Source organism: Drosophila teissieri, chromosome X (assembly GCF_016746235.2).
Source record: "Drosophila teissieri strain GT53w chromosome X, Prin_Dtei_1.1, whole genome shotgun sequence".
Classification (NCBI taxonomy): Eukaryota; Metazoa; Arthropoda; class Insecta; order Diptera; family Drosophilidae; genus Drosophila; species Drosophila teissieri.
In genome coordinates, this window is record NC_053034.1 from 10670234 (window position 1) to 10953654 (window position 283421).

General features: G+C 43.2%; 21 protein-coding genes and 2 long non-coding RNA genes across 45 annotated transcripts in view; 14 read left to right on the forward strand and 9 right to left on the reverse strand.

Annotated features, from left to right (window-relative positions):
• LOC122623227 (homeobox protein unc-4) overlaps positions 1 to 653 on the reverse strand; it is a 10059-nt gene extending 9406 nt beyond the window's left edge. The window contains exon 1 of one of the 2 annotated variants that reach the window (XR_006326386.1): positions 1 to 653. This exon is cut by the window's left edge and continues 436 nt beyond it. Coding sequence is in view for 1 of the 2 variants with exons in the window: in XM_043802244.1 (XP_043658179.1) it covers positions 1 to 300 (300 nt within the window). In the remaining variant the exon portion in view is untranslated. The other variant, XM_043802244.1, reaches the window with a different exon arrangement.
• A 17214-nt stretch (positions 654 to 17867) lies between these two features.
• On the reverse strand, positions 17868 to 60838 carry LOC122625175 (ras GTPase-activating protein raskol). 8 transcript variants are annotated; one of them, XM_043805139.1, is made up of 9 exons: positions 59871 to 60838; positions 50035 to 50147; positions 49733 to 49759; positions 49183 to 49375; positions 22829 to 22949; positions 22627 to 22754; positions 19024 to 22557; positions 18658 to 18952; positions 17869 to 18477 (listed from the first exon to the last, which is right to left on the reverse strand). In XM_043805139.1, exons 1-9 carry the CDS (start codon positions 59947 to 59949, stop codon positions 18252 to 18254), a joined length of 4716 nt encoding a protein of 1571 aa, XP_043661074.1. In that variant the 5' UTR covers positions 59950 to 60838; the 3' UTR covers positions 17869 to 18251. The 8 variants fall into 8 exon arrangements, with proteins under 8 accessions (XP_043661071.1, XP_043661069.1, XP_043661068.1 ...); XM_043805138.1 differs by having other exon boundaries at positions 17869 to 18498; XM_043805141.1 differs by lacking the exon at positions 49733 to 49759.
• Positions 23669 to 38567, forward strand: LOC122625176. Its single transcript, XR_006326538.1, has 3 exons — positions 23669 to 23803; positions 23869 to 24666; positions 38130 to 38567. It is a non-coding gene; the product is annotated as an uncharacterized LOC122625176 (long non-coding RNA).
• A 594-nt stretch (positions 60839 to 61432) lies between the features above and the next one.
• Positions 61433 to 63590, forward strand: LOC122624294 (lymphokine-activated killer T-cell-originated protein kinase). Its single transcript, XM_043803787.1, has 3 exons — positions 61433 to 61804; positions 62334 to 62692; positions 62807 to 63590. Exons 1-3 carry the CDS (start codon positions 61545 to 61547, stop codon positions 63361 to 63363), a joined length of 1176 nt encoding a protein of 391 aa, XP_043659722.1. The 5' UTR covers positions 61433 to 61544; the 3' UTR covers positions 63364 to 63590.
• A 112-nt stretch (positions 63591 to 63702) lies between these two features.
• Positions 63703 to 67366, reverse strand: LOC122623448 (partitioning defective protein 6). The gene is made up of 3 exons (XM_043802609.1): positions 66988 to 67366; positions 66130 to 66358; positions 63703 to 66068 (listed from the first exon to the last, which is right to left on the reverse strand). Exons 1-3 carry the CDS (start codon positions 67060 to 67062, stop codon positions 65317 to 65319), a joined length of 1056 nt encoding a protein of 351 aa, XP_043658544.1. The 5' UTR covers positions 67063 to 67366; the 3' UTR covers positions 63703 to 65316.
• Positions 67367 to 67968: 602 nt separating this feature from the next.
• LOC122623455 (ubiquitin-conjugating enzyme E2 S) lies at positions 67969 to 70529 on the forward strand. The gene is made up of 3 exons (XM_043802617.1): positions 67969 to 68528; positions 68885 to 69355; positions 69424 to 70529. Exons 1-3 carry the CDS (start codon positions 68520 to 68522, stop codon positions 69571 to 69573), a joined length of 630 nt encoding a protein of 209 aa, XP_043658552.1. The 5' UTR covers positions 67969 to 68519; the 3' UTR covers positions 69574 to 70529.
• A 1497-nt stretch (positions 70530 to 72026) lies between these two features.
• LOC122623197 (serine/arginine repetitive matrix protein 1) lies at positions 72027 to 98774 on the forward strand. Of its 2 annotated transcripts, XM_043802205.1 has the most exons (9): positions 72027 to 72181; positions 74968 to 75137; positions 81010 to 81091; positions 86312 to 86481; positions 86588 to 86866; positions 93415 to 93937; positions 94288 to 95575; positions 96428 to 97099; positions 97167 to 98774. In XM_043802205.1, exons 2-9 carry the CDS (start codon positions 75078 to 75080, stop codon positions 98245 to 98247), a joined length of 4155 nt encoding a protein of 1384 aa, XP_043658140.1. In that variant the 5' UTR covers positions 72027 to 72181; positions 74968 to 75077; the 3' UTR covers positions 98248 to 98774. The 2 variants fall into 2 exon arrangements, with proteins under 2 accessions (XP_043658140.1, XP_043658139.1); XM_043802204.1 differs by lacking the exons at positions 72027 to 72181; positions 74968 to 75137 and having other exon boundaries at positions 79836 to 81091.
• A 777-nt stretch (positions 98775 to 99551) lies between these two features.
• LOC122625187 (O-acyltransferase like protein) lies at positions 99552 to 102038 on the forward strand. Its single transcript, XM_043805161.1, has 4 exons — positions 99552 to 99826; positions 99929 to 100652; positions 100726 to 101659; positions 101723 to 102038. Exons 1-4 carry the CDS (start codon positions 99628 to 99630, stop codon positions 101861 to 101863), a joined length of 1998 nt encoding a protein of 665 aa, XP_043661096.1. The 5' UTR covers positions 99552 to 99627; the 3' UTR covers positions 101864 to 102038.
• LOC122625185 (spectrin beta chain) lies at positions 102020 to 114009 on the reverse strand. 4 transcript variants are annotated; one of them, XM_043805158.1, is made up of 8 exons: positions 113846 to 114008; positions 104200 to 110453; positions 103941 to 104137; positions 103701 to 103869; positions 103274 to 103324; positions 103006 to 103112; positions 102725 to 102891; positions 102020 to 102642 (listed from the first exon to the last, which is right to left on the reverse strand). In XM_043805158.1, the coding sequence occupies exons 2-8, from the start codon at positions 110246 to 110248 to the stop codon at positions 102456 to 102458; spliced, it is 6927 nt and encodes a 2308-aa protein (XP_043661093.1). In that variant the 5' UTR covers positions 110249 to 110453; positions 113846 to 114008; the 3' UTR covers positions 102020 to 102455. The 4 variants fall into 4 exon arrangements, with proteins under 4 accessions (XP_043661093.1, XP_043661092.1, XP_043661094.1 ...); XM_043805157.1 differs by having other exon boundaries at positions 113842 to 114008; XM_043805159.1 differs by lacking the exon at positions 103274 to 103324 and having other exon boundaries at positions 113842 to 114007.
• Positions 114010 to 114593: 584 nt separating this feature from the next.
• Positions 114594 to 118625, forward strand: LOC122623270 (integrator complex subunit 2). The gene is made up of 3 exons (XM_043802317.1): positions 114594 to 115629; positions 115931 to 117567; positions 117629 to 118625. The coding sequence occupies exons 1-3, from the start codon at positions 114814 to 114816 to the stop codon at positions 118491 to 118493; spliced, it is 3318 nt and encodes a 1105-aa protein (XP_043658252.1). The 5' UTR covers positions 114594 to 114813; the 3' UTR covers positions 118494 to 118625.
• Positions 118626 to 118800: 175 nt separating this feature from the next.
• Positions 118801 to 130177, forward strand: LOC122623014 (rho GTPase-activating protein 190). 5 transcript variants are annotated; one of them, XM_043801888.1, is made up of 14 exons: positions 118801 to 118885; positions 121159 to 122451; positions 122601 to 123283; positions 123609 to 124191; positions 124274 to 124452; positions 124513 to 124755; positions 124824 to 124889; positions 127326 to 127823; positions 128380 to 128613; positions 128855 to 128907; positions 128981 to 129377; positions 129431 to 129562; positions 129621 to 129765; positions 129838 to 130177. In XM_043801888.1, exons 2-14 carry the CDS (start codon positions 121169 to 121171, stop codon positions 130034 to 130036), a joined length of 4695 nt encoding a protein of 1564 aa, XP_043657823.1. In that variant the 5' UTR covers positions 118801 to 118885; positions 121159 to 121168; the 3' UTR covers positions 130037 to 130177. The 5 variants fall into 5 exon arrangements, with proteins under 5 accessions (XP_043657823.1, XP_043657821.1, XP_043657824.1 ...); XM_043801886.1 differs by lacking the exon at positions 118801 to 118885 and adding an exon at positions 118897 to 119281; XM_043801889.1 differs by lacking the exon at positions 118801 to 118885 and adding an exon at positions 118897 to 119281 and having other exon boundaries at positions 128380 to 128604.
• A 2530-nt stretch (positions 130178 to 132707) lies between these two features.
• LOC122623594 (probable ATP-dependent RNA helicase DDX10) lies at positions 132708 to 135436 on the reverse strand. Its single transcript, XM_043802835.1, has 2 exons — positions 134971 to 135436; positions 132708 to 134896 (listed from the first exon to the last, which is right to left on the reverse strand). The coding sequence occupies exons 1-2, from the start codon at positions 135355 to 135357 to the stop codon at positions 132800 to 132802; spliced, it is 2484 nt and encodes an 827-aa protein (XP_043658770.1). The 5' UTR covers positions 135358 to 135436; the 3' UTR covers positions 132708 to 132799.
• A 257-nt stretch (positions 135437 to 135693) lies between these two features.
• Positions 135694 to 138243, forward strand: LOC122623962 (nucleolar and coiled-body phosphoprotein 1). Of its 2 annotated transcripts, none has more exons than XM_043803368.1 (3): positions 135694 to 136616; positions 136976 to 137376; positions 137642 to 138243. In XM_043803368.1, the coding sequence occupies exons 1-3, from the start codon at positions 135861 to 135863 to the stop codon at positions 137661 to 137663; spliced, it is 1179 nt and encodes a 392-aa protein (XP_043659303.1). In that variant the 5' UTR covers positions 135694 to 135860; the 3' UTR covers positions 137664 to 138243. The 2 variants fall into 2 exon arrangements, with proteins under 2 accessions (XP_043659303.1, XP_043659302.1); XM_043803367.1 differs by having other exon boundaries at positions 136973 to 137376; positions 137642 to 138241.
• Positions 138244 to 138472: 229 nt separating this feature from the next.
• On the reverse strand, positions 138473 to 139660 carry LOC122624085 (NADH dehydrogenase [ubiquinone] flavoprotein 2, mitochondrial). Its single transcript, XM_043803520.1, has 3 exons — positions 139500 to 139660; positions 138849 to 139367; positions 138473 to 138728 (listed from the first exon to the last, which is right to left on the reverse strand). The coding sequence occupies exons 1-3, from the start codon at positions 139536 to 139538 to the stop codon at positions 138558 to 138560; spliced, it is 729 nt and encodes a 242-aa protein (XP_043659455.1). The 5' UTR covers positions 139539 to 139660; the 3' UTR covers positions 138473 to 138557.
• Positions 139661 to 140000: 340 nt separating this feature from the next.
• LOC122624523 (eukaryotic translation initiation factor 5B) lies at positions 140001 to 142157 on the forward strand. Of its 2 annotated transcripts, XM_043804130.1 has the most exons (5): positions 140001 to 140142; positions 140203 to 140493; positions 140555 to 140742; positions 140860 to 141153; positions 141214 to 142157. In XM_043804130.1, the coding sequence occupies exons 1-5, from the start codon at positions 140025 to 140027 to the stop codon at positions 141973 to 141975; spliced, it is 1653 nt and encodes a 550-aa protein (XP_043660065.1). In that variant the 5' UTR covers positions 140001 to 140024; the 3' UTR covers positions 141976 to 142157. The 2 variants fall into 2 exon arrangements, with proteins under 2 accessions (XP_043660065.1, XP_043660064.1); XM_043804129.1 differs by having other exon boundaries at positions 140860 to 142157.
• Positions 142158 to 142496: 339 nt separating this feature from the next.
• Positions 142497 to 143711, forward strand: LOC122624437 (coiled-coil domain-containing protein 137). The gene is made up of 2 exons (XM_043803971.1): positions 142497 to 142630; positions 142696 to 143711. Exons 1-2 carry the CDS (start codon positions 142548 to 142550, stop codon positions 143609 to 143611), a joined length of 999 nt encoding a protein of 332 aa, XP_043659906.1. The 5' UTR covers positions 142497 to 142547; the 3' UTR covers positions 143612 to 143711.
• A 370-nt stretch (positions 143712 to 144081) lies between these two features.
• LOC122623125 (transmembrane protein 41 homolog) lies at positions 144082 to 148577 on the forward strand. Its single transcript, XM_043802087.1, has 4 exons — positions 144082 to 144551; positions 144734 to 145010; positions 146143 to 146271; positions 147559 to 148577. The coding sequence occupies exons 1-4, from the start codon at positions 144530 to 144532 to the stop codon at positions 148067 to 148069; spliced, it is 939 nt and encodes a 312-aa protein (XP_043658022.1). The 5' UTR covers positions 144082 to 144529; the 3' UTR covers positions 148070 to 148577.
• A 15763-nt stretch (positions 148578 to 164340) lies between these two features.
• LOC122624307 lies at positions 164341 to 171221 on the reverse strand. 3 transcript variants are annotated; one of them, XM_043803803.1, is made up of 11 exons: positions 171103 to 171221; positions 169513 to 170050; positions 168914 to 169453; positions 168738 to 168848; positions 167740 to 168681; positions 167368 to 167683; positions 167007 to 167146; positions 166394 to 166759; positions 165844 to 166320; positions 165634 to 165774; positions 164341 to 165576 (listed from the first exon to the last, which is right to left on the reverse strand). In XM_043803803.1, exons 2-11 carry the CDS (start codon positions 169912 to 169914, stop codon positions 165505 to 165507), a joined length of 3507 nt encoding a protein of 1168 aa, XP_043659738.1. In that variant the 5' UTR covers positions 169915 to 170050; positions 171103 to 171221; the 3' UTR covers positions 164341 to 165504. The 3 variants fall into 3 exon arrangements, with proteins under 3 accessions (XP_043659738.1, XP_043659736.1, XP_043659737.1); XM_043803801.1 differs by having other exon boundaries at positions 168738 to 168851; XM_043803802.1 differs by lacking the exon at positions 171103 to 171221 and adding an exon at positions 170838 to 170942 and having other exon boundaries at positions 168738 to 168851.
• A 368-nt stretch (positions 171222 to 171589) lies between these two features.
• On the reverse strand, positions 171590 to 190118 carry LOC122624463 (uncharacterized protein DDB_G0271670). Of its 2 annotated transcripts, none has more exons than XM_043804010.1 (7): positions 189896 to 190118; positions 181147 to 181242; positions 174188 to 174282; positions 173601 to 174120; positions 172983 to 173523; positions 172741 to 172914; positions 171590 to 172656 (listed from the first exon to the last, which is right to left on the reverse strand). In XM_043804010.1, the coding sequence occupies exons 3-7, from the start codon at positions 174237 to 174239 to the stop codon at positions 172546 to 172548; spliced, it is 1398 nt and encodes a 465-aa protein (XP_043659945.1). In that variant the 5' UTR covers positions 174240 to 174282; positions 181147 to 181242; positions 189896 to 190118; the 3' UTR covers positions 171590 to 172545. The 2 variants fall into 2 exon arrangements, with proteins under 2 accessions (XP_043659945.1, XP_043659944.1); XM_043804009.1 differs by having other exon boundaries at positions 171593 to 172656; positions 172735 to 172914.
• On the forward strand, positions 177240 to 177717 carry LOC122624465. Its single transcript, XR_006326471.1, has 2 exons — positions 177240 to 177298; positions 177392 to 177717. It is a non-coding gene; the product is annotated as an uncharacterized LOC122624465 (long non-coding RNA).
• LOC122624464 lies at positions 178430 to 180117 on the reverse strand. The gene is made up of 2 exons (XM_043804011.1): positions 179758 to 180117; positions 178430 to 179693 (listed from the first exon to the last, which is right to left on the reverse strand). Exons 1-2 carry the CDS (start codon positions 180031 to 180033, stop codon positions 178623 to 178625), a joined length of 1347 nt encoding a protein of 448 aa, XP_043659946.1. The 5' UTR covers positions 180034 to 180117; the 3' UTR covers positions 178430 to 178622.
• Positions 190119 to 190721: 603 nt separating the features above from the next.
• Positions 190722 to 198009, forward strand: LOC122623017 (ankyrin repeat and LEM domain-containing protein 2 homolog). Of its 2 annotated transcripts, none has more exons than XM_043801900.1 (10): positions 190722 to 190847; positions 191183 to 191437; positions 194006 to 194185; positions 194251 to 194984; positions 195040 to 195192; positions 195257 to 196255; positions 196321 to 196878; positions 196947 to 197080; positions 197138 to 197269; positions 197392 to 198009. In XM_043801900.1, exons 2-10 carry the CDS (start codon positions 191206 to 191208, stop codon positions 197840 to 197842), a joined length of 3573 nt encoding a protein of 1190 aa, XP_043657835.1. In that variant the 5' UTR covers positions 190722 to 190847; positions 191183 to 191205; the 3' UTR covers positions 197843 to 198009. The 2 variants fall into 2 exon arrangements, with proteins under 2 accessions (XP_043657835.1, XP_043657836.1); XM_043801901.1 differs by lacking the exon at positions 190722 to 190847 and adding an exon at positions 191026 to 191042.
• A 2545-nt stretch (positions 198010 to 200554) lies between these two features.
• LOC122624535 (sodium channel protein Nach) lies at positions 200555 to 202934 on the forward strand. The gene is made up of 8 exons (XM_043804144.1): positions 200555 to 200936; positions 201052 to 201351; positions 201424 to 201505; positions 201604 to 201886; positions 201963 to 202101; positions 202170 to 202380; positions 202440 to 202628; positions 202688 to 202934. Exons 1-8 carry the CDS (start codon positions 200560 to 200562, stop codon positions 202805 to 202807), a joined length of 1701 nt encoding a protein of 566 aa, XP_043660079.1. The 5' UTR covers positions 200555 to 200559; the 3' UTR covers positions 202808 to 202934.
• Positions 202935 to 283421: the final 80487 nt, after the last annotated feature.

The following is a 283421-nucleotide window of genomic DNA, read 5'->3' on the forward strand; positions in this document are numbered from 1 at the left end:
ACCGGAAACGGATGTGGAGCAGGCGCTCGACGGGGAGCCACCCAGCAGATGCTGACCGGCGCTGGACCGGTGGGCGTTGGTGGGGATGCTGCTGCTGCTGGTGCTGCTACTCCGGCCAGTCTCCTCCTCGATTTCCTTGGGACTGTGATGATGATGATGATTGTTGGTGTTGTTGTTGCTGCTGCTGCTGTTGTTGTTGTTGTTGTGGTTGTGGTTGTTGTTGTTATTTCGACTGGCACTCGAGTTATTGTTGTTGGTCAGGAACTTTTTGGTATCGCCCTCGGAGGTCTCCAAAACCATTATGGTCCTTGGTTTAGGCCATGGAAAACGGGTCTATTTTTTGCACAAGGGGACTTTTATTTTGCGGTTAAGGGAAAAGTAGGGGCTAGGTGCTCACTCGCGTAGGACTTGCAAAAAAAAAAGTGATGTGTGTGTGTGTTGTGTTGTGTTGTGTTGTGTTGTTATTTGTATTAAATTTATTTGTTCCGCTGAGCCGTCGGCCGGCGTTAACCAAACAACGCGTCTTTGCACACTGATTAAATGCACTTAAATGCACTTGGGCAAAAGTTCGGTTTCAGTTTGCTTTGCTTTGCTTTGCTTTTGTCCACCGTTTATCAGCTTTTTTGCTCGGCAGAGAGCGAGCGAGTGAGTGGGGCCAGTGGGCGAGTGTGCGAGAGCGAGAGGGCGAGCGTGCAGGAGCGGCAGACGCGCTCGCAATGAAAATTCAATTTGAACTGAGCGCAGCAATCGATGCGTCCAGCGAGGAAACCCAGAAAAGCGGCGTCGTCGTCGTTTGTCGACCGTGCGAGCGTGCGAGCGAGAGGCACATACCCCTGCGCAGGGGGGTAGGAGCGTGAGCGAGAGTGGGAGAGAGAGCGAGAGAGAGAGAGAGGGAGCGAGAGCAAGAGCGGGTAGATTGTTGCCATGTTTCAGTGCGAGAGTGTGCGAGCGAGAGGGAAATTCATCAGCCGCAGCAACAACCACTTAATTTTTATATGTGCCGTTTCAATTTCGATCAGCCATCCCGCTCTGCCCGCTCACTGCCCGCTCACTGCCTCTCTCTCCCTGAGTGGCCATTTTGCCGCGCGAGCGAGACAACCGTATGCACATGCCGCATGGCACTTCCATTGGCCGTGCGCAAAAATAGTGGGAATTCCGGCTGCGCCGTCGACTTCGCTGTCGCGGCAAAGGCGCTACGTCGCCATTGCCAAAAACGACTTGAAGTGTTTTCAATTTTCTTCAACTGTGTGTGAGCGCACTTTTCCAGGGCGGAGTTATGCGGCATTTTTTCAATTTGCCGAGACATGAAATTATTATGCTGCCGCTGCCGGCAGCGTTGCTGTCGCCGCTCTGCCGCTCTGCCGCTGCGCTGCCAGCTGAGAGCTGAAAGCTTCGCCATAACCATACCATAAATGGCAATTTTCCTTGCGACAAATAGAAAATGAAAATTCGTTAACAATTAATTAGCCAAAAGGGAGAAGCGGCTGCTTAGCCCCGAAAGCGATTGCAAGGCGTTTTCTGGCCGATTTGTTAGCACTTTGTTGCCGGTTTACACAATCAATTTATATCTCTGGATAATCTGGGGAAATTCTTCTGGGTTTTTAATGTGCAAATATGAAAATCGGTATTGTTATTGTTCGTTTTTTTTAGTGCTTTTAACCAGTGAAACGTGTTTGGTTTTATATTATATGAATATGAAGTGATACCTACGAACACCGTAGTATTTTGTTTGTTTTATTTTTGTTTGTTTTCTTTTTCTTTTTTTTTATTTTATTTTTGTTAAAGAATTGGTCCACAAAAAAGGAAATTACTAGATATGTTGGCAGATTCTGTAATAATTTGTTGACATAAACGCCTCGTTCCCAGTTTTCCATTCTGAATGGCATCTCCGCCCACTTTTTTTTTGGGGGGGGCGGCTGCTGTGCTGCGCATGAATCATTCATTTTCATTTTATCGAGCGCCAGTCGAGCAGTGCCACTTAACCCATTTGCCATCCTTAACACCCCGACGCCGATGTTTTTTCTTATGGAACAAACTCTGGCCTGGCAATCAATGACATTGTACGGTGAAGACCCCTCGAAAAGTACCCTTCGGTGTCCCGCCATTTCCCCCATTTCCCGCCATTTCCCCATTTCCCCCATAGCCCCCTATTGCCGCCCCCTCATCTGTCAGATATTTTGTTGGCAGGTTACTTAATTGCTCGCCTCTCGCTTCCCTACTCGTGCACTGAAAGAAAAGGGTTGGCCTACGCAATTGCGATTAGTGTGGTAAGTGTGAGATTTTTTTGAATCAGCTGTCGAAAGGAACCTGATTGATTTTTCGCTAAAAATGATCAAATTATTATTGGTTCAATACCAATAATTTGATACCAAATAATTCATGATTCTTACTGCACTGAGAAAAATGTTAGTGCTATACTTGAAACTGACGTCTAATGTATTTTGCTAAACTGTTTGCATTTGTAATGTATACAGTATATGAAAGTCGTGTAAGCCTTGAGTTATCATTGCAGTCCTGAGCTGCAAGCGGGTCAGAAACCCGCATTTTTTCGCCGTGTATCCCTTGGCTTTTGCGCTCCTCCCCCCTCCCCCCTCCGCCTGTCACATGTGCAACGTTGACGCTGTCGGTTGGTGTTCGCTTTATTAATGACTTACAGCGCCAGTGGCCGAAAAGCCAAAAGCCAAAAGCGAATAGCAACCCCCCCAAAAAAGCACCCAGAAAAGGAAATCCCTACGCCCCAAAATACCCCCCAATCCCCCACTTCCCCCCCTTCCTACCCTTAGCCCAGTGTCCTTTGTGCTATCAGTTTGTTAATAAAATTTCCATGCGTACCGAAACTTAATTAATTCTGCTACACTTTGTTGCAAAAGTTCGCCCCAACGGCGCCCATGTCCTTGGGCAAACCCCCCACCACCCCCCAACCCCACCGCTCACGCAAATCAAACGAATGAATTTTAATTATTTTTTGTGCCAGCAAAAAGTTTTCCGCTCCCAGTTTCCAGGAAAGCAGGAAAAAGTTTCCTTCTTCTGTACGCTCCGGCAGGAAATGAAAACGCAGAATGAAAAGTGGAATGATGGGCGAATAATGAGTGGGAAACATTGGGGAATTGGGGTATATTTTTTATGTTCTTCTCAAGGTTTAGCTAATCAGAGTTTATTCGAGTGAATGTGATGAAAATCGAAGTGGAAACTGCCAAGATTTAAGATTCAAAAGTGAATTAATGGTTGTGGTATGCAGATTTTCTGTTGCTTTGACTTTGGAAGGAAAAATCCCAAAAAGCTATCGATTGAAAAAGAAACTCGATCAGCGATTAGATTACATATCAGATTATCTTTATTTTTCTATATATTTGCATTTGCTTTACCTTAAACAGTACAATAATATTTATCATTTTTAATAAAACAATTTTATGCCACTATTTTAGGCATAAATAAACCTCTTAAATATAACAAAATATTATATAGGATAGTCATAAACAATTTGACATCGACTCGAAATGGAAGCAAGCTGAAAACCAGAAAGGGCAGGGAAATCGAATACGGGGAAATTTGCCGGCGAGGCAGGGAAATAAGCCAAGTGGCCGCAAACAACTCGGATTGGATGTGGAATGCGAGATGATGCTTTGTGGGGAATTTTCCGCTCAAAATGTCTCTTTGATTTGTCTGTCAAATGGCTGCAGTGGCGTGGGCGGAAAATGCGGGGCGGGGGAAGGGGGAGGGGCAATCGGGCGGCATGGCGATATGGATGGCGATATGGACGGATATGAAAACTAAGGGAATGACAGGCAGGAAATTGAAGAACTGCTCCATGTCATTTGGAAGTAAGTAATGATAAGTGGGGATACCAAATTGGCGTGGGATGTGGCGCTCCAAAATGCAAACTTTGCATCTCTTTTGAAAGCTAAATGTACAAGGAATTCGATTCCTGAATTTTATCTGCAACAAATTTGCATTAACTGCTTTATTTGGCTTATGAAAAAGTCGAAACAGTAAAAGTATAACTATATTTCTATAGTATTATATTTGGAAAACCATTTAGGCATTCGATTTTCTATAATGAACAAACCCATTTGAATGTTAATTAAATAAAATATACAAATACTGAATTGCCTTTCTAAAAATAATTAATTTCCCAAATAAAAAACTTACTTTAATGATACAAATACGCCCAAAATACGTGAAATGAAAATCCACTTTGTAACATTTCGTATATTACAGCCATAAAATCCATTTCATAGAGCAAAACTTTGATGGAATTCCATTGGGCCACCCCAAAAAAATGCAGTCAGTCCGAAAGTCTAAATTTCTGAAAGTGTGAAAGTCGAAATTGTGACAGTTGTGAGTTCGATTTGAGTTGGTCCAATTAACGAGCGTGTTAATTGGCCATCATTGGGACAGATAGAGCATAACCACGGCGTGTCAGCCGCACATCATATTGTGGCCATCAAAAATGGCTAGTGCCACGCCCACTCAACCTGATTCCACGGGCGCTCAACAGATGCAGCGGAAAACAGGAGTCAGCAAACAGGAGTCAGAAAGCAGGAGTCAGGAAGCAGGAGTCAGAAAGCAGGAGTCAAAAAACAGGAGTCAGAAATCAGGATCAGGGCGCACATGTGTCGCTAATTTTCGACAGACACGCCCACTTTTCCTGCACCACAAAACAATAAAAACAAAAATCAAAACAAAGAACACGACAACCCCCTTTGGAAAACCAAAAGCAAAACCAAGCCAGGAAAAACCTCCCTCCGCGGCGTCTTCTGTTTTGGTGCTGGCAAAAGTCAAGTCACACAAAATTATGGCAATTACGCTAAGCAGGCCATTTATTTTTATGAGCCCACGAATTATGAATAATTGCAAGTAAAGCACACACAAAACTAAACGTGAGGCGGTAGGGGGGCGTGGTCTTGAAGGGGGGAGTGGGCTGGTGGGGTGGGGCCACATCGTTAGCAGACATGTTCGAAAATCCATTTCGACATTCGGCGCTGACATAATGAAAAAGCGCATTCGCATGCCGGCAGTTTCCTCGGCGATTCCATCGCGGATCGAAGCCAATCTGCAGACCCGCCCACGCACAGAAGCACACACCACACACACACCACACACACACACAGCAGGGTGTGTGGATTCGTCATTAGGCTCATAAAATTACAATGACTTGGCCAACACACACACTCGAATATGCATAGATATTCACACAGCGAGACAACCAGCAATCTTGACAAATGACAAACATGAAAAGGTCTTCCTTTTGCGGCTGCCAGCGTACGGAAGTGGGATTACCCTGTACAACTAGGAAATGCACATGTTCTTTGTTTTTATGGAACTGGGCATGAATTGCTTTCCATAGCATTCTGCAACACTGGTTTTGAACACTTTTGAACACTTTACTTAGTTGCTGTATGTGGCATTGCAGACTCACAGTAGATACAACGTATAATGGAAGATTATAGTCCTTGGGTCCCAATAATTTCGGTTTCATTTCTTTGCTCTACGAGTAACATCTTCCATTTGCAGAATTTCCAGGGTATCAGCAGGCGGAGACGCCTGTACCTGATTTGGCGCAGACAACGACGAGGACATCAACGCCATCAGCGGCAACAACAATTGACATTCATTGGCTAGTTTGATGGTCGTTTCACAGCCCTCTGCTGGATGTCCTGCATGTCCTGCGAGTCCTCGATGTCCTGGATGTCCTGAATGTCCTGCATGTCCCGGCTGTCAACCCCGCACAGCCTAATACATTGTCCTTGCCCAGTTGCTGCTGCTGCTGCTGGATCCTTGGCCTGCTCCTTGCTCCTTTGGCTGTCGCGATTGATTTTCTCTCCAGCGCCTGTGCCCCAACCCCCTTCTCCTCCTTCCCGCCTCCCCGCACCCTGCTACCCCTCTATTGGCTTGGCGGCAAATAAATTACATTGTAATTTGTGTCCCCCGTTGTTTTTGGCGTCCCCCTGTCCTCCCCTCCACTGTAGCCGCACAGGTCCTTCGTCCTGAGCAGACTGGCTCCTTCAACCCTCGACTTTTCTGTCGCTGGCGCTGATTCTGATTCTGTCTCTGTTTCTTTTTCAGTGCACTTTCAAAAAGGTTTTTGGGTTTTTGTTTAAAAAAAGCTTCTTCTGTCAGCCGAGAATATTAGAATTAATATTTAGAATTATATTTTTTATTGTGGATTAGAAATTATCATGTATTCTTTCCATACCATAAACCTGGATATTTACTTTTATATTTATGAGGCGAATTTTGATGGATATATTTCATGGCATTTTTTTAGAACAATATGAGGAAGCAACATTTTGTAAGCATCAAACCAAATGTTAATACTAAATTGTTATATTATCTTAATATTTAATTTAAATGTATATGTATGTACATATATTGTCAAAAGAAAATAGTTTTCTTACAGTGCTGGTGTTGTTGGTCGTGTGTGCTCGTAATTTCATTTCGAGTGCCTTTTGGCCCACCGCCCACCGTTTTGGCGCTGCTTGGGCATTTTGCCACGCCCACCAAGGGCACTCCTCCCCCTTAAACCCCCCTCCCCGCCTCTCCCCCTTGCCCCTCACCCCGCAGCCTCTAGCTCATTTAAAGTTGATGGTGTGTGAAAAAATGTGAACAGATTGTTATGTAATTGAGTTTTTAGGCAGCCGTTTTGAGGTCGCCTTTGTGGTGGCCGCCTCCTTGCCATGTCCTTTCGTCCTTTGGTCCTTCCAACCCCCACGCCCACTTCCACCACCGCCCACCAGCGCCCACGCCCTCGACTGTTGTCGCATTTCGTTACATTTATTTGTCGCTTGATTTGATTCCTATTTCCGCAGCCTTGGCTGTGCCTTCAGTTTTCCCCGTTTTCCTTTTTTCCTTTTATTTTCCGTCTGCTTGTGGGCATTTCCCTCGCCCATTTCCCCTCCCACGTCTATTTGCCCTATCAATGAACAGGGGCGTGGGCAGGGGGGGGTTGAACTCGCAGGAAGAGGGCAGTTTTCTGATTTAGTTGACCGATTTGCGGTCGATGAGGCCAAGTTGTGCGGTTTGCAATTGCACTGGGAATGGATAAATGGCATTGGAGTGGACCAGCGTGGCCCAGAGTGGACCAGAGTGGACAGAGGAGGGATCGGCATCATTGATTTTATGTAGCGTAATTAGCGCAATCTGTTAGATACATTTCGGTGTGGAATGGAGACGTGCTGTTGAATGTCGAATGCCGATCATCCCTAAGCAACTTATTGTGGCATGCCACATGCTGATGCAACCTATTAACTCATCACGTTAACTGATACAGCACATTGCATTTCCCTCTACAGGTTTTCCCAATTACAGTTTAATGCGAAATGCTGTAAACGTGATTAAAATGATAGAGTACATAAAAACAAACTATTTTTCCAACGGAAGCTTTGCCATTTCCCTCGCATCTCTGCATATTTACAGCAGTTAATATATGACCATCTACCACCTACTTACGATGCCGCTGATGAAGTGATCTTCATGCCGATCATTGCTTACTGTCCATCACATTGGTCATGCCAATCCCAATCCCAATCCCAATCCCGATCCCAATCCCGATCCAGTGCCGACTGCCCAGCCCCATTATATTCCCATTTCGGTTGCATGCAACCGATCAGGAACCGACCGACGATCGGTTAACCCCATTTCCCCTTTGAGCATGAGGATGTGGATGAGCATGAGGATGAGTATGAGGATGAGTATGAGAATGAGTATGAGGATGAGGATAAAGATGAGTATGAAGATGGCCTGACTTGCAGTCCGCTGCTTATTAGCTTGCATTTAAGACCCAGCAGGGTTTTCACACCTCCGACGCCCCACTGCGCCGCTGCAAGCCGACAAACGAATGGTGAGCGACGGCGAAAGGCGAAAAGACAAAGGAGGGACAAGGGGGTACAAGGCAGAGGGGAGGAGGGGTACAAGGCAGCGGAGGTAGAGGAGCAGCAGGAGCAGCAGGAGGAGCAAGGAGAAGTAAGGAGGAGCAAGGAGGAGCGCTGGAACAGCGCACGCGCGGTGCAATCAAATTCAAATCACTTTGCATCTTTGAGATCTCAATAAAAATCTTTTCTTCTTGGTTGCGATTCTACACTGGCAAAAAACACTGATATTTCACTTATTAATTCTCTAATAAGTAAACAATAACTAGTCTAAATGAACTTAATAAGTTTATTCAAATAAATATATATGAAACTTAAAACTTATGCCGAACTTTAGTCAAATAAATATATATTAACTTGAAACTTATATCAAAATTAAACTTTTGACATTGTCAAAATAAATGTTAAAAATACTTATTATTACTCTATATTTCCATAAGTGGCTACTATGAGGGGGCATGCCACATTTTGCGCATTATACGCATTGTTTTGGCCACAGCATTGCAACAGCTTTTCGCTCAGTGCAGCTGCTGCCGCTGTTTTGCTGCGGCTGCCATTGACTTTAATTGTTGCCGCAGGAGCATTGCTCAAATATTAATTGGTTTTTTCTCTCTGTGTGCGGAGGCAGCGACTCCTCCGATTTCTGGCTAACTAAAAAATACAACAAAAATTCAGGGGCGTGGGGAGTGGGGAGTGGGGGGTTTCTGTAGGCGGCAAAGGGTTCCCTTTTCCACGTCTGCAAAAATTAATTACGATATCATGATTTACAAAATTAGCCGCAAATGGTGCGGCCTTTTTTCCTCTGTTATTCTGTTATTCCACCACTTCCACTTCTACTTCCACTGCCCCTTTTTGCCTACCTGAGTGGGCAGGCTGAGGGGCGTGGGCGTGGCACCGCAGAGTGGAAGGTTCCCGGTCGCCTACATGCCCATACACTCGTACGTATGTTTGCGTGTATGTGTGTATGCTCCTGCCACAGGAGGCAGTATCTTTAGCGAGATCAACGTTGTAATGCAACACAAAATGGGCAACGATTACGAGGCTCTTGAATGGGCACAAGTTGTATTTGTGTTTGTTGTGTGCAACAGTTGTCACTTTTAGGGGAAAGTAGGGAAACTCTGAAGATTCAAGTGATTTGGACATTTGAAGAGTGACATTTTGTAGAAGTATTACAAGTATTTGAGTATTTAAATGTAATATATGTGCAGCTCTTGTTTTGTATTTAAATGTAATATATGTGCAACTCTTGTTTTGTATTTAAATGTAATATATGTGCAACTCTTGTTTTGTATTTATAAACAAGTAATTTGTTTACTTTGTGTTCATTACAAGTATTTGAGTATTTAAATGTAATATATGTGCAACACTTGTTTTGTATTTAAATGTAATATATGTATATGCAACTCTTGTTTTGTATTTATAGGTAAGTAATTTGTTTACTTTGTGTTCATATATAATATTTGAGTTGTTTTATATTCTTCTGAACCCATTTAATTATACACACTTTACACCATCGAGGACCATTCATCATTCGGCACTCACTTCCCATCGCAATAAATCTGGACCAGACTCACTCTTTCTCCGTTGCAACATTGCAACATGCAACATTGTAAGAAATGCAGAAGGGCTGCAGGTATCCCACAGCTTCTTCTTGGCCATATCCGTCACCCAAAACTAAAAAAAATATTTAAAAACAACAAAAAAATAAAGGGAGCTACCACCATTCCTGGGCAATTAAATGCGCCACCTGATCGGCCTTGGGCGGCATCTTCAGCGCTCCAGTTACGATCCCATTCCCGATCCCATTCCCATCCTGCTCCTCCTAAGGGGAGCAGCACTTGCCCAATGGGTTTCGCCCTCTTTGCAGCACTTGGTCCAGCTGCCGGCCACGCCCCTTTCGCAGTTTTAGGGGCTGGGGCATTTGCCACTGTTACAATATTGTCGCCCCTTCTGCTGCCCCTTCTGCTGCTTCTGCTTCTTCTGGGTTTTCTTCTGGGTTTTCTTGTTCCGCCTGGTGGTAATTAACATTGTGGCCTCTTCTGCTCGCCGCCGCGCATTCCATGCGCCTTTTTTGCATATGTGCATTGCGTTTATTAATGTCATCAACGCCCCAGCTAAAGCCCCATCTTGCATCTTGGTCGCTCACCCCGCCCCGCCCAAGCAGCCACGCCTCCTCATCCGCAGTGGGGCACCGGCGAGTTGACAACTCAATCTGCTGCACTGGGCGTAAAACACAGGTAATTCGTTCTAAATATGTGCATTTAATAATAATGCGCATTTATACATTATAACAAAAAGTTTATAACCTTAATAAAGCTTTAATATATTGCAAGCTGAAGAGATTCTATATAGAATACTGTATATGAAACATAAGATTTATATTATGATATATTTAAAAAAAAGAGTACTTTAATATATAGTACATAATAACCAGCTTCTAATAAGACATTAGTTTTATCCCTACTTATCTTAGTTTTAAAATTCTTGATTTCATCCCAATTCCTTCCAAATCAGATAACCAACTGGGTGATTAATTTTTCCAAGTGGAGCGTACAACGTGCAGGGGCGTAGAGCTCAAGGGGGTGGTGGAAGGGGGGGAGGCAGGGTGCTCATCATCAGCGACATCAATTAAAATGATTCCGGCGATCAGAAGAAAAGAAATACAATACAGAAAAACCGAAACAAAAACGGGCGCAAAAAGGCAAATTAAACGCCTAACAGTAAGCCAAAGGCGCTGGCGAAACAAGGAAAAAAAAATTGGAGCTAATTTGATTAATATGCCGGGGGGGTAATGGGGGGATGGGGGGATGGGGGGCAGGGGGGTGTAGCATACAAAAGGGGGGCCTAATGATGGGAAGTGCGAGCGCATTTTGGCTCCCAAGACGAGTTCGTTACGCGCGTAATTGCGAAAGTAATTAGTGCAAAGCGTTCAATTGCGATACTCGCCACCTGTAACTGCTTAAATCCCCCCACTCCCCACTCCCCTCCCCTTTTGAAAAAAAAAACAAAAACATAAATCCCTTTAAACAAAAAATGTGCAACTGTACTTACAACAATGGCGGATTCCCACATATAAACATCTCGCTGGTGACCCCGACAAATGGCTGGGAAGCCACGAAGAGTATCCAATGGCAGGTTGACGACTTGATGGACTCCATTTTTGTGGTTTCGCTGATTTAATGAAGCAGAGTATTTGCGTTCATACGGAGAAGTTCATTCATTTGAAGTTCAAGCGACGCTGTGGTGACCCCAATCAAGGCAACCTGCCAAACAGAAAGCACTATTATAATCTTACGATGATTGGCTAGTTAAAAACTCTGCTCAGATTAAGCAACTAATCTAATTGCCTTTTTGACTAATTTTTAAATTAGCTATTTAGTTAATAATAAGTGAAATTATTAGGCACTGCTTTGTGTTTGCCATACTTACATACTTAAGGTGTATTTGCTCACCCTGGTGACCCCGTCACCCTGCTGCCCTGCCGCCGTGGTGACCTCATCGCTGGAGATGGAGATGGAGCTGCAATCCGCCCGGGGACAATTCGATGTGCATCTAGGCAAGTAAGTCGCAAATCCCCGACAGCCGCCCGAGCCGGGCACACGTAGCGATTTCACGGCTAGCGAAACCACAGAGGACTCCGCCTCCGGTGCGGGATTCGATTGCAGATCGGATTCGCCGGATTCTCCGGGGACGTGGTTACTCCGGGCATATTTCACGCCTCCTTGGTCGACGTGCTTCATGGAAAACTAACCACCACATTCGGTGCAGGAGCAAGGGAGGTGAGAGGTGGGCGGTGGAAGGTGGGCGGTGGGCGGAGTGCCGATAAGGATATGACAAATTTCACGCGCTTAGCGCAAAAAGGACAACACAGGCGCACTGCAAACAAAACTGTACGGATTAATTAGATGATAAAATAATCCTTAATCTGCAAACTTATAATATATACTATTTATGTGTTATAAATTACAAAATGTATAATATATAATATTTTTGTGTTATAAATTACAAAGTGTATAATATATAATATTTTTGAGTTATAAATTACAAAATGTATTTAGTTGTGTTATTAAAAATATAAAAACTCTTGCTTTAAATCAGCTTTTTCCTTAAGTTTCCTACGTTTTTAGAAGACTGACTAGAAGACTACTTGTTATAAAGATATGTTTATTTGTGTCTGTTTTAAGCCAATTACATTTTATGAATTTATGCTAATTGCAGCGCAGTTTCTCGCAGTGCAGTGGAAGGTGACTGACAAGACAAGGTGGACGCCGTCAGCGGCTTACTTTCGAGTCGCACAGCGGCTTTTGTCAGCTTCCCCAGGACCAAGGACCAAACACCCAAACACGCAAGCAACACAAGCCCAAATCCCGCAACCCGAATCCAAAAACCGAAATCCAAAAACCGAAAACCAAAAAAGCAAAGCGACCAATGCCGAAAATGAAGTCAAGATAGCAATCGCAGGGATGGATGCCGTGATGCCGTGCGGCTCGAGTCGCACTTTAATCAATCGCAACCGATTTGTCGGCTTAGCATGTACAACATGACGTAAACAAAGAGTCGGCAAATGGCAAATGGGAAATGAAAAGTGGAAAACGGAGTGGGAAATGTAAGGAAGGGGAGGGGAGGGGAAGGCTAAATCGGCATAGGAACGGCAATAGCATTTCGAATAGAAATCGGAAGTCTCGAGCGAAGGGTGGCCGGCATTAAAGTGAGCAATCGACGAGGATTAGCGGCTGCCTGGGAGTCGTTCGCCGCGGTCGGGCTTAGCGGGTATTGCCTGTAAAGTGGCCCGCTAATAGTTGTTTGGAGCGTGAGAAGATGACGCCCAATGATGACGGTTACCAGCGCGCTGCTGGCCGGGATTAGCGGATTTGTGTTTTTGGCCACTGCAAAGATGCCTGCCGAAGTGGAACTTGCAGTTGAAAAATGGCACTTGCCAACTTACTTGCAAATGGGGGAAGTTATTGATTTGTTTTGGAATATACAGAATATATATATATGTATATATATATAAATGTTTTTATACTCTAATATAGATTGGCATATTAAGCATAGGCACTATAAGTCAGGTTTGCAGTAACAGCACGTTGCTAAATTCCTTTTTTTTAGTATTAGTATAGTGGGAAATGGGAAATGCATAGCTTCTTGACTTATCTATTTGTTTCCCAACCGAGTGATACTAGCATGCCATTCAAATGGCTAGTTGTGTGTCCAATGGGATGATAGGATAACAATTTATAATGGCTTAAGTACGATTTATATGCGGCTAATCGGGCGACCAGCATCGCTCGAGGACTTAAGTTCGCTCGAAATCAGAACCCTCCCCTCGGCTTTTGCACAAGGGGGTGGAAGGGGGGAGACAGGGGCGCACGACCCCGGGGGTCCGAACCCTTGACAATGGCTCTATTTTTATGCGATTTACTTGTTTTGATAAACATTCGACATTTCTGACAGTCAGACGACACCAAGCGACACCAAACGACACCAGGCGAGACGCGAGTCCTTTGTGGCAGGACTTCCGCTGGAAGGAGAAAAGGAGAAAAGGGCACGGGCTGCTGGAAATAATTTGGAAATTTTTATGAAGGTCGCGTGCGGTTTTGATCGGATGCATGTAGATAGGCGGCCCGCCATATAAATCATACATAAATCTGCATTCAGCCGAGAGTTTACTTTATTGTTTGATAAGTATTTCGATAATAATTCCGGGCGCTGCGACGAGCGCTTAACACCCTCCGCAACAGATTGGAATTGCAATTGGAACAGGAATCAGAGATCTGAACTGGTATCTCGTATCTGGTATCCCGAGTCCTGAGTCCCGAGTCCAAAACCCGAGTCCGAGGGTTGCCATCAAATGGAGATTTATGCCAGAGTTAAGAGACTTTTATGGGTTACCCAAGATGTAGCTGTAGCTGAAGGACGGGCATTCTTAAATCGGAATCCAAATCAGGCAGCAGCAGTCAGTCAAAGACAAGTCCCAAGTCCCAAGTCGAATGTCCACTGTCCAGTGTCCACTGGCCAGTGTCCAGTTTGCAGAGCAAGGGGCACTAATAAGCACCTTGGGCCACTGGCGTTGGACAACCGGTGAGCAAATTGGATTACTTCATTTCATTTCTGGCGTCGGCTAACATCAAGCACACCAAGGATTCATCCATCCATCCATCCGCCAGTCCCAGTCGCAGTCGCAGTTTAAGCTACACTGCAAGGAAAACCTTGTTGAATTATATTTAATATTTAATCAATTGCAAGTGGAAAAAGACGTCAAAAAGATTGATTTATAAATATAATTTTTAATGAGCATGATTCATACTTAGCATACTTATTTACTTTGTATAAAACTTGTTTCAAAGGAAATACTAGCTTATTTTCATTCTAACAAATTAAACAGGCTATCAACATATGGCTATGAATAATATTTGCATTTCTTCTAAATTGATTCGTTTTTTTTCAGTGCACATCTTGGGTTTCGGCTTCGCAGGCCGAGTAGGAAATAAATAAAAACAAATTTGCAGTCGGACATTTGGTCGATTGATTTCTGCAGCTCACGGACTCCAGACTCGGGCGGAGTCTTCCCCTTGGTTTCTTCGGTCCCCGACCCCTCCCCTCTGGAGGGGCCCCCCCTTCCCCCTCTATACCCCTTGTGCCCATGCAATGCGAATCTTCAAGTTTGTGGCTCAAGTTGCCTGAACTTGCTGTTCGCTTGCAAATTGCCGCATATTTGTTGAGTAATTACGCTTTAACTTGTAATAAAGAAGACAAACAATAAAACGAGGCCCCAGCCGTGATACCCCCTCCGCCCCCCGCCGCTGCCAGGGGCGGCGTGCAACTGACAGGCTGGGCAGGAGGGGGGGAATGGGGGAAAAGGAGCACATCTGGCGGCGTGTTCTCAATTGAAAAGCGTGAATAACAAACGTGAACGGGGCGCAAATTGGTGAAAAAAAGAGTCGATGGCGAAGTTGAAGACCGTTCAACTGGATCGAGAGATTTGCGTTTATGCGGTGCCGAGATCTCGTAATCGCTGGCATCATTAACTTGTGATTTTCTATGAATGTTGTAGCCCTAACTACTTAATTAGGTGTAATTAAAAATCTTAAAAACCTTAAAAATGTAGGAAAGCATTTTGTACCAGTAGGTGAACCGATTTGCACAAGCTATTTTGAACATTTTCTTTGGTATTAATATCGAACTACAGATGGAAATTTGATAAAATGTTCTACAATTTCTGGCCCATACATATTACACATATATATTTATGGCGAGCACTTTGGCTGAGTTGAAATCGGTGCACTAATCAGCACTGAAAAGCCACCAAGTCTGGTATAATTGACGCGAAAACCGCGAAAAATAAAGAGCGCTGGCGAAAAAGTAAAAACCAGAGACAGAAGACAGAAGACTGAGTAGAAGACGAAGGAAACTGGACGACGAGGTGGCAGGAAGCAGGAGCGAGATGGCAGCAAGGATGGGAGCGAGATGGAGCGAGTGCTCCGACTGGCCAAAACCATAAAATGCATTATTATGCTAAATGACTATAAAAATCACGTTTACAATCCATTTATGCCTGGGATAATAACCCATCCCATTCGACTCCATTCCATTGCCCTTCGCTCCGTCAGGCCAAAAGAGTTGTGGGGTGCGGAGAGGGGGCGGAGAGGGGGCTGGTGTTGGGTGGTGGGTTTGGTGGGGCGGTGCAGATGGACGGGATGTTGGCTAAAAACCCTGAAAGGCAGCATTTGTTTACGCCGCGAATAATTGAGTTATCTGATCTCGGTCCTCGGAGTTGGACTTGCAGACTTACAGACTTGCAGACTTACAGACTTGCAGCTAGCCACAAGACACGAAAACTCACTTGGATTCCAGCGCTTGGTTCCTTCCTGCAAACGAGGCTGGTCTCTGGTCTCTAGGTCTATTAACCAGGGGGGTGGTGGAGGGACAGGGGGGAGGTTACAAGGGGGCGGTGGTTTTGGACGGCACATTGCATGTTGGCCATTGGCAGCAGGTAGGTGTGGCCGCAGCCTACGTAGCAAATTGTTTGGGGCGCATTAGATGGCTGCTTACCAGTGCCTATGCACTGAGAACAATAAGTATTAGCTGGGGAGCTAACGGCAAATATTTATAAACTGTTGAAAAATACCTTTAAATAACATTAATAGTTTGAAAGAAAGTATTGCGGAAATACGAACATACTAACACGATCAGTTAGCCTTTTAGAGGAAGTTAAAAGGTTCTATTCTATGCGAAAAATGATATTTGAAAATATTATAACCTAAAATGTAAAGAACTTGCCACAATTTGTAAGTATTATTTGATAAGGAATAAGGCACATGGTTAAAAACAAATACCTATTTTGCACAGCATTTTAAAAAGTATCTACTGGCACACATTTAATCTCATTCTCAAATAATCTCATTTCTTGCAGTGCAATGTGCCCCTGGCCCCCCTCCCCTGGTGCAACCTGCGCATTGGTAATGACTTTATTTGGTTGCTGCGTTAATGGGGCACAGTCTGCTTCTACATCTCCATCTCCATCTCCATCTGCATCTGCATCGCCTGCCTTTCCGTTCCGTTCCGTTCCCATCTTCCATTTGGCGGCAGCGCAAATTGAAAGCGCATTTCAAAATTTTTCACACCTGAAAATTATTTCGTCTCGAGAAGGTTTTCCTCCTCCTTCCCGTTCCCTTTCCCTAACCAACGAGCAGCAGCAGCCAGCGGGGGGTGGGGTTGAAGGGAATAACAACAGGACGAGGGGCAAGTGCAGCGAATTCCGTTTGTGGAGTGGCAGGCTGCAAAACACTCTTCCCGTAGCGCCGCAATCGAAAAACGAGAAACACCAAAAAGAAGGTGCCGACTGCAATTAATCAAAATTTAATTTCAAAAAGTGACGCTGACGATGAGGCCCAAAAAATTGAATTGAAAAGCGGCCAGTGCAAGAGAGACAGAGAGAGATAGCGAGAGAAAGAGAGAGAAGAGGCAAAAGAAAATGTAATTAATCACAAGACGGTTGGGAAAAATGGGAAAAAGCCGCAGCCAACATGGCAACAAGGCAACAAGGCAACCAGGCAACAAAGAGCCAAGGAATACAAAAGAGGCGTCAAAAGTTGACCGGCCAGTCCATCAGCAGTCGCAGAGGCGCCCCTCCCCCCTTTCTTTGATGGTGGGGGATCCCCCGCTGGCCCCACCGTGAGCTAACCAGATTTCCGTTACAATTTATAGGCCCCTCTTTTGGTAAGAAAAATGATATGATGATATGTGCAGTGAGTTCCCCCCCTCCTTCCACTAAAATCGTTGACAAAGCAGGGCGATCGCATTTGATTACCTGATTACCGATTGTTGCCCATCGAAAGACCATATTCTTTGGGCTCCCTGCGGCGGGGATCAGCTTATATATATGATTTGTATAATTCACTTTTCACTTTTTAATTCACTTCGATATTTGTGGAGTTTTCAATAGGTCGGACCTCTATAGTTGCACCTCTATCTTAAGGTTTCTTCTAAATATTAAGCTCAATGGCTTAAATAGCTTTTTATTCGTTATTTATTATTTACTGCCTCACAATGCAGCTGCTCACTAATTTACATAAATACCTTGTTCATACCTTTATCATCAACATAAATGTTTTAATATAAATCCTTAATATTTGTATATTTAATTTTATAACAAGATCTTAAAAATTAAACTCTTTTGAACTTCTTTATTTTTAAAAACAAAATGTTGTCTTAATACTGCTGGCTCCATCTAACTTTAGGCATATCTAACAACAACAAAAAAAAAATGCGCCCTCTACATCTGGATTTATTAACGATCACTGTTTATACATTTTACATTGGAAGTTCACCAAATATCCACTTGGAATGTAAATAAAAGTGCTGTTTTGCTTATCTACACTGTCGAAGTAATTTTGTGTGTAACTTACATCCATGATACCAAATTCTACACACAAGCAGCAAAATAATAAGAAATAAATAAGCCAAGTCGTTAATTTTTGTCTAACTTTGGTTATAATTTTATTCATTATCTTAACTTGTTCCGGTTTCTTCTTCACTTCCATGCTCCGATCTTCAGGGGTTTATCTTGCTGCCTTTGCAGCTGCGTTTTGCGTTTTCACAATTTGTTGGTTTTAAACATAGATTGAGAAATTATGTATAATGTGTGTATATGTTATGCATAGTTATATATTAAACATGTAGTATATATATTATAATTTATGTAGCATACAAAAAAAATATCTAAAAAAAAATAAACAAAAAGGTATCCTTAAGACAGAACCGCCAGTATGCTAGGTATGCTAGGTTTCGGTTTCGGGTTCGGTCGCGGTCACCTCCTCATCCTCCTTAGTCTCCGTCTCCTTCCATCTCTGCCCCCTTCCTTCCTCTCTGCCCCCCATCCGCTCACTGTGGCTTCTGGGTCTTTGGTGGTGCTTGGTGCTGCTGTTGCTGTTGCTGCTGGGTCTCGTACCGCTGGCGCAGGGCGGTCAGGGCACTCAGCAGCCGGCTGTTGGCCGCATCCAGTGCCGCGATCTGCTGGCCCTGCTCCTCGATCACGCGCTGCTTGTGCGACAGCGCCAGCGACATCTTCAGCTGCTCGCGACGCAGCTCCTCCTCCATGGTGATGAGTCTGCAGGAGGATTGAAAGAAACTTTAATTAGGTTTACCCCTGAAGGATGGGTCCATGCTAATTATTTAGACAGTCGTGCGGCCAAAACTAGTGCGTATTCAAAGCAAAGCTGGTTAAGCATTAACACAAACATTTATTTTGGCTACATCGCTTGCGTCTCAAGTTGATTGCAATCCCCACCTGTCGATGATGCTGCGCATAGTGGACTCCGACTGCATGCTCAGATTGTTCGCTCCATTGCTGCCCGCTGGACGCTGCAGGCCGAACAGCTCGTCGCTGGAGTCGCGAAGCTCGGCCTCATCCCGGTCCAGCGTGTGGCAGAGCGTGTCCAGCGTCTGTTGCAGCAGCTGGATCTCTCCGTTCTGGTCATAGCTCTTGCCCAGTCCCTGTTCTGAACCGGCACCTCCTCCGCCGCTGCCACCGCTGCTGCGCAACTGCCTGCGTCGCTTGCCCTCCTGCAACTGGTTGCAGTGTCCTGGAACGAAAAGGTATCTCAAGTTAGCTACATACGTTCTAGGTAGATTCACACGGACTTGTCCAACTCACCCTCTGTATCTGTGCTGCTGTCGGAGAGCGTGCGCGCCGAGTCCAAGCTCAGGCGCCTCTGAGCCGCTGATGTGGCCGAGCCCACGCTGCCCGCCACACTGCCGGCATACTGCTTCAGTTCCTGATCCCGTTCCCTCTGCTGTTGCTGCATCGAATTCTGCTGCTGCTGCTGCTGGTGGGGATGTTGATGGTGTCCCGCGGCACTGGAAGTGGACAAGCCATAGCCCACATTTCCACTGCTGCCGCCGTAGCCGCTGCCGTAGACATCCTCGCGCTTAAGCGGCCCATTCAGCCGCCCGTAGGCGGATGAGCCGCCGCTCTTGCCCAGATTCGAGGTGGACGCAGATGCTGAGGTCGAGGAGCTGCTGCCGCCGCTGAGCGAGCGCTGAGCCTCCAATTTGGTGACAATGCCCGCTCCAGCAGCTGCCGCCGCTGCATAACTGAAGTAATTATCCGCCGAGAGCTGTTCGTCCGAGGAGCTGGGCGTCAAAGTGGCCGCCTCCAAGGCTCCGCCACTGTTGAGGAAAGCCGCCCTAGCGGCCACCAGTCCACCACCAATGGGCTTCAAACGGCTGCCAAACTGCTGTTGCTGTTGCTGCTGCTGCTGCTGCTGTTGGTGGGGATTACTTTGAGCCGATGATCTGGACGAGCCAGTTTGGGGCTGGAGCTGATAGGAGGGATTCTTGAAGGCCAGCGGCGCATTGTGACTGCCCATCGCGGCCTTCAGCTGGCTCTCCACGGGACTGGAGGACTGCGAGGGCGAGGGATTCGTGGAGATGCTCTGGTAGCCAGAGCTGCAGTGACTGCTTTTCGCCGACAGCTGCTCCTTGCCGGGAACGGCGGCGGGCTTCAGGTGACCCTGGTGGTTCTGCTGACCTTGGCTGTGATGGTGATGGTTCGCTGGTTCCGCCACGTCGTGCTCCTCGGCGTACTTGAACAGATCGTCCAGATCCTCCAAGTTCTTGGGCATATTCGAGTTGGGATTCAGATTGTTACCCCGCACATAGCCACCTGAATGATCGGGTATTCCCAAGTTCAGTTTGTGGTGGCTTCGTCCGGCACCCGCTGGTCCCAAACTGGATTTCATCATGGGCGTGGGCGACTTGCAGACAAAAGCACTGCTCGTATCGAACCCGGAGATCTGGATTTGGAATTCCCCGTGCATGTCATCGTAGCTGCCGCTCTGGTTATTGTTGCTGCTGCTGCTGCCCACGTTGCCATTGGCATTGGGATTACCATTCCGTGGCAGTGTCCTGGAGCGAGTGCTCGATGGCGTGCCGGCCTCGTAGTCATTGCCATTGTGCGCCATATACGGATAGTTCATCCGGTCCATGCGCTCCATTGTGCTGGATGCACTGGTCTGTGGCGCCGGCGGGCAGTGATGTGGATGCAGTTGCTGCGGGTGATGGGCATGCTGCTGGTGGCCATGCAGCAGATTGCTGCTGCTGCCATTGAGCGATGAGGACGCCATCGAGGTCTGCGATTGGGCATGCTGCAGGCCTCCAGGCGAACTCATATATTGGTTGCCGGCAATGGAGGTTTGTGAATTCGAGAGCAGCTGGAGGGGATGCTGGTGGTGCGGCTGTGGCTGGTGGCCATGCTGTTGCAGCTGCTGATGCTGTGGTTGCTGCTGCTGCTGTTGTTGTTGCTGCTGCTGCTGCTGCTGCAACAAGCCATTGACCGTGGGATCATTGTATCTAAAGATATTCTTCTCCAGAGAATTGGGCGTAAGTACACCTCGCATGATGCCGCGCTCCGCAGACAATGGTTTGCTGACAATCGCATGCTGCGGCTGGGCCAACTGGCTTTGTTGTGGCAGTAACTGCTCCGAGTTGGAGCCGACGTGCGAGCCCGAGGAGCCCGGATTGCGATTCTCCTGATTCTCGCTGGCTATCGAGTGCGTGGAGGAGGTGGCCGGCAAATAGCCGCCCGGCAGTGCTGTGCCCATGCCGTGCTCTTTGGCTCGGCTGATCTCGTCCAGAATGTGCTGCAACGGATCCAGCTCGTGCTGCCTGGCCTCCGGCAGCTTGGCCAGGCTCTCGCTGAGCAGGCTGTGTAGTATGGACAACTGTTTGCCCTGGTCAATGTACCCAGCCCAATCGAGGATCGAGTCCGGAGCTGGATGCTCCGGCCGCGTGGATATGATCTCCAGAAACTGTTGCATGCGAGCGGCCTCCTGTTCGAGAAAATCGTTGAGGAACTCCATGAAGTTCTCCTTGCCCTGGAAGCGGGTGAAGTTCGCCAGCGTTTGCAGCGTCTTGGCCACCAGTGTGAGGTTGCGGGTGGCCCGTGCCGACGGCAGTTCGCTGGTGATGTTGAAGAGCGACGGCGACAGGATGGCCGGGCACAGGAAGCGCAGGAAAATGCTCGCCGAGATCAGGTTGTCGGCCATATCCTGACGGCCCAACTGCTGCAAGCGCTCCCGGAACGTGGCAAAGCAATTGCGCAGCTGGGCGGGGAAATGCTTGTGCGACTCGAAGATGCACTGCCACGCCCCTCGGACGGCGCCACGCAATGCGGCCTGTTGTCGCTGCAGCGAGCCCGCCGACGAACCGCTCGTCTTGGTGGGATCGACCTCGCAGTCCCTCTCCGACTGTATCAGCTCGTTGATGGGCGCGGATAGTGTGTCCTGCAGATACTGCTCGCCCGTCAGCTTGAGGAATGCCTCCATGCTCTTGGTGGCCAACGAGTTGCCCCTGAACGTTAGTCTCTGATCGCCCACTCGCAGCAGATCGAGGGCCACCACATCGGTGAGAAAGGCACCGGCCAATCCCTGTGCGTGCATCAGCAGCACCAGTGCCTGTCCAATGTCCTCCTTGGCCTTGACGCCGATCACCGGCTCCAGGGTCTCGCACACGCGCTTGTAGTTCTCCTTGAGGTAGGCCAAAAAGTTGGCGTACACATTGATGGGCAGGATGTCGGTGCTCTGGAAGCGGCACTTGATCCGCAGCGTGGGCAACTGCTCCTTGTCCTTGGACCCACTGCCGCCGCCGCCCGAGGTCCTGCCCAGACTGTCGCCCGCCTTGTCGCTCAGTATGGGATACCATTGCTCGCAGGGCAATCTGGAGGTGACATCGTGCACGGGTATCTTCACCGATCCCACGAACTGGTACTTGTCCCGCTTCTTCTTCTTGTCCACCTCACGGAACACGTTGACAGTGATCACATTAATCTCGGGTATGTCGGGAAAATCAAAGTGCTCCCCCCAAAACAGCAGATCCGTCTGCAGCTTCACCGAAGTCCGGCCGTACAGCGTCTTGTCCAGTTGCAGTTCGCAAAAGTATCGCTTCTTGGGCGGCAGATTCTTCGCCTCGTACACCCACATCTTCAGTGAGTTGTCCGTGCGACGCGTGTGCTCCGCATTTGGAGCGATCGACTTGCGCAGCGAGTAGATCCAAAGGTCACGCTCCTGGCGCGATCCGCACGAGTAGTACCGCTCGCCACGAGGCCCGCCCCGTACCTGAAAGCAGTGGCGACGTCCCAGGACCGACTGGTGCACGGGCGCCACGCCCACCGCCCCAGTGCAGGAGAGATCTGGCGGAGAAGAGAAGAGAACGGTTTTTAGGATTCAAGCCAAAAACTCCAGCATTACGCCGAACTCACCTATGGTGGACATGACGGCGTGACTGGACAGCAGACTCTCGTGCGAGCGGGAGCCCCTCAGTCCGCCGGATCCGCGCTTGGTCCGCTCCAGCTTGGTCACCGACTTGGTCCGCTTCAGGGGATTGGATCTGGATTGGATAATAATACCATATGATTAGTTTTGTGATCTTAAACGTATACTCCGCATACTCCGGCGACTCACTTTTTGGAAAAGAAGTTGGTGAAACGGGAGGTGGCATTGTGCTCCGTCTGGTGCTGTTTGCTGCCCAAAATGGGCGTGGTGGGCGCTGATCCACGGCGGCACGCCTTCTCATAGGACGTATCTGCAAGGAAGGAAGCAAAGGATATGGGCATTAGAGGGGATTATCTCACACAAGTGCCAACTCGAGTTTCTCATCTCAAGCACATTTCATTGACCTTCTTTTCAGGTGATTCAAATTCAGTTTCTTATTCCCATTCCGATTCCGATTCAGCTTGGCAAGTATTTTAATCCCCAAATGATGAATTCCCATCCCATCGCACAACTTCACCCGCACATTCCTCTGGCATCCCGTATCCCGTCCCGCATAACAAAAACGGCCACAACACTTTGGCATGAATCGGTTGTAGAACGTTTTTTCATTTTCGGAAGACTTAAAACTGGTTTTCGCCCGTCGAACAAAAGAAAAGGAGCAGCTGCTGCTCAAATGAATTTATCCCAGCCCAGCTCCGCATCACCTGCCGCAAAAAAAAAATAACAACAGCCGGAGCAGCCAGAAGACATGGAAACTGAGGCAAGGAGGCAAGCGCAGTGGCAGCAGCAGCAACAGCAGCAGCAGCGGAAGGGGCAGGTAGGAATGATTCATCATGTGCCTCATTACCGTGGCAAGATGCTAAGCGAGTACACTCAGCACACAAAATAGAACCAAATGACACGAACCAGATGATCCGCATTCAGGTTATCAGACCTGTTTTCTAAGTAACAAACTCTGTGTACCTAAAAAACCATGACACATTTACTTTATTATCCTATGCAATAACTTAGTTCGGCATAACAGGAATAGCAACTTAGCATTGATTATTTTGTATTTATTTATCCATTTCAAATAACCAAATTCATAGTTTAAGATCATCACCATATATGTTAGATAAAGAGAAGAAAACTGCAAGCATCTTTTTAATTATTCCGCATATAATTGTTAGTCTGCTAACTTAATCGAGGAAAACAGTGAGAACTGCGCCTTAAAATCGTATTTTCCGCAGTGCAACAGTAGCTGAAACCGAGTCCAGAATCCGGGAAGCAGAAACCAGTTTCCACCAGGGCATCTCAACTTCTCCTCCTCGCCACAAAGCCGCCCTCACAGCCAAGAGGAAAATGAAGAACGAGCCCAAAAACAAAGCGACCTTGTCGAAGGCAGGCCACCTACAAAGTTAGCCATGAAAAATAGGGGGATATATCGTGTGTGGATGTGTATAGAGGTGGTGGTGGTGGTGATGTTGGTGGGAGGAACGCAGGTGGAGCCCAGGGAACCAGTGGTGCCATATCCCATCATTCTGACTCATCATCGGGGGAGAGCAAACATCATTTCTTTATCTGATGGCATGCAAAAGAGGCATCGGCAAAACGGGCAGTTCCATGTTTTATGGGCCACTCCGCCCATCAGTTTCGTTGGGTGTCCAAAAGGGCTGTCTTCCGCATTTCCAGGTTGATTCATTTGAATGGCCACCACCACCACCACCACCACCACCACACCAGATGCAAACAGCACGATTTGTCATTCAGTCGAGAAATACAACAAACAAATACAAAGCAAGAAGATGGGGGAGAGCAAATAGTGTCATGTTTGGCATTCAAAGACACACAACTTCTATTATTAATACAAAATGGAAAATAGCGAGCAAAAGAATTATGAAATATTCCTATATAAGATCAAAACTCGTTGATGAGCAACTGGTATCATCTGTATCATCATCTTAATCTTACCGCCTGGCGTGCCAAGCAAACAGTCCAAGCGAAAAAAGCATCAAATTCAAAGCGATATACCATAAATGAATGAAAAGGTGAGTCGAAAACGGCGCATTTATACCAATTCTGTAGACGGTGGGTGTTCCACGCCCCCAGACTAATGCCAAATCTAGAATAGGCACGCAAATCTGACTAGCAGAAAACAAAAACAAATAAAAACAAAAAACAAAGGTTAGCAAAGAACACGCACTACATGAAGAAATGTGTGTTTTAATTAAAGCAAACTAGGATAGGTTGCTATCTCAGCACTTTCAAATTAATCTATACTATGCATAAACATGATTTCTTCTCCTCACAAACTTTCCATACCAATCTGGGGCAACTTGGCTTATCAAATTTCTGTATTTCTGTAGAAACCAGCTGCAATTACTTGAACATTTCTGCTTCATAAAGAAAGTAATTATGGTACTCCCATAAGCATTTCAATGGGTTTGAACTGCTCTTTCAATGATGACCCGCCCATTAATCCCATTCATAACTAATGTAGCCCAGAGTTCAAGAACTGATTAGGTCGCTGTGTGTCTATTGGATGATACAACCGAGATTGTCTGTTTCTACAAAATCCAATGAAACACCATTTCGGGCAAAAAAAAAAAAGAGGTGGGCCAATCGCATATATAGTGCGATGAAGTCAGCGGAGATCAGGTCTAGTATATTACACCTAGTCTCCGGGGAGTGTGTAATAATTTGGTAATTTTTGGCCAGATGACCGGACCTCCGGGACAGCGAGTTCATGATCGTGATGATGCTGAAATGCTGAAATGCTGATGCTGAAATGCTGACTACTCATTTACGAATATTGCTCATCGCTTGAGTCACAGTCACTCCACCACCAAATTCTTTGCTTTCGGGGTCTTGAGACAGCGATGCAATTAAAACGGATTAAAACGGATCGTTGGGGGAAGGGGGCAACAAAAGAGAGAGGTTCGCTTTCACTGGCCACCGGCCGAAATGTGGTGATCGATCGAATTGGATCGGATATGTGTATCTTGGGCCCCTTGGGCAGATGCTAACTGTGCGATAAGGTCAGCGCTCAATTATCGACGCGTTAAGTAAACCAAAGCCAAAGCCAAAGCCATAGGCAAAGCCAAAGCAGCGTGTGGAAAGTGGAAAATGCGTACAGTGATCACTCACTATCTCACGATCCGTCAGTGGAGCGCAGTGATAAATGGAACTAGCCAACCAGCCAAATAAACCAACGATCGTGGCAGATAAATGGCCACAGTATCTGTATCTCAACTTTGCTTTGTCTCGCTTCTCGTCTCTTCTTGTCGTATTTCTCGAAAATGTCAACAGTTCTCGCTTGAGTGATATGTGATATACGATCTATGGGACCATGGAGTCGTGGTCTTTTTTTTTTTTGTTTTTAGCGATAAGGGGTCGATCAATAATGAAGTAAGTTCATATTTGAGCAGCGCACGCTCTCCAAATCATAAATATATTCCTTTCGGACTGTTGTCTATTTTCATTTCATTTCCATCGTCGCGTCCGCTTTATCGACGAAAAATGGAAACCGCCTTGGGTTAAGTCGTTAGTTACGAAAGCGTTTGCCGCCTTATCACATTACAAATAAAATGCAACTGAACTGCAACTACAACTACAGCAACTACACTGAGCGAATGCAGCGGCAAACAATAGCAAACACTATCTCCATGTTTGCTGACCACTTGAAATGGACTGTGCGGCACTTGAGCGAGATGCACATGTGTGTTTCGAAACTCTATTTTTGGGAAATGTACGCACAAAGTTTACATTTGACTGTGAACTCGCATTTCGTAGCATTACAAATTTGGTTCTTTTCAGAAATTAGCCATTTGTAAAGCCAAGAAGCGTAACTCTATTAACAGAATCAGCAAAAAAAATCAGTAAATATGCCCTCGCATGTAACAAAAAGTCTTGGGGCATTAACAATTACATCACAATTACATTCACAATCACTGAAGATGATTTAACATAATTGCAAGTACTTCAGTCACAATTTGTTTGCTCATTTTCCCGAACTATCCTCAAATTGACACCAATTATTTGCAGTGCATCAGCGAAAAATGGCAGCAACAATTTGAGTTTTAAAATAAAGCGGTTCGTTTGTTTGGCATTCTCATTCTCCCATCTCTTTCGCGCGCTCTCTCGCTGTCTCTCTTCTGGCTTCAAAAAAAAAAAAGAAGAATGAAACTGGTTTCTTGTGCGGGTGTGTGTGAATCATAATAAAATAGCAACAGTCCAGAAAAAAAGCAACGAAATTGAAATTGTAGCCAGAGAGAATGGAAGGGCAGGAGAGGGAGAGGAGTGGAGTGGAGAGGAGGGGAGTGGAAGTGGAAAATAAAAACAAGCAAACAGAAACGACGCCGCACAGTGGGACCACGATTTAAATGATCACAAATCGAATTGGTCACACTTCTGCGGCGGCGCTAATGCGAATCGATCGGGCATTTAACGGTACAAAATGTACCGCAGAGCGTGATCCTCTCTCTTTCGAACTCATTGAAATGCAATGAGCTTCCTGGCGGCGTTCCAAGTATAGAAAACTGATTCCGATTCAATGGCCAGCACAGCGGGCATAATTCAAGAAGTCGTCACTAGTTGGAAAACACACCAATGGCGTTCCTGGAATACCAAATCAGAATGCCAGAGGACAGGATAGAGATATAATACTTTATTTATGTACACACTCCAATCACTTTCGAATCGATTTATCGGGGTTCAGTGCAGAATCTACACGGAAAGAAAGCCAGATCACAAGGCATTTATTCCATACTTTATTAAGTTGGTCAGAATCAAATACATATCGATAAAGAATTGCCCCTTAGAACTTGTATAGACTATGACCAATTTAAATCCAGTTCGTATATAGAATGTCATTCAGCCTAGTCTTATATTTGTTCTGTAACTTGATATCATTCAATATTCTTTTAATTTTCTGTGCACTGCTGCGAAGCCCATGGTGCGCCGCTTCACTGCCCTCCAGGGCCATCAAATTGAGCTACAATTGAGCCACACAATTGGGCTACGTTCCAAAAGAATACATATACTTGGGCGCACATAAACATATATATATATATGTATGTATGTATTATGTACATGATGGCGTTGGTTGGGGGAGGAGGAGGGTTCACCTCCGATCGTGTGTAAATAAAGTAGCTGGCAGGCTTGATGATGATGGCAAACGTCGCAAAAGAAACGCACAGGAAGGCTTAATAAGAGCCGCCAGAAAGTGTGAAGAACACATGGTGGAAGAGAAGGGGCAGTGTGACACAGCTGCGGTCATAATAATAGCCCTTGGAAACATCTGCCCATAAAATTAAAGGTACCCACAATAAAAGTTGTAATTTACAAGCATAACATTGTGTTGTGGAGTTTTTATATTAGCCATTATCACCCCTAATAGACACTTTGTTATATGTCTTGTACTTGAGTTAATAGATCTGGATCATGAGGCAATATCCACTGGATTTGTACAGTAGATATAGTAAACAAGTATATATCAACAAATATAAGTATATTAAACAAATAACAAGTAGCATTGCTTATAGAAAACTATATTATTTTCTACTTGAGATCTTCTAAGAGAGCGATCCCTTTGAGATCCATTAGATCTAGAACCAAATGATTTCAACGAGTAAAATGGAAATGCAGTAAAGGGTATTGCTTTTGATCTTGGTAATGGAAAAAAGGAATTTGAAATGAGTTCCGGATACCTTTGTCGTAGGTTTCTCAGTTCTTCGGATAAAGATAGCTATTGGTGACCTATAACTTTGGCCCGTGCTGTCAGCGAGGGGCGCGGGTTATTTCTTATCTTATCGTGACCCCGTGCAGATAGGGGAACACCAAATGCGATCGCCGTTGCTCGATACAAACGAAGTTTGCTCGATCGGATCGTAATGAAATGGTATATGGGAATGGGATCGCAAGGGGTTGTTTTTCGTTTTTCGGCTGTTTGCCACAGGAAATACTTATGTCGTACTTGCTGCCTGCCCATTGAGCAGACACAAAGAATTCGGTACTTTTTTTTCATCTGTTTTTTTTACGTGGGGGGGAGGAATCGACCTACCAGAATGATGTCCCGCATCGTCCTCCGCCGTTGTCGTTGTCTCATGCTCTGTGGTCACAGAGAGATCCGCTCCAGTTGCGGAGGCGGATGCAGATGCGGATGCCATGTGTATGGCCAGATCCCTGATCTTGAAACGTTCGCAGATCAGTTTCTCGCACTGATCCGCCTGGAAATAGCAGTTCAGCTCGTCCAGACTCAAGGGAACCACATCGTAGGGCTGATAGAAGTGTTTGCCCCAACTGCCATTGTTGCTGGAGTTGTCGCCAGCACAGCTGGTGGACAATGCTCCCTGCATGACGCCCTGATGGACACCGAGTCCTCCGTTGGATCCACTTCCCGATCCCAGAAGGCCGGCCTGATTTGGTTTGAGCAGCGAATTGCTGCGTGCCACCTTCGTGGAGTGGGCACGTCGGATGAAGCTCAGCGATTTCTTGGGCGGCGAACAGATCGCCGAGGTATTGGGGGGCGTGGCCGCGGCTACATCCGTTGTCAGTTTGGGCGTGGACTTGAGTAGAAAGAGGTTCTTCGGTGGGAAACTGTGCGTGAGTATCGAGGTGGCCGAACAGCTGTTCTGCAGCTTGTAGGGCGATGAGCTCGCTATCTGACTGGCCGTGCTGCCGCCGAACAGCTGACGCTGCTTCTCCTGCAGCTTTTCCCGCTTTTCCTGCTTCTCCTGGTACTTTTCCCGCTTCTTCTCGAGCTCATCCAGTGCGGCTGCCTCGCGTAAAACAACTGAAGGCGATAGATTTTGCGGCAGGGTCTTCGATTTGGCACGAAGCGTAATCAGCGTCGTCGTTGTTGTTGTTGTTGTTGATGTATTGGTAGTAGTACTAGTATTACCATTACCATTATTGTTACCATTATTGTTTGTGGCCAAACCGCGCTCCACCGACGGCAGCGGTACGGCCAGTATATTGGTTCGCGATCGCGATTTCATTAGCTTTATGGGCGTCGAGGTGTTCGTCTGCATGCGACTTATCTCTGAGTCATCGTCGTAGTCGTTCGACTCGTGGGCGGCGGACAGTGCCTGCTGTTTGGGCGGCGGGGGCGTGGCCAGGACAATGTCGTTCTCCTCATTGAAGTGAGTCCTGGGCGCAGCCGTATTTGGTATGTTTGCTATCTGGCTGTTGTTTGGCATGATGGTCATGATGGTGGACATGGTACTACCACCATTACTACCCATCGAGGACTGCTCGTTGTCGCTGCCATTCAAACTGATGACGTTCAGTACGATGCCATATCGTTTCAGTTTCGATGGGGATGCGCTGGTGGTGGCGTTATTATTGCCGGTGGGCAGGGACTTGAGCAGCTGTTCGCGATGACGGGCCTCCGTGGAGTTCTCCTCATCCTCATCGGTGTCGGAGTACTGGGCGGTATGCTCGCTGCCACTGATGCTCCAATTGAAGCCGCAAGGTGGCGACATTTTCGATGGAGTTTTCCGCTCGAATAGAGCACTCACCTTGGCCACGCCGCTTTTCACCGAACTCGATTTGCGCAGACTGTAGCTGCTTTTCGTCGATGATTTTGTTTCGGAATTCGTTAGGGAATTACTATTGCTACTTAGGCTGGTGTTGCTCGAGGACTTTTGCACCAGATGATCGGTGGGCGTATCCTTTTTGGGGTGCTCCTCGTCGTCTTCGATTACCAATGGTACATAGAATGTGGAGCGTCGTCTTTGGGATTTCTCCTCGGGCGTCGCTATTATCGGGTTTTCACTGTTTCCTGTGTCTGCTGTATTTCCCACTGCTGCTGTTGTTGTGCTGCTGGCGGCCTGCAACATTTTGTTATTTTTCGCTCAGTGTACTTTCGAGAGCATGGCACACACACACATTGGCAGAGTGAGAGAGAGAGAGGGAGAGGGAGCACACGCAGGTATATTTTGTATTTGTGTTTGTTGACGCTGCGGCTGCTGGTTCTTCTTCTTCGTCTTCTAGTACTTCTACTTCTTTCTCTTTTTCGCTGATGCTTCTGTTTTTACTTCTTGAATTTTATTTACTTCCCCTCTCGCATCGTCTTTAAGTTATTTTTGTTGCTGCTGTTGTTGCAGTGTGCGTTTGTCGCTTGGCTTACAAAAATTATGCGCTCAACTGCATTTCCGCGTTTTTTCTCTTTCCTCACGCTTTGTTTTTGCTGTTACTTTATCGCCTTTTCGCACCACATTGTCGCTTGGTTAAGTTTCTTCTTTATTTATCTTTATTTTTTGTACTACTCTTGGTTTCTTTTTGTTGTTGGTTGTTGGGTTGGTTAATTTTGGTTTTCAGTTGCAGCATACACACACACACACGCACACAATCGCAGCGCAGAGAGACTGCACTAATACACACGCACACGCATCTTTTTTCTCCTTCGTGTGCAGGAATGCGTTTCTCGTTTGTTGTTGTTGGAATTAGGGGATAAAACACTTTAACAAAAACAGCACTAGCTTTAACAATTATTAAACAAACAAAAAAATGAGATGTGTCGCTCAGCAAACAAGGCAAAGGAGGTAATATTTATGCAGCGCAGGACATAATAAAATGCAATAACATAGTTAAAACCGACCGACGCACGCGACAGCGAAACTAAAAACAATAATAATAAACGGGGCGATTTAAAAAACCGCCGACGCCGCTCCGTTCCGTTCCTTTCCGTTCCGTCCACTCCACCCGAACTCAAAAATCGATCTGATCTAGCGATGTACAAAACATTTGCGCAGCGCCCACCGATGTTTGCTGCGGCGCGATACTTTTCGGCTTTTGTGTCGGTAGTGTCGCTATCGATTAATCGATTTTCAAGCCATGATCGTCATCTACGTGGGGAGTCTCATCCCTTTTCACAATTTTGCTCTAATTAAACGCATGGTTCTTGGTGTTAAATGTCAATATACAACGTTTTTCACACAGTGGCTGTTCGCGAATGCGAAACGACAAAAAACAGCAGTCGACGATCGTCGGTCGGCAGCGCTGCCCAGCGAGGGCTGCACATGCGCAGGGCTACAACAACGCCACAGTAGCGGTGAAAATTATAGCTACGGCAGCAATAAACATTTTTTTATATAAAAAAAATAAAATATATGTTTTCAATGTAATATGTAGAATATATTTTGATAATTTTTCAACAATATATAAAATATATAATTATATATATTGAAATAAACACAGAAATAATTTTAATGAATCCCTATTAGTTATTGATTAAGCTATTATTTTTATGACACAACATGTAGGTATCTACGCTTTGGAGCACACTAAGTAATCCAATTTTCCTACCTCAACTGTGGGTGTCTGTGAATGTGTGTTGGGTGCTAGTTGGGCAGTCGGGCAAGGCATAATACAAATTAGGGGAACACCAACCGAACCTCACCCCCACCTACCCCCCGCAACAACCCACTCGTAGCAGCCGTCGTAACGCTTGGTTCGGTCTTTGCCTCTATTTTATTTTATTATTGTGTGTTTTTTTTTTGGTTTCTTTCCGTTTTTGTTCACTGCGGAAGTGCGTGACTATGGGGTTTTATGTGACACGTTCACCTCCTTCGCCGCAACGAAAAACGGAAGACTTGTTTACGAGCGGCTCGAAAGTAACCATTTTCATTCGCATTTCCATGGGCATTACATTAGCATAGGGGCACAATGAACTGTGCGAGAGGGAGTTCTCTGCTGCTTTACTTTTCAACTTTCAACCCCTGGCCAGGCGATCGTTATATAAGCCACGTCCTGCCTCTTGAAATTCCGTTACCCTTATAGACCCATTATAATGCCCATGGAATTCCCCTAAATTCATTAACTACTTCTTATTCGGGGGGAGCTATGCAAATAAACACGGGGTTATCCACAAAGTACTGCATACTTTTTGGGTTGTGTAGAATACCTGCCATGTCAAGTAGAAATGTGCGTGTAGAATTCGGAACTTTACAGTAGAATCTACGGAGTAGATCATCGTAAAACGCCTCGATTTATGCAGGCAGCTGGTATTATAAAGAAAATTGCAAAAAATAGATATATTATGTACTAGCATTCTTTAAGCTACCGAAAGTAAACCCAGTTGAACAGAACAACCTGTTTGTTTACAAAAACTTAAAGGTGCTAATAGTTAACTCAATTTCATGGTATTTATAAATATTTATGAAACGTTTTAAGACTGGTTGCCTCTAAGTGGCACATAATTACCAACTTTGAAATGGTTTTAGAATACTCAATTTTGCAAGACATGAAAGTCAAATTTGTGTTGGTTTTCGCAATAGTTAAAGTGGAAATTCCATTGCAGTTTGCATTATTATGGAATTCCGGAAATAGAAGAATATAATTTGAGGGGTATTCTCTTGTTCGATGAGCTTCCGATATTATACACAAGTGGTGAGAACCCCCAAGCGTCAGCATGCATAGAGTTGAATGTCGCCCATGAAGTGATAGTGTCCAGCAATTGCTGATAAGTTCAGAGCAGATCGGATTGCGCTGAGCCGGCAAAAGTATTTGCATTTGTGGGTTTCTAGGTCTCTATCCGGCTGTCCAGTGCAAAAGCGTCCTAAGCGCCACATGGAAATCGGGGAATCAGAAGCAGAAGTAGAAACAGAAGCAGAAGTAGAAACAGAAACAATGTCACGACATTGAGATACGGATAATGCATGAGTAAGTTGCTGCCATAGTCACTCACTCAGTCACTCACTCAGTCACTCACTCAATCATTCATCACACTGAAAGGGAATCAATTGAACAATCGGGCACTTTGTGTTTGTTACCTTCGTTCAGCGATGTATCGTTTAGCGCCGTATCGAAATGTATGCGAGGCAGTGTCTTCGACTTGTACTCACCTGCAAGTAGTGGAAGAAAGAGAGGTTGAAATGGATTAGTTGTGTTAAATGCAAATGCCAGAGACGTCTTAATACTAGTAATGTTTTGTTTGCTGTTTTGTTTTGTTTTGCAAAAAAAGGCGACCCATTTACATGGCCTGACCTTTGAGCTGGTGCTGTAAAATTCACTTCAATTAATGCAAAATATGAGATACAACGAAATACAATTGCTAGACATCGCAAACATCGCAAGTGGTCGCGGCGCTGACAATGTGGGGCACGCTCGTAAATTGAGCAATTGTTGTAGGTGACCCAGGAGTCTGTGTCTCTGTCTCTGGGATCTCCGGTCTTCAAAGTGAGCCCCACAGCCCCTTGGGTTCCCAGGGCAAGGCGTTATTATTGTGATTATGATTGTGCCGTTGACACTTTTTCCCAACCAAACGCTGCATTATCTACTTTGCGCGGGTCATCAGTCGTAACTGTGCAACTGTAAATTATGCCGCCACACAATTGACTTCAAAGCGAAATGGCCGAACTGACGAACTGATGAACTGATGAGCTGCCCAACTGCCAACCCAATCCAGTGATGATTGTGAATTCTCATTCTCATTCTCGATGATGTCACATCCGTCTTCCATCCAGCCATCCAGCAATTCATCCATTCATGCTCTGGCGCAGTTATGTGATGACAGATAAAATAACTCTGGGGGTTCTCCGATATGAATATACTCACTCGCACAGCTGAATCATTTCGATTTCTGACTAAATGTTTATGTTTTCTTTACACATTTAAAGCGCTACTTCAATCATATCCTTGCTCATACATAAACAATAAATTTAGTCAGGTGTCAGGAAGTATGCAATACAATATTTAACTTTCGAAAATACAAGGAATTCCGGATCAGTGCATACTTTACACGTATCCTTACGCTTATCCTTGAACATTTTAAGCTATTTGCTTCCCCAGCTAAATCTTTCAATAACCCAGCACTAGTGTTACTTACTCCTGCCCGTGGCCTCCAGAGTGGATGCACCCGATGCCGTGCCAGCAACGCGCTCCTGCTCGCCGCCCTTCATCAGCTGCAGCGCCTGCAGTATCTCCACATCGGCGTTCATCGTGCCGTGAATGGGCGGAGTGGGTGCGTCATCCCGCTCGCCCCTCAAACAGGAGGCCAATCCCCGACCCCGCGGCATTGTGCTCCTCCGCATAGCCGAAGTTGGAGGCTGCTGCTGCTGCTGCTCCATGGTTCGCGTTGCTGGATTTGGTGTGGAGTGCTGCGAGTGCTGCGATTGCTGCGTGTTCTGGGAATTCAGGGAATTCTGGGGGGCAGTGCGCGGCATGGAGTGCATCTTCCTCTGTTGCGGAGTCGTCGAGTTGGCCGTCTGCATTTGCACCTCGTCGCTAATTGGCCGCAAAGCACCGCAATTCATTCTGATTTGGTTAGCTGCTTTTCTATTTGGTATTCTTGCTAAAGTTGCCTTTGCTGTTTTTTGGTTTCCGTTGCCGTCGTAGTTTTGTTAATTTTATATTATATTTTATTAATTTTTTTTGTGGGTTTTTTTTAGTTTTCAGTGCTTAACCTTGACATGGTTTCCTGTGCGACAAAGGGGCAAAGGGTATAAATTTCACATCACAACACTCGCGAGGGATGAAACACACTGGCCTGGCTTGGTCGTTTAATTTCATTATGCGTTTAAAGGAGTTTCGAGTTTTAAGAATTAGGTTTCTATTTCAATTAAGCGCACAAAATGCACTAAAATGTTTGAAATGTTTGCTTTTCGCATAAATGCAGCACATATGATCACTGATCTCGGACACCCACTTTATTCGGCTAACACACAGGGCTGTTTTCCGTTTCTCCTTCGGGCCCAAAGCCATCTGACATCGGCGTTTTAACTTGGCTCGGTTTCGCTTGCCTGCGTCGGCAATTAAGATTTATGGTCATGGCGTGTTGGCCCCTGTAAGCGCACCCCTACCGGTTTTAGCCGCCCTCTAAACCGAAGAAATAATAATAATAATAATCTAAAGGCTCCTACGACTGCGACTTTTTTCGGGCCTCTAAATATGGTTCAGCTAATTTTCCAAGTGGTTTTCCGTTCTTTTGCACACGCGCGACTGCGCAACAAAGGAAAACATATAAATAATATTGCATGCATGAGTGTGTGTGTTAGCCTTCAGTGTTTGGGCTTAAATTTTCCTTTTAACTTGTTCAATTTTACGGCCGTTGGGTTTCGGTGTTGCAGTATTGGTGCGAAACGGAATCGAAATGTTTGTTTATGTGTGAGCAGCTGTGGGTGCGTTTTTCTATTCTTTTTTTTCAGTGGGTGGGGGTTTTCCACATCTGATCGAGAGAGAGAGAGAGAGAGAGGAGAGAGAGAGAGCGGGAAATAGAGAAATCCGCAGAAGAGAGTGTATAAGTTATGCAGCAGCCCACACAAGTTTGTCATTACAAAGTCTACAACCATTATTCTAAGTGCACACCACTCTGTTCTAATTCTTGTATAATAATATGAATAATATAGTTACAAATCACATTTATCTGGCAGATAGCTTGAGTTTTCCTCTAAAGTCTCAAGTTAAGGCGCCAATCGATAAGTGCAGACCAATTAAATCGCCAGCAAACATAATGTATGCAATCAGCCCAAGGCGTTAAAAATCTGTAATGATTGAGGAGCTGCGGCTTTCTCTTGTTCGCTTTTTGCATTTTCCCCTCTGAAAATGCCACAAAGTAAAAAAAAAAAAAAAGAGAAAAACCGAAAATGGGGTTTTGTTTTGTACGGCGGCGGTGAATTCTAGGCCTCAATTTTGTGGTTTGCTGATTTCCATTACTGGATTTTCCTCTTGCGTGCGTTTCGCGTTTTTATTTTCTTTTCGCTTTATTTTCTTTTAGTTTTATTGTTATTTCAAATAATTTTCCATATCTGCTTTCAATTGCTGCGTGCCCGAAAAGAAAAGCTGCCTGGCTGCTAACCATCATATTTTTCTAGTTGAATTTTTCGTGTGCGTGCTCCTCTGGTGATAAACATAAATTTCGCCACAGAAACTTGACTATTTTTTCATTACTTTCTCCAACGGTAGCGACGACAGACACGCAGCAGCTGTTCTCTAGCTGCCTCTCTTTCCTTGCTACATTGCGAGAAATTTTGTGTTCGTTTCAAGGAATCAAGTTAAGTAAAACTTGACTTGGTAAACAACATATCACTTGATATGTTATCACTTGATATTACTTGATAATCACTTGAGAATTGTGAGTTTGTAAAGTTTATCTGCATATAAGATTTAAACTTTGGCTTCTATAGAAAAAAGATTTGAAATTTGAATTTGATTTGCAGAAGACTTGATAAAGAGAGACTACTCAGGACCTAAAATACACTTTCCCTTCAAATTACGACCTCGAGTCAACGGATTTTCTGCGAGTGTATGGCCTGTATCTCATTCACGCTTCTCTGCTTACTCGAGCGCGTCGCCCACGTTGGCACCTGTGCGCCCAGAACGACAGGCAGACTCTCTTTTGTCCACCTTCTTGTTCCACCTTCCATTTAAGCGGAAGTGCAAGCCAATGGCCAGAAGTGCTCAGAATTCGATATGCCATATATACTATACACTATACACTATACTGCACAATATGGTCACATGACTCGTACTCCCACTCCCCGCTCCCCACTCCCCACTCCGCTTCCCTTTTCATTCCGCCGGCGACTGATGATGTTTTTATATGGGAAAAAGAGAAAAACTCCAAACAAAAGCGGCAACTGCAACGGATGCGCCATATAAAGGCAGCATGCAACGCTTCAAGCTGAAAGCTCTTTTTTTTTCTCCATGTGATTCCCTGCTTTTTTACTCTTTTCTTTTTCTGTATTTTTTGTGTGTTTTTTGCTGATTAATGCAGCCGGCGTTGGCGTCACATTGTGTTTGCTTTATTTACGTTGTTTGGGGGTTTCTTTCTTTTTTAATTTTTTCTATTTCATTTTTTTTATTTTCATTTTTTATTTATTGTTTTTTGAGGGCGTAGCGGCCCCGCATAATGCATAATTTGGCAGAGATGCATTTTTGCACGTCGATGACGATGGCAACAACAACAACAGTAGCAACAACAACAGCAGCAGCAGCAACAACAAACAGCTCAAACATCAGCCAACAACGTCAATGTAATCATAGACTTTGCCCAGACTCAACGCAACTGATTATATATGCACCAATGCAAGTATCTCTCGAAAAGTGCCTGCACATGATGCACATATATTACTATACATGGCTCGAAGGGGGCGGGGGGTTGGAGGGGGCAGGAGGGCCAGGTGATAAGCCACGAAAGGTAAAGTCTCGGCTGTCAAGGTGTAAAGAACAAAACCACACCACACAGCTCCAGCGGAAGATGAATGATCCCCAGCCAAGGGTACAACTTCCATTTCCTCAACAACTAGAAATCCCTAGAAATCCGATTAGAGGCTGTGTAAAACTTTTCCCTTTCATAGACAGCATTCCAAGTGCCATCGAAATGGTATATTATAATAGAGTTTAGTTTGAATGGCATTTAAATAAGCACTTCCTAACTTTTAGAGTTCATTTATGTTGCAAAACTTTTTTTATGGCCAGCGAAGGAACACCCATTCTTGAGAATGCCGATTCTCTTTGTTCATTTATATTTTTCTTTTTATTTTATTTCTTTTTTTTTGTTTTTGGGCAGATAATGGTGCCGTTCCGGAGAAGTTCAAAACCGCCTGGAAGCAAGGTCCCACACAATTGCGAGTGGCAACCAAAGCCAAAGCCAAAGCTCATTAGGTTTACGGCTAATATATATTATAATGAGTATGAGTATGAGTATCGCCTTATAATAGGCACTCTGGTGGCTGCCCTCGTCGCGGGGACGTGGGAAACTTTCCATCTATTCATCTTTTGTCGCATAGAACACCACGGCGACGATGATCGCCAAAGTCAACGGCTGATGAGCGCCAACAGAGCGAAACCGGTGTTATGCAAGCGAAACACTCGCCAAAACGCCAAAACATGCCCCCTTATTTGGCTTAGTGTATTCATACGGCTTCTAATTGATCGTATTTAAATCCATTTCAAAATGTTCCAGCAATCAATATGTATATTCTATCTATATAACCAGGAGACTGTACCTTTTACAATTGAAAATAACTTGGTAATCCTAACTCTTAAATAATATATGCTAGTATCTGTAGTATAAGTACTTTCCAAATAATAATGCTGTATCAGTAGTGGCTATAAAAGCTTGTTCATCTTTTTGAATCACTTGCCAACAGAAGTACACTGTGTGAAATTTTAGATAGCTGTCTTTCCGAGTGCCGGGTTCATGGATCGTGGACAATGGACTGGGGACTGGGTAGCCATACAACTGGTGTATTGGAATTGAATGGAAAAAGGGCCGTGGGCTCCGTGTGCACCGGTCCCCAGGTCATTTCCCTCTGCGCAAATCAGTCAGTCAGTTGAGAGATCAGCATCAGACAGAAGTACAGGGTACAGTAACTAAAGTGACTACAACATCGGCACAGAATAAAAAAATACATAAAATAAGGCAAACGGGCAGAGATCTTAGATTTCTATTATGGCATTTCTTTCATCTTCATTTTTTTCGCTTTTCTTTTTTTTTTATTCGCATCCATGTAGTGGCCCGGTCGTCTTCATCAACATTTTCATTTTCCAGGTTCTGTTTTTCTGCCATTTTCAGTTTAACCATTTGGCCGGGCAAACGGCGAATTGAAGTCGCGGCGTAATTGACGTTATAGTGATGAGATGAGATCAAAATGGACCACAATGATTGCGGCGATAATTGCGACACAGACAGACGGACAAACCGACAGACAGACAGACAGACGGGGGCACACAAATATTCTTTTGGAGCCACGCACCGAGGAATGATAAATGATAAATGAAATGTGGCAGGGAAAAGATGCAGCAGATACAGATACAGATACCCAGTGTTTGGATACGCGGAAAAACCAACTGGCGACAGAGAGGCACTTCTGAATGAAAAGCGCTGCGGAAAAGTGTTAATGTTCCAGGAAAATGCTGGCCTGAGTGGGAAACTATCTCAGTATAAACAAACACATGTCATCTTTCCACAAGAAAATCTTACTAACAAACTTTATCAACCTAATAAAACTGATGATGGCGATGGGATAGCATGTTTCCATATGTTTCTGCATAATTTGCACATCAAGTATTCAAATGAACTGCACCCAAAATGGCAGAGAGGTGAAAACATGTCTGCAAAGTATTAAGCTGCAAATATGGCTTAATAGAAGGGGTTTCTAATAATTCCCTAAGTCACTTATGGCGCAGCTTTGCCATAAAAAGAAGTTCCAAGAATAACGCTTAGAAGCAAGTGCTTGTACATCTGTTTTTGGCCAAGTGTATAGAGTATAGAGTATAGAGTACTCCTCCCATCTTTTCTTTTCAGGTGATTTCCAGAGGGGTGGGCGGTGTTTGTGTGAGTTTGTGATTCATTGAGAACAATGGCAATCTAATGATGATGATGATGATTATTGCAAACAACAACTAGGTAAACTCTTCTGACCAGGTCAGAGGGTTGGAGGGGGGGAAGGGCGGGGGTCGTGGTCGTTGATCCACAGTCAAATTAAATTACCAACCAACCACAACAAAGTAACAACGAAAAAGTGAAATTGTTGTTGCTCTCGTCCGGTTGTCATTGAAGGCACGTTTTCGTATTTTCGACGGATATTCGCGGTTTCTTATTTGAAGTGATCAGATAAATAAAAAGTGGACTGGAGAGGGGTGTGGGGTATGGGTATGGGTATGGGTAAGGGTTAGGTATCTCAATCCCAATAAAGGGAGTTCATGTAGAGGTATAATACGTGAGCGGCAATGATTTTCATGGCAGTCGAAAGCAGTCGAGAAATTCAGCAAATATCGTGGGAGCATCTAAGTTCGATGAAAGAGTTCTTCTAACTTCGAAGCTCTAGCATATCAGTACTATTACATTTACTGTCCGAAGTGAATCAATTTAGTATCAAACAACTGAGTGTGTTGCAACTGCCTTTGAATATTGATCATGCTGATATTATCGCAAGGGAAATTGTGTTAATTTCTGGTAATTTGAGCGCAATTAGTAGCTGCAAATGAGCTCATAAAAGAGAGCTTCCCAGATCCCAGCGATTATCTGTGCACTTGCTATACTGTTGTACTTTTTTTCCCCCCGATGACTGAGGAGCCAAAGAACTATAGAACGATAGAACTATAGAGGTATAGAGCTATAGAACTTAAGCACCGTTAGAAGCCGTCATCATCAGCATGCGACGGCTGTTTGAGCCACTTTCCTTTCGCAACACAACTGGGAAATGGTGTTGTATGGGGAGCGAGGAGATGCAGACATGTGGCGGCGACAACGCAATTTTCACACGATGAACTTAAGGCGTAGTAGCCCCTACTTTTCCCCTTTCCCCTCCCCTCAAATCTAGGCCCCCCCCTCGGCTCGACCGATATATTCGTGTCAACATGTGTTGTTGTGTTGCATATTATGTAAATTATTTGCGGGGCAAAAAGAAATGAAAGAGCAGCTAACTCATTGTCTTTGTGCAGAGAGAAACATTCCTAAGGGTTCCAAATAAGTAAATAATTCTATATAATATTGCTTTTGAATATATGTACATATGTTCATACTTGAAGTTAGTTTTTTCATTTACTATACTATTTATTCTGGAGTCATTCATTTTCGCGCAGTGTATATCTTCCCTCTCTTTCGCAGCCCCAATTGCGACCTCTTTCGTGGGCTAAGTAGCACCCAATGGGCCATCTCCAGCAGACAGGCCGCCACATTGTTGACCATGTTGAAATACGTCAAGCGATTTTAACTGTTTTAATGCTTTTTTCGCTCTGCAGTGCGAGTGAGAGGGGAACAGAGGTGGGACAGAGAGGGACTTATGGAGCTCATATTGTTTCTGCTTCCATTTTATTACCAGAACTGTGTGAACTTGCTGCTCGCGCTTTTCCTTTTCATTCCTGTAGTTTTAGTTGTTTAGTTGTTCGTGCGATTATTTTTCCAATTTCTTCTCTTTTTTCTTGTTCGAGACTTGCTAAATTTAGAGTAGCGTAGAGAGCTTAGGAAAATGAAAACTTGGGTGTATTTTTGGAAATGATTTCAAACGCATCTCAAGGTGCGAAATAAACAAATTTCTCGCCCGATGTAAACAAATCAAGCGTACCGAAAAATTTCGGTTCTGCTCGTCAAAATATAAACAAAATCAGCGGGATCGTTTCGATCGTGTTTACATGTGGCCACAGTAACAACAAATATGAGCTCAACTGATTCGGAAAATACGAAAATTTGCATCGAAAATAGGCATATGTACATACATACATACATATGTATCAATATGACGCGTTGTAGTGTCTTTGCAATGAATTAATTTAAGCAATTGCAATTACATTGAAATACAATTACTTTCCCAGATTTTCAAATAATCGTAATACAGAATATTAATGAAAGAATAATTTACTGATTTATGTAAGATGTAAAATCTCAATCATTGCAATATCGAAGGGAAATCAGCCTAGTTTTTCGTATGTGGCCAAGAAAATGAAGGGTTTTCTTATGACCTTAGTTTCGGTCTTCAAATTAAGCCGCATGATCCATCATCATCTGCTTTATCACTCAACCAGCACAACGATTAGGTTGCTGCCGCCACTTGATTATACAATCGAGTTAATTTGATGTTTCGCTGGCAGCAATTGCCACCATATCCATACACCATGCACCATCTACACCATACACCATACACCATACAGCAACTATACCATATACATATATATATACCATATATCCCATATAGATCGGGGCGTGTCCCGGGCCACAGAAAAAAGCGGATGATTGTACATCCCATACGTTTGTGCATTAGCCAGTGCGATGACGACATCTCTCAAATGTGTGGCAATCCGCGGACGGATAGACAAGTGGAAGATACAGATACAGCTACGGCTACAGCTACAGATACATTTGCAAACAACTCAGCTACGGATACGCAAAATGCCGACAGACAGATAGATTTATGACATATATGAATTACTAACTGTGCCGCTTCGCTAATTGTTGTTATTGCTACTCTTTGCCACAGTTATGACTCGAATTATTCAATTTTCAGCAGCCCCCAGAAATCAGCAGAAAAACAGAAACTTCAAAGCAGCGGAAATGCAAAAACAACCAGCACTCATGTGAAGGAAGGAAAAGAAGGGAAAACTTCAAGCAATCAAATTGGTAATACCCTTTTCGTAACAAAAGAGAAGTGACTATAATCAGAAATATAAGTTAATGAATAGTAACAAATATATGAATGTTTGATATACATAAGTCAAATTCAGTTATGTATATTGTTTTTAAGACTTTTGACCACCATTCAGAAGAAACTTTGTAAAGTAGATGTGATTTGTGTAGTTGTAGCGCATCGGGCAGATCATTGTGGCCGAAAGCAAATGCAATTGGCCAAAACCAGCGCCACAACCTGATAAAAACTGAAAAGGCAATTTCCAAGCGTCCGCCGCCCGTTGCAATGCATTTTAATTTGACTTTAAGTATTTGCGCATATAATTAACAGCAGCAGTTAGTACACATAAAACAAATGGAACGATGTTTCATTGCAAAAATGTAAAGTAGTGAAAAAATCATTTGCTTTACACGGAAATATTAGCTAAAGGTATGCAATTTATATATTTTTATTACAGTTGATGCAAGAAATGTGTTTGTTTCATGTCGATGTTTTTGTTTATGGCCACCATCATAAACAATAAATATAAAATCTTTTTCTCTTGGTGTATCGCTTGCAACAAAAAACACCAACTGCGTGTTTTTTTTTTCATTTCGAGTGGAAGGGGATCGCATTGTCTGGCAATTTCGCCCGCAACAATGGGATATACAGTGGCGAGCAAAAGTGAGTGCATGTTCATAACTCTCGACTTTCATCATCTATAAAAACAAAACTAAAGCAGGTAATCCAATAATTTTTTTTATTTTTGTTTACCTATCCCATTTTTAACAAATAGGACAAAAAAAACCGTAACAATATGTATTCAGCGAAGACTTAGAAAATAAAAACCAAAAAAAGTCGCAAAAACTCACTTTTGCACGTTATAAGAAAATAAAGAAAAAATTAATTTTTAATATATTGTCCATAGAGCCTTATTATGAATTACTTGATTTACTCGAGATGGCATACTCTCTACCAAGTTTTCAATGACTTCCTTGGAAATTCGGTTCCATTCATCTTGTACACGCTCCCAAAGATTGGTCATGTTTGTTGGAGCTGAGTCGTACTGCCCGAGCCTTCGTTTCACGATTGACCAAAGATTTTCAATCGGATTGAGGTCAGGACTTTGTGCTGGCCACTCCATCAACTTGAAATTTTGTTCACCAATCCATTCCTTGACAATTTTCGCTCGGTATAAGCCAATCGGCAGTGATTGCAGCTCAAAAACGCCGAAATGTGACATCCAGATCGCAACAGAAAGGTCGCAAAAAATTATTATCGGACTCAGATGCCCGACTAAGGAATATCCCAGATGAGGAAAAATAGGCTGCTAACACCTAAAGAAGCATCTTTGGCCATAAACAAAAACGTTAGCGAGTGGACTGCCAGAAGAGCGCTGCGCAACATTGGATATGCAACGGCTGTTAAAAAAAACAAACCTGCATTATCCGAAAAAAATGTTAAGGCGCGTCTAAAATTTGCGAGAGATCACAAAGATTGGACCACAGATGATTGGAAACGTGTTGTCTGGTCTGATAAGTCCAAGTTCAACCGTTTCCAGTCAGATGGTAAACAATACTGCTGGCGTAGACCCGGAGAACGGATTCAAAGACACCATGTGAAGCAAACCGTTGAACATGGCGGCGGAAATATAATGGTCTGAGGATGCTTCACATGGTGGCAAGTCTGCCCCCTGCATTTAATAGATGGCATTATGCGAAAGGAGGACTATCCGCATATTTTGCAAACCCATCTTCCCATTTTTATGGAGAAATGTGCGTATTCGGAAGAAGATATTATTTTTCAACAAGAAGGCGATCCGAAGCACACAGCGAAAATTGTCAAGGAATGGATTGGTGAACAAAATTTCAAGTTGATGGAGTGGCCAGCACAAAGTCCTGACCTCAATCCGATTGAAAATCTTTGGTCAATCGTGAAACGAAGGCTCGGGCAGTACGACTCAGCTCCAACAAACATGACCAATCTTTGGGAGCGTGTACAAGATGAATGGAACCGAATTTCCAAGAAAGTCATTGAAAACTTGGTAGAGAGTACGCCATCTCGAGTAAATCAAGTAATTTATAATATGGCTCTATGGACAATATATTAAAAATTAATTTTTTCTTTATTTTCTTATAACGTGCAAAAGTGAGTTTTTGCGACTTTTTTTGGTTTTTATTTTCTAAGTCTTCGCTGAATACATATTGTTACGGTTTTTTTGTCCTATTTGTTAAAAATGGGATAGGTAAACAAAAATAAAAAAAATTATTGGATTACCTGCTTTAGTTTTGTTTTTATAGATGATGAAAGTCGAGAGTTATGAACATGCACTCACTTTTGCTCGCCACTGTATATACAAATATCTCGTTGGATAGGCTCGACAACTACAACAACTACAACAACTACAACTGCCAACAGCAGCTTGTTCGCAATAATAACTCAAAAAAAGCTCTCCAATGTGACATGTGCCAGCCCCCTGCCATTCAACCCCCCTCGAAAACGCCGCCCCTCCTGCGGCCATTCAGGCAATGCAAATATGAAGCTTTGTTTCCATCAACTCCACCGAACAAACAGCTGAAATGATGGGGGGCGGGGGGAAAAGCGGCGAGAAACTGGGAGAAAAAGCGAGGAAATCGAGAGGAAGGGGAAGAGGAAGATCAGCTGACAACAAAGCAAAGAGAAGGGCAGGCAAAAACAAAACAAAATAGTCGAAACAAAAACAATAAAAAAGGCACAAAGATCTCAAACAATTACACACAATTCCCTTGTTACAGTGCCAAACAAAAGATGATGGCCACAAATTTGATCGACTGCTGAGAAATCCTATGGCTAAAACACTTTGTTGCCAACAAAAGGGACTTCCTAGGGGGCCCAAAGCACTCGACTTACAACGTTGGTTTCCCCACAAACTTAACTACCATCAAAATATGGTTACGAAAGATACTAGGCAATAGTAAGCATTCGTTACTATTGAAAACAGAGTTTAAATATCTATCATTTTTTGTGCGATTTCCCCAAATCAGTTTACATTTCTGAGACTTTCAACCTGTTTCAACAATTTAGCTCAGTTTCAATCTGCTCCATTTAAGGCTACCAATAAACTGCGAACATATTTGACAAGCTGTTGACCTCAGTTTATTAATTTGGCGAGTCGCAGAACTACTGACAGGCGCAGAATGGCTCAAAATTGAATATCTACGAGTATTCATTCATTCATTCGCAGAGAAGTCCAAATTCATAGCATTCATGATGAATGCTAATTCTGAAGTGAAGTGCTATTTTCGTATGATATGCACCAAGTGCAGTTCTTGCTGCTGCATGTGGATCAACGATTGTTGATGTTGCAGTTGCAGTTCTTCTTGGCTCTGAATACTATACTATACTATAACTATACTATACTATACTATACTCCACATGCAGTGCGTTCAAGTAGATGCATGTATAAATAAAATGTGGGTCATGTGCATCAAATTATTTAATTGGTGTCAATTGGCGTTGGATTTTTCTTTTCGCTTTTCGCTCGCTCGCCCGCTTTTCTTTTATTTTCATTGCATTTCGTTTCGATTTCCGTTAAGCCGTTTAACTTGATGTTGTTATTCTTGTTGCTGCGCTTACAGCTGAAATTGCAGTTGCATTTCGTGTTGCTGTTGCAGTTGCAGTTGCAGTTGTGTCAATAAGCCGGGCTTAACACTTTTGTGTGATTTGCATGGGCCTCGAAATTTTGATAGAGCGCAAGTACACAGGGGGAAATCTTCAAGGCATTGCAATCAATTTGAATTCTGCTAACTGATTGCATTTAAAAAGGGTTTCTTAGCTTAGCTGATGCACAGTTTCTATTCAAAACTAGCATTTTTAGCTGCCAGATATTGCCATGCGATTTCTCTCAGTGCTCAAAGTAGAAGCAACAAATTTGAACCTGCCTATAATGTGTGTCAACGGCTTCTGATTGCAGCAATAACAGCAACTGACAACAACAACCAGTATTTACAACAAATAACAAACAAGACCAGAAGCTCCCTTATTACCCCCCACCCCCCGGGAAAATGGAAATGGGCACCCCCCACTCCCCACTTCCCGCTGTTGCCATGTTCCAAATACTTCGATGGCAAAGCGAAAACAAAAAGACGGCTAATCCGGATACGATTATGGCCGTAAACGGTTTACAGTAACCAAAAAATATAAGGTAACACCAACAACAACTACAACAACAACGTGACTTTCCGGTGTCCCTTAAAACGGTGTCAAGCGCTCATTTCCCTAATTTAGTTTACATTTTCTCCTCTTTTTTCTTTTTTCTTATTTCCTTTCTTTTTGCCTCACTTTGGTGTCTTTTTCTTGCTCACCCAAATACAAAACACCCAAAAAAAAAAAAACAGAAATTAAAACAGAAACATTGAAAACCGCCCATGAAACGCAAGTCGTACGATAAAATGTGAAACTTTTGGTAGTAAATACACATTTTAAGATCGCATTTAAATATCCTATAAACAAATATTACAATATATTACTTAATTTGCATAACATTTGGGGTAAAGCAAAACCAATGCCATGCAAATAATTTAAATGTAAGAATGCATTTTAAGATCGCTTTCTTTTCCTGTGCAGTATGTACAATGCCATTTTTATATGAGAAACATATTAATGAACTTTAAACTTGAATCCTTTGAGTCGCTTTATAAGCATTGTAATAGTTGTGATCTTGAAAATACGAGAAATGTTTTCTGTGCAGCGGTGGCTGTCTGGCTGCTTATTTTGCTCAGTTTATGTGGCCAAGACGACGATGATGGGCTATGTCAGAAGGCGGGGGCGGAGGCGGGGGCGTGGTTGGTTTCTTAGGGCAAGGGGGTTGGGGGATTTGCACTCGCAAGTTTGCCTTTGTAGTTGCCCAGTATTTTTTTGTTGTATATATTTTTTCGTACGATTTTCACATTCTGTTTGTTTTTGTTTGCATTTATTTTTAGAACATTTTCGAATTCGCAACGCACACGCACGCAGATACAAGCACGGCCCGCATAGTTTAGCCATGTTTTCAGCCATTTTCCATGCTAGCTACCATACGATATTCACTTGGGCCACAAAAAAAAAAAACGTATTCAAAAAAATATCTGATTAAACGCACAATTTTGTGTGAAACGGATGCAAAACGCGTCTTTGTTGATTGTTAAGCGGAGCCCAGCCAGGCCAGTCATTTTGCACTGTTAACCGTTTGGCTAAATAATAACAATGACAACAATAACACTAGCACCAATAACAACGAACCGAACGGAGCGATTTGAACCGCCTGCGCCGGAAGCTTAAAGTCGACTGAATGCCGCTCAACCATTCATGCGATAGCAACAAGATGATGCAACATTCCCGAATGTTGCGGAAATGTTTAGCCGGCAACATGTTGCCGAAACGGTTAACAGTCGACTGTTACTGCTACTGTTAACCGTTTTTCTTCGTAGTTTTAGGAATTTTAAGAGAACAATAATAAAAAAAACAAATTTATATTTAAATTTGACTTTTTAAACTTAAGGTGCATTGGGAAGGGGCTTAAATATAATAAATATTTTATTTAATGCAGTTTTCGCTTCCAAATATATGTATTTACTTAATGGATGCTGATTCAATGAATAATTTACGTGCAAAAATGTGATCACGCATTGCAACGTTATCAAAAGATAACTTAGTATATATGTACATACATCCGATGCAATGACGATTCATACTAAATTGCGCATGGGTGGGATTAAAATGTATCCGTTCTTAATGAGCTGCACATCTTACAGATAAGCGCACACACAGCCGAGCAATAGAACCGAAACGATCTCGCCATCGACGGAAGTGTCGGCTGCACGGACGGCACCTTCCACATGGGCCCAAAACCAAAGCCGCCCACCCCGCCCACTGCAGCCACCCCAAACCGCCTCCCGTTCGCCATCGCCATCGCCATTGTGCCGAATGCTCCGGCATGCGTGACGATAGAAACAAATTTCCTGACTACCCACACACACACACACAGAATGCATTGAAAAAAGCCCAAGACACGGATACACACACCTCTAGATACGATCGAAAAGTGTTACGGACCCACGGCAAAACATGAACATCAACAGAAAAAAAACAAAAAAAAACTAAAACTGCAATTACTGATGAGCACTGATGAGCCCGCTTGCCGGTCAAATGCAATTAAAGCGCCGCTTGACCACACCAACAAAATCAAATCCACCTGACGCGAAGCCATATACGAGTATGTATGCTATTGCATAACACTCGAATAGGTTGATATACCAATATCACTTCCTTCCGACTGAAGTGCTATCGCTTGGAATGATCATTTGCAATTGGTTCTTATATTTTTGATGGTTTTTTCAAGATATTTATATCCACAAAAGAAGTCATTCATGCCGAACTATGCTTGTCTTCTTTTGTATTTCATATTCTGCAAGGTTGTTATTACTCGAAATACTAAATAAATTTTGCAAAACAACACCTTCAACAGCTTAGGAGCTTATCACTAAGGTTCTCACTTACCTAGTTCACTGTAGAGCGTCGTGTTCAGCACGATGTCGTTGATGCCACTCATGCCGCTGCTGCCGCCCACACACGAATCCGAATCCTCGTTCTCCTCGGCCAGCGTCGGCGGTCCATCCCACAGAGCCTTCGCAGGACGACGAACTCGGTCCAGTCGGACCCTTGGAATGTCCTCGTAGCACACATCGCCTAGCTGCAGATCAAGGTTAGGCGGTTGTAAAAGTGATTAAAATATGCTAAATATCCGACATTTTACAGTTTCCGTTTTAAATGTTTTTACGTAGATATTTACATTTAGGCTTTAATTAGTTAGAATTAGTATATAAGCAAGGTTTGGATATTAGTTTTTAGATAGTTAAATTTCAATTTAATTTCCAAGGTATGTTGAGATCTAAGCTTTTAGATATTACATTTACATTCTTCTTTTCGAAATTAAACAGCTATCCTCAATCCAATTGAATCAGCAATGACGTAAAAAACGGAAACAGTAACGTGTCTTTTCGCTTATGATGGGCGGTTTTCCAGTTCCGCATCGGATTGCACTACCCACCTCCTTTTTGGGCGTGGCCGGGAATATCTACAGGTTAGTAGAACGATAGTAGTAGTAGTAGTAGTAGTAGCGGTTTGTTTACATCCATATGGGTTAGCGATAGTGTGCAGTGGTGAGAGACAGGGATAGATATACACAGACGAAAATACAATGCCAATGAACTTGATATGTTAACAGTTACGGTTACAAAGCGATTAGATGTCTGCTTTACTGGCTGTTTCAGCATGTGTGTGTGTGTGTTTTGTGTGTGTGTTAGTTGCTATATATTGGGGTATACTATCAATATATCTGGGATTGCTCACCGATATCTCCTCGCTGCAGTAGGCGGTGAATGTCTGATCGTCCTGCTGCAGCACGCAGTACAAAGGACCCCAGGGAAGCGTCTTGATCACGCGAGTGAGTTCTCCCTCGGTTTCTGTAAAACAAAATGCAAACATTATAGTATAATGTTAATGGCATAACATGGTATGTGAGTCTTGATTAAATCTTAACCGCATTATCACCAAGTGGCGCCACCTGTTGGCGAACGCCTTAAGCAGGTATTGGAAAAGTGCTGCCTACTCTTAGGCATTATTTCCTAAAGCGAATGTAAAATGCGCGTAAAATTACATCTGCATAGACATGTTCGTGTTAACTACACGCAACAAACTCGCTCAAATGTAAAGTATATAATGACTGATCTGCAAACTGGATTTAAAACATACATATAAAACGCATTTCAATCGCAGTTTGGGTCATAAAAAAAAAAAACGAAATCCAAAACTGCACAACGTCAAACGTTATGTAGATGCCATGTAATTGTGCCAAAAAAAACGTTGTGTGGAAAATGTGGCGCATGCGTGTTCCTAATTATGCTGCAGCAACTAGTTTAGATTATTTATTTATGCATCTGCAATCGCATATGCAGTCCCAATTGCAACTTTGGACTGCAGACTGCAATGCCGTTTCTGATGTGCAAATTATATGCATTAGAATTTATCTAATGGCGGGATACGAGGAAGAAGAAGAAGAGGCTGCAGTAGCTGCTAAGATAAAACAATGAGAATTGCTTAGCCAAGTTGAACCGCATTGTGATTCAATGCCCGTTTTTTCCTTCAGTTTTTTAGCTTGCGTGTCTGAGTTCTCAAAGTTCGTTTCACTCAGTTTGCGTCCTCTTCATGCTTTCTCCTTCTTCAATTCTTCGTTTTTTTTTTCCTCTCTATGAGATAACAATGTGAGGAGGCAGCTACAAAAATGATTTTAATTTGAAGTTTAGCTTCGTGGCGATGTGGGCGTGACACGGATTACACGGAAAAATCAAAAAGTTTTCACAGTCGTAATTCGTAATTTGTATCTACTCATGGAAGTAACAAGTTTGTAATTCTATTATAATTTAGATACATTTATTTCGGCCGCAAACATATTATTTGAGAAATAATTAACATGAAAATCACATTTTAGTCTTACAAATTTAGAAAATCTCATTGACTTTTGTTTACATAAGTTATGTAATTTACATTTATATAATACGTTTTTATTGCAAGTGAAATCTAATATACATTCAAAATAGGCGGAAAAAGACTTTTATGCTTGGCAAACTGCATTCCGCTCAGTGTATTTAAAGTTTGACTTCGTTGAATTCTCTGTTTTTTTCCTATTTAAGCGGCGAATCATTTCACATACAATATGTACGTACGAGTGAGCGTATTTTTCAAGTCCGGCGCCGTCTGCCCATTTAACATAAATATTGTAAGTAATTGTGAAGACAACAACAACAAGTACAACAACAACTGCTGTAGTGGAGCGTAGCGATGACGTCGAAGCCCCAGAAAGAGATGGGGCTATGTGAAGTAAGAGAGAGAGAGAGAGAGGGCGCGAAATTGAAGTCGTTGCTCAGCAAGTTTGCGTTAATTTTTTCTTCTATTTTTTTAACGTTCGTTGGCCGTTTGTTTCTTTATTATAAATTTTCACATTATATTTTTTTTTCGTTTTTATTGTTGTTGCTTTTTGCATAAGAATTTCTCGGTTTTTGAGTTCTCGAGTTCAATGTACTGTGTCAGCGGTTTTTCTTTTCTGCACACGGCAACAGGTGGTGACGAGGGGGCAACAAGGGAGGCGGGGGTGGCTTAAAAGTGGGGCTTAGAAAGGGGGGGGGGGGGCGTCAAGGGGCGAGCGGAGATTTGCGGTTGGCCAACGGACAAACGCACACAAACCTTGGCCATCAGCTGGCATCTGAGCGTGGAAAACGTGGAAAAACAAGTGTTTTGCTTTTGGTTTTTCCCCCCATCACCGCATCATTTCGGTTTTCCTTCAATAAATCTACACAGAAGGAAAAAAGGAGTTGCGAACTCAATCTACACAGAAGGAAAAAAGGAGTTGCGAACTCAATCTACTTGACTAAACAACAAGGAACGTATTGCTTGCTTTTTAAAAGAAAACTAAATACAAATGTACCGCGAATACTTTTCGCTCGTACGAGAAATTTTCTTCTGGTTGTGTTTTTTTTTCTTGAATAATTCGAACAATCTGTGAATTATCTTCGGTTCGCAGTGCATTTCCCCGTGGCATTCGCATTTATATACATATTTGTGCTCATATGACCGTCAGGGAACTTGAAGATAAGATACAACCGACAGATTTAATTCCACGTAAACCGCTTCTCGTCATGAATGTTTCGGTGCGTTTCAGATGTAGATATTTAAATTCCATATAATTAGGCAAATATTTTCAGGGATAATATCAGTTGTAGGCATGGGAAAACGTGCACAATAAATTAATAGAACAATCAATATAATTTCTCATCGCAATTTGGAGATAATTTGATTGCAGTTGCCATAATTGTATACAATTTATCAACTGTTCAATCAACAATTCAAATGTGTACATTTAAATCTTAACTTAATGAATTACATTTTTTGAAATTCAGAAAGTATGGAAGTTGTGTCAGAATAATTAATATTAAAAATACTTTTCAACATTAAAAAATGTAACTTAATGAAAACTTTATCACTTTTAAGTAGTCATAGAAATGATTAATTTCAGTTGTATTGAAAGGAGTTAGCTAAATGATATACAATTTACATAAATGAGTCAACATATATGTATTTATTTAATGAAATTAAGTGAGTCAAAATATTTATTTATGAGTAAACGATCCATAGTAATCTGGCAATTAACAACTAAATCATCAAATAAACCTCTATGATAACAACCGAAAGCCATTAATTAACTCTTCATCACTCATTCAATCATTAACAATTTTCTTTCGGCTGAAGTTTTTTCTACACAGCGCATAGTTTAATTTCCCAATTAAGCTGCGATCGATTTACCGCAGCGATACGCACTGTATAAGGTTCACAATAAGAATGGTATGCTAATTGAAATTATCTCATTACAATGCCGACAACTTCTCGCATCTTCGAGCTGTGTTTTTCTTTCATTTCGCTATCACCGCGCATAATTAATGACATCATCGGTGGTCTTGTACCATATTTATATACATATATACCCACTATTTTCCAGTTGAGTTTTTCTTATTTTTTTGAATAGGAATTCGGATTGATTCACTATAGTTTTGTGGTTTTTTGCAGCTTAAGCAAAGGAAAAACGCATCGCACCAAATTGAATTATTAAATGTTAAGGCGCAACGAAAAGACATTGCCAATTAAAACTAATTTAAAATAATTTATGCTCTGTGCGTCATCTGTGCGGTTTGTGTGGGTGTTTGCGGGGGGAGTGGTGGGTGTTGTTGAGGGGGGAAAATCGGAGGGGCGGCGTTGCGGAGTTGCGGGGTGGTGTTGAGTGAGGGGAAACAGTCAAGCTGTTTCCCTTGTCCATTGTCGCCAGCTAAACCACAAGAAAGAAATGAGTTTTCCTGCGGTTGGTGTTTTGTTCAAGCAAATGGGGGCGTGGCAGCACGCCTCTCAGCTGCATTTACAGAAAAAACTTGGACGAATCATTCGTAGTACTCGCGGAATTTAAGTGTATATGATATTTATTAACATTAAAAGAAAACAAGTGCTCTAACTAGATTTTGTTATTACTCTGCAATTTGTGGTATTTTTCCAAGGCCAGTCTTTTTGCACACAAATCGTAAATTTTTCGAACGATAAACAAATTGTTTGTGCAGCCACAACAACACTGTATTACAGCTATTTATATTGATGATCTCATATTTGTATAAATTGTGTTCTTTTATCTTGAAAACTTACGAATTTAGCTTGAAAATGATGATCAAATTTGAGTATTTTAAGTAATGTGTGCTGCTTACAAAACCGCTAGCAAAAGTTACATCTTTTTTCTGAGTGTCCCGTTTAGGCTATAGCTTCCGCATGTTGCAGCTGTCCCAAATCATCTTCATCCCCATCTCCTGCGCCCCCAAAACAACATGTTGCATTTTGGGCGGTGACCCCCGCCCGACCCAGATGCATACATATATAAATCTCTATGTGCCCAGACATCCGTGTATATATGTGCATATATGTATGTATGTATGTATATATAGATGGCACGCAATCCCGACACAAATCGTATGCGTTGCGTAAACGAACGAACAAACGCATTTAATTAGGTTTATGGGAAATATGCGAAACGTTCGAGAAATCAAACACAAACAACTGAACGCAAAAAAAAAAAAACAAGAAACGGAGGCAAAAAAGACCGGAGACTGAAATCTAACAAACCAACTGGGGCTGTTCCACTTTTTAGAGCCCCAATCCCCCCGTCATCCCCCCTTCGAAAAGCAAACAATGCAGAATTATAGCATAACTTGGATTTTGCATCATGTAATAGCAGGCGACCTGCTTGCATTTGATTTGTCAATACATTTATAGACTCTTTTCTTTCGACTTTTTCCCAGTCTTTCGTCTTTCGTCTTTCGACTGACTGCCCCAACTTCTCTCCCACATTGTTGTGGTGATGTTTTATATTTATTTTTTGGTCATATGACAAAGGGAATCACGGCTCTGTGAGTCTGTGATCGTCGCCAATGTTTGGTTGCATTTTTGTGCCCATCCTATACACACACACTCATACCATATACACACATACTATATACACACACGCAGACGATCCCATTTTTCGGTCCATTTTGATGGGCTTTATTTAGTGGAAGTTCCGATTTTAGTTCGGAAAGATACATACTAACTTAACTGAGATATTTATAAGAATTTCTCTAAAGCTAGCTGAGTTATACCTAAGGAAATGTTTAAGAATTCCCCCAAAGCTCTTATATCATATCGAATAAAGAATAAAGAAAGAAATTCATAAAAACTGCCATCGTTTGATGTTCGATTTATGTGAGCCATTATTTCGTGGCTCAGCGAAATGATTCGATTTTCTAGACATCTGATGGCGAATTGCGATTTTGGTAAATCGACACCTTGTTTCCGAGAAAGAAAAATAAATACCTGTATAGCTGGCGAGTTGCGATGCACTGCACCGAAATGAAACACTATAGGAGCTAAATAAAAACCGTAGCACCCAAAGTGCGACACTTTGCGGATTGTTAGTCGAATTCCTCGGGTGTGAATTGTTTTCATTTGGCTTTTGTTTGGCTTTTGCATACGCAGGCCCGCTGAAAATGTGTGTTTACATTCCGCTCAGACTTATTTTGATTTGATTCGTATGGGAATGGGTTTGGATGGGCGGCCGATGGGGGAAGAACAAGTGTTTTGGCAGCCCAAAACCCAAATATGATTCAATGCGCTGGGAATCCAGCATTCGACGAGTCCCATCTGGACAATCATCACTTTATCGCTTCTTTTGGCTTTTCTAACTAACTATATATATGTATATATAGGAACGATGCGAAACGGGTTTTCTTTCACTGAAGTTTCCCTTTTGTTTTAGCGACGGGGCAACGTGTTAATTTGTTCGAGTTCGATTTGCTAAAAGCACCACAAAAAAGCCGGCTTTGGACCCCCAAAACACTTGGTAACTTCGTAGACTTGGAGACGCAGGTGGCGAGGTGTTGCTGTTGTTGGTCATAGAGGAAAAAGTGAATTTTTTCATAGAAAGTTGTTGGGCAACATTTGCAGCGGCGACAGCGCAACGCATTCGATACTTGAAAATAGAAAATTACAGTAGGTTCCCCTCCATCCGACCATCCAACCATCCAACCATCTAACCATCCGACAGCAGGCCGTCTCTTTCCTTCTTCCTGCCTCGCTCTCTGTCGCTCTCAGCCTGGGCGACAGGTAATCGCAGCCGCATCAAGTTGTTTCGACCATGTTTCACTTTCTAGCAGATGCAGTGGGTCAAGCTCGGCAGGCGGCAGATCCCAGCCAGATTATGGATGGATTGCAATTGGAAAGGTTTGCCCCAAACGAAAGTCAGCCGCTGACGGGGATCATTGAACTTGAACCATTACAATTTTCAATTAATTAGCAGTGGCGATTTGTACTTCAAAGTCTTCACTTCCATTCGATATTCTACTGTAGAACCATTTATACTTCTTCAATTTATGTTGAAGTGTTTATCAATGAGAGTTTGGCATATGACTCATGTGACATTAATCTTTTTTACGTTCTCCAACGAAATATTTTATATTTTACGCCTTTATTCATTCTTATTCATTACATTTATCATATTCTATTCAATAAGCATAATTTTAGCTACTTGCTCGTTAAAAATTTAAGAACGTGAATTTTGCGACACAAATTATTTTGTTTGCTATTTTCACCTATTCATTTAGTTGATTTTAGCATAGCTTGAAGCCACTTTTCATTTCAGCTTAGAGAGTTTGGCTAATAGCTGGAAATGGCTTTAAATGCTAGAAACTTTGAGATACATTTGTATCTGAAACCTGCAATTTGATAGTTAGCAGGTGGCGGCGTCGCTTTAACCCATAAAAATCGAATTGGCCAACAAAAACGACAACAACGAGTGCAATGCCAAAAAGTGTGTCAGCGACAAAAGCTTTCGGCCAAGTTAATGACGCCATCATCTCGACACTTGTGTGTCGCTCCACCATTTATCGTTCTTCTCCATCGGCTGGTCGTGGCCAATGGCCACTCCTCCTCCAGTCCAAGTCGCAGTCGCAGTCTTCAGTCTTCAATCTTTGCTTTTCAGTCTGCCTTTTGGCCCAGTCGATTTCTCCTCTTCTCGCCGTCTTCCTTTTAACGCTTTTGCCATGGGCCTGCCTGCCTGGTGTTGGTTTTGTACGCAAGCGGCCTCATAACCAATTTCTAAACGCCAAAGCCCAAAGAACCAAGTCGTACCACACCACAAACGGGCCAAGACGAAAGAGTTTGGACATGGCCAAGTGACATGCAAAGCGAAAGCCAAGAGGGGTTAACAGGGTGCAGTGCACACTATCGATCAAAGAAAGTTTCTAAGCACTCTTACAATAACGTGATAAAATAATTAGCTATATTTTTGGTCAGCTCTTACATTGATTATCAACTGTTGGCCGTAAAACGGCACACGTTTTCGTCATATTTGTTTTGCAGATTCTTGCGTACATTGTAGCCGGTGTTGACTGTGCCATCTAACAACCGACCAAATAAAAAGGCAGCTACAACACGAAACATGACAGAAATGATGTCAAGCCAGCGGGCGACACGAAAGAACAACAGCAACTCTAGCAAAAAGAAAAAACTAACAGGAACAACCAAATGGATCGAACTTCTGCGATTAGTTCTTGGCTCGAATACACTGACAGAAACTCGAACGTTTAAATCAACATAGTATGCAAGATCAAAGTTGGTTAGATTGCTTTTTGTTTTAAATTCATGAATCAAGTTGAATGGCTTACAATAAAGGGTTACAAAGAGATACAATAACTTTTAATATAGTTAACATACTAATGAAATTACAATAGAGTTTTAAACAAAGAGATGGCAAAGTATTTGATGATCTGGTTTACAGATGTCGTGCGTTTTTTCTTTCTGTGCATGTGTTTCTATGCGCTTGTTTGTTAACCGAGTTTTGTAGGTGGGCTTCAAAACCGAGTGCGCAAGAAAATAACAAACGTCCGAGAGACATGGACAAAGACGAAGCCAAATGGCGAGGCAAAAGGTTACCATAGAATGCCATCAATGACCTTGACACACCAACCCGCACGCACACAAGCACACACAAACGCACACACGCACACACACTCGTGTTCACCTGGAAATAAACACACCTTCCTTCCGCTGCGTTCAAATAACCGTAACAGAAAGGTAAGAAAACAAAAAAAAAAAAAAAAATGAAATGGAAAAATAAAGCAAATGAGGCAAACCAACGAAATCCGAAAACGGCAATAAGAGAAGTTGCCTTCAAGGCGAAGGTAGCCTTTTTTACTGTTTGCTGCCACTTATCGCGATCGTTTCAATGTGTGCGTGTGTGTGTGTGTGTGTGTGGATGTCTGCTATTACCAATTTCTGCTTTACGTGTTCCCTCAATGCCCCATGCTAATCCAAATACACACGAGCATATCGGCCACAGGCGACTAAACTACGACATGTACTATTTGCCCTGGGAAAACCCTTTTATCAATTATAATGGTATTATATATCGCCATCTATTGGATTGTTTTCGAGTTTCAAATGATTTTGTTAAGTAGTTTTAAACACTTCTATTCAATACTACTTTTAAACACTCATCCATTTGAAAAACTTATGCATGAAACCCCCTTTACAAGTTAGTATTTACTGTCATCTGTGATTTACACATTTGGCTTTGAATAACATTTTAGAACACGAGTTTGTGGTTATTGAGATTATTTTAAAGTGTCCAAGTAATGGATGGTTTGTAGCAACTACTTAGGCATTCATGTCCACTTCAGCTTCGCCACTTTGGTCGCCTGAACATTCGATGAGAGGAGATACCCTGCGCAAGGGCTTTGTTGTCTATTTGCCTGGGTATTTGCAGTGTGCGATGTGTGTGTGTTTGGGTGCTTGTGTGCGTGTGTTTTCACCTTTTTCCGAGGGTCGTACAAGCTACCCCTCACTGAAACAACAACAGCAACAACAACTAAGGCAACGACAACCTGCGACAGGTAAAATGTGAGATAACGGGGAAAAACGCTCGTCGACAAACATGAACCTGCCCGAAAAATGTGGAAAGGTATTTTTTCCCAGGCCAAGGAATTTGCACAGGTGACACGAAGACACTTAACTCGAGAGAGCTCATCCCACAGCCCACAGCTCAAACATCACAGATCACACATCCCACATCCGCATCCACATCCGCAACCGCTTCCACATCCACATCCACATCCGCCGGGAGGCAACCTCTTTCCATCCAAATTTCCATCCCCCCGCAAAACCCACAGATGAACCTCCCATAAGTGTCACATTAAAAAGCCGACTTATGGCCACTTGCTCACCATTTTTATGCACTTTTAAAAAGGTGTTAAATGCATAGCCAAGTGAAAAACTACTCGAGTTGGTCACTGGGTTTGACTTTCGTGTTTGACGTACTCCCAAACCATAATTTCCCACTCAAAATTCGCTATGCGCAATTTAATGCTTCCTTAATAATGGTTAATATTTAACTACCATATAAATACCTACTACAGTTTCTAGCTCTTTAACAAACTTTTATCTGAGCCGCCTTCATTAGCAGTGCACATAAAGATTGTATCTAATAATTTGTATCTAATGGTCCCTAATAGTAAGTTAGATTACAGCCATTTGCTTACTTTGAGTTGCGATTAGAAAATACATTTGTTTCTCGACGCTGGGTACTCTTGGGTACCATTATTTGTCTTCAGATGTTTTTTCTTATCTCCCTGGTTCCATTAACTCTTAAAGTACTTTTAGTTCCGAGTTTATATTACAAAGTCCAGGGGATAGTTAAAAAAACTATGTTTATTTTGCTATACTGGGCATAAGAATATATCTCTTCTAAAGCATAGACTATATGATCTTTGGGATCAATTGCATAAATAAACAAAGCATCTAGTTTTAGTTTCTGACAATATGGTTTATTAAGTATTCAATTAATTGGGCTGAATAAGGTTGTATAAATGAAAAAGGCTCTCGACTTTTGTAGAAACATTAGGCTCTGTAAAAGCAATCAGATGGCAGTATCCGTAAACTATTTTTATGGCCCAATCAACATTAGTTTAATAGGATAAGGATACACAACAACCCCATATTTATTTTATCGAACTTTAATTGGTGAGTTATCCACTATGAAGTCTGTGATGTTATATGTAACTCGCACTCACCGCAGACATCCAGCCATCCTTCGATTCTGCTGGGGTAGGAAATCGCTGAGGACCGGCTTAAGTAAGTTCGACGTCCCATTTTGAGGGGGTGGTAATTTTGTGAATTTGGTTTGGTTTGGTTTGGGTGGATGCTGTGCTCTCTGTCTCTCGCTTTTCGCTCGCTCTCTCTCTTCTCCCCTTTTGGCTCTCTCACTTATCGTTTAGCTTATCGACTCGACTCGACTCGTTGAGTTGTTGTTGTTGCTGTTGCTGTTGGTTCTGCTGCATAATTTGAATATTGATTTTGTTTGTTCTTGCTGCTGTTGTTGTTTTTGTTGTTGTTATGGTTTTTATTGCACTTGTGCCTTATGGCGATTTTGGGGGTTATTGTAAAACAAAAGATTAATGCGAGATTTGTGGTGATTTTAAGAGCAGGTTGCCGCCTTTGTTGTTGCTGTTATTATTTGATTTTTAGCGATTTCGTTTCCAATTCCGCTCTTTGTTTTAATCTCCATCTTTCCTCTCACTCTCCACCTGATTTTGGATGTTTTTGGTGTTTTTCGCTGTTTTTTCGCCGTAACAGCTGAGTGGCATTTTTGCGGTTCCTCTTTATCGTTTATATTTTTGGTTTCTTCTTTAGTTATTCATGTTTTTTTGTTGTTATCACCAAAAACCAGTAACCAAACTATATTTTGCACCTTACATACGCGTGTGTGTGTGTGTGCGTATATTTTATTCTGGTGTTTTGTATTATTTTTAAATCACGACTCCGCCAAGCATGTGCATGTTTCGGTTTTATGGATGTTTATGTGTGTGTGCCCGTTCCAGAATATTAACGGAGATGTTGTCGCTGCCGCTTTACCGTTTTGGAGGTGACACCCTCCCACACCGCACTCGAAAAAATAAAACAAAAAATTTTGAAAACCCGCGGCCTGGATTTTCACACACGTCCGCTTTTCAATCGCCGCGCTTACGTGCGACTCCGCTGGTGTTTCTCCACAGACTGCCTCTCTGCGCGCCTCTTCTTAATCGCATCTCCGCTTTGGCACGGCTTTCGCGCCAATTGTTGGTATGAAAATACCAACGAAATCCGGTATTTCAATGACGGTTGCTGTCTGGGGAAGGCCCACCTGTTTCGGTTCGTGTCTTGGCTAGCATTTTTTTTTTTCTGTTAAATTCAATTTGAAGCTTAACGGTAAAAACGACCGCCTTTGATATGCAAAATAATAATGCAAAACTTGAATATAATAAAATTGGCTATTTGCTTATTCTATATTATGTACTTCAGCAAATTTTGTTTGCAACTTTTGTGTTAATTCGTAGTTAAAAAAAACTTAGTAGAAGCAATTTGAATGCCAACGGCTAAATATTTAGTACTGCAAGCCGCTCCACTTGTGAGTGTGACCAGACGTATGGCGCCAAAGAACAGCAGGCAGGTGCTTTGTTTTTGAACTACTTCCGACGGAAGTTTATAAGCTATAACTTTATAGAAATTAAGTGCGTTACATAGCAGCAAGAAGAACTTTCAGTTTAGCAGCAATTTCGCGATTAATAGCTGCCAAACGAGCCGCTACGGTCACACTGGCGCCGAGGACCAAACACAACACCAACACTGTTGCATTCCATTTACAGTTTAAACGGTGTTTTGTGCGCGTCGCTTTAATTTCGGTTTGATTGAATTTTGCTATTGATGCGATGGACACGCCACGCCGCAAGCTGAGAAATTTGCACATGGAGAATGTCCAGAACAGCAGCACGCCCATCAACGTGCCGCCCTCGCCGATGCTGAAGACCCTGGGCCACGGCACTGGAATCCGGGTCTATCGCTTGGACCGCTCGCCCCGTCTCGGCGAAATCCGCTCGCCATGGGCCGTCAAGCGGATCACGCAGAACATGCGGGTGAAGAAGGACACGCTCTTCAACGAGCGGATTGTCCACGAGGCCGATATCCTACGGTAGGCTCATCCAAATCCCAATGTCCAATCGAATTGAGCTTGTGTGTCGAGTGTCCTGCGTGTGGGTGTATGCGTGTGCAAGTGTGCGTGCGCGGATGCTGGATGTGCGTGTGTGCTAGGGTGGTCCGATATGTGGGTCAGCAATTCATTAGGGTGGCCCACAGCTGAGCAGCTACAGTCTATGCTCGCTAATGGAAACCATTGTAATAGCATCGAAATAGTGATCTCGGGTCTTTTCAATGAATCACTTAAAATTTAATGGATCATCGTTAAACTCTTGCTTAAAATGCTTTTCTATCAATTTAAAGTCTCAACATTTAGCTGATCTCTTAAATATACATAAATCCTATCTCTTAAAAAAAATCTTTAGTTAAAGCACACATCAGGTGAAGTTTTTGCTTGCGAGACATTGAGTTACCTTGATGTGCATGCGTAAAGTGTGCCTTTGGTGTACACACCACGCAGGATTGTTGTTATAGTTGCCTCCAAAACTGAAAGTTCTTATAAAAAGTACCTTCTGACTTTACAGCAAACTGAGGCATCCAAATATCGTGGGATTCCGAGGCGTTGTCACCAATGACGAGGGCATCAACACATTGGCACTCGAAATGTGCACCACTTCACTGGGCTCCATACTCGAGGAGCGTCACGACGAGGATCTGGGCCCGTTGCCGGCCAAGAATACCTATAAGATGATCATGGACGTGGCCCTGGGACTAGATTTTCTTCACAACGAAGCGCGTCTCATGCACGGCGACCTCAAGTCCTTTAACGTCCTGGTCAAAGGCGAGTTTGAGATCTGTAAGCTGTGCGATTTTGGAGTCTCTCTTCCGCTGGACGAGCATGGCGAGGTTAATTTCCTAAAGAATCCCGGACTGCGCTATGTGGGTGAGTTCACTGAGCTATTATGCAGTATGTCAACCAATATGCTATAAATATGTGGCATACTGCATCTATAATGTACCAGGAGTTAAATTAACAACCAATGTCGTCTTGTCTTAGGAACTAGCCTCTGGTGCGCCCCGGAGGTTATAGACGAAGTGGATGTAATTGACAGCAAGGCAGAAATTTTTAGCTTTGGCCTGGTTATCTACGAAACCCTTGCTCTGGTGCCTCCACATACTTTGGAGCTCGATGCAGCACTTGGAGAGGATATGGACAATTCGCACGATTTACCCACCGACACGGAGAAGGTGCAACGCAAACAGCTGGACTTCTCCAGCGATGAAAGGAAAAACGGACTACCTTCTGCAATGGAGGAACATACAGACAACGATATGAGTCACGATGATGACGACGAGGAGGAGGAGGAAGAAGAGGATGAAGATGATGACACCAAGGAGAACGACATCTCCGACTTTACACTGAACAACCTTCATTCCGCCTATGGTACACGCCCACCACTGCCAGTGGCCTTTCAACTGAGCGACGATTACAACTGCATCGTGGAGCTGTTTTATCTGTGCACAAATGCTCTGAGCGAGGATCGTCCAGCGGCCAAAACCATTTGGCAGTGCCTGGAGAACAATGCCGCAAATGTGGCGACTGGAAGCGATTAGACTGATTATCATTCTTAGCCTCCGAACTCCACAATCTTCCTCTTCAATGTAATTTGCTTAGATGACTCATTTTTGTTTTGAATGTACGATTAACTAGCTCTAATTTTTACCATGTAAGATCAAACCAATTACCAAGCCCCAAATTCGCGAATACACACTTGAACAAATGTACATATTCAGCAACCAAAAGAGTGGTCGAATAAATCGAATCCCTAATGAAACAACAACTAGATGGTTTCCAATTTTTTAAGGATGCAAAAAGAAGGATAGTTGTGATATAAATAGTAAACTTGCATTGTTTTGCTAGAACCTCCCAGGAAAAATCAATCTTACACCAGCTCGGTTACAAGTTCTCTTAGGTTTATTAAAAAATAATAATACATACATCAAAATATAAGGTTTTCTTTCGTGATTTGCTTTTCGGTCTTTTAAGTTGCTTAGCGGGAATACACTTTTGTTTTTTTATATATAAATATATATATGCGTGTGCTTGGAAATCGGGGATTCTGGAGACTTTTTGTTCGATGTAAGTTCAGATTTCTAGGTAATGTAAGGGGATATGTGGAATGGGTATGAGGGGAATGGTAAGGCGATACGCATTTAGATATAGTTTCAGATTCGCTGCTGTCTATCCTAGATCTTGCTATCTATCTAGGTGACATCGTATGGTTAGTTATGTGTGTTCCGCCCCATTAATATGAATATTGTTAACTTCAAGTCGAGCAGATCGCATCGCATCTGTCGTGAGTGGCCTTTGCTCAATTTGACTAAAGCGTATACAGACTTCAATTATGTGTACAGGGGTACGTATATAACATAGATTGTATTAGTGTATATATTCTCTTGTATATATATAAAAAGTATCGAATTGCTCTCTTGAAGGCGAAGGCGCTGTTGGTGTTTCGTTTGTATCTTAACGTTTTGTTAACTTTTTCTCCTCGTTTTTCTTTCCTTTCTCCATAACTCTAAGGGATGACAATTACAACAAAGAACTTGGACGAGTATTGGACACATTGACGAACAACAAAAGTTACAATTACAAAAAATATATATAAAATAAACAGACATAATGAGTAATGACGAAAAAACAAGAAGCTGAGCTAAAAAATACATAGCAGATATACACAGAATGATTGTCTAAAATAAAAAAAAAAGGTTTACAAATCAGGAAATATAATTTTGTTGGGCTTTTTCCGACTTGTCAAACGTACATAAAATGGAATGTTTTTTATAAATTATTCGTGCTCGTATGTGTGATTTTGTTACAATTATTGCCGTTTCAAATGGATTAGTTAAGTAAATTAATCTGCCTTCTGCATTTGATGCCCTCTCTCTATTTCACTCCCTCCTCTAGCTGTCTCACTTTAGTCTAATGCAACAAGCAAGAATAATAACAAGACGTAAATCTTACAAATTTAAATACACATATATATATGCCAGGAAAAAAGATAAAAACAAGGGACTGCATTCAAAAACGTGCAAATGAATATGTGTGTTTTGTTTGACTTTGAGTGTTTCGTGGAATGTATGGAGGAAAGTCGTATGATTACACACGTATATACAATCGTGTTTTATATATTGCTCACCTACAATCGGACTCGAATTTTGCAGAACTTTAAATTAAAATGGCCAAGATTAACAAGAAAGGAATGGGATATATGGCCTAATCCCAATAGATTTTACAAGGTTATTTTAAAAATCATTATTGGTTGAGCTGTAAGAGTCGCTTTCGTAAGTGAGCGATATACAATCGATCAGTGCACACGTGATAAGTTGGCCTAACTTGTATAACTTTAAATAATTGACTCGAGTTTAACGAACTTATTCGATCTTAAGGAAAGTTAAGTCTGATAAACTGAAAATCCTCTGCGCTTCTCTGCGATGAATTCGCGTTTTCCGTTGCTTAAGTTCTGGATGCTGCTGCTGGAGGTGCTGTATCTCCTATCGGTAATCCTACAAATGCAGCACTCCATCCTTGACATCGCTGGCCATTATCGTGGACGCATTGGAGGCTGCCTGCTGATGGTGCGACGAGGGTGATGAGGATAATGGTGGCTGATGGTTGTGATTGCCGGCTGACGTGGACGTGGGACTCTCGTCTAGTGTAACGCCTGTTAAGTCCACAATATCGTCCTGATCGTCGTGCTCGATCTCGTCGGAGGTGTTGGTATTATTAGTGTGATGTGACCCACTGGATAGCTGGCTGTTCCTCGAGAAGGATCCGCGATGTGTGGACGTCAGTGTGCGCTGATTGGCCGGCTTCACGGTGATTATCAGATTGGAGCTGTTGGCCACCATCATGTCGGTGACTTGATCCAGAGTCTTGCCAGCTACTTCGATGCCATTCACCTCGATCACCTCATCGTTAACGGCCAGCAGACCTGTACTTTCGGCCAGACCACCCGGAACCAAACGGGATATGAAAATGCCCGGTTGCTTCTCCAGCCCACTGGCCGTCACCCTGACAGAGGTGCCATCCCGTATGTAGAATCCCAGGGGCTTGTCGCTGCCGTGCTTCAGCAGCCGCACTCTTCTATGCGTTTCCGGCACAATATCCACATCTATAATGGCCGAGACCTGACGGAAATCGTGCGGTATGGATATCGACGGTGCCTTTGTCTTCACGGGCGTATGGCCCATCAGTATGCTGCCGATGAGGTTCCTCGGTTTCATCGTTCCAAAGCCAGAGTACTCATTAAGATCATCTATAGAGTGGAAGCAAAGATTGTAGTTGAGTGGATCTTATAGTATCTTATGCATACTCACCTTTTCGCTGTACAATGACCCGTAGAAGTGGACGTGCTGTTTTCAGGGCCCGGCCGAAGTTGTCGTCGTTGTTGATCGGCAACAGATCGTTGTCCCGCGGATCGATGTAGAGTATGAGAAACTGGATGTTGGTCAGCTTGTGCAGCTGCTCAATGAGGGCTGCGAATTTGTCGAAGCTCTGCTCCGCCTCATTTCGCTTAAAGCTCCACCGCCGAAACTCTGCATCGAACTAAAGGATTGGATTTGATTAGTAAAAGGGCTAAAACTTTTGAAATCCGTAAAGTTTGTTTATGAGCATCACTTGTTGATTCAATTGTATGCAACCGTTTTACTAGTTCAATGGAAACTCCTCTGAATTGCAGTACATACACTATTTTTTAGCTATTAATGGACTTTATCTTCAATAATTCCACCGTTTTATCTTTAAGACCTTTTCTGTATCGAATACCATGCAATCACCGAAAAAGAGCGCAACAGGGTAGTTTTCGAATAAGACGCAACAGATTGATTTTCAGGCAAATAGCCCAAGCAATAAAGGGTGTTCGAACATTCCCTATCAGAACTCAGGAATTCCGACAAGTCAGATGCATTGCCAAGAGCACTTTGACAATTTAGGGTGTTCCAAAGATGGAAACCAGTTGCTCCGCGCACCTCGCAGTCCAAGCTCAACAGATAGTGGAATGTCAGCAATATAAGGAGTTCCCTAGTTGGTAGCCACAATGTTGCGCAGACTAAAGACCCCTTTCCCCCACAGAACTTCAATTTAAGCTATTAATCCCATTTCTGTGCGCATGAATCAGCAGCTCAGCGTCGCAGAAAGGGGCGTGGAATCCGGGGGCCACGAAACTTAGGACTCACCTTCGATTTCACCTCGATCAGATTCGTTTCACTGGCCGCCGTTCCGGACGTTGTGTTTATCTTGTTCTTCGACATTTTCTCCGATCCGCCCGATCAAGAGTGCACTCACAATTTTCTTCTCCTTGCCTCACACACAACACAAAACACGGCAGTTCAGTTCAGTTCCCCAGATTCTGATCTGATCTTCAGGATCGAAAACGAACCGATACGCCCGATGCGAACCGAAACCGAACCAAAGTGCAGCGTACCGATGGCGGGGAGCGACGATAGTGGGGAGCCGCCAATAAATTAGAGTTAGAAATCTAAATTAAAACTAATTAAATAAAAAAAATGGATGGATGAACCTATCGGGCACTATCGTACTTCGATATTGGTAGGCCCTATCGGTTATCGGATGGTATTAGTTCCAGTGTGACCGTCGGGAAGGCAAGCCCAAAATATACCATATAAGTTGTCAAAAATAACACAAGTAATCAAGTGAATTGCATTTAAAAAGTCATGAATGTTTTCAAAGTTGTTTAGAAATACGATATGCATATGATTTATAGATAGCTAGCAAAGGTTTTTTTTAAGTAAAAATAAAAGATTACCTTTTTATTAATAATCATAATTTCTTGTTTGTCTTTCAATAATTCCCACAATAAATACCTTTTACTTGTGCAAGAAGTAATTTGGTGCACCTATCGATATACCGATAGCGTCTAAGCAGTCCTGTTGGTGCGTTAGTGTAGAGACAGTTTGTTTGTGTGGGCTATGTAAATCTTAGGATGCGCTACACCTTCAAACAGGCTGCTAGCTGCACATAAAGCAAGGCTTCACTGTCACCTGGCTGTGGATAAGTATTAGCTTTATTCAAATGCTTGGTTTTAGTAACCCGGTTTGAAACTTGCCCACCAAAATTCAGAGCTCAAATCGAATGGCTTGCGTGCACGCATATGCCCCAAATTGTAGCGCAGCGCCATCGACGAGGGTTACTGTAAAATTGAACTGTTTTTGTGTGTTGTTGTCGAGCGTGAAGTGTGCAATTAGACAACTGAATTTGTTTAAATGTGACGAGAGAGTCGAGAAAAGTCACACAACAGCAACGACAAAGGCGAGCGAATCGATTTTAAGACAATAGCAAGCTACGGAACAAAATTTCAAGTCGCTCGGCTATCCTAAAATCGAGGTTTTCGAGAAGTGCTATACCAAATACATATACAAGTCTGTAGAAGAGAGCGTGCGAAAACAGAAACCCAAACAACGGATAAGGAGAGACAAGTGGCGGGGCCGAGAAAAGCAAAAGGAGTACGCATAGGAAAGGAAAAGCCAGCCAACACGCATATTTTCGGACCACTTTTCCAAGCCAGCTGGGAAAAGGCGGTGAAATTGGGACTTTCGGAGGCCCTAACAGCTCAGCTGCAGGAATAAGCTGACGAAACTGAAACCTTGAGACAGCGAATCGCACGCACACCAGCGCAGGTCCGCATCTACACACACACACACACACACGCACGCACAGAAGCAAAGGAGCAGCAGGAAGTTCAGACATCATGAGTTCGGTAGGATGAACATGTTCTTTAAATAATTGTTAGCATTCTTAGAGTATGCGAAACCATTTCTAAGAAGTTGTATACGTGAAAGAATCCGAGTCAGATGCATCTCAATCTTAAGTATGGTTGGCACTGTGAACCATATGATTCTCCTAGTTAAGTTTGCATGTAATAATCCTTACCAATAAGTACTGTACTTGCAATTCTGTATATCTGATGACTTGTCAATTCATTTTAAAATTCGTCCAATAAGTATTCCAACTGCGATTTATCTTTTAAACATTAGGCTATTGCCATTCAAATCCATTTTTCTGAATATAAACTTTGCTTTGCAATTCCAAACTAATGATCCCCCCCATTTGCAGCAATACTCGAATGTGGAGAACCTGTCGCCGCAGACGATAAGGCAGGTGATGAGGGAGCTGCAGGAGATGGAGACCACGCCACCGGAAGGCATCAAGGTGCTGATCAACGAAAGCGATGTGACGGATATTCAGGCTCTAATCGATGGACCTGCTGGCACTCCGTACGCCGCTGGCGTTTTCCGCGTCAAACTGACGCTGAACAAGGACTTCCCGCAGACGCCACCCAAGGCGTACTTCCTCACCAAGATCTTTCATCCGAATGTGGCCGCCAACGGGGAGATCTGTGTGAACACACTAAAGAAGGACTGGAAGCCGGATCTGGGCATCAAGCACATTCTGCTCACCATCAAATGCCTGCTGATTGTCCCGAATCCGGAATCGGCGCTGAACGAGGAGGCCGGCAAGATGCTGTTGGAACGCTACGATGACTACTCACAGAGGGCGCGTATGATGACAGAGATCCATGCCCAGGTAAATGAGGTGTTTCCAGCTCCGAAGTTTAGCATTGTGTAACTTATATGTCCGCTCTTTCATTTTAGCCTGCTAAATGCGGTGCTGGCGCTCCTGGCGATGCCAAAGACGATGATGGACCCTCGACGAAGAAGCACGCGGGCCTGGACAAGAAGCTGCAGGACAAGAAGAAGGAGAAGTTGCTCAAGGAGAAGAAACGCATGCTGAAGAGATTATGAGAGGCATAAGGCGGAGTTACATGGACTAGCTAATCAACCAGGAGCAGTAAGCAGTAAGCGGTAGCAGAACACGTCGGATACGAATGGATGGATAGATGTTAAAGAATGGATGAGTGCGAGCGTAAACCCCACAACCACGTGAAAGGCGGCAGGATCGAAGCTAGCAAGATCGAATCAAAGGAGCAGGCGCGCTATGAAATTTTACACTGATCTGATACAAAACAAAAACAAAAAACAAGTAAACTGAGCTACTGAAAGAACGGAGTAACCGATAAAACCCGAATAAGAAACGGAGACACCTGAAGGCTCTTAATATCGGAAACGAAAGTTAAAGCTGCAGCAATTTCGGTAGAACGAGAGAGAGAGAGAAAAAAACCACTCCAAAGAACAGTGCATCCAGTTACCATATGCGATTATTTTAACCACATTTTTTGGTGGCACGCCGCTGTCAACTGAGTCTAGAATATAGAAAACAAAAACCAACAAAAACGCAACCAAGAGAAATGGGGATTGCAACCATCTCCCAAGTAATTTATGTAGTTCTTTTTTCTTAACGCTCATGGGCTATCCTAGCATAATTTATGTAATTAGATTAAACGAAACAAGGATAACATTATCGCCTCATACATGCCACCACCCAAACACCCTGCCTCCAAAACTCTCTAGAAAGCATCACTAACATACCTTAAAGAGCATTATGATCGTTCACTTGGGGCACGTCCGCATATTGGATACCCGCCCCGCCAAACGTAAACTTACACATTTTATTTTTTTTTGTGTCTTTTTAAAATTGTATTCGCTTAGTTCGTAAATTAATAAACTTCGATTCGTTACATTCAATTGCCCTGCTTAGGCATAAGATACACACAACACACACATCCACGCATCCAATACACAAATTATTAACGAAATACTGTAAAAGATTGATTGCACATTCTGTAGAGATTTAGTTTTAAGTGCTTCCAAATTGTAAAATCCCCGACGCGGATCGGATTGGATCGCAAAGGATTGGACTCGAGCGGATTGGATTGGACCGCAATGGCACGGTGATAAGTGCATTGGATATCCATGGCCTTGTCCTTCCACTATCCCTCACGCCTGCTGCTCTCTCTCCCCCTTCGTTCGAACATCCTTTTGAAGCTCACACACAACAACACACACAAATCGAGGGCAAAGAGTAAAAAAGCAATAAAAAAGAATAAAATTCCAAGAAATTACAAAAAATGCAGATGTGCCTAGTCGATCGCATTGTGCGCAAAGGGAGTTTGGGAAATTGTTCTTGAGATTAGATTTAGGCATATTATTTATTGATTCTTATTTTACATTTACAGGCAGTAAATGTAGGCAAATGCACTTTTAGCAGAATTCTAATAACTATGATTTTCGAAAATCGAAGCTGTTATGAAATCAATATTGTATATAGATCATTAAATTTTCTCCGTGCACAGTAGTTAGTTTTCCAGATCACGTCGCGCGTGCCAATAACAAAAGGCATTTCCTAGTTCCGCTTCGCTCCATACAAACCCCTCCCCTCCCAACCCCTTACTGCTTTGTATATTGTATTTTGCCCACTGTCCACCGGAAGAGTTTATCTGTGTTTTGGGGAGTTTCTCGATTCCCGCGATTCTGCGAAATATCATGAGACACACTCGCAAAACTAACACCGATAAACTAACATTCTCATTCGCGACTCGCGAGTAGGTGTGTGTGTGTGTGCGGCTCTGCCCCTCTCGCTCCCACCGCCTCTAGCTGGCTTTGTCTAACCGCCAACGCTTTCGAGACTCGAGACGGGCCAACATTCCAATCCGATCGGATCGGATCGGGTCTAACCTTCAGGCAACTTGTCGCTCGAACCAAATATTGTCGCACAGCAGAGAGTAAGAATCTGGCACGGGGTGTCGAATGGGAAATACCCTTCAATGAGTAGTTGCTTGCCAGGATCCTACAAGGATCTGTATATCTAACTTGTTTGGTATAAGCTTCTTGGTTTTGTCAAGTTTTGGTTTCCTTGTTTCCACAGGATCAATATGAAACCGATCGCAGAGCGGCTTTTCCCGCTCCGAAGTGAGGGTATTGCCTCTCTTCGGATTCAGCCACAGACTCAGTTTCGGACCGAGTTCGATTTCGATTGTTCGGACTGACTGGGCGCTCTCTCGTGCTCTCTTGTGCTCTCTCGTCCGAAGTCGGACTTGAATGAATGGCCAGCAGATGGACCGACCGCAAAATGGAAAATGCCGATCGTAGCGACAGCGAGGGTGATGGGGGGCAAGGGGGGTTGTGGCGGGGGGTTGGGGGTTTGCGCCAAGAGGGAGCGGCGATCGCCAATTTCAGCTAAAGCTGTAGCCAAAGCCAAAAGCCAAAGCAGCAGCAGCAGCAGCAGCAGCAACAACCACTGAAAAGCGAATAACAAACGGCAAAGGCAGCAAAGCCAAGCAGGTAGATCAGTTGTGAATCTGGCAACAAACCATTTGGCTGGGGCTGCTGCTCCAAAATAACAAAAACAACGCGATCCGATCCAATCCAATCCAATCCGATTCCATTCGATTCGATTTGATTCGATTCGATTCGATGCGATCCTCTCTTCGGCTCCAAATGTCCGCGTGCGAGTGTGAGTGTGATTGTGAGTGCCTATCGGATGCACTGTGTTTACTGTATTGTTGTTGTGCCTTTGCCGCGTTCCTGCTAATAAATATCTCCCCATATATCCCCATAATCACCACACATGTATATCAGGGCAAAAAGTCGGCTCAAAATCGCCCATTTCGGCCATATACGTATGTACTATGATTTTGGCCCTTTGGCACGTGATGACATTGCAAGGATACCATTTTCCCGCTGAAAAGAACGAAAAGCGCGTGTTTTCACTGCCTTTTAGCGGCTTGTATGACGCCCTATTGGCCTTTTAAGAAACATCTGTTTGCCAATGTGTGTGTATGTTGGCTAATTGGCCAACACCCCAGCCCCTCAGCAACCGCATGTTTGTCCACAACTCACAAACTCTTGACTTGTTTGTTTTTCTTTTTTGTTTTTGTTAAGTGATCGATAATATGCGATCTGCTGATGGCCAGTGTTAAGTGATCAGAAAGCGGGATAACTTTGAAGAGTTGTCGGCGAAATAAGTGTAAATGGAGGCCTTTAAAGTCAAAATATACATAGATATACCATCTATACGTATCTAATGTAAAACCTATTCCAAAGAGGGACCTCGTGTATCATCCCCATCGCGGGTTAGGATCTACATATGTATGTAACTAGAACACATCCGTATAAGTGCGGGTACGTGATACCGTTTATAAGGTGCATATATAGTCAGTGTACGTGGGTAGTTTGCCATTAGCTGCACAAATGCGAACGAATCAAATTCTAGTGGATTCTAGTGGAATGGAATTGAGTTAACGCACATCGGTGACGCTAAATCAGTTAGCCCTGTTTTTCGCTGTTACTGTCATCGCTTTCATTACGATCGCCCCAATAAGTTTTGCATATGATCACAGTGAACACAGTGGAACCCAGGGATGAAGTCCTCGCTTCAGGTTCCGAAAGGAGTCCTATGTTTAATGAATAGGTATTTCATTGAGTTATAGGTCCACAACTCTATAGATGCATGATTAATTTGCTCCAACAAATTAGCCAATAAATACATTTTTATTAGTTCGTTAATCACTTCATTCACCAAACTATTCGTTTCGTTCAATGAAATCGAATCGAGTTCGTTCATTCAAGGCGAGGATCGCGTTAGGAATGCTGCACTGTGGTTACAGGTACGACAAACTGACAAGTTCTACTTTTCGTATGCCACACAACAAATACATACAGTCAACACCAGACAGATCACGGTTCTATAACGTGTATATAATGTATGGCAGATACTCGCTTTGTGTGGGTCGAAGAAAGAAAGAAAACAGCATCAAGAATGAGTTAAGTAAAGTCGCGCAAATAACTCGATCGTTTCGTCATTTTGAGCAGCTATCAATATTTGATATATGTCCAAATACACATACATGACTATATCCATATGTAAAGTGTACATATGCAAATCGATTCGAAGATCTACACAGCGGAAAATGTCTATGAACATGTTTATTTAGTAAATGGGATTACTTTACATCTTATGATTTCGCTCTTTAATTTAGTTATTGTCAGCATTCTTTAAAGTCGTTTTATAAGAGCGAGTTTAAAGCTTTTTGATTTTGTTTATATATTTAACATTATACCAAAAATATTCTTCGCTGTGCACAGAACGCCTTGACGTCGGGCATCGTAAAATCCTCCGATTTGGTAGATTTGTTGACTCCAAACCCCGTTTGTGTGTCAACAGTAATATTGTGTTTAAGTCTGTATGTTTTCTGTTTTAGTTTCGGGCTCTGTTTTTTTGTTTGTTTCGAGAACGCTTGAGAGTTTCATTAACAGGCGGGGGCGGGTCGCCAGGCGAAGGCGTTCCAAATGATTTGGATTTGACTTTGGCTTTGGCTTTGGCCAAAAACGAAAATTAAAACTCATTTTGACCAAATGCGTTCGAAACTATGCGGCAAAACTGCGAGTGGGCCGCTCAGTCAGTTCAAAGTTGTTCGAAGGCAGCAATTATCCAAATGATCGACCGATGCCAAAGATCGGAGAAGTGGAGAACACAAAATCCGAGTCAAGGGGACGACAACAAAATAATTGATCCTTTGATTTAGCATGAAAATGGGGGATTTTTTTTTGTAGATTTCCAATCATTAAATTTCTTTAAGAGGCATACGAAATTCAGCCGCAATCATTGCAACTATAAAAATTATTCACAAGTAAATAAAAAGCCCATGTTCAATGGTAAACCAGTTAACACCTATTTATCGGTTTAATTGTACATTTGATGGGGTGATCGATCGGTTAAATGGACGATTCAAAAATAAAGCAGTGAATGTGGGATAATCTATGTTTCTTTATGGCTCTCCACATACAACTAAATCTAAACTATAAACAAATCGATTTAAGTGTGTTAAAATGTGAAATGAATTCAGCAAACTGAGAATATTTGTGAAAAATTTAAATAAATATTGTGTGGCGTTTATAATTGTGGAATCTGATTATAAATCGTTTTAAATCTCGTTGGTATTGCATTAAATGCACTATCGAGTGGCTCCATCTCTCGGAATTTATTGTGAACTCCCTCTTGAGAAAACTTTCAATTTGAAGCATACTTTTCAGCGGCATTAAAGCGGAAATAAAGTTTGGAACTCGGCTAAGCTAAGACGGAAACCGGTGAACCTAAATATCAAAAGCTAAAACAAATTGTTTAAAAAAGTTTTAGTGCAAATACTAATTAAAACTGCTGAATAATTATTTAAAAATTAATAAATGAATAAAATGTGATTACAAATTTTACCAAAAACCATTTCTATTTATTTCAAACAGAAAACAGGTTTAAATCGGCAAAGTCAAAGAACTGTAGGAGCAAAGTAAACGTAGTACATTCGACTATACTCGTATATTTATGAGACAAATCTGACAAATCTGCAGCGGCTATGGCTTTAAGCAAGAGCATCAAATCAAAAGCTGGCGCCAAAGACGAACAAAACGAACTGGTGAGTGCTAGATGGACCCCTTTAAACCACAACCACAACCACGACCACCCACTGCCCCCTAACCCATCGCAGTTACTTACAATACCATTACCTACAGTTGCGGTCAAACAAATAGTGGTAGCTAAGTACTTTAAAGATAAATTAAAAAGTGTGGACAAGTATATTTCTAAACCATACCATTAACCATTAAAGCATACTTTTAGACACCTGTTTTAAGAAAGCTCTCCATATCTGTCACAAATGACATGGTTTCTATGTATGTTCATATATCATCATTACCGCATACTCTTATTATTTTGACCGCTGCTGTACTCCCCTGTTGGCTGGAAGTGTACTCACATTCGGGCCACGTTAATCGCGTAAGGTGGCTCAGGTAAAGCTCTCGACGAGCGGGCAAAAACAATGAATGGCTGCCAGCGTCGACAGAGCGGCGGCAGAGGAAAAAATACAACAGCAAAACAGCAAGAAAATAATAAAGTTTTTCAGCTCAGGTGTAACAAACTAACGGTGCAGTTACCGACGGCCAGCAGTCGCAGACGCGCCATCGAACACGCCGCTCGCGATCGCGCGCTCATTCGGATTTTCAATTTTCCATTTTCCATTAACCATTTTCCGTTTTCCAGCAGCGGCACAGCACTCAGTTTTTCCAGCTTATTCGGTTCGGTGTTTTTTTTTGGCACGATCGTTTTCCGTTTCGGTTTCAATTTCCATTTCGTTGGCGCTTCATTTAACACAACCGCTTAAATTGAAAACCGCTCGTATTCAATTGATCTAAATTTAATTGTGTTTTGTTTTGTTTGCACTTGATTTGTTATTTTATATTTTTTATTTGGTTTTATTATTGTTCGTGCGGTTTTTTGCGCTAATTGCCTGAATGGCGAAGGCAAAGTGCAAAGTGTGACAGTGCAAGAGATAAAAATAGCCAGCGATCGCGAAAGAGAGAGTGAGAGGGGTAGCGAAGGGTGAGCGGCAGGCAAGTACACTCGGAAAAAAGCGTGCATTATGCCCAAGAACTTGTTCCTAGGTCGTGATTGCAGACATTCGAAAGGTATTTGGCTGCATATTTGCATAGATATCTCGGAAAATGTAAGGTGCATGTCGATATTTGAAAGTTCTAGCGGTCTACACTTGGCCAAATACTTGCAGTTGCATTCTTCAGTAAGATAAAATATAAACAATCTCCTCATTGACTCGGTAGTTGAAGTATGACATATTGATGCCATGAGATATTGATGCTGTGACTATTTATTTAAATGCATACAAATATTTCGTTATTCATGCAATTTTGATCTCGATACGACAGCAAGGCAGAAAATAGAAAATAATAGAAAATATTTAAATAAACAGCAGTAGAACAGTGGAATTTCAAGAGCATTGCAAATAGCGAACAACAGCTTGGGGCGAAAAGCCAATAACAATTAAGAAAACTAGGCCAACAAATAGATTTCGCTCAACAACTAATCTGCATGTGCGTGAAATTTCCAGCGATGAGCATTGCTTGGCGTACGAAAGATATATGTTTTTTGTGCTGTGCACAATTGTAGAATTGAATATATATATACATATATATTTTTGTGATATTGCGACCCATTCCCGTTGCCAGATCTCGCGGCCCAAGTGGCGTATACGTGCAAAAAATTAATCATTAACTTGGGCTTTTTACCTTTTTGCTGTTTTGCACTCACTCTTCGTCGTTCGTTTCGTATGTTGTTCGCTTCGTTTTACTGCTCCATTCGTTGTCGTGACATTTGTTGTAGTTGTTGTTGTTGTTCGGCTGCATATTTGCCAAACAACAAACAATTTAGTTTGTACTTCTATTACTATTTTGTTGCCATTCTGTTGATCTTTGCGCGTTGCATCACTCAACCCACATGGCCCATCGCGCATACGCAATGTTGGCCCAGCGAATTAGTTCTACTATTGGCGCAATATTGCCAGTTGGCCGCCCACCCCCCACCCAGCCCCCCTTTGCAGCGGGCCACGGAAATATTTTCCCACCATTAAGAGGCCCCCAAAGTCCGAGAGATCAGGCAATATAACAACAAGGCCTGAGAAACACTCACATATAGCAACAAATCAAAGCCTGCACACAAAGTGTTGGACACAACACCGCGAGAAAAGGGATGGCACACTCCTCAAGAATTTTGTACATTTAATAATTCATTATTAAATTAAATATTAAAATATATTTCAAAATCATTAAACGAAAATTACTATGAATGCCCACTAGAACAGTAATAATTTGAACAGTATTGCCCGAGTTTCTTCCAGTGCATCAAGTTTCCAAGGGGGTGGGAGGCGGGTGGGGGTTTTTCACTAGCACCCACAACTAATGCAGTTGTTGTTGTTGTTATATCAGTTTGCTATTATTATTGTTGTTGTCGGCGGCTGTTAGTTGCCAGTTATGTGTGGCTGCCTTTTTGAAAAAGAGTTTTGTTGCCCGCTTGTTTATTGTTGTTTTTATACGTGCTCAACTTGTTTGTCCGTTGCGGTTGCTTTGCTTGTTGTGGGTGAACTATTTAAGATTTTTTCCCGCTCTTCTAAAAGGAAAAACTCTTTTTTTTGGCCTGTGTGTTGCGTTTTTTTTTCGGTTTTTTTTTGGTTTTTTGGACAGCAGCCACAATTCAATGTCTTTGTATGGCCAAAAGGCGTGAATTAAATGCAACTACAACATGCCGGTGGGAAAAGGGGACTTTGGGTGGTGGATGGAGGATGGAGGGTAGTGGGTAATGGGGGGCTTTTGGGGGATTGGCTGGGACTAGTTGTTTTGGATACCTATTCGTCGTTGGTTTGACCAGTGCGTGACTTGTGGGCTCGGCTGCAACTTTGTTGTTGCTGCTCAGATCGCACAGCTCAAAGCCTTCATATATGAAGTTGCTGTTGCAGCACACAAAAAAAAGAGTGAAACCTGAAGATATAACAGGATTACCACATGGAAAACAGGTCGTTCTTATCAACATTCTTGTTCACACACAAAAAGTATACAGCAACATCTCAAGCAATGCTTCTCATTGATGCTTGGTCACACAACATGCGCAGTGTGACCCTGCTACCCAGCCTAGAACGCAGAATCAAGACAAGATTTATGCATTTAAAAGACTAAAGCTGGTATAAAAGTAAGCTGAATATTGATTGTCCATCTGAAAGCTCGATTTTTCTCAGTGCTGTGCTGCTGTTGCTTTTGGGTCAAGTAAAAGGCACTGCGATTGCATTAGGAATTGTCAAAGTTTGCCAATGCTGCGACTCCAAACTCCAGCTCCCCCGAAAACAAGCGAGATTATTCAATTGGTGACTCATTGTGGGGCGTGACTACACCCCCGCCCCTCTCCAGCAGAGACCCCCCTTTGATTTGGGCCCAAGTAAGCCTGTCACAAAAGAGGAGGCATCGGCTTTGGCATCGCCTTAAGCGGCACACCGACAATCCGAACTCAGAAGCTTCTCTGCCATATTTTTGCGTTTATTTGTCTTCTTTTTTTTTTGCGGTGGCTTCCATTGATTCCCTTTTACAAAACAACAAATCGATTTGACCGGAAGCAATTACAAAAATGGCCAAATTGCAGTCACAATTAAGTGTGTGTTGTTGTGCTGGCCTGACGTCATCGTCATAGGTATATCGCTAAAAAAAAAAAACTAAAACCGAAAATAGCAAATCAGCCAGTCGACAACCCGGTCAAGATTTATTGTCCGTTTGCCTAATTATCGATTCAAGAATCGTTTTTCCCGCACCAACGAACTTTTGGATGTACATACATAGATACATAGATACATATATCACTCTCGCGTCTGGGAAACATCCGTAGGAAGCAGAATCTGAGAATCTGGGTGCACAAGAGCGATGGTCAACATAAACAGTTAGTATCTGAAGTTGGTATGTGGAAACTACAGTTCAGTTCGCTAAAGATAAGCGGCAGATTAGGTAAATCTTAAAGGAAACTAATAGAAACTAAACTGACATTGTTTAGCGAAAGTTGTGTAAATTACGAAACTATTTCTAATATTCAGCTATGCAAACAAACGTATGTGGATTAAAATTGCCTACTTAGTGTTAACCAAAAGTAAAGTATTCAAATGAATTACCGACTTAATTACCGATTCAAGTATTGCATATTTCGCAAGCATTTACCAGCTTTCTGTGTAAATCCAGCCAGATATCTTCGTGTATAGCCAAATATTCCCTAATACAGCAACTGCAGTCAGAGGGCAACATTTTCACAGGCCACTTGGTCTTGTTTTGTTTTTTGTTTGTTTGTTTGTTGGTTTTGCCATCGCCGTGGGTCTGGTGATCTGACCTTTGGCCGCTCTTTGGGTCCGGCTAATTCAGAGTGGGCCCCAAAAGTTTGTTTTGCGTCCGAATTTCCACTTCTATTTTCCATTTCATCGCCTTGAACTGTGCACGTTGCCCTTTTGGGTTTCTGCCCGTATTTTCTCTCGCTGGCCAATGAAAAAATATATATGTATATGTATGTTTTGATACCAAAACAGATATAGTGGCCCAAATGCCGGACCCGAAACCCATTTATGGCCCTTGGCTGGGGCTTAATGAGCTAGCAGAACCGTTCTAGGCTTAACGCTTGAGGAATTTAACGCCCACCGAAGGGGCGGGCGGTGTATCATCCATGGTTATCACTCGAACGAATATGGGTACATAATTTAGATACAATTTTGGTGGAAAATATACACTAGCATTGTATTTATGAAATCCAAGCTCGCTAGTACCATACAATTTGTATCCAGGCTAAGTAGTAACCATGAGCAGTAACTTGGCTTAAGATTGTTTAAAAGTTCGTTTCTAAACCTTCTGGTTGATCAGCAAATATATAGATTTTGTTTGTCCTAGTTTTTGGTTTTTCCTGCTCTTTATCTCTCCTTCGCCGCTCGTTGGTTTAATTGTTTTCCGATATGGTTTGGCTTAGAATCCGGGCTTAATCCTCGCGAGCTGGAGCCGTGAATCGCGTCTGCGATGTGGTGCGAGCTCTGGACTTGCCGCCGAGCAATACCACAAACTGGAGCTGCAGCTGGAGCTGGAAGTGCGACTGCAACTGGAAGCGGAAGCGGAACGGGAACTGGAAGGGGAACGGCAACGGGAAAGGAAAGTTGGCGGGAAGAGCGGGGCGAGCAGATGTAGTCGGCAGTTAGAGCACAGCCACCGTTGCAACCGCCAGCGCCAGATGATCGAATGGTGGTGATCCTCCTACTGTCGCCATGCACTTGCAGCCGCAGCAGCAGCAGCAGCAGCCACGCCCACGACCACGCCCATGATCCCGGCCACGCACCATCCAAGCACCACCAACAATACCAGCAACACCTCCAACACCAAAACCAACACCACCACCACCACCAAGCAGCACAACAACCAGCGTCGGTGGCCAGAAGTGGAGATTCCCGCAGCAGCAATGAGTCTTCGTCGGCATCCACGGGCGACACAGCCATTCCGGCTGGATATCTGCAGTTGCACCACCAGAAACAGAATCAGAATCAGAAACAGAAACAGTATCAAAATCCAAATCAAAAACAGAATGAACAACAGAATCGGCAAAATCCGGAGCATTATCCCCAGCAACCTAGTCATAGTTGTAGCACAGCCACAGCCACAGCCACAGCACCACTGCCCGCTTTTGGCCACGGAAGTTGGATGCCCCTGCAGACGGCGAACGCCGTGCCAAAGCCACCGCGATCCCATGGCCTCCATTGGTCGACGAACGCCCATCCTGCCCATCCTGCCCCACAGGCCAGCCAGCAACCGGTCATCTTTCGCGTCCAATCGTCACTGCCCAACGGGAGCTTTACTAACGCCACCACCACCACAACCACCACCACTGACTACGTGCGTCACGTGACCCGCGTTAACTTCTACGACATTGATACTTCGCAGGTCGAATTCGAACCCAAAGATGACGAGGACAGCAACGAGATCACGGCAAGCAATTGCGATACAGAAGCTATTACCAAAGAAGGTGAGTTCATCTAGTTTAGATCTAGACTTACTAATACCTTCCAGGTTAGAGGTTCATTTGCAATAAGTTCCATCAGAAGTAGTTTTAGACTAGTTATCTAAGCTAACAAGAGTTACCACTATCTGCCTATAAGAGTGATAAGTAGATACGTGAGGGAAACACAAATACGAAATGACTATTACTTAACTATCACATCACTGCGATCTCCAGCGACGAAGTGGGTTCGACAGTTCATGTCAAGACGGTGATCAATCGGAACGTACTGAACAGATCGTGGGTGAGCCAATCAAGTGACATCATCGCCATTGGCATGTCCAAGCCTTCGAGCAGCAGCCAACTACAGCAAATTGCCACCAACCAGTGAGATCACAGGGAGTGAGTAGAACAGCCGAGATCCATCCATAGATCGGATGCATCGATAGCAGTGGTTTGACATAGTCAAATCCAGTGACTGCATTACTCACTTGATTATCGATTGCGGGTTGTGGTTGTGCAATAGTTGATTTATACTGTAATAGTTCACTTATACTGCAACGTAGAATAGCTGCTTAATTTGGTGAAGCAAATCGGTTTATGTGGCAAACAACTGACCTCTCGCACATTAAGTATACGACCCGCTGGCCGCTGGGGAAGTTGAGAAACGCAAGCGAAAGCAGCGAATGCTTTGAATGTGATTCCGATCCATTTCCATATTCATATTTCAGCTGCTAATCCCAAATTCCTTTCGCTCCCTGCTGTTATTATTATTATTTCTGTTTTTTTTTTTCAATTATATATCCCACCCGTGGAAATCATAGAAAGTTTTGATTTAATTATGTGATTAACATAACACAAAGGCGCCACAGGCAGCAGTAGCTTGCAGCCAGCAACCAGCAAGTGGCAAGTTGCAAGTTGCAACTGCAACAATAAGTCGATTACTTGCGGCAATCTGAAAAATGTATGCACAACAACCGTAAAAAACGTGTAAAAATTAGAAATAACAAGCGGCTAACAACAAAATGCAAATGCATGGAAGACTGCCAACTGAATTGTTTGGAAAAATGATCCAAGGAAAAGGCAATGTGGCAGTGCTGCAGCAGCAAAAGATTTCCCACGTTAGCGAATCATTAAAAATCAACTCGCGAGCCAGCTTGACAAGCCATATGCAAAAATGGGAGGAAAAGCGCTGGAAAAATTACAATAATTGGTGCGCCACCTAGCGACACCACCTCGCACCTCCCACCTGCCACCTGCCACTTGCCACTTGCTACTTGCCACCGACCTGCTACTTTAGTTTGCATTTTATTTGTATTGCAAAGGAAGTGGCTCCTTAACTGCGACAAGAAGGGGAAAATTGTAGCTTTCGGTTGGAAAGTCACTTAATTGTATTATTGTAATTTGTAATACACATTTGTGTATATTCATTTTTTATATTTGCCTAAGTATCAAATTTAATATGATCCATGATGAATTGATGATACCCCTTTCCCCTGTGGATTCTTTTGGCTTCCCCCCTTTTTTTTCTCTGTGTGCCTAGTCACAAATGCCCAGGGGGTGGTCTATAAAATGGAAAATGGATTTAGGATAGGTTGACAGGCCATAATCGATACCACAATTAGTACAAGTGCTGATCGCAGCCAGAGATGTAATGCAATATCTGGGTGCTGTGGAAAGACCTGCAGGCAGATCGGTGCGGTGGTGGAAATGCGGGGAAATCGTTTGAAACCGAGGCTTGTTAAGTGGGCGTGGCGAAGTAACATAAATTCACATTAGCGTCAAGAGCCCAAGCGCAATCGATTGAAGCGAATCGGTTTTTGGTTCGGTATATTTTCTGCTTTTTTTTCCCCCATTTTCAGTTTTGAATCCAATCGAAACAATGGCAAACGAAACTGAGAATGCAATTGCACCCGATATCCAACCTGCTGAAAAGCCCCTTTATAATTTCCTCCTCCCTTCCCTGCTCCTACATCCATTTTCCCCCCGACCCACAGCCTTTTTTTTCTGGCCACATTTTCCTACGATTTTCCTCTCCTCGTCTTGTGCCGTTTGTTTGCTTAATTGTGATTGTTGTTGTCGATGGTGTTGTTGTTATTGTTATTGTTGCTATTTATGAAGTGGTTGACTGCCCTGAAGGAAGGGAAAAAAGGGGGGGATGGGGGCGGGGCGGGAAAAACTGAACCAGCAGCAGTTGCAACAATGCGGATATGTATATATACAGTGTGCGCAAATGATAAAGATAAACAGTCTGGTCAGGAAAATATATTTGTATGTATAGACGAACAATGGGCAAAGGCCTTGGCACAGTGACACCTCCTACATAAGGAATACCTTCAGGCTTTTGTTCTTAAATGCATTACCTATCATTATAATTTAAAAAAAAAAAGTATATAAAGTAGCATATTAGATGTGGAGAAAGTGGTAGCATCTAAACTTCAATTTAAGGTTACTTACTACTTATTTATCAATGAAGCTTTTGCAGAAAGTAGTTAAGTTGCCGAATTGCAATCAGTACCCCAAAGGGCTGCGTCCTCTATAGGCAATGCGGACTGTAGTTCAATCGACTGCCCAGCGGACTGCAATTGCGGTCTCGAATTCGAAGCAAGACGCGGACTTAGATTCAGATTCAGACAGACGCCAGACAACGCGACGTCTCGTTTCGGTTTCTGCCGCTGCCACTGCAAATGCAGATAGATTATATAAGTGCGACCTTTAATGGTCCAGCGATCGCAATGCAGCCGAGATCCAGAGATGGGTAGCGGGGGTAAAAATGGCCAGAGCTGGAGCCCAGGCACTGCGGGAAAAGCCCATGCTCCGTGTTTCCATCCACATGATGTGGAGGCAACAAAATCTCGCGGATGTCCGTGCTCGGAGTTTTGGGCTTCCAACTCCCAGATTTCTGTGCCCTGGTCTCTGGACTTTGGTACAGGTTGCCCAACGACTAAAGTATTATGGAAGACTTTTGACCATGTAGGTACTTATGGTTATTTCATTTCAACCTGAGTTTCTAAAATTATCTGAAACAAATGCAATATTGTGGGTTTTTTTTTTGTTTAACTTGTTAAATCATCGATCTTATAAGTTTTTCATTTCCCCCCTGTGAAATGAATGCAGTTTTTTTTGTACTTAAAAATGAAAACGTGCCAGGTTAAGCTTAGCCTTTTTTTCTAAAGTGAAAAAAAAATCGGACAGCACTAGGCTCAGAGTACAGTTAGCCGAGAGACCAACTTGGTCTGGATTACGTAATTTGGCGAGCAGCTCGAATGCGCTGGAGCGCTTCACGCCCCTCCGACTTTCCGACTTTGCGACTTCTTTTGTTAGAAGCGACGGAGTAGATCTCAAAATGGGCATTATCCACATGCAAATGAGGCATCTTGGGCAGTTGGCTCTGTTGCAATTGGTGCCAAAAAAAAAAAAGAAAATACAAAAACAACAGCAACTGCAGCAGTTGGCCGCACGAGAGTCATTGGGCAACATCTGGTCCTGTCTGCAAATCTGCAAATCTGCAGTTGGCTGCCCCAAAAGCTCGGCTCTGAGGAGCTTTAATTTTGGCCCAAACCCGAGCTTCAAATGGCCAATCAATCCGCCAGTTTGGATAGCCGCCTTTTGGGATGCAGCCCAAAATTTAGATACGATTATTGTGTATGAAAGTGTTAGCGACTGAATACGGAAGTGTGATAAGAACTTGAAATTACAACTAATTATTGTTAAGTACAAAACAAAATTATAGATATTATATACATATATAAAGATAGCTCGAAAAAAAACAATTTCAATAATATGCCGAGGTACATTTTTTTTTTTGATGATGATTTTTGGATTTTGGCCGAAAATTGATTTTCTGTTTTTTTGCGATTTAAATATCAGTATTTTGATCAGAACATTCGAAATATTGGTCCAAATATGGAATGTCATATCTCGTTGAATTCGTAATTAAATTTCCAATCAAACTGTGTTTACAGAAAAAATTTAATTTTTTTTTCAATTTTTTTCCATTTTTTGATGATGATATTTGGATTTTGGCCGAAAAGCCATTTTCTGCTTTTTTGCGATTTAAATATCAGTATTTTGATCAGAACATTCGAAATATTGGTCCAAATATGGAATGTCATATCTCGTTGAATTCGTAATTAAATTTCCAATCGAACTGTGTTCACAGAAAAAATTTAATTTTTTTTTCAATTTTTTTCCATTTTTTGATGATGATTTTTGGATTTTGGCCGAAAATTGATTTTCTGTTTTTTTGCGATTTAAATATCAGTATTTTGATCAGAACATTCGAAATATTGGTCCAAATATGGAATGTCATATCTCGTTGAATTCGTAATTAAATTTCCAATCGAACTGTGTTTACAGAAAAAATTTAATTTTTTTTCAATTTTTTTCCATTTTTTGATGATGATATTTGGATTTTGGCCGAAAATTGATTTTCTGTTTTTTTGCGATTTAAATATCAGTATTTTGATCAGAACATTCGAAATATTGGTCCAAATATGGAATGTCATATCTCGTTGAATTCGTAATTAAATTTCCAATCGAACTGTGTTTACAGAAAAAATTAAATTTTTTTTTCAAATTTTTTCAATTTTTTGATGATGAGCTTTGTATTTTGGCCGAAAAGCCATTTTCTGCTTTTTTGCGATTTAAATATTAGTATTTTGATCAGAACATTTGAAATATTGGTCCAAATATGGAATGTCATACCTCGTTGAATTCGAAATTAAATTTCCAATCGAACTGTGTTTACAGAAAAAATTAAATTTTTTTTTCAAATTTTTTCAATTTTTTGATGATGATCTTTGGATTTTGGCCGAAAAGCGATTTTCTGCTTTTTTGCGATTTAAATATCAGTATTTTGATCAGAACATTCGAAATATTGGTCCAAATATGGAATGTTATATCTTGTTGAATTCGTAATTAAATTTCCAATCGAACTGTGTTTACAGAAAAAATTAAATTTTTTTTTCAAATTTTTTCAATTTTTTGATGATGATCTTTGGATTTTGGCCGAAAAGCGATTTTCTGCTTTTTTGCGATTTAAATATCAGTATTTTGATCAGAACATTCGAAATATTGGTCCAAATATGGAATGTCATATCTCGTTGAATTCGTAATTAAATTTCCAATCGAACTGTGTTTACAGAAAAAATTAAATTTTTTTTCTCAAATTTTTTCGAATTTTTGATGATGGATTTTGGCCGAAAATTGATTTTCTGTTCTTTTGCGATTAAAATATTTTTGCAGAGGAGTGGATAACGAAGCGCAAGACAGAACTCACAACCACCAGACAGATCGAGACGAGGGTGAAGCGACAGGTGAAGCTGCAGGATGGCAAAGTGATCGAGGATTCGGGGCCGATTGTCTCCACCAACACCACCGAGGACACCGATAAACAGGAAACGGAAACCACTGAGGTGGGTCAAGTGATTCGATTACATTGCTATAAAGAACAGGGTCAATTTGTAGTATTTGACTTACCATTAAATCATCACTTTCCGCTTTTCCTTATTTCGACTTCAGAAACGCGACCTTGACCTGCCGGATGACCTCGATGGCAATGCCCAGCTGATCGACGTGGCCGCCCTGCAGGCGGGCGCCATAAATGAGACGCAGTTGGCCCAAATCCAGGAGGTCTTCGGACCGGCCGATGGGGCCGGCAAGCTGGTCAAGCGCATGGTTCCGCGTCCGGTGGACGGACTGGTGCGTCAGACGGACGACAAGAGGGTCATATCGCACGAGGAGATCAAGGACTACCACGAAACGGAGGACGTACAGCATCACGGCGACTTTACGGATCAGGTGGGTTACTTACTTATGATCAAATCGGTGTGGGTTTCAATTAATTTCTATTAAGATGTTTGCAACCTGAGATCACGTAAACGCTCCACTGTAACTTGTTACAAGTTGGCTTTATGTTCCAATTTACCACGAGGTTCATCAAGAATAAGAGATTGGCTGGAAAATGGCTTTGAAGCGAAGCATTTGGCGGGAAAGGGATGCAATTTTCTCATTAGAAGGGGCCCTATGGGCCAAACCTCCACCTCCACTCCGACTTGGTCGTGGCACTACCGCCCACTCCCGACCTCCGACCTCCCACAGTGGAGTGCTATTCATCTTGGGCCTAAGCTTCAGCTTCGGCTTCGTCTTCGGGCTCACCATATTTTCATCTCCATCACGAGTGGCGCTCTGCTCCACTCGCCGCTCCGAACAAGAAGAAGATCGACCCAAGACCGGTTGGGTTGAGCGAAAACAGGAGCGGTTCAGGCCAAGATCAGTAGCTAGTAGCCAGATTATCATCAGATAGATTTCATTTAATTTAACCTTTCACTGGTTTATCTAAAAGTGCGAGCTATACATCATCCCATTTATCTGGGCATGCAAATATTGTGCAATGATTTTGTAACCTTGTATTCTATTCAAATTTCTTTGAGTGTTTTTTGCCTGTGTAATCGGAGACAGGACTGTGGACAGGCCGAACCGAAACCGAAAATTGGCGTAAATAACTGAAAATCAATTCGGCGTGAAAAGCAACAATGTAGCAGCACTGGATAGTTGGCTTTTTTTTGTATTGTTGTACAGTGCACACCCAATGCAATGAACCAAGGAAAAGTTAACCATCATTATAAACTACTTAACTTGTATTTGTGTTGTACTATATCTGATAAAATATTCCTTTTTAAACAGTATCCTTTAAGCGTTGAAGCGATGTCAAATTTCCGATTGCAAGTTTTTTCATGTTTAACTCGCGCAGCATTCACACTTGTGAGTCCTAACTGTGTTTCTCTCTCTTTTTTTTACTCAGCTCTGTGGCCATTGTTGCTTTTGTTGCTTCCAAGCTCATTCGAAAGTTATTGGTGTTGTTTTTGGAGCTGCACTACCTTGCCTTCTGAGACACTCGGACGATGACGATCAGTTGCCGTTGAGCGAGCGATGAGAGTACAACTCGGTTGTTGGCTTTTCGCGTCGTCCCGTCTGGTTGTGCATTGATGTACTGTTATTTCTGTTTGTTTGGCTATCTGTTATTTATCATCGCATTAAAGACAATCGGTGGAAAAGCACGTTAATCGTTAATCATCTATCGGTATCGCCAATCTTTCCGGCTGTGCGTTGTTGTTGGTTTTTTTGTTTACAAAAACAAGCTACACTCTCTCCATTTGAAAATTGATGAGTGTTTTGTGTGTGTGTGTGTGTGTGTCTGTTTGTGTTTGTGCGGCTTAGTTTTTGTTTTAATTTAGTTGTTGATGCGTGGGTCGTCTTGGCCAAGTTAGTAGATGGTGCAACAGAGATTAGAGCATCGATAATTTTGTGAAGAAGTTGGCGAAAGAGCAGAGCAGAAGGAGAAAAACAAAAGAGAGAAGGTGGAGCCGGAGGAGGAGAAACACAGGCCCAATTTGCATAATTATCAAGGTGCGATATGTTCCAATACCTAATGGTATAATTAAGACCAATAAGCATCCCGAAATTTCCTCCCCTAAAACAAATTCCCATCGTGGTCTTCGGTACCCAAAAGACCAACTTAAACCGGTAGTTGGTAATTAGCCAAGCCAAAAAGTTAATGCCATTGAAGATGTGTTGGGGCTCTTGTTGTGGTCGTTATACGGACACTTACAAGGCATCAGAGTTGTCCGCTCTACTACATCCCAAACAGGCTACAAACAACTATTTATCAGTTGTATATAAATATCTATAGTAATTGATTATAAATAATTACGTTCGTTAACGTTCGTTAATTATTTTAAACAAAGAATCTTTTCCTGAATTCGTTGTCTGTCAATATGGGTTTTTCATGATTGTTTCTTTGCTGTAATTCCCAACTGGTGCTAGCTTTGAACATTGTAGACATTGTAGATGGTAGACGGTTGCTTTCTTTTAGAACGTTTAGTTGAAAATGTTATCAACGAGAACAACATTGCGAAGTGGTTACAAGGTATTTCATTTAGTCCAACCAACTAATGGCTAAAACGATGGTCAACACTGCGAGGCATACACACTGGGATGATCGAGCGAGACAGAGTCAGAGGCTGGCTGAAGAAAAAGAGAGAGGGCGATGGGAGTGCACACTCTCCCGAAGGCGAAACCTCGGAAACCTCTGACAAAAACCCAGAGCAGCTGGCTTTCGGCCCGGGGCAGACCTGTTCTGAGCCAGGTTTAATCAATAGCCAAAGAGCTACTGCTGCTGCTGCTGCCGTTGTCGTTGCTCCTGCTTGGCTTTCTTGGATTCTAGGCGTGTCTGCGGCAGGTCCATGAACCTAAGATACAGATATACACAAACAAACCAAACCAAACACCAACCGACCAGCTATATAGCCATATAGCCATCCAGCCATCCAGCCAACCAAACCCCATTGCGAACAAATTGCGGAATCGGTGCGAGATATACACAAGTACACAGTACACAGTACACAAGTACATAGCACATTAAATTCGTCCATGCCACAACATTCAGAGAAGTTTTGTGGAAAGCGACCACAAAAAGTGTTTGGAATTTGAATTTAAATTTTGTATCTCTCGGTACGTGTGTACTTCTTTGTCTCAGCGGCAGTCTCAGCTCAGTCTCCATCTCCAGGTGTATCTATGTGACCACGTAGCGCTCTGTGTGAGTGGGTACTTGGCCTGGTCGAAAACTCGTTTCGAGTCAGTCTAGGTGCCCCCACATGCTAAATCCAATCCAATCCAGCCCAAACAACTCTAATCAGCAAATGCCAATCAGCAGCGGCAGCAGCAGCAGCAGCCGGCCAGAGCTGAGATTCAGGGGGTCTTAAGTTGGTCTAAAGTTGTCTTAAAGTTGGTCCAAAGGGGCATTAAAGGGACTTAGACTCCACAATTCACGCAACGGAAACGATAAAACGACTTCGAGTCCAAGTTAGAGTTGGAGTTGGAGTTGGCGTCCGAGGCCCACAGATCCAAGTATCTTTCCCTGCTCAAACCACGAATTTGAATTCAACTCCAGCTTCAACTATTAAAGCCCAAAAACACCAGCATCAACTAACGCGTACACTGGCACTTACTTATTACTAAGATTACCACTTACAATGGGCACACACATGTGTTGTGACCTCTAAAATCAACTTTGGCTCGGTCTTAACTTTCTGACTTACTTACATATCTCTTAAATGGTATTTTAAAGGGTTATATTGATTTAGTTTTGAAAACTGATGACAAAGGTGATATACCATTCTCAAAAATCTAGCTTGCTTGGAAAAGTGTCGTTGCACTTACTATGTTGTATTCTTTAGTATTCACAAAGATCATGTTTTATCTTTTTTAAGATCGTTATTAATTGCAAAAAATTGTAAATTTGCTTATAATGAAATTGTTAATATCTAATTACTCTGATAAAAAAGGTAAGGTCGAAGGCATTTGGGTTTTTTGCGACCCACACAAACGACCTTTGATGCTATCTGTTGATTTGGTGAAGAGGAATGTGGTCGGCTTTTGTTGCCGTGTAGACATGATTATCATATGCAGGCGCGTTGGCGTTGGCCGCACACTAACTGAATTACAATAATAATAATCGATCGAGAGCTCTGCTCCATTCCGCTCCGCTCCGCTTCGCTCAGTTCAGTTCAGTTCAGCTCAGCTCAGCCCAGCTCCGTTTGGTTCGGGTTCGGTTTGCCTCAGTTCGGAGAGGTTGAGCAACTCCCAAGGCAAACTGGTCTTGCTCGGTCTTGGTCGCTGGGTCCAAGCGATCCGCTCCACCGTGTACACAGGGGGAAAAAGGCTAGAGTCATCCATTGTCTCCTTACAACCATATACATTGTGAACTGGAGATATTGGCATTTTAAGAACTCGTTCCCTGCTCCTATAGTCTTATCCTCTTATCAGTGTCGTACCGGGTAACTTTTGTTACAAAGTGATTCCCATATTTATCCCATAGATCCAGGAGTTACCTAGAGATACCTCTTTTTCTTGTTATCTTATCTTTCCATTATTGTAATATTTATTCTTAATACATATTCCTTCAAATATATTCAGAACAGCAGATACCAAGATCTTAAGATCCCTCAATGTTTTTGCAATCTTGTTACTTAACCTAGCTCAATGCGATGCTCTTGTAACATGGGTAAACTGTTTGCGTGTCTATACTAAATATTACATTTAATTTTCACCAATTAATTGGGCACTTTTTGTCTCTGTGTAGCCTGCTTCGATACCAATAGCGAGCCAGATCCACCGCCATTCCGCCCCCTTTGGTTTGGCTTTAACAAAATTTGCTCATTTCTCTTTTTTCCCATTGCGATTTTGCTTTGTTTTTCATTTATGTACATATTTTCTGCTGGCTCTTGGTTTTGGCCACTTGTCATGCCAGGCCAGGCAACTTGGCCAGCAAAATGTCCATTTGAATATGCTGGCCGCAACATGAGTGCATGCATACGAAGTATCGGGGCCTTAAAGTACCAGTTCGAGTATAAGTACCACTACGAGTATCAGTATGAGTACTTACATTGCCTCCGGGCCCGGACCCTCATGCACCTGGGAAACCCTCTATTTGCAGTCGATTTTCGTTGGAATTCAAATTCGACTTTTGGGATTCGGCCAGGTGAAGGCAATAAAGCGAATCAAGATAAATCACAACATGCGGGAAAAGTTGTCAACGCACATGGGTTTAACCAGGACATTTTTTTGGGTGGGCCAGTGGGTGGCACGGGAGAACTGATTGTATCTTTCATAAATATATATCTAATATGGGGTGTAACAGTTTTGTTTTGAACCCAAGTTATCTGAATTTGTTAGATTTATTTGATAGATAGTAAACGCTACATACTCATTACAAGTATTCTTCTATAGTTATTTTTAATGCTTCATACCGAGCTAATTTAATAATAATTGAATAGCAATTAGATTTAGATAAATCACAGACCGAATCACTTGTCTAGCCAATATGCTCGCTATTCCAAAAACAGAATCGCCCCCAAGGTGATTGCGGTATTTTTGGCCAATGACAAATAACTCGACAATGCCGAAATCAAATCGCCAAAAGGGGGGATCGCATAAGGGGATATAAAGGTGAAGGGCCATATAAATCCAAAAAGGCCAACTTTTCGAAGCGGAGGAGATGAAGAGGTGATTCGTGACCGCCTCTGCGTCAGCAGCAACGTCATCGATTGATATTAATCACCGATCGAAGAAGTTTTCAACCTATCAGCATATGTATGTATATACATATAGGCTTGGAGATTTCGTGTCCAATGGAGCACTTTAATAAAAAAAAGAAAACAGACGGGATTAGTGGTTTTGAGTAAATAAATATGGCTTAGAGGCTGACTGACCATCAAGTTTCTGGCTGAAAGCGAGAGAGATGGAAAAAACCAACTGGCTGAGCAACAACAAAACACTTTCTACGCGCGTTACCGTTAACGCAAGGTCGTCGACAAACAACACAAAATAAATAAATAAAACAAAAAAACTAAAAAAAACAACAAAAAAACAACAGGTTCAGGGGCGGCGGAACGGGGAGGGGGGGATCGACTGTGGCTTCGAATGACGAAGACGAAGAGGTACAACTCTTCAGCTCTTTATCCACTGACCAGCGTCACCCAGGCGTGCCATCTGCTCGTCATCCAAGAAATCCAAGATGCGATACCCATTGCGATTCGACCTTGAGCTGTCCATGCCGAAGCGATCCCTTCTGCAATCCACCGTACACGGAAAGAAATGTTGATAGATCTTCAAATTTACCTAGATAAATTCGATATGTAATCCAATTCGATGTAGATATCATACATTATGTTCGCTTGGGTTCAGTTCACCAGATGTTATATATTCTGCCTGGTTTTTTTGTATTTCAATAGCTCTCCAAAAAAGTTTGGTACATGTTATTAATAAGAATCTACTAAAACTATAATTCTTAGATATTATTCCCACAATTTCAAAGCCTTTTTGACAAGTAAATATTTTTTTCGGTGTACCCCCACCCATTTTTCACCGCTCATTCTTGAGTCGCATTCTTGACTTTTACCGTTACCCCAATGACGTTGCCCCATCCGCGTTGGCAACTCGAAAAAGTAAGTGGATCGTGTGGATTTGCGTTGTGGTTACTACTCGCTGTCTTGCTCTGAATACTAAGGTGCGGAAGGGGTTCGCGGGGGAGCAGTAGGAGGAGGAGGATGGGGATGGGGATGGGGCTAGGAGCCACCATGTGCAGTGACTGCATCGCTGCCAAAGTGATGCAAGCCTTTGTGAGAGAAGTGGGGAATGGGCCACAGATAATATTGGTTTACCGATTGGGAAAATGCGCTAAGTGAATCGGGGGAATATTATGACACTCAATTCAATTTATACCCTTATATAAATATTATATATATGAATGTAATCAAATTAAAACAATTTATTTTGAACTTTTGCAGACCTACGTGAACGCAGTTCGCGACGGTGTTGAAGACCTAGAGGCCGTGCTCTGTTCGCCGGAGAGCCAGCGGCAGTTGGTGCCGCTCGGACCCAAGGTGGTGGCCAATCGGAGCAAGTCGCGCAAGACCATCGACTCGGAGGACACGCAGAAGCGCTGCCTGGCCCAGGAGGACGGCACCCTGGTCACCGAGAGTCGACGGACCACCGAGCACGAGCTGATCCTCGACGACGAGCTGCCCGATCCGCCAGCCAACGGCGCCACAGATGATCGTGGGCTGCAGCTGCAGGTGGGCGAGCAGGTGACCACCACGGCGGCCAACCAGCGGTTCTTCCGCCAACGGGACGAGCAGCATGTGGACGTGCTAGCCAACGGTCGGCTCCAATCCACCGAGATGCGCTACGCCGCCGAGACCACCCAGATGGACAAGGACGGTCCCGCCGATCTGGAGCGACCAGGTGACTGGGACAGCCTATCCGACCGGATGCGCAAGCTTCGACGATCCCAGCAGCAGCAGCAGAAGGGTGAGTCTGTCTATCCATCTAGATATATTCTAGATTTTCTATTTCAGTAACCATGATATTTGTATAAAAGATTGTTCCACATTTAATTTGACATATTCGACAAACTTATAGCCGATGACATCAGATTAGTTGATTAAGCGAAGAACTCGTTTCAATTTTGCTTTGCAAATAAGATATTATATCAATAATTTAAATAAGTACAATACATCGCAGTTAACAATCGAGAATTTAACACTGTACATTTATTTATTCAAGCACGTTAATCAGTTAGTTTAGGGTCCTAAAATCATTTGTGATTGATCAAAAATGATATATGAAATCTGGTTACATGCGATTTGATTCAATTGCAGAGGTGGCCCTGCTCGCGGATCGCAAGGATGCGCTCACCAAGCGACCCCTGGACTTCGATCGCGAGGAGGAGACGCGCAAGGGCGAGACCATGAAGTGGCTGGAGTCGCACTTTGGCAGCGAGTCCACCGCCTCCAATGATTCCCGCGACGACGAGGCCGATGCCGAGGTGGAGCCCACCAAGAAGAGCTACTTCAATGTGACGATCAAGTCGCAGAGCCATGCCCAATCCCATTTGGCCACCCAGCAGCATCCGCATCCGCAGCACATCTCGCATGGCCATCATCCGCAAACTTTGCCCAGGAGCGCCGAGAGGGAACGCGAAAGGGAGCGGGAGAGAGAACGGGAACGGGAGCGGGAGAGAGAAAGGGAACGGGATCGGGAGCGGGATAGGGATCGACATCCCCTTGGCATGACCACATCCGCCGCGCTGGAGCGCAAGGCACCAGCCAATGCGGCTGGCGGTCGCTCCAAGTACTTTCAGGGCATCTCGAACTGGTCGGAACGCAAGGATCCCGGTCCGCCGGTCAATCACTTCTCGTCGCAGGCCTTCCGCGACGATCTGCAGGAGACCATCCGTCGCAATGGCCTCAAGAAGAAGGTCAGCGGTCCCGGCTCCAGTCAGGGATCTGCCCTGGCCCAGGAGGCTCAGGTGGTGGGCCAGCCCAAGGACAGCTATGTCAGCCGCGAGGATATACTGCAGCAAAAGCGCCAGAGCCTGTCCTCCCAGTTCCTGGCCCGCTCGATGCGTGGCTCTCGCGATGCTCTGGACGATCTGGAGGCCATACCGGGACCGGGACCGGGACCAGGTCCATCCATGATATCACCGCGTGCCGAGGAGCCCTCGCACAAACGGGTGGCATACGGTCATCGCGGCAACAACAACATCAACGGCAACCACATTAATGGCCATGCGGTGAATGGAGTGGCTCCCGCCCTGGTCAATGGTCGGGGCAAGAGCTATGAGCCACCTGCTCCTCCACCGGCCGCAGTTCCGCCACTAGAATTCGGCGGCGGCGGTGGCAGCCAGCTGGGCCAAAATCCCCGACCCACTGTCCCGCAGCGACGACGTGCCATCGAAAAGAAGCTGGGCGAGCACAGCCACACCCACAGCCACAGCCACAGCCAGAGCCACTCCTCCCACACATCGCATAGCGCCCATTTGCCAGTCAAGTCGCAGGCTCCGATGCCGTCGCAGGTTAACCAACTGGAGCCTCCGCCGGACTACTCGCCGCCGCCCAGGAGTCGCAGTCGTTCGTCCTCGCCGCAGGTGGATTACCTGATGACCAGGTGGGCTATGATGCTACATAGGTTTTAGTATTTGCAAAAAAAGAACCTCTCAATTTGAGATATAATCCTAAACGGTTTCAAAATAGCGATACACTGGGAGAGGTTAACCCCACCCAGTGCACCTCGCAAGCTTTGTATTGTTTTGAAATTGATTTTGGTTTTATAGAAATACAATCAACGTAACCGCTGTAATGTAAATTGTAAGTGGTAATCGTTATCGTTATCGAAATCGTACAATCGTATAATATACGACGTATACCGCAACTAGTCGGGAATGTGGCTAACCCTTGACAGCTGCGAGGCGCTCGACCGCCGCATGAGTCAATTGGGTAGCGCTATTTATGCGCACCACTCGCGGAATAAGCGCTTGGGAATTATAAGGCGCGAAGCTCACTGAAGCTTGCTATTGTCGCCACCTCAGCGCTGCGGCTGCTTTTGCGCCCTGGCTCGAAATCAAACAACTAATGGGATTTAGCAAAGTGTAGCTGTAGAGTGTACACATATTCGCGTATTTTTAATACAACAATTTCTTAAAAAACTGTTAGATTAATATTTATGACTATATATCTGTCTTTTGAGCTTTTTTTTATATATTTTCTTTAAATGCTCTTGAATTAAATAAGCTTTTCTTTTTTTAAACCTATTTAATTTATAGTTACTTTTATTATAATTAATATCTAAAAACATTTTTAAAATATTTCTAATGGTTGGTTCTGAAGAATTTACTTATTACATATACATATCTCTGATTTCAATGTTTTTGTGTTTTTTTTTATCGGCTTTAAATTAGTTAGTATATTTTTAAAAAATGTTTTCAATCTGTTAACTTACAAATTTATATATTTCCCATAGGGAGTTGCCTGCCAGCACGATGACGCTCAGCCGGAAGCAGCAGCAGCGCACACGATTCGCACCCACATCCAGTTATCCGCCGGCAACTGGAGGAAGTGGTAACCTCCGGCCACCGGGAGCCACCTCGGCGTCCACATCGAATCTCTCGGCCATGAGCGGCGGCGTTAGTACGTCCAAGTCGAGTCGCATGGGTCAGGTGATTGGCAATTCGCTGCGCAAGTTGGTCAGCAAAATCCGTTCGGCCAGTGCGGAGCGCAAGTTCCGAATGAAATCGGCGGCCAGCAAGTCGCGCGAGCAGTCGCCCAGTCCGGGACAAGATCTGCGTGGAGTGGGTCCGCCGGTGACCACCTACCAGCAGTACAATGTGATCGATGGGCACATCGGTAGTCACGATTCCGAGGATTCCAATAGCGACAATCAGCGACGCAGGGAGCGGGAGAGGGAGCGCGAAAGAGAGCGGGAGCGGGAACGGGAACGAGATCGGGAGCGTGATCCTCTCAAGCAAGAGACCCAGTCGCGACAAAATTTCAAGCGTGCCGAATCCGCGGACCCGCAACTGCAGCACCTGGAGCAGACCATTAGTCCCCGGCAGCGGTACTACCTGGGCGAAGATCCCTACTCCAGCACGCTCTATGGCAAGGAGAACCTCTACGAACGACGGCCCCGTCAGCGGTAAGGATATCATGCTAATCCCTTACAGATTTAAGGCACTAATACACCTAAACATTTGAAATTCCAGTAACATGGAGCGACCGGATGAGCGCATGGAGCGATTGGAGCGCTTAGAGCGGGAGGATGACTACTACGAGTCCAGGGCTCCGCCACCAGTGACGGCTGCGCACACTTTGGGTCGCTACCAGAAGCATGGCCAGCGCTTCAGTGGCTCCACGCCCAATCTGCACCAGCAGCAGCAGGATTACCGCTCGGCCCAGACGTTGCCACGCAAGCTGCACGAACAGCGCACCCAGCGATTCGGGAATGCCATGGAGAAGCAGCCGGCTCCGGGCAGGGGCAGCTACCTCTCTGCCCCTGGACAACAGCAGCAGCCAAGGGGGGGGATGCCCCATAGCCAGAGTCAGCAGAATCAGCAGAATCCCAACCTAAGCCCCAGCACCAACGGCAACGGCAATCCCAATCCAATGCAGGCACAGCAAGGACCGGCCAAGCCGGCGCGCACCTACGCCAAGGTCCTGAATCGCAGCAAGAGCTTCAATGTGCACGGCATGAACGGCAGCAACGATCCAAGTCCCATCTACATCGAAAAGCTCACCCGGAACAACTATCAGCAGCGGCAAGAGCCGAACTTTGGCTACGGCCTCGGCCAGGGACCCAATGCCAACTACAAGTCCAATCCGCATCTCTTCTCTGGCAAGGACAACTCGCTGAAGGGCGGCCTCAAGAGTCCATCGATTGTGAATCTCATCAGTCGCAGTCAGAAGGACCTGACCAAGATCGCTGGCAACGATGAGGATGACGGCGGTTATCCGGAGCAGGACAAGAAGCAGCTGTATCTGCGCGGCCTGCACCAGCAGGCGCCAGACCTCTACCGGGTGATCCATGGCGACGAAGATTACGGATCGCGAAAGTATCCGCTGCAGGCCAAGTATTCGCTGGACTCGCGTTCGCCGCCATCCGTGGAGCTCAACAAGGATACGGCGAGCATTGTGCGGCGCAGCAGCGAGGTGGACCATCAGCAGAGCCATCACCACCACCAGCAGCACCAGCAACAGCACCACCAGCACCACATCCAGAACCACCAGCAGCAGAACCTGAGACGTGGCTCGGGTGCCACCATTATTGAGCTGCGCCACCGCAAGTGATCCCTTCGTCATCCTTTCGAAACACAGTCCTATATTTTGCGAACAATCGAACTTCCCATCTCGAACTAAATATTCAGAAATCGAACATGCTGCACTGTTCCACAGCTCAAACTGAATTCAAAATAATTGAACAAAACGTAGAGACTAAAGCGAGAAATGCATATTCTCAAAATCAAATTATATAATTGCTATATATGCCGTTCTGGAACCGACTTTCTGTTCGAATACATATCCATAAATCCCTGCCAGGTCACCCTAATCCCTAACTATTTGCTAACAAATGCTCGGCCGTGGGCTTTAGTTTCATTTGACAAGCAGCAAATATAAATATAAGGCCAATATCAACCAATTGATTAATAAATGGGTTATAAACGCTGCATAGTTGACGGTAAATGGAAGACGAAATGCAAATTGAGTTAATTGTTAAATAAGTGAACAAAATCTATATGTAATGTGGAAGCCATTCCCACTGTCCTGCCACGCCTCTTCCAATCGTAATTTGATAATACTATAATGCCTACATCTAATTACATAATCTATTTGATCATTTTTGTTTTTTTTTTTTTTGACTACTAATATTAACGTTTGTTGTATAGATACCGTTAAATGGATAAACTAACTAAAATAACTAATATTAATTCGATATTATTGTACAATTTTGATTAATAAACAAATTGCAATTAAAATTAAAATAAAGTGCCAAAATAAAGAAAATATTGGGTTTAATTCCTGTTTCCAAAGGAGTTGGAGTTTTTCACCTCTGGATGGTAGTTCACGTAGTGACGAAGCGCACCAGGGAATGTGCGAAGTCGACTTCTACATACATATGTATGTATGTAAAAAAGGATAAGAGATCTTAGAATAATGTAATGTCGAATGTAAAATCACTGTTCGTAACAAAAGTGGATATCTGAACTTTGTATGTAAGAGGTGCGATCGTTACTAGTTGCTTACTTTGTTGAACCTGCATTTCTTTAATTACTATTTGCAGAATATTTATTATTTTTAAATAAACTGCCTAATTTCTTGACAATGTAGTATTTCTAAATTGTTTAAACTAATAAGCACAACCTAAAAGTAAAAGTAATTTCCGACACAAATGGGTTATCCGTACCCGTACCAGGTAAACCTCAGTCGAGAAGTCCAACATGCTGTCATTCGTGCTAACTACAAAACAAGCTCAGGTTTACTACAGATGTGACTATAAAGCGACTATTCAGACTACTCAGATCTTAAAGAGCGTCACGGATCACTTGACCCCAAATAAACGGAGGTTATGTGGATCGGCTTAGACTTTGCTTCATCCCGGCACAGAATTAGTTGTGCGGCGTCTGTCGTGAAGTACTGAGGTGTTCTGTCCCCAATCCTCCGATCGTATTCATGTTCCTCGTTCTGCTACTTGTCCAAATTATCGCCGTGCTCGGCGATGTCGGGAACTGTGAGTCGAAATCCCTGCTCAAGGACCTCATCGAAATGGTTCCTCAACATCGTACCACAAATACCACACTGACCAAATGTGAGGAAGAGCTGTTGGAACTGAGAAAAGCTTGGCAGGATCAGCAGTCCTGGGCACTGAAAGGTAGGTGTGGACGGTGGGTAAAAGTCCTCTAGGAGGTACTAGCAAATAATCACCGAAGGATAACTTTTGATTCGAATAAATTCCTAACAATGCAATCAATAGCTATTGACGCCTCCGGCGAGGGCTTCTCCAACTTTATGATGGGCCAGAGCACCTGGCTGGGCAACAGATTCACCTGCCGCGCCGTCAATGAGCCGGTACTCCAGGATATGACCTCCAGCAATTTCCGCCTGCTGCGCGCGATTTCGCCCATTAAATTCCACTATCTGGTGGCCTACATTGAATCCAATTCGCCGTGGCAGCTGGAGGTGACCATCAAAGAGAATCCCCTGCTGCACATTGGCCTCTGTATGCCCACGAGCTGTGACGTCCCGGAGGTGGAGCAACTCATCCAAAGATCGATGGCCGAGAAAGGGTCCTTTCGTTGCTGGGATATGGACGCCAAGTTCGCTTATGCCAAGAAACCAGAGCTCAAATCCCATTTCTTTCACAGTGGAGCAGTGCAAATGCTAATTGCAGTGGCTGGTGTGACCTTCCTATTGACCCTCGTGGCCTCCAGTGGTCTTGGCCAGTACTCACGCATCCTGGCGTGCTTTGATCTGGGCGACAATTGGCAGCAGGCCTGGAAGCCGGTGAATCCCAGCCAGGAGAATAGAGCCATCAACGGACTGAGGGTGTTCACCGCCTTCTCATTGATTGGCGTCCATGTGATCTGGTACAAGTACTTCTCCGTGGATCAGTCGGTCGAGATGCTGAGCAAGCTGGTGTCGATGACCATGCGGCATACCTACTGGCCCTGCATGGTGGAGATCTTTTTTCTGATCAGGTAATGCTTCAGAATTCTTCAGCATGCTCACAAGCAAATGATCGAAACTTTACTTTACTTTTTAACATCGCAGTGGTTACTTGACGGTTTTGAATTTCCTCAAGGATGACCAACTGCAAAAGGATATCGCCAGCGATGGACTCCTGGGTAACGCGCGTCGCTACCTCAGACAGTTCATCCATCGATACTGCCGGCTGGCTCCGCTGCAATTTGTGATTATGCTGACGGGTGTGGTCGTCATTGAGTACCAGCGCCAAGTGTCCGTTCTGCATATAACCGATCCGCAGGACGAGCTGTGCCGACGCCACGGCGTACGCAACTTATTGTTCATCCAGAACATGTTTCCCTTTAAGGTTATGTGCGGATCGTGGACCTGGTCGCTGGGCTGCGACATGCAGCTGCACATGATGGCGATGCTGCTGCTCTTCACGCACACCATGCACCCAAAAATGGTCAGGTGGATAACCCACCTGCTGCTGGTGTTCAGCGCCCTGCTGCCGCTTGTCCTGATGGAGATCCAGGAGGTGGGCCCCAATTTCGAGGAGCTATACCACACCAACCAGTGGTTCTACATGAGCCCGTACGCACGCATGCTCGCCTACATAATTGGTGGCTCCTATGCCTACTCCCACGTCAAGGGTACGCGCACTCCCTTCGATTTCGTAATGCCAAATTGGTGGGTCAGATTGTTAGCCGTGGCGGGCACTGGCTGGCTGACGAGTCAGGTGGCCATGGATCAACTGCCAGCCGTCAGTATTATTGTCAGCTTCATGGTCATTCTGCGTGTTGTGCTGGCCACGTCGGCCAGCCATCTCATCATCTGCGGCACCAAGTCGGACAACAGCGACTCATATGCTCCTACGCGCTGGCTGCTGGCACTCCTGCAGTCGGAGCTGGTGCAGCGGATCAGCAAGTTCACCTACGCCATCTACCTGTTGAATCCCATTGTCATCATGTACTTCTACCAATCCTTAGACAATGATGTTAAACCGGACAACACCATGATAGTGAGTTCATAAAACTATGTGACTATGGGACCCATATGATCAATCCACCATTTTTGCTTCCAGATAATGCTGACCATCTCCTGTTCGGTGGTGTGTTACCTTTTCGCCATTGTAATGACGGTGTTCTTCGAGATTCCCTTCAATCGGCTGATCAGTCTGATGATTAAGTCTAGATCCACTCAACCAACAAAAAAGAGCCAGTAGATGCCAGTAGATCATCATCCCCGAGTCCGGCGAATATTTTGCCGGAATTTCAAACTTAATTATTTAGAAATAGCAATCAAGAAACCTTCACAATAAATTGCACTTCGTTTGCCAAAATCAATAAGCGTTAGCGGTAATTGATCAATTCGCCGGCAATTGGTGTACTTTAAAGGAATATTTCGTTTATTTATCGAATACATTGAAATGCATACACGAGTTGGTTTCCTCAAAATGTTTTGTTTGTTTTTGTATTTTTTTTTTTATCTTTATATTACTTTGTATTTGTTTAAATAAATAAGATACATACGTTTAATCATAATAGCAGTATTTATCGTGCAAATTTGATAAGCATAATAATTGTTTACGTTTTGCTCGTTCTTCTCTTGCAAGTTTTTGTCGGTTTTTTTGTTTTTTTCTCATTACGAAATAAGTTTAAATATATGAAAAAAAAATATATATATGCTTCTTCTTAATTTTTGCTGTATAATTTGTTGTCGTTTTGTATTTGTATTATATCATTTCTCATCATATTATTATTTGTTATTTGTTTTAATTAGCTGCTCTTGCTTATGGTTGCGTTACGGCTGTTAGTTTACTTTTTCTTTAAAGTAAAAAACGATCTGCGCTTTGGTTCGTCCTTTTGTGAGGTGGCGGGCAGAGTCTGGGATCTGCTGGCGGCCACCGCTGTCGAATCGCTCTGGGCTTTCAGGGAGGTCACCCACTGGGACATCTCGGTGTCGTCATGGGCCTGCAGCAAGAATAAGGCGCCGTTGGCGAGCCTGTATGGGGAGAATATATGGAAAGTATATCCGATAAGTACATGGGTTTGCACACAATATGGATTGCATTTTTGCTACTCACTTGACTCGCAGAACGTGCTTCTTCTTGGTGTAATCACTGGCAATTTCAATGGCAGCGTTTTGCAGATCGTAGCTGGGCTCACCGCGGAAGGTCAATTCGGGATTACTCTTATAACCCTTCTGATCTTTGTAGAAAGAAATGCGTCCGGCCCTGGCAGCCATGTAAACCTGCGAAACAAAAACGTTTATGGGTGTTAAATGCAAAACGTTTTAATGGTGAACTTCTTAAGCATTCTTGCAAAATGCTTTTATATCCATTAGTTGAATGGAAATGGGGTTTACCTTGTCCCAAGATCGGTTGGAGGCCTTTTTAGTGGTCGAGTCCCACTCGTGTTTTCGTGTCACATAGCCTTCGTGACCCTCGCCGGCGCCGGGGGTTGCACCTCGTTCTAGGAAACAGACAAGAAATGTATAAGTTTAAAGTTTTAAGGTCAGGGCATTTTGCAACATTAAGCACAATAAAATAAGCACAAACGAAATGAATAACTTCCATGCGGTCACTTAGATGCGAAAGGCCATGGATCTGCGCCTAGATAATGTTGCTTTATACCTGTTTGGATCTCGACAACGCGCTCGAACTCGACGGCCGTGTCTTTGGCCGCTTCATGGGTTTAAGTTGATTGGTTAGTTGGTTAATCCGTGGCAAGATGAGATTGGTTTGAGTTTGGTTAAGTAGGCATGATTGAATGACAGAAAACGTTAAGAGAGATTTTGGTTAGACGAGACTTGCAGCGGGATCTTGAGTGCTATCTTGACTGGGATCTTGACACTGGGGCTGGGATGGATATGGATATGGATTTGGATGCGGATATGGCAAAGGACAACTGGACTATGATACAGTTTTGTTGAAAATAAACACTCAAAATGTTCGAGCTGTATTCAACAAATGTTGAATGCTATTATTACATTGATAATGTACAAATCTGTGTTATTTTCAACAAGCCTATGTATACTACGTAACATTTTATACTTCATACCTGAGTCGTCGTGCGAGGCTCCAACATCCACGTCGTCGCGTCGCTCAGCCTCTCGTTTGGCCTGTTCCGCCGCCTCTGAGGCGGCCTTGGCCTCCTGCTCCTCCTTGATGCGTTGTCGCTCAGCCTCCTCCGCCAGCTCCTGGCGCCTCTTCATTTCCTTAAGCTCAAACTGAAAGCGAAATTGATCGTTTGAATGTTATGGGTTATCCAGAAAATATATATTCACAAGTAAGCACTCACTGTTGTCAAACGCTCAAGAGCACTGAAGCGCTCCTCTTGGGCGGCGGCAGACTTTTCAAAGGCCTCGTGCTTCTTAATCAGGTTCTCGACCTCGTCGATTGTGTGGCCCAGCTCCGAGGAGAGCAGGTAAGGCTCCTGGGCGATCAGCCAGGCCTCGGCCACGGCAGCGTCTCTGGCGAACTGGTACACCTCCAGGACTATACATGGGAAATCGGTGATTAAGAAGGGCGTACCTTTCAAATATATAGAGTTTACTCACTCAGCTGGAGATTCTCCCAGCGCTCCTCCCAGCGGCGGAGCAGGGCATTGCGGCTATTGCTAAGCGTCATCAGGCGATCCTTGATGTCAGCGGAGGCGTAGTGGTTGCGGGTGAGCAGCTCCTTGCCCAGCGAGATGCACGCACCGAAGTTGTCCTCCCGTGTGTCGATCTCGGCCTTAAGGCTCTGGTGGTTGTTCATCAGCAGCTCCACGCCGGACACATCGCGCGGCTTCTCTGACGTGTTCATTTGGCGGACGAGGTCCTCCATCCAGATCATCAGGATGCGCACCATGTTGAAGAAGCGGAATAAGTCGCCCGTGTCGGCCAGTTTCTGTTTGCGGGCATCGCACATCGCCTGGAGATTGTCCCAGGCATGGAGCACCTCCTGTTCCCGATTGGTGATCTCCTTGGCCTTGTCACCGGCATAGGCGTCCTGCAGCTTGGCGGACTCTTCCTGGATCTGCTGGACTTGTGAGTATAGGGTGGTGAGGTCCTGCAGGAAGTTGTAGTGCTTGCGCTGCAGCGTCGACACGGAGCCGGCATCGCGTCCCAGTTCATCGGACACACCGTGCTGCTTCTCAAGGATGCGACCCAGCACATCCTTGCAGTCGTGGAAGAATTTGTGCAGCTCCCGGGAAGCGGCCAGCATCTGGGTGCGGGTCTCGATCAGCTCCAGCAGATCCTGCCACGATTCGTTGAGGTTGTCCTTCCATTCGGCGATTGTGGCGGAATCAGAGTGTCCGGCCTGGATGAGATTATCGGCAATGCCGTTCACCTTGGCCACTCGCTCGCCGCCAACGGCTTCTGTGTCGCGGGCAAACTCATTGAAGCGCTCCGACAGCAGGGTGACGTGGTCAAAGTCCTGGCCCAGTTCCTGGGAACCGGCCACAACCTCGCGATCGGTTATCCATTGCTCCAGATCGTCGACCTCGCGGCTCAACATGAACAACTGCAGAGCCTCGTTGAGGCGAGCCCTCCTCTCGCCAGCCAGATCCTTGAGCCCAGCGTAGAGCTTATCCAGCTGCGATTGCTTGACGGCCACGGCATCGCCGGAGGAGATGTCATCCCCGCTGAACTGACGCGCCACCTCGCCCAGCTGGCGAATGGTGTTGGCGTAGTCCTCCACCGATTGCTCCAGGTTTTCGTGCTTCTTCATCAGGTTCTGGGCACTGATCTCGTCCTTGCCGCGATCCTCGACCATCATGTAGAGCTCCTGCTCGCTCATCCAGGACTCCGCCTCCTGGGCATCGAAGAAGTACTGCTGCACCTTCTCCGACTCCAGCAGATGCTTCCGTCGGTTCTCGATGGCGTCCTTGAGCTCCTGCCACTTCTGGGTGAGGTCGCTGATCAGTGCCTCGAACTTCTTGGCATCCTCGTGGCCCTCGTCGATCAGTTTGCGGCCATTGTTGCAGATTGCATTGATGCGCGGCTCGTGGTTGTCGATCTCTGTGGCCAGCGACTGGTTCTTCTTCTTCAGCACATGCACGTTGAACAGGGAGTTGCCGTAATCTGGCGAGTTGGCCACCGGCAGCTTCTCGTCGATCCAGAGCTTCTCGTCCTCGACATCGCGACAGAACTGGAAGGCCTCCTTCTTCTTCTCCAGCGCCTTTTGGCGCTCCAGAAGCGGCGCCTTGATCTTCTCGAAGCGCTCGAGCACGGCCGTCTTCTTCACCACAATCGGTTCGATCTTCTCCTCGGGCACGGTCTTCTGGAGGTATTCGGTCTGCTTGTCGATCTCCTCCACTTGGCGTGCCTTCACCGCCATCTGGGTCTGGATAACCTGCTGCTTCTGCATCAGGATGTTCACGGATGTCAGATCGTTGGCGGTGTCGCCGCTGACAATCTGCTTCTCCAGGTCGGTGATGTAGGAGTCGATGTCGTCGCATGTCTGCTGGACAAGCACCTCGCGGTTGGCGTCGAACAGCATGGCGCCCTTCTCCTTGGTGTGCACCTCCAGGTCGTCGAACTGCTTGGCCAGCTCCTTAAGCTTGGGCTCGATGACGTCCTTGAACTCGGGCTTCTCCTTGGACAGCTCCTGGGCGGACTTCTCTGCCTCGAATAGGCGCTCCTTGTTGGCGGCAATCTCCGCCTCGAAGGCCTGATGGCGCGTCCACTTGGAGTGGATGGTCTTTGCGCTCCTGTACGACTCGTCCTGTGAGGTGGCGTACTTCTCCTGCACCCACTCGGCCAGCTCTTCGAGATCCTGCAGGAACTCGTGCAGTTTCACCTGATTCTTGAGCTTCTCGTGTTGGTCCAGAGCCCGCTGACGGTTGTCATCCCGACGTCCGGTGATGTTCTCCGCACGCTTGCCAATCTTGTCCGCATCGAAGTGATCCTTCTCCACCAGGGTGTCGGCCACCTGCAGCAAGGTGTTGATCTTGTCGTCGTTCGCCTCCATGGTAGTGAGGAAGGCCTCGTGGCGCTTCAGCTGGTTCTCAGCCTGCTCCAGGTTGACGGGGGTATCGTCCTTGCTGAGGAAGTGCTCCTGCTGGCTGAGCAACACCTCCGTCTGGCGGGCATCGCGGTTGAACAGCTGCTGATCCAGGCTCTGCGACAACAGCACCTGCCTGTTCTCCCACATCTGGTGCAGCTCCTCCCAGCCATCCTTCAGGGCGTTCAGGCGCTCCCTCAGGAACATGTACTGCGGATCGTCTGAGGTGCTTCCTTCGGTGGTCAGCTGCTCGCCGTACTCCATCATGTTCTTGTAGTCCTCAGTGTAGTTGTCAATCTCCTCGCGGATCGATTGATGCTGGTTCAGAAGCTTCTCAGCCTCCGGCAGGGAAGTGGGAGTGTCCTCGGAAGCCACGTCTGTCTGGGTCTTGGTCAACCAAGTCTGGAAGTGATCGAGATCGCGCAAGAAGCGATGCAGATCGCCGGCCTCCTCCAGTTTCGAATCGCGCTCCTTGAGCATCTGGGTGAGCTGCTCCCAAATCAACTCGATCTGGGCAATGCGCTCGCGGATGATCTTGGCCTCCTCAGGATGCTCATCCTCGATGCTGTTGGCCTCGCGTTCCAAGCTCGAGAGCTTGGCCTGAATGGCGGCCAAATCGCGGTCCATGCCGCTGAGGCGACGCTGCAGAGTCATCACACCGGTCAGATCCATCTCCAGGCTGTCGGTTTCGGTGAGGATGCGCTTCTTGTCCTCGATCCACGAAATGGTCTCGCGGCACTCAATGTAGAAGGTCTGGACGCCATGAGCGGACTTCAGATCATCCATCTTGGCCTCGGCCTTCTCGCGCAAGGTGGACCATTCCTGGTTGAGGTGGTTCTGCCTCTCCAGTATCTCATCGGAGTTGGGATGCTCGACGTGGAGCAACTGGCGGGCCAGTTGATTAACCACGGCGACGCGCGAAGCATTGGCGTTCATTTCCTTGTCGAAGCCCTCGAAGCGGTGCTTCATGATCTCCACATCTTCGATGTCCTTGCCAGGAGTCATCGTGTCCAACATCTTGGTCTTCTCCTTGATCCATTGCTCCACGCCATCCGCTTCGGACATCAGCTTGTACAGGCTGAGGGCGTCGAGGAGTCGCTGCTTGCGCAGCTTGGCCAGCTCGGTAAGCTCCTTGTACCGGTTGTCGATCGACTCCAGGCGCTTGTCCACATTGGCCTTTTCCGCCTCGTTTAGCTTCAGGCTCTCCGCCTGTTTGTGCAGGGCATCGATCACTTCGGCGTAGTTCTTCAACTCGTCGGCCACGTCCTTGTGCTTCTTTAGGAGGGACTGTACGTTAGCCTCGTCACGACCAACGTCCTCGCTGGAAACAATGCGCAGGGTGTCCAACATCCAGTTGTCCACATCATCGGCATCAGCAAACAGCTGGAAGTACTCGACGGCGTTCTCCAAGCGCTGACGGCGGTACTTGGTGAGGTCCAGAAGGTGGTCCCACTTGTTGAGGATCTCCTTCAATCGATCCTTGATGCGATCGGCACCAAAGTGACCCTCGGTGATCAGCTCCGACCCGACCTTGGCCACATTCTGCAGCTGGGGATCGTGCGACGTGATCTCCGACTCCAGGGCCTTGTGCTTGCTGAGCATCAGATTGACGGTGGTCAGGTCGTGACCCACCTCGTCGGTGGAGACGATCTGCTCCTTCTCCTTGATCCAGTTCTCCTCGTCGGCGGTGTCCCAGTAGAACTGCCAGAGTTTGCGGCTCTCCTCCAGGCGGCTGCGACGTTCCACGGCCAAACGGACCAGCTCTGCGTAGGCATCCTCCAGTTGCTGGACGCGCGACACAATGATCTCGGGATCGCAGGGTTTGTACGACTCTGGGTCGTCGCTCAAGAACTTCTGCGAGTTCTGGACCACCACCTTGACGCGCTCGCCCAGGATATTGATATCGGCCTCGACGAGTGAGTGCTTCTGCAGCAGATCCTCCACGCCCATCAGATGCTTGCCGTAGTCGTCGGTCATCAGCAGCTGCTTGATCTCCTCCATGTTGTCGAGGATGTAAAGCATCTCCTGGAAGTTCTGTTGCAGTTGCAGCGAGATCTCCAGGCGCATGCGGCGCGCTCTCAGGAGCTCCAGCAGATAGGTCCACAAGCGCATAACGTTGTCCTTGCGCAGCAGGATGCGCTTCACATCGTGATAACGCTCCGATTCCAGTTCATCGCAAACAGCAACCACGGCCTGGACCCGCTCCTCGTACGCGAAGATGTCGGTTTCGATGGCCTCGTGCTTCTTGGCCGCCGCCTCAACGGCCGCCAGATCGAAGCCGAAGTTATCTTGGCTGACCAGACGTTGATTCTCCGACAGCCAGGTCTCACGCATGGACGCCTTGCGGTCGAAGCGGGCGGCTAGCTGCTCCAGTTTCTCCTGCCGGATGAGCTCCTCGCGCAGAGCCAATTCGCGTTCGTGTTCCGCCTTCTCCAGTCGCTCCCAGGCCTTGTTGATGTCCGAAATCATCTTGCCCTCTTTGGGTGTGTAGGGCTTCTGGTTGTTGGCCCGCATCTTGGACTGCAGGGTGAACAGGAGCACCTCCAGGTTGCCCTTTTCGACGAACTTGGGCGGCTTCTCGATGGTGCGGTAGTTGGAGAACTGGGCCAACTGCCCTTGGACGCCGGCCAGCGAGTTTTCGAACTCCCGCTCGCCCAGCGACTGGATGGTCGTTTCGATCCACTTGAGCAGATCACTGGTGAAGTGCTCGTAGTCGTGGACCATTTTGTCGTTCTCCATGGCAATGCCAACTACCTTGCCGATACGCTTGCCCTGCACCGTCTCCTGCTTGAGTTTGCTGAAGTAGTGATAGTAGGTGACCACGTAGGTGATAATGGACTTCTCATCCGGATGCTCGACGAACACATCTTCGGCATCGAGGAGCTTGGCCAGGCCCAGTTTGTCCTCGGCTACGTCAAAGGCATTGTTCAGGTTGTGGATGGCGTTCGTCTTCGAGAGCTTCTCGAACTGAACCAAATCCGGACGGTGTTTGTGGATGATGGCATTGAAGGCCAGGCCGTCGCGCCACGAGGTGGTGAAGTTGCGCACGTTCACATTGTGATAGCCGGCAGTCTTCATCTGGCACCAGAGCAGCAGGGCGTCCTTGGCCGACTTGGTCTCCTTGTTGTCCACCTCCTCGATGGTGATGTCCTGGATCTGGAAGCGCAGGATGATGGTCCAAATCAGGCCCAAATTGAGGGAAGCATTGCCATCGACTATGTCATGGGAGCCAATATTCTCCAAATGAACGCGCTGTTCGCGCAGGAACTGCAGCGCCTTGTCCACGTTCTCCAGGCAGTGGATACGCATCTTGCCCTTGGTGGGCTTGGGCAGTCGCTCGCCGGACAGGACCTCCAGCAGTTTGATCAGGTGCTTGCCATCCCGCATATCCACATAGAGATCGGCAATGCGGCAGTTGACCCGGCACAGATGCGAGTTCACCCACTTGGTGAATGTCTTCTTTTGCACACTCTCACGCTCCTCGGCCAGAGCCTTGATCCTGGACCGCTCGAACAGTCGGGAACTGGAGTTGCCGCCATCGTACTCGTACTCATCGATGTACTCGTTGCCAGGACCCTGGCTGGGATCCCAGCGAACAATCGAAATGTCCGTCGTCATGGCTGGGGATCTACGGTTTCCACAGTGGTTTCGTGCTTAATTTAGTTAGTTGATAGCTGCCTCTTTATAGTTGTATAGTGTATAGAGTGTCTAGTGTTGGGTTTTGTCGTTTCGTTTCACGGGAGCTCGCCACTCCTTCGTTCGTCGTTCCTCTGAGTTTATCCTTCAAGTCCAAACCGAATGTGTTGCCTTCAGAAGAGAATCACTGGAAGAGGCGGTGGGAAAATCGGTTAGATAATTGTCAGCAGCGTCTGGTGATTCATTTATGTATGTCAGTTCTCGTTTTCACTTTGAGTTTGAGTTTGAGTTTGGGTTTGGGTTTGGGCTGCCATGGGATGGCATGGCGTCACGCGGGTCGCCGGGGTCACCACTAGAATGTCCGATCGTAATTGTCACTATGACTTAAAGCGATTACATCACTCTCTGGCCAAAAAAAAAAAAAAAAAAAAAAAAACAAGTACATAAAACTGGGGCGGACCTCCCCCAGCCGGATTCGAATGGCAAAACCGTGAAATTGCAGGAAATTCAATTCACAAAAACCATCGAAACGGCAGACAAAAAAAACTATATAGCAAACGATGTGGGGGGTAAAAAAGATATAGGTACATATGTACAAACATGTACATGTGTATAATGTATCCACATAACAAGTAGCTAATTACTGAGGGTTTGCTTTACATGCGGGTTTCATTCATTTAGGGGTGTCATCCATGTGAATGCACCAGAGGTTACTGTATTTAATGGTTATTTAATTGCTTATTCATTGACAAATAGTTTACCATTGCCATTAACTATTTCTTGTACTTTTTTTTAAAATGAAATGGTAAATGGTTTATCAATAAATAATCATCATATATCAGTAATAAATAAATAATAAATTTCAACTCGACTGTTAAAGTTCGCTGCTATCTTTATGACCTCGACTGTGAGCACACATCACACATTTCACATTTTCATAAATCATATTCATGCTGAGCCCATTCAGTTTCCATTTTTCCATCGGCGAGCTTTTTGTTTTACGTGTGTCCGTATGTCTATCACTCATTTACATGGGCTTGTATACTGGTATTCCACTTGTTTTTTATCGACGTAGCCGACGATTTGAAATTATGACCTATTCACACGCCAGTTGGCTTGGCCCTCGAAAATCCATTCGGTTTCACACATCGCAGCGTTTTTCACACTTTTGCAAGCTTTTCGACTGCAATGAAAATGGGCGAAGTACTTGGGCTGTACTTTTTCCACTTCATATATATATATATTTCTTTTATTGCCGCACTTTCTCCCCGGCTTTCACATTACAAATTTGGAGAACACAGTAATAAATGCAGAACTCAACATTTTTCTATTTTATGTCCGTAAATGTTTATATTTAATGCATAAATATTCAATATGATGATTGATTTTTGAAATTACTTGTAAGACAAACACTAAATTCTTCACTGAATTACTGCAGCTCGATTAGAATAACAATTAAATTGCTTTATTAATTGAATTAAGTAATATAGGCTTGCCGACCTAGGTCAAAAATAGAATCGCTGACTGAAGCAAGCCCCTTTTGTTGTGTATAACAGTGGGTTTTTGTGCTAATGTCCTTTGACCTTTATTCCCGTTCGCTTTTGCACAGGTGCCGGGGTCATTCCCTTCCACGCACACGACTGCAAAAGCAGCAAACATAACTTTTTCCCATCGCTTCGTTATCGTCCTCCTCCACACTGCGCTCTTCCTCTTCCCGCTTACACAATTAACTAAGCTGCTGATTTCATTTGTACTAATTTTATGAGAGCACCGCAACAACAACACCCAATGAAAGGAACAACAAGAACCATAGTGCGAGCGAGAATTGTTAAAACAAACAAAAGCAAAATCAGCACACACGCACACGCACGCAGCAGCTTCTATCTTAGTATTACGTAATATTTTTATTAAAACGAAGCTTAAAACTTTGAGAGAGCGAGAGCGAGCAACAACAAAACTGGAGCGGCAGAGATAGATAGAAAGGGAGAGAGTGAGAGAGAGCGAGTGGTATTGTATCTATATATCTGTATCTGGAAGGTGGTGCAGTTGGAGTGGGAGTGTTGGAAGTGGAAGCGAGCAAGGGATAGAGGGGTGGAAACTGCACAAGTCGCTCTCACGGGCTAGCTCTCTCCCGCTTACACACCTCACCCACCCCACCTCGCCCCCTTTCAAATGTTGGTGCTTTCTAGACTTAATTATGATGGCCGATCCGATCCTCTTGTTTCCAGTGTGAGTTCATCACAGAGAGAAATACAGTGAGAACGCAAGAGCAAGAGAGAGAGAGCGGGGCGTGTGTGCAACTGCGAGTTCAATTAAACAGGCCAAGAGTTCAACTTTGGAAACTTGGAAATGAAACCACCACCAAAGTTGAGTCTTCGCTAAGGAAAAACCAGTTTTCCCTGCCATTTATGAGCAAGTTAATGAGTTTTCGGCGATCATTTGATTGAATGCCTGTATGTTTGTAGGTGTGGGTGCGGGTCCGGCTGAGGGTGTGTGTGTGTTGTGTTTACAACTGTACGTGTGTGATTTGTCATAAACAACAACAAGACAAGAACAGCAGCGACAAGGTGAAACACAAACAAACCCACAAACAAACAAATATTGGGCAAGTGCAGCTCTGTATATTTTGTGTCTTTTAACTTGAAGTGAGCACTGTGTCTTCTTCGTAATATCGAAAAGAAACTTCAACTCGTGACCTCTGAGGGGAGGTGAAATGGCGGGTGGGTGGGGTTGCAAGGGAAATGGGAAATGGGGAGTGTGTGTTATTTTTAGCCGATGTGTTGGTGAGCACGTAACTGTATTTCAGCCAAGTGCATAGGCGTATGCGTATCTATGGGGAAGAAAAAAGAGCGCACCGCTTGTATTTCATAAAAACTCACAAACACACGAACAACCTCAATGTATGATACATATGTATATATGTATATATATATATCTCCGATTAGGCGATAGCCGTGTTCTTCATTTTTTATCACCAACGGAACAACTGACGCAAACGTTACTTAAGGCTTGCGCTTCTTTTTTGCACAGCACCGTGTTTTTCATGGTTTTAGTTCACAGCTTAGAGTTTTGGCCCTACAATTCAGGCACATTTACACCAAGTAAATTAAAAAATACAAAAAAAAATGCGAACAACACTCGTCCAATTCGATTACTCGAGCAAACACACACACAAACTCACGCACGCTACGCGCTCTCACCGAAAACCGAATGATGTCATCATCGGCGGCAGAGGCAGCGACGCCGGCAGCGACGGCGACAGCGTCAAAATATATGAGTTAGCAGGCAATTTTAATCGATGATGTTTTTATTATGTACGTTGAGATGTAGCGAAAAATCACTTGGTTTTCATATTTTAGCACACTTCTCATTCCCAAACCAAAAACACACACACACACTCGCACAGCAAGAGTAAGATACTTTTTGCTCTCTTTTGCCACTTCTGCCTTTTATTGGTGGCTCCTTTTTCGTGGCCTATTCACTTGGGCGTTGGTCTATTTCACATTTTCCCCGTTCGACCGCTTGCAATTCGCATTTCGCGCCGTTTTCACTGCACTGCGGCGACTTTCACTTACCTACTCGATAATTTTGCAGCTCCGCTCGCCCTAATTGATTCATAAAACACAGTTAATTTCATAGATTTAGCACGTTCGACTAAAAATCTTCGGTCTGGCGGATGAACTTCACTTGGCGAGAATGGAAAAAATGTATGTATTCAAAACATCGCGTTGCGAACGAGTGAACGAAGTGAACCAGCGCGAGAAGGCGCTAAAAAACGCCTACTGCGCAGTGTGGCCGTGCCACGCGACAGCTAACGATTGATTTGGCTATAAAGTAGCCGAAACTGTAAAGCTCAAAAGCTTCATATGTTATTAACTTACATTATTACTGAATATAATAATATAATTTTAAAGCCTCACATCAAATAAACAAATTGACGAGTTTACGTAATGTGCCAAAAGGTTTTTGTTTTTAATATGTTGGCTTTGAGGGAGAAAATAGATCGTATTGATAATAATAGTAGCACCATACTAACGTCTTAAGTACAGTAAATAGGTAGCAAACTAAATGCAAATTGTATATTACAAAACTGTTTTAAAATTCTACAAAAAGTTTACCATTTGATAAAAATTACTTATATTACTTACTTAATTATAGTAACAACAAGCTTATTAATCAAGTTATGTAGTTGTAAACCTTTTGCAATAATTCTAAATATTTATCTTTAGCTGCTCATCTCTTCGATACCAAAACTTCCTTTTATAGTATTTTGTATTTTAAACTAAGTGAGGTTATTGCTGGTATTTTTATAGCCTCTCCGACTGGCCACACTGACGTGTGTTGATTTTTTGGATGCGGATCGCATTGGATTCTCGGATTCTCCGGCATTCCCTGGCCCACCTACCGCTCGCTGAGATTAAAGCAGACCCGCACCGGCATCTCCAGCACGGACACCCCGCCGGCCAGGCCAAAGGAGCGGGACAACCGAGCAGACGAGCATTGCCGGGTGCAACAAGTTGAGACGAAACGACGACGACGAGGACAAGATGCCGGTGAAGATGTACGATGTGTCGCCGCGCGTTTTCTGCGCCATGCAGAATCTGGACATCACCCTGCTGGCCAGCTATCCGGAGGCAGAGATTCGGCCCGTTCTGCCCTCGCTGGTGCGGATGAGCCTGCTATCGCCACTGGACAACACCGAATCGTCGATGGAGTCGCGCAAACAGATCCTGGCCGTGCTCATCGGCATCGAGGTGGTTAACAGCATCGTCTCCTACCTGCAGGTTAACTACCACGAGCTGGAGAACGAGCTAAAGAAGGAGCTGCAGGCCCGCCAGAAGTCGGCCTTCTTCGAGGGACAGCAACACGAGTACGGACTCCAGTCGGGCATCGCACTGGGCTTCGAGCGGGCGGATGTGGCGCGCAAGGTGCGTGTGGTGCTCTCGGAGATCTTCAATCTGCAGCAGCAGGTCTCCGAACAGAAGCCCGCCGCCCACTCGGAGATGCTGGACGATGGCATCTATCTGGAGGAGGTGGTCGACATTCTGTGCATTGCTCTCGCCGAGCTGCCCTCCCTGCTAAACATACTGGAGTTAACGGACGCCCTTGTCCATGTACCCAACGGACATCGCATCATCTGCGCCCTAGTCGCCAACTTTCCGGATTGCTATCGCGACGTTGTGTCCCATGTGATCGCCAACTGCGACGAGGATGGCAGCGATGGCAAGCACCGGTTGATGCTGCTAATGGGGCTCAGCGAAATGAATCCCTCCCAGGCGCTGGCCAACAGGTCCATGTGCGTGGACATGCTTAAGGTGCCGTCGTTCATGCTGAAGCTTACGCTCAAGCATCCCGAGGATCTGGTGAGTAGGGTAATATTAACCAGAAAGTCGTTGTAAGAAGGTGCAGATCTGCAGATTTACCACATTTCATTCACATTTTACTTTAAATTTAACGTACATAAGATTTGATATTATTGATCATTTATAATACTGCTTATTATTGTAACATTCGTACATTTTAGCACATAAAGCAGAAACGAGCATATGCCGCTTCGCTATCTCTCTCTAATTCGTTGCAGCGAATTAAACTAATTTAGACCTATGACAATGTTTACAAATACAAAATGAGATAACAATGCTAACTGCACCTCCCCACCCACAGATCGCCTTCCTCACGGGCCTGCTGCTGGGCAATGACCAGAATCTGCGCTCCTGGTTCGCCGTTTACATACGCTCCAGCCAGAAGCGAAAGGGCGACGCACTGAATCTGGTGCGCGTGGAGTTGCTGCAGAAGGTGATCCAAACGACGACCAATGCGGCGGAGCTGCGCGACTTCAATCTACAGGGCGCGGTGCTGCTGCGACTGTACTGTGCCCTTCGCGGCATTGGTGGTCTGAAGTTCAACGACGATGAGATCAATGCTCTGTCGCAGCTGGTCACGAGTTGTCCGCAGGCGACGCCCTCCGGCGTGAGATTCGTAACGCTGGCGCTGTGCATGCTCATCGCCTGTCCCTCGCTGGTGTCCACCATTCCCCTGGAAAACAAGGCTGTGGAGTGGCTGCAGTGGTTGATACGGGAGGATGCCTTCTTCTGCAAGCGCTCCGGAACCAGCACGTCGCTGGGTGAGATGCTCCTGCTGCTGGCCATTCACTTTCACAGCAATCAGATCTCGGCCATCAGCGAGATGGTCTGCTCCACGCTGGCCATGAAGATACCCATTCGACCCAATAGTACAAACAGAATCAAGCAGCTCTTCACGCAGGACCTGTTCACGGAGCAGGTGGTGGCGCTGCATGCGGTTCGGGTGCCCGTCACTCCGAATTTAAATGGCACCATACCGGGCTACCTGCCGGTGCACTGCATCCATCAGCTGCTGAAATCGAGGACATTCCTCAAGCACAAAGTGCCCATTAAGTCGTGGATCTTCAAGCAAATATGCAGCTCGGTGAGGCCAGTGCATCCGGTGATGCCGGCCCTGGTGGAGGTCTTTGTCAACACGCTGATAATACCGAATCCCACCGGTAAGGTGAATATTGATCACATGCATCGGCCCTTCACTGAGGCCGAAATCCTGCACGTGTTCCGCACATCCAAGCTCACATTCTTCGCCGAGGAGCTGCCACCAATGGCGGAAAGTGACGAGCTGAGCCAGATCGAGGTGACGTGTCCACTAACCGCCCAGCTGCTGATGATCTACTACCTCATGCTGTACGAGGATACACGGCTGATGAACCTCAGCGCTTTGGGTGGCCGCAAGCAGAAGGAGTACTCCAACAACTTCCTGGGCGGACTGCCACTGAAGTATCTGCTGCAGAAGGCGCACAACTACCACCACGACTATCTCTCGCTGTTCCATCCGCTGCTGCGTTTGATTATCTCCAATTATCCGCATCTCAGCATGGTTGATGACTGGTTGGAGGAGCACAACCTGGCGCAGGGCAACTCCACGGTGGTGGTAAGCAAGCGTGAGCTCAAGCCGGAGCAACTAGATCGTGCACTGGCCGCCATCCAGACGAAACCGCATCTGGCCATCCGGGTGTTCAAGCAGCTGCTCCAGATGCCTCCAGAAACGCAGGCGCAGTATGGTCAACAGCTGGTGCAGCATCTGCCGATGGTGTTCGCCAAGTCGGTGCCGCGTTACATCAAGGATCTGTACAACGACATTTGGCTGCGCCTGAACGCCGTGCTGCCTACCACGCTGTGGATCATGTCGCTGCGAGCGATTACCAACAGTTCGGACTCGATCAATCGACGGACCTTTGCCAACGAGAGTCTTCTGGAGCCCATGGAGGTGCTGAGGTGGGTTAGCTTGTGATTTCCGTGTGTTGTTTCATGCAATTTTTGTCCTCTTGTCCAACAGTTGCCCACGGTCCGTGTTCTGTTCGCCTTATTTGCTGATGATCCTGCTGCGCATCCTGAAGGGCAGCCTGGCCGCCTCGAAGACCTATCTCAATGTGCACATGCAGATGCAGCAGAAACAGGTGCTGGACAAGAACGGCATGGTGCAGACGGATGCGGTTTGGGAGGACCTAAGGACAACGCTAATTGCGTCGCAGGAGAGTGCCGCCGTGCACATTCTGCTGGAGGTGCTGGAGTACATGGCCAGCAAGGCATCGGACCGGGTGTCGCATCTGGAGCTGCGTGAGATACAGGGCATCATTGGCACGTATGTGCATCAGGCATTCATCTCGGAACCTTCGCTGGCGAAACTAGTGCACTTCCAAACGTATCCAAAGTCTGTTATACCCATGATTGTCGCCAGTGTGCCATCGATGCACATATGCATTGATTTCGTTCACGAATTCCTCAATGTCACCGAGATGGACAAGCAGATCTTCACCATCGAACTGACCTCTCACCTGGTGCTCAACTATTCGATACCCAAGAGTTTGGGCGTCTCGAAATTCTGCCTGAATGTGATCCAGACGACGTTGTCCCTGCTGACCGCATCGGCCAAGTGTAAATTCCTGCGCAATGTGCTGCCAGCTATGGTGCGGTTCGTGGAAACGTTTCCCATTCTGGCCGACGACTGCGTCAACATCCTGATGACCACCGGGCGCAGTCTGCATTCGCAGTCATCGCTGGGCGTGACCACCATGCAAATGCCCCTCACCGAGAGCGCCAAGCTCTGCTCGTATCGGGATGCCCAGCTGCACATCATCATGATCGAGGACGCGTTCAAGGCGCTGGTCACGGCCGTCATGCAAAAATCGGAGCTGTATTAGTTGGATTCGATCCCGCCTTGTACTTCGTAATCGTAAGCAACCCCTCCTCCCCCGCCACCCGGCTGAATATAATAGTGCTTGTAAAATTTATAACAACATTGACCAGAATAAACATTTATTGCAAAAACCAAATCTAATTAACACCAAACTTTATTAAGTTTAAATTTTGGCGCTTCAGATAATTAACAGTGCTCAGTTTGTTATCGGATAATACTTTTTATCGATACACCACTTTGATTAGCGAGTACACCTACCATCTAGTTCTCTGGAGCACAGCCTTGCCACCCTTTCACTTGTCGTGTTATCGATAATAGCTAACAAGCATCGAGTTAAGTTCCAGCTCTAGTTTTTGTTGTTGTTAAATTAAAGCTCGGATGTGAATTACAATAATTGTGAGTAGCGATCGTGCGTGCGTAATTTGCAAATTGGCGCTGGCATTCGGCTTTGAGTTTTGTGTTTTGAATCCTGATTTGAGTCAGGACGTTTTAGGCCTGCTTTTCCAGTGTGCGTTTACGATGCTGATTCGTAATTGTCTTTTGTATACGTTGTGTACGCGCTGCACCTCTCTCCTCACGCTCTCCCGCTCTCCCTTGTCTTGAGTGTGTGCGCCTGTGTGCGTGAGAGTGAGTGAGAGTTTCGTGGTGGGAAAATAATTATTGAAACAAATACAACAAATACATTTGCTTAGTATTTTGTCAAGTGACTGGCTGGAAAGCCAAGAAGCACGGGCTTCAAGAAAAAGTGTCGCCGAGGCGGATTAAACTTGAATTCTTTGTGCGCAGCTGCAGGTAATTGTTCACACACACAGAACCCACGCACACACACGCAGCATGCGAGCACGGGGAGAGCGAGATGCCGTGATGCTGGGAGTGTGTGCGCTAGAGCGGGATGGTTAGGCGGATGCGGCAACAGTGTTTTTCTTTTCTGCAACAAATCTGAAAATTCGTTTCCAAAAATTGTTTGGTGTTTTGTCTCTCGCCATTGCGCTCTCTCTCTCTCCCGTTCCCGCCCCACCCGTCTGTGTTTGTGCTTGTAATTGTACCATTGCACATGCACTTGCAGTACTATCTCTTCTTCCTCTCCCTCCTCCTTGCTTTCTCATTTCTATTTGCCTTTGTCGTTGTTGTTATCACTGGATCGTTGCTCTCCGCTTCCTTTGCTGTGGCTGTGACTGTTGCTGCTGTTGTTGTTGTTAGTTTTGTTGTGCAGCGCGGGGAATGTACAGGAAATCTGTTGCAGATCCAATTTCGCTTCTGCGCTGCACTTGTCCAGCATGTGTGTGAGTGTGTGCGGTGTTTGTACGCCGGAAAAACTCAATTAAAGACCAGTGGGGAATTTATTATTTCCACTCTCATTTAAAAACGCACAACCACACACACCCACACAGTTGCACTCCCACTCGAGGATAACAGCAACAAATTGGAGTGCACTAGCAACAGCAACAGCAAAAGCAACAACAAACACATTCACATCCACCCACGCGCTCTCTCCGCTTTCCACTCTCACTCACTCTCAGTCGCTCTGACTCTGATTCTCGCTCTCTTTGGAGAGTTGCGCCGTGTCGTTTGCAGCAGCAAAAGCAGCGCTGCGACAGAACAGCCGCCGCAGTCAGGAAGGAAAAAGGATTTGTTGCAGACTGACTTTCCCTACTTGCCGAAAATGTTGTATAAAAACTAGCCATATAAATAAATACAAAGATCAAACCAGCAACCGAAGACAAAACAGGTAAAACACAGCCCTGTGCATTTGTTGTGAAATCACAATTCGCGGAAATTCGTTGGCCAAAAATCACATGGAATGAATTTTCGGGTAGCGCCGGCATAAGAAAATCGCTTTCGCGTTTTTCTTCTTCGTTTCTTTTTTTTTTTTTTTGTCACATCGCAGCAGCCAATCTCTCGCTCTCGCTCTCTCGTGATTTTGGACCCCCAATCCGTGGATGTATCCGTAACTGCGTAGTTGTAGCCGAAAGGAACCCATGACAAAGTCCTAGACTGGCGAAAAGTGTGCGAAAATGTGAAGGTCCTGCGGCCAATTGGAGCAGACGGCGCGGGGGACACGGGGCGAATCTCCAACTCGAAGGTTATCTTGGATAATAGTCATCGCCTGGCATCGCAAGCCAGCCATTTGCCGTGAAAAAGTGACCAGAAATCGACCACTTTCCGTGTGTGTCCGGAGAAACAGTGAGGTTTTCCCTGAATATCCATAGATATCCATAAGCTGGCATTTCCACGTAAACACTTTGGAATATAGTGAGCCGAACCAAGGTCCATCCCACGCTTTTCCTATTTGTATATCCCTATAAAAGGGAATATATCTTTATGTATAATCCTCAATTGTCGCTGAACCGGAAAGATATACTATAACAGGTTATGCCAGCTTATTGATATCTTCAAATATTCACTTTTCACATGATTGAGTGAATCAGTTTTCGATGGATACAAGGTTACAACATTGTGTCATGTTAATAGGCATGTTAGGAAAAGCGTCAGTAGATAACACACCTTATCGATATGATAAGGCACAATCGTAACTTTGAACAAAAACACATGCGAAATTCCCAATTCGGCATTACCTATTCCGTAACATTTTGATGTGCATTCAGCATTAATCTGCGAATCTATAAGCCACTATCTAATACCCTTCTTTCACGCTTGAATCCTTGCAGGAACGTCAAGATGCGTCAGTTTAACATCTCGGTCATTGGACTATCCGGGACCGAAAAGGACCGCGGCCAGGTGGGAGTGGGCAAGTCATGCCTGTGCAACAGATTCATGCGCCCGATGGCCGACGACTACTTCATCGATCACATATCAGTGCTTAGCCAGAGCGACTTTAGTGGCCGGATCGTAAACAATGACCACTTCCTCTACTGGGGCGATGTGCGCAAGACGACGGAGGAGGGCGTCGAGTACCAGTTTAATATCATCGAGCAGACGGAGTTCATGGACGACTCCACATTCCAGGCCTTTAAGGTGGGAAAGATGGATCCATACTCGAAGCGGTGCACGGCCACCAAGGTGTTCTCCGCGGAGAAGCTTATGTACATATGCAAGAATCAGTTGGGCATTGAGAAGGAGTACGAACAGAAGGTCATGCCCGATGGCCGGCTCAGTATCGATGGCTTTGTGGTCGTCTTCGACGTGAGTCCAGTGCCCAATCGCAGTGTGGAGAAGCAGGTGGAGTTCGTGCAGAATGTCATCGCCACCATACTGAAGAACAAGAAGCCCCTGGTGCTGGTGACGACAAAGAACGACGACGCCTATGAGTTGTATGTTCGCGAGGCGGAGAAGATAAGCCAGCGCAAGGATTACAAGAGCACCGTGCAGCTAATTGAGACGTCGGCCCACGAGAGCATCAACATCGATTTGGCCTTCCTCCTGCTCGCCCAGATGATCGACAAGGTTAAGAATCGGGTCAAGATCATCTCGTACCAGGAGTCGGCCAAGTCGCGCAAAGAACTGCTGGACACACGATCCGAGGCGGTGACGCGACTAATTCGCAACCAGATTACCGACTATCATGTCCTGTGGTCGCAGGGCTCCAAGATGCTGTCACAGTACCGCGAGTGGAACGAGTTTCTCAACATATTTGGTCACGAGGCTGGCCAGAAACTATTCCGACGGCACATGAAGAAGCTGCGCGACGATCATCTGAACAAAAAACTGCATCAGTACTTGGACAAGTTTGCCCTGGCCCTGGAGTACCTGCTGCCGGACATTGGGGCTTTGAATATCAGCGATGACGATGCTTGGGAGTGCGCCAGGAACTATCTGCAGAATCACATCGAGTTCGAGCAGTACTTCTTCGAGTGCCCGCAGGCCTCGTGGACGGAGCTGGTGGACATGGACGAGGCGGAGGATGAGGCCCGCATTCCCTTCGATGTGCTGGAGACTTCCGAGGCAGAGACTGTCTTCCGTAACTACTTGAACTCGGTGCAGCAGGACAAGAAAAAAATTGGGTGAGTTCCGACCGAACGTGTAATTTAATTAAGTCATTTTACAATTGGGGGAGTTGTAAAATGAATGCACATTACTTTATTGATTTATTGAGCTTTCAGTTATATTTAAGCCCATTTAAAACGTTGCTGTTTCATTCTATCCCCCTTAGATGGAAGCAGCAATTCAAAATGCTACTCGAGGAGTCGGGTTTTGTGACGCCCGGCAAGCAACTGTCCGAGGTGCGCGTCTTGTTCATGGGACGCGAATGCTTTGAGGCGCTTTCGGAGCATGATTGCCAGCAGATCTACGACATCCACCAGGACGACATCATTGAGAAGAGCAAACAGAATTTTGTGGAGCTTCTGCTGGAACACGCTCAATATTTTCTACAGTTCAAGAACGTTGACAACATCACGCAGGAAGATGTGCGCCAGATCACCGATGTCATACAGGAGGATTCACGCTACAAGATGCTCGATCGCTTGGACCAGGAGCGGCGGTTGATGCTTGTCCAGCACCTGCGCTTCATCCACTGCCCCATCCGCGATCACTGCCCCTTCTTCTACAACTGCGTGGATAGCCTGATTGAGGAGGTGTTATCCGACAAGTCGGCCAGCAACCACAAGACGCCCAGCGGCGGTGGCTGGAAGAGTTCCGGCAGCGGCAGTGACCGCACGCTCAATCTGCTGATCGTGGGCTCTGAGCACCTGGCCAGCGATCTACTCAACGACATCCGCATCTGCACCGGGAGCAAGGGCGAGTACATCTACGAGAACCAGACGTATTATCTCAATTACCGCATCGCCAACGGCGACATGGAGGCCTTCAAGGCCATAGATGTCTACTCGAGTGGTAGGTTTGGTGTTCCATTGAATCTCAAATAGGGGCTGGCACCTTATAATAAGTAAAGCTCACCCAAGTAATTGCACTTAATTGCCTTGCGGCTCACTATGCTCCCAAGATATAGTAGTTAGCTAATTAACGGACTAACGAATTTCTATTGCTGGCCTATGAGATCATGTTGCTTACTCACAGCCTTTTGATTTTTCGAATTACTAATTGCTTATTGGTGATTGTTTTCACTTAATGAGAAAAGATTGACATACCTGCCCGATGACATACAGAAATGTGTTAACCGCTCCAAGTACTGCAACTAAGAAATTTTGATTTTTTGCAGGTCTCATTTGCGTGTATTCCAACCAGCAATCTTTTGAGACGCTCAAGGACAACTTGGAGCGCACGCTGCTCTGCAATCTGGAGCTGGAGGACAAGTTCGAGAACCTGCCGATCGTGCTGGTCTACCAGCCACAGGATCTCAAGGAGAACGAGGTGGAATACTTGCGCAACGAGGGCATGCGCCTGTCGGAGATGCTGCACTGCGACTTCATCGATCATACGCAGAATCACCAGAAGTACGTCTACGACATACTCAACATAGTCATCCTGTCGCTGAAGCTGACTGAGATGAAGAGCTACGAGCCGTATCCCTCCAATCACACCGACCTGCGCATCCTGTGCTGCATCTTCTGTGGGGATCAGTACGACATCGAGAACATTGTCCAGCCGCTGGTGGAGGAATCGACGCTGGTCAAAGCCAACGAACACTCCATCATTATCGACGTCTTCATTGGCGATGCCAAGCGGCGGGTCGAGTTTATCCTTTCCTCATATCATGGCACCAGCCAGTACCGCGATGAACTAATCCATGGCTATATTTACTTTTACTCGGCCAAGCGTCGATCATCGTTGGCAAATCTAAGGTGAGTTAACTTATCTATTATGACATAAGGCATAGGGCAAGCATTAGAGATGTGTTCTTTTCTTTTCGTTTCATGTGTTCAGCATCCTGGCAGCCCAGAATGCCAACATTCCATTGCAGATTATCGCGGTGACCGAGAGCGGGGGCGTAAATGCCTTCTTCAACAGCGATATTTGCCAGTATCTGATCACCGAGGGCAATGCGGTGGCCGATCGCTTCAAGGGCAGCTTCATGACCTTCTCGGCGGATCAGTATGTCAAGTGTAAGTGAATTAGGAAACGAATTCGAGGCAATGAATCTAACATTATGGCCCCCTTTACAGTTGCATTCTATAATCCATTCCTGAAGACGGCCTGGGACAACAAGTACGAGGTGGAGAACCTGCATGTGGAGGAGTCAATTACTTTGGATTCGGGCGAGGGCACGCTGGAGAACTCGGTTAACCAGATGCCACGCCCGCCGCCGCGCCACGAGAGCTACATGCTGTCCAATACGTTGGGAACCGACGGTTCCGGCAGTGAGAACTACGAAATGGCTCCAACCCGATCTCTCAACTCATTAAATGGTGAGTCAATTCAATGAGCTAATGTTCCCGACAGCCCTTCTAATCACACTTTTTTTTTCAATTTGCAGAAGAAAGAGATATATCATTAGATGAAATCTACGATGACAACGAAAAGCCGAAGCACCTGCATCAAAGTAAGTTCCATGCTGGCCACTGATCCCAAACGACCAAGCCAAAAGACCCCACCTAAAGCTAAACCAAACCAAATCAAATCAAACCAAACGAAACCCAATAACAAACAGAAACCAAACTCATTCAGAATTCGTGATCCATAGCCAATGAACTATATATATATATTATACATACCCATATACGATATAATTATCCATGTTTGAATATTCATCCATTCCATTCATCCGAACCATTCATTCATTCATTTCTTCATTCATTTATTCATCCATCCGTTTCATTGCCAACTCGTGGATATCGAGATCGTGCCATTTCTATGCCATAACCATATACATATATGCGCCATATCTATCTATATCATATATATAATGATTATTATTAATTAACGATTAACCTTAACCATTTTTTATCGATTTATCTCTGTGTGTGTATTTGTTGTTGTCGTTTTGCCTATTGCAAATCAAATTATTTGCTCTCAAACAAACAATACTCAATCAAAAAAAAAAAACAAAAAACCAAAAAACAAAACGAAAATATATAAGGATTCCAGATATTCCCTCCTCCAACAACTCCTCCAGAGCCAGCCCCTCCAGATCATCAGCTCATTACATGCACATATAAGAGTCAATTCGTTTCGGCTTCAGAATCAAGTTTGGAAGAAATAACATGTAATCTAACTATTTGAATATATTTCTCCTATATTCTCGTTTATCTCTATCTCTCTTATCTCTATCTGTCTCCCTCTATCTCGTTATCATCCCTTAGAGTTTTGAATTATTCAATTATCTATTTGGTTTCCTTGTTGTGATCACTCAAAAAGAAAAAAAAAAAAAAAACACCAACGAATCTTCACCAACCCGCCAACCCGTCAATCCACTCCTGAACCTCACTTTCTTCCCTTTGATTCTTTGTTTTCGGGTAAAGCTGGTGAGGTGACCTCCTTACAGAGAAGTTTATCCTGAGTTTGTTGCATTCTTTTCGAAAATACATATTTCGTTTGAATTGTGAAAAATAGGAAGCGAATAGACTCGAACTATGATGGATTGTTTTTAATGCTCTGTAAATAGTTTGTGTGTAATATACAATGCTAGCAATTTGGCGAATGGTATAATTCAGAATTTGAAACCAATTGTGATAAAGTTGCATACATATAATGAGAAAGTGTACATATACTCATATATACATATATATATATATATATGAATTCTTCTTGGAATTGTTATGTAGACTAATAATAATGTAGAAATCACCCAAAAGTCGATTGAAACGTATATTATGGTATTGAAGGGCAACTTGAGTAAGATCTAGATTTTGAAAATATGCTTTTCTGGCATCCTCTGCAAGGACAACTCACCAGATCTATCCGGGCGATCTTAATCAATCGTATCAACTTTCATTCGCTCCACCACCTGAATGTTTCTACCCGATCCTACCGGTTTTTTTTTTGTTCGAGTGTTCCCTTGCTATGTTAACTCCTTGGTTTTCGTGAACTCTTCAGTTTCGTGAGCCCGTACTGTCTGCCAGTAAAGCTGTTTATGTACATATATATTCCATGTGCCCACGATTTGTCCATGTTGCCATGGTGCCTGACCCACGACCCCAAAAAGCAAATCCCAATCGCCATATCGCTGGGAATTGGGGGATTGTACAGATGTTCTTTCGTTCGTTTGCCGTTCCCCACGTTCTCCTTTTGCTTTGCTCAATCTGTTCCTCTTAATTTCCCATTTTTTTGGTTCTTTTTTGTGAAATCACTCGTCGGAACTTGAATCCATTTTAAATCTGGTATCCGGTGTGTTTGCTCTCGTTTTTCTCGTTTCCCGACAAGCAGCCGATGTTAGCGGGTCCAAGGATTCACTGGCCACCCATGATGCAGGTTAATCTCACGATTCACTTACATTCTAGACACTAGATTAAGTCGTTTTCTGTTCTGTTCGAATTTGAATTTGCAACCGATGCACTGCCTGAAAATCCAATGAAACCAAATTCCAATCCCCGGCACGAATCCCTTGAGTTTATTTACCTGCCTGCCCCTGCAACTTATTGCATTTCTTGTGTATATTGGTTAAATGCTGCATAAGTTCTTGAATATAAAATGAATAATATTTCATTTGAGGCTTTAATCGTTTTTATTCAGAGTGTAATCTATTATTAAATGAATAAAATGTTATATTTAACTGATATTGAATAAGTAACGTGCGTATAATGTTTGTATCGCTCATGTATTGTTGATAACAGCTCACTTACATGTAATAAGCGCATAAGTGTAGCGCAATTAACTAGAGCTCATATCAAATTATTCGTTTTATATCAAGCAATAATTGTGCCCCCGACCGATGCACTAATAGTTAGCGAAGTTCCCGCGTAGGGAATCTCCTCCGATTGGGCTAATTGTGAATCTCTGCTTCTCTCCCCCACAAACACAATTCGCGTGGATAATTTAGAGTGGCTGGAGGACAAGAGCGATGGGCGGCGCAACATGAACAAGAACTTGATTTGGAACAACTTCAGCGGATCCACACATGCCTACACCACCGGTCGCCGGCACATCGACTCCAATCTGAACAAAATCCGCCCAAAGGGACCCAGTCAAACGCTCAAAGTGGGCGAGGCGCCCAGTCGCAATTGCCCGGCCATGAGCTCCTCCACCTTCACCCTGCCCACCCAGCAGCCGGGCAAGCTGAACATGAAGAACTTCCAGCTGGTCAGCGATGCGGTGGCCAAGATGAATTTCACCGGCTCCGGTTCGGGCTCGGGATCCGGTTCGGGTTCGGGCAGCACTGGCCTGGGCCTGGGTCTGGGCTCCGGCAGTGGCTGCATGGGGGATTCGTATCTGGAGCCGGTCGACAAGGACGGCAAGCGGTACGATCATGCCCAGCTGGATGGCGAGGATGAGGATTCCGAGGAGCTCGCCGAGTACGAGCAGATCTACGAAAACGAAGGTATTGATGCCAGGGAAACCCTTTTGCAGCGCAGCATCGTTTCACCAGAACTAACTCCTAACTTCTCGCCCACTAACTCACCCAAATCACTCACCCTGCACAAAGCCACACTGATGACTCCACGAACTTGATGCTAACGTATCGAAATTATATATATTTTTGAATTTCATTAATACTCTAGCTTGTGATCTTTTTATCGAGCAGTACGCATTTGTTTGTTTTGAGGAATAATGTATATTTTGCGCTCGTTTTGTGACAAACATTGAATGAGTAGTTTACTTGCCGGAAATACCAAATAACTGTGATACACCACGTTTTTTTTCTTTTTACTGCGACTGAAAGTGATTCCTATAACGTAGTTGCTTGAAAATATGTTCATTTTTAGTTTGGATTTGAAATGTTAAGATCAAGTACGTTGTGGAGTAGAACAACAGTGTGTCATTGATTATCGAACAAAGCATTGTCCTGTGTCCCTCGCTGCTCCTTGCACCAACGCTATCATCCCCGAACCAAAGGGGAGCACTCTTCTCAAACCAATCTTCCATGTCATCCGCAGACTGCACCGAATCGGATAGCTGTGCCAGTTCCACGGAGCGACGAGTGCGCCAGCAGAATGCCTACTACAAGGCCAGCAAGAAGCCGGTGGCCGCCAAGAAGCAGAAGAAAAAGAAGGTGGCCATTCCGGTGCAGACGCCGCGTGTTCCTCCGTTCGGCTCCTATGTGAGTCCGCCGGAGATTCCGCTGCACTACCAGCGCATGGCCATTGGCGGCGGCGGGCCAGGTGAGAAAAGTATGTGTCGTGATTTGTGTTCTTTGCTTATATCTACATATATGTACAAATATCTTCACTGGAAGCTGGCAAACTGTTTGTATCTACAAAAACGTTGCATTTAAACGGTGCAGCGGCTGCAAGTGGAGCATGCTGCATCGTTTACAACTAAATTTGATTCAGTTCTTTCAAGTATTAAACCATCTTAACCTCAATCGCCACTTAATATCTAATGTATTATATTTTCTTTGAATTTTCACAGAGAAACCAGAGCCTTGCGTTCCCGAGTTCATGAAGAGCGACAAGTCGCCAGAGGTGGGTGTCCTTGAATAAATATCTACATTTGTAAAACTGAAAATTGACCTTTGTTATCCTTCTCCCCCTGCAGTATTCCATGGTGCCAGAGCTGGCGGGTGCCGGCATCTTCGGTGCAGAGAACTTGCCCGAGTACAACATGAACCAGGCCAAATGCTTGAAGGACTTTGAAAAGCTGGAGAAGCGGCGTATCAAGGAGGAGACGGCCAGGCAGCGCAAGCTCCAGGAGAAGGAAAAGGAGCAGGAGAAGAAGCTCAAGCGCAAGCTCAAACAGAATGCCAAGGGCCTGGTTGAGTCCGTGGAGGCGCAATTTGGCAAGCTGATGATTACCTCCGAACAGGGCGAGATCCCCATCTTCCTCAACAAGTGCGTCGAGTTCATCGAGAAGGAGGGCCTGGACTCCGAGGGCATTTACAGGGTGCCCGGAAGTAGAGCGCATGTCGACATGCTGTTCCAACGCTTCGAAGAGGGTACGAGTCACAACCTTATAGTCGCAAACAAATTCTAATGCTTTCAAATCCAGATACCAATACTGAGATTGATGCGCTGGACATTCCCGTGAATGCCGTGGCCACGGCACTGAAGGACTTCTTCTCCAAGCGCCTGCCTCCGCTGTTCAGCAAGGACATTATCAAGGAGCTGGAGGAGATTGCCGGTATGTAGCAGCCAAAATGTAATGCCTGCGAACGCGTTTAACATGTTTTTACTTGAAGGTTCCCGAGGCGTGGGCAATTCCAAGCTAAATGTTGAGGTCAAAACGGACCGGAGTTGCCGCTTGATAGCTTTAAAATCGCTGCTCCAGAAGCTGCCGCCCATTAACTTTGCCATACTCAAATACATATTCCAGCACTTTGTGCAGTAAGTTGGGGGGAGGGGAATCCACTGCCACTGATTCGTTGATATTTACATTTGTATATTTGCTCCACACAGCGTATCGGACAACTCGAAGCTGAATAGCATGGACAGCAAGAACTTGGCCATCTGCTGGTGGCCCACACTCATACCCATCGACTTCACCGACATGGGCCACTTCGAGCAGCTGCGTCCGTATCTGGAGGACATTGTCCAGACAATGATTGACCAGTTCCCGTATCTGTTCTGCGGCAAGGACGCTTTTGTCATGGTCTAGGCCTAGATCCCCGCCAGGCCATGGCACAATTGGACTTCTACTTGACCGCCGGACGCGAAGCCAAAACGAGATAGTTAGATTCAATGTGCGTTTGTGTATGAATGTGGGCGCCCATGTGCCAGTGCCATGTGTGCCATGTGTGCTTTGTGTTTTTTGGATGATCTAAGGAGCATATTAGTAATAGCCATAGGGAGAAGGAAGCAGGAGGTAGCAGGATGAAGCAGGAGGAGGCAGGAGGCGTTAGCAGGAGGCAGCCCATCGATCGATCGATTCATTCAAATGAGGATCAGCAGCCAGGCATATACATATTTATAATAGTATATAATATACTTGGGTCTATTGTGTGCAGTGTGTGTTTCGTGATTCGTGATTGTGTGTGCGAGCGTGCGAGCGAGAGAACAGAACTTGGCTAAGTAGGGTATATTTATTTTTTATATATACAATATATATTTTGTATCGATGGCTTTGTTGTGTTTCCGTGATATATGTAAACGCGTCAAGTATTTTCTCTGTGTGCTGGTGCGTCCCTTTTGTCGTTGCATCCATTGAGTGAGACCTCCCCTCGCCGCCCCCCATTCCCCGCCCCTCGGCCACCGCCAGTCTCCTCGTCCTCCTCCCCTGCCACCTGTCACCCGCCATCCACAAACGCTCCTTCCATCACGAGGGGCGGGGCGGGGGCGCCAACGACAACGCACAAAAAACCAGAACATAACTAAAAAAGTAAAACAAACAAAAGCAAAAGCAAAAACAAAAAGAGAACAAAATAAACAACCAAGGAAGTATATGTATGAAAGCATGGAAAGATATCTAGTATGATGTCTGCAGGAAGATGGTTAAATAAAATTTACTGTGTATCTGTGTATGTTATAAATGTAATTGTAATTGTAATTGTATGTTAAAAATAATGCGCGATCAGCCAACCAATTTCCACATAAACACAATAGCGATAATGCTAGATATATAATATATATTTAAATACCACTAAATGTCTGTGTGTCTAGTATAGGAGAAAGTAGGCGAGGAGGAGGAGGAGGGGGAGAAAGGACAAGCGAAGAAAGGACTACACTATAAACCACACAAGAACAACAACACAACAAAAACACAACAACAAGAACAAGAACAGAAACCCAATAAAAACAACCGAGCAAAATCTAATTTTCGAGCTAAACTAAATGTGCATCTCTCAGTGTGTGTGTCTGTATATGTACGTTTGTCATCCAACTAGATATACACTATATAATTATATAGCTACCATATAAGCGAAAGAAAACGAAAATGATAATTACTACGGCAAAGGAAATCTCCCACAAAAACTACAAATAAAGTTACAAATAAAAACAAAATATACAAATAAAATAAAAAAATAAAATGAAGCAAAGCGAAGCGAAGCGAACTCAAGTTTCCCCCACACTCGAATCTCCACTGATTGTCTAATTGATATTTGCATTAGCCAGGCATATAATCCTTAATGTAATACTCTCTATTCTGTCTCTCAAAAACCAAAAGCAAATTGTGTGTGTGTGTGCGTGTGTACCGTCGTATCGAATTAGCGAAAAAACAACAACAAATTATACAATTTCTACTCATGTACGCATATATTTTAACTAAAAGCGAGCAGCAGATTTTCCACAAACGCAATGTCAACAGGCAGAAGGAACGACTAAGAAATGCAAAATCGTAAAAAATTGTAGACAACATACGCCTAAGTGTTATTCCTTGTAATTGAGCATTAATTTTTTATATACAAACCGAAACCTAATTATATATAATTGTGTATCTTGTGTCTGAAACGGACCTCAAACTCAATGGAAGAAAATAACGCGAGATCTGTTGCCAAACAAAAAAAATAAAATAATAATAATAAAAAGAAAAAAGAAGAAATAAGCACTCCAAATGAAATTTACAACAAATAACGAGAGAAAAAGAAAAGAAAAACTTAACCATTATATAGTATAATTTGTATAGATGTGTGTCTATTGCATTATTTGTACACGTACGTATATACGCTAAACTGAAACAAAAACATACAAAAAAAAAAAAACAAAAAACAAGCAAATATGTCTAAACGAAACAAAAAAAAGAAAAAGCAAAACAAATCGAACAAAAAAATTGTAATTGACGTGATGTGTAATGATATTTTTAAAAGCAAATTTTATGCCACACCCATGCCACGCAGCCACGCCCCCTTTTCGAACCGGAAAGGAGAGTACCCCACCCCGTCCCCACCTAAAAACAAACCCTTCCCGCGCAGAATCCAGCGAATCCCCGTCCCGCCCTCCCAGCTCCATCACTCACCTCCACGCTGCGGATTCTGGATGCCGGATACGCCATGTCTGATGGGTGACCACCGCTCTACTGGACTCCATCCGATGGGCTGGTAGCGGTGTGGAGCCACAATCGCCACAACCAAAAGACGAGAGCGAAAACATAATGAAATCAAATCAAACGAAACAAAACAAAAATAATAAATTTGTGGGCATTTTCCAAATATTTGTGAAGCATTTGCCAAGCGACTTTTTACTAGGGGGTGAACGTCCTCATAGATACAAATGTATCTATTTAATTGGGCCTGGGAATAACGAATAATTACACGAGCGCATTTTAAAACTTATTTATAGTTAAAGTTTAGTTTCCTTTCGTTGAGCCCAATTAAAATAACATCGGTATGAAGTTGAAGTATCAATAAAAACAAGCTTCTATTAAACTACACGTTATTTTTACACAGTAATTTGCATTAATTTATTCCAACAGGCGAGCCCCCACTTAGCTGCCCAACAGACTGGCCGCTATGGCCTCCGTGTCCATTAGTGTCATCTTATTCGTCAGCTTGGACTTTTTGTAGGCGGGCTCATCATCGGAGTCGTCTTCGTCGTCGTCAGATTCCTCATCGTCGGATGCATCGCTTGACTCTGATTTGGATTTACTATGCGCGTCTTCATTTCGCTCCGAAGCGTTGGCCTTCGTTTTGTAGACCTTGTCGGGATCCGGCAGCCAGGAGAGGTCCACTGAATGGTCGCTCTCACTGCCAGCATCGTCGGCATTGCCATCGTCCTGCTGCTCCTCTTCCTCGTCGCTGCCCTTGGCCTCCTCCGTCTTCTTGCGCAGCTTCTCCCGTTGCAGTTTGTGCCGCTTCTTGACCAGCTCACGGAACCGCTGCTTGTCGTATTGATCCTCCTCTGTGAGCAGTGCCTTGGACAGCACTAGATTGATGCCTCCATCGTCGTCGTCTTGATTCTCTGTTCTCTGCCTGGCACTCAACGCCTTCATTTGGCTGCGATCATCTGCCATAGTTTCGCCCTCGTCATCGAACTTCAGCTTGGAGTTGACCTGCAGGTTCTTCTTTAGCGCCTTCTTGGCCAGCGAGGCCTTCGTTACCAGCTTCTCGCGCTTGGGCACTACAAGGGGAGCCTCTTCCTCATTCTCTGCGGCTTCGTCTTCGTCCAGTTGAACTGGTTCTCCTTCCACATCGTGATCCTTACGTTTCACCTTGATGAAGTCATCGTCATCACTGTTCTCTTCATCATCATCACCGCCGCCAAAGCTCTGCTGCTTGGTCATCTTGCTGAGCACTGGATTGGCTGCTGTTGGGTTATCACCCTGTTCCTTCTGCTGCTGCTGCAACTTCTGGCGCCACAGGAATTTTTCAAGGAAGGGAACACGCGGCGTAACCGCCAAGCCCAGCGACTGAGCAAATGCATCTAGATCGAGGCTAAACACATTAAACAAGCGCTTGTTGCGCATCAGGAACACGGATTTGATGTAGGAGAGAAAGGCGCGCTGGGCGGTGGCTCTCAGCTCGGGAAATTGGGCCAGAAAGGCCTCGATCTTCACGCGCGGCGAGAAGAGCTTCTTGGGATCGATTTGCACACAACGTATGTCAATATTCAACTGTTCCTTAAGTGCTCCAATCATATACTCCTCCTCGCTGGGTGTCAAAACCAACAGACACTCGCCGCGTGTCTTGTTTCGGGCAGATCGTCCCGCTCGGTGAATGTACTGGGAAACATCCTCCGGGCAGTCCAACTGCACCACCCAATTGACCGCCGGAAAGTCGAGACCGCGCGATGCCACATCAGTGGAGAACATGACGACGTGGCTCTTACGAAGGAAATCCTCGTAGATGGCAATGCGACGATCTTGATGGAGGGTTCCATATAGAGCCAGCAGCGGGCTACCCGGTCGCAGTTTGCAAAATATCTCGTACAGGTACTTGGCCTGCTTGCAACTGGATACGAACACAATGATCTTTTGCTTCAAATGGTTCTTGATGAACGACCACAGCATGGTGATCTTATCCTCGAGGTTCAGCACCACATAGCTCTGCTGCAACAGCTCGGGAACTGCCAAGACAGCGGTGCTCGGAGCGTTCTTTGTGCTCGAGCTGGGTTCTTCCCCTGGCGTCGCTCCTCCGTAGCCAACGTAGACCGGATCCTTCAGATTAAGCCTCGCTAAATCCTGCACCGTATTCGTTTGCGTGGCCGAGAACAGCATCGTTTGACGCACAGGTGGGAAATTTTCTATGATCGAGTTTAGGGCCTTCTGGAAACCCATATCCAAGCAGCGATCGGCTTCATCCAGGACCAACACCTCCATGGTGCTCGTATTGAAGAGCGGATTCTCGTCCATGTGCTGCAGCAACCTGCCGGGTGTGCAAATTAGTATGTTGCACTGGTCCATGCGAGTCCGCTCGAACTTCAGGTTCTTGCCGCCAATGATGAGGCCGGCGGAGAAGTCGTGGTGTTTCCCCACCTTCTTTAGCGTCTCAAATATCTGGTAGGCCAGCTCGCGGGTGGGCGAGATGATGATGGCGCCAACGCCATCGCTGCGCGACCATTTGTTCATGAATAGATGCTCCAGAACCTGCAATAGATGGGCCATTGTATAACTTTCAGCATTCAGCCAACTCTTTTGAAGAAGCGGGGGGACAAACTTACGGGTATGAGAAAGGCCAGTGTCTTGCCACTGCCTGTGACGGCCGCACCCAGCACATCCTTGCCCTGCAGTGCCGGTCCAATGCTGTCCCGCTGCACCTGCGTGGGATGCACGAATTTGGACTCCGTCAGTGCCTTTATGGTCTTCTTGGACAGCGGAAACTGGGCGAACTTCTTGATGGTACTAGCGTCGATCTCCGCGTATTTGGTCTGCAGTTCCTTGATCTCCGCTTCGGTGGCGGCCAGTCGCGACTTGTTGAGCTCCTGGCGCGGACGCTTGTGGATGTTGTCGCCACTTCTCCGGCCACCAGGAGCTCCTTTGCCCTTGCCGGATCCCGGCTTGAAACGCGGACCCGGTTTGCCGGGTCCCTTGGGTTTCTGGCGTTGCATTCCCTCTGTTTATTGGTCGAAAAGCGATCGATTCGAAACGTATTGAAATTCGCACGCGGTTGGTATTAGGGATGACAGAGAAGCCGATTCCTAAATCGATTGATACGTATTTCAAGTCGGATGTATCGATTAATTACTATCACTAATTATGTATTACCGTTTTTTTTAGAATTTTGGAAAAAATATTTGAAATAATATTTTTAATGCATACGATCTCTTGAATTCGTTCATACAATATCAAATATATAATCCCAGAGATTATCTATATACTATTCGAAAAACTGCATATCTCGTCTTCGTGCATTTGCAGTTTTACAGTCTGGTAACACTGCCAAGTGTACAGTCGTCGAAAAACTCTATTAAAAATTTGTTTTGTTGGTACGCGGCAATTTAAGTAACCAATTGTCCACTTGCGTTCCGATCGGAATCGCCATCGTATAGCGATAGTATATAGGAAAGGACGATTCCAGACAACCAAACGCTACCGGATAACCAGGCGCATTATGGCCAAGCTGGGCAAGAAGGTGGCAGAAAGTAAGCGCAGGAACGGAGTTGCCGCCGAGAGCGAAAACGAGGATAAGGATCAGCAGGGGTCCAATGGGAACAGCAGCTCCTCCAATCCCTCAGGCAGATTGTCCAAGAGGCCGGCCAACAAACGCAAGGCTCCACTGACAGTGGCCTCTGGAAGCGAAGACACCGATGACCAGTCCTCCAACTCCAATGTCGCGGATGTAACAGCTCCCAGGAACAAGCGCAAGGTGGGCAGGGGCAGGAAAGCCACCACTTCAGCCGGCAAAAATGGTAAAAAGGTCGCTGTAGCGGATTCAGTGGGCTCTGGAACCGAGGACAGCGATGACCAGTACTCCGACGCCGCGGATGTATCAACTCCCAGGAACAAGCGCAAGGTGGGCACATCCAGAAAAACCACTACTTCGGCCGGCAAAAATGGTAAAAAAGTCGCTGTAGAGGATTCGGAGGACGATGCCAATGATTCGGATGTGGACTTGAGTGTCGACGGCTCGTCAAAGAAGACAGGGATCAAACGCAAGTCACGACGATCAGTGCGCCCGGGAACCGAAGATAGCGATGACCTGCCCTCCACCTCCAAAGCCGCCGCAGACGCATCTAATCCAATCAAGAAGCGCAAGCTGAGCAGGGCTAAGACTTCTTCCGCCAAAAATGGCAAGAAGGCCGCTGAAGAGGATTCGGAGGTCGATGACGATGTGGAGATCGAGGAAGACCAATCACCCCAACCCCAGGTGAGACCTACAATCAAAAAATCAAAGCATACTAGTCCCAATTAGATCTTGAACCTTAGTTCTTTCTGGAAAATTCTGGTTAGCTTCTACAAAACAATGAGACTCAAAACCTTTTAAACAGCTTCGATTGTTTTGCATGTTGAATTAACTATACTATTATTTTAAATCATACGCGTTTATCCCCGTAAAAACATCTATGCTTTAATTACTTTACAATATGAAACTCTGATTAGAAAATGTAGGAATTGGAGTTATTGCTTAGCCAAAAATTCCTCGTACTTTCAGATTCATTAGTTTATAGTCCCTATAAGATAATCTTTTTATTCCAACTTTTTCATCGTCGTTGTTTTTTTCAGAAGGTTGTAGCAAAATCAAAGGCCACGCAAAATGTTAAAAAAACCAAGGCTCGAGGTCGACCGACCGCCGGTGCCAAGAAAGTCGACGCCACAACCGATCCAGAAAAGGAATGGGAAGTGGAAAAAATAATTGATCACGTAGTCACGAAGGAGGGCGACATGTTCAAGATCAGATGGAAAAAGTATGGACCCCAGGATGATTCCTGGGAGCCAAGGAAAAATCTCGCGTGCGACGCATTAATCGAGAAGTTCATGCGGGAACTACTAACCCAGCAGAACGTGGATGTCAAGGAGCTGCGCGAATCGCCCAAGAAGACCGAGCGACTCGTCGATGAATGCTATCCCAGGACAAATCTACACAATCGCATTGAACGCTCCTCGAAGCGGTCAGCCGCCAAAAACCGGTGCGTTTAATATCTCTATATACAAAATGAGGTTAGAATAATGGCACAGCTCTAAAGTAATTCATTTAAATACTTCCTTTCCCCGCCAAAGTTTTTAATTTAGTTCTGTTACTTATCATTGCCATGATTAAATGATTTTCTTATATCTCGTTTGTTTGTATAATTTTACACACTGTGTCTTATTTTCTTCCTTAATTTATTTATAGCTTGATACCCACACTCAACCGTTTTACTCATGTCAATAAACAATTATTCTTACTTTCAGAATCTTTTACGGCGAGGATTGAGAAAGGGCAACGGCCCTGCTCCTTAAAGTTATCGTCAGCGGAGGCGGATCGTGTAGGATTTTAGTACACTTTTACCTTTTTTTTTGTTGGCATAGATTCATAGATTCTAATGACGCGTGTGGACCGGTGTACGTGGAGAGGTGTTCCATGGCGGATCCAGTGGATTTTAACAAACACTTTCCTTATTCGTCATTGGTTTTAAAAAAGCTCGCTGGCGGAGCCATCCACCTCATGTCCATATTTCTGACTATTGGCAGACACCTTCGCAGGCAACACATTACACAATACTAAATTCGGATTTTAGCTCATAAGTAAGGACTGGCGAACGATTGCAGCATAGAGCATATATATATGTAGTATTATATCTGGTTCGGCTGCACTCAACCAGCGTAGAATGTAAGCCTAAGTTTCCGTAGTTTTAATTCTATCCTGAGTAATTGATGTCCCTGTGGGCCAATTGCCGCAGCTGAAAATAGCCTCTTAACTACTCTTCCAATCATCTCAATTCATAATATACGTTCATACCAACATATGCAATAGTACACACCAAGTAATAACATAATAATTAGCAAGGAAACTCTAACGTTTCCACTACAAAATAAAATCATGAAATGTAAAAGATATGAAAAAGCCACTCGCGCTTTTGCCTTTTTAATTGGGGTTCTGGCGATCTTCCACATCTAGTTACTAGTCTACATTTTCGAGTTTCTTTTGGAAGTTATTAATGTATATTTAGGCCTTCAAACTGATAGGTAGAAAAAGAATATCTATTATTAAAAGGGTGCTTTCACAAATAATTCACAAGTTCCTTTATCAATGACCTCTAAGAGTTGCTTAACATTTATTTAACTTTCGTTCGACAATCAGTGATAGGTTCTGCTCCTTGCTCATCCTCTACAGACCGGCCTGCAGACCAAAGCCAGGTCCCTTGGGCTCCTCGCTCAGGGAAGTGGGCTCGCCCTTTGGCTCGCTGGCAAAGCGTCCGTTGCGTGGACCAGGGGGCGATATCTTATCCGCCTTCAGGTCGTTCAGGATGTCCTGCATGTCCTTGGCCGTCAGATCCTCCTGCAAAATAAAGAGCACGTTAGCAAAGTCTGATTGCTCAATCCAAAGTCGTATTCAACATATTAAAATTGAATCTTTGGACAACCAGAGGAAACACATTCAGCAGCAAGAATTGCTTACATAGTAGTCATCGTTGATCGCCACCATTGGCGCATTGACGCAGGCGCCCAAGCACTCGACCTCCGAGATGGTGAACTTCTTGTCCTTGGTGGTGTCGCCGACGCCGATGCCCAGCTGCTTCTTGCAGGTCTCCAGGATGTCGTCCGATCCGCGAAGCCAGCAGGGCGTGGTGGTGCACACCTGGATGTGATACTTGCCAGTGGGCTTGCGCATGAACATCGTATAGAAGGTGGCCACCTCGTACACGCGCATGTTGGGCAGCTGGAGGATCTCAGCCACCTTGTGCATGGCGGAAATTGGCAGCCAGCCGTACTGGCGCTGTGCCAGATCGAGCAGGGGGATCATGGCGCCGCGCTTGTGCCCCTCCGGATAGATGCTGAGTATGGCCTCCACGCGCTTCTTGTTCTCCGCCGTGAACTCAAACGGGATGTTCGGATTATCCTCCGGTGTGTCGCGATGGACGAACAGATTGTCGCTGGCCCGGGCACTGCTGGTGGCAATGGCCCGAATGTTGGCGCGCTGCAAATAAGAACACATATCCTTAATGTTATTGTTTTCCTGTCGCGAATTATATAACCCAGGGAGGAACAGGTTGGCTCCCCCGGGTGCCACCGCAAATTACTGGCTAGTTTGGATGGCTGTGCTACTCACCACGGCGGCCAGCGTCTTGGAGGCACAGTTTGTCAGCATTCTGGCGTTTCCAAAATAATGAAAAGGCTGAAAATTTGCTCTTATGTTATGTGAAGTCCGTCGGCTGCTGTCAGTTTTTTTTTAACAAGCACCGCTTACAGCTGATTTTCGGCGGAGCGTTTTTCAACACTGGCGTGTGTCGTCAGAGATGAGCAAATCTGTACATATCTTGTACAACAATTTTATTCATTAATCACACTATTAATGATTATAGTCACTTAGAATTTGACAAATTAAAAATGTATGCATTTTATACTTACTTAACAGAGTTTAAATACAGATTTCCCTTCGTAATTATGAAATTAATACTGATTAATACTCAAAGTTTTGTGCAACTGTAAGCGATGTATATTGCCGTTATTCCGATGTTCATATCTATGAATCATTTCAACACTGGCTGTTGTTCGTTACCGTTCAATTTTCGATTAACTGTTAAACGCGCAAACTTGAAAGTTTATCGAGGTGACAACGTTCGACGGACTGAAAATGGAAAAATATCCGCTTGTCAAAGAGTTTTTGGGGCTAACTTGTTCAAATGATGCTCGAATGTCGCAGCTCGAGAAGGAGCTCAAGAAGAGAAGGGAATTGGACGCCGAAGAGCAGCGTGAGTGGGCTTTAATCGCGAATCTCTAAGGGATTTCCTACATGTTCCTGCTTGTTGCAGTCATAGAGCCGCGCTTGGATCAGGAGCTTTTTGAATTGATGGTGATCGAACAGTGCGCCTCGCAAGTGAAGGATAACGATGTCCAAATGACAAAGGCCAACACCATAACGCAAGACTGTATGTTCCAGATCCTGCAAATTGAGGATCTGCTCGAAATGGCCAGTGTTCAGGACATCCTCTACCACACGGTGCATCGCAAGGAGCAAGAGGTCCTGCGCCAAATGAAGCTGGATGATGATTCGGCTGAGCAAGAGGATGAGCAGAACTCCATCCTCGAATCGCGCAGTATCGGTAAGATTCTGTGAAACAATACATTTTAAATTTTTATTATTTGATTGATTCTCAATTTCAGTCCAGGAATTCCGCGAAGCACAAGCCTCAGAAAAAGAGGCCGAAAACGAGCTAGCCTCGGTGGAAAAAGAACTGGACCAGTCGGATCGCGAGTGGACACTTACACAGAGAATTATGACGGACAATCGTAACAGGAAGATAGTCAGCATTTTACAGATGAGCAAGCTGATCAACGAATTGGAGGAACAGGTAAGTAAGAGTTATGAGATACACATTCCAATTACACCACTTTTAAAATAGTTTTTAATCCGATATCAATCTGTTATAATATACAGCTTTAAGTGAATAACTTTTTTAATTTTTTAGTTGAAAGAAATTAATTCGATTAAGACGGATGCCACTGAAGGGCATATCGACATACATGAAGATCATCAGCCAAAGATCGCTAGTCCTCCTGACACCACTTCACCACTTCAGTCCGCTTCGGAATTCCTAAACAACTTTCTCTGTGCGTATATCACCACAGAAGACAATGAAGTCAGAACGAGCGTGAAAAGTAAGAAGGACAAAACTAAGAAGTTGTCGACACCGCTGCGATCCATTTTGGTCAATCGCAAGGACGACGAACATGTTGCCAACTCCAACTCGCCAACAAAGCAAGTGCGTTTTTCTTCTCATCTAGAGATAAACCATATTAAAAAGAATAAATCTGAGCACCAGGATTGGCTTTCTTTTTCTGGAGAGACAGAAGAGGACGATGAAGAAGGAGAGATCACAGAAGAAGATTCCGAGGAAGTATCAGAGGAAGAATCAGCGGAATTATCTGGAGACGAGCTAGAGGAAGCTTCCGAAGAGGAATTAGATGACGAAATGGAGCTAGAAGATGAAGAATATGAGGAGGAAGTTAAAATAGAAAAGTCAGAAATGGTTTTGGAGCCAGAAGAGGGCGAATATGATGAGAAATCTGGATCAGAAATGGAGGAATCCCTATCGGACGACAAAGAATCAGGAGGGGAGGCATCAGGAGAGGAGGAGTCGGATGATGGGGGCAAACAAGTGAAAAGCGACGAAGTACCAAAGGCGGACGAGGAGAAATCGAATAAAATTTCTGATAAACCCGAAATTTTAAGAGTCGATATACTCTCACCCATTAGAGACATATCTTCCTGGATCAGCGACGATATACCCACCACATCCACAGGCACTGTCAACCGCTTTACTGCAAGCCAGTTGAGGAACTATGGCATTAATTTTGACGAAAAGGAGGCACCGCCCAACAAGCGACTCAAACTGGAGGAGGACGAGTTCCCAATGGCCCAACCTATGCCGGATTTTTACAAGCAGCCGTCGTCCACATACAACAACTTTGATGATCAATCACTACAATTCAACTCTCCCCATACCAATTTTGACGATGAATTTCTGCTGAGCTTCAGTGATGATAATGATGCTACACATGCTGGCTCGTCATTTAAACTGTAAACGTATTTCGATCAAAAATTAATGTGTGTTCTCGATAAGAACGGACAATTAATTTACATCCAGCTATTAAATCATTGTTATTTTTCGGCATCAGAAAAAATGTCATGTCCAGCTAAAGTTATTTTAGCTTTATAATGAAAATTCATTTCACACTTTAAATCATATATACAAAAACCGGGAGTTCCAAATGACCGTAGTTCCATTTTGTTATTGTTCTTAATATAATAATATTAAGACAGAAATACATGAATTTCAATTTTTAATTTTACTGCAAACAGTAATATTTTTCCCATTCTAACAACGAAGTTTTATCTGAAAATGTATTAACTATTATTTAAGGAATAGAGTGTACTCGGTGTAATACATGTTATAAAATAAATAGGATTAGAAAACCATTTAAATATTTCAATTGTAATTCTTGGCGCTAATGGTTTGAGTCCAAGCTAAAGGTAATTTGGTATATTTATGGTTTGTTTTGGTATTTGCCAGCATGCATTTCGTTTAGTATATTTACCCATGCGGTCAATAGCACGAGTTTGTTTTATAAAAATTAAACAAAAAACGTAGACAGAATGGCTCGGAAACGAAAGATTCCCGTGCGCAAGCACCACGGCGTCCGGGATCCCCTCAAGCAGCTGGAACAGAAGGAGAAAAAGTACGTACACAGCGGGAAGTCTGAAACACCAGCTAAACTAATGTCTGCACCATTTCACATTGCAGGCTTTCCAAAGTAACAAACAATCCGCCCGTGAAAAAGGATGAGCAGCAGGTGTCCTTCAAGTTCCGCCAGTTTCAGCAGCTGGCCAACGCCACCAAATCGGGCAAGAAGCTTAGATTGGGCGAAATCGGACGGGAGGATAAGCCGAAATCCTCTCCAGGATCCAAACCTGGCAGTAGTTCCTCCTCAAAGGAAGTGAAGAACATCAAACAGTTTGCCAACGAAACGGACGAGGATTATCTGCAGCGAGTGAATCGCATGACCAACGCATCCGTACGGGAAGCCCACTACGAGGCCAAGTATGGTGTGAACGTGATAAGAAACCCCAAAACCGGGGAGATTACGGTCCAAAAGAGGCCCAAAAACGAGATTGACGAGCTCCTCAAGCAGAAGCAAAAGGAGCAACGGCTGGCGGGCAAAAGGGGACGCAAAAAGGTTCAAGTCGTACACAAGCCCATGGATGCGAAAACCAGTCGCGAACTGGTCAAGAGGGCCTACAAGGAGGCCCAGCAAGAGGTTGATACCGAGGAGAAGCAGAATGCCGGGCCAACGGAATTCAAACAGGATGTTGTGGCATTCGGTGAGATCGTCCATGCTCCGCCTTCCCTCAAAATCCTGCCACGCAAGGCAGAGAAAAGTGAAACAGTGCCGCGTCCAGGCCGCAAAGCCAATCTCCTTCTCAAATCCATGCTGGATCCCAACAAGATCCAGTCAAATCGGGGCCAGGAGGACGAGGACAGCAGTCGATTAAAGCTGGCTGCCCAATCCAAGAGCGCCTTCAAAGCACCCACCAAGGCCCAGATGAAGGGCAAGCGGAAGGATTTGCCCTTGGCCACGAGGTCCATGCTCGAAACCGAGCGCAGCAAAATGGTTCAACTATACCGTCAGCTCAAAAACAAGACGACGGCGGATTCCTGACAGATTCCAGACTAGACACCAATGTCCTTTTTTTTTTAAACATTAAAACAACTAAACTTAATCACTTAAGTTACGCGTATGCATTTGTTACCTACTGAAGTGCAGGCGTAGTTTCATTATAGAATGTTAAATATATTGATAAGATTTTTAGTAAATATGTTTCCATAAAAAAAATGTATTTTTAACTGCGTTTTCTAGATGGGGTAATATAAAAAATAGACTTTTGGCATCAAAAGATGCCACGATTACGTTGACATTTATAGATCACAAAGAATTAATTTGCTTTTTTATTTTGACATAATATTTATTATAATAAAGATAACATTAAATAATATAATACACTTAGTTTAAAGAAACGAAAAAGGAGCGCAAACTATTCGAGTGTGACCAGATTAGATTTCTGCTCACAGTGATTTTTTGGTATATGTACGGTAGCTGTGTACAATTCAACTTGTCCTTATTCAACACTGAGCTTTCGGTCACACTGGTCGCGACGGAAATTTATGAAATTAATTTAATTTAGTTAAATTAATTTTGCAGCGTGAGCGTCCGGCGCAGAAGTCGGCCAAAGTGATAAAGAACAGAAACAAAAATAAAAAATAAACTCTGAAAGCCCAGTAGCCAACGACAATTAGTGTTGTCAACACATTGTTAGCCAACTTCCTATTTTTTTTTTATATTGATTAAATTCATTGTGTGTAGACACACGCACAGACACACACATACGCACAGGCACGCGGATAGAGAGGAAAACAACAACAAATTGTGACTGGCGCGCAAATACACACACACAAATAACATTAACAATTGATAAATTGCTTAAACGCTAAATGAGTCAATAGTGAATTAAAATCGGCTATAGAAGGCTTCTGATTTTTTTCTTCAATTCGGGCTTACGTACATCGTGTCAAAGCCGCAATGTCTTGCTGCACTGGTTTGGGTGAGTGTGATGTTTTTGTTGTTTTTGCTTATCAGCTGAGCGAAGGAACGGTGATTAACCCGCAGCTAGTGCGCAGCCCGTAAGGCCAAAAACGCCAATTAACCCTTACTCAGTGCATTCGGTTCACGTGCACCCCATTTGCATTCAAATGCGCTACATCTGCATGTCTCTCCGTTTTTTAGCCATGTCCGCCGACGAGGGGATTACGATGCGCAATGGCAGGACCAAGGCGCTGCAGGAACACTCCCCGGATCAGGTGGCTACGTCGTTATTGCCACAGGTGCCGCCACAGGAGCAGCAAGATCTTAATCCGCAACAACAGGCCACTCCGCAAAAGCAGGCCATGTCCGCCGACGAGAAGAAGGCCACCAAGAAGTCCCTGGTCATCGTAGCGGGCATTTTTGTGGCCAGCTTGGTCACCATGTGCTATGTGTACGCCATATTCCCCGAGCTCAACGCGTAAGTGGGTCTTTCTGGGGTTAAAGCGCCTGCAATGATGTGTCCCCATCGCATTCGTGCACCTGTAAGGTGTTAAGTGGCCTCCATGTGTGTGTGTCTATGTGTGCATGTGTGTCTGCTTGTCTCGCTTGATTTGCGAGCAGAGATGTCGGCCAAAGATCCGCTTAAAATAGCTAGACCACATCCAACTATGATTAGATATGCCAGGTAGTCATTTATCCAATGCTAGGTAGTTCCATTGCGCTTCTAAAAGTATCTTGTACTTTTAAATATCATAAATATTGAAGTTTTTGGGTCCCTACGCAAATGTCACGCTTTGCATAAGCAAACTTTTCTGCACACGTTTAGTGTTATCTTTAAAGTTTACCTAAAGCTGATTGTTGATTGAAAATCTGGTTCTGTGAGGGACTAAAATTAAAAGCACTCATTTTGTTTAAAGTTCAAGACGTTTGTGTACATACATACGTACATATATTACTAACAATCTGAATTCAATGGAATTTGATTTGCATGGAATCAGCAAGTCAGCGAATAATCTCTTTGTTTTTTTCTGTCAAATTTGTTCAGCGAACGTAAGGTGTTCAAAACTAAAAGTGCGGATCACTCTAATCTTTTTTTAAGTCGCTTGCCAGACTCATTACTCGTATTGATAAAGTTGTGAAAATTTACTTATCTATTTTGTTGTTTTTTTGTGCTTGTTCCTTTTTTACCGCATTGGCATACAGTGATTATAAAGTAATTGAAGTAGCAACAAAATTGTGATGCCTTTTACGACATTATAAAAACACTTATCTCTGTATCGTAAGTTTGCTTCCATTCAAGAGGCATTTTTTGGGGCAGTAAAGATAGGAATTTTGTACAAAAAGCTGTTAAAGCAGGTTATTTAAACAAATAGTAAGTCCCCTGGTAACTAAGCTGATGTAAATTTAGAAACATTTACATTAAACTCCAGTGAATAGCCAGATTTGACTGGAAAATATCTGAAGTTACAGAGCTATCTGGCGAGAGGTTTTACTCGCACATACACACACACACACGCATTGAGTCACGCCACCGATATGGTATATATATATATATTTATATATGTATATACAAATACTGTGTTTACACCTCGTCTCGGTTCTTTTCGCAGGTCGGAGAAACAACACTTGAAAATTCCGCGTGATATCCAAGATGCTAAGATGCTGGCCAAGGTCCTTGATCGCTACAAGGACATGTACTACTTTGAAGTAATGTTCGGCGTGGTGGTCGCCTATGTATTGTATCCTTTTACGAAATCTCAACAAGCCATAGCCCTTATAGCGGCATCAAAAGTCGGTCACACCGACTGACTGATTAGATAGTGAAAGAGTTCTATTGCCCGTCGGTGACCTTGACCCGATTACCCAAAATGAAGACCCCGCACCACAAACTATTCACGGTCAGTCGTGTGTGATTGTGTGTATTTCCACAATTTCCTTAATTAATTCACGATCACCGTTTGAAGCGCATAGTGTGCATATTAATTACGTGGGCAGCACGGCGAAGTGCGAGCGAGATAGCTGTAGGAAGCAGAGCTACGGCTGAGGTTGCCTTCCCGCTCTCACTTACTACTTGCACTCTCTAGGGTGGACCCTGTTCATATTGTTACTGGCATGCGAAGCTACAAAGAAATTAAATCCACAATTATCAAAACTGGTGGCTCACTGTGCGTATGAGTAATGAAATAACGTATACGCTATGTGAACTGTTTTATATAATATTTGATAATTTGATAATATTTGAAAACGATTGGTTTTATCAATGGAATAGGGTCCACCCCAGTGCACGCAGCATGTGCTGCCTAAAAATCGACTTTGCTCGTTTGTTTATGACGCATTCTCTGTGTTTGTTGCTGTTTTCGTCGCAGAAATCAGCTGAGCTGGACATTATTTTGTTGTCGTCAGTGTTTTGATTCGTGTATTTTGTTTATTGCTCCTCTTCTTGCCCATTCAAGTGCGTTTTCAGCCCCCAGTCAAGGCAGGGGAATAAACAAATGAAAAAGAGGCAATGAGCAAATTTAAAAGCAAAAGCTAAAGCTAAAGCACATACGTAACTTCATGGCCTTGCGCGCCAGTGTGTGTGTGAGCATTTTTTATTGGCCCGTGCATTTGTTATCGGGCATTTGGTGAATACGTGGTCCGATGCCAGATGAACCGGGTGCGCGGGATTCTCGGACGATGGGGGTGTCATTGTCAACTCTGTGCGTCTATAAATACCCGCCCACAGGCAGTCGAGCACGCGTCCAACTAGTCGTACGATCTGGCTTAAATCCCAGGCACAGTGCTTCCACGAAACACGGCATTTGGCTAGCAAATGTGACATGACATGTTTTTTACCAGAAAAAGAAAAACTCTGAGTACTCTCAATCACTTAAAACTTTTGTAGTAGTTTAGCTATTTTTGTTATATGCAGATTTATAAAGCAATACGTCGAATTAAGTTGCCACTGCATTGCAAAGTGCAGCTAAAACATTCAGATGAAACCGCCTACAACTGGTTACCTTGACCCAATTGAAATCCATTTATAGCCTGCAAACATTCGCCATTCCCGGATCGCTGTTTCTGTCGATTCTGCTGGGATTCCTGTACAAGTTCCCCATCGCCCTGTTCCTGATCTGTTTCTGTTCGGCGCTGGGCGCCACGCTATGCTACACACTTTCCAATCTGGTTGGACGCCGCCTCATCCGTCACTTCTGGCCAAAGAAGACCAGCGAGTGGTCGAAGCACGTCGAGGAGTACCGCGACAGTTTGTTCAACTATATGCTATTCCTGCGCATGACACCGATCCTGCCCAATTGGTTCATCAATTTGGCATCGCCCGTCATCGGTGTGCCGCTGCACATCTTCGCATTGGGCACCTTCTGCGGCGTGGCACCGCCCTCGGTTATTGCCATTCAGGCGGGCAAGACGCTCCAGAAGATGACCAGCTCGAGCGAGGCCTTCTCCTGGACCTCGATGGGCATCCTGATGGCCTGCGCCTGTGCATCCTTGCTGCCCGGCCTACTCAAGAACAAGTTCAAGCACAAGAAGGAGGCGTAAGCTGGCCGGAGCAACTGTCCGAAATATATTTATATGTATGCTATTCCCCAAACTGAAACCAAAACAAACCGAAAAAAAATCATTAATTGTAATTTATACACTACGACAGAAACAAGAAACACAAAAACCGCGTTTTTTTTTTAAATGTAATTGAACGCGGCAAAGGAAAAATGAAAAGCCCGCCACAGAGAAAATTTCGGTATGCCACATTGGGTCTCGATCCACTATGTTTAAGACAACTACAAAATATCTGTGTTTATCCTATTATAAAAATGATAAATTTTTTTCTAAAACCTATTCTTACCAAACAAACTTTTGCATCATATATTTCCATCAATCGTTTTTAAGTTAGTGAATTTTTGTTTAGTGCTATTGCAGTATTTACTAGAAAAGTTCTCCTCTAAGTGAATCAAGTTAGCAGAAATCCATTGAATATTACGCAGCGTATGTAAGTTAAAAGATGAGAAAAGTATGTATGTGTCTGCAAGTAAATGTTAAAAACAACAAATTATTATGTCTTTCATTTGGGTGATATCTGGCATAACTACTTATCATAATATAAGATTGAATTCAAATATACGTTGTAAATATAGTGAAATTTAAGCTTATAGAACTCAGTGCTTAAAGCTATGCGTTTTCTGTAAGCTTTTGATATGTTTGGCGGTGAGTTTGAATTTACTTGGCAAAAACTTTGGCCTTCCACCTTCTCACCCATCTGAACTGTTCATTTATATTGGCCAAAAGTTTGGTTTCCCTTGTCGCCTATTCTTTGTTATGGTTTTAATTAGCCTTTATTATTCTTGGGGCTGCTGCTCGATTTTTCTTGGCCGCCTTCTTGTTATTCTTGCGGTTTTTGGCCGCCATTTGATTTGTGTGCTCAATTAGTTAGGCAAACTTTTTTAAAAGGATTAACTGCGAAGATCCGTTTTGCAAGAATATTTTTAATTTACTTCTGCTGAGACTTTGTGTGGCTCCACGAGATTTTTTACCAACAGTCTGCCAGCTTGTGGTTATAATACTTGGTGCACGCAGAGTAAAAGGGTATACTAGACTCACTGCACATTATGTAACAGGTGAAATAGTAGTGATCCTGAAACTAAAAGAGCTGCAAACGAACTCCCCATTTGATGTTTGCTCATTCCCGCTCGCTGTGCCATTAGCTGAGTAATTGGTATCCAATAGTCGAGTCACTTGACTAAAGCTCCCTTGCTTTTGCTGAGAAGGCCATCAGCCAGACGGTGCTACAGGTGTCCCCACAGCCATAGGAATTTCGCCCAGCAATAGCAACACGCACATCATAGACAACGTGGCTCTTATCTGCTGTTGTTCTGCTCTTCGTAATTGATTTAGGACGCGTGTAGTGGAACATAAAGGACCGCGATGAGACAACAGTGGTTATTGCCTATGAGGGAATCCATATACCTTTGGTTTCAAAGTAATGCCATGCGTAACAATAGGTTGATGGTTAAGCATAGCATTGCAACAAATGAAAGGGTGGAAAGTCTAGTCTCAGTGGTTTAATTCATTTGATTTAAGGTTTGACCAATCAAACAATCATATAGTTGGTATATAACATATAACTTAATCTAGTTCCTTTTATCGATGCATCACTGCGCGTTTGTGCCAGCATAGAAATTGTATTAACGACATCATAATTTCGCCTGCCATGCGTTTCATCAGTACAAAGGCGTACGCCAACTTTTGGTAATTGCCTAAAAAATATGCACATCTTTATTGGGCTTAAGTAGTACAGATATGAGCCGACTTTGGCTGCTGCGAGTGTTTCTGTCTGTTTCAGCCAACAAATTCTGATCACTTAATGCGCCCAGACAAATGGGAGTGGCAGTGGAAATGGAAGTGGGAGTGGCAGTGGGAGGCAGGGGCAACCAAAGGGATTCGTAATCGTTTGTAAATTATGCACTTCATTAGTTGGCAGCCATGGGCTTTGTCGAACGATTTACATAGCGCACAAATGGGCGAAAATTAAATTTTACATTTTTGCATCTATCCAACTGCCTGGCTCTACTTTTGTTCAATTGATATGTTTAGGCATCTTTTATTAAGCTCAATTTTTGTCAAATTAAAAACAACTACTGAGTTAATTACAAGCAAATGGCAGATAAGTGTACATGTTTTAACCCATTCTCTTTGTCGCACATTGCGAGCATGCTTGGCAATTCTGTTTTTCTACGCTGAAGGGTTAATTATTTTCGTTTTAATTTCGTCTGCCCAAATGTGTTTTTTTTTTGTTTGGGGGGCATTAGAAAAGGCCAAATTGTAAATCTCAAGTGTGTTTTCTGGGCCTGGGCGGACGACTCTAATCCACTTTGTCGCCGAGTCTGCCAATTATGCAAATCAATCAGGGCGGGAGAGGGGCGGACACACTTGTCCGCTTCACTAGCGAACGTGCCCTTTTGCAAGTTTCGCACTGACAGCGCACAGTGGGCCCAGTAGCTCAAGCCACTCAAGTTATAACTGCCAAATTATAGCCAAAAAATATAAGTCTAGTAAGGCAGAAAGTACTACATACAAAATATTGCAGCATAGCAAGTAAATAGATTCACTTATTTGCAAAAAGTAACAAGGATAAGCCCGTAATCCATATTTGGTCCATCGAGCCGATTTACCATGAACATCATATTTAAAAGCTTGTCTTTTTAAGTCAGTTTTAATACTTAAATAAGATTAAATATGCTTTAATGGTTTGTGAAACTATAGAAAATAATCGGATAGGAAATAATTTAAAAGGTTGCGAATCAACTTGGCCCAGTGTACCGAAACTCGAGTGTTTGAAGAGCCCGGCGCTCGAAAGTGAATCTGCAATTGGCCGATGATTGAGGCCCTGCCTTGCTGGCGATGTGATGTGAATTGGCTGACGTGACAGGGCCAACAAAGGGCCACCCAATATGCTGGGCGTGTATTATTTTTTAATTGCCATGTCCCTGCACCGGCCGGCCAGGAGGAGCCGTCTTCATATATGGGCTCTCCAAGTGAGATGATAAATGAAACTTCAATGACCATCGAGTGCTTATCGAAAACCCAACCGAAACACGCACATGCCGTTCGCTTTAATCCAAATTCAATTCACTTTGTGCGGCCTCCTTATCACAACTCTCGACCGGCAACAATTCCACACAACAGGTCTCCGTTTCCCCCCACAAAATTCCCAATCGCCATAATGGCCATGAAGTGTGTGGGCAGCAAGGCCAAGGGATCCGAAATCTAAGCAAACCTGTCCATCCATCCATCTACGCATCCTTGTGCCAGGCCACTGCTTAATTAAATAAGATTGAAAAGCTTCAATTATTCAATAGAACAATAGAAGGGATTGCTAGCCGTAAGCTGCGCTCCATATCTGTATTGGCATTTCGGGAATCTAAAGCTGGAAAATCTTTTTCTAAAGGTAACAAGCTCTTCTGAATAAAAATGTAAATGCTGAAAATGATGTTTTTTATAGAACTCGTTGCCATTTGGCGGATATTACCTTAAGGTTTTGCCACGCACTTTGCTGGCCCTGCGAAGGCCATCTGTTATTGCATCTTTTCGACCCACTGAACACTTCGAAAGCCGTGCAGAAACAATGGACTTCGCAAAGGTCGCCCATGCAGACCGACTAATTGTAAAGTCAAACAGAAACTGTTGGCCAAATGGTTCTTGGAATAATCTCTTCACTGGAATGGCTGTTGGCTGTAGGATGTGGGATGTTCTAATACTAATTCGAATCCTAACACATTTGGACCACTTCGATTCGCTCTTTTCACTGCAGCCACGACGACGGCCATGGGTATTAAAAAAGTTTTCCATTTCGTTGTCGACCTTGAGAGTTTTCATCGGCAGACGCGGCATGTACATATTTTGCTCATGTTGCTGGTTATTTGATACTCAGCTCTTGGATTTCATCTGAATACATGGCTAAGGTGTTTAAATAATTAATGTATATTTATTTATATCATATACTTGGATTCCAACTGAATTCAGCGCAACTATACGAATCCCACGTTGCGTATACGCAATATTTTAGAGAAGCGTTGAAAAGTAAAGTGAAATGGGTGTTTTAAGCAAGTTTTTAAAACTAACTAAAGCGTTAATAGTAAATGGTAATTAATACAGGATATCTGGCGAATGCAGAGCCAGTGTGCTGGCTGCCATTTTTATTTGTCTTGTGGCGAAAAGGGACGCGAATAGGCGAAGGCCACTCCATGGGCACCACATAATTTTAACTTTTGTAGGCCAACATAAATACTTGATTAAGTAAATCCACATTTGCAGACAGTCTTGAGACGAGTGGGTACCACAGAGAGAAGCGAAGAAAAGAATGAAAGCATGAAAATGGGCAGCCTTTGACCCGCCGATCGTATGTTGTGGCCCCGACTTCGTTTATGTTGCTCGATTTGCATAATTTAGCGAGCAGAAAAGGCGCGTGGCTAGGCTCGAAAGTTATACCCAATTTGGCAAGTAATCAGGTTAAAATGGGTACCATGCCATTGCTCGAAAGTTAACCTGTCAATGGCGACTCTGGAAATTCCACAAATCTTTCTTAAATCCCGACCAGATAAATATACTACTAAATATACAGAAATAAATAAAAGAGCGCCCAGTCATAGCAAACAAACAATCAACTTGAGTATCTCGCCGAATCGCCGGCCAAATAATGAAGCAATGAAATGGCCAATTTAAATCAATGCTCCTCTTGGCCCAGACGCAAAAAAATAAGCAAAAAAATCAGCAAAAAAAACGCTTAAAAGAGGGCAAAAAGAAAGCGAATGGCTAAATTGCCTTTCGACCAGCGCTGTTTTCGTTGTTTTTATTATTTGCACCACTGCTGACCCATCAGCGTCTTCTACATGCCATTAAATGTTGCAGATTTTGGACGGATTTCAGTCTGATTCGTTTTAGAGCCACAATCAATCGAACGGAATCACCACTTTTGATGGCGAGTGCTTTATGGCAGTGTCTACTGTAGTAAAAGCCCAGATTATAACTCATTTAACGTGCGAGGAATTTATTATGACTATGCAGTCATAAGCTCTTAAACATATGTATTTATGTATATATTTATTAATCCATTTATTATATATATTAGCTTGGAAACTTCTAGTCATTATGCTTATCTGCTCTATGAATGAATATGTTCGGATGGCTTTCGTTTATTTGGAAAATATTAATTGCATTATTATGGGGACTTCTGCTGCCAACTGAAGAGTCCTTTCTGCGGTACATACATATGCTTGCCAGTAAGTAAGTATGTGTGTCGTGACAACAATGATAAATATTGATTTTGCACCATCGATGGCGACAACAATTACAATGATAAAAGATTGGCAGCCGCTTTTCTTTGACATATGGCTCGTCCTGCGTCCTGCGTCCTGCATGTTTCGTCCTGGCTCCTCAATGCTGCGTACCGCCTCCCATCCATCAGCTGGGTCCTCCAGAGTCTAGACATTTCCACATAAAAGCCTCGGCGTCCCGCTTTTCCTTTCCACTTTTCACTTGCCACTTTTACCCCGCGTCTGACACAAATTTTTTTGTAATTATGCGACAGATTCGTTTTTCAGCGCCCCATGTTTCCTCACACCCACACACCTACATATATTTTTTTGTTGTGTGATTTTTTTGCCACCTTGTTTTGTTTGTTGCCATCCTTGCGCCTGCCTCCTGCGCGGATCCTTTGTGCTCCTTTTAATGGCAACGCTTTGCGTGCCTAATTTGCAGCGCACACGGCGCACATTAATGAGGAGAGTCCAAAAAGGACGAGGGCGAAGGGCGGCGGGGCAGGATGTGGGGCACTGTGGAGCTGGATCGCCTTCTATCAGGAGGTGTGCCTCAAAATACACTTCTTTGTGGATCGTACCAAAGGCAAGCATCTGTATCAAAGACACAAATTTAAATAATAGATAATATGTATATGAGGTATAATGATTAATGATTAATTGAAGTGCTTGTTTCACCGTAGAAGTATACATAGTTAATGAGATCGATCAAAAGAAGAAGTATATCTTTCTATATATTCCAAAACCTCAAGGTTTGCCAAAGCATTGATACTCATTACTCATTTGTTTTAGTTATTTATTATAAATAGAATGATTTACTTACTTGTAAAATTGCTCTTAAATAGCATATATGCCTTTTTATGCAGTCAGTAATTTATGAAATGGACTTAATCCACTGTGAGTGCGAAATAATATATTTGGCGATATTATATGGCGACCCGTATGCGCGCATGATTAAATAAGATGGAAATGTAGCAAGGGGCGTAATTTTGCGGGGTGGAGTGTCGAGTGAAATGCAATTTCAACGCCTTCTTTTAACTGTTGAATTAATGATGATAAAGTGCGGACCAGCCAGCAGAAGTGGGTTACCAACGATGGTAGCAACGATGGAGGATCCTCCGGCAGCTCCGAAAATCGGGCCTATATTCCTGGGCATACGCATACACGCATGAAATTAATTACGAGATGCGTGGGCGAATGTGCAGAAACGTTTAGAGCAATTTAATGCCTGTAAATAAAACAAATTGCAAAGCAAAACGCACAACACACAACGACACCAATGGCAAAGCAACGAAATCTGAATTCAAATGAGAAATGGAAATGGAAATGCGGGATGCTTGGAAATCTAAATCGATTGGCAGAGTAGCCTAGAAATATAAGAAATGCATAGCAAACATTGAACAATAATTGCATATTAAACTAACATTGCTAAGGTAAAGTTATTGTAAAGCTATGACAATACTATAAAATATAAACATTTACAAAGTATTTAGATATTTTGCAAGGATAAGGTTCGTTTTTTCCAAGGTATCAAACGCTAGAGTAGTGCGAATCAGACGCCAAATATGCAGACAAACAAATGGCGGGCCAAATCTGACGTATGCCATGTGTGCGAGGGGGAGGGCACGACGCTGTCGCCCGCTGGTGGGAGCGAGAGGGGCAGAGGGGCAGAGGCGTAAAAATAAAATGAAATTTGACACTTTGTTTCTTTTTGTGGGTGCCAAATAAAAGCGTTTTGCGTGTGTGTGTGTGTGTGCCGCTATTGGAGTTGTTGTTGCTCTTTTGTGGGTTATGAAATAAACACACTCTCACACACACTCTTACACACACCCACATGTACTCACATATCACACACAAGTGAGTGTTTGTTGTTGGCAGTAGATTTTCCGATCATTTTACGCGTATTTTACTCCGAATGCCAGAACCAGCATACACGACCTTGGAGTGGGCGGATGGGTGGCCGCAAACAAATCGACTGCGACATTTACGGGACCCCAGTGGCCTTCGGCCCGCCCGCTTTTCCCCGGCCACCTCGTCCTTTTCCCTGGAAACCGTGGCGAACTTAACCAAACAGCGGGAAAACTGGACAGGAAACAATGAGAACTGAGATGCCCTAAAAGGTATGCTACATATTTTTGAAAAAGTCCAAACAAAAACAAGGAACAACTTTGGAATAGAAACAGGATGCTAATAATAAAACAAAAGTTTTTAGCTATTTTCTAAAACATATATATATATATATATATGAATATTTTTGTCTAGATAAAAAGATGAAAAACATACGATTTACTTCAAACTAAAATAAGCGAAGCAAACGAAAAGATTGAGCAAAACGACAAGCTGGATGACAAATGGCCTCCTTGCCCGTCTGCCCAACACCTTTTACATTGAGGTAGTCCCTTTTAGCGACAGCCCACCGTTCAGCAAGCAAATGGAATGGAAAAAGTGTCACTGGTCGTGTCGATGCAAGTGCATCACGCATCCGCCCTGTTGTACGCAAGCAAAACCGAAAATCGAATCGCAAGAGCACTAAATAAATACAAAAGACTATATAAATAAAGTTAGTTGCCAACACTGAAGGGGAAAATCAAAACAAAAGTGGAAAAAAGGGCAAGAAAACAACAGACAAGAGTTGAAAAATTTCATTGAAACAAATTTGAAGATTAAATTACAGCCATTTACCTCGGCAAATATTTGCTGCGAAGATTCCCCCAGAGAAATGGAATCCGTTTGACTGCCGCCGATGATGAACATAGAAATGATGATGATGATGATGATGATGATAATGATGACGCTGGTGATGATGATGATGATGACATTGATGGGCCAACCGACAATGGACGTGGGATAGTGTCGAGCGATCGGGAATGGGAACTCAAATCTCAGATTGCCTTCTGTTCGCCAGGGGAACATGTGTAAAATAAATTAAATTTTATTGGACTAAGCCAAGTTAACAGACTATTTGACAAGTTAAGGGCTTAAGCTGGCACATTTTGAGTGGCATGTACACTTTATAACAATTATATTAATTACATTTATGCTCATTTCCATTCGATTTGCTACTTCTTCACCGTAACAATATGTATATATATGTATATATATTTTCATATATGCAAATGGGCGGCGTTTTCCATTTCGCCGGAGGAGTTCAAGTGCCAATGTGCTGTCAAAAAGTTGCTAGTTGTTGCTTGTTGCTTGTTGGTTGTTGGTTATGTGTTTTATGCACCATCTACCCCTGACATTGGATTTTTACAACTTGTCTGAACTGGCTTAAGTACAAATTGAGTTTCACTGTCGTCCATTGTTGTTGGCGGCTCCTTATAAACATTTAAGGTTGTAATATTGTTGTGCTGGCTTTTTAATGGCTTTGTTCGCCCTCGGCTGTCCTGTCTCGCCCCCTCGCCCCCCTGTCCCTCTAGCCCCATCTCTGTCGCACGCCAACAGGCCGTCTCTTTCGATTGTGAGACAAAAGCGCAGTGCACATAAATTCATCATAAACGTCGACAATATTAGCTAAATTGACATATGGCCGAGGAACAGACACCAGAAGGTGGGCCAGAACTTCGCCCAAGCCTGGCTACACTCTGAAAAAAAAGGGGGGAGAAAATCATTCCTAATCAATCTGTCATTTTGTACATTTTTCAATAAATTTATTACATTTTATTGTGTAATATCTTGGCTTGCAAGATATCTGATCTCTTGTTCAATAGATGCTACATTTTTGTTGCAGTGTAGCAAAAGTTATAATACAACGCATGAAATGCAGACAATTCCCCAGATAAAAAGGCAGTCTTTAAGTTTTTACTCCGCAAAGACTGTCGCTGCAGCAAAGTCATGTTGAAAGTTTGCAAATGAACCAAGACCATAAAGCGTAAATCGAATTAATTTGGCTGGGCGGCAATAAAGGTTAATCATCAAAAAATAGAATGGAATGCGGCAAAATAATTTGACGATGATGACGCGGCTGGAATAAAGCTGGTCCGTCTTAACCCATGTTTTTGGAATTTACTCAATACTTTAAATGCTGCAGTTGGCTTTAAACTAAACAGATGTTCATTTAATATTAACGACGCAAAGACACGAGATTCTCCAATGAGTTGGTGCATTCAAGTTCAAGGAGATGCTGAGCATGGCTTGTGGTGGAATTGAAAGTGATAAACCAGAAATGGAAATGGGTTAAAGGCCCGAATCCCTGGGCTTTTGTCTATGTAAATGAGATGGCGCCCCGAAGGCGCTCAAACTATGGCAAAATGTTGGTGAGTGGCAACGCAGCAAAAGAAGCTGGAGTGAAAACCAAAGAGATGAGAAAGCAATCTAAAAGTTCGGTTCCATTTATTGACAATTTGTTTCAAAATAATTGGCGAATGTCCTCGTACCCTTTTGACCCCCCATCTTTGACACAATAACACGCCACTGCCCACTGTCCCCAGTCCCCTGTCCGCTGTCCTCTGTTAACTGTTAACAGCTGAGGGCTCCACTCATTTGGTTTATGCGTCCTTCGTCCTGCGTCCTGCGTTCCTCGTCCAGCGTTTACCAGTTGAATGAACTGCACCGTGGGCCGCCTATTCGCTCAGTGTGTTTATTTTGTACACTTTTGGGGGCGGCGGGGAGGCGTGGTCGCATGCAAACTGCATGGAAAATTAATTGCCACTCTGCAAATATCGAAAAAATGTCAATATTGTGAAAACTTTAGTGCAAACATAGTGTCTGCAATCAGGCTAAAAGGTTTCACAAATTTCTGTTGCTTTTCGGTTAAAATCTTTAATACTACTCTTATCATTTTGACATGGCTTTAACTGAAAGACGATTTTCTAGCCCGCTTTTTGGCAAATTCAATGGATTTATATATGTTCTTAAAAGCCACGTGCAGGTCGATTGAATGACAGTTGGTCATGTTTGGAATAATCCCGCCATAAGCTTTATAAATCATAGAAAAGTACACAAAAAAACAGAAATGAATGCTTTAAAATGAAAAGGTATGAATACTTTTTAGATTGCACTTTTAAATCAGTATTCAAATCTTCATTAAATCAGTATTGAATTAGTACTGGAATGGAATATCAAGTTTCTTTATACATATAACTACCATTTGATTTTTTCGTGTGTAGGTAGAAGAAGGTAGAATCACCTGCGAATGCTACTTTATAATATCTTTATGGGGTTTTCTCTGCGACAAATCCTGAGCAGCTGCTGGCCACCAGAGCGGCTAATCTCCCTCTCCTTTTCCCCCCTTCCCGTCTCTTTCTTGGCTGCCTTTATGCACACCCTTCTTCATTTATGATTCCGTTTTACTAGCAGTTTGTTTTCAGTGATTTTCCCCATTTTCCAGCAGCAATTGCTTGCAAAAGCGCCTCTAATGTGGTCACTTCTGTGATTTTTTTTTATTCTATTTTTTATTTTAACCCACAACGTGCCGTCTCTTTCCATCAGCTAGAGCCATCTCTTTCCATTGGCAGCTTAGTGTCGCCGGCGGCAGCGAAGCGTGATAATACAATGAGTAGATAAGTAGTTGCAATTCGCACAGTAGACTGAGATACTGTCGATGTTCAGATTGAAGTTGCGGATGTGCGAGAAATACCAAGCGATGGCAAGTTGGCACATGGACACTGAAAAAAAGTGACAATACTTCGATTATTTGGTATTATTTGAATATTCACACAATTTATCAGTAATTGCTTTTCTGTAGAATTTTAGGTTTTTAAACTCTTTCTTTACATAAATTCATAGAAATGATAGCTATTCCTTCGTTTCCAAACCATTCCCAGTTAACTTTTAAGAGAGTCACGCGTGAAAACTCTCTTAGCCAACTTTCCCCACCGTTATTTACCCCAATCGCAGCCGTTCCCACTATTCTATGCTGCCCCAACTGGGTACAGTGAGCACTGCGTCGGCGCGGATAAGTTTCCCCTGGCACGCAGGAATCGTGCCTCAGGGGAAATCCGCGATTTATGAATGAAATCAAATTTACTACGCCGCTGGGAACAGTTGCTCTGGCTTCCGAGCACAAGGAACAAGATGTCCTGGCTGTGTTGGTTAGTCAAAAGGTTCACGTTCTTTTCAAGTTGAATGACATGCAATTGAATGAACAAAAAAGTGGGAAAGTTGAAAATAATCACACAACGGAAAATGTGAAACAAACCAAACAAAATGCGACGGAAACTTAATTAAATTGGCTTCCCGGTGAATATGCAAAACCAAAAACTCAATTTAGCGTCGGCTAGCACAAGCGAATGTCCTTCACTCAGGATTTAAGGACTGAGATTTATTGGGATCAGATACGCGAGGTGTTTTAGTGGCCATCGTCATCATTTAATATGCTTGCTGGAGCCAAACTCGAAATAAAACTTACCGTGGCTCTTGGGCTAAGGACATGCAACTGATGTTGCACGCTCAGAAGCATTATTCATATCCTTGAGGATTTAATAGACTGTGCACAAGTAGTAGTTCTTACTGCCCTGCAAGGGGTTGAATAATGGCTTGTCACGGAGGATGAGAGCGCTTGATGTGCAACGACAGAGTGCAAGTAAATGTCTTGTTTGTTATTTGGCTGACTGGCTGACTGGCTGGCTGTCTGGCTGTCCTTTTCAGGACACTTTCGTCCTTTTGCAGCAATTGCTCACAGAAATATTAGTTTTAAACCGAAGCACTGACTTTAAAACTCACACACGCTGCTGGTAGTTTGCAATACGAGTACTTTTCAATCTGCAAGCCAAATCGGAAATTTTGCAAAGTCCCGTTGTCTAAATCACAAACTGCAACCGCTTGTATTTATGGGCCATTGTATCTACATATGTATATAGACAGCTCGTATATCTCAGAAATATGCGCATATTTCGATGTTATTTCGCCTAACCGCTGTGCACACTTGTACTCTACACCATTTACACAATGCCATCAACTTAAGTTTCGACAATGTGAAAAGCTTCCACAGTGCAGACAAAATCTCCGGACAACGATGGTGATCATAAAATGTTCGCAACATATTCACCATAATTCACATAACAGTAGAAACTATCAATTTTTTAAAGCAACACATTTACAATCGAAATATTAAAAAAGGACACCCAAAAAGGACATACGTGTGAAAAAGTAGAACTCGAGCCCTTGAAAAGCGACTGGGATTTGCTCGTAAAACCGGCAGGGAAAGAAAGATTTTGTGACTTATGCTCTAGGCCAAAACCGAATTGGCAAAAGAAAAGAAAATGCGTAGTGGGGGGTGGGGGCGGGGGAGCAAATGCATTTGGCTGTTGATTAAGCCTGGCTAATTGGGGGCTTTTCCGGGGGAAAACACGATGCAGCAGCAGCTGCCTCGATTGCATGCAAATGAGGCACGCGAAAACCAGTCGGCGGCTTTAATTGTTATGTTTTGTTTCAGTTCGGTTCTCGCTGCGTTTCGTCGAGTGGCAAAAACCTCCATCAACCTTGCTGGGGCCAAGCAACGCAAGGTCATAAACGCCCCCCCTCCCTGCCCCCCTTTTTCATCCAAAAGAAAAACCGCCAGCCATTTTCAACCCACAGAACGCAACGCAACGCACAGGAGACAACAACAAGAGGGCAAAACACTGACATGCGGAGCGACAGCGACTGCGATTCAGTTGGGAAATATGAAGTATACGCCGAGTATACACGTGCGACACGGCGCAAAAGACAACTTATTTAACACATTATGTGCAAGTTCAAATATTCAACTTTCGCTCGGTCTTCAGCCCTGAAAGAACCGCGCTTTCCCATTTTCTCCACTTTTTCCCACTTCAGCATTTTCCCTTTTTCCCATTTTCCCATTTCCCATCACTTCAGCGCGACATGTGCAAGAAACTTTTGCCTTTGCCAACAAACTTGAGCTGAAGCTGAGTCTTCGCAGGTTCCATGGCGAAGAGACTTCTTCGGCGAAAATGCACCAAATTATTCATAGTTTCTTTGTGGCACAGGGAAGTATTAAATTACAATGTCTAACTTCTATACGAGTATGCTAATCATTTTGGCTCATTAAAGAAACACGTGTAAGAGTCTATGTGACAATGTGTCACTTTAGCTGCCATTGCAAATTTGCATCTGCATATTATTATTAATAACTTGTGTAGGCCTCAATTAGAAAGCCCACACAAATACGCAAAACCCCTTTTTGTTTTCTTGACTTGGTGGTCAAACTCTTATTTCTGCTTTAGTTTGCGGCAGGATTTCTTAAACCACTGCAGTTTATGACAGAGATGCCTTTCTGGTTTCTGTGGCCAATGCAAAAAGCGTCGCAAGGGCGTCATTTGCAAAAGGTGCAAATATGACTTGCACCTGGCCCGTTGACGCCCTTTTGACCACATCGCATTTTGATTAAGTTCGCAGTTGTCGGTGTTGTGTGCTCTCTGCTGTGTGCTGCCAAAAAGTGGGCGGTTCGTGCCGGGGGCGGTGTCAGGGGGCGTGACAGATGCAGAATCACGGGAAAGCGCATATTAAATTCCACTTTGGCGGCAGATGGACGTCCAAACGAACAACTGCTTCACATAATGCACAAAGGGGCTGGGACAGTGAACTCTGGCTTAAAACGAACGGGGGAAAGTGACAGTGAAATTGTTGATAAGTGCTAACAGCGATCTAGATATATTTTTGATTTCAGATTGTTTGTACCTAATTTTCTCATGGAAAATCAACATATTTTGCAAAAATAGTCAAATGTAATAAGACATTCCATATTTGAAACATTATTTCCACTGCTGTGTTATATAACTTATATTTTTTGTTATTTAATATATATAACTTATATTTTTTGTTATTTAATATATATAACTTATATTTTTTGTTATTTAATATATTAACAAAACCAACCACACATTTTTCTGATATATAGATCTATATATATTAGATACATATATGCATAATACTTACCGGGTGTTCACTGTGGCCCTTGTGCAAACGGCAAATGGGCAAAAATGCATTGTCCCAGCGACAGGACTCCGCTCCTCGTGTCACTTAATTTCCAGCGACAAAAAGCCAACAATGGCAATAAAGAGCCAAAAGGCAAACCGCACAAAGAGCCATCGTCGACCCCTATTTGGCTGCGGAAAGGAATGAAAGGCCACTCCTGTCCGTGTTCGAGTTCGAGTCCTGCATTCTGCTCCCAGCTCCCTGCTCCCTGCTACTGGCTACTTACTGGTCAAAGGATCCGATCTGGTGCAGCGTGATATATGACAGCCGCATGGCCATTCGAATGCATTTTCATCCAGTGTCCGTGTGCACACTACAGGTTTTATTATTTTGCCTGCAAATTGGGAAAGCGGCAACGAAAGGTGGTCTCGTAAATAAATGTGTGCTTTTTATGCAGCCTCAATGCAACAGGAATGGAAAGAAAATTTCGGAAAAATTCCCTATAGTAGTTTTCATTTAATAGGTTCTGGGTTGTGAGATGTTTATGGAACTGCAGGGTAGTTTATACCAAAATTGGTATTATCTAGTTATCAATTATATATATACAAATATATTTAAATGCATTTAATGGCATTTTTCCTTTGGGTAATCCTTATATCTTACCAACGCCCAAGTGCCTTGAATTTTGTGAATTTTAGTAAGTTATTATGCCTACTTGTCACTGGCTGACTTCAACTAATAAATATTCACACACAAGTACGTTGTGAAAATTGTGAAAGATGAAAACCGCAATGCCAATGCCGTTTTTAATTCGATTATGAAGCGTATGCAAAATAAAACAGAATTGTGAAAAAAAGTAAAAAAACAAAAAACAACCACGTGCATCATATATTAATATTCCACTTTAATTCTGCATTTCCCTGGGGCCAAATAATTGCAATCCCTTTTCCGCAAAGGAGTTGTGAAAGTATTTTTAAATTGGACGTTTTTCTGGGCCACATTTGCAGTGAATGGCTGTACACTGCAAGAAATATTCCCAAGTGGCGACCAAATTCCTTTTTTATACCATTAAAAAATGTTTTTCATTTACGTGCTCTAAAAACCGAAACAACTCGTTAAAAATGTTACTTTCATGTGTTTTTCCAAAATGTGTTTGTTGAAAACCAAATGATTTTGTCGCTTGTCATGTGTGCAAGCAACGCGATTTCTGCGTAATTGGAGCAACTGTTTTTTGTGCCTGGAGCCCGGAAACAGAATCCAACAAATTGAGTTTTGTATCCTCCGTGAAATTGTTTCTGGTTTCGTCGTAAATCAAAAGTTGCTTGCAGCGAAACGGAGCGATACTCGTACTTTTTTACATTTCACGTGGGTGGCGCGTATAAATAATATCCGTTTGACTGCAGCTGCGTCAACAAGAAAAACATTTGGCGAAAATGTGACCCCTGACCCCATCAAACCACCACCCCTCACCCATCAACATCATCCGCCCCTATCAATGAAAGTTATACGCGAAAACCGAGTGTAATTTTCATGAAAACAGAGGAAAGCATGTGGAAACGTTGTGCAATCTAAAATTAATCTGAAATTCAATTTCGGGAGATTAAAATTGAAATTAAAAAAGTATCCACATTTATTATGGTGTTATTATGGTTGCAACATATAAGCTTTCAACTTACCTCTTAACTTTCGTTGCAACCCAACCGTTGTGGCAAATTAAAATTGTATGAAACTCGGCTTTTGTGTATAAATGTAGTTTATTTTTGTATTTTTGTTTCTCGCTGTTGTTTGCATTCGGTCACGTGTTAAGTATTAATAAATAAATTGCATTAGGTAGTATACGATTAGTGTTTGGTTTTAGAAGTTAGTTAGAGGCGCAGTAGCAGAGAGTTCTATAGTGGGTTACTTAGTGTGTTTGCCGTGTCCCGAGTAGCTTAGAAATGAATCATTTAATTGTTGTGGCTGTGTGTGTCGTCTGTGTTTTGCAAAAATATTGCACCTGCGCTTCCGAATGGCGATCAGAAGAATTCTATATATATATATAAATATTATTAACTTGCGTCTTTTGTTGTTACCTGCACTTGAAATATTTAAAATATTCTTTTAGTTAAGTCGTTTCCATTTAGATTAATAACATATGTATACATATTGGTTTCAATTATTTGCTTTTTGTGGTTTATTTGCCTTTTGTTTGTCGCTTTTAAAGTATGCAAAAATAAGCTCTCTCTCTCTTTCTATCTCTTTTGCTTTCTATGGCGCCGTCTCTGTCCTTCATGTGGCTCCGTCTCTTTCTTACATGTATGCCCTTGCTTAACAGAAACTAGACAATGCTGAAATTATTGTTCTTCGTATTACTTTTGCTGTTTTGCTTATTGTTTTCGCTTTAGATTTATCATAATTATCGTACGAGTATATATCGTTATGTATATGGCAATAATCGATCGAGAAATGTGCAGATTTCTTGTACAAACATTACATATACAATTAGAATCAATATGCGCTTCATTTTTTTTTAGTTTTTGTTTTGCTGACGCTTTTTAAATGCATTTATTTTGTTTGTTGTTTTGTTTGTTTTGCAGGCATGGCTTCGTTTTTCTAAGGCTATTTGTTAATAATAAATATCGGTAATGGTATTGCAATAATTATCCGCAATGGCTCTATACAATAATAAGTTTTAACGAAATCTAACTCTTTTTTGGCATAAGGTGTGTTGCTTTTTGTTTCTTTTTATCGAAAATTATAAATGTAGTTAAAGAACTAAAGTACGGTTAATTTACATGACAAATAATGGATTAGATCATATCATAAAAATTAGCTTGCAAGTAAATTCAATCGAATGCTTAAGCTAATGGATGCGAGGGAATTTGGGAAGGTTGAATATATTTTTGGGACATTGGGTTTACAATTTTTTAAATACTTTACAATGACTGCTCACATACACTCGCACTGGCTTTAAATTCAGTCTTTTTCATGTACAAAGATGGACAAAATGAACCAAAAAGTAGCATTTTCTGCAACTGCATTATTAATAATCTCTATTGCAGTTATCCGTTGTGGACAGTTGACCGATTTGACGACGACCAATTAATCTCATTGTAGACATAATAAATGTACATATTTAAATTGGCTAAAATTATCCTTGCAATGTGAATACATAAATAGCATTAATCAATGCAACATTTAAGCAAACTAAACAAACTCCAATTTAAGGTCTATTTGCGAATCGATGGAACTTAAAGCTGATCAAGTTGCAGTCGACGAATTTATAGATTTTCGATTCCAGCGTAGGCGTGTGAACAGTTGCATATATATTTATATATAGATTGGCGTCTCCTGACCGGTGAGCAAACGAAACATGGACGTGGGCATTGTCTTCATCAGAATCTGATCAGAAAGTTATTGTAAATATGGGTATACACAAGTTTAAAAATCATATCATACCTCGCCCACTGAGGATGACAACAGCTTAACAATGGTATCGTGTGGCACGGCCACAACACTCTGGTTGTTAATCTCAATGATGCGGTGGCCAACGCGTACTCCGCCCCGCTCAGCGATTCCTCCACGCAGAAGACTGCAGATCTGCATAAAATAAATATATATTTGATTAGGAACAGGAAAATCCGAGTTAATTGGGCATTTAAAAATTACCACGCCATTTTGAACACTAAAACCCAACTGGAAAAGCGCCTTGGGCCGCAGGATCTTGACCTCGACGACGGGCGGACAGGGCACAACGGTGAACTTGACGGCAGTTTGGTTCTTGGCATTGCGAATGTAGCTCTGGCAGGTGGACAGCGGCAGTCCCACCAGGCTCATGCCGTTAATGGCGATCAGCTGGTCACCGATGTTCAGCTGGCCGCAGCGGGCAGCTGCTCCGGAGCTCATCAGGTTGGCAATCACCACGGTGGGCAGCATGGAACCCCAGCCACTCTCTACGATCACCACGCCTAGGATTTCGCCCTTGGCCTTCGGCACAACCACCTCCTTTTGCAGCTCTTTTTTGGCAAAGATCTCCAGCTCGTCACCGAAAATCTCCTGGCTGTTGAGCACTTCCTGGTAGTCCATCTCTTTGGCCAGGCTCTCGTTTTCGATGCCGTTTGCCTTCAGGAACTCCATGTAGGCCACCTGGTTAGGTATAAAAGACATCGATAGTTGGTTATATATTGCAATAATACGGTAAGGATGGTTCTATTTGTACCTGGAAAGCCTGTCCAATGGACTGAGCTATGAACTGCGCCTCATCGCTCTCGAACACATGGCAGATCATTTTGGGCGTACGATTGTGCTTGCTGAGTGGCTCCTTGGGCGGCGACTCCTCCTCGCCAATTCCCGGAGTGGAAACATCACCCAATGGACTGGTGATCGATGGATCTACAACGCTATTCGGTACGAATCTGCGACGAGCCATCAGCACAACTAGATCGCCAATGTCGGCTATATAGGATATAGTACGCAGCGCATGGTCCATCATGATCTCCTTGAGATCCGTGTTAAGCACCATTATCTTCTCGGTTGATATGAACAGGTCCACTTCAGTGCTCGGCTGACTTTCGCCCTCGGGAGCCTGTTAAAACAACAAATAAATGTATATAAATGTACAATGCATTTACATCTAGATGGTATTATTTGTCAACTGAAAGGGGGCTAACGATCGCTTACCAAAGCCTATCGAGAGGAATGCGCAGCAGGGAACGAGAAAAGCGAACGAGAAAGTTTTTAGACACACACATAGAGCATAGCCTAGCGGGGTTTTCTTTGAATGGATGTGCTTGCATGTGCATCATCAGAAGATCAGGTTCTTCTTCACTTACCTTGATCCTGGAAACGGCCTCCTCAGCCTGCATCATTCTGGTCGACTTGGTCGGCTGACCCTCGCAGACAAGTTGAGTGGATCCAAGGTATCTGGCTCGAAACAACACGCCCTCAATGAGAACTTTGGGTTCCAAGAGACCTAAGGACGAACCATATAGAAATTAGTTACGAAATGGTCTTTATTTCTGATTGTTAATAAACAAAATAAAAGTTTTAAAGATAAACCGAAACATCTGCTGGGTAACAAGAGACTTACGTGATATCAGCATTTAATATATACGGATTGCAGCGTGAAATGTTTAATCGGTTTTGATATCAGTAAACGAACAACCAGGGGCGTTGACCATTTTGCTAACTTACCCTCTTTGTTCCGCGATTTGGCCTTCTTGTCCGAGTTCGCAGAATCCTTCAGAGATTTTATTGAGCCCGTTGGACTTTTGGTGAACTGCAGCTTTTCCGGCGAGCTTATGGAGATGTCAGTCGTGCCCACGATCTGGCAAATGTCCGGCGAATTCGGTGTCAGCGAGGTGCCGATGCCTTGTCGGATGGTGGCCGTCGAGTAGGCTTGCGGCTTGGTGTTATTCATTGGATTGGGATTATTGTTGTCCGACGTGCCATTTAGATGCCCATTGCTGGCAATATCCGTGCCCTCATTGGCATTGTTATCAGCCAGGGACTGTAAAGTTATTATTTTTTTTTAAGATGATATCGCTGCATGTTTGCATTGCTTACCTGATCGGCGAAGAAATCCTGCTCATCGTGCCGCTGCTGACCCAACAGGCGATCTGTTTCCAGATCAGTGTCTGGTTCCTCATCCGCCGTCGCACCTTGGGCCGCTGAGACCGTCGTCCCCTTGCGTGGAACCCAAACGGGTGAGTCTGGATCCGTGGGCAGCACTTCGTCGCAGAATTTCAGCTTTTCCGGCTGCGTTTTAGCACGCTGCAAGGCGGATCGTATCTCCTTCATGGCCTCCTGGATTTCGGAAGCAGCCTGCGATGGCAAAGTTACCCCCGCAGTTACTGGAGCCACTCCCAGTCCAGATCCCGCTGACTTTTCCGTGTGAGAACTTGCCAAAGCTGCTGCATAAACCGCACCGTAGTGACTGTCTAGTGGATTATCAGCATCTGCGGCCATGGTCATGGATTCACTTGCATCGGCGATCTCGATTTGGGGCGGCGATGATGGAGGCGGAGCCGGGGGCATGGGCAGTGAGGCGAAGTCGCTTATCAGCGCCGATTGCGAGGCATCTGTGGTCAATGTGGCCATGCTGGCGCTCATCACATTGTAGTCGTTCTCCAACCGCTCGCCATTGCCGTTGTGCTCGTGGATGGGCTGCGACTGGGACGACTGCTGCTTGTCACAGAGCACGGACACGTTGTTCTCCGTGTCGGAAGCGTGGCCACTGCTCAGGCCATCTTCTAGGACAGGCATGCTCGTATACAGTTTGCCATAATCCGTGGGACAGTTGATGTCGTTAGACAGACTGTCCAAATCGCCGCAATTCGAATCGTAATCCGTCGTCTCGGGTGACAGGGTAAAGTTTCGCGAATGTCGCCGCAGATTGGCCTCCAGCTCGGTGTCCGCCAGATCGCCGCTGCTTCGGCTATTCGAATCAATATACAGCTCAATATCATTATGCTCCTGGTAGGCCGTCGCTGGATTCTGGTCACTGGGCTAGAAATTAAACAAACGTTAGCACCTTTAACGAGTGTCATTTCGATATGACTTACTGGCTTCTTAATAGGCGATCGGTGCACCATGTAGAGCTCATCTTTGGGTATTCTCGCCAGCCGCTGGCCAATATATGCCTGCTCCATGGGCGTAGCTGGGTACTCTTGTGGCTGCTAGTCAATTAAAATAGAATATTAAATGGAATTCTAAGCTTCTTGGAAGTAAGAATACTCACCGAACTAGCGACATCGTCGCCACTTTCCGTGGTGTAATCCGTGTACCGCTTCTCGTCCTCCGGATTCGCCTTGAAGAACTCCTCCAGCACCTTTCTGGTCTCTGAGAATTCGTACAGGTAGTCGAAAGTAGGGGTCTTCTCGCGAAGCGTCCCCGAACGCTCTTCCTCGTGGTCGACCAGATCGATGAGGTTGCCCACAGATGCTTTTGCAGCGGCAGTCGCATTATTAGCGGCACTGGTTGTGGGCGACACTCTTTGCGGGAAACCCGGCGGACGTTTTCTAGGACCACCCATGGTAGTTGTATTTGTATTCGGCTGATTGCCAAATCGTCGCGGCGATCCCTCGTACTCGGCAATTGGCAGCTGGCCAATCATTTTGGTCACCTTGAGGACATCCTCATTGCTGCCAGGACGCTGACCACTCGATGCCTTGTTCATCCAGTTGGTGTCGATGTCGTCGAACACCACGATCTCACCGTCACGCAGGCACTGACCGTCCGCCTTGCCCACATCCGTTGGCGAGCCGGGGCTGGCCAATCCCTTAAAGAAAAGCCAGAAATATGTCATTGTACTGGAAGTATTTCTCCAAGTTAACTCACCTGCGGCAGCACATCCCGTGTCTCGAACTGGCTGCCCGGACTTCTACCCAGTCGAATTTGATGCAATTGCGGTCGCTGGTAGTAATAGCCGCCAGAATCACGGCCCGCACTCGAACCATAACCGCCGGATCCCTGACCGCCGCCGCCCGATGGCGAAAGACCCTGCAGCGGAACGTAGGACAGTTCGGCATTGAGATCCGGCGAATTGAGCACCGTGCTGGCTGGCGTCACATTTGGGCTACGGGTTCGCATCTCCCACACATATCGCTCCTGCTGCTGCTGCTGCTGGTGATGGTGCTGATGCGATTGCTGCTGCTGCGTCTGCTGGCCAAAGTTCATCTGTATGTGCGAGGGATTGACCATGGACTCGTTACTGCTGTCACTGCAGGAGTTTGAGTTCATGGCTGCACCAACAACTGCGATTCTCCGGGGATGAGGGACTGCGGCTTCGTTACTACTACTACTGCTCTAGTGCTGCTGCTGCATCCGCTGCTGCTGCTGCTGCTGCTGCGATTGCTGCCTCACTGTGGGCCACTGCCTGGGGGAGAATGTGTGATTAGTCGATGATCTAAGGCGGCAATGAATCACTGCGAATCACTGCACCACAGCCCAGCCCAGAAAAAAATCAGGGACAGGTGGTCGTTGCCGATGACGTACTTCTATGTGATACCCTGCCGTACTATGGATTTATATCGACATAGAAATACTTGAAGGTTTCTTTATGGGAAGAGGCGGGGCGAAACGGACCACAGGAAACAGCAGTGCCAATTTGTTTATTTCCGGACCTAAGCCCATTGTTTTAAGCTGGGTTTACCCAAATCTCATTTTTAGGTTTTTCTAATCATTATTGTTATTACAAGTATTCTATTATTTCGAGCTTTGGTTGGTTGGCTGCACTGGTTTGGTAACCTCTGGTTTTCGTGACCCCCTCCTGGCTGGCCAGCGGAATCAATGCGGGCAATTAACCCACTAGTGCCTGTCTATGTGTCTATATGTGGACACCTCTTTCGGGGCCCCCCCGCCGCCGCGGTTACCACTGCCCGAGCTTCCAAGCTACGAGTTCCGGAGCTGCCGTGTCCGTGGTTGATTGCGCACACGTAAACTTGGCCTCCAAAAGTCCTCGCGCAGGCAAAACAAACGCAGGAAGCTGCAGCCAGACACAACAACCACCCACGCAAAAGGCTGAAGGATGGAGGTGGGCGGTGCAAGTGGGTGGTGCCAGGGGGCGGAGACCAGGGGGTGGTGCTGGTGACCCTTTGTTGTCGCCGATTGTTGCAATCGCTTAACACTTTGGAGGCGTGGGAAAAAAACAAACTCCCCGTTACCGTTATGTGTGTCTATCCATGTGCGTATTGTTAAAAATCAATAGGTTTGTCGTGTTTTTTTTTCGCAGCTCCTTGGCTGTTCGTTTCGTTATTTTTTTTTGGTGGGGGAACCGCACAACACAACACACTCATACACACACTCGTCGCACAACAACGCACACACGTAGCACACTCGGCACTCGCAACATCGACTGCAACGGTGGCCAACAACAACACGGCCAGCAAATAGGTGCGAAAACAACACCTGTCGCGGTTTTATATTTACCATTTAATTCATATTTATTGCACTACTCCTTCAGCAACTCGATTGGCGCAGAACGATTGGCAGCAATATAGATAGTCTTGTTCCAGACATCGATGGCCTATCGATTGCTATCGACAGCGGACAGCTCGGACAGTGTTGAGCAGCGTTAAAAAGTACCATGCAGCGTGTACCTAAGTAGGTACAATGAGCAAATTCAAACTAAGCTTATTTTCAATATATATATTTTAAATAGTTTCTTTCTTTCTTTTTTCGCCACCCATAATAAACTTGAAGTATAACCTTCTTTTACTTTACCCACATACCACAAAAGTTTGTACCTCTTCCTAGGTACGCGTTAACTGGTACCTCACCGTTAGAAGCATCCACTTTCCCAACACTACTTGCACGCAGAATTTCCCAACAGTCTGGCCACGCCAATTAATAACATTTTTTCGAATTATATCAGTTTAGCATTTAATGATTAATGTACTATATTCTGGGTTTTGTTTTTCGTTTAATATTTGCAACATTCGAACGGATAGTACAAGTACAAGTGGTGTATAAAAGTTCGATGAGCAAAATTGACAAGGATTGTGTGGCAGTAAACAGTTTTTCTTGCTCTTCGTTAGCTTATAATTCATTTTATATATTCGTGTATATTGAAACAATTTCATGCAGCCTTGCCAGAATTTCAGTGATAATAATTCGTTATCCGAATATTCAAGATTCTTAAAGCAATTTAAATTTGAACTGCAAGTTCTGTTTACCCATCGAAAACCTAATGTACTAATTCAGAAATTAGACACTGTTTATTTTCTCAAAAATTCTAGCAATACCGGTGTGTATGTGTATGTATGATGTTCTCTTTTAATTGTTATTTGCTTGCTTCGCTTTAAATACATTAATTACAGTGTAAAGTTGCTCTATAGGCTAAACTGGAAGGAATGATTGCATTTAATTGTTGGACACAAAGTTGGAAACTTAATAAATAGTGATTTCTAAAATTAGACTTGGATTGGGAAGGGCGATAAAATAGTCAACAATATAAATAAGGTTTAATAATTAATAATTAACTAACAGATACGAGTAAAATGGGGTTTATTCAAAGAGAGCGGGGATCGGGTCAGTGGGAATGTTGTTAGGGGGGGAAGGCTTTAACTAACAGCCAAGACCAACAAAAACATTGCGCACTTAGGATCTACACGTACACTAAACATAATTTTGGTAGTTTTGGGCTTAAACTAGTTGCTCGTTTGGTTGCCTAACATTAGTAAATACATACACGCGCTTAATAACTACGCTACTTAATGATTATGATGTCTGGTTGTCAAATCAGGAATGGAATTTCATTTTAAGAGCGAAACGAAACGAAACAGAATCGTAATCGAAATCGAACCAAAAACGTACAATAAATGATAGAGACAGGGGGGGAGGGGCGGTACTTCCAATGGGGAAGGCCGGAAATTAAAGCTTTGTATGTTTGACCGTATCCGTCCAGTAGTTCTGTATTGTCATCGCCTCCAGCGAATTGAGAAACGAGTCGTTGTCCAGGCTGTACATCTCATCCGAATTGTCCTGCAAAACCGAAAAGGGAGAAATATTTAGTGCATAGGACATTCGGGCGCCACTGGCAATTGGTCAACGAATCCTTACACTCACCCGCATGGTGCTATCATCGATATAGACACTCGAGTCCGGTTCGCTGAGAGCCTGCGGCTTGTTCAGATACCGACGGCGATACAGGACGATCCCAATGGTGCCCACTGTGCAGCAAACGCCGAAGACAGTGAAGCAAATCGCCGAAATGGCACCTGCATCCAGGAAATACGTGCGCTGCAAATAGAAAAAAATGCATGTTACCTTAAGGAAGTTTAAGAAAGTTAATTAACTGTGTCACCCACCTGAATGGCCAGTGCCTCGGATGAGATGTTGCCCTCGTCGCCGACGCCTCCGTCGTAGAACCCTGATCCCGTAACACCCCCCGCAACGCTGGGCGCCGCGGAGGCGGATCTGGTCAGAAGACTCTTGGTGTCGCCAGAGAAATTGATGTAGCGATTGATGTGCTTATACTCCGCGGATAGAACCTTCGATTTTCGCGATCTATGCTCGCTTTCGGCACGCCTAAGTTCGTCCTCCTTGTTGGCATTTTCCAGGGTGAACGGCGCCTTTTCGCCCTCGGCCGTGACCCCTGACCCCACGCCACCAGTCGCACCCGCCAGCAGCTCATCGGACAACCACTCGGTGTGGATCTTGGGCGTGGATGGCGTTGCCGCGGAGCCAGCGGGCGTGGATGAGGATGCACTGCCTCCGGCCCTTGGTGTTGTTGCAGCTGCCGGCGATGTGGCCAACGCTTTCGCGGTGCTGGTTGTTGTGGTGGCCGGACTACTGCTGCTGATTGCAACAGGTTTTGTGGTGGTGCTACTGCTGCTGCTGCCATTTGTACTAAAGGGAAATATTTACAATTTACAATTAGTTATAATCATATAATCATTCATATATAATTTTTTTGGCTAACTTACCTAGTGCTACTGCTAAAATTCGTAAAGTTATTCAACTGGTCGGAGGTAAAATCCGCCGATCGCTTGAACTCGAATTGCGCCAGCTCCTCGTTTGCTACAGCGTCCTCGATATCCGCATCCGCATCTGGATCTGAATCTGTCTCATCCTCCTCCCGCTCCTGGTCAGAGATCTCATCCTGCTCCTGCTCACGATCGTTGAGCGGCAGCTCCTCCTCCTCCACCACCTCCTGCTCCTCCTGCAGCTCCACCGCCTGGTCAACGTCAGCGACCTGGGCCAGTTCGGGGCCAGCACCATAACTGGGGGTCACCACCGGCCGGCTGGTGGTGGGTCGGTGGGTTAGGTCCATGATGTTGCTCTGGGTGGCTGGGCCCCACGTCTGGGTCACCGTCGTTTGGTAGAGCTTGGTGGTGCGCACGGGCTGCGTTTGGGATGGGGTTTGGGATTGGGTATGCGGACTGGAGGTCAGTGACTCCGCCTCCTGGCTAGGATATGTGTGGACATGGCTGGACAGCAAGTTAACTGCAAAAGAAAACAAGCAAATTGAATTCAAATATATGAAAAATCAATAGTAATAGATGCTACTTACCACCCAGGATCAGGGTTATCCAGAACCAGTGTGACCACCAGTAGAAAGTCATGATGCGTCCCGTTCTGTGATCTTGCGACGACTGCTCCCAAACGCTGGAAGAGATGGGGAGAAAGAGTGGGTGAGGATGAGTCAGTGGTTCGGCTTTGAGGGAAACAATTGGCATTAAGTGTGTGAAGCTCGATGAAGTCATCGAAATCGCGTTTTCGCGTTTTCGAAATACGTTTCATATTCTGAGAAACGGGTTTAGTCGCCAGTCGCCTGTCGCCCCGGAGGAGATGCCATTTTTGGGCATTTCTGGGTGCCCCCAATATCATCCCGCCTACACAGGAAAAAAAACAAGAACAATCCCTTCAGACTTGCCAATTAGGATATTTGCGAGTTCGATATTAACTTCCTTCGGAAGAAATGAAGTTAAATTTGGACATAACTGGACATAACCATCAATAATTGTTTTTTAATGCTATTTAATAATATTTATGGTGCACACCCACCCACTGAAGGTCGACGACTTGTGTGTTGTAAACAAAGGCCATCTTCAGTCGCATCTTCGAATGGGTATTTTCAGCCAGCCCATCCCTTGTTTCTGTTTGTTAATTCCATTTCGAGTTTATGCCCACGCCAGAAAACATAAAACAAAAAAAAAAACAAGATGTAACCGTCTTAAATGGCTCTGACTGTATGGGCCAACCACTTCGAGCCTCTCGTGCTTGCTCTTAATTGTTTTGCCGCTTTGTTCTGGCCAACTGGCAGTACAAATAAAGCCTGGAAACTGCCAACGAATTGGGTTCGAAGCTGCGATGCTCAGTGAAAATTAACAAAACAAAAAAATGTAACAAATTAATATTTCCTGATACATGTATTACATTTTAAATGAACATATAAAAACGAAAATAAGGTCAAAACACATTTGCATCAGAAATGTCGAGTATACCCCAAAATAAATACCAGTTACTTGACAATGAAAAAAATTAGCATTCCAATTTTGGGCGGCTGTGAAAATACGAAATTTAGTGGTAGCTGTTGTGTTTTTGTTGTTAATGTTTTCTCTTCTTTTTATATTGTTTTGGTTGCTGTTATACACAAACTTTTGGCAATTCCAAGAGAGTCGAAAACCACAATTTGAAGCCCGGCCTAATTCGCATTTGTGAGGCACGTACATTTGCTTGTGCTAAACAGAAAAAACAAAAATAAACGCGAAGTGAGAATTTGTTAAACTTATTATACCCATTTATTTGGGTTAATGGACTTGTTTGAGCTGTGCTCTCCGCCCGAGATAAGATATGTGGTGAGTATCTAGAAATGCTGACGGCCGATGAAAGTGCACCTGCAACATTACGCATACGCCACATGGCACACGGCAAGATTTGAACTATGAACATGGCTGACATGATGGTATCGCAACGTGCGTTAAAGGTCACAAAAATCATTTGGCCGCCTGCTCCATGTTTTATGCTCCATGGTAATTCGAGGGGCCATAAAACAAAACAGCAATTGTTTAAAGCCCGCCGGATTTATAGTAAACAAAGCCAGGCAGGCAACTGGAGAAGTTCTGCGAACCATAACGAATGACATCCATACCACACTGAGCTTCAGCTTCCAAGCTGCGGGGCATGTACATATGGTATGGTATGGTATGGTATGGTATGGTGAGGTATGGAATGGTGTGGTTTGGAATGCTATGCAAATCTCATCTCATCAGCATCGTTAAACAATTTGCCCAGCAGCGGGCGAAAAAAAGAGATGCAACTCACTTACAGTTCGGTGCAATAAAATAAACAGTTTTCATGCCACTAAATACCAATTAAATATTCTAATCAATTTTTTTCATTTTAATATCTAACAATTAGGTAAAAAGGAGCCTATTTATTTGGTCAAATGTAAAATAACAGAGAATACGATAGTATGTTCAAGGTGCGTTCGTCACTAGTTTAATGACGCACTAGGTTCTTTTCGTTTGATAAAAGCAAATGTAAAAACTCAATAAACTACGGTTTTAATGTTGTTTATGAAATTGAATATCTACTTGTGTATTATAAGTTTTTTAAATTTGTTTTTTAGTTACTATTTTATTTGAACTTGGCTGTATTATGGGCTGTATGTCTATGGGCCGCCTATTCGAATCGGACTCAAGGCCCTGGGCCCTGTGTGCAGACCATTTCATAATACCACAAAGGCAGAGGCGAGCAATGGAAACGTCGGAGGAAAACCAAATGCACTTTCATATGCCCGCAAAACTGGAGCAAGTGCCTCCACATTGCAATTAAGCCCTGCCGCAAAGAAAACACCAAGGGAAACACACATATTTGCCTTGTCTCGTTTCAGCCGATACTCTTTTCCCCTTTGCCATAAAATGCATATTTAAGTTTTAATCGACATTCGCAGTCATAATTTAAGTGCTTGTTAAGCGTGTTTAAAACCGAATCAAGTCGCTTGACTAGATTCCCTGAATAGATTCAATACAGCATCTTGAATTTATAATAGCACCAGTTCGACATCATTTATTATTTATTAATATGAGTTTACCATATACAACAACATTTGTATTTGGTCTAAAATTAAACGCAATATTCAATGATTTTATAGTCTTGACAAAGCTGACAACAAAGGAAAAATGCCCGTTTGCGAGGAAAAATCAACACCTCAACGGCGGAGAACACAACAGAAATTAAAGAAAATAAAAACAAGGTGGCCTTCAAGTGCAGACGACAACGGCGAAATTGAAAAGGCAAAGTGCAATAATTATATGCAAGGGGGCGGGGCTAAAAAGGGGCGGTAGGCGGCGCTGGAAAAGCGGGTGGGAAAGTTCACGCTCACTTTCTACTCGTGGCACGCAAAAGCTGCAGCTGGAATTCCAGCCACTGATTATTACTTCAGAGCCCCGAGAACTGTGATTACCTATAAAAATCGCAATTAATTTAAGCACAAATTTAAGCTAAAAATCGGAATTCTAAATGTAATGGCCATGGAATTGCAAATCAAAGTTCGTCGAATTGATTAGTGTGGGATTTCAATTACATATAATGTGAGAACTTGACTATTTTAGGATTTAAGCAAATCCGAATAAATGGTGAGCTCATGCAATTTTGTTTTGAGTGCCGGCCATTGTGGGTAAATAAATATATATTTATTGAAATTAACAAACAATTGTTACTTTCCGCACAGTCGAAAGCCATTTAACTGATTGTCCCTGCAATTTTCCAGCATTTCACTACTTTTTTTTTACCACGAAACTGTGGGCTTTCTTTGTCTGAGAAACAGTCTACCCACTTATTTAACAAATAACTAAATTTTTGGTATGCAAATCGAAAGTGAAGGCTCCGGCTCCCCCACTTCGCAGAACAAAGTGAAATTTAATTTTCATGCGCCCAGCATACGACGAGCCAAATGCCTCCAGATCGGGGTCACCACCCAGTAACGTGCGTGTCGCAACTGCAAAACAATGGACAACTCGCCCCCAGTGTTTAGATTTTATGTATTTGTGCACTACTAATTAATATAGATACCGCTTCATATGCTAAACATTTTAATTTACTTATGTCTTTTTCTTTCAGTTCAAGATTGCGCAATAAACGCAAACAGTTAATGAGTAATTATAAAGAAATGTAAATAAATACGCCTGCATATCTTAATTACCTATAGCATTTAAGCTAATGATTTTGATATCCAACTACTTGAATAATTTATCGCGTTCAATGACCAACACGCTTTCTTCAACAAGTGAATTGATATGTCTGGGCTAATACAAGTGAATATAAAGCAATAAGTGTAAGTAATTGATAAGATATACGATTAATTGATTGATTGATTGATTTACTTAATGAGTTGAGTGCATTTTCGCAGGTGTTATCAATATCTTTGATTAGATAATGAATTTGAACCGAAATTCTAAACACAATGGGAGGAAATCACACAGATGACAGCTCTTATTTCTACAACTCATGTTATTTGATTTCTTCTTTGACTTGGCCAAAAAAAAAAAAGCCTTTTGTTGGCATTCGTTTGGTAATATTAGAAAACCAAACTGTCCGCCAAACAATCGATGCTGACTAGTTGATTTTTTCCCTCATTTCAATTGTTGGTAAGCTGCTCGACTTTTTTCCTCACTTTTTTCGCATATTTTTCACTTTCTTCGACTGCGTTGGATAAAAAGTGAAATTCGTTGGCATTTCTATATACATATGTATTATAGATATCGCAGTTGCGTTCATTCTAGTTGAGAACAAATATGAGAGCAGTGGATTTTGTTGGAAAAGTGTAGTTTACAAATATATGGAAAATATTTGTAACATTACAAATGTTTATTAATAACATAGATGCAAAATGAGATGACTGGGAGTATGCAAGTGGTTCTTGATTTACATTAACAATTTTCTTCGAATGATCTTGAATAAATGTTGAATGCTACACTATTCCCGATTTCCCACCGGATTCTTCACATCATGTTGCCGTGACTTGACTGAGTGGCACTGGCACCTGAGTCCAGTGGCCCACCAAACATAAATTGCGAAACATATTCCGGAATGTAGACCGGCCAGCAAGACTGCTGCGCCTGATATGTTTCGTTACTCGATTGCGATTGATTGAAATTCGGCACTTGAGCACGTTGAAATTGGTTATAGGTCCTAGGACGGCTGTAAGCCGATGGCATGGACATCATCGATTGACCGTTGAAATGGGAATTGGAATCATAGCCATAACCTGGCTGCGATTGGTGGTAGCCACCATAAGGGTTGCTCGGGGAATATGCAGTCGAATCCAGCTGCATATTGGCGGAATTATTATCGCGAAGATTTCGGATTATGGTCATGAAGGCCTCCTCCAAGGGCATCTCCTGCTGTCGACGCATCGTTTCATCCGCAGGTAACTTAGCATGTCCCAACCTCTTGGCATCCGCGACAGAGTCTCCCTCTGCAGAGTTGCCCACCACCGGCTGGGATTTCGCCTTCGCGGGTTCTGAAATAGAGAAGTTATCGTTCGACAGATTCAATGCACCCGCATTCATGGCTTCAGCTTCCGTGGCTTCGCTGTCGTCCGCGCCAGTCTCCGGCGGATGATACTCCGGATAGGAGAAGAAATCGCGGGCAATCTTCTTCAGATTCTGCATACTGAATGGATCGGATGGAGAACTAGTTTCGCTAGTTCCCTGGCTTTTATCCCCTTGACTGGGCCAATTGAACGAGGCCGAGGATGAGCTGCCGATGCCCGACAACTCCTGCTTTTCACCCGTAGCATTGCCAGACTGCCAGTACCATCCGGTTTGATAGCCAGACGAGTCCTCCTTGGGCTCTTTGGACTCTTTGGCACCGTTCAGTGAGGTGGAGCCGTCTTGCTCCTTGGCCAGTTCGCTGGCATGCTGCTGCTGGATCGGCTGCCTGGCATGGACATTGCTGGAAACCACTTCCTGCTGCGGATTGGGAGTCTCCGGCTTGGTTGTTTCTTGCCGATTGTAAAGCATCTGCATGGATGGTGGCTGCTGATTGTAAAGGACCTGCATAGTTGGATTCTACGAAAAGTGCTGCGTCATGGGGTGTACTCGCTAAAGGTACTCGCTTTTCTCGTTGCTTCACCTGTTTCACATGGTCATCCTGCTCCACGTGCTCCACGAGCACCTGCATCGGCACCTTGCCAGCTCGTCCAGCTCCAGGATTTGGACGAGTCGCAGTCTTGCGCTGCTTCTTGGCGTAAGCAGAGTTCGATGGCATTATGGTCTGGCCCAATAGTGGTTGCTGTATAATCTTCGGTGGCTCTAAAATACACGCGGCCTTTTCTAAATTCTGATTTTGTGATTTAATCAAACGTTTGAGCTGCGCCTGTGACATTCTAGGAAATTTTTTGTGTGGCATTTTGATTGGAATTTTACGTTCAAACGTTAGTATGTGTAATCGTGCTCGGGAGGTATACGAAACTGAATATGACTTCACACAAATCCCAATGACATTCGATTTGACAGGACGCACCGCTTACTTGAGATTTGTGGGCAATTGGCAATTCTATTAGTAGAATATAAGTTTAGGGTTTCCACTTTCACAGCTGGTAGCGATGGCACCGCACACTTCAGTTTAACAGCAAATTACACAACACTGGGTGTATCTAAACTTATTCAAACAACACTTAAATTAATTATGCAATACTATATACTATATATATTATATATATGTAGGTATAAAAAGATTATATAACACTGGATATATCTAAACAACACATATATACGCGCACAGAAGCATGCATATATAAATGAATGATTATACAACACTGGCCATAATTCAAACATCACTTGACTTAATTTGAATTCACATCACAGAGTAGCCTTTTAAGCTGTTCCTCCTTGAGGCCAAACAATTTGGTCAAACTTGTTGCGTATTTGTAAAAATTGTTATAATTTATGTATTATTTACCATTATTTAGAACAATCATTTGCTTGATTAGAAAACACCCTCAAAAGCCTCGAATAAGCCATACTTATGGAAACATTTTGATTTCAAGTTTGACCCTTCTGATTTCCACATCATCTTTCGACCGATGCTATCGCCCGATCTGCAGTGAATATATCATCGTTTTACGCAACTTCCCCCACATATGTATGTATCCCAACCCCAAAAAAAAAATGAAAAAAATCCCCATATCAACAATGGCGAATGCCAAGATGCGATTTCCATGGGCCCTCAAAGACCAAGTTGCGTTTTCAGTTCGCTCCGCATTTCGTCTTTCATCTTTCGTCTTTGGGTTTTTGCTATTGTTTTGCTGGAAGCTGCAATTGCAATTGCAACTGCCGACTCTGATGACTCTGCTGCCGACTGGCAACCGGATATGGTCACAAAAATCTGAAATCTCATTCCCATATGCGAGTGACGCTCGACGCTCTGCATATGATTTGCAGATTGTTGTTGGCTGTTTCCCTTGCCCCCACCCCCCTCCAAATTTCCACCAATTTCCCCCATTTTTCTAACGGTACTCACAGTTGTAGTTGCTCCTACTTTGATTTCCTCAGTGCGGCTGGAGTTTTCCTTATTTTCGATATATTAATGGGCTTCCTTCTTGCGCTTCAGTTGCAACTGCAAGTAAATCAAGTGATTGAATGAATAACTGTCTTAGATAAAAATCGATATTACTTAAAGGTACGTAGCTAAGATATACATATACATTAATATTGTTTTCAAAACGACTTGTCGTTATTTGATTCAAATTGCCAAGCTGATTAAGTTGGTTGGCTGACTTCAAGGACAATATCTAGATTCCTCGGATCTTGAGATCTTTGCTCTGTTTTGGATGCCCCGCTTGACTTGGACACACTCAGATGCGCTCCACTGCCGATCCGGCTGGGTAAACCCACCGATCTTAGCCAGATATCTTAGCCAGATACCCACCCCCTCCGCCAACCCCTATCCCTTGAACTGTGGTGTAATTTGACTCAGTTTTTTGGTTTTTGTTTTCCGCTTTTGGCTAATCAAAGCAAGAGCTGCCTTGGCTTTGCCTAATTATAATTAATAATTACAGCCCACTGGGCTGAGTCAGAGTCAGATTCAGAGATTAGGTTTACGTATTGGTATCACTCCAAGAGTTCGCGGTGCTTATGCAATGCGGTGCAATTAAGTGCGATAAGAACGTGCTCGAGTGTAACGCAAACTGCTCTGGGTTGGGTTCAGAACCCCTACAGCAGGGGGCAAGTCACTAGGATACGATGCATATAACATTATTTGACTCAATTCATTTTACTGCTCTCTCTGTGCACTTTGGTGATTTATGCCTTTAAATTTATAACAATTTCATTATACGTTTACCTTTGATTCTTTGTTTAAATAATTAAGCAATAAACGCTTGTCTTTTGTTGTGCACTTTTTTGTGAAGGGCGCACCCATATGATGCGTTCGTGTTTCTTTGCTTCTGGCCGAGAAAGTGACAAACCAATTCCGTTGACCATGTTTGGAGTGGCGCTTCTTATTCTGTTTTGGTTTCGGTTTCGGCTTCTAGGTTTGTTTTTCATTTTCATTTCCATTTCTGTTCTGTTGTCGTCTCGTTTTCCATTTCCAGGCGACGTGGTTGGAATGGCCAAGTGGTGCTCCTCTATTGGGGTCAGCGGTTCGTGGGTTGTGGGTGCGATTAGCTGACACCGATTCCCGGTGCTTGATAAGGCCAGTTAAGTTGCCCGAGAGACTGGGCCAACTCGAATTTAATCGCATTGATTTCGTCTAAGTGCAGCCAAAACTATTTACCTATTTAACCCAACTCCCAAAAGGGGGTTTGACCTCAAAAGGTGAGTTTGACCAGCAAATATTAACCCGGTTTCCTGGCTATCTCGCCATTATTAATTCATAATGGGTACTAGTTTGATGGGTCAAGTGTAGAGTAATCGCTTACTAAAAACCCCAACTGAATAAACAATAACTGACCTCATTCACTGACCGATTTGATACCATCTATTATTTACCTTTCGTTGGCATTTAATACCCATTGGTCTTAGAGCCAATTTATTCTGGTATTCAGAACACTTACTGTACAGTGCACATTCAAATGTAATTAAAATCAATTAGTTATTTAAACAAATAAAGACATTAAAGCTATTAAAGAGTGTTAATCTTTTAATGTGGTTTATGTGTATATTGCCTTTCTCTTCATTTCTTTAATTTTTACCACGCTATTTGCTTAAATATTTGCCAGTTTGTCATCTCTCGAATGATGATGGTCAAAATGTTGCTACCATCGTTCGTTCAACTCGTTGCCGATTTGCAAATCTGGCTAAGAGCTGGCACGCCACATTTGAACATGCATATACATACATATATATTATATATATATATATTTACTAACCATAATGATATGGCCAATTCCGATGTTTCACATGCGTCTGGCTTCCAGCTAACTATGTGCAAATGATCGGGCGCACAAAGGCGAAGAAACTATTTGCCAAATTTTTAATAACCATAATTAAGTGCTTAGAGCCGGGCAGGAAATTGCATAATTGTGGTTTCTGGGGGGGGGGAGCTCCCCGCACCCCTGCTCTCCACCTCCCCATCTTACCCATTACCTATTACCCATTATGCAAATGCCTGTGTCTCGCCGCGTTCTATTCGCGAATAAATCACGTATATGGCACGTATAAAGTGGCAAACAAAAAACTTTGACGTCACGCCGACCCAGCCCCCAATATCACCTCGCCCACCTTCCCCAGAATTTCCCCATTTCATATTTCATATTGCGTTCTACATGGCGACCCTTTTCAGGGGTTTTCTGATATCAAGTCTATCACTCGAATCGCGAAAAAAGCACGTAACTGCCTCAAAATATTAAAACTAGCATGTTTATACATTTTTGGGAAAAGAATAATACTTCCATATAAGTATAAGCTGATATTGATTCCGTTTAAAAATGATTTAATCTTAAATTGTTGTAAGGTCAAAGTAAGCATGTCGAAAAATTATGAAACATCCAAACATTTGGGTAGTAAGAACACCCTGAACAAATTATGATGTTTATCATAAAAAATTAATAGATAAATTCACATACTCAGTTAATTCGTTCTCAACTGACATCTATGTTCATTCTAGGCTTAATTATTTCTTCCGGTGCCGAGTTCTCAAGGTGACTATTTGTCCGCTGGGAAAACTTTCATTTCGACCAATGTTAATGACTTTCGGGGACTGCAAGAGGTGTCTTGGCATTGAAATCTGGTTATTGATGATTGCACGCGAGCCTCACATGTGGCAACATATATCCATAGACATCTACCTATATATATAGAGGTATATATATATATATTTAACAAATAATATAACGAAACCAAGGCAAAGCGATGCGAAAGCATTGCATCTCCACATGTCTACCATTCAAATGGGATCGGGGAAAACCTTTCCACTCGCTACCGTTTCAGACAATAGCTCTGTATATATATATGTTATACGTTATACGTTATATGTACCCCCGATTGCCCGCAGTGCAGCCCACTTTTACTTTCGGCTAATTGCACTACTTGGCCAGCAGGCGGCGCCACTTTCCCAAAACGGCAGCATGCTCAAAATTAACAACAATATAAACATTATAATAATAAACATAATATGGATCGGATCTCTTAAAAAGCCATTTCCATTTCCCTTTTCTGTGTGTGAGAAATGTAACAGACTTAAGGTGAACAAAAGACGTTCGCAAATTGATTGGACGGGGTGACATAATGGCGATGGCTCCTTGTAATTAATTACAATTAATTGTGCTTAATCAATTTGCCATCTCATGTCTATCATGCAGACATAATGCGTTACATGATTTTAAATACGATATATATACATATATATGTAGATAATTGGCGGAGGAGAGGCGATATAACATAAAGTCCGATCATTAGAGTAAAGATAACTCAGCGCAGTTCCTGTTTTTTCTGCGCCTTTTACTCGTATGCAGTAAACGCCTTTCAGTGTTCGGTGTTCGGTGTTTCCGATGCGGATATGAAGAGGGAATGACTGTTACTAAAGGGTACAGGAAATGTAACGAAACTCGTTAGTATCTGCAGCTAAAATGAAGAGTTTCCCATCGGAGATTCATCTTCAATGCATGGAAAAGACCTCTCCCTTCTGTTAAATAGAAAATAATCTGTCATGACTTGTTAGGCGAAAGATGACACATTCTCAGGCATTTCCGTTACTAAAGAATTCATGTACCAGTTTGTTTTTTTTATCCCAAGACAGTTTTCCTGTGAGTCACCAAGTAAACCCATTTAAAAAATATTAAAAACGACTGCTGAAGGTAACAATAATTCCGCCGTCTCACACATTTGCAAATTACATCATCGCGGCGACAAAGAAAACAGTTTTAAGTGACCTTTTTAATCACTGCTGAAATGCAGTGTACTCAGGCATTTCAAGGATGTATTTTACCCTTTCCAAAGAATAGAATATGAAAAACTTGGTCGGAAAAGAAAGAAGTGCAGAGGCATTTATCAAAGAAAAGTCGCTGGAGCGACAATTACTCGTTCCGCTTGCGAACGCATTTTAATGGGGGAAAATTTCGAGGTGTTGGGTGACTCGAAACTCTTTGCGTAACGAAAACTTATACAAAATATACAGTTTTCCATATTGATAACGTTACCATAAAGATGTCTTAACATTGCCATTACTTTAAACAAATACACATGCATATATACTTTTCCAGATTGATTACGTGTGTGTTACACATTTAGTCGAATTTTTCTTTTAATTTTCTTGGCTGAGCTCCAGGCTTTTTAGATGGAGAAATTTATGGCACAACATCAAAGAGACGTTGGAAAAACGAAATTAAAATATCACAGTGGGGTCTTAAGCAGCCCGATTAAAGCCGGTGAAAATCAGAAATTGAAAATCTCTTATGCAACATTCATTCATGGCAAAAGTGAAGGCTGCGAAACCTTTTCCGCATTTATTTGCAGACCTACAAATCGAAAATCGCCTTTGTTGAGCCAGAAATTAGTGAGGCGAGGGGAAAATTGTCATAGAAGTCGAAATGCTAAAATAAAATGGAATGGAGGGGAAATGGGGAAATGGGGAGCCTCTCGCTGCGCTAAACATCCGCTGCACAACGGGTCGTATGAGTAACGTCAATTGAATTGACAGTTTAACAACAAATTACACAACATCCAGGGGGGCTGGTGGGGACTTTGGGATGCCCAGGGGCCAGACAATAGCTTAGAGGCCTCATTAAATGCTTAGAGTGGAAAACGTATGTGAGCTAATTATTTGTGCTGCACAGAAACAGAAAAACATGTGAATAACTCATTTTGATGCATTTTTAAATGCTTAAAGAAGTATTTTCCAAATAAATACAAAATTATACACATTAGACTGATATTTAAACGCACTCTGTAAATCCAAACAATTTATGACATTTGAATTTTTCCTATAATTAATATATAAATAATTGAAGTTATCGTTTTACCAACTCGAACTGCATTTCGCTCTGTGTAAAATGCCCGCTCTATTTTATAGTTGCATTTTTGCATGTGAACGGTGCTTTCGATTAGCCTTTGTTATCTGCAACCATGCTCCACTGTACTGGCCCGGAATGCTATGACGGCGGCTATGACATCACAGTTAAGTAGTATTTACCATTTAGTATAGTAGTTCGTAGTAGTAGTATACCCACCCACTTGTTTCGCACTTGAATTGCCATCATCGATGGATCGTGGCTGTTAAATAGATTAAAGCGCGATTTGCATAAATTTGTAATCGAATCGAGGTGACAAAGCGTGTAATTTATGCCGCAAATTCGATAACAGAGGGCCCTCGATGAAGACACCAAATCCCATTGTTGTCTCCTCTATCCACAAAAGGTAGTGAGAAATATGGAAATGAAATCCAATGAAAAACATATGCAAAAAAATATGAATAAAGCGGCGACAATGAAATTTTTTAACTGCAAATGCAACGGCATTCGCATCTGCATCGGCATCGGCATCTGCATCTAAATCTGCATTTCAAGGCACCACCGTTCCCATAATGATGTTCATAAATTTTTTGGCATCCGAAATACAAGTCATTTGCGATCGCCTTCGTCATCGTTGGGCGAAAACCAGAAAGATATCGTCATTGACATTGTCTTCCCACAAAAAGGAAACCCAAATAAGTATAAATACATCCACTACAAGAAAATTGTTAACTTTGGTTCTAGTAAATGCAACAAGTTAAAAAATATTTGAAAAATTAATACTACGATTGGAAATTGCTTAGTATTATAATAGTGGCTTACCAGTTTTCAAAAGATTTTCCCTGGCAGAATGTCAAGAATCTCAAACTAATATTCGTAATTTGATACTGCAAATTCTATGGCTATTCCTCAAAACATTTGTATTATTTTGAGGCTTTATTTACGTCAATCTGTGTTATTGGGGAATTATACAAATTGATTTCTGGCCATTTGGCACGTGCATTTGGATGCTGCCATTGCTGACACAATTTTCAAATTAGCTAAACATTTGTTCAGGCTCCATTCAGCCCATTGTGCGTTCAATGGACTAAACTATCAACCATTGTGGCTGCATTTGCAATCCGTTGAATGTATAAGTTGTTTATATTATTTCTCGTTTTTTTTTTCTTTTCCACCGATGTGAGATATGTTTTGTTGCGTGGAAATCATCCATTATATGTGCGGCATTTGGGTCATCGGGCGAACAGGTGAACAAGTGAACAGGCGACCTTGAAGCGATCGATCCTAGAGAACCGGGAAGGTCAAAAGCCCACGATCTTCGAGAAGATGGCAAGTTCAAAGTCGAGCCAATAAGGAAGTGTGAAGTAAACTACCGTACAAATATATGCCACTAAACAAATAATGGTTGGCATAAAAACGAAAAAACTACAAAAAAAAACGAAACTCAAGTCCCAAGAGAGGTAAATATCGGGCGCAGCTGTTGAAGACTTGAAATTCGAGACTCAAAGTGAGGCTTCCATCCTCGCCGCCGGCAATTTACTTGCCCCATTGATCACTCAATGTTTAATCATGTTTCCGATTATTGTTTCTGGTCAATTATTTCCAACACCCCCCACCTCCTGATCTGACATTGGCCTAAATTCAAATACGATTTCTGTATTCAACTATTGAACTATTGGCTTACCAATCGCAATTTGTTAGGGCCCAGAATCAAAGGGCCAAAACGGGCGAAACCCAATTCGATGACATCAAGTAATGGATGTAACGCTCTGCCTCGCCACGAAATGGAATGGAATATTTAATTTTTCATTTTTAATTTCAAATTTTACTTGGTAAGATGCGATTATGGCCGCCGCTCATTAAACGCACATACATATGAGGAAGTTGCATCCACTGGCACGCTTCCCCCGACCATATAAACTGAATTCACCCCGTTTCTTTCCCCGCCCCCTTTCTCTTCCGCTCTTTCTCAACTCTACATAGTAACAAAGAAAAGACTATAAAGAACGCTCTGCTGCACAACCACGACTTAAAGATACCTCTTAACGGCACAACTCCTCAGAAAATATATTTTTAAAAGTAAGTTCAAACTTTGAAGGCACAGCCACTTGCATCCCAAAATTTATGTCCCTAAGTGATATAGATCCTGAGATAAATGAACTTAAGCTTTGGCATAGTTATACATATAGGGGTTTCAACTGGCTCATAACACCAATACTCCCGCGTCTTTGCAGGTAATCAAGACAGCCACAGTAGCTATGGCCGTAAGATCCGCAGCTGATTCAGAGTCTGTTGATTCTACTTACTTAACGTATGGCCTCTATGCCCGGCCAGTCATAAACTGGTTTAACGACTTAAAGTTCTATAGACAAGCGTGGCGAAAGAGAGGGCTAGAGCCGCGTAGAAAGAGAGGGGCATAGATATAGGCAGGTAGGCAGTAGAGTCCAGCGAAACGGCGAAAATGTTAATCAGCCAATTGAGACTGCACTTGGACTTGATAGCCAGCTCAACTGCACTTGATACTTGACTTGATGTATATCAAGTTGTATATATAAAATATAAATATGGCAAAAATATCGCTCGACTGTATGAGTCATTTAGCAGCTATAGGAATCCTCCGATTAGATAAAGCCACAATTGATAACAATAAAAATGAATATACCTACAATATGCTACATATAGAGCAAAAGAAAGAGGTAAACAAAAGACAGCGGCGAATGGGTGAATGGTGGAGTATCAGAATCAGTGCATGGCAGCTGGCAAAGTGTAAATGATTTAATATACAGCCAGGCAATTGCCAATCCAGTTAAGAAAGGCATTAAAAATAAGTATAAAAAAACAGTAAGCTGCTCGCTAACTGTAAAGAAAATAATAGCAAAACACCGGGGCGCAGAGATAAAATCGCCATTACTATTAATATGGGGTCTTGTGATTATTGTTTCGACGGTTTTTCTACGGGGTTAACTCGCTTTATCACAGATCACTTAACACCAAAAAGCGGCCAACTACAGTGGATAGCGGCTAATAGATAATACGAGTGCGGTGTTAGGTGTTCAATATATGTACCGTTGAGTTAGATAGTTAGTCGCTGCAAATATTTCTTATCATTATTGGAGTTGTCTATAGAAGTAGTTTACTAGATTGCACACTTGTTTTGTACCCTCATATAAACCACAGATATAACTCATAGTGGGAATTTCATTGGGAAAGATACAGAATTTAACAAACTTTCGGAATTTCAGATAAGTCAAGATTAACTAACTATAGAAGTTTATAAAATTGTAGTTTTATCTAAACTACAGGAGTATGCTGATTTATATACAATATGAAGGATCTTAGATTGATAATAATTAGTGGGGATTAGTGGCTCAGGAACGAATGCGAAAATCGAAAACAATTGGGCACTTCAAATTGGGCTTCTAATTGGCAATTGGCAACTCGGGCTTTTTGGCCATGCTCGACTAACTAAGTGAGCCTCGTTTAACGGTTTTTTATTTATTTAGTTATTGCAGCTGCTTACTTAGTGAAAAAAACACTGAATCGCAGTACCCTTTGCCAACACTCACACACACACGCACACCACTCACATGGATAAAAAGGACCTGCAGTTTTTGTTGTTTCGACTTTTGCTTTATTTTATTGATTTTTAGCCAAGAATAAGAGACAGGTTCAAAACACACAAACAAACACGCATACACCCGCACGCAGGAAAACACACCCCTGCTGTGTATGTGTGTATCCCTGAGCTACCAAAAAAAAAAACGAAAAAGGGAAAAGGAAACAAAATGTTACCAACTAATTAACTAGAATTCTTAAACAAACCTTTTTGGGTGGCAGGTTTACAATTTGCTTGTATTCATATCCGTTTTTTGGAGTATTGATATTCTTTTAAGTTACTGTTAATAATGGCGCGCACGTTGTTACCAACAACAACTACAATTGGACAACAACAACAGAGTTAGCCGCACGCCAAACACACAGAGACACACACAGCACAAACACGTTAAAAAAATAAGATCGCGCGAGTAGACCGCTTTTCCCCACGAAATCCACGAACGTTATGTTTGCAACCGTCGGCGGCCGTTGAAATATGTCCAAAAAATCCCCCACCGTTAATTGGGGGGCCTTATAAAAATACCAAGAAGATACCAAATGTGCACAAATTCACCACAGACTCAAACCAACAACTTGCAACTTGAGCTGTATAAAAGGGGTAGAATCATTTAAGCAGAGCAACTGTTGCACATTTTAAAAAATACATTTTAACTGGCCAAAATAAATAAACGCTAAGAGGGCTAAATTCTTGGCGGTAAAATTAAATACGCTGGAATTCACTAAGAAGATACTAAAGTTAAGTGATAGCACCATGGACTCAAACCTTCAAATGTTTTGTTTGGCTGCCTTCTACTGTTGTATTGTAATAGTCTACTTTGTTGACAAAAATATACAATATAAACTACAGCTTTCTGTTGTGTAAACGAATTTTTGAATTAACAACATCTGGTGATCAACCATAAATATAGATTTGCATCTAAATGTGGCGTCATTTTAAGGTACGTGATTTAGAATATTTCAATGTAATGGGAAATTCAAAATTGACTGCCACCCAACAGCGATAGTCAGGCAAGCTGGCGATATTTGCTATCGATATTACTCCACACCTATGTTCAGTGACAGGCCGCCTCTAATTCTATTCGGTTTGTGCACATTTTGTTTGAAAGACGCCTAAAATTGTTGGATGTTATTTCATGTATTGTGTCTCATGTGCTAAAAGGTAAGAATAACGGCATTTATGTTTGTGATTCCGCCGATTTGTTAGGTATTCCAAGTTCCTCTGGTTCGCGTCGGTGCTTGTTGATGTGCGTGTGCCGTTTTTTTTCTCGTTTTTTTTGCGTTGTTGTGTTTGTGTGCGTGTGAGTGTAGGAGTGCAGCCGAAAACAACAACAAAACGGAGCATTAAAGTTACCTGGTATTTTGTGATGATATTACCCTATTTTTACCGCCGCCTTTGCTGGCCAACAGCCGAAGTTAAACATTTGCGCGGAGTTGTGAAGAAGTTGCCTGGTATTTGGTGTTGGTGTTAACCCATTTTTACCGTTTACCTTGCAGTCCATCCGCCATTTTACGCAGAGATGTCGACCTATTTCGGGGTCTATATCCCGACCTCCAAAGCGGGCTGTTTTGAGGGATCGGCGTCCCAGTGCATCGGCTCCATAGCCGCGGTGAACATAAAGCCATCCAATGCGTCGTCTGGATCGGCATCAGGAGCATCCGGATCGCCATCCGGCTCGGCTTTATCCTTGCAATCGGGCAACTCAGAAGATGGCAATGCTGCCATCAAGTACGATGATCCCGACTATCCACGTAAGTAGAAGTGAGATGGAGCGAGTGTCGGTATGTGTGTGTGTTTCGCGTTCCAGTTATTTGCCGCTTGTTGCTATTGTGATACCCTGTAATCGGGGGTCATGCGCGAAGGTTCAAACGGTTCGCCTACTCTTACTATCGAACAGTTCTCGTTTGGATTAAGTTAAAGTTTCAGTGTTCTGTTTATTTATTATTTATTTATTTATTTCGCAAGGATTCACAAGATACATTGCATTGTGCACGTTAAACCCAAATTTTAATGTGGAGGGTTGGTTTCACAAACCAAGCAACAGGAATGTTCATGATCGAATTTGCTTCGTGTTTGTTTTAAAACTAAACCAGATTTGCTTGACAGATTTTTGCAACGAAGTCTGTTTCAAAGGGGGATGAAATACCAGAATATCCTCGATCGAATTATGCTCGGTATATGGATAACTTGTTACCTGTTCTATAAAGTTATCAGTTTAATAAACATAATAGTGTTTATTCCACCGGTTAAGTGTTTTAATATATAAAATGAAATGCAACTGGGGAAAATATCTAGGGTATTTGAACTGTTGCATTTTTATAAGTTTTGTGTTGGCTGTTTTTTCTTCCATGACTAACTGTCCATGAAGAAGTTTCGATGTGTGTGTTCAAAACTTTTGAGAATCGAGAAAAATAAAACACAGAATCGTGGCTTGCGCAGCTGTCCCGCTCGCACAGTCGATTTCCTTGTCTGGGAGCGGTCTTTCGATTGAACGGTAAACAAATGGTGAACGATTGCGATTACCTGACTAATTAAATGCAACTCGCCTGCTCTCACTCGTTCGCTCTTTAATCCAATTAAATGCGATTCGAAAACAATAACCGATTGGGGTGAGTTCATTCCACTTCCACATCGACATCATCCCATTCCAGGCAATATCCAAATTGAATGCATTACTAGGACCTTGACCTGTCAGCACACACTTTCTGGCATATTTATGATCCAGCAGTCGCACAGCTGCGTTCAAAATAATAGGTTTTTGTATTTTTACCAAGAATAATTATGGGTTCAATGAACAATTATCGTAATTAATATTTCTAAAATTCGGGGCAAGTATTCAACTTAGTAGCAACCATTTTTCTATTTCTAGTATTACATGAGTATTTAATATTTGCTTTATAACTCCCAGCTAATTTTATTTACTTCTGTACTTCTGTCGAAATGCGATTTTTAGAGAGATCCCGAAATAATATTTTATATATAAAAAAAAAACTATAAATGAGGTCGCAACTGTATATCACACAGTTTCTCCAATTTGTTTCCTTTTCAAATTTATTTTTACTGCGAGCTGCAGAACAACAAGTATCCCGAAAAAGTGTGTGTGCGTGTACTTTCAAGAGTCCCCGGATCCAATAATTACACATACATCCCCAGTTTTGCCGGCTTGTGTTATTGTGGGTTGTGCCTGTCCCTGTCCCTTTCACTTGGCCCTGTCCCTGTCCCTGTCTTTTGGGCCAAGTCAACAGTCGTTGCCCAGAAAAAATGAAAACAAAAGCGCAAAAAACAAGAGAGCCAAATGTCGTAAAAGCAAATAGCATCGACTTGTGAAATACTCTACGATTGGGTGTGGTAACATGTTAAATATGTTAAATATTTTAAAATATATTTAATAGAAGCCACAACTTAATTAAACTAAATTGTACCTAAAAGTATTCAGAAAGTACCAAAAACGCACCAAAAAACAGAACTTAGGACATCTCTTTATTCATTCCATAAAATACAAAAATATTAACACGCCTAATTAGTGTCAAATTAATCCAATAGCAAATGATTTATGCCTTTTAATTGAACTTTCATGCGTGCCTCCTATTGGCCCACACTTGTTGTTAGTTCTACATGCTATATGTTGAGCTTTTATCAGATCTTTGATTAGAACTTTACCACCAAGGCTGCGGTGTTTAGTGCCTGTAGTTTTATTTCTGTTGTTATTTTTATTTTGCTAGCACATTGCGAAGGGCTGAAAGTAAATTTAATTATGGCACACTCGCTAATTTCGAGAGGTAATGTTGAGAGAAATATATGAATTGTTTGTATGCCACAGCTGCGATCTAAATATATCAGCTTTTGTTTTTTATAAACTCAACAAGTGATATTTAAATGGACTAGTTAGCCATACGCTTTCAAAGTGTCATTCATCTTTGTGAGGTATATTTAATATCAATTGGTTACCTTAAATGAAATATTCAAAGAGCAGGTTAACAATTCGATTCCAGTCCCTACAAATTTGTAATGTAAATACATATCTTTGAAATCTGTGACAAAACTGATGATACTGCTGATAAGGCAGGGCCTAGGAAAGTTTTGCCGGCGTTGTGCCAACAGCTGCGTCTCACGCATGTGCCCACCCAACGCCCCCTCAGCATAGTTTGTTTTGATTTTGTTTTGCTCGAGACAATCCTCCACTCGTCCGGCATTCGACACTCGTTCGCTATACGCCATTCGCCAAACCGATGGCGTGACCAAAACAGCCAGCTCATTTATTAATGGTTTATCCCTCTCGATGCCCACACATCAACATTGCCAACGCCACGACGGAGCAGCGGACTCGCCACTGTGGCTGATCTTCACGGAGAAATCCAAGGCGCTGGACGTCCTGCGACACTACAAGGAGGCCCGCCTCCGCGAGTTTCCCAATCTGGAGCAGGCGGAGAGTTACGTTCAGTTTGGGTTCGAGAGCATCGAGGCGCTCAAGAGATTTTGCAAGGCCAAGCCCGAAACCAGTGAGTACAGTGAAATAGTACATCTAGCTATATAATTACTTACGTACTGTATTATTTTTGTTCAGAGCCCATTCCGATAATGAGCGGGGGCGGCGGTTACAAGAGCTCACCGAGCTCGACGGACAATTCATACTCCTCGTCGCCGACGGGCAGCGGCAGTGGTTTCATCATTCCCCTGGGAAGCAATCCCTCAGTGTCCAATCTACTGCTCAGCAGTTCACCGACTTCCTCGCCGAGCAGTACCAGCAACATCATTGCCAATGGTCGACAGCAGTTGCAGCAGCAGCAGCAGCAGCAACAACAGCAGCAGCAGCCGCAGCAACCGGATGTGTCCGGAGAAGGCCCTCCGTTCCGGGCACCCACCAAACAGGAACTGGTCGAGTTTCGCAAGCAAATCGAAGGTGGTCACATCGACCGGGTCAAGAGGATTATATGGGAGAATCCCCGATTTTTGATCAGCAGCGGTGATACGCCCACCAGTTTGAAGGAGGGCTGTCGCTATAATGCCATGCACATCTGCGCCCAGGTCAACAAGGCCAGGATCGCTCAGTTGCTGCTAAAGACCATTTCGGATCGGGAGTTCACTCAGCTTTATGCCGGCAAGAAGGGCAGCGGCAAGATGTGTGCCGCCCTCAACACCAGTCTCCTGGACTACTATCTGAACATGCCGGACAAGGGGCGTGGCGAAACACCTCTCCACTTTGCCGCGAAGAACGGCCATGTGGCCATGGTCGAGGTTCTCATTTCCTATCCGGAGTGCAAGTCGCTACGGAATCATGAGGGCAAGGTGCCCAGTGAAGTGAGTTGTGTGTTAGAAGGCCTTATCATAATTTAACCTGTTCTCCCCCCTTTAGATTATCTGCCTGCGTAATGCACAGGCTACACATGTGACCATCAAGAAGCTTGAGCTGCTCTTGTGCGATCCGTATTTTGTGCCCGTACTACGATCCCACTCAAATACACTGCCGCCAAAAGTGGGTCAGCCGTTCTCGCCCAAAGAACCACCGGTGGGTATCTGTATGATTGATTGAATGAACGACGAATTGATGTATTTGTCCATATACTTTACAGAACCTGCAACACAAGACGGACGATTGCGAGGGACTCAGTGTGGACCTGACAATCAGTGCGCTGGCAGGACCCATGCCCCGCGATAAGGCCATGAACTTCTATCGCCGGTGGAAGACACCACCACGGGTCAGCAACAATGTGATGTCGCCGCTGGCTAGCTCACCATTTAGCTCGCCGGTGAAGGTAACGCCGAGCAAGTCGATCTTTGACCGAAGTGCTGGTAACTTGAGTCCAGTCCACACCCGACGAAGGGTACTCTTTAGTCCATTGGCGCCGTCGACCAGCTCACCAAAACGCACGACGACCGTGTCCAATGGCACCAATGAGTGCGAGAACAACAATAATAATGTGAAGCCCGTGTATCCGTTGGAGTTCCCGGCCACACCCATTCGCCAAATGAAACCGGATTTATTCATGGCCTATCGCAACAACAATAGCATTGATTCGCCATCGATAGCCGATGACTCCCAGTTCCTGGACATGAGTCTAAGCCGCAGTATGAATGCGTCGCTAAATGACAGCTTCCGGGAGCGCCACATCAAGAACTCTGATATCGAGAAGGGTCTGGAGGTGGTTGGTCGCCAACTGGCACGCCAGGAGCAGTTAGAATGGCGCGAGTACTGGGACTTTCTCGATTCGTTTGTGGACCTTGGTGCGGCCGACGGGCTGGCCCGCCTGGAAGCGTATTTCCTGGAAAAGACCGAACAGCAGGCGGATAAATTAGAAACGGTCTGGAACTTTGCCCATCTGCATCAGTATTTCGATTTGATGGCTGGCGATCAACAGCAGCAACTCCGTAAGGATAGAAATGCAGCTGCGGCAGCAACCTCGCCATCCGCCGGAGTCATGACTCCGTACACATGCGTAGAGAAGTCGTTGCAAGTGTTCGCCAAGCGCATCACCAAAACGTTGATCAACAAAATCGACAACATGGTGTCCATCAACGACACGATGCTCTGCGAGCTCAAAAGACTGAAATCGCTGATTGTCAGCTTTAAGGTGAGCATAAAAAAAAATAATACTTTAGCATTTAAAGAAATATAACCGACTTCTTACCTTTTTAGGATGATGCCCGCTTCATTAGCGTGGACTTTAGCAAGGTGCATTCGCGTATCGCCCATCTGGTGGCCAGCTATGTGACCCACTCGCAGGAGGTCAGTGTAGCCATGCGCCTGCAGCTGCTGCAGATGCTCCGAAGTTTGCGCCAACTGCTGGCCGACGAGCGCGGCCGGGAGCAGCATTTGGGCTGCGTGTGCGGTAGTCTGTTGCTGATGCTGGAACAGGCACCGACCACCGCCGTGCATCTACCAGACACTCTGAAGACCGAGGAGCTATGTTGCGCCGCCTGGGAGACGGAACAGTGTTGCGCCTGTCTGTGGGACGCGAATCTCAGCCGCAAAACCAGCCGTCGCAAGCGCACTAAGTCGCTGCGGGCAGCCGCAGTTGTTCCGTCGCATGGTCAACTTCAAGATACAACGGGATCCACAGGATCGTCCGCCCTGCACGCTTCTTTAGGTCTGGGAGCATCTAGGGTGGCCGCCGTGGCGCCCGTGTCGAAAACTGCTTGGCGCAGTCAACAAAGCGATGACGAGGACTACGGCAGCGACGAGGAAGTAAACTTTGTGAGTAATAGTATTAGTGGGTAGTACTATTGATCAATACTTAACATTTCTGTTGTTTTTTCCTCCAGTTTGACTGCACCGATGTGACGCCGCCGTATGGAAGCAGCAGCGAGGACGAGGAAAACTTCCATACACCGCCGCAGAGCTTGTCGCCACGCATGTCCGTCGATTTGGAACCGCGCTATGAGTTGTTTATTTTTGGGTGAGATAATTGATGGTTAAAAAATGTATTTTTTAGACTCAACTTTTAACATTGTAGAAACGAGCCAACCAAGCGGGATTTGGATGTGCTGAATGCCCTTTCCAATGTGGACATTGAGAAGGAAACACTGCCGCATGTCTACGCCTGGAAGACTGCCATGGAGAGCTTTTCCAGTGCTGAAATGAATCTGTACGTTTAGAGCATCGTTACTGTTATAAAATTTTAAATATCAATATTTTATGTTTCATTTGGTTTAAATGTTTCCTTGTTGATAGTGATTTTGTAATGACTTTTGCTCACCTCTATTACAGCTTCCCATCCCCAAAGAACGTCAAGGTCCAAAAGCCGGAGCCTTGGCATTCAGGAATCAGTGCTAGCCACAACAGCCAGTCATCGCTGCATCCCAAGCGTCTGCTTGCCACGCCCAAACTGAATGCCGTGGTCGCCGGCAGACGCGGATCCGGGCCACCGACGACGCCAGTTCCGCCGCGTCTGGCGCGAACTCCGTCCGCCGCCAGTATTCAAGTTGCAACCGAGACGAATGGCGATTCGGTCGGATCCGTCGTCACGCCGGCATCGCCGCTTTTGAGTTTTGCCGCCTTGACGGCAGCGACGCAGTCATTCCAAACACCATTGAACAAGGTGCGCGGATTGTTCAGCCAATATCGCGATCAACGGGCCTATAACGAGGTGGACACGCCGGTGGGAAACAGGAACGGAAACGGAATGGTCCCGGAAACCGGAAACGGAAACAGCGACTGATAGATGAGAGGCCGCCTGCATACTTACCCCCAGAATACCCTGTTTCGCCCTTTACCCCTTTTAATGTTAGTCGCATGTATATTATTTTTTTTTATACATTATGAAAATAAAATTCATGAAAAGAAGTGAAATAAAAAACGAACATTTTGCTACCAACTGCTTTGCTACAGATAACGAGTTCAATTTTTGTTCAGTTCGCAGCAAATCGAATCAAGTGCTTTTCTAAATACTTTCCAAATTCATTCATTGGAGTGGGGGGGCTATCAGTACATGCGACTGCGACTAAAAGCGAAATTACCGCAACAAATTGTGGCCGAGCAGCGCCGTAGAAAGCCATAAAAGCAATTACCATTAATCACACAAACGGACGGACAGTGGAATGGACACCTGGACGCTGGGCAAGATCGCGGCTCAAAGGAACATTCTTCGCCACCGATCGATCTTGGTGCTCGATGCAATGCAAAACGAGAAACTGAAACCGCTCGGTTCGGAAAAATAAAAAATCAACCAAAACGAATTCAACGGAAAGGAAAGCAATACAAAAAAAAAAAATGTTTATCGAAGCCTGTATACCCATAGATTCTGGCCCAGCTCAGGGGATCCCCTCGACGATCCCGATCCCGATGCCAAACGCGGCCAGGTCTCGTTTACTCTCAATTTCTTATTTATGAGAGTACTCCCGACGGTGGAAGCGCAGACTGCTTCTTGCATTACAATGGGTATGCTCGACTTGCGATGGGGAGCGCTGACAACAGGTGTAAGATGGTTGTGGTGGCCAATTTAACTTCGCTGCATTTACATAATGTACTTAGGCCAAAACTAGAAGGTATGCAATAGCCGACGCTCAGGTACTTATTACTTTGTAAGCGTTTAAAAAGGGGTATATTGTTAAACTCACACTTCTGTTGTTTTGAAACATAAAAAAAAAACTTAATTTGTTTTGAAAACTGATTAAATACTATGTATTAAAATGAATTCCGAGCTCAACAAGGACCCAGCATAATTTCTATTATTTTAGTTGAATAACTGATACTGTAGGGTATCGTTGGGTCGCCACGTTCCCATCGAAGTGCTTCATCGTTGGTGTCTTTTGGTTTCTGCTCCTCTTCCTTTGTCAACTGGAGCAGCGGGAGGTGGGGGCAGGGACGTGGGGCAAGCGGCATGTGGCAGCGGTAGATGGTTGGGGGTCTGGGCAGCGAAAGGAGCAGCGAACAAATTTGTTGCAATTGCCATTTCGCTCAGTGGTCGGGCCACTTTTCAATGGCAGGGCTTTGACAAATGATCGCTGATAAGAAGCCGAACCGAGGGAGAATACTAAAAGCGAAACAAATTGAGAGGCTATAAGGCGGCATCTGGTGGATCGGGGGGATCTGGTGGATCTGGTGGATCGGGGGCAACTGGGGGGAGTTCTGGTCATAAGTGGGTCGCAATGCCAGTGATAGAGGTTATATAGTGCATACAAAGAAGTATTTTGTAAGAAAAGCCTCAGCAATGAAATACCTAATATAACTTCTTATACTCCTTTTTGTAAATAAATGTTTCCTAACTTAATGAAGTTTCCATTTTACTCGCTTAATATAGTTATAAGCAATGCGACGAGCAACAAAAACATGGTGGTTCCTTAACCTACAGCCATAATAATATAATATATGCAATATCCAAAGGACGCAATGGAGGGGAAAAGCGGAGTAAAGGGGGGAGGGGGACTCCAACCGACTGGCGCCAGTGGCTCCCATTATCTGACCACCGCCATCAGGGTCAACTCATTCCAGCAGTTCCTTTGTTTGTCCCCCCCTTAACCAAAAACCAAAAACCCAGAGACTCGAGACCCGAAAAATCCAAAACCCATTTTTGGACTCTTTGTGAAACTTGAGAACACTTAGCGATGGAAAACAAAAACTACAAAATAAACAAATAAATGGAATAAAAAAGCGAAAAGAGAGGGCGAGAGAGCGAACAAAGAGAGTCTGGGCCGTGTCAGAAGTTCACACAAAACTTGTGAAGTTCCTACGATCCTTGGAGTGAAGTGCCTTTCGGTGGAGTGGCCGGCCAGCCCAATCCCTAGATGTTTTTTATGGCGAATTGCAAGGCGGCGCCGGAAGCTGTTCAGACAACCTCGACCAATTAGCCAGCCATTTATCCAGCCAACAATCCATCAAGTCATCCAGCCATCCCGCCATCCATCCAAGGCAGCTGCATTCGGTGACTGGACTAACCCACAATTGCGCAGGACTTTGGCCATATCACTGACCCTAATCTAGACGATTGCGGTACGAAAAGTTGCTAGACTTATTACTAAATTAAAAAATAATAAATAATAAAATCTTTGTAAGTATTTTAATGTGAATTTAAAATCAATTAGAACTTGATTTCTATACTGTTTAATTCTATAATGTTTAATTAAAACCGTTTTCATTCATATTCACCACTTATTGTTTCAAGTATAAAGATCTAGATAGTCCATGCTAGCTTACACAATCCACAAAAACAATCAGACGCATGCAAACGGCATTATGTGAACAATGAAAGGCTTTTAGTACCTGCAAATGGAACCACACGCAGGTGGACTAATGATACACACATCGATTTTGGCATTCATGTAAATTCAAGTAATTCAGTAGGTTTCAGTCCAAATGTTGACTTTGGATCCGATGCTAGGGCATCAGTTTTGAGTTCACCTCCGAGCCGCGTCGGCGAGCAATGTTCCTGAAACGGAAATGCCGCAAGAGAAACGCCATCCGCCGGAGTCCAGGACGCAGCGCTTCCTGCAGACTTTGGTCATCTTTCGGCGCAGCCTCATCTACCAGACGAAGGAGTTCTTCCAGAACTCGACGCTCCATGGCGTGCGATACATTGCCGAATCCGGCCGTCCCGTCGGCGAGAAGTTCATGTGGTTCTGCTTCACGTCCATCGGAGCGGTCACCGCGCTGGTCATCATCATGAGCCTGTGGGAGAAGTTCCAGACCAATCCGACCATCACCGGTCTCGACACCGACTTCCACAACCAGAACGTGGTCTTCCCCACCACCGTCGTCTGTCCGGAGACGGCATTTGACCACGACAAGACCTACGAGAAGGTTTACAACACACTGGCGTGAGTACAAGAAATTGTAAAAAAAAAGGGAATATACATAAATTAGATACAATTAGCCACTGAGATTGTGCCAAAGTTGGTTAATATTAAGGTAGATAGTATTTTGTGATTGCAGTAACTACGACGAGGCGCAGGCCCAAATGTATACCCCATTTCTGCGGATTCTTACCTCCCTGAGCTTCGAGAGCATTCGGGACGCCAAGGTGCTGTCGCAGTCGATTCCGCAGAACCTGCTGGATGCCCACACCATCCGGGAGTGGGCCTTCGAGGGCCACATTGACTGCAAGAACGTCTTCGTGTCCTGCAAGTATCGCGACGAGGACATACCCTGTTGCGACCACTTCGAGCCCATTTACACGGAGCACGGCTTTTGCTACGCCTTCAACAGTCGCTTCAAGTCCACGCCCACCGAAGAGTAAGTTTCCCCGCATCGGAATCTAATCTGAACTGAGTTTCATTGGGTGACAATATATATTTTATTGCACAGCGTTAAGACCGGTGCACCTCATGATCTCTACGAAACCGACAAGAAGTGGGCGCTCTTCTTCATACCCAACAGCACTTCAAGTGTAAGTTGTTCACTTTCCACTATGAACAATATGACTTTCTAAGTTCCTAAACCATTTCTCACCATTATGAATTTGAATAACAATTATGATCAATTCAGATCTATATCTTCTCGAACGAGGAGTACTTCGGTTCGGATTTCAATGCCCAGATCGATTGGTCGGAACCGCAGCTGGTGGAGGTGAGGATCTCCAAGAAGAACACCTACACCACGGACGATGCGCGCCAGCTGTCCATTGGCCAGAGGAAGTGCATCTTCAGCGACGAGGTGAAGCTCAACTATTTCCCAGATGCCTACACATTCTCCTCCTGCATGAAGCAGTGTCGCATGAACAAGGCCATCAAGTTGTGCAAGTGCAATCCGCCGTTTTATAAGCCCATACGTGAGTCAACAAATTTACCCATCTATTGCATAATTATTATTATTATTATTATTATTATTATTATTATTATTATTAGCCAATGTGCCCATGTGCTCGATGAAGGACTTCGATTGCCTCGATGAGTTCAAGAGCAACATTACCAACATCAAGGATTGCCTGCAATGCGAGCTCAGTTGCTCGAAAACCGTTTTCAACATTGATAAGCTGATAAAAATGTTCGTTTTTCCAAATACTTGTATCTAAGATAGTAACCAGATGTATGATCATATATCATATATTTCAGGAGCGATCGACCAGAGAGCTTGGGTGTGCTGGTGGAGTTTCTCACCTGGCCGATTATTCGCTATAAACGTGAAGTTCTTTTCGGCTGGGTGGATCTGCTGGTGTCGTTTGGAGGAATTGCCAGCCTATTTCTCGGATTTTCATTGCTTTCCGGTGTGGAGATTATATACTACTTTACGCTGCGAGCCTGCTGCATGGTCTATAAAAATCGGGTAAGTTCACCGATTAGATTATTCAAATAACTTTCTCATTGAAATGCATCAAATTGCAGCAAGATCTTTACGAGATCGAGGAGAAAATCCGGCAGGAGCCGCCACCCAAAATAGATCTGAAACTGAGCTTAAGTTCGCACAATCCAAGGATTGGAGATACGCCCACCTCGGCGGTGCTGAAAGTGAAACCGGCGGAGGAGTCCGCAGGACCAAATCCTTTGGGGGGCTATCAAAGAAAACACGAAAAGGTTGGTCTTTAGAGTGAACTAGCAATATTCATGGCACTTTCACAACCACTCTTTTCCAGGACTACTCTATCAATACCAAGAACTATTATAAAACACCCAAAGTCTTACCTGACTATGGATATACAAGTAAAGCGAAAAATCCCTGGACAACTTACGATCACTCGCAATACATGCCCTGAAGCTTAAGCCGTGCAAAAGTAATTAAAACAAATTAAAATACAACTGCGAAGCAGCAAAATATTTATTAATGCTTTAGTTGCAATATATAATGGTTTGCCAATTGCCAGTCCTTTAAACGAGCAACTAAAATTAGGAGACAAATCAATAACCAAAAACATAAAAAAGAAATTTATTAAACATATAGAAGTGCTCTCTTTTTTTTTCAACTTGGCCTTTTGATATATTTCTTTAATGGTATCAAATAAAATTTGCATAATGTAATACAATTAGTTTAAGCACAGCTGTACCCAAAATAATTTACCAACAAATACCTAACTATCAATGAATATTACTGTGCACCAGCTGTTGCGAGAGCGAATACTCTTATCATGTAGTTAACTAGTTTAACTTTTTTTTTGCAATAAAGACATATTGTATCACGCAGATATGCACCAGCAATAAAGAAATATCCGCTAGTAAAATACGTTCGACTGCCGCTGGAATGTTTCGATGGGTTTTGCTCCCAATTAAACTTCAGTTCTGTGTTGCATACTTAGCGGCGCGGCGCGGCGGGTTCACTGCACCATGGTGGTTGACACAGCGGTGGCGTGGGGGCGGGGTGGCAGTTGCTGGGTGGGCGGTGGCAAGCTAACCGCCGACCCGTCCGCAAAACTCCCATCTTTAGATCCGACTGCATCTGTGGCTCCCAGCCCGAAACTCAAACCCCACTACCAAATCCCCGGCATTCAGCCGCAGCTCAGCAAAGGCGAAAGCATTTTTCAGTTAACATCGTTGCTGGCTCATTGTTAATTCCCCCCAGTGCTGCCCACTATTAGCCCTTAAAATGGCTATGAATGTGTTCCAATTGCTTCGGAGATAGTAAACCCATTTTAGTTAAAGGATTGCATAGATAGATAGGCACAGAATCGGTAAAATGTGGACTACTTTATAAATCGGTTTGTTCTTAAGAACTAACAATAAAAGTTATTTAAACATTTTAAAAAATAAATGTATAATTTGTTCCTTTAATGCTTGAATAGCAACAAATTGCGTTAAATGTGCATTAAATAGCTACACTTACAGCACTGACGTGCGGCAGAAAGAGAGAGCGAGGGAGTGTGCGAGGAGGAAGGCAATGCCGCCTCCCAAAACGGCCAACAGGTGGAGCGCGGTGGTGGTCGTAGTTGTAATTGCAGTTGTAAGCCGCGTAGTACGCAGCGAAGTCTACTTTTCCGTTTTTCCGGGAGTTGGATGTGTGTTTTTCCAGTCTCGCATTCAATTTGCGGAATTCCCGCCAACCCCCCTCACCATTTGCATATTTCTGTGAATGAAACCGCCGCATAGTTTGTACTTTTTCCCTTACTGGCAAAAAAGAGGCGTTTCCATGGCCAGGATTAAGATGCAACGATCGCTTTATGACCCCGCCACCAAGGATTAAAAGCCAGCGCTAAATTTAAGGGGAACAAACAAATAAAAATAGTGAACAATCAAGGAAAATAAAAAAGAAGTAGGCACAACTAAGCCAAAGAAAATAAAAAAAACACTCACTGCCTGTTAACGGACTTGTTGACAATAAACACACGCCCACAAATAACTAATCTCACATGCATGGATACACACAACAAAAAAGTAGTATACTTCCTAATCAATGATTTACTTTACATTTAAATACAACTTTTTTAATGCAAATGTTGTGAAAAAGCATAAACTTATTTTATAAGCAAGCTTTTTTTAAACAATTAAGATTAATATATTTGGTTTTATAATGTTTATGCCAGTGCAATCGCATGCATAAATAAATTTAGCAAACTTAATTAAAATAAGGGAGTTGAAAGCGCTGTTTGCACACTCCAAAATAAAAAAAGAAAAACAACTTTTCAAATCTTTTGCTCCCCCCGCCTCCCACTCACCCCCTCTCCGAAAATGGCGCAAAAAGAGGAGAAAACAAGCAAACAAACAAACAAACCAACACTCACAAACTCTCTTCCGCATTCCGTTTGAGAGCTCTTGTGCACTTGATTTTCGATTTGCATTTCTAAAATGGCCCATAAAAGTGCTAAAACTAATGAAAGAGCTTTGATTCAGTTGATGGCCATTGCCAGGTGCTTAAAAAAAAAAGAGTAATTAAACAATTAAGAGAAAGGTGTGGACAGTTTTATCAACGGTGATTCACTTCAGTTTCTGCCAGAAAACCTATTAAGCCTTGGCACTAAAAGTTCAGCTGTAGATACACATGACGTATACGTAATATAAATTACTACTTTTGGAAGCTAATTTAAACATATATGTAAATGCAGATCGCGAACATTAAACAGAAGTTTCTTGTTAAGTTTTTTATGTGAATGCTAGATATTTGCTTACCATTATAGTTTGTAGACTGTTTTTATACCTACAAGGATATTCTATAACACCAGCGGGTTAATAACAACCATTAGTACGCCTCGCTGCATCTGCTCAAAAATTAAATAAAACACTAAGCTAGCAGGGGGAAGTATAATAAATTCAAATAAACTCACGAGGACAATGGCAATGGTTGAAATGTGGCTCGCGGATACGCAATGTGCCACAGGCACCGGAACCGGAAGCTCTGTACAGTGTGTACCAGCACCAGCAGCAGCTTGAAAAAATATGAAGTAAAAGAAAATGCCAAACACCCCGCGAAACATGGCGGCAAACAAATGAGCAGACGGCGGTGGGCGTGGCGCGGCGTGGCGCCTCCTGACAGGCAGCTTAATTAAGATGGCCAGGATAATGCAGAAATTAAGACACAAAATGCCACGAGAAGGACGAGCCAAGTTCCGCCAGACGCCGAAGTTTTCCCAGCCAGACGAGGACATATCAGATGAGATTTTCTCCGATTTTTACGAGCCACTTCGATTGGAAAATGCCAGAAGCACGAATCATTTGATAAATTTTTTGAACTTTGTCCTGCAGGCGCATTGCACACAAAAATGTCACCCATAAAGTTTATGGTTTTCCAAGGGAAATACAAGAAATATTTTATTAAAAATAGGAAAAGGCTGAGGTAAACTTAAATGATTCAAAAAGTAAGTGTATCTCACTTGGTGTATTTTGTACATTCAATATAGTTTTAATTCAATTTTCTTTTCATTTCTTGATTTTCATAAATTTTTCTCATCATTTCAGTAGTTCCATTTGTTATTGATTTATTTTCGGATCGGTTTAAGCCACTTTTGCATCTCTGGTTACGCCGACAGCCTGGCAAGTGCTTCTGTTTCCGCTGGGTCTTTGATTGCATTCGACTTTTGGCTGCAGTTCAGCCGCCTCCTTCCTCTTTTCTCTTATATCCCGTTACCACCCCACTGTTCCACCCACTCGACGACAACAATATTGTCTTTTTGCTTGAAATCAAAATGCTGGAAAGTTTTAGCCCGACAACGTAAACATAAAGTAAACGCAGTGCCAAAAACAAAAGTCAAGTCCACTCCGAGTGTCCAACAGCATTCGCTGTGTGAGTGAGTATCTGTGTGTCCAAAGTATCTGTGAGTCCAGAGTATCTCCATGTGTGTGTGTGTGTTCGTTGGCTTGTTGATGCGTGTGCATGTGATCTGCTGGCTGCGATTAGAAAATGATTTACACCTCTGGCCGCAAAAAAAAAAAAACGAAGAGAATTCAGGATAAAAGATGGGCCTTACAACGTCTGCGAAACTGGTTGGAAGAAGAAGCTGATGTTCTTCTCCTTCTTCTACTCTCCTTCCCCTTCATCTTCTCGTTCTTGGCCAGCTCTGCTTCTTCCCAGTATGCAATTACACATTTTATTATTATTAACGTTAATGTCGCCCCTGGGAGGGCACTAACGCCCGGCTCCACATAAAAGGCGCTTATTAATAAGAAATGGCAATAAACTACAAGACACAACAGAACGTACAGCAATACGTCGCTACACTAGACGAATTTTTAATATCAATTTATGAATATTTAGCTACACTGGACAACACAAAAAGTGTAATTTTGCTAAGAATATGTACACTGAAACTAAAAAATTACTTTTCGGAGAACCGTGTTAATTATTCTAATATGTTATTAATTTCTATTAATTCATTTATTTATTTGTGTGTAGTTTTGTAATGTTTTTCAGATGTTCAAGGCCGTACTTTTTTAAAGTGCATTCCGGTACGCTGGCGCTTAAAGGAGCAACAGCTGGCGTGTGAGTAAGAGGGCAGAGGGTGGGAGAGGGACACCGAAACCGAAACAGAAGAGAGTGTGAGAAAGGGAAAGAGAGATCCCAGCCGGCGAATGCGCGGCAAAAACAAAAGGCAACGGGAGAAGCTCGGCGAAACAGCTGGCGAAGAAAGTCGCTCTCTTTGGCTTATCTCTTTTGAACCCCCTTCTGCCATTGCTTTCCTTAACCCTTGCGTATCCTTGTTGAGAGTAAATCAAGCGCTCCACATATTTTATTAAGTTGGAAACCAGTAATAAAGTAGTAAGCTCGTTGCCAGCTGCAGCTCACACACGCACACACACCTACACTCACACACACACTTACAACGGTGCACTCTCCTGCGGCGCTGGGGTTGCTGTTGTTGCACTGCCTGCTGCACGCGCGAAAATGCTAAATTGCCAGGAGCGGATTCAGCTGGTTGGGTGCAGTATTCCGTGGGGTATTTACAAGACATAAACAGACGAATATATTTTGTAACACAGTACTAGTTAGATTAAAGGCCTAACAAAATTGTCTAGGTAATCATATTCCGATAAATCATTGCCTACTTTTTTGGGCAGTTGTTTAAATTACAATATAAATGTATTGCTTTGCATCTATATACAAATGTAATTGGTTAAGCTGCCTTAATGTAGCAGTACAATAATTTATTTCTACATGTATCCAAAATTTAAAAAGAAAAATGGCTTTGCACGGTTTTAAGACGATCCGCACCTGGTCTGAAGCATTCACTGCTCTCTCCCTCGCTCCCCTTCTCCGATCCCACTCTTCGTAGGCTCAAAACGTGCGCCTAACAAAATGCCGGTTTAAGTTTTACGTTGTTTGGCGTATACGTAATGCAAAAGGAGAGAGAGAGAGAGAGCAGTGTGCGAGAGCGGGAAAAGAGCGCGCGCGTCGCTAGTTGCTTTTCGTCTGATTGGAACTCCAAACTCCAATTCCAGCTCCAACTCCTACTACAAATACAACTACAACTCCACTGCATCATCTTGTTGTTGTAGTTGTTGCCGCTGCTTTAGCTGCTTTTTGTTTTTGTTTCGGCTGGCAGTTCTTGTTCCTTTCTTTCTACACTCCATTCGCACACAAGCTCAGGTCCACAGCATCAGTCAATACAATAGCAGTTAAAGCAGCAGCTTCTTAAAGTTTTCAAACTAGCCAAACTCGTAATAAAAGAATGTATGTTTCAAGGTTTTGTAGAAGAATATAATGTTTAAGCTATTTCAATTATTTATTTTATTATTTGTGCACTACTTCTCTTACCGCGTCTGTGGCGAGCAAACTGCATTTGCGGCGCTGCCGGCGTCGTCGACGTGGGGACGTCGCTGCGTCCGTGGGATTCGGCCGCAGTTGGATTTTGGTGCTGCTCGCGCGAGGACGTCTCCTCTAATACAGCAAAAAGAAAGAGTGTCGTTTTGGAGTCGCGATCAGAAACAACAATAACCACAGCCTGGTGGCCAACAATTCTTACCAGTTTTAAGAAAGAGCGACGAAAGAAAATGAAGTAGTGTGAAATATTATATTTTCATTTTGTGTGTGCGTGTGTGTGCGGTTCTCCTTTAATTTCGTTACACTTCTCTTTTTTTTGCGATTTTTGTTTATGTGCCAAACTAGTTTCGAGTTAATTGAATTTGCGGCGCCGTTGTCAACCGATCGTTGCTGAAAACGTAAGTGCAGCTTTTTAAGTAGCTAAGGATGCGTTTGCCGCAGGACATTTGCGGTCACGTGGCAGCTGCCACTTGCGAACTGCAACCGCAAAACGAAAAAGCCGCCAAAAACATTAGCACTTTCGTGGAAAAGTATTTCGCAAATTAAATTGGGTTAAACTGGGATTATACAAGTGTGCGAAAAATATATTTGCAGTGAACCAATATTGAATTATTTTACCAAAAAATAGAGGCGTTTATTGCGGATTTTATTGACCATAGTAGGCTTACAATATTTGTATATATATTATCTATACTTTAAGGTCTTAAATGCGAATTAAAGTTCTTTCAGCTATCTCACACATCTCTCTCTCTCTCTACACATTTCATTTTCGACACTTTCGTGAAATATAAATAACTGTCAGAATGGTCAATGTTTGAGTGAGCAGTTTTCCCCTTTTCGTTACACTCACTTAATTAGACTATATTTATATTAACAATAACTCACCTCTTTTGTCTCACAAGCAATTGGATGGAATTGTTGTCGCGTTGCCTTCAGCAGCATCCTGTGTTTCGTCCTCGGCCATTAGGACCCCTGTAATTAGGATGAATAACAGCTTTAAAATTGCAACAATTTTGTGTCTTTAATATAGTTTTGGGAAGAAGGAATTAATATACATATATTCCACCTTGTTTACTGTTTGCTTATTTGTTATTACACTTTATTACTTTAGACAGTTTCTGTAGTTTTTAGTTGTACTTTGCTAACTAGAAGTTTCCATCTCAAGCCGTTAAGTTTTTCCAGCATTTTGGCACAGCTTAAAAGTTGCCAAGTGTCAGAAGTTCAAGCGCGCTGCTCACCTTTCAATTAGCCAGGAATTCAGAGCGAATCTAATTAGTTGGCCATAAAGGTGGCAGGCGGTGGAAAGTGAAGGGTCCTCTAATTTCTTGGCTCCCTGGTTGCCACTAAAAGCCGATCGATCATCAAAAGGCACAACCGCCACGCACAAAGATAGCAAAAAAGTAAACAAACTGAAAAATCAAAAAAAAATCAAGCCACGACACACGAAAAAAAGGGCCGAATTCTAAACTGTCGAAATGTTTTGGCAGTTTCAGCGGGGTGCTGTCAAAAAAAAGGTCTGGAATCTCAGAAGTGTCACCAATCAAATTGAATGAAGTAAAAAAGTGTCCGTTTGGTTAACACTTCCTATTTCATTTCACAAAAAAAGCATTATAAATAAATAGCAAGGACAGTGTTATAATTTAAATTATTATAAAACACTAAAGTTCTTCTAATACTAGTTCATCACATTTTTGTACCTTACGTTACGAATGTTGAGCCCTTTTCAGCAGCCGAAAAATGCAAACAATTTGAGCAGCCCTCCGCTGAATTCGCTTATTAACTAAAATAAATCCGTCCAAACGGAAAGGTGCAGAAGGACAGGGCCGTTGGCCAAGTGCTACTGGCCAACTAGCTGACCATTTCCCTGTTTTGCCTCTTTTTTTCGTTTTTTTGTTTTTTTGCTAGCTTGGCTGCTGCTTTATGTTTGCCTTTTATTTTGGCCACAAGTTCTAGTTAGTACGAGGCGGACGAAGGCGAGTTCATAGAGCCAAAGGAACCGGTCTTGGAAAGTCGTCTAAATGTTTCTCTTACCTCGGCGCACTGCGAAAAAAACTTATTACAAAATTGGAGATTTCTTAAAGCTGTGGATTTATCCGACCAACACGGCAGAAGTTTATCTAATCAGTATTACTTATCTATTTCCGTAATAATTGAAAAAGATAATATTCATGCAGAGCTTAAGCTGTGCTAATAAAATTTAAGAGGCGTTCTCCCGAAACTTACCAATATATAGAGTTCCCATGCATTTTTATCAGTGCACCTTTTTATCCCCGTCCAAGTCGAAGTCCGAGACTTTTCGATGTCGATGCTGAAGGCCCACTAAAATGTCCGACTGTGTGTGTGTGTGTGCGAGTGTGTGTAGTGGCTCCTTCCACAGAGTATTCATTCCCAGAGGAATGTGTTAAAGTGTCTAAAGCTGTTTGCCTTCCCCCGCCATTCGAATGCCCCCCCTGCCATCCATCCAAATCGCCAAATAGAAAATTCTGAGCTCGAGGAGCTTTATGCTGCTCGAACGCATCAGAATGGCAACGGCGATTTATAAGATAGTCCACGGAGCAGAGGAAAAATAATATCAAATATCAGGGCTTAATTGATTTTTTTTCTTCGCTCTTTTACCCTTTTTTCATTGATCTGACTCATTTTGTAGGGCTTATAAGTTATATATGCACCATAAAAGGTTTATTTAAACTTCATTTATGCATTCAAATTATTTTAAAGAATGAATATGAATAGGAAATGTGGTTGCGAAAATAGAGGGAAATGTGCAGGAATAAATGCTCCTCAAAAATACAAGTTCGTCAAAATAGTTAAATCTAAATATTGGGTACCTCAGTTTCAAATAATCTAATTAACTCCTCAAGACTGAAATTAATCGCAACCAGTCAAAAAAATGTGCAGGACCTAAAATCATTATGGGCAAAATTCAAGCAAATTGAATTTCAAGCTGCCTGCTTCCCAGTTGATTCTCCTTCGCTCTTGCCTTGTTTGATGATGACATAGTATTTGCCCAAGTTAATGGGAAAATGGGAAATGAGCTAGCTATGGAAAGTACAGTGAATGGCGAAAATGTAGTGCTGGATGGATGGGCAACATAAGAGTAGTCGAGCTACATATTATGTTAATACACTTTACTCCACTTTACTCCACTTTACTTCACTTTACTACACTTTTAATACACTTATTTGCAGTATTTACTAACATTTCCATCGAAAAAGACATTTGGTTAAGTGGCACTTTTGAGAAGCGCAGAGGAGAGCACATCATTTTTAGTAAATTTACATAAATTTACATAAATTTACATTACATTTTACATTTACATTTTACATTTTACATTTTTTTCTTAATAAACATTTAATTTAATTATATAATGTTTTTATTGACTGTTGAAAATACCAAAACTAACACATATAAAATAAATATCGCTAGATCCGATAAATAATGGCTAGAAAGAAAATCCCTCCTACATTTTGGCCAACTTATATTTATGGCTGGCACTCTTTAGGTCCTAACCCTAGGCCTTAACTAACCCCTCTCTGCCCCCGCACGTCCCTGGATATTGAACGTGTTCTAATGGAGTTTTTAAATAAGTAATCACTTGCTGTTGTTGGCGGGCAAGGAGTTTCGTCAAAGGCAAAAGGCGACCGGCTAACGGTTAAAGGCGAATGCAAACATAAGCCCAGACATTGCCACGCCCCCTTTAACCCTTTGACTGCCCCCACCTCCGCGCAATTTACAGGTTAACATGGTAACAAAGAGAGGAAAAAAAAACGAGCACAGGAAACTCGGACCCTAATTGATTGTTAACTCGTGTGTGGTTCGCAATTTTTGTTTTTTTTTTTTGCCTCTTGGTCCCCCCCTGGAAAATTGAGTCGCAGAAAATGCGGGGGAGTCCCCTGCAAGAGCACCCAAACCCCGCACAACCCCACCCCGCAATTATGGCTTAAAAAGTGTTGCTGGCATTTCGGCTGGCCAACAACGGCAACTGCAAAAAATAAAGGCCATAAGTAAACCAATTAGTCGCCCGGCAGTCGTAAGCTCAGTTTGCAGTGCAACTGTCGCCATCGCCATCGCTGTCACTGCCAGGGGTACTCTAACCCCCGTGACCCCTCCAGTGTCCCCACCGCTCCCCGCCACCCGCCTCCCGCAGCCCATGGCGGAGCTGGCCAATTGGCTAGCGATATTTTTGGGGAATTTTTTGTAAACATTTTAGCAAACAGAAGTTGGGATTGTAATTCTAGTTATTTATGCAAATAAATATATAATCATTCTAATTATTTTATTTATTTTTATTTTTATATTTTCATATTTTACTTGACATACTTTTCCAAATCTACATATATTGAGTTTTCTAATCAACACTGCGTATGCGTGATACTCTCTTTATATAGGAAAGTGCATAGCTATAGCTAATTTAGCAAATCGATAGTTGGCAGCACTGAAACTCGAATATGCAGCACCAGCAGCTCGAACTGAAACTGCGGCTTTGGTATTGTGTAGTGTTATAAGCGCATTTGACTTTTTGCACAACGCAAAGTTGGTCGGAAAACTGGTGGCAAATGGGGGTTTAGTTGGGGGGGAGGGGCTAACAAGGCCCCTTTATAAGCGGGGAAAGGTGCAGGCTGAGGCTTTTTGTTCGTTCAGCGGAGGAGCATTTTATTGTTGCGATTAACTCAACTTAATCTGTATGAAATCTATATCCTTAAATCCGTTTAAAATCTAGATCTTTGTTATAATATTAAATTTACTTCTCAAGAAATAAACAAAACAATATACTTTTACAATAAATATACATTAAATTGCTAAAATAGAGCTTATTACCCCAAGTTTAAGTTTGGGCCTTTTTCCAGTGTCTCAGTGTTTAAAATGGGCCGTTGGCACTTCTTGCTAGACACATTGCCTGTCGGCTTTTAGTTGCAAGTATTGCTTATTACAACTGCAATGGCATCAACCACCGAGCGCCCGCCCGCCCCCTGGCGCCCACTTTTCCTCCCACGCTTTTCCAGAGCGCTCAATGAAGCTTGAAACGCGCTTCTAAGTAATGGCAATCCGCTTTGGCTTTCAATTTGCTCCTCTCCACCACATCTCGCCCCCTTTCTCCACCACATCTCTGCCATCTCTCTTTCTCCTATTTTGCATATCTTGTACATATGCCCTTTGGCTTTTTTCATACCAACAGCCAGATAAAGCAGAAGAACTAGCTGGCAGAATGGGGCATACGCTAGCGATGGCCTAGTGGTGACATTTTGTTCACAAGGCAACTGCAGGTATACAAATGTTGTATTTTCTTATCTTACCTATAAGCATATCAAGTATACTCTCTAGTATCTTGTGTGATACGATCATTTCTCATTGAAAGCTGCACTATTTATCCGCAAAGTAGTCGTGTCACGTCTCCATTGGCATCACACGCCCATCCCTAGCGTTTTTTAAGTTCGAAGTTTGAGGGGGAGGCGCAACAAAAGCCTGTAAACGTTACTAATGTTGCACTGATGGGGAAGTGCAGTGGGAGTGGCGAGAAGCTGCACACGAAAATATAAAATGTACTAACTAACCCTAAAACAAGTCATACAAACAGATATAAGTATATGCATGTGTATATCAATAGACAATTTCTTTCGGTGTACATTTATAGTCTGCAGTGGAGTGAAGGTGGTGAAGTTGTACATATTATTGCATTTTGTAAGTAAAGTGATTTCGACATCGTTATTTTCTGCCGCTTTTTATTTCATCTTAAGCTGCTCTTCCGCCTCTTGGCCCGTTTGAAAAACTTTGCTCTCTAGGCTTTTTGCTTTTTATGGCGCTTTCCTTTGCCAACTAAAATTTCGACCTAGAACTTTTTTTTTCAAACCCGTGGAATGGAATATGGGCTCTGCTGGGGGGACGAAGAGAATGAGAATGGGGAAATTGCCATGTTGATAAGTTAAGAGCAAAAGGTAATGCTGCTGCAGGGGGTGGGGTGGGGGGTGTGTTGTCCATGACTTAAGTGGCCTTTTAGTGTTTCGCGGTCCACTCCAATACTCCAATACCCCAATGGTCCCCCCAACTTGGCTTGATCGGCGCTTTTGGCCCAGAGCATAAATAATGGTTGGATGGGGGAACCAAAGAGGTTGGGGGAAATGGCAAGAGTAAACGTAAAAAGCCTAATAATCAATTTTTCTGTTTCTTTATAGGTTTTTGCAGAAACAATTAAATGACGGAGAACGATTTAAAAAATATTTATTTATTAATTAGGACATCTTTACCATTAATATCAAATCGAAATAAAATATATGGCAAATATATGGCAACATATTGCTAGAAAACTAGTAAAATGCGAAAGTGTGATGATAAATTAATGAAAATAAGCAACATATAATCTTTGAAATTGTGATGATAACTCTAAGAATCAAATGAAAGACTTTAAAATAAATTCTAAAAATGTCGGTAGTTGAATCACAACACACACATACCTACTCAACTGTACATACACAAAAATACAAAATGCATGCTAGCGTAGATATTAAAGTAACACAAAATTAAATAACTCAAATCAAAATGCCACAAATGTGTACAACAAAAGCCACAATTAAATAGAAAAAAAGCTGTGCAACCGGAATACCGCAAAAATTAATGTGCCACAAAAAAATGTCTTCAACCATTTCAATGTAATGCCAATTAAGCCAAATTCGCATTTAAGGCTCATTTTTAAAGCTGCAAAAATTCTGTGTGCATTAAAAAAAAATGTTATAAAAATGCAAAGAAACCTAAAGAAAAACGCAAAGAAACCGACGAGAAAGACACCAGTGGGCATTCAATAAGATCGACAGCAACATGAGTAAAACGACATCAGAAACTGGCAACTGTCAGTAAACTAGTAGCCTGCAAATGCACCCGCAGCGAAGATCGAAAAAAACATAAGAAAAAAATAAAACGAAAAAAAACTAAATAAATATATGTATAGATAAAAGGAAAAACAACAGCACTCCCTAGAGTTTAAATTGCAGTTCGAATTGCAGTCGTTGCCGGCGGCCTAATTACGCAATTAAATTATATATTTCGAGTGGCATTTGGAGTGGGAAAAGTTCAAAGACCACAAAGGAACAGGAACCTAATGCAAAACAACAGGAGACGACTGGCCCATCATTTCTGGTGAGTTTTATATCTAGCTTATGGCACTAACAATAAAATGGTTGGTTCTTTAATTGAATTCTATTTATAAATAAGCATAATTGGCTTCCCTGCCTAGATATCAATTTTAGATAACTAATTATGGAGGATTAAAAAGTAGTTGCATTTAAATAACTAAAAGCTCAACATTAAGTATAAAAATCATTAAAATCCTGAAGACTCAAAGAAATAAAGCTTATGATTATAGGAATGACTTAATTAATTGGTTGCAAGTATTACCGTTTGAAATTTCCCGGCACTGTAATATTTCTCAAACTTGCAACGTGAATTATCCATTTTCCATTTTCCGGCCTTTTGAGGAATGCCAATCTATAGGAACCCCCTTCACAGAGGGGAGGTGGGAAAAAGCAAGCTTAGTGGTTATGTAGGCCACTTCTCGTGGGTTAATTGCAAAAAGTTCAGAGTTGACATTCCTGGCAGGGGAGGATTTCAAATTCCAGGACTGCGGCAGCACTAAGTGTGATGCACTGAGCCATGAGTTTTTTACTTTTATGCCTTTTCTTTACGCAACTTTTGCCTGAAACAAAAGTCGTTTGTTGCTCTTCTTTTGTGGCGCCTCCTGCACGGGCTAGCTAACCTAAACGCGCCCCTTAATCCTTCTGCCAAGTTGTGTGTGTGCGTGTGTGTGTGGGAGTGTGAGTGTGTGTGTGTGGGGGCATGTTGGTAATAAAAGTTTCATTGACTTTTGCACTAGAGTTGACTTCAATGGCTTTTTATTGCCGCTCTCTTTTGAGGGGCCTTTGCCGGCTTCCAGTCCTGTTCTAAACAACTTTCCCCACCACCCAACAACAACAACAACAACAAGATACAGTGGAGATTCCGCAAAGAAAACGGAAAAGTGTCCAGCTAAACTAACATTTGTAACCTGTCTAATTTGTTACCTTCCTTGGAATGCCTTCTACCTTTTCGTTTGCAACACAGCAAATCTTTTGCCATGCAGCATGCAACAATGTGGGCATTTTTACGATCCCCATCCATCTAATTCTAATTACCCCCCCGTCCACGGATGAAGTATCAACAATATCCGTCATTAAAATGAAACGACAAATTAGCCCGGCTTTTTCATTTCCACTTCATCAGCAATAAATGAGAAAAACCAAGTGCGTACGTCTGTGCTGCATTTTTTTTATTGAGCGATTGCGGATTTAATGAAATTATCAGCATTATATAATGAGTGTCGGAGGACTCGTCGCTGTAATGACTTCATTTCGAATGCAAAACGCAGAGTACGAGTACAGACGATAATGACGATGATAACGACCATTGGGTGGTGGTGGCTCAGTGTCTGTGTGTTAATTAAATGCAATTTGCCAGGCCAACTGGCATCTGATTGTTGCCGCTCGAAATTGAACTAGTGCAGTATAGCAAATTTCAGGCACTCATGCTCATTTTAATGTTTGTATAAATCCAAAGACATTGAGGCTACAAAATGAAATCACTTTAAAAACCTGTAATTGAAACCGTTTCTGCCTATAAACACCAAAAAAATAAAAAAAAGAGGGAAGCTAACTGGCTTGAATTCAAGTAATCCCTTGGGAACCCTTGCAGCTGAAGAACCTAAAGTAAAACGCTAACTTCCAACTAACGGACAGGGGAAATTAAACTTTATAATGATGTCGTCGAGTGGTATAAATTTCCATTGAGCCACTCCCCAATGCCGACGAATACCCAATGCATCCAATATCCCGGCAAAGGTGCGATTTCCTGCGCCGCTCTTCCCGGCTGCCCGGCAACCTGGCAACCCTAATGCAGTGAAAATAAACAGCAGAGTTGCCTCATCAGCCCGTTACGGGCATAAAGAAATCGCCACGAATCATGAATTTCTAATTGAAGCGGCGAACAAAATAAAAAACAAAATAAAATAAAGCCAAAGACAACGGAAAGAAAAATGCGAAACGCCAAACGCATGTTTGGATATGCACACCGAGAGAAATTCTAAATAAAATCGCAACATTTGCTAAATAAATATACATATATAGATAGATATAGTTTATGGTATAAAAAACTTACAAATTATTCTTTAGCATTTGTTCATAAAGAAACATGAGAAATTTTCGGAAATTTCTCTCAGTGCAAGGACTAGCGTGGGGAGGATGGGGAGGGTGGGGACGGGCGCAGGAATGCGTGCAACGGGCGCAACGAATGACATTTTGTTGCCGGGGCAACATCGAAAACGAGACGTCACTTCGGCTCACGGACCAAACTCCCAGACACGGATGCGACTTTGGACAGGAAAAGAGACAAGGACAGGAACAGGAACAGACACGCAGACGGAGACAGAGACAGAGAGAGAAACAGAGACAGAGACGGGGCCAGGGAGTGAGAGAGACGGGCTTAAGCGGCGAAGAGAGACAGCAACGCTTGGCACTTGACGTATGCCAAAAGCATTTAAGCTCCACGCATGCGCAGCCTTCGAAGGCATTTTTTATCCGCTACTCTTCGCCGCGGTCACTTTTTTTTGTAGGGTATTTCGCACAAGTACCGTTTAGCTTAAGCCTCCAATACACTGTAATCAGAGTGGCATGAAAGGCTGTGTATGAATTTCAAAATTAAAGGCTTCCTATTTTAGCATATATTTTTTAACTGCGAAATGTTAACACACTGATTTTTTATTTTGTAGCTATCATAAAGTGGATATATACCAAAAAAAGTCCAAACTCTTTACAAAATAATATTTAGTGTTTCAATAGCAATATATGAGTCCTTAAATATTGAGAATATTTTCATAATTGTAGCGGGATCGTACTCTATAAATAGATACCATTACTATTGGATAGAGCATTTAGGAGTCGGCGATTTGCATTTTATTTTGGCTTTCCTCGTGGGCTACAAACCGTTTTATTTATGCGCATTTTATACGCATCATTTTGTGCGAATGAAGAACGGGCTTAAAAAAGGAGAAGGAGTTTGAAAAGAAGTTTGCTCTTGCAGTTGTTCTTGTTGCTGTTGCTGTTGCTGTTCCTGCAAATGGCATTGCAATTTGGCCCACGTACAACCAAACAATTAAATGACATACACACATATGCACCTTATGCAGTGGGTGCCGGACAAAAAAGTGAAGTGATGCAAACAGTGTGATAATCGCATTAAATATGGCCATAGTATTGAAGTAGAACCACTTTAAACCTAATATTTGTAGTTAATTCGTATTTATTCCATTTAAAGCTTGATTTTTACCTTTGAAAGAAGAAGGAAGGATTATAATGGGCTTGGAACCACTGTACTGTACTGTACTCTAATCTGTAATCTGTGAATTCAACCCCATCGTGCTCCGTTGGACATTCGGACTGTTGTCTAAGCCGCGTCTGCATTTGAACTTGTGAACTTGCCTGTCTGTCATTCACAGTGTTGTTTATTGTTGCCAATATGGATGTGGGCAAGGGGATTGGCTGGTTGGTGGGACAGGCCTAGAATTGCCTGGCAACATATTCAGCCAACAGGCTTCAACTGATTCTCCATTCCAACTCGAATGACTGGCCGAAAGTCTGCGACTCCGCTTCATCCACTTACACTGTGGCATGAGGCATTATCCGGATATACTTATTATCTTGATGTTCCTTTGCATAACCTCCAAAAGCAACTAACTAAGTATGTCTATTAGTATAGGGAACCTTTGGTCCTTTTAAGTCTACTAATCTAGATATAAATGTATTTGATTTTTGATGATGATTTTTGGATTTTGGCCAAAAATTGAATTTCTGTTTTTTTGCGATTTAAATTTCAGTATTTTGATCAGAACATTCGAAATATTGGTCCAAATATGGAATGTCTTATCTCGTTGAAGTCGTAATTAAATTTCCAATCGAACTGTGTTTACAGAAAAAATTAAATTTTTTTTTCAATTTTTTTACAATTTTTGATGATGATATTTGGATTTTGACCGAAAATTGAATTTCTGTGTTTTTGCGATTTAAATATCAGTATTTTGATCAGAACATTCGAAATATTGGTCCAAATATGGAATGTCATATCTCGTTGAATTCGTTATTAAATTTCCAATCAAACTGTGTTTACAGAAAAAATTTATTTGTTTTTCAATTTTTTTCCAATTTTTGATGATGATATTTGGATTTTGACCGAATATTGAATTTCTGTTTTTTTGCGGTCTAAATATCAGTATTTTGATCATAACATTCGAAATATTGGTCCAAATATGGAATGTCATATCTCGTTGAATTCGTAATTAAATTTCCAATCGAACTGTGTTTACAGAAAAAATTAAATTTTTTTTTCAATTTTTTTCCAATTTTTGATGATGATATTTGGATTTTGACCGAAAATTGAATTTCTGTGTTTTTGCGATTTAAATATCAGTATTTTGATCAGAACATTCGAAATATTGGTCCAAATTTGGAATGTCATATCTCGTTGAATTCGTAATTAAATTTCCAATCAAACTGTGTTTACAGAAAAAATTTAATTTTTTTTTCAATTTTTTTCCAATTTTTGATGATGATATTTGGATTTTGACCGAAAATTGAATTTCTGTGTTTTTGCGATTTAAATATCAGTATTTTGATCAGAACATTCGAAATATTGGTCCAAATATGGAATGTCATATCTCGTTGAATTCGTAATTAAATTTCCAATCGAACTGTGTTTACAGAAAAAATTTAATTTTTTTTTCAATTTTTTTCCAATTTTTGATGATGATATTTGGATTTTGACCGAAAATTGAATTTCTGTGTTTTTGCGATTTAAATATCAGTATTTTGATCAGAACATTCGAAATATTGGTCCAAATATGGAATGTCATATCTCGTTGAATTCGTAATTAAATTTCCAATCGAACTGTGTTTACAGAAAAAATTAAATTTTTTTTTCAATTTTTTTCCAATTTTTAATGATGATTTTTGGATTTTGGATTATCAACCAATCAAAGTAGCAGGTATCACATTTTACGGTCGTTTTGGCAGCGCTCTTTCGCATTTGCATTCAGCTTAATTTCAGAGAGTTGCGACGCGACTCCTTTTCTGCATACGTTCCATTTCGTCTCGACTCGTTGGGTCCTCGACAACTGACATCTGGCATATGCCGGCCCCCATCTATATATAGATGGTCCAGCTTCAGTTTCAGCTCCATCTGTATCTTCAATTCCAGCTCCAGCTCCAACTCCAACTCCTGTGCTGTTCTGTAACGACTGTCCTGCATCCTTTGCCCGGTGCCGTCTATGTGGATATGCCTTCTGTTTGCTTGTTTGTGGCTGCTGTTTGCATGACTTCCATTTGGCAAACATTTTAATTTTAATGAATTTATGTAATCGCTTCGTTTTGCTCTTGTTTTTTTGTTTCTCCTCCTTTCATTTGTTTAAATCATTTTTTTTTATTTTTATTTTTTTGCCCTGCTTCTGCTGTTCCGTTCCACAACTGCCGGTCCGGTCCGGTCCTTTGTTTGTTTGGCATCAAACACCCCTTTCCCACACTCGCACGCAGACATCGGCGTGTTTGTCAACACTTTTCATACACTCTGGCAATTTGGTTTGTTGACTTTGCTGGTGGCGCTGGCGCTCGGGAAATGAGAATTGAAAAACTGGCAGACAGGAGCTTTGGCCATCATCGTTTGTACATTGTTGGGCTGGGCACAAAACGTGCAACAAATATTGCCGCAGCCTTCTATGGAAACTTTAACCAGTGGTTAAAAATGTTGAAGAAAATACGCTTCACAAAATAATATAATTGAGATTACAAATGACAAATTGTAAATGTTTAAGGTGATCTGGGGTTACTTTATTTTACAACAAATGAAATACTTTGTTAACCTGTTGTAAACTAACCTAAGGTTAGGTTTTCTGCATATGTTATATGACTTTACAGCGTTTATAGAGTTTTTTCGTTTAAGAGTATTCCCCATTCGTTGTCTTAAGTGCGTGCTAAAAAATGCACTTAAATATCATTTTCTCACTCACGGAGGCAGCGATTCCCGCGGCACTTGGATCCTTTGACAGCCGAGATGAGGAACTTTTATGAAAATTGCTTTCCCCGCCGGCCGGCGAAGAAGTGCAGAGTAGGGATCTGCTGAATGGCGGCGACTCGCAGCTTCCAGCTTCCAGCTGCCTGACGTTGGTCCCATCAGACGAAATTGATTTCAATTTGTTGGCGGTACATAATTGTATTAATTACGGGCTCAAAACTAACCGCACAATCAAATGAGATGGGCAGGAAGGTAGGCAAGGGTATGGGTTAAGGTTTCGGTTTGAGTTTGGGTTTGGGTTTGGGTCAGGTGCCTGGCGCTTGTTGGGTATCCACTTAAACCGCAAATTGAAATGAATTTTGCGGTTAAACGCAGTCAAAGGAAGTACAGCGCGGGGGGTAGATACAAAAAGCGACGAGAATAGAGCGATGGCAGAGCAAACAATGCCTTATAAATCTATTAATTACGCGCAATTGAACAAATATTAAAATTTAAAAAAAACAAACAATAAAAACGGCAGGAGTGTGCAAGCAAATATGTGAAAAGTTGGGCTCTAATGAAGCGCCCGTTTCGCAAACAAAAACGCCCAATCCAAAAACCACAATCCATCTGAAAACTTTTACAACTGCACTGCAAAAAATCACATGTATAATTCAAGTAACAATTCGATAACTCGAAATTTCCATAGGCATACAATATTTTCTGTTCCTAACTAAATAATAGAAATGGTGTCCTGCAAAGTATTATTATTTCCCTGATCTAAATGTTGCGGTAAAAGAAAAGGGAGACTCGAATTTCTTTCAGTGCTTTGTGCTCGTTTACTTCTGCTGGCCAACTCTCAATGGACCAATGTGTCTAGACGTCGATCGAGTGCAAAACTAAAGTTGGCCCAAAGTTTGGATTTAGTTTTTGCGTGAGAAGCGGAGTGAAACTCGAGTATTGATCACGCTCCGGTTAAAAGGGCTCTCGACCCAATTGTCCTGGGTATTTGTATTTAATTATTCGTTGTAATGGTCCCACTGTGGTTCACCGTGTTCGAGTGCCCACTGTGATCTGCATTTAAGTTGGCAGTGAATCCATTTTAAGATGTGTCTGCTCCACGCAGATGAGCCACGCCCCTTGTTGCAGCTCGAGCGAACGAAAAGAGGCAACAAAGTGCCTACAAAAAGGCTTCTCCCACTTGGCAATGCGAAATCCGCTGTTGGGTGGTCGTAAATTATTATGATTATTGGCAGAGGAGTTAATGTGCAAGTAGAACGGCGACAGGGGGTTAAGAGAGTGGGTTAAGAGCGGTGGCAGGCCAATCGGCAACTTGTTAGGCGGACAAAGAGTTCGAGTATCTGCACAGGAAAAAACAAAACAAAAACGTATATAAGTTTATTTGGAAATTATTATAAGCCCCACCAATTAACGAAACACTTTTGCAGACACAGTGAAAAATTACTTGCAATTCCATATTAAAGCTCACAAATTAGAAATGTTCTCAATCAAAGTAAATTAATAATAAGTAGGTGGTAAATTAATAATAGGTATGTGGTAAGTTCATAATAAGTATGTGGAAAATTCATAATAAATATGTGGTAAGTTCATAATAAGTATTTCGTAAATTCATAATAAGTATGTGTTAAATTCATAATAAGTATGTCGTAAATTCATAATAAGTATGTCGTAAATTCATAAAAGGTATGTCGTAAATTCATAATAAGTAGGTGGTATATTAATAATAGGTATGTGGTAAGTTCATAATAAGTATAGCGTAAATTCATAATAAGTATGTCGTAAATTTAAAAAAGGTATGTCGTAAATTCATAGTAAGTATGTGGTAAATTCATAATACTTGTAAATACAAAGTACTTGGATTATGCAATACCATTTTCTTTTTTTCTAATATAAACATACGATATTTTCAACATTTTCCATTATCTGATCATCATTCCCCTCTCCTAGACCGACCCACTTTTCTCCCAGTGTACTTCTACACTCGCAGAGTATCCGTAAATAATGCCGCAAAACGTGCAGCACGATCGTGAACTTGCAACTGCCAGCTCCGCGGATTCCAGGGCGAAGGGGTGGTGGGATCTTGGGATCGGGATCCCAAAGGGGGCATATGTATCTCTGGCAATTCGCGTAAAATTATAAATGAGCCTCTGGGTAGGCGTATCCCGATATCGGGAAATGAAGCAGCCGCAGCAGTCGCAGCAGCCGCAGCAGCCGCAGTTGCAACAGGCGTTGGAGGAGCATTCATTAGACGGCTGCCACTTGGTGGGGGTATGGAAGTGATGGGGGGGAATGGGGATCGCCCTCATATAGAAACCACGCCCCTGGCGACCAAAGGTGTAGCCAAGGGAATGGCAAATATTAATTCGTGACGAGAAATGTTCTTTTCTTTTTTACGATTTGAATTGCCAGCCGCCCGACTTCATTAGCGCCTGCACAACAACAAAAAAGTTCAGCGAAGAAACAAAGAAAAAAACCAACAAAATTAAAAACAAGTAAAGCCCGGCGATAAAAACCAAAAACACATTTTTAACACCTCAGCATAAAGCACTGGACGTGATGGGGCTATTGGATTACACCCAAAAAAAAAAAATGGCAAGGAGGCGAAAGCGGGATGCGGATTCAGACGGTTCACTGATAATGATCATCAATGCCATATTTAACGCCATTTAGGCAACAGGATGGGGATGCCCCCGAGGCTCCAAAGGGGGGAGGGGCTGCTCCACCAAGGCGGTAAGAATGTGGGGGATGGAGAGGGGGGATTGCAGACTCTTCGGATGATTTTGCTCGCGGCTCGAGGCTGGCAGCTGTTGGCTGAACAATGAAATGTAATGGCAATACGTGCATTTATTTATAACGGTGTTGCGGGAGAAATGCATGGCTACAAAGATAGCTACACAGCAAGAGAAATTATAATTAAAATTAAATAAATTAAAAGCAGGCCCATTCAGACATTTTTCCCAGTTCTGTAAAGTATTCAGATCGAAAGACATATTTTTGCGACTTTTAGGAAAATAACATGTTAGGCTTACAAAATATTTGCACCTTTTTTCGCTGACTATAATAGGGTTTTTTTTTGAGTGCAAAGGAAGCTTAGGTTTTGAAGCGTGAAGCCAGAAGATTCGCTGCATCTTCCTCGCTCTGTCCCTTTCTTTAACGCCCTCTCTTTCGCTCGCTCACTTGCCATCTCGCTCACTTGTTAGCATTTGTGGGCGTCTCAGCTTGCAGTCTTCTCCGCCGATGATTCTTCCCAAAGAGGACGAAACTCTTTCCTTCAAATTTATTTTGTACTAAACGGAAAACAGAAAAAAATAATAATCCACGGAAAACGGCAAAGAGGAAACGTGATGAACGCATTTTGTGTGGAGGCTGCTTTTTTGCCTGCACATTTTTGTGGACTAACTTTTCCCTCCGCTGGGCCAAAAAGAGGAAATACTTTATGGGCATTGATAATTTGAGCCATAATGTGCAGCGAAATTGACTCGCTTTAGTGCCGGCTAATTTATGTGTGCCACAGGCCACAGCGCAAAAAAAAGGGCCGCGCAGGGGCGTTCGTTACTAGGCAAATAAATGGGGATTTTGTGTAAACTTTAATGTGGGAAAGTTTGGTTTTGCCGCTCAGCGGGATGGCATTGATTGATTTTATATGAACTGCCTGGATACCCATGTATTTTAATTAAATAAAATAAAACAGATTTAATATCTATTAATAATATCAATATATAACATAATATAATAAAATATCTATACATTGTATATACAATGTTTCAGGCATTTCCATTTGATAATTCCTTTACTTTTAACTGAGCTTCCCACTTTCCCTGACTTTCAACTATCGCCAAACAGAACCAATCTAGGGAGCTTACTTTCTTGAGATGATGGCAGCTTCCGGGGAGCTGCCCAGGAGTAGTAGACTGCCCAGGAGCAGTGGCCACGGAGGAGCAGAGGAAGGAGCTCTGCCTGCACGGGTGCCATTTTGTCATATGCCAAACAATTTGCCATTGTCATGCCCATCTAACGCGGCGTATGCGCAATTACTATAATTTACCCGCCGCCTTAAACGTTTTTAATGAACGTCTGGCAGAAGGAGGGTTAATGCACTGGAAAAAAAACGTAGTAGCTAGTATCAAATCGATTTTATTGAACTTTAAACAACTGCTTTTGTAGATTTTTCGAACATAAAGTCTAAGTTGAATTTGGGATATTTAAAAAAAAGGTATTTGGCATATATTTTTTTCTCTGTGTGCAGAGTTGGCCGAAAGCTGTCCGAGATTGAAGTGCAGCGGAGTGAAGCCAAGTGGAGCAGCAGTAGCTGTGGCACATTAATTGTTAATGCCGCCGCGATGACTTCAGCTGCAATTGCAACTGCAACTGCAACTGCAACTGCAACTGCGGCTTCTGCTTTTGCTTCTGCTGCGTTTTTCACAGCGATTTTCCACGGCTTCTAATGGCTGCAAACGATGACGCGGCGCGAATTGAATGCCCAATGCTGAGTGCGGTAATTGTCGAGTCACTGCCTCCTCATCTGGGGATTTCCTCCTTCTGCCTCAGCAATCGCTACTCGGGGGATCCTCCTTACTTCCCCTGCAAAGTAAACCATTACACAAATGGCCGAAGTACATGCCATAATAATGCAGACAGTATATTGAAAAGTTCAACAAATCCTTCAAAAAAGTTTCCCTTTTGAGTTAGATTTTATAATCAGTATTTGAAACATCTTCGATGTATGCATATGAAAGTTAAACAAAGATATTTGAGAGATATATCTGTATTAAAAGTATAAAAAAGGGATTCCCCAAAAGGCAATCTATTAATTAGCGTTTGAATAAAGGATGTTAGAGGCTTTAAAAGCACACTCACCCAACAATTTCGCTGGCCAATCACTTAAGTGCATTACTTTCACCGTGGCAACTACCCAGATCCGTATCCATATCCCTATCCCATATCCCAGATCCAGATCAATATCCACATCCACACTTCGCCGTGTTGTTGGGCTGGAAAGGCAAGTACATGTATCCATTGCTAAAAACAATGGCTGTTCATAAAGGAACGCAGGCAGCTTGTTCTCCTGCTCCGCGAATATTTGCTGTTTGGCCATAAACACTTCATCGACACTTTGTCCAGTGCTCACATCCATCCACAGCCATATCCACATCCATATCCATATCCATATCCTTGGCTTCGGTTCTCCGTCCTCATCCAATTCCACGTCCAAGTGTGTGATACATCAAACATGAGTTGCACACAGAGCTCATTGTTGCTGCTTTGAGTTGCCAGTGGCAAGCCATCAATGCACTTGAAGAAAAGATTAGATACTAGAAGCAACTAAGTTAATAAATTGCACTATAGGCAAACTAAAATGTTGTAGAGAAATCAAGCGCTATTTAAAATACAATTAAAGGCATATTTACTTGTATCACAAGAGCTGAAATGCTGTTTAAAATTAGCTGAACAAGAGCTGCAAATTCCGCTCAAGAATTGTTGCCACTCTTTTCGCTGAGTGCATCGGTGGCAACTGAAGTCCTCCTGGCTGCTACACTTTCCTTTTGGCCAAGTCGCCAAGTTGCGGAAGCGAACATTTAATTGACTTGGCGTGTTAAGCGCTGCATACCAGCACATAACAGCAATCAACCGACAAACAACTGGTGGGACACCACTTGGCCACTTAGTGAGGGATTCCGGCCGTCCGTCCGCTCGATCCGCTCCTCATCCCCCAATCCCCCAATCCCCCATCCCCAATCCCAATCCGCTCCTGGAGCCGCCGAACAGCCGTTGCGGCATTCGAACAATGCCAAGTAGCCGCAAAGTTTATTGGGCGCATCTGATTGAGCGCATCATCCTCGGTCTCATCAAGCTCTAGGATGCGGCAAGCAAGTACACTGCAAGAAATAGCTATGCTCACTGTATACTTACAATAAGTATCTATGAGAAGCTTTTTGCAGTATTGGTTCATAGATTTCTTATTATATAAATTACCTACAGATACTTTTCTTGAAGCCTTGCTTCAAAATCCACTTCTTAGATGGTCTGCTTAGTCCGTTGTTTTTCCCAGTGCATTTCGAGATGGATCCCGACTGTAGGACAGCCTTTGCTGCCCATTAGCGCTGTCACTTTTGCACGCATATCATTTACAAAAACAAAAGGGGGCGTGGCGGGGCGGGGGGGCAAAACAAAACCAAAAGTCCAGCTGAAAAAGAGGGGAAACTCTGGGGCGGAGAAACCACAATAACCAGGCGGTCATAAGCCGATTACCATCAACTGTGCACTGGACAGTGGACACTGGACTCTGGACAATGGACAGTGGACACTCGGCAGTGGACAGTGGAGAGTAGACTGTGTGCAGCAGAAAGTGGACACTCGAGGTCAGCCGCATCACATGGCATCCAGTTGGCTGGATTGGATGCGGTTTCGGTTGCATTTCAGCGCGAAATTTACGCGTTGTAAACTTAAGCGGCAAAATCAATTAGCGCACAATGTCCGAGATGAGTGTGCGATCCGATACTGGGACACTGCCCCCCGGGGGCAGGACATCATTTAGGAGGTGTCAAGTGAGCCGGACACGAAACTATACGCAATTACGGGCTGGAGTGATGATACGCGGAATTTACTGATATGTACACTCATTTGTACCCTTTTTCTTTCAAATTTATATTTATTTCATATTTATTTATTAATTGTGTATTAATTAGGATGCAACTTAAAGTCATGACTTAAGGATAAAGTTAAAGTCGTTTTAATGACGCTTCTCCCAGTGACAGGTCTTAGATAAACCCATCTAACCCTGCAATCAAACACCTCAAGCTGCAATTAGCAGCCATCGCTGTGAATGCTGTGGCATTCGAAAAATCAACGGAAAGTACCAGCAATTTATAGGAGAAAGATATGCTGCAAAGACTTGTAAAGAATATTGGCAAACTCGCTAAACGTTGCAAACTTCTTTCCAATTGCAGCAACCTTTCTTCTATTTCCTTCCTTTCTACCAAGTGAAAAGTGTTTGTAAGACTTTAATGGATCTGCGAGTGGTTGTGAGTTGGGTGTGAGTTATGTTGAGGTGTGTGAAAGGTGTTGGCTGCAATTAGAAAATGCCGGATCCAAATCAAGGTGCATATCAATTGGCGAGGTGTCAAGTGCTGTCAGCTTTTCCACCTTTTCCACCATTTCACTGGAAAAGTGCGTGCTGTCGACTGTTAATTAAATTTTAACGCAACGCACTCGCCGTTGTTTAACCCCCAGCTGAATCCGGATGAGCTCAGTCCATGCAGCCCATGGAACGCAGGGAACCCAGGGATCCGGACAACAGTCATTGACTCTTGGCGTGTGAGCTTTGTCAGCGCCACTAACTTTTCGAGTGTCACCATGGATTCGGGAGGGAGCTGCCACTGCTACCCAGCACTTGGCATCAAAGTATCTGCGAGGGAGTCGCGACCTGCCGCAGGCTATAAAAATACTGGCAAAAAAACAAGAAGGAGGAGGAGGAGGAAAAGAAGAACCAGGACCCAAGGATTTAGTTGCTCCTGGTGGGCAAAGAAATGAAAACTTCGATGCTTGAAGGTTTAACGAACTCGCGGGGCATCTCCCCTGTCATTCGGATGCGAGGACCACAAACGTCAACGTTTCGCTCTTTGACGTTTTGCAAAAAAAAAATGAAAAAACCAGGGAAATTATAAAACACGAAAAATGTATATGTATGTAGTATATGGGGGAATGCCACCCGCTGCAAGTGTAATTTTTACTTTCACCCCAGCGTTGTTGGCTTTCCCGCAAAAGGGTTTCTGGCTTCGGGGAGAGAGTCCCATGTGAGAGTCCCAGCTTCGCATGGCACTTGTCCTTATCAGGGGAATGGGAACGGGAACGGGAATGGGAATGTGGAAAGTGGGATACTGACGATGAAGATGACGAGCATGATGGCATTCATTCATGCCCAAGAGCTACTCTTAATGGAGCACACAAACACGGGTGTTGCAATATGCATGCAGATGCATAGATGAGCACAATAAAACCAAAACGCAGTGCAACTGGGATTGGGAATGGGACTGGGATTGGGAATGGATGCCAAGGAACATATGGAGATTGTGCCAAGTTATGACACTACCTTCAAGAAAATATACCTCCAAAATACAAAACTACAAGCAAAAAAGGATAAGTAGATTTGTAATTTTGTGGGTTAAAGAAAAATCAAATATTTGTAAGAAAAATAGAGAGTTTATAAGTAAATAATCACCTAAAACCAAAAGTTTACATAGAGCTTATGGAATGAGCCAAAGGATAGACTATTTTTTTGCGTGTAATGCGGCAAGTTTAATTACTAGTAGAAGAAGCCCCCAAAGACGAAGAAAGTTTCAGCAGGAAAGAGCCATGCATAATTCACATCCGTTGACCACTGGCGCATCCCAAGATCTAATGCCGAGAAATCTCGGGCCAATGACCTTCGCCAGCCTCTCAAAAACCTACGCCGCACCACCCACAACCCACAGCACACCACCCAACACCACCCACCAACACCCAGCCCCACGTGGGCCCAAGAAATTATGCACAAAGTAAAAGGCGCTTGAGTGCACAAAATAAAGGAGACGAAGCTGGCGACGTTGGCAGCTGCAGATGTAGATGCAGAAACTCGGATTCAGTTTCGTATTCATATACCTATTCATATTCATATTCATATTCATGCTTCATACTTGCACTCAGATGACGAGGAGCGAAGGTGACCCATGCCCAATGCAATGCGTAGCAAGCGGCATGCGGCATGTGGCATGTGGCATTGTTTCGCGGTGGAAACAATGGACGAATGCCCCAGCCCCTGAAACTCCGATCCCCGGCCATGTAATTATGTGGAGCATGTGTAGTTTGCTCTTTACAAAATTACGAAACACGGCGCGAAATCCTGAAACCCAGAAAGGATTTCCCCCTCCGGAAAACTCACATTTTGCATAATTCGTTGTCGAGTGTATGAAATAGGCAACTGTGAAAAACCAGGGGGAAAATACAGATCTTTGACCCTGAATCCCAATGGAGATGGGGCAATGATAAGCATATACATGCATAGGTTCTTCAAAGAAACATTTCAAAAATGTTCACAGGAAATACAAAATATTTGAAAATGAATTTAAAAGCTTACTTATTACAGATGGTTATTTACAAGAAAGTAAATTCAAATGTAATGTTTCAGTTTCAACCCAATTTTGTGGTTAATTCTAACCAATCTCCAATATCCAATCTTCAGCTGAATCGCTAGAGCAGCTTTAATCTGGCAACTGCAAACTCTCAAACAAATTCGAAGTCAACTTGAATGGGAAATGTGGGGACAAAAGTGAAAGCGAAGCAATTGACAAAATGTTCCAATGAAAACGACACTTTAGCATGCCCAGAATCCAAAAACAAACATAAAAAAAAACTTGGTGCCGTGGTAAGGAGGCTAATGCCACAGATAAAGCTGAAAGCCAGATCAGGCCTACAAAAAAAAAGAGAAAGAAAGAGAAAATAAAGTCCGCACTCAAAGGAGGAGCAGGAAAAGTTGCACATGCAGCCAATGCAGCTTATCGCAGCCAATGAAGAATGAATGAAGTGGGGAGTTCCAGGGGGGGAGTTTCAGGGGGGGAGTTTCAAGGGGGGTTGTAAATGGGCGCCGAAGAGGCACAACTTGGTAACTAAGAGATAGCGCACATCATAGCGACATTATCTCTGCCTATTCCCCTAAACATCATCATCATCACTAGAGATGGATATACTATTTATATAATATATAATAAACTAATGAGGAACTTGCATCTGCATTCAAAATCTTTATAGAGCTATTAATAATTTCTATATATTATATTTTGTATAAAGATTTGTTTATAGTACCTAGTTATTCCCACATCACTGAGCATCATAATTAACATTAATTCAACGCAACTCCCTTTGGTTGCATTCATTTTACTTTCTTGCACACACACGGTGAAAAATGTGGAAAAATGCAGGGAAATCGCGCTGAAGGATGTAAAGAAGCAACTGAGGGGAAACTAGCTCTCCCCCAGTTTCCTTTTCCTCTAGAATTATACAAAAAAAAAAGAAAATATATATATAAAAGAAGAAAAACTCCCATATTCTATGTTCCGTACTTTCCGTCCCTTAAACATTTTTTGCTCCTTTCACTTTGCCTGTTCACGTTTTTTGTGCCGGCTTTTTATTTCACTCGCACTTGTTGACAATGCAGCACGCAATGCGGGGAAAAATGGTTGCATGACGCAAAGGGGTGGAGATTGGAGGGGAGGGGAGCAACACAACGGAGGGGATGCGTTGCAAGTCAATGCACCCAGCAGAACAATCAACGAAAGCGAGTGACAATGCCAGTGCAGGAAACCACCCAAAGCCCGCTTTCTGTCAGCCTGGCAACCCTGGCCAAAAAAGGGGGTTTCCCCTTTAATTGGTCTTAAAATCGGATTATCAATTTAATATCGAGCAAGTGCTCGAATGGAGTTTGCTTGCCTTCAAAGGATAAAGGATTGCAAAGGATTCAAGAGGGATTTTTTAAATGGGAAAAGCCTAATTGGAAAATATTCAAAACTTAAGCGTATTACAAGGAAGAAACTCCATTGGCATCGCACACTTAATTCAGAAATCATAATTAGTTTCAGTTATTGAAAAACTAAAGCAAATCATTGCAAATATAATGCTGATTCTGATCCGTGTTGGGAATTTGAGATTCATTCCCCAAGTCCATGCCAAATGATTTTGAAGTTCTGGCAGGGCGAGATCAAAAGAAGGGAATAGCTACGCGGAATCCCGCTGAACTTTAAGATTGGAAGTCGGAGCGCAATTGCAATTGCTTGCCCCTTGAATTCAGCACAGCTGCGAGCCGCAGAGTTGCACAAACGGATGGCGAAACAATTTCGAAATATGTTTTCTAATTACTTGTTCGCACTCGGGCATCAACATGCCATAAATGGATGGATGGATGGGGGGGAATCCGCTGCAGAATCGGGAGGATGACTCTGGGGGGCAGCAGGAGATGCAGCAGGAGGGGCAGGGAGAGTCTGAGTGAATTGGCGACACATAAATTGCAAATATGATAGAAGAACATGCAACACTTTTTTGCAGGGGCCAGCCTGCTGGGGTTGATGTTGCAGTTGTTGCTGCTGTTGCTGTTGCAGTTGTTTCTGCTGTTGCAGTTGTTGCTGCTGCCTCAGCATATAATTATTGCAATGCGTTTCTGTTCTGTTCGGTGCGCTGTTGTTGCCCTGCCCCTTGTGGCAGAAAACACGCGCCACGCAGCCACTCGAAGGAAGGCTAAAGGGAGAGCTACACTGGCAAAAAAAAACAGGTGGAGATCATTTCGCCTTATAGCAGTTATTTTTATAAATATCCAACAATTTCTGCATTCTCTTGTAATATAAATCAAAGTTTCTCCCACTATATATTTCGAAATTTAGGTAATAATAAGATGGACCATTTAACATTGATTTTGTTCTGATTGAAATAATGAAAGCCGATTTTTCTCGCAGTGTTGGAAGCTGTTCGCTGCTCGCTGGCCTTCGTTTCCCCCATCAAAGTGCTGCCACAGCTGCAGCAACTCCTTTTTTCGGTTAACGCGTATGCGTGTGTTTCTAATTAAGTGCTCCATCGGGGTCACCACCCCAATCACCCAATCAATCAGCGAAAGTCACTTGAGCAGCGGCACAATATTGGCATAGGAAATGGAGGTTTCCTCCACGCATCTGCGGAAGACGCAGCTTGATGGCTTTTGTGCGCTTTTCCTCGCTCGCTTCAGTTCACTTTGCTCGGAAAAGTAGGGAAAATGTGCTCGAGGGTCGAAGGAAAGTTATGAGAAAGCAAGGGTGAAATAAGCAGCGAAAGTCCGCGCGATAAGTAGACTAACATGTACCCTTCTTTCTGCAACTGTACTACAAGGCATCTTTCGGAATCTTATTGTGCATATTCAACACATGGTTTTATATACCATTTGTACCTTAAAGCAATGATGTGTTACATATCCTCCACCTGGTTTCATATACCCCATTAACCTTTGGGCAATGGGTACTTGTTAAAATTGTGAAACAGTTGAGAAAACAGGAAAGACAAAACAAAAGCAAGCAAACTAACGAGAGAGCATGCGGCGCATAAAAAATAACAGCCACGCATATATGAATCCTTGTAAGTGGGTTGAAGCGTCGGCAAACACAAAGTTTACCCTGCTAGCCAGCAGCTTTAAGGCTCCCCTTGTATATATATGTATATCTATATATATATATATGTATATATTTGTTTATATGTAGGAGCATCGGGAGGAGGGGTGAAGACTTCAGGGGAGCTCAAGAGGTTCCAGGGGAATCCTTGCCCTGCCTTTCGAGTGGTTTGCTCCCTGACAAACTCCCACACTCCACCCCCCACCCCCCTGTTGAAAGCCCCACCCCCCTGTTGAAAGCCCCACCCCCTGGCCATCGCATTGTTGTTGTATCTGACTGTTGACAATGGCATGCGTTAGGGTTTTTTGATGTTTTTCCCCCGTGAAGTTGGAAGCCCTTAATCCCCCTAATACCCTGCCCTTGCGCCACTTCAAGTGCACGCAGAGCTTTAAAGTGGAGCCAAGACGTGGCTCTGGAACGCAGCAAATAATAAAAATATTCAAAGCAACCAGAGTGAGACAGAGTGAGAGAGTGAGAGAGAGAGAGATAGAGAGAGAGGACGAAAGAGACAACATGCAGTGCCCCTCGCTGGGCTCAATTCAATTTGTTGAGTAGCTAAATTTAGACGCTAATTTGGGGACCCGCTGTGCCAACGAGATCGTGTCCAGTTCTCAGACTTGTCTCAAGTTACAGAGAAACCGAGCGAGATGGCATGCGATCCCGATCCCGATCCCGATCCCGAGAGAAAGAGCGAGAAAGAGTGAATGAACAAGAATCGAGAAACGGGATGGACTTCTACTCAAATTACCAATTGAATTTCTGTCTGCTACCACGAAGAATCCTTGGATACCTGGGATATCCACTCATAACTCGGTGGCATTATCATCGTCAACTTTATTATGTTCCCCTGCACATTATCGGATCTCATCTGCCTGCTCCTCCTCCTGCTTCTCCTGCTCCTCCTGCTTCTCCAGCTCCTCGTGCAACTCCAACTCCTTGGCATTCCTTGGAGTTCTGTCCTTTATCTTGATCATAATCTTGCCCAACAACCGACATTATCATTTGTCAGGGGGAAAAGCTGTCTGTTTTCGCAGTAAAATAGCTCAAATTATTGACAATGAATTCATGCAGCAAAAAAGTGGGAATTTCCACCAACTTTAATAATATAATATTATTAGTGCAATAAGTTTATATTTCGATATGTATATGTAATATATTCTGCTACAAAATCCCTAACTCCAAGATGAATTTGATTTCATAAACCATGTCGAGCTTTGACTTAACCTCCGCTCTGTGGCTCGTAGCCCATTTATATGTGGCATACTCACCTGTGACAGCTGGGGATCCATCATCTCGGTCTCGACTCCACCTGACTCATTTGTGGCCACTGACCACTGGCCACTGGCCAGGCTCATTTCTCGTTTGGTCCGGCTTTTCAATTACCGCTCGGCTGTGCCTTTGAAGCGAGTCCACACTAAAAAAAAAAAGAGAGGAGCCTGCAACCCTTTGGCCATCAAAAGTAGAGACTTTGCTGAATTAGCGGCAATTAATCACGGCGACATGCGGATTGTGGCAAGGAATGGCTCGCTGAACTCGCAACTTGTGGCGCGAATGCCACATACCACTAACTACTAATGCCGCATTTACTAAGCCAGTTTAGTGGTCAAAGTTCCAGGAACTTGTTTTCCTCTTTTCCATTTCCATTGCCAGTGGCAGCTGCTGCAATTTGTATTTCTATTTAACTCAACATAATGCTCGCTAATTTGTCAGCTCGGGGTGCTGTTTTAATTAATTAATATTTAGCAAACTAAAAGTTGCCTTTTCATAATAAGTTTCCCTTTTCCTTTCTTGACAGATCGAAGCTTTCGGCGGAGCAGCCACACCATGTGCCATGGAGAGCTTGGGCCTGGGCAGCAGACGCAACAATGGCAGCAATTCGACGGCCGCCCCCGCGACGGGCCAGGGAGGCGTGGTCGGGGGCGTGGCCGGCAAGGTACTGGTGCACACGAAGCTAAAGCAGCAGCAGCAGCAGCAGCACTCGAATCAGAATTACTATACGCAACAGCAGACGCAACTGCAGCGACTCAAGCAGCAGCAGCAAAAGTTGCAGCAGCAACAGCAGCAGCAGCAGCAGCAACAGCAACAACAGCAACAACAGCAACAACAGCAGCAACAGCTACAGCAGCAGCAATTGGAGGCGGTGCACGGGGGCGTGGCTAAGCAGTGCCTGCAGTTTCCACCACCACCGGACTACCCACCACCCACGAGCACCACCGGTGGTGGTTGTGGTGGTTCGCCGGTGAACACGCCCGGCAGGAGACAGCAGTTGCCCCGGTATCCCGATCCGGATCCGGATGCCATTGAGATCTGCAATGAGTCGGCGACCCTGGAGACATCACCCTATCATCTCAAGCAGCTGGCGGCGCGGCAGAGCAAGACCCTGGGCAGGAACCTCAGCCATCAGCAGCACCACCATCACACTGGTAACTATTTCTGTTAATATTTATTTATTTTATTTGAAATCCACCCTTTTAGTGCACCTGCATCATGACTACTCGTATGCCTACTACGAACCCGGTGCCGCCATGAGGCACTCCAACGTGCCGGGTGCGGTTTCCTCCGGCGGCGGCGGAGGAGGAGGCGTGGCTGGAGGTGGTGCATCGGTGGTGGACACAGCCACATCCGCCTCGCCAACGGCGGAGCCACCGCCGAACTCCATTCGAGCGCTGCTCTCCAAGGGCAAGAAGAACAAGCAGCTGGTGAGCCCGGCCACCTTGCAGTCGTACCAAACGCGTTACCACAAGCTGACCACCACCACCAGCACCAAGTCGGGCATGGGCCAGAGCGAGAACTTCTACGAGGAGATCAATGCGGCGGCCCTGCAGACGAGCAGCGGTCACCAGCTGCGCACTACAGTGGGCTCCCATTCCGCTGGCTCGCTCAATCAGACGCTGGTGGAGGAGGAGCTGCGTCGCGTGCAGAACAGACACCACAAGATATTGGGCGAACTCAACTTGAGTGTGGAGGCCATGCTGATGCCGGAGAGTCCGCCCAAGTCCATGGACCAGCAGCCACAGGGGGCAGGATCGGGCGGTTCTGGTGGAGCTGGTGGCGCTGGCGGAGCTGAGGTCACTCCACCGCAGCCCAGTGTGAGTGTGACGGCAGCCAGTGGTCAACCGCCCACGATTTTGGCCCGACTGACCTCCGCCTCGGCGGACAACATCTGTGATAGCGGCGGCGGCGGCGGCGAGGCGGGGAAGCGGACGAAAGGAGGAGCTGCCGGCTGTCCTGGCGGCGCAGTGGAGCAGCTGCTGACCTCCACGTGCGGCGACCTGGACAGCGGCTTCAGCGGCAGCAGCGGTGCCAGTTATATTGGCAGCCTTCGCCTGAGCAAAACGCAGCACATCAAGTGCGCCCGCCAAACGCCCACCGTGGGCAGTCAGAGCTGCCGTTCGTTCCAGCGAGCGGCCACTGTATACGATGAGGCGGGAATGACTGGCGGTGGTAATGGTGGTGGTGGTGGTGGTCAAAGCGGGAGCAGCTTCCTGACGCGCGCCTCCTGTGGCCGCAGGATACTCAGCTGCGCCAGGATACGTGCCGCCGAGGATCCGGGACCCAATCATCGGATCCCAGGTGGGAATGGCATCCAAACGGTGCAGACCACCGCCACGGAATCGAAGGCCAGGAGCTTCTGGAGCCGCAAAGGATGGCGCAAACTACCGGGCTTCTCCACCTCAACGTCCAGCATCAACGACACGGGCTTAACGGGTGAGTTCGAGATCCCATCTATCCTATCACTAAGAATTAAGATCATTTTATTTTTTCTCTAATGAGAGGAATTCATTTCCCCCTACCAAAATATACTTTTTTGTGTTAAACGTGGAACTAAAAATCAAAGTTATTTACCCTTTGTATAACTAAACTCTCTGATTTCCCTATATTTCCAATTACTTTTTGCTCTTATTTTTGCTCCTATTAAGGAAAGCCTTACATAAAGCAAAAGCTTCCTCAATTTACGTATGCATTAACACGTATTAAGTACACAAAAAAGCAAGGATAATAATACTGAAGATAATTTTTAGACCATTATGGAACAAACAAAGATAACTGTTATACTTTCACTTGAATACGTAAGAAGAACTCCACAGGTGGCGCTTCTACGAATTCAGTTACCCATTGCTGGAGCTTGCTCGTTCTGCCCATAGATGGCGCCACCATTTCCACTGCGTTCTAAATATTAAGTCTTCAAAATCATATTGCCTTTGAATTGATATGAATAATTTAAGAAAGTAAATAAGAAACGAATCTAGTTTATATTTTATCCTGACTATCTTGTTAAGGTGTCTGCAATTTAGATGGATTGCATTGTACATAGACCAAGGGAAATTTATAACTTTAATCTGGAAAATTGCATTTTCTGCACATGAGCGCTCCAAGTGAAATAATCATAATAATTGCCGCTAGATGTCTCACTATCACAAACACAATAGGTGGCGGCACCGGCGATGGCAAGAGCCCGCCAGATGGCGCCACCCAGCATTGCCAGCCTGCCCATAGATGGCGCCACGCGCCGCACACATTTTCCATGCAACTTTTCCACTTATTCCCCATTTGGCTTATCGCTCCCCTGGACGGCCAGTGAGCAACGCCCCCCTTTTTCTTTCAACCGATTTCTATATGTGCTTTTATCAGCGGCTTGGCTTTGCATGCAGAGCGAGCATCAGCACCATCATATCATCGAGCGACGAACGACGAGCGAACCCCATTCAATTCGGCCCCAGCGATACGATCCATGAGTCCGCTTTTGCGGTCCCGCTTTTTCTCATTTTTGTTTTTCGTTTTTCGTATATTTTATTTTTTTTGTATTTTTGCTCCGCTGGCTCCAGTCTACAGAGTTTACAGTCTCGTTTTGTTTGATTTCAATTTTTTTTTTCGGCTTTTTGCCCACTTCGGTTGCGCTGCGCTTCGGGCTCCACGTTCCGTTCCATTCACGTTCACGTTCGCCATGGATTCGGCGATGGATTCATGGATGCGGTTTCAGTAGAATCGATCTTGTCGTGGATGCCGCATGCTCTTTTTTTCGTGTGTGTGCCAAAAAAACGCGGGCTTTGTCGTCTCGTTTGCCCCGAAATACTATACATTTTCACGTCTTTATGGGCTAAATATGTTTTGTTTTTTGTTTTTTATGGCAGCTAAAGCAGTATAACTTTGCCTTAGACTCCGGGTTATGATTGCAAATAAGTGGCCTGCTTTGAATAGTGCATAGTGTCGGGATTAAGGTGATGTTCTATGTGAAACGGGCCTGGAATTAAGTGCGTGTAATGGCATTTCAATTGATTAAGTCCGCTCTGGATGGTCCGCCGCAGCAGCAGCAGCAGCAGCAGTTGCTGAGACGCCACAGCAACTTGGGTCTGCCCCATCAACATGCCGCAGGAGTTGTGCTGCTAAAATGTGGGTAAACTCTTAATAAACCAATCAGCAAGTAAATCAACATAATTAGAAATTAGAGTATGTTTCTCTTTATTCAATTAAAAATAATAATAAATAAACAGGGAGTTTAGGAAATGAATAATTTAAGCGCATCTCTTTTAAAACTAAAATGCATAACATAATTAAAATAAATCAAAAGGAAATGATATGCTAATCAACTACTTAAATGTAGTAATTAATCATGAAAAAGTTTAAAACTTATAGTAAAGGATTTTATAAGCTAATGATTCAATGATTAATCCCAACTAGCAAACGGTAAACAATTGAAAGAATGCATTTCCTAGTTCATTTATTCCATAGCGAAGTTCTGGGGCTTAAGATGACTGTCCTCTGGGCCAACGCAATTTTGAAACAATTTTACAATTTTATACTACAGCTGCTGGCCAAATGAATCATACGCATATAGTATAGTGAGGTATATGGTATATATGCTATATGGTATACCCCCTATATTCCTCCGAATGCTTAAGCTATTTCGGTGCGTAATTTGTTGTTGGCCAGCGTGACTCACTAATAGTGTGATTTGTAGTTGCTCTTGACAAGAACAAAACGAGAAGCGAACAAAAAAAGAGCCACTGCCAAAAATAAACGCATCGACATCTATTTTTATATGAGATTAAAACGTGAAAAAGTGAAAAAGGGCAAAGCTGATAGAACAAACGGAATTGAAAATAAATAACCGATTCATTTGATTTAATTAAGTAATGTGACAAGAGCAAAGTTCGCTTGTGGGTATGTTGTTTTAGAATGTAAATAAATAGATTAACAATGGTAGGAAATATATGTCATTGCGCAATAATAGACAACATTATTGTGAGATTACCACACAACTTACTTGACATGCTCAAATTCAAAGGAATATTTCAATTTGCGGGAGTAACAACAATTAAATAAAGACAATATAAACTAATCCTGCCAAAACTAACACAATAAAAGAATAAACAGGTGCAGAAGTAAGAGAAAATATTTAAAGCCGACTTTGGCAGAAGTTGAACAACAATAAATGCAAAGCCAAATTTTATCGCCTCAAATGCAAGAAGCAATAAATCACATATCATAATCGAGCATTAGTAAACATTCAATTGGTTGCAAATCAAATAGTTGATTGCATTGTTTATTTACGACTTCATAGCTAGTTACCCAAGCGTATTTGAATATTTGGCAACTAAAATCGTTGGCAATATTGTTAAATAACTCTGCTTTTAAACATATATTTTTATTTAAGCCATTACCATTATTTCGATCACAGCTGTATGTGGACGTACTAGGGCATTCCAGGTCATTGCCCAGTCGCATATACCCCTCAAATATGTATAAATACGAGTGTATATATAAAAGAGCAACAGACTAACTTGAAATTAACGGCGGGTTGAAGGGTGTTCACTTGGCAATTAATAAACGTACATATTTCAAAGTATTTGCACAGATGCATGGCATTGCAAAAATGGCAATAAATAGTGCTCCCTCCTTCAAACTTACTCCTAGATTCCATTCAATTATTCATCATAAAAATCTGAAGACGAATAAAACGGAGAGAATTATGATTGCACTTTTGTTGTCGCTTATTTCCCCGTTCATTGTGCGCGATTGTTGTTGACTTTTGTTTGCTTTTTGTTTGTTGATGTTGCTGCTGCTGCTGCTGCGTTGTTGCTGCTGTTGTTGCTACTGGTGTATCTGCAACTATTATTGCTGGCATCTGCGGCATTAGCAGCGCGTGTTTGAGTGCCGCTTTAACTAAGCACTCGTTAATCAATGTCGCCAGTGAGTCTCTTCTTTCCTCCATACATATACATACATAAATAGTAGCCACTTCCACAGCCATTTCTCTGGTCATAGTTGTCGATATTTCACAGCGGATATCTGGCTGGTTTGTGCGGCGGAATTATGTGGCATTGGGGGTGTCAAGTTGGTCGGCATTTTGTGGGGTTAAGTACTTTGGGGCACATGGAATTGGGCAATAAGGGTGATAAGGGGGATTGCTGCTAATGACTTGGCTTACCAGTCCCATTATTTGTCCATACAATCTGCATATTTTCGGAAAACATTATGTTTGGAAATGCGTTTGCTTCATTTCATTCATTAAATGCAAATAAGGCCAAATAAATATTTAAACTTAATGAGTTGGAGCACTTCCTAGATTTAGGGAGTTAATACCATAAAGCTAATTAGCAGTACTAATTCAATACATATTTATACATATATCTTTGCCATGTTTAAGTAAGAAATATATTTTTTTGTATTTATGATCATTTTAAAGCTTAAACTTTTTTGAAAACACCTACTAAGTGAGTAACTTGGAGTAACGCTGCCATTTGCACGGTACCAAAAGTATAGGATGCGCCATAGGCTGTTTAAGCCACTTACATAGCTGTCCTCCCACCCACTCCGCCCACTCCTCCGCCCACTGCCCCACCTCCACACACCTCCACCCCCCCTGCATTCCCACCAAATCGCAGTTGAGAGTTTGTCATGTACGACACGAAATTCGTGTAGCCTTTGGTGGATTTTTAGTGAAAGTGTTTAGACTTTGCCTGCATCTAAGCACACAAAAATGGCAACTAATAAAAAAGTCGCCACCGAGTAGCAAAAAACAGCAAACGCCGAAGAAAAAAAGTGTGCTCATTATTTCGTTTTGAAAACAGTATTTACCTGGCATACTTTTTGCCCAACGGCAGCGAACACACCTAGGATGGCAGTTGCAGGGTGTACCACGCGGCGTATGCGCAACGTTAATTAAAATTCAAAACACCCACCCCCCCAACCACCCAACCACCAAACTGTGGTCGCCTTTTTTTTTGTTTTTTTTTTGAAAGCGGTTGTTAGCCAAAAATTTGCATAATAACAACCGCAGCAAGAAAACAATGTAACCGACAATCGGCAATCTCAACTTATCTGAAATTATAACAAACAACGCAGACAATGCTCATACGTACTGTTGTACAAACTGGGGAAAAGAAAAAATACCAAAAAAAAACAACCATCATAAACGGAAAACAAACAAAAATTCCAGAAAAAAAAAGCAGAAAAAGTGCCATCGCTTAATTTACATGCTGAGATATGAAAAGGTGATTGAAAAACCCACTTAGGATTGATGGCATATTACGTGTGAGATTTCCAAACTGTTTCAATTGAGTTATTTGTATTATTTGCTTGTTTCTCCAAGTGTAGTCAAGATATTGCCTGCGTTTGTGGGTTCTACTGTAGAATTTCGTTTGTGTTGCGGTTTTCTGGAAATATGTGCACTTTTTTCACAATCGGTTTGCAGCATTCATTGTTTAATTACTTCAGCTGGCAAATAAACGCATTTTTGATTTAAATGCAAATTCTGTGAACAGAAACTTTAGTTAATTAATTCTATCATTGGCTATCACTAGCTGAGTAATGGGTATCAGATAGTCGACTATAGCATTCTCTCTTGTTTTTAATTCAAATAAAATGCAGTGCAAACTTTACACACTGGCACATCTCTTATTAACAATTTCTTAGCCACTCGCATTTAGATTACGATCCAGATTTAATTATCTGCAGCCATAAATTTCGCCAGCGATTCTTTGGCGCTGCAAGGAAAGTGGCCGCCACTTTTTGTGGCTCTTTTAAATACATTACTTTTGTAGGCCATGGCCAAGATGATTAATGGCCGAATATATATTGGACATTATTTAGCTGCTGCTGTTGCTGTTGCTGCTGTTGTTGCTTCTTCTGCCCGCGTGCTGTCAATATGTCGGCACTCTGGACCCCCTTAACCCCCCGCTGGCCACGGAGTGTGTGCTGTTTTTTTTTAGTTTTTTTTTCATCTTGGTAACCCTCTTTTCTGGCTCCGTGTTGACTTGGCTTAGTTCGGCACACGCGGCCAATTATCGCTGTCAATGCCAATTGAAAGCCATAAATTTTTCCCCCTTCTTTTTTTCCTTTTTTTTTTTGCTTCCTCACTCATCTTGGACAATTGTCGCTGGGGCGAGGGGCGGCCGGGGGGCGTGGCTGGGCGCCACGAGATCTACATTTGCCAATTGGTTTTCGGTGTTGACACCATTAAGCCAGTCCGCAACTTGTGGCTGCCACCAGATTTACGACTGCTGGTTGCACACAGTGCAGCCTGGAAAGCCTTTTTTTTTTTTTTAATTACAATGTGTTGCATTTCCGTTTAAAACTAATTAAACATAGCTAATTGCATATATTTAATATTATATTGAAAAACTTTAGTTGTTGTTGATTCTAAAAGCTTATTTTGGTTACCAACAAATATAAATGAAAACCAACTTCTTCAATGGCATTGTTTTTAAGTTTCAAATCATGCAACATTGCAGTTTCCAAAAACGTACTTTATTTTTGAGTTGTTTGAATTGAGTTGTTTAGAATTTTGTTGTATCAATTGAAAGCATCATTTTTTTGGTGTCGTGTGACTTTTTCGCTTTTCGCTGGCATTGTGCAAGCCAATTAAAGCCGCCAAATAGTTGGCCAATTGTCTTGGCCCCTTCTCCCTGCCATCACCTCATTTAGTTGTTCCACTTTACGTGATGCAAATCACAAAAAAAAAATAGCCAAAAACAAAGAGGGGGAAAAATGGGAAAATTAAATTAAGTTGCGGCAAAGTCGTCTGTCGTCTGTCGTCGCCGGTTGCATGCTGCAGATCACTAGCCTGAGATTAATGCGGCAAGTATGCGTCAGATACTCGCTGCAAGTACTCCCCCTCAACCCACATAACCCACTTTACCCCACCCCCCTTCATAAAGAGTCCACCAATTGGCCGTCGGCCAGTCAGTTGAACCGCATTGCGCATACGCACCGTTGACCCAGCCGCATTACTTTCGCCTCAGAATCGCATCGAAATGAAATCGGAATTGGAATTGGAATTAGAATCCGAGCGGCTAACTGGGCCAACCAAGTGCCGATCCATCGATCGTGTCCCTCTTTTTTCGATTATTTTTTCTTCTTATTGACTTATGTTTTTTTTTGCGCGTTTTTTTTGTTTGCCCCACTCTGATGCTTAATTAAGTTTTTGTGTTCGACTGTCAGCAACTGGATTGACTTGAAATAGTTGAAAATAAACTGCGAAAAAAATGTGCAACAATATGGAGAAAAAAACCAAAAAAAAAATCACATGGCAGTGCGCGACGAGTGTGTCTAACCAAAAAGCGTATGGCCAGCATTTTGTGGCACAAAACGTTTTTGGCACGCATCTGTTGTTGCTTTTTTGCGCAGCGCACTCGCTTTTCCATCTTAACGTGGCCAAATGCTGAATGCTGCATGTTGAATGTTGAATGCTGATGACAGTGGGCCGCGGCTGCCGTTGTTGGTCAACAACATGATTTATGTCCGAGCCGTGAGCCTGGGCGTGGCCTAAAGCATTTGAGCCGGAAGCAGACGAGCGCCGGACAGCTGGACGGATGGCCAACTGGAAGACTGGATGGCTGGATGACTGGATGGCTGGATAGCTGGTCAGCAGCGGCCAACGATGACAGACAGGCTCCAGACGAGATCCCGCAGCAATATCACACGGCCACAAATTATAATTGACAATTTCCTAAAAAAAAGGAAGATGCAGAACTGTTGATAGAAATGTATGGCCGGCCACATGGTTAACTGACATACAAGAAGGCAACTGAAATTATTATTAAATATATGCGCTTTAGTTCTACATGCATTTTGCATTTTTTTGCAAGTGCAGCCAGATCAGCAGCATGGGTAGGAAGAAAATAAGAAGCCAGCCGCAGACAGGCGACTATTTCCTGCTTATTGGGCACTGAGATGCAGATTCAGGAGATGCAAGTTCAGGTTCCCAACTTTGGCTTACTTTGTTGCAGCGCAGCGAATGCAGCCAAAGATAAAGATAATAACTTTAGTCAGGGCTTCCAGATGGATTGCTGCAGCAGCAGCACAAAGATCCTTTAAGGGCTTAATCCATTTGATGTGCCGTTTACCTATAAATATATAAATATACAGTATATATACTAAATGCTACATACACAATTTGTGCACCTGAGCAGGCGAGATAGTGAGTGGCTAAAGTGCTTGGCATTTAACGAGATCAATGGCTTGGCAGGCAATTATAATAAATACATTCGAGCTGATTAATCGGTAAACGCCCCGAACTAATCTCGTTGCCACTTGGCTATCCTTGTCGAGAACATTTACCCGTGACTCTGCTCAATTTTCAACCGGATGAAATCGGCCCACAAAATATTGAGGAAACCACAAGCATATCTGTATGTATATAGCCCATTTATCGGGATTGTGTGGTGCCTACGAGTATTATGTACATACATATATATATATGTACATATGTATGTATGTATGTACATATGTATGTATATTGCATAATTGATTGCGGCTCGTTGTGGGGGAACGAGAATGGAATGTCCATGTAATTGCATGCCAGGTGTCATAAAGCTCTTTGCAATTTGTGCTGCCGGCCCGCCCAGGCCACAGCCAAAGTGAGCCAAAAAACTACATACAGTGGGGCCTCCATAAACTGCACCAGCTGTCCCACAACAAACGCGATTTATGGCTATTTTTTGTGTAACGAAGAAAAATGATTGCAACACAATTAACTGGGTATTTGCTTTGGAATTTCCGTTTGCTGCTAGAAAAAAAACATTCAAAATACTTGAAATATTATATGCTAAAAAGGAAAACTTAGTAATTAAACTATAAACAATTGTTAGAGTTGAAAAATTACATTTTTGTTGTGTGCCTTTTTAAAGAGCGACGTCTGTAGTTGAGTATGGGTATGTGCATCGAAGTCGATTTTTCTTGTGGTGGCAAGTTGCACGTTGCAAGTTGCACTCTCGGTTTCGGTCTTAGTTTTGGTGTCGCTGCCCACGCACTTGGCTCCCCCTTCCCCGTACCCCCTTGCCCCTTCCCCTTGCCCCGCACTTCCTCGATGCCCTGACTCTTCCGCCCGCATTCTCAGACGACAACTATGGCAACCCCAACAACCTGGGTGCTGGTGCTTATTTAACACAGTTTAGTTGTTCAGTTGTTAGGTTGTTCAGTTGCTCAGTTGTTCAGTTGCTCAGTTGTTCAGTTGTGCAGTTGTTCAGTTGTGCAGTTGGTCAGTGCGGCATTATTGTCGCCCGGGCAAATTCGCTTTTAATGAGAAACCAAAAAGCGCAGCCGCCGACGCTCGCAATTTGCCTGCGCTTGCAGTTCGCAGTTCGCCGTTTGGTTTGCTGTTCGGTTGCCATTAAAACATAAATTTCCATGAATTAACAACAGAAGAAACAGCAGCTCCCGGCAGCAGTTTTGCAGTCGGTTCCACTTTGGTTCCTTTATTACGCCACTGCCATACCCTACATCGAGTTAACCCTCACTTTAACGAGAGGTTTGCGCCAAAGAGTATACCAAATTCTGTAGCTCCCTGAATTTTATAGTTCTTCAAAGACAATTAAATAATGGCTTAGGTTTTGGGCAGATCGAAAATGTGGCTATTTATTTGGACAGGGTACTCAATAGCCTGTTCTGTTTGAGGTCTAACCTTTGCCACTTATTTCACTTATTTGTTTTGTATGTGCGTTATGGCAGAAACAAGCCAAGTATAGCGAAATGTGGAAAGCTCCAGCAACAAAGGAGTACAAACAAACAAAAATGCAAGAAAAAAAAAACAAAGTGAAAGGATCTGCACAACAAGAAAATTGAAGAATAGCTCTAGCACAATGAAGCCAACAAATTACTGAAGCAGGGCAATGTCAAGGAAAACGTAAAATAAAACGTAAAAATGGAAATAATACACATTTACGCAGAATATGCAGGAAATGTATTTAAAATGGGTTTAAACTTTGGCAGCAGGAAGAAAAATGCCACAAATACGCTGTTATTTAATATTAAACTGCAACAAAGGCTATATTCATATATTATATTATATAGTAACATATACTTTTGAAACTACCCAACGCCCTGGAAGAGTATGTATAGCATATGTAGCATAGAAGTCACGTTTTTTTTAAATTTTCATCTGATATTTGGCACTTCGTGCTTTTTTGCGCATTTTTCCATTCATACAGGAAATCTCATTTCAAATAGACGGGCAAATTCCGTAAGTTTATTGTCCTTTAACCCGCCGGAATTCCCGAACCATTTGCCTTGCGTTCATTGTTTACCAAGTAGGGTTCTCAAAACACATTAATTGTATTTTGTTTAATTCGGCAGTTCGGCATTTGTTTTCTCTGGCTTCTCTTAATCGATATTGCAGCCAATCGATGATGGATTCCAGCTGCTCGTGCATTACTCGCTCCCAGATGAATGCCTTCGAAGTTGGAACTTGAACGTGTTCTGCAATCTCCAGTCCGAACCCCTTTTAATCGCTCAAGTTTTGCTTCCCTCTTCAGAGTTTAGTGTTTTTTTCACTTTATTTTTTTGTTTTTTGCATCTTGTTTTTGAAACGCGTCAAAAGCACGCCTGTAACACGATCTTTTCTGAATTGAGAGGAGGTGGATCGGTGTCAGGGATTTGGTTTTTTATGCCTCTTCGGGTTTCGCTGCTCTTGAAAGCTGTGCCCACTTGTGCCAGTGAATCAGATTCAGATTCAGTTCCAGATCCACATTCAGATTCAGATTCAGATTTAAATACAGACCCAGACAGCTGCTACTGTGCAGATTTTTTAGGGAACTGCCATGGTGGTTTTGATAGAACTGTTTTTGTTAATACAGTTTTGCATTGGATATAAATTAAATGAAATGAATTCTCTAGATATTGCTGAACTTTGTTTTGTCTGCTAAAAACTTGAATTCAAACGCAATACAAAATCCTTGAACTCTAAAAATACTCGTGCGCAAATGAAGAGCCCAAGCATCCAAATGGCAGGGATTTGCCAGAATTTGTAAGTAGCTTTAGCTTTCGCTTTAGCCAGAAATTGAAATTTATCCTGAGTGCCTTTGGTGCAGAGCAGTACCTTTTGATATATGTACTACTTGTATGTTCGACTTTTTGGTTCATTTTCGGTCATATTTTTTGTGGCTTGCTGGGTTTACCACAAAAAATGCCAAATACTGAGGCATACGAAATTGCGGCACACATCAGAGTTGGCCGAAATGGGGAAATATTTTCCGAAGAGCGACTTAACATCCAGCTCACATGTTTGTGGGCTTAAGAGTTGAAAAAGCTGGCCAAAGAATACCGATTCGAAAGGCGTAATCAGATGGCATGAAATGCGATTTGCAAGAGCAGAATTTCGCCTTTGTCCTGTCTGAATTGTTTTGTTTTTTTTTTGGTTTGCTCCGCTGCTTCGATGCTCCGTTCGGTGGCCAAAAATAGAACGTAATTAAGAGCAGGAAATTTCACTTTTGCGTTTCCATTGAAAGTGCCCATAGAATTTCCCGACTGCTCAAGCAGCTCAAAGTGCAAGCAACACACCAATGATATATGTGTGTATGAATTTTCCATTGCTCCAGACGACTGAGTGTGTGTGTGTGTGTGTGTCTCAATGGCGAGGGGAAAACAATAAGTCGAGCACAGAGTTCAGGATGTTGGGCCACCGACAAATGGATGCCCTACCTAGGAAGCCACTACAACCACTTGAAGTTAAATATAAGGGTGTTTAAAGGTTTCAATTTAGGATATAGGGTAAACAAATATATATATAAATATATAATATAATTTATCATATTTAGTTGCATACTTTTGGGCACCTACAAACCATGCATGTGGTTTGATGATTCCGCATTTTGCAATAACTTTTAGATCTCAGCACACTCTTTGCAATGGGAATACACATCCGAGAATGCAAACGCTCTCAGGATCTGCTGAATATCCCCCCTCCCCCCTACCCTCTTCTAAATTGTGAAAAAAACACCCTTTCCCTCGAGCACTTACGCATCCTCACTCCGCTCACGAAATCGCTTCACAATAATTGAGAGCACGCGCAGCGGATTACACGAAATTATTTCAATGCAGGGGTTGCATTTGCATCGCCACTTTTCCGGAGGGGGAGGGGGTAACTGCGGCATTAGGGGGTTGGAAAAGTCAAAAAGGGTAAATCTGCCAGGCCATATATCTTGCGGTTTGGCTGCTTGATGTACATACATAGATATTCAACTGAATAGTTCGATTTCCGCACACCGCACCCCTGAAATTTGCGCCAAATATTGATATCACTACTGTAAACATCGATATCCCACCGATGGCCCATAAATAATAATACATTTAACGATTTCCGACCCGGACTTGTGTGTTTACCAGGAAATTGTTATTGTTATTGCTTGGGCACCCATAAAGTGGGAATACGCGAAAATCTGCCAGATTCTAGGGATTTTCTTCTTTGGCTGGGAATTAGCTCTTCGATTTTTAAGCATCGTGAATCACCATCTGCTGGAAAAGAAAACTTTGATTTTGGCAAAGATGTTCGCACAGTTACATATATCGAGAAATATACAATTCAGTTAGCAAAAATATATAAATAATAACTTAAAATATTGATTATAAAGCCCGATGTTATATGGCTGTTATATGAAACTTTCTTGATATTTTTCCGCACTATCAAAAGGTGGTCTTAATTTTCTCACACTATTTTCCGGACACTGTCGCACTGAACCGAACTGATCACACTCAAGTTTCAAGCGTTTTCCTGCTTAAGGTTTTATTTTTATTTTTTTGTTGTTTTTATTGATGCTGCGAGTTGATTTTCAATCGAAAGATGAAATTAATTGTCTCCTTTTACCTGTGCGGCAGCCACACACGTCGGTTTCACGTTGGCCACCCAGGTGTTAAGTCCCCGCCCCTCCGGCTGCTCAATCGCCCGCACCTTAACCCTCAAATGGGTGTAAATGTAACCCTAGACGGGCCAACAACAATCCACAATCAACCATCAACCATCTTAGCCTAGGCCAAGTTCCGTTAAAACAACAACCTCAGCGCTCAAAGTAAATAATGGAAGTTGAAAAACCGAGGCAGAGTTGTCATTGCTCAATGTGAAGCAGATTTTCCGAATCGCTGAATGTATTAGGAGCAGCTGTCGACATTTAAGTGAGATTTCCCCCACATATATCACAATCGGCTTACTTTTGGGTTCGAGCAATTAACGTGAACCTAAAAACTGGAAGATAAGTCTGCCAAAGAATGAAATATGTACATATAAGATATAAGATCTGTTCTGATGATCGTGCACTTAGCTGTAGATAGTAAATAACATAATCTTGCATTTTTAAAATTTTCCCATTGAGACTTTTCAAGTTTGCCAAGCAATTTGGATGTACGCAAATTTCGCAGATGGTCTGCATACTTATCGAGATCAGTGTGGTCGATCAATGCTCCTCACACTGTCCGTTGACCGTCAGGAGCAATTAGTTAACATGAACAATTTCACGCCTCGTTAGGAGATGATAAAGAAAGAGATGAGCAAGAAAATGAGGGTGAAGAGGGATCTGGAGAGACGGGTCTGCATAAGTTGGTCAATGGATCGGTGGATCGGTGGATGAGCTCGGCTTGCGTGCTTTAGAGACATTTCAAATTTCAGTATTGCCTGCGCTTTGCCTCGCTTTGATCTCTAATTAATCGAACATTTTCGAGCGAAATTTGCACCATTAGAATATTTTTTGTTTATCGATGCGACGAAGCAGATGAAGAAGACTTTCAAGATTTTCCAGACCCCAGGAATTTGTTTGGATTATATTGGGTACCTATAAATATATATCTACATATATATGTACATAGATAACTATTTTCACATGATCGGCTCGCATCTCTGTCTCTGTCTGGCTTTATGAATTTTGTGCATTGCTTTTTTTTGGATTTTCCTCGACCTTCTCTTTTACCTTTTATTTTTGCCTTGGGCAAAGAAAATGTTTTTGTTTTGGCCAGTTTTCGTTGTGTTGCCAATTTGGCGATTTGAATGCCAGATACTCTCGGACATGAACGATGCATACTCATAATTTTGTTTGGTTTTTTTTTTCCTTACTAGTTTTTCTCATTTCGCCAAGAGGAGAGTGAGATTTATCTATGTTTTCAATACCGCGGGCCACGACAAGCAACCGAAGTTGGCTTGATAAGTTGTCGTCACTGCGGCAATTGGCTTTGTTGCTGTTTCTGTTGCTATTGCTGTTGTTGTTTGGCTTGTTGATAGGTAATTTACATAATTACCGCAAGGCGTGTCGGCCGACAATTGCATGTGGCACCTACCGCCCCTTTGGGCCTACTCCTCCCCCTCCCCCTCCTCCTCCTCCGCCCCCTTCCGGAGAACAGAAATCAGAAATCATCCAGACCACAGCCACAGTGAGCTGATAAGCCAGAGCCGCCAGCCAACCTGCTGTGACACCGTCGCCGAGCAAACAAAGCGGCGAAAAAAGGGGTCGCGAAAGGGAGAGTCGACTGTGCCACACCCCGCAGAATGAATGCTGCTTCCTGTGTGCCGCTGGTCACACTTATTTGCTGCTTTGTTCCAGTGTGACCTTGCAGATTACGAAAATAAGCTTTTTTGGAACATGTTTTCTAATTCTGCATTACTAAGATTTAAACTGTAGCTGTCTAACCAATATTTTAAACCCTCTCGATGAATCAATTCTCGCATTGAGTCGCTTTGAACTGATATACCCCAGTTGCAAGCTGTCTAATGAGCAGCCGACGGAGGCATAACTATGCGGAACTGAACAGGCATTGCAAAAAGGGCGCACAGGGGCCCGTCAGGAGGCACATTGAACTTTAGCAAACGAAAACGAGGCAAAGAGGCAACGAGCAGGCAAAATCAAAGCGCAGCAGAGACGAGAAAAGAAGAAATCTGCGGACCGTCTGCGGGTCGGTCACTGCCATCCATCCCCATATACTATGTACTTGCAACGTCCGTCCGCAGATCGGCAATCGCAATCTCTATCCACCGTCTTCACTGCCAAATGCCAAATGCTGTTTCCAACTCGGTCCCAGTTGGTGCGTGCATTATTATGCATGTGGGATATACATAGATGTAGATGCATTCGTACACAGCGAGAAAACCCTGCTTGCTTCGCTTGCACAGTTGGTCACACTTAAGCTGCAGTGTGACCTTGCAGCCTGCGGAAATACATTCAAAACTTGGGGCTGCTGCTACAAAATGTACTTAATCATGTAATGTATTCATGAGGAGTAAACTAAAAATGAAACAAATGAATATCATAAACATTCCCTCAATATTTTCCTAAGTGTATCTGCAAATATGTGGCGAAGAGAGGGTATGGGATCGAGACTGTTGTGGATGTCGCCTGTTTTGCCATAATTATTATTTTTATTCGCGATGCTACGCTGGATGGTTAATCCCTCGCCCAGGAGCTGTCAGCACTTGCGAATATACTGCATTCTCGTGCTCCCCCTAAAATTCCGTTGGCATGTACATTAAATTTGCCAGCCTAGTATTTTGATTTATGGAATAAATCACATGGGCATGAACAAAAGCTTATAAATAAATACAATTCGAAGGCAATTCGAAAATTCAAAGGCAATTTACTGATTTAAGAATGCGATATATTTCTACTTAATTTGTTTACTTTGGCGCCGCGCATTAATTTATAATGCCCTCACGCGGTACACTTTAGTGCTATAAAATTGTTTGCACTACATGCAGATAGCCGATTTGGCTATTTGAGATTATGTTCTCACAGTGCGGTGATTTTTCATTGAACTGGAATATCCCATGAAGTAATTGGCGATAGCCAAGCAGGATTCTTCTTCATCGTTTAGTGCAACACGATGATTTACCCCATGTGTCATGCGTCGATACTCACAATCTGCGCCCCATGATTCATCCTACGCTTGCAGCAAATAAGCTTCCCAATTGGCTGAATCAAATGCTGTTATCAGTGGCAGCAACTGAATCCTGAATCCTGCGTCATTTGCCCGATTTCGGACTCCGTGCAGCAGGCGGCAATGCGGGTGATATCACCATGAAACGTGTCCCGGCAACGTGTGTGTGCACTTAGTGTCCAAGTGGCCCGGCTAGGGCGTTGCACTGCAAAAAGTTATCTAGCATATACTCAAGGAAAAGCATATCGAGCACTAACAAAGCTTTATTACTAACGTAACATACCCAACAGCTTAAAGAAACTTATTAAGCAAGTATCCTCCTTGGTAACATATATTTATAGTTGCATTACTTCTTAGTTACAAATATTTTCTTTAATTAAAAGCCTTAATCTACGTCTAGTTGCATTTTCTTGACGTGCATAGTTGCTTTTCATTTATTGCGTAAAAGAGCAATTTGTCGTTGTTTATTGTGCGCTTATTATTTCATTGGCATTGCCACAGCAGCCGCAATATTTGTTTCGGATTTTTGCATTGTCCCCTGGACGGGACAACTACCCATTAAACGCCCACTAACCACCACTACCCAACGCCCACCGCCCACTGCCCCGCCCACTTTTAGGAAAGATACCGACCGCTGGGAAGTAGAATCAAAATGAAACTCGAGCTTTTAATTGAATTGCCTTCATGTTGTCCGGCGGGAGAAGTTCGGGTACGGTTGGAAAACTGGGAAACTGAGTAACTGGGAAACTGCGAAACTGAGGAACTGGGAAACTGAGAAGGAACAAGGTTTTTCCTGCAGGAAACGAAGGGGACGTCCAGAGATTTTTCGGCTTAGTGGCAGACTTACACGTGAATGCCGAGCGCTGTCTTGTCTTCGGCTATCCGTGTGTTTTTCTTCAGCAACGTCCACGTGCCTGGAAAATTTGCCATTTCCTCTGGTTTTTCCACCGCTCGTTAGGTTAAGCCACTTGCCATTTAAATTGTCAGGCCTCAACAGGTTAGCATAGAGACGGGAAAAGCGATTCAAAGGCTGAATGCGAATGCAATAGGCAGCTTAAGCGCCGGAGTTCGCAAAATGAGGGGTGGTCAACTATTCTAAGGAAAATAGTGCCTGGTCCTTGTCCTTTTCACAAAAACTTCTGGCATTGAATCCTTGTTGTACACACATCTGTGTTCCACAGAATACATATGAATAAGTGGGAATTTGGAATTTATTTCATTTTTCCGCTTATTTTCCGATTATGCATATATTATTTAATGGTTCTGCTTCTATTCCTTCACATTCCATTGGGAAAATGCCCAATTCTGTTCTTATTCATTTCCATTAACCCAACCATTTGGTATTTCATGTGCCGGCAATTGCCAGAAATATTGCAACATTTTCAAGCGGCCAGACGGCGGCGCCTGTTTCCAGATCCCCACATGCCCTATATCTATAACTTGCACCTCCAACCAAACTCCACTCCACTCCATACCACAACACTCCACTCCACTGCACTGCACTCCGTTCCCGGTTTTCTGGTTTGCTGCTGGCTGGAGCTGGATAATGATTTCGCAAGCGCTTTTAATGGGATTTCTGATACTGATCAGATGCTCCGCGGATGAGATTTTCTGGCAGCCTGACCCATTTAGGAAGTGGAGCACTCGCACACCTTGCCCGCGCCACTGGGAATAGGAAATAGGGCTAGTGGGAATGGGAATGGGGATTCCCCACGGATTTTGAGGGTGAGGAAGGGGGGTATCCAATGGCCAGCAGACATTACATAACCCAGAGAGTAGCAATTAAACGCCGATACTTTTCCCCCATCGATTTTTGTTATCTTAATGAGCAAAGCTACTTAAGCTGAATGTGGAAAATATTTGGGTTACTCCATCTCCAATGTCTGGAGATCGCTTTCCACCGCATATATATATTTTTTCGCTTGTGCATCTTAAGTGGCCCATTAGAATATGAATGGAGGAGTGTTTTTTTTTTTTTGTTGGTTGCAGGGGCAGGGAGACTTCTGGCCGCATTGTGCTCATTATTATGTATTATGGATTATGTATTATGATTATGTATGGCTTTCATTTGTTGTCATTGTCTGCTCTAGTCTCTGTTCTCTAGTTCTCCAGTTCTCCAGTTGCCTAGCTCTCCGATTCCCTGGTTCCCCGATTCCCTGATTCCCCGATTCCCTGTTGCCCCGATTCCCCGATTCCCCGTTGCCCCGATTCCCTGATTCTCTGATTCTCCATGTGGATTGTTCCCGGGAAAGGTGTGAAAAGAGAGTCGTGCGGAGGACAATGCCGGCAAATCGACGAGGAGGTGGTGGGAGGTCTGCTCAGCTCTGGTCTAGTCTGGCCTGGCCTGGTCGCTAATGAAGGTACTGTGTGCCCTCGTCGGGGTCTCGGCGGAATTAACACCTACAAGCCGGCGAGGTAAAGAGGGAATCAAGCTGGGAGATGAATGGGTTCTGCCAGCGGTAGTGGAGCATCTAATAAATGGCCACAAATGCAGGTGGGAGACACACTTGAATATTATGCATTTGTAAAAGCCAGTTGGTTTTCCATTTGGCTATCTGGTTAGGTAGGTGGTTATGTTATTCTGAAAGCTGGTTACGTTATTCTGAAAGCTAATAAGACTAAAGTGCAACAGATGAGGGCAAACGTGATGTTTATTATGGCACTGTATTATCTGATTTCCAACTTAAAGCCATGAGATACTGATAGTTGCAGTCATATCTGGTCTGCGCCACTTGACTTCCATCGGCGTTTTATTAATGATAATTAAACGAAATTAAAATGCGGCCACATTTGATGTGCGGAAAGAGCTGCAGGGCCACAATATCGAGTGCGCCAGTTAACGCAGAGGATTGCCTATGGATCTGGGCATCTATGGATCTTTGGATCTATGGATCTATGGATCTTAATTGAATTAGATCTGCGGATCCATCGCTGCATCTCTGCATGTCCAATGGAATTCGAATTGCATTTTCCCCTCGCTCAGTGGCTGTCTCTGTAATATTTTTGAATTTTCCTTCATTTCTTCGTTTTTTTTCTGGTTCGGTTCCGTTCCGTTCTGATCTTCGCGCTTCTGGCAATTTGTGTGGTGTGTGTTTTGGTGCCGGGAAAACAAACAATCCAGGGCGAAAACAAATTTTCATTAAGCGAAGGCAAGGCAAGAAAAGCAATTCCGTTTCAAAAACTTATCAATGGGTAACGCGTTTCATTCCGCTTCGCACTCAAGCATATTACACTGAACGAAACTGGCATTACCTCGTATGCGAATGAATACTAATGTATTCATTAGATATACATATTGTATCAATCTAAAGAAACGCATAGCATTCAGAAGTTTATGAAATATAAAAAAAGAGTTTCATAAATAAAACGCTTAAAATATGTAAATGATTTTAGTTTTTTCTCTGTGCATCGATTTCAGCTCGTGCAATGCAAACTCATTTTGGTCGAGTGGATGCGAGACTTTTCCATCGATTCCCATTTAATTGCATTCGATTTCCTGTTGATGCGATCAGCAGATCGTTTTAATTCTCAATCGATTTGTCTAAGGATAGCGGCATATTTAACTTGAAGGCCTTGAAAAATCGTCAAGTTTTAAACTTGAAGGACCAAACTTTAATGGTTACTGCCAATTTAGTTAACTTTTTTAGTAAACTCTTTGATAAACTTGAAACTGTTGTTGGATTCTTTTCCACGGTTTCACAATTCCGTAGACTACGTCTTAGCGCCTCTATCAATTAACGATTATTTTCACTTTCGCTCACGACTTGGAAAGCTTCTGGCGATCGATCAGCCCATACCACTTCCATTTTCCATTTCCAATATCCATACATATTTATAACACTTTCATTGGGGCCGCGCATATGAATTGTAAAAACAGAGACGATTTCTGGGAAAACCCCGTTAAAGCCCGTAAAATGCCTAAAATCAAATCAAACATTCTGGGACAACTTAGCATTCGAAGAGTAATAGTAATAACAATGATCATAATAAGGTCAGATCTGCTTGGGCTCGAGCAGGCAGAGGAACATCATTTCGTTGAGTGGGGCGGCGATAAGAACAGCGCTCTGTGTGGCGTCGTGAAGTGAGCCAAAGAGTTTCAAAGTGTTCCAAAGTGGTCCAAAGTGATCCAAAGGGATCCAGAGGGATCCAGAGTGATCTGAAGTGAAGTGGTGACCCCAACGACTTCATTATGCAAATGCAGGCCCGGCACTTCAATCATTTCATTTCATTTGCCCATAATTATGACAGGGCGCCTGCCGTTCTCTTCTGCCCAAATAAAAGTTCCATCTAGGAGTTCTACAGACGCTGGGGTACCTGGTACTTTTCTAGGCCTTTTTTTCAGACATTTTCAAGATTGCAGACTTTGAACATTAATAGAGAAATAAATCAGTAACTTATAGATACAAATAATATAATAATCAGTTGAATACTTTGGAATACACTTAGTATACCCCATTCTTTGGAAGTTACCCTCTTTGAAATGAGAGAAAATCATTTAGGGCCTGACCGCGTTAATAAGCGGACATCTAAGTCCCCCCACCAATGCGGCTCACAGTTTTCATGGGTTTTTAATTAGCGTTCGATTTGGACTGGGAAAAGTAAGGTGACATATCTACCGACATTTTCCCCAACCAACTTCGCCAGACGACCAATTAATTGAAAATTTTATGCGTGCGTCTAGAAGCATTTTTTATGGCCCACTTGATGGCCGTGTTGAAAGTTTTGGGGCGGGGTCTTCGGGAGAATGGATCGCTCCATCCATTGGGGTTACCACAGCCCGCATAAACCTTTGACCGAGGGCGCAAATGCCGCTTACAGAACCCTGGGCATTCACTTGGCATGTCCATGTGTGTGGTCAATGCTGAAATATAGGGATACTCCTCTGTCCCTGGACCTTTGTCAAGTTTTGAGGCGGAACAAAAAAAATAAGAAAATGAAAATGAAATAAGCGATAGAGTGGGGAGGAATATTGCATTAATGCAGACCTGGGGCAAAAGGAAACCAGAGAACAGATTTCTTATTTTACTCTTTTTGCTAAGATTTCATGCATATTTATGTTGGATGCATCAGCGGATTTCAGGAGGGGAACTCTGAAATGGGTTGACAAGTGGGCCGCCTGTTTCTTTTTTTCTGTTTTTGTTTTCTGTGGGGCATTTCTCGGTGGGCCATTTGATGGCCAATTGACAGCTGATGCGGTGCGGATCATTAATCACAACCGAAAGGAATCCGCTTTGATGTAGCTCTTTTTTCTGCGCGACTCGCGGCGAAATTATAGGAAATATATAAAAGGAAAAAGGGTCAGCAGAAGGATCCAATTGAAATGAAATAGGCACACAAATCGCAAATAAAATTGAGGAAATACGTGATTGGAAATCACAATTAAAGCACAAATATCGTTGAAATTCAGTTGGATTTAAAATCATGTGCCCTTTGTTTGAATGCAACTCAACTTTAACTGAAAGTAATGAATAGCAATTTGCCTAATTACTTTCCTCAAGACGTCAATGTCGAGGCTCCTTAAATCCCATGACATCTGCAGTTCCTTTGAGCACCATTTTCATTACCATTTCCCCAGCACATTTCCCATAGAGTTGATTCTAGTTTTCACGTTATTCCAACCCACCTGATTTTTGTTCTTTTGCCGTGCTTACCCTGTCGATTATAATCGCGGTAAATGATGAGGTCCTCGATGTCCTGGAGGTCCTGCAGGTCCTGTTCCCCAACACGTGCTGCGCCCCTCGCTTTCTTCGCCTTCCCGAATCCTGGATTATGACGCATTTCTAGTGGTTCCTTCTGCGGGCTCTTCGCCATCCTGTCAGCCGAGCTTTGTTTTTGCCTTGATTTATCTGCGGTTAGCCGGAAAAAGGGGTTTATGCCGCTCTATAATAACCGACATTCCCGAGGGTCGTTTTCCTTTACACTCATTTTCACACGCGTTTTTTATTTTATTCCATCCCCTGCGCAATTGAGAAATGACTTGTTAATTTTCTAATTACGAAATCATTTTCCATCGTCGTCGTTGGCAACATCGCGTCTCCTACCTGATATATAGTATACACTATAGTATACCTTCTACCTTTTTCGGCGGTGCGCCGTTTGAAGAGCTGCATCGAAGGAAGGAGAAGGGGAAGGAGCAGGGGTGGAGGGGTGGAGGGAGCAGGACCGGCGAGAAACCTGTTTGAATTGTCTTAATTTCTTCCACCAGCCGAAAATTTCATTGCGCCTGTGGCGTTATCGCATATGTAAGTATTTGAGTGCACTGAAATTGTTTATATGTTCGAAATGTTTCACTTTTTTTTGGGGCAAACAAAACGGTTTAATAAGCCATCGACTCATTTTTTATTAATGCTGTAATATTTCATATATTGTTATACGTAATATTTTCCTGTGCACTTTTGTACGAGCGCCCCTACTGTGCCACGCCCCTTTTTCGTTGGCGGCTCGCTATCAGCGCCGGTTCATCAGCATGTGAGCCTGTCTAAGCCTCTTTACCCTCAATGCCCTTCAAGCCGCTGCTCCTCCTGCCTTTCTCGCATCCGTATGCTACCCTGTAAAAGAAATGCCGAGGACATATATATTTTTCATTAAAATTCATTTATATTTTATACACATGCAGCTTGTTAAAAATTACATGTAGTCTTAGAATATCTACCACATACAGGTACTATATTATAAAAATGTTTATAGGGTATATAGAAGCTACATAACTTCACATTCCCTCTGGTTTTCAATTTATTTATATGCGTATAGTACTAAAAAACAAAAAGGAAAATAAAAACCACGCAACAACAAAGGGCACAACAAAACATATAAAACACAACGATGGATGTTCTTTACCTGTTCCAGAGTTGTCGTTCTTGTGGCTGTGTTTTTTATCATAATCATTTGTGAACTGAAGCTGTCTCTCAGTCGGCCGTCGTTTTCGTACCCATCGTTTTGCATGTGGTGTGGGTATACTACATACTCGTAGTATTTAAACGCATGTATCTTGTGCAGTTTCTAAAATGTGCATTTGATCCTGCACTTTTATTTATATCGAGTTATAGTAAACATTTTAAAACGATTTAATGTGTTTGCCATAAAGTCAAATGAAAATGAATTCATGTTTTAAGTATATGTTTGGGTATCTATTAGTCGAAATATTCAGGCTTACAACAATCAGTACGTTTTTTACTTTATTTTGGCCCTCTGCTGTCCGATGCGTATCTGTATCTCAAAGATACTCGTATCCGTATCTGTGTGGGTCTGCCTGCATGAACGATTTCTGCTTGGCAACTTCAAGTGCGACTGCCTCTGCTGCTGCTGCTGCTTCTGCTGCTGCTGCTTCTGTCTGTTGGTAATCATAATTATCTTTAATTTTAACAGCCAGCCGAGGGGTGGACGAGAAGTGAAGATCAAACTATAGGAAAAAGGAAAAACTAAAAGCGAAATTACATGAATGAACGAACGTGCGGAGATGTACAAATGTGCGTGTGTGTGTGTGTGAGAGTTATCTCCATGATTTCTGTCTCTATACGTCAGGTGAATCCGTAGAAGCAGCAGTACTTGCTAAATACATATTTACCTGGATCTCTCTGGGTCCACGACAATGCAGGTGCATTCATTGCCGGGCTGAAAGCTCTAATCATGTTATCACTGCGCACACAACAAACATACGCCCCGTGGTCCCGACTGTTTGCATCCGAAGACAAAGAACCACATATGTACATGTGTATGTATGTGGCACTATAGTTCCTATAACTACTCAACAAGTTCTCGAGTAAATGAAGGGGAATGAAGGGGAGAGGCCATTGAATACTAATTACGTTAGTCCATTGCACTAAATTATCGAATTAGGCATAATGCTTCTTAGGTAATACTTGTTTACCTATTTAAAATCTATTACTTAGGGATACAAATATGTTTGTTTTGTATAAAACATGTTAATAACTTAGTAAAGTAACGAAAGTATAAATTATTTTATAATTTTTATAACTTAAAATCAGAATTTCACGTCATCTGTCTTGACACTCATCAAACACATCAAAGGGAACATGTTTCGAAATCGTAGTAACAGGCGCACAGAATCGGCGAACAGCAGTCACACACACACGGTTACTATGCTTAGGACCGTAACTAGCGTAAGATTTTGGCAAACATGCGCAGAACATTAACCGAAGTCAAAATGAGGGACCTTGCTTATTTCAATACACCGAAAGAAAATATTGTGAAACAAGTCGAGCACATTGTTCGACGATGGCAAACGTATGTAAGAGTTACCAAGAAACCTCTGTAACGTAACATGGGGTATTTTAAATGCCCAATCAATGGAGTATGTGCTTTTCACTTACCGTTTCTCGCTGTGTACATACGCTTGTGTGGGTGAGTGCGTCTGTGGTGTGTGGCATTAATTCGCGACGCGACTGTACGCAACTGTTGCATTTTGCACTCGAGTTTTCATTTGCCTCGTCTGTCAACGCCTTGTGGCTATTATTTTGTTGGCTTCTATTCCCTATATGCATGAACATATCTTTCTGTAGGTGCCTTGGTTTGTTTATTTTGTTGTGCACTGGCCGCAATTGAGAATTTCTGTGGAAAATACGAACAGGAACAATGGGCGAGAAAGGGACGGTGCGAACTTCAAGTGCAGCGACAGTTTAGCAAAGAAAACAAAGCCAACATAGAAGGCGGGGGTGGGGGTGTGGCAAACCGATGCTAAAGAAGAGGAGCAATAAGAGTAAATGAAGAAGAAGAGACTGAAGAAGCAACGGCGACAAAACAACAACAGATGCAGCAATTTCCGGTGCTATTGTTCTCAATCGGCTAACGCCATCTCCTCTCCCTGTCCCTCTGCCGCACTTCCCGCCTCGCTGCGTCTCGTTTCCATCTCTATCTCTGTCTGCTGGTGGAGTTCTTTTTTTTTTTGCGCAGACGCGACTGTTTTGTGGGCTCTTCTTCTTGCACATGCGGGTGCGTCATGCAAAATAGCGGTGGTGAGAGAGGAAGTGGAAGAGAGATGTGCATATCGGTCAGCTTCCCTCTCCCTTCATCTCACACAGAGTGCAGCGGTTGCGTCTGCGCCGTTAAATATCACAATAAGAGGGGAACTTGGCAAATATCCTGGCAGATCCTTTTGGACTATTTCATGGCCCAAGTATTCCGGTAAAATTGACAGGAAGTAACATCTTTGGAGTGGCTAACACCTTTTGAATTATTCGGAAACAACTAAAAATGTTGCTTTACTTAGCTTTTATTTGTAAAAGAGTCAAAATAATCAAATATGATTTAAATCTAATTAGAGAACATATTCTGTAAAGTGTTACCACAATAGCGTGGAAAGTACACATCCCACTTGCTAATGATAAACAACCTACATAGGTACATTGTATGTACATACCAATGTACATATGTACGTATAATAAATAGGAAATTTGCAGAATATGTAGTAAACTTCGAGGCAAAATTCAGAACATGTATACAAGTTCGCACAATGCGAAATAAATTGGTGGTTTTCTGGCGATTCCGCGAAACTAACTATTATGTTATTACCGCCCACCCCTTTCATCCGTTACCATCGTCGCCACGAAGAATTTCATTCATAAAATCAGGCACCTACAGTGGCGTCCAATGTAGCGGACACAAGTAAAAAATATCCCGGAATGTATCGCAAAAACTTTGTGACCATCAATAGATCTCTTATTAATGTTTAACGAGTGCAGCAGTTGTAAACAACGTATCGGTTTTAGGGAGCACAAAACATTCTATCGCTAAATATTTGTAGCAATAGCAGGGAGTAACCATTTGCTGGCGCGCACTGTATGCGGTGAGCGAGAGAGCGCACGAGAGTGAAAAGCGCAGTGATGCCCACTTGGCTATTTTGTGGCCACATACTGTTAGATAAACACAGCTGATCTCTCTTTGAAATATTTTTATTCGCACATCCCATTATAAAAACTGTTGCATTGCATGACCTATTTCAATTGGACGTCATTTTTTTGCTTTCGGAAATCCATCTTTAATTAAATCGTATGAATAAGCAGTAATTGGCTGGTCGTCCAACAAACATAATATAAGCAATATGAAAAACGAAATTAACGGGTAATAAATTATGCAGATACATTTTACACCACCTAGAAGCGCACCGACATATATAAAAACATATGACCCACAAATATTGGTGTAATCTGTGTTCAGACCATCTTCGTATCTGTTATTTCCCTGCTAGACCCTAGCTCTAGCTACTTTCAAGCTGAACCCCCAGAATCCTAGCTACTTGTTGCCGCTGCGAGCGGGCATCACTGGCGAGAGAGCGTTGGTGTCTGCTTTGCGTTTTGCGTTTTCTGTTGCTTTCGAACTTTCGTCGTGAGCGGTTCGTTCGCTGTTTCGCGCGCGTCTGCGTTTGAATATTTTTGAAAAACGGTTGCGTTCAAGTGCAACTGCATTCGTGCCAAATCGTTGAGAATACTAGAATCGAATTCGAAAATCTGCTGATTCAAATCGCCGAAGAACGAAATCATTTTTTTTTGCTCTGCGCGAGTGCTCAAGAATTCATATTATTTTTTGTGGCAAGCAACAAGTGCGAACCAAAGAAACAGCCCGAAACGTGCTGCAAATTATTAATGTTTTTATGCGGTTTTCGTCGCAACAACACAGCTGTCAATAAATACAACAAAAAAGCAGCAAAACAAAAGTGCAGTGACTCGAAAAAAAGAAGCGATCGCCTCTAGAATAGAAAAAAGGAGCGAATCAAATACAATAAAAGAAAGGAGAATAAAAGAAAATAAAAGAGAACAGAACCCGAACAGAACAGAACAGAAACAAGTACAACTCATCAACGTCGGCTCAAAAAGGTAAAAACAAATCCCAAATAGAGAGAGGTGGAGAACGAGATGGAGATAAAAGTGCATGGGGAGATGGGAATTACGATTACGATTAACGATTACGATCTGAGATTAAAATTCGAACTGTGACTAATTTGTGTGTAGGCCAGTGTTCGCAGCACTCTGTACATTTGTGTGCAATTAAACATGGTTTATTTCATTGCCTTCTCTCTTATTTTCTTACTCTTCTTTTCGATAATTGCTGCAGTCCTTATGCGCCCCTCCCCTCTCCGCCTAATTTACGATCCAGCGATCGAAAGAGAGGGGCCGAGAGCTTCCTGCACTTAACCCTTTTGGCCCCCCATCTCCCCTTCTACCTCCTCTGCCCTCGAGACCCTTAGCCTTATTTATTGTTGTAATTTTTCTTGGCCCTCGAAAGTACGCCCGAAATCCAAGTTGCATATTTATAAATTCAACACGCAGTTGCATTTTAATTTTTTCCTGGAACTATTCTTGCCAGAAAGAAAGAACGTGAAGAAGGTGGAAATAAAAAACCCAAACGAAAGCGATAAAGAAATCAAAATCATCGTGCGAGTGTTTGTGTGTGAGTGTGTGTGTGTGTGTGTATGGGGCTGCAATTGCCCCCCATCCGGATAAAAAACCCTTTTCTCCGTAAAAAGGGCGAGCGAAAAATCAGATAGCCTCAGGGATAAACCCAAAAAACAGGACAGGAATGTAAGACTCTCTGCGAATATCGATGGTTTTAACACCCTATTGGTTATGTTTCGCACAAAATACTATTACACCTTATAAGACACAAGTGTACCCAGTTTAATGTCTCTACCTTTCCAATAAGCACGTTATGATTACTTACTAGCAAAGAGTTTCAAAATGATGTCCACGAATTGTACTATATAACTGTGATGCTTGTTTCAAAGATAGCATTGCTATGATGAATCTATTTTCAAGCGTGCACATTAAAGTTATACCCACTTCAAGGGTATATTAATGTACAGCAAAAACTCACCAAATAAAAGCAATGGGCAGAAATTCAGCCGCAACTCGATGACCATAACGTATCAAGTGCACTTCGTGCCGCTTTCAATTTTGGCCTCTGGCTAAACCAACAAAACTATATGCAACGCATTTCAAGACCTGCAATTGATCCGCATTCCCTGTACCCCTTTGAAAAAATACCCTCTACAGGGACAAGTACCGTGGTGTTTTGATTGCAGAAAGCATTTTTCATTAGCTAAAATATCTGATTAATCACCGCTTTCTGCTTTTAGTTGATTTTACCCAATGAAACCCTTTCAATGCTGGAACTGCGAAGATTTCTTTGAGATAATCAAATGAGCCAGGAATAAGACAGAGCTAATGAGTTTACACTAATTAAACATGTCATTAACTTTACAAAGTGATTGTCCCTGAACGATATCCTGTCTTTTACATCAGGAAAAAATATCTTAGTAGAGTATAGTTTGTGTTCACTGTAGCTCAGCTGCGCAGCATTTCGTCTCGGCTTTTTCTGTCTTTAGGCTACAAAAAGAAACCCGAATCGAAAAATGTGAGTCTAAGAATTGCAATTGGATTCGTTCGGTTGTCGCGCGTCTTTGAAGGTTAAGGTTTTTGTTTTTTTTTGCGAAAGAGCTCAAGATTGAGGCCTTCGATCGGTGGTTTCCATTCCTGCCCTCCGTTGATTCTTCTTGGACGTCATATTTTTTATTTGCCTCGTGGCTGAGTTTCGTTCGCCAGGCTTTAATCAAATTAAATGGCAGGAAACGTGCAGTTAAACGCCCGCTGTTTCGGCGACTCCTTAACCCACTGAATTGAGCCCTCCTTCTCCTTCTCCTGTTTTTTCTGTTTTTTTGTTTTTGTTGTGTACCGCCCATCTATCCATACATCCATCCATCCCCTCGCAGCGGGACAACTGATTCGGGCTGCGATTCAGATTCAGATTCGGACTCGGATGCGGACTCGGATTCAGATGCAGATTCGGATACGGATACAGATTGAGAGATACAGATACATATTCCGTGGAATGCCCAATATGTCGCACGTTTGCCACACATGTTTGGCATTTGTTGTCGAACCGAATGCGCAGCTACAAACATACATACGTAAACAGGAAGAAACCGGGGACTGTGTATGTGTATGTATGTATGCATATGTATATCTTGGGTGTTTACGTAGCGCAGTGAGGTAAAAGGAACTCAAAGAGTGGGGCAAAAGACTTCGGCTGACGTTTGACAGGGCTCGGCAACAAATTGAGTTATTTTAAAAAAGACGCAGGCGAATAGAACGGACTGCAAGATACTCAGTGATTGAGTTGGACGAGTATTGGAATCATAGAATCACAGAAGTGTTCAAATCAATTGGGAGCATTATAGATTGAGGTAGAGTTAAAAAATACATACTTTTTACAGATATGTAAAACATACACTGTAGTTTAGGGTAGTTGGAAACATAGTAGATAACTTTAATTTTTAATAAATTGCGCAGATACTAGATCTATATACATATGTATCTTCAGAGGGAGCTATAAGGATAAGGATACTACGCGGAAGTTTGCCGATCTGATCATCGCGAATCCTGTGCACCCATACACTCCACAACTGCCAGGTACATAAATCACAAAAAACGAGGCATCTCGGCACCTGAAAAATAGGAAATTGAGCGACAAACCGAAATAGAACACCGAAATCAAAACAAAGTCGGGCAGTGCAGTGCACTGAGCGAAAATAAAAAAAAAAGGCCGGCAAGAATTGGGTTAGATTGGGCGATAGAAAGTTGCGTCATCCCTTGTGTGTCACCGAATCTAAGAAGTAATTTAAGCACACAGGTGACACAAAGTAATAATACACAAAAACAAACCATGGGGACAGACAATCCAAGCCCAATGATCTACAACCGAGAAACCGGAGAAAGTGATTTGGTTTTCTAACACGCACCGTAACTTGGTCACAGTGGGCTGCAAAAGTCAGTGGACAAGTGTGTGGAAAACGCAGAAAATACATTAAACGAAAACCCAGCAGAAAGATGATTATTTTTTAATGATTTCAACTAAGCGCAGGAAAATGAAAGTTGTTTTTATTTTTTCCCTCGCTTCTCGTTTATGTACATATGTATGTGCACAAGTTTATATTTTCTCGTTTTCTGAAATTGAAGCGCAACAAATGGTATTGAAACGCATGCCCATTCCCGATTTCATCCTTCAAGTCCCCGCCCACTTTTCCGGACACCGCCCCCAGCCCCCCGCCCCCATTGCCCCTTTCGATCCCTTTAACATTGATTAATTTGTTTTTCACGCCGTCGTCGTCGTATTTCTCTCAGTTTTTTCATTTTGTCGCCGTTGCTGCATCTATTTTTCGTTGTCTTCGCATTTTGACAATTTTCAATTTTCCCCGGCATTCGACAGAATGTGGAAACATGTGTAGGGTCGTCTCGTCTCGTCCCCCAGATTGCATCTTTTATTTTTTTCGTTTGGTTTGGTTTGGTTTGTTTGCTTTAACCCGATTTTTGGGTTTCGATTTCATTTGCGTGTGGAAATGCATTAACACAACCAACACACAAGAAAAAAGAAAACAAAACTTGAAAAAAAATAGAGTTGTCGTTGTTGTTTTTCGGAAATTTCTTTGACTTAATTTCTGTGGGGCATTAAGTTAATTGAAATCAACATTTCCCCTGAAAGCTGTGCCTTTTAATACGCTTTTCATTGGTCTGCAGCTTGGCCAAATCGAATTTGGACAAATTTCCTTCAAAAAAAAGGTGTAATAATAAATTTAAAAAATTAATAATCCAGCAAAAATGAATTAAATGCATGCCAAATGCATTTATGCCAATTTTCCATAACTCGAGCTGCGATAAGTAATGCTTCTTAAAATCATACTTCCCTTCCGGTTTCTTGCCTTCCATTTTCCCATCCAGTGGCAAACTTTTCTTTTAGCGTTATTAATCCGCTTTGGGAACTTTGTACTATGACACAAAGGCACTCTCCCACAATATATACATATATATATAGATGTATGTACATATAAATCGGATGATAGAGGGGGCTAGTTTCTGTAGGCTTATCTGGCACGCGCGACTGCCCCAACAAGTGCAGTTCAAGTGGCAAAACGGTCAAAGTTTTCCTATTCACACTCGCACTTGCCTTTTCCCATTGCAAATTGTCGGGAATAATGGAAATGGAAATATAGTAAGAATGGCAAAAATGGCAAAAACGCCTGCCAATCATCGGTCCAGAATTTGATTATTTTCAATTAAGTGAATGCTGCTGGACTTTACGGCTGCCAAAAGGGCTGCAAGAGGTGGAGATGAAAGATGGCGATTAATTAGTTGAGTTGCACTTGCAATAGTTCAAATGGACATTGAACTTGTAAAACACTTACTTGCCTTGGCTCGTTTGTGTGGAATATTTAACTAACGAGTGTCCCAGTTGGTATGTTTATTAGATGAGCTCCCTTTGAACTTTCTTCCAAGTAATTTAGATCCTTGCTGACCTTTAATTGGAGTCAGGTTTTCTTAGCCATTTTTTTTTTTTTTTTTTTTGCCGTGATGAATAGCTTAGGCGCTTTCTTTTAGTTAGCTGCCAGAGGTGAACTAGTTCATTTAATTTTGTTTGCGTGCAGCTGGTCATCGGGGTGTTTGTTTAGCTGAAAGGTCAACGCTGCTTAACTTGCAGCGGCAAATGCAGTGCCGCAGAACCAACGACCCACCCCCAACTTCCTCATGCCCCATGCCACCCATACCACCACCACCCACAACTAGCCATAACCACCCCCACCCACTCGGGCTGTGTGTGGTGTGTGTGTGTTAAGTGTTTTGATGAGCGTGTAATGGCCTCATGCTGCTGTCAGTTTAATTGATGGCAAATGCTACCAGGTCTAGGTCTATGGCCTTCTCCTTTAGACTTACACAGAAAAAACCTAAGTTATATACTACAAAATATTATTTACTTTAAAACAATATTTTGCTTACATTTTTAGCATACACGTTGTTAAAGATGCATCAAAAATCTGTTGTAAATTTAAACAGATAACCTAGATCTTATGTAAACGATGCAGCAATTTCGCCCAGTGCATGTCCAGTTGAATTCTATAATTTTTTCCCATCCATGCGGGCGGAGAAAAAGTAGGCGGAGAAGGAAAGATCGACGCAGTCGTCCCCAACATTATTTTCACAACTAATTTAGTTTCATTTGATTTTATTATTGTCTTTGCTCCCGCCGCTTTGTTTTCCCCCTGCCACGCCCACATTTCCATCACTTGAGCTCATTAACTTGCCATTTATATGTATGTATGTATATATATATTGAGATATATATGCACACCCCCGATATTTGAGCAAATGCTGCGGGACTTAAGTAAATAAACTAGGCATTAAAAAGAGGAAACATTATCTAAGCTCTTTGCAGTTCATTCTTCGTTGGCTTCTGATCGATTTTTAATGTTGTAATTGCTTGACAATTGCTTAACTGTTTCCTCTTATTGAAAGCTTTCGTGTGGAAAAGAAAACTGAAATAAATAAATAAGACCAAGATGAACGATTAGGCCCAAATTAAATCCAAATCGTCTGGCAAACTGGAGGAGAGCGAAAAAGTTCTCAGGAAAACTTGAATTTAATGTCATTTGGCGATAAATCTTCGGCTCAGATCGACAAAAATTGGCCAACAAATTGTAATTTACGATGGAAGAAGTGCCGCACAAAAGATGACGCTGATGATGATGGAGATGGAAGATGGAAGATGGTACTTGGTAGTTGGGTAGTTGGGTAGATGCTAGATGGTAGATGGTAAATGTGGATGGAAGCTCAATATTCCCACGTTCAATTGTTCAATTGCGGGGGGTCGCAGGGGCCAGGGGTCAGAATTGTGTTTGTATTTTAGCCGGGTCTGCATTAGAATCGAACTTATACATACATACATACATATGTACATCAATGTGGCGCCCAAGGAAGCCTGTTGAGTCAGTGGGTCCGGATCGTAAATCAAGCCAACACATGGGCACATGGGTGTAGTTTATCCGGGAGAAGAGGACAATGGTGACAAAGCCTATCCTCCGACTACAGTGAGTGCTTATGGCACAGAATTCCCATGTGGATAATCCACGGAGTGTGGGAGTCGAGATGCAATGGAAATGAATCCATAAATGTATAGATTTGCTTCCAAGTTTATGCTGGAACCTCAAATTGGCACATTGATGGTTACGAAAGTACTAATTTGAATATAAATTACTGAAAATAATTAATTACACACTGCAGCACTTAATGCACTTACTATAAATCCATCTTACCAAGAAACACGACCACGAATTACGTGGTTGAGTAGCTGTAAACTTGCATAATTGATTGACTGATTTAATATTTTATCGCTAATTAAGTCATAATACTATGTCGTATGCCAGCCAGCTCTTCCACATTATTTGCAATATTTGAGGCAAAAAACCACCGATAATTCTGTCGCACTTTGCGCTGTTTTGATTAATCAGAGGGGCGAAAAGGCGGAGCTGTGTTTAATCATGTACCAAATGGCAGGTGGAAGGGTGCTTGAACTCTTGACCAGCAGTTGCTGCCTCTAATGAAATACACTTAATAAGAAAAAAAAACCCACTTTGCCCACGAATTTTTGCATGTTTCGCGCATTAAAAATATGAAGGAAAGCACAACAACATGAGAGTATGCTCGTTGGCGGCTCTTTTTGAGGCTGCTGTTTATAAATTGTTTTCACCTATTTTTTATTGCCCGGCCCAGAGACACACACAGACGTAAATCTTCTTAATAGGTGCACTGCGAGAAATGATGTGTTCAACTAATTAACTGCTGGAAAATAAGTTAGAATAGAGGTTTAAAGTTCTTGTTACTTTTAGTTATGTTAGATAATAAATAAAAATGCTTTAAATTGGGACACTGTTTTCTTAGGGCCTCTTGCTAATATTTTGGTATCTCGTTCCTAGATTTCCCTGCTCCTTTTGCTCGGCTCAATCTCAATCTCAATCTCTGTCTCAAGCTCCAACTCTCAAATCAGCTGAAGTCGCTGTCGCATTTCCATGAGATTTTTATCTCAGCTTTATGGCAGTTTCTTTCGCAGACATACACACACTCACTCACTACGTGATTTTGCATTTCGAGAGGCGGAAAATAGGGGAGTTGGAGTAGAAGGGCAGTTTTTTTAGGGGGAGGCGGAGAGCCACCAACTGGGCAACCACGTACGACAAATTTTCCGCTGTGCTTTTGCCTTGTTTCCATACACCACATACACATGTATATACAAAGGTATTTTTTTTTTGGCTAAAAGTCAGTTGGTCGATGGGTTAATGGTGGCCAGCAATAAAAACAATTCGAAAATATCTGTCAACAAAGAGTTAAGTGCATTACATGCGAAGACATAAATTTCGGGATACAGCTGCGGTGGCAAAAAATACTCGTATTGTTAAATCAAATTGTTTATCAACAAAATTCCTTAGTTCTACTGGTTGTGAGCAGGAAGCCAATTTGCAAGCCATAAAATTGAGGTGTTAGAAAAATAGGGAAAACTCATCAATGAATTCTGAAAAGTGCCGAAAGTATGCAAATGTATATTTCTCCTAAAACTATAACAATAACTTTTCCACTGTGATGTGTAATTGTGTAACTATTTGTGTGCCATAAATCTTTCCAATTAAAAAATGCGCTGACAGAGTTACTAATTTTTCGACCTCAGCTGTTTATTTATTATCTTTAGTCGTTGACACTTTGCTACAGTTCACACACTGCCCCCCTCCCTTTCTGTTTCCTTTGTCACCCACCATAGGTCGTTTTTCATTTAATTTTGTGTTTTTTGGCCTGCGCATTTTCCCCATCAGCTGGGGGGCCTGTGAACTTTTGCTTTCAACGGGTATTTCAGTTTGTTGTGTTTTTTTTTTGTCGCCGGGCCTGCTCCTTTTGGCATCATCAATCATGCGATAGCGCAGGCGCAAATGCCAAGCCAAAAGCCTGGCTCAGAAATGTGGGGGAATGGAGCCCGGGAAACCATGTTTGACAAATGCCCGACGATGGGGCTGCGAATTGTTAAACGAATGTTAACATTAACCTTTTCCATCGGTCGCACGTAATTAACAGCCTCACCGACGACGACGAGCTTTTGACAGTCATTCAAGCAAAGTCCACCATTTGCATCAGTTTTCGTTTAGCTTTCAGATTCAGATGGGAAAAATAGCAATGTTTACTTAGCAACAAAATAATGCAAATCTATTTAATATATTTCATATTGTGTATACACACAAATTTTACTTGGAGAATGTATATGCTCAAAATAAGAACAACATATGCAATGCGTTTAAATTAAATGATGCATATTGTATGCCATGCAGCGAAAATAATTGAGCGAATCTCCGCTTTCCGCTTTCAGCTTGTAAAATATTTGCGAAAAATTGTGAATATTGCGTTGTCTTTGCAAGGCTTTCATTTATAATTTGCCATAATTCAATTATCGTCAGAGGCCAGAAAAATAATTGTAATTCAGGTCAGGGCAATCGATTGGTCCACTGACTGATCTATGTACATATATATATCTATATGTTATATTGGGAATTCTCCCATATACTAGTTCGATATCATCGGGCGCCTCCTTCATTCCATTTGAGCCGTGATGAATGCAATTTTTCCCATGTAACCAATTAGACGGCGATGTGTGTGCGGTTACCAAGAGGTGCTACCGTTACCCAGTTCTGGTTACCTGTTACCTGTTACCCACCGCCCAGGTGGGTGGATCGATGGGTGGCTGGGTGGATGGGTGGTTGGGTGGTGGGAAAGCCATTAATTACACCGCACAACAACAGGCAGCAGGCAGACAGGCCCCCAATGCTAATGACGACCGATTCTGATGAGCCTGATGGAGTGGGCTAATGGGTTGGCTTGGCAACACCCGAAACACCCGAAACCCCCGAACATTTTCCCATCTGGCTTCTGGGAAATGTGTGTCAAAGCGGGAATTTTCCCGGGAATCCGAGGTGGCTTGTTGGCTTGTTGGCTGCTTCGGTGGCCAACAAGTGCCGAGTGCGTCTTTTGTGACATGCAACCGGGATTCCTGTCATTCTGAGCCTCAAATTATGGCAGTCAGTCAGCCGGAGGAGGCAAGGGAAAACCTTCTTCCCGGTGGTCACTAAAAATATTTCATAATTTCGACTTAGTACCACGGCATTTGAGTTATTGAAAATAGCAGAGATGAAGTCTAAAGCTGTATAATTCATTCAGAATTGGATTGAATCAAAATGAGTTAAGCATTTGAAAGCAGTACTTCAATTACTCCGAATAAGTGCGCCTCTCTAAACAGAGTTTTTATAGTTAAGGACTCAATTAAACTTTACTTACCTTCATTAATCTTTTCATTCTCACACATCTTATTCTCCTCGATTGCCTTCGCAATTCCCTCGCAGAGGAAGTGGAAAGAAGGTGGGCTTTGAAGTTGGGTGCTTAGATTTACTCTTAATTGGCTGCCAAATGAGCTGGACGGTAATCGTCTGAAGTGCCACGCCCACTGGCTTTCCTGCCAATTTTCCAGGCAATTCCGTACGATTTCCACCATTCCATCCATTCCCTTCTGACAAGTTGAAAAACGTAAAAGTTCTAGAGGCGGAAATCTCGTGCAAATCAATTTTCCCTACCCATGTATGTATGTTCTTCTCCTCCATTCGGTTCACATACACTATTTTCCCATGTGGGCCCATGTCACTTTGGTGCGATTTCCGAAAGCAAACTTTTCAATCAATATTTAATACGAAATCCCTTTATTTTTATTGATTTATATGATTTTCGGTGGCCTTGCCGATAATAACAAGCGCCAACAAATTGTTTCCTATCGTTTCTTAGTTGTAAATGCCCTTGAACTTTTGTTTCTGTGTTGTTTCCTTTGTTGATTGAATGAAATTGAATTGAATTCGTTTGGGTTTTATTTTATTTTATTCCACTTTTTTTCCTCTTTGTCGTTTGTCTTTTTTCTTCGACTTTTCTGGCACTGAGTGCTTCTGGACTTGCGGAGATTTGTTTGACGACCTTTGGCCGGGAGGGGCCTTCCACTCCCATCTGCATAAATCTTGGCTGTAATAGGAAAATAATTAAGTCCGCTAATTGAAATTTTTGAATCGCTCATCAAACACACAAAAAACGGTTAGTTATTTATTTTTCGGGGCGTTGTTCGCGCTGCGATTTGCATAATTTCTGTTTTGTTGGCTAAACATAAAACATTTGCCTAATGCGACCTTCTTAAATGCCCTTTAATCGGTGGCCTTTGAACTAAGCCCCCCTCCCTCCCAAACGCAAAACCAAATGAAACGAACTCAAACTCACACCCAAATCACAACCTTAACCCTTCTTTGCATTTATTAAACATTAAGGAATTATTGGTTTGTGTATTTTTCGTTAGTTTACTTTTCAAAAATGCGGAAATATAAAGTATGCCTACCGGGAATCGAAATTTATTACAGTTGCAATATCAAATGTATGCGGATAGTTTCATGGATCATAAAGTACCCCTTTTAGCACTGACAGAAAATTATTATAGTATTATAGTATTATTAAAAAATAATATCCTCAGGTTATTTACATACATAGTTCCTTAAATGGTTTGTTTAAAGATCAGATTCTTTGCAATGTGATTTTCTAGTATTATCACATTCTTTAAACTCCTAACTATGAGTTGTGTAGTTTTTTGCAGTACTATAGATGCCACCCTCGAGTTTGGCTATCAGCGGCGGAAGAGTGGGATGGCCAAAGTGATAAAGAGGAAACAAAGGATGGGGGAAACAGTGTGGACAAAGAGCCGAAAACCCAAAAGGGAAACGGAGAACACAGAAATGAGGGGGAGAATCGTAGAGAATTGCGGAGAACCTCCTACCGATATCCCTCCGATATCATTTATCATACTAATGCCTGGAAATTGAAGGGAGCTGGGAAGTGGAATGGAGATATATTGTATGCCTGGTGATATATGTATGTACATATGTATGGATGTATGTATGTATGTATGTATGCATGTATGCATGGAGAGGGAGGGTGGATGGCGGGAGGTTCTGAGGGGTATGGTGGTATATGGGGTCTACGATACAGAGCCAACTGCTTGACACGCATCAACAGCAAAAAAAACAACAATGAGAACAATTCCAATGCGAATGTGCATGCCAAGGGGGTGTGCGAGGGGTGGGGGAGGGGAAGTTGGGCACACACACGTACACCGAAGGACAAAATAATAGTGATAGTTATTTGTCAGTACCTTAAACAAAATTATTTCTTTATATATTTAAATTTCATTTTCCATCTCCATTATTATTCGAAAAGAAAACAAACATTTTCGCTGTACATATAGTCATTTACTTGTATCATTTACTAATATATTTTCTGGTGCGCTTCGTCACTACGTTGATATTTTTTGTTGACCATCGCGGTTATCGAAGGTGTACTTAATTGCCAACAAAACCTGTCAAATGCTCTGCTGATACTCGATCGAAATCCCTAATGACAATTTTTTGCGCTGCCTGGACAAATGAGGGGTGGTGTTTGGTGTTTATGGCAATAAATTGAAAGCAGCTGCAGATGGTAAATAGATTTTCCCCCCAAGCGATTCTAATTGGAACTAGTTGCGCACAATTTTTGCCAATGCCTGAAAATCAAAGAACCTTTTCATGGCGAAAATCCAGCGGTTTTCCCACTACTTTTACGCCTTGCCGTGCGCTTGACTTTGTAAGTTGTCTTGTAATGATGGGCGATAAGAGGCAATGCTTGTGAATACAAAGGCACCCACAGTTGTTCATTATCAATGCCAGCGACAACATAAACAACTCGATAGAACTTGGAGATGGAACACGAGCGATGGCAAAGAAAGCGATGGGGGAAGAAAGTGCAGCGGAGAAAGCAATTGAAAACTCACGAACAAAGTGCCAACTTCCCGACAACCAGCTGCCCTGCCTGCCTGCCTGTGCCTGCCTGCCTGTGCCTGCCTGCCAATGAATCCGATGTTCAATTTATTATTTATTCCACGGAACTGTGCGCAGCTGTCACAGCTGTCGATTCTGAATTATTCTAAAAATATAGTTTAAACCTTTGACTAAAAAAATACCTTCGATTACTTACTGTATAAGCTGCTAATCATGGAAATAACAGCGCATTCTGAGGACCATTTAATCGCAATTAAAGGATGGGTTTCTCTTAACATCAATGCAATGCTAGGATTTTGATAAGCTCTTCCCATTAATCAACAAAGTTGTGTTTAATTACTGTATGTTCTTGAGAACGTTTGAAGTGCGATAACTGCAATCGCAAAACATGAGCAATTTTATGCGATCGAATTGAAAGCTTCGTTAATTTGCTGTAACTGCTTATAAAGAACTAAAAGTATATTTAATAGATTTAAAATTGAATCAATTTATCTTTAAGATATATTTTTTCCTATTTTAGCTTTGTTATGTCTACATAGTACTTTGCGTTGCCAAATCTTAGAAGTCTAAAGGTATTGTTTTCATTCGCTTGGAGTTTTTCTCGGTGTATTTTTCGAGTTCCCATTGTGTGAATATGAATTTTTAAGTTTGATAGTGTTTGGACTCTGTTCGCTTGCCATTAATTACTTGCAGCTCGCACTTTAATTGACAATTGCACGCGCTGATAGAATTGCTGCTCTCTATCATTTTAACGACGATGCCAATTGACGCACTCGTTCGCAGTCCCTCAATCCCTCAGTCAGTCTGTCAGTTAGTCAGTCAGTCAGTCAGTCAGTCAGTCAGTCAGTCGGGCAATCAGTCGTTTTGCAAATTACTGATTCCGACAGTCGGTTATTGAGGCGGTCCCATTAATTGGCTCTCAACGCCTTTGTGCTGCTCGCCTTTTGTTTTCCACTTGGGTGGCACTTTTTACAGCCATTGTGGGAAAAACAAAAACATACCTCTCTTTACCCGCTAAATCACAACAAAAACAGAGAGGTCGCTGCAGTCGAGTTCCTCGACTATCAGATACCCGCTACTCAGCTGGCGGGAGTGTCAACAAGAAATTTTTAACTTATTTTCAAATATCGAAGGAAAATCGGAAACCGGACTCTAGACTCTGGTTAAGAACATACCTATTCTACCTCTTACACACTTTTCAACCAATGTAGCATACCCTTGTACTGTACGAGTAACGGGTATAAAAAGACAACAAAAAAGAAAATAAGTGTAAAATACAAAACGACAATTAAGTGATTTGTTTTTTTTTTGACTTGACAACCAATTCAGACTGCTGCTCATTTCTGTTTCGTTGTTCTTCTCAGCTGGGAATTAATTAACAAATTGATAAGTTATTCACTCGAATGCATCCATCGCCTTAATTTAAAGCCCCAAGATCTGAGGGCACTTCTGCAGCTCATCTGTTATTAAGTTCCCCTGGCGAAAATAGCCGAGGAATTGACTTTCAAGTTGAACTTGTGCCGGATTAATTAACCCGTAGTATTTATTGGGGTGGCAAAGTTAGTGAAGTAAACTGAACCAGTTGAAAGGGACGTAAGAAAAGCAATTAGTAATAATCAAGAAAAAGGATTTGCTAAAGAGCATCTTAAGGATCACAGTACTTAAACAATTTTCACGAATGTTCCAAAATGACAGAGGCATGTCCTTAAAATGGGCTGGATGTGTCTAAGCTGAATTGATTTCTGTGAACTCTGGGCTGTTGACTTAGCCAAGTGGATTTCTGCTCCTCTCCTCTTTGGTGAAAACTGGTTCCTGTGATGCCATTTACGTTGCATCATCTCAATGTATGATGACAAATTCTATTCACGTATTCCGCACATCCATTTTCCCACCGATTCCCCCCGCCTATCCCCCCCGGTCACCACCATAGTCTATCCATCCATGTATCCATGTACCCATCTATCCATCCATGTATCCATCTATCTATCCGTCTATCTATCTATCCATCTGTCTCTGCACTGTTGCTTTTCTTTTGTATCGCTGTATCTTTGTATCTTTCTATCTTTTTTAGCGGGGACAACCTTTCGGTGTTTGCATTATGATTATTTTTATCATGCGCGCATTGTCGGCGTCAAAACTCTTTGGATTTGCCATTTTGTCTCGAGTTTTTCCGTAGATATGTATGTCTGCTCCTTGTTTCTGGGATTGTCATCTTAATCATCAGCGGCGGGAAGTTGGCAAGTTTGGTAGTTGACACTTGCCTGATGGAAAATGCCAGTGCACAGCATTATTTTCCTTTGCTCCATCATCATCTCCTGCTTTGATGCCAGAACTTCCCTTGAAGGCCTGCATTCCATGCTATCGTCGCGATGAGAGGCCCTTAACTTCAGACTAACGCGAAAGTTCATCAAAAGTGGGCGGGAAGTTGACAACTATTTTTACTATTTGTCTGCGTCACATAAACCAAAATCGAAGCCACAATGTCGGCGGGGGAGGTGAATAGGTTTACGACTCGAAGGGGTCGTACTTACACTGCCACTGCCACTGCCACGAAAGCATATGAGTGGGAATTGATGGCTCAGATTGTTGGACTGACATGTCGTTAAATACACATACTTCCCGTTGACCTTATGGGTTTTTTTTTTTTATTGACCAGTTTATGTCCTTCACAACATTGTGAGTTTCCATTGCAAACTGGTTAAAACCAATCGAAATTATCGATATTGAATTAATTGGTTTACAATTTTATGATTTTATATGTTTTTTTTTTGGAAGTAATGAAGCATTTCCACGGCTGAGCTGCTTGCGTGCCATATTGCCTTATGACAGTGAAACGCACTGTCTGCCCGTGCATATTGTATTTGCTTATTGATTTGTAATTTAGTCAGTCGACCCCATTTCAATAAGCATTTTCCCATTTCGGCACTTTTTCCCATTTAAACACTCGCCTGGCTTTACTTCTTTCGTTTCCCCATTTGCATTTCTATTTTTACTTGTATTTGGTATTTGCCCTTTTCACTTTCATTTGGGTCTAAGTTAATAACTTTTGGTTCCACCTAAGTTTGCCCCGTCTCTTGCGCCGCCTTGAAGTTGCTTTTCACTTTTGTTTTTCTTTGTTTGTTTTATTTTTTTTTGTAATTTTTCTATTTTGTTATATGTATTTTCCCTCCCTGCCACGCCCACACGCAACTTGTTGCGCTTTTACTTTTTCCCAAAATCTGTATTTGTTGCCTGCAACTTGTATTTGACTTGTATGGCGAATATCTTGTGCTAATTGCCGTCTTCTCTTTCTTTTCAGGTGAGTAACTCCATCATTTCGCTAATCTCGATTCGGCGATCTTTTGGTAAGTGGGCTAACGGTTTTGAAGGGAACGAAGCACATCCATTAATCTCGACCAGAGTTCCCTCTCGATTCCGATTCCATTCCCCAAAATGTGACTCATGGTAGAACACTCAATGCGATGCCCCCTCTCTGTCCCGCATTTCCTTTCATCTTTGTCTAACTGCAGTGCCTGCATGACTCACACACACACATTTGTAAGTGCGTACAGTTTGGGTGAAGAAAATAGCAAAAAATTATACAAAGTATTATTCAAAAGAAACCATCCTGACAAATATCATATTAAACAATATTAAATTGACCACCTTCTTGCAATTTCAATAGAAATTATGTATACTGTTTGCAAGATATTTTTGCATTTGTCCAAAGCGCTCATGCGTTCACTATTCACTTGCCCTCTGCTGTGCTGTGCGATTCTCGGTTTGTTTTGTATTTCTGGCTTTCTGCCGCTGCTTTTGGCCATTTATTGCCGGTCTGAAAAGAACTTGGCAAAGGCCAAAACAAATTTATATCTCTCGGATACAGATACAGATACACTGGCCGACTGACTCATCCGCTAGAGATGTGGAGATGCAGCTGACATCAGCGATGCTATGCGATGCGATGCGATGCGATGAGTTTTCAAGGGTCTACATAAATGACTGACCCACCGACTGGCCGTTCAATCTCTCTACTCTCTTTTTCTGCATTTTTTAATTAAAAACCATTTTCGGGATTTTTCTTTAGAGGGTAACCTTGCGACCCCGCCCTCGGCGCCACCGGGTCACCCACAACAATATATATCAGCAAAAGGAAAAGCAAAAACAAAAAAAAGAAATAGAAACAATTTTGAGGGTACCACATAAATAGACAAAAGCATTGAAAAGTTCACAAATTGCCTTTCACTTTTATCAGTCATGGCTACAATTGAAGGAAATGCAGATACAGATTCGGTCTCGCTCGCTCGCTCGGTTAATGGCTATAGCCAACCGATCCGCTGTTGGGTAATCCCGGCCAGCAGTTCACTAACCCCTGACCATCCGAAGCAATTTGGGTTGAAGGTCCCCAAGTGCTATCTATGTATACTGCCCTCCCACTCCGTCGCCTCTCCCATCGATCTTATCAGCGCCGAACTGACCAATGGTTCGATGCCCCACAATCCGAAATCTGAAATGCCAAATCTACAATCCACTGTCCGCTGTCCGCAGAAGAAACACGCACGAAACGTGTTCATAATTTGTCAAAGAAACAATGTGAAGATGCCTATGACATGATACAAAGCCACAGTGGCACGAAGGTTATTTAGGAGGGGAATCTTTGGTTTCAAACTGATTTCCTAAGATTTAGAATACAAGCACTTTACTTCATATGGGTTAGTTTTAATGTTGTTCCTATACATTCCTTGGTATAATTTAAGACACTCATTGCTTTCTTCTCACATATAATGTATTTAGGTTCCCATTAAATTTTAAAGGCTAATTTAATTGTGTTTACTTCTGTTTGTGGCAGTGACGAAAGCGATGTTTATATGGGAATCTTTGCACTCTTATTTCATGCACAGTGGGCAACAATTGTTTCGAAAAATCCACGTTTTTTTTTTAGTTAGCTGTTAATCTCGTATGCTATCTGAAAAATAAATGTGCTTACTTAAACGATTTAACGAATTTAATCGATAACATTTGCATATTGTTGATAGAATTGCCCAAATATTTGGCACCACTGTGGTGCGGCGGTGGTGCGTCATTGGGACTTTTCGTTGCCGTCAGCTGTCGGCGGTTTTTTGAACTCGAACGGGTGTCATCTTGCGCCTCATTCTCTGCTCGTCAAAGTTAATTGGGCATTTGGCAGTCACCGCACCCACACCCCTCCCACCTCCCACCACTCACCACTTATCGCGCACCACCCACTCACCCACTCACGCACCTCGCGATTTTCAGCGGTAAATGCAAATTAAATATCATTTAATGCTAACGCAAGGAAAAATGTACGAGAAATGTACGAAAAATGTTGCCTTGAACCTTCAAAAAGTCTATCGCCGGCTATTGCCGTCTCTTTCGCAGCGCAGATCGGCCATCTCTTTCGGATCCGGAAGTTTGGCCAAATGTTTTTGTTTTGCCGGTTATTTCATAGCTTTTTAAATGCTCCGAGAATTGTGATGATTGTGCAAATATATGCACACGAATCTATAAATGTTATTGCTTTTTTTTGCATTGTTTATGGTTTTTCTTTCAAAATAAAAACGAAAATGTTTTCGCAATCAATTGGCGCTGGCGCTTTTCATTTGCCTGCAGTCGGCAAGTGACTCAAAATGCTTATAATTTAAGTGTTTTGTATGCAGTTTCGGCTTGCGGGGTACAGTGCGATTCGTTACTGTAAGTTGAGATTTCAACTGCTGCAGTTCATTGTTATACGGAGATCGAGTTTTGGCTTTTATATATGTGTATTTATTCATATAATTGATTATTGTGGGGTCTTTCATGATTCAAGTGACCGGTTAATTTGATATCAAATTCGAAATCTGACACACTGTTCTCATTACAATATCTCACCCTATTTATGGTTTCTTGGGGGTTTTCGTAATGTTCGTAATGCTCGCAATGGCGATAATTGTTGTTAAATGCCTGCCATGCGAAACAATGAAGGCGCACTGAAGAACTATAATTTTAGTGTTTTGCATCTATAATTTAAGTGTCTGTATCTGGACATTAGGGTCTGTAAATGTATCTGTATCTACATATCCACTATATCTACATATGCGAGTACGTATCTGTATCGCGACTGTATATGGCCAAGCAGCCAGCTGTATGTTAATTTGTTTGCTTTGTTTTGTCGCGCTTGCCATTTCATAAAGTTTCATAAATTATTGCACAATTAACCTTGAACGCGGAGCGTTTTAAGCTTCAAGGGGGGGATATATACTGATGTGATGTGTGGTGTTGTGATGTGATGTGGTTCCCTTCTTAAGTTTTCCTCTGGCGATCCGCGGATCTGTGATCTTGAGAACTCTGCGTTGGCCGACGCGTCGGTTCTTTATGCCCCCAGACATCGGCAGATAACCCATTTGACACTCGACTTTATGACAGTTTGCGACTCATTTAAAGCGTATTAAGTTCTTGCTTTTTTCGCATTTGCTTTTGCTTTCCTCTGTTCTTCGTTTTCTTTTTGTTCATTTATTTTTTGCTCTTTTCCTCCTGCCCCACACACTCATTATTATTATTTGTGTTTGTGCTTTTTTCTTGGGAACTAAGCGAAGGACTAATGTCGATTTCCCCTGATTTCCCCGCATCATCTAATGGGTGTACTCGTGACCCCCACTAATTTGAGACGAAGGCTTCCTGGGATTACCAAGGTGTCAGCTTTATCTCCATATATATATATATATATATATATATTTTCAGAGTGCAGTGAGCATTCTGCTTTGAATTTGTGAAGTTCATCGAGTTGGCTGTACGGAAGTGTCAGCAGATTGTTAATCGCGGGGAACTCTTATCAGGTCAGAAAGTGAAGTGAAGTTTCATAAATTTGCCCAGCAAGCGAAAGATTAAATCGGATATTTCCCATATTTCCCTCACTTTTTCTATAATAACATAAATAATTTATTTACATTTCGTACATAATAAAATGCGATTTCATCAGCGGCGTAAACTACAAACGCAATCCTGCTTACGTATTCCAATTATAAGTCTCGATTTTGTTCGGCTAACCAATTAGTCCATTTTCGATATATTTTCCTGCTTTGGCAAATGCCGCCTTTTATTTTATTTCCATATATTTCAGGCCAGATCTTAATTAGACCTACTAACTTATTGCTGTCTACGCATTGGGAAATATTTCTTTTTTCTCGGGCTTTGTTTTCGTTTTTCGTTTCCCCATTTTGTGATGATTGATCGACTTTCTTGGCCTGACCCAAAATTGGAAAAGGTTCAAAAAGCACAAAATTCCAATTTGCAATAGTCCACTAATTGGGCTGTATAAAATAAGGAAACGGGGTTTTTCCACAATATTGCGATGAAAATGCAAGAGCTTTTCATGAAAACCACAGCAAATGCGCACCTAAACATCATAGCAAATCCTATTTTTTGTTCAGATTTGTTGTATTTTTATATTTTTTTGTGTTTTTATACATGAAGCTTGTTTCTTTGGATGGCTTATGCCTTTGTATGGGTTTCATGTGTTATCGCGAATGTTTCACTCGGAGCGAACAAATCTGCATGTAATTGGCCTCTAATGTCGGAAGGAAAGAAAGAAAGGAAGGGGTGTTGTCCGAGTGAAAGAGACCGCCCGATGTGGTTGGTGACCACGCTTGGTTAGTTACCATTACATTCCAGAACATCCTTTGAAGCGGAGTTCCGCTATTGATGATGATGATGGATGTGAAAAGTGGAAAAGCCGAGCAAAAGAGAGGCACATGGCAAATGGCGAGAAAGAGAGGGCAGGCCCTTAACTCCGCACCCTTTTTAACCAACTAGCACTCCCTTTCCACAACAATGAAAAGCTGCACCCATCACTTGAACCTGCCCCAATAAACCAGGTGAACACAATGCCAGATACAACAAATGCTGGAAAATATAATAGAAAATATAATACCAAGCGATTTCGGTACAGCAAATTGGTACACGAAATTCGGGTCAACAAATGTGTTAATATTAAAAATTTGCCGATTAAATTAAAAGCTTTTAAAGCAGTTCGACAAAAATATAAATGAAAGCCAAAACGAGATAAATGTTATACGGATTTGATATACAAAAAGCCAGCAATTGAGCACAAAAACACCCATGTAATGCCAGCCATACATATGGCG

Excerpts from the sequence above, each read along its gene's own strand:
- LOC122624294 (XM_043803787.1), top strand. The coding sequence starts at position 61,545 with ATGGACACGCCACGCCGCAAGCTGAGAAATTTGCACATGGAGAATGTC. Across the intron at positions 61,805-62,333 it reads CACGAGGCCGATATCCTACG|CAAACTGAGGCATCCAAATA; the intron begins GTAGGCTCATCC and ends CTGACTTTACAG. Across the intron at positions 62,693-62,806 it reads TCCCGGACTGCGCTATGTGG|GAACTAGCCTCTGGTGCGCC; the intron begins GTGAGTTCACTG and ends GTCTTGTCTTAG.
- LOC122623197 (XM_043802204.1), top strand. The coding sequence starts at position 80,314 with ATGGTGGTGATCCTCCTACTGTCGCCATGCACTTGCAGCCGCAGCAGC. Across the intron at positions 93,938-94,287 it reads CCAGCAGCAGCAGCAGAAGG|AGGTGGCCCTGCTCGCGGAT; the intron begins GTGAGTCTGTCT and ends ATTCAATTGCAG. Across the intron at positions 97,100-97,166 it reads GAACGACGGCCCCGTCAGCG|TAACATGGAGCGACCGGATG; the intron begins GTAAGGATATCA and ends TTGAAATTCCAG.
- LOC122623455 (XM_043802617.1), top strand. Across the intron at positions 69,356-69,423 it reads TGACAGAGATCCATGCCCAG|CCTGCTAAATGCGGTGCTGG; the intron begins GTAAATGAGGTG and ends CTTTCATTTTAG.
- LOC122625185 (XM_043805158.1), bottom strand. The coding sequence starts at position 110,248 with ATGACGACGGACATTTCGATTGTTCGCTGGGATCCCAGCCAGGGTCCT. Across the intron at positions 103,113-103,273 it reads CGTTGTCGAGATCCAAACAG|AACGAGGTGCAACCCCCGGC; the intron begins GTATAAAGCAAC and ends TCTGTTTCCTAG. Across the intron at positions 102,643-102,724 it reads AAGCACGTTCTGCGAGTCAA|GCTCGCCAACGGCGCCTTAT; the intron begins GTGAGTAGCAAA and ends CTCCCCATACAG.
- LOC122623448 (XM_043802609.1), bottom strand. The coding sequence starts at position 67,062 with ATGTCGAAGAACAAGATAAACACAACGTCCGGAACGGCGGCCAGTGAA. Across the intron at positions 66,359-66,987 it reads TGATCGAGGTGAAATCGAAG|TTCGATGCAGAGTTTCGGCG; the intron begins GTGAGTCCTAAG and ends CCAATCCTTTAG. Across the intron at positions 66,069-66,129 it reads GGTCATTGTACAGCGAAAAG|ATGATCTTAATGAGTACTCT; the intron begins GTGAGTATGCAT and ends TCCACTCTATAG.
- LOC122623962 (XM_043803367.1), top strand. The coding sequence starts at position 135,861 with ATGGCCAAGCTGGGCAAGAAGGTGGCAGAAAGTAAGCGCAGGAACGGA. Across the intron at positions 136,617-136,972 it reads ACCAATCACCCCAACCCCAG|AAGGTTGTAGCAAAATCAAA; the intron begins GTGAGACCTACA and ends TGTTTTTTTCAG. Across the intron at positions 137,377-137,641 it reads CGGTCAGCCGCCAAAAACCG|AATCTTTTACGGCGAGGATT; the intron begins GTGCGTTTAATA and ends TCTTACTTTCAG.
- LOC122624464 (XM_043804011.1), bottom strand. The coding sequence starts at position 180,033 with ATGCCACACAAAAAATTTCCTAGAATGTCACAGGCGCAGCTCAAACGT. Across the intron at positions 179,694-179,757 it reads AGGATGACCATGTGAAACAG|AATCCAACTATGCAGGTCCT; the intron begins GTGAAGCAACGA and ends CACTTTTCGTAG.
- LOC122624463 (XM_043804009.1), bottom strand. The coding sequence starts at position 174,239 with ATGACTTTCTACTGGTGGTCACACTGGTTCTGGATAACCCTGATCCTG. Across the intron at positions 173,524-173,600 it reads AATTTTAGCAGTAGCACTAG|TACAAATGGCAGCAGCAGCA; the intron begins GTAAGTTAGCCA and ends ATTTCCCTTTAG. Across the intron at positions 172,915-172,982 it reads CCGAGGCACTGGCCATTCAG|CGCACGTATTTCCTGGATGC; the intron begins GTGGGTGACACA and ends TTCTATTTGCAG.
- LOC122624535 (XM_043804144.1), top strand. The coding sequence starts at position 200,560 with ATGCCGCAAGAGAAACGCCATCCGCCGGAGTCCAGGACGCAGCGCTTC. Across the intron at positions 201,887-201,962 it reads GCCGTTTTATAAGCCCATAC|CCAATGTGCCCATGTGCTCG; the intron begins GTGAGTCAACAA and ends TATTATTATTAG. Across the intron at positions 202,629-202,687 it reads ATCAAAGAAAACACGAAAAG|GACTACTCTATCAATACCAA; the intron begins GTTGGTCTTTAG and ends ACTCTTTTCCAG.
- LOC122623014 (XM_043801888.1), top strand. The coding sequence starts at position 121,169 with ATGCGTCAGTTTAACATCTCGGTCATTGGACTATCCGGGACCGAAAAG. Across the intron at positions 123,284-123,608 it reads CATAGATGTCTACTCGAGTG|GTCTCATTTGCGTGTATTCC; the intron begins GTAGGTTTGGTG and ends GATTTTTTGCAG. Across the intron at positions 127,824-128,379 it reads GCAGATCTACGAAAACGAAG|ACTGCACCGAATCGGATAGC; the intron begins GTATTGATGCCA and ends TGTCATCCGCAG.
- LOC122625187 (XM_043805161.1), top strand. The coding sequence starts at position 99,628 with ATGTTCCTCGTTCTGCTACTTGTCCAAATTATCGCCGTGCTCGGCGAT. Across the intron at positions 100,653-100,725 it reads GAGATCTTTTTTCTGATCAG|TGGTTACTTGACGGTTTTGA; the intron begins GTAATGCTTCAG and ends TTAACATCGCAG. Across the intron at positions 101,660-101,722 it reads AACCGGACAACACCATGATA|ATAATGCTGACCATCTCCTG; the intron begins GTGAGTTCATAA and ends TTTTGCTTCCAG.
- LOC122624307 (XM_043803801.1), bottom strand. The coding sequence starts at position 169,914 with ATGAACTCAAACTCCTGCAGTGACAGCAGTAACGAGTCCATGGTCAAT. Across the intron at positions 167,684-167,739 it reads AGGATTTCTTCGCCGATCAG|TCCCTGGCTGATAACAATGC; the intron begins GTAAGCAATGCA and ends ATAACTTTACAG. Across the intron at positions 166,760-167,006 it reads AGGCCGTTTCCAGGATCAAG|GCTCCCGAGGGCGAAAGTCA; the intron begins GTAAGTGAAGAA and ends TTGTTTTAACAG.
- LOC122624437 (XM_043803971.1), top strand. The coding sequence starts at position 142,548 with ATGGCTCGGAAACGAAAGATTCCCGTGCGCAAGCACCACGGCGTCCGG. Across the intron at positions 142,631-142,695 it reads CTGGAACAGAAGGAGAAAAA|GCTTTCCAAAGTAACAAACA; the intron begins GTACGTACACAG and ends TTCACATTGCAG.
- LOC122623594 (XM_043802835.1), bottom strand. The coding sequence starts at position 135,357 with ATGCAACGCCAGAAACCCAAGGGACCCGGCAAACCGGGTCCGCGTTTC. Across the intron at positions 134,897-134,970 it reads CACTGGCCTTTCTCATACCC|GTTCTGGAGCATCTATTCAT; the intron begins GTAAGTTTGTCC and ends CATCTATTGCAG.
- LOC122623017 (XM_043801900.1), top strand. The coding sequence starts at position 191,206 with ATGTCGACCTATTTCGGGGTCTATATCCCGACCTCCAAAGCGGGCTGT. Across the intron at positions 194,186-194,250 it reads CAAGGCCAAGCCCGAAACCA|AGCCCATTCCGATAATGAGC; the intron begins GTGAGTACAGTG and ends ATTTTTGTTCAG. Across the intron at positions 195,193-195,256 it reads TCTCGCCCAAAGAACCACCG|AACCTGCAACACAAGACGGA; the intron begins GTGGGTATCTGT and ends TATACTTTACAG.
- LOC122623125 (XM_043802087.1), top strand. The coding sequence starts at position 144,530 with ATGTCTTGCTGCACTGGTTTGG. Across the intron at positions 144,552-144,733 it reads GTCTTGCTGCACTGGTTTGG|CCATGTCCGCCGACGAGGGG; the intron begins GTGAGTGTGATG and ends TCCGTTTTTTAG. Across the intron at positions 145,011-146,142 it reads ATATTCCCCGAGCTCAACGC|GTCGGAGAAACAACACTTGA; the intron begins GTAAGTGGGTCT and ends TTCTTTTCGCAG.
- LOC122623270 (XM_043802317.1), top strand. The coding sequence starts at position 114,814 with ATGCCGGTGAAGATGTACGATGTGTCGCCGCGCGTTTTCTGCGCCATG. Across the intron at positions 115,630-115,930 it reads TCAAGCATCCCGAGGATCTG|ATCGCCTTCCTCACGGGCCT; the intron begins GTGAGTAGGGTA and ends CCCCACCCACAG. Across the intron at positions 117,568-117,628 it reads GAGCCCATGGAGGTGCTGAG|TTGCCCACGGTCCGTGTTCT; the intron begins GTGGGTTAGCTT and ends CTTGTCCAACAG.
- LOC122624085 (XM_043803520.1), bottom strand. The coding sequence starts at position 139,538 with ATGCTGACAAACTGTGCCTCCAAGACGCTGGCCGCCGTG. Across the intron at positions 139,368-139,499 it reads CCAAGACGCTGGCCGCCGTG|CGCGCCAACATTCGGGCCAT; the intron begins GTGAGTAGCACA and ends TCTTATTTGCAG. Across the intron at positions 138,729-138,848 it reads CGATCAACGATGACTACTAT|GAGGATCTGACGGCCAAGGA; the intron begins GTAAGCAATTCT and ends TTTATTTTGCAG.
- LOC122625175 (XM_043805133.1), bottom strand. The coding sequence starts at position 30,459 with ATGTTGCAGGCCGCCAGCAGCACAACAACAGCAGCAGTGGGAAATACA. Across the intron at positions 22,755-22,828 it reads ACCAACTTCTTTTCCAAAAA|ATCCAATCCCCTGAAGCGGA; the intron begins GTGAGTCGCCGG and ends TATCCAATCCAG. Across the intron at positions 22,558-22,626 it reads CGCCGTCATGTCCACCATAG|ATCTCTCCTGCACTGGGGCG; the intron begins GTGAGTTCGGCG and ends CTTCTCCGCCAG.
- LOC122624523 (XM_043804129.1), top strand. The coding sequence starts at position 140,025 with ATGGAAAAATATCCGCTTGTCAAAGAGTTTTTGGGGCTAACTTGTTCA. Across the intron at positions 140,143-140,202 it reads ATTGGACGCCGAAGAGCAGC|TCATAGAGCCGCGCTTGGAT; the intron begins GTGAGTGGGCTT and ends TGCTTGTTGCAG. Across the intron at positions 140,743-140,859 it reads TCAACGAATTGGAGGAACAG|TTGAAAGAAATTAATTCGAT; the intron begins GTAAGTAAGAGT and ends TTAATTTTTTAG.